A 263,683-nucleotide genomic window follows, 5' to 3' on the forward strand; every position below is an offset into this window, starting at 1 on the left:
ATTACCGTGAATCGTTACGGACCCACCAACAGGTTGACTAGTCCCCCAGAATTATCTCCTACTCTACGGAGGAATTTATCCCCACAATGTAATCTTGATAATTCCTGACAGTCCCCTACATTTCACTTAAAATGGCTACGCATTGATCAATTTGCTACTTTTCAATATTTTAGCAAGTTCTCAAATCAATTTCACCAAGTAATGAATAAAGACTACTGACCTTATCCTTGCAGCCGAGATTCAATGTAGGTTTGGATTCCGTCACCGTCTCTGTCATTAATCAGGTGTCCTCTGGCCTGTTTTAACCCTTAATGTCAAAGGGCAGGACTTTCTATTTACGAATGTATCATTCGCCCGTCGACGGTTTTCAGAGTTACCTGGAATGACAGAAGCAGGGTATTGGAATCCGGCTCGAAGGACCAAGCTGTTATGTTAATTATTTAACAAACTATTTCAGTGTCTCTGTGCGTCTCCCAAAAGGTTGTAAGTCTTTTGGGATTTAAGTAACGGACAGAGTCTCGATCTGCATAGTCAGAGATTTATTCATTGAGAATTCTGCCATCACAATTTCAGAGTCCATCTTTTATACTCATACGTCATACAAAAAAAATCCCTCCCCTCTGTAGGCGGGCTGTAGTTTTCCACTCTAAAACTGCTCTCCTGACCATCAGTTCACACACACACACACACATATACACACATGCATACACACATACATACACACACACACACACACACACACACACACACATAGCCTACTCCCTGCATAACTCAGTTATTGCCGTTCTCACAATATTCTGCACCATGTTTTCATAACAGTTTCTCCCCTCCCTAAATTGGGAAGCCTCTTTATCTTAGTTTCTCAGTTGTCTGTAGACAGTTATCCTGGTCCTTTGTTTTCTGGCCTAACTCTTACTCACATTGCTAAATAGTGGCTCAATGCCATAGCCTTTACTGGTCCTACACTCACACAGTTCTAATACATTATACACAGTTTCAGGGTGTAATAATTAGTCATTAATAATTAATCTATCAAGTCCACAAAGCATATTGCATGTACAGTAACAGACAGTTACATGACCTCCAGCATGGTCAAGCAAGTTAATGTTTCCGACATTTTCGGACCACTAAAACAACTATTGATTCAGAACCACAGAGAGTTGTCGCAAAGAAAACAGGAGCTGCCTCCACTATTCCAGCACCATTTCAACTTCAACATTTCAACATCATCAAATTACCGGGGACAAACTACCCGCCCTCCAAGACACATACAGCACCCGATGTCACAGGAAGGCCAAAAAGATCATCAAAGACATCAACCACCCGAGCCACTGCCTGTTCACCCTGCTATCATCCAGAAGGCGAGGTCAGTACAGGTGCATCAAAGCTGGGACCGAGAGAATGAAAAACAGCTTCTATCTCAAGGCCATCAGACTGTTAAATAGCCATCACTAGCACATTAGAGGCTGCTGCTGCCTATTGAAAACACTAGTCACTTTAAGAATGTTTACATATCTTGCACTACTCATCTCATATGTATATACTGTATTCTATTCTATAATATTATTCTGTATCTTAGTCCATGCCGCTCTGTCATTGCTTGTCCATATATGTCTATATTCTTAAATCCCATTCCTTATTAGTTTTGTGTGTATTGGGTATATGTTGTGAAATTGTTAGATATTACTGCACTGTCGGAGCTAGAAGCACAAGCATTTCTCTACACCCGCAATAACATCTGCTAAACACGTGTATGTGACAAATACAATTTTATTTTATTTTATTTGAAATCACCTCTGCTTAGTCTAATACAGTGACCACTAAAAGATACCAAAAACAATTTAGTCCAATCAACATAAGCTAAATATTATGTGGCTGTCCATGGTTCTGATTTCTGATCGACACACACGCGTTCATGCAAGTAGAAAAACATGTTGACTCACCCTACTTGTAGAGAAACGCCAATGCCATCCTCCTCTCTTTCATGTTGACGAAATGGTCTATCACTCTGTCATACAGTACACGCTTTTAGTTTTTGTTGTCCTAGGATACCTGGCTAAAACGCTTGTTCGCTAGCCTAACTTCCATTCATGGGCAACGTTAGCTAGTTAACATTAGCCTTCTACATCTAGCTACTGTACATATTGAACTTCCATCCTCTCAGGCCAGGGGCACAACAATTTATGAATTAATGGTTGGATCAGAATCGCCGTTATAATCATTGGCCAGTACGGAGAATTAAGTAAAACCACAAGTCCAAATCCCTATCTCCATCCATGGCTAATCCATGGCTAATTTCACTCCATGAGGCAAATGGTGGTCACACCAGATACTGACTGGTTTTCTGATCCACGCCCCTACTTTTTTTTAAAGGTATCTGTGACCAACAGATGCATCTGTATCTATATTCCCAGTCATGTGAAAACCATAGATTAAGGCCTACTGAATTTATTTTAATTGACTGATTTCCTCATATGAACTGTAACTCAGTAAAATCTTTGAAATTGTTGCATGTTGTGTTTTTATTTTTGTTCAGTGTAAATATTCAATATTCATTAAAATGCTCCTGCTGCAGGATTATTTTCTTCCTGCAATGAAATTGGTCAAATTAAGATCTGACATCAGTAACTGAAAGTCGCTCTGGTTAAGGTAATTTGGATCAAATGGCAGTGATTATGGTAATTATTGTAATGAAAAATAACAGCTTTGCCTCTTATGATGGAAATCAACCTCATTTGAATATTATTCATAGGCTAACTGTATACCAATTTGATGTTGTTATCTTTATGATGACTCATTCACACATACACTCTAACTACCTCCATGATCAACAATGCAAGACTGCTGATCTGTGATTACCTTTGTCAGCCAACTGCCTGTGTGTTAACTACAGAGGAAGGGAGATACTGTAGTTACATTACATGTGAACCACAGGAGGATGGTGGCCCCTTAATTGGGGAGGACGGGCTCGTGGTAATGACTAGAGCGGATTCAGTGGAATGGAATCAAATACATCAAACACATGGTTTCCAGGTGTTTGATGCATGACATTTGTGCCTTTCTGGCCGTTATTATGAGCCGTTCTACCCTCTGCAGCCTCCTGTGATGTGATATATAATATAATGAACAGGCTGTATTAATCTCCGGTCTCTCCTCTCTCCCTCTCCTCCAGACTCCACTGTCCACTCCTCTCCAATCACGCCGTGTAATCTAGTTACCTCACTAATTATGCGGCAGAGACATTTTTAGCAACTAGGTCGTCGTTGCCATGCAGTCCCTATGACCCGTATAGACTGACTGATTGTAATGTCCAGCCTATAGCTATTAGTTCAGTTCATTTAAGTCCAACCTACTAGCTAGTGCAAAGTATCCAGACAGTGTCTGTGCATTCATGTAATGAGGGTTTCCCTGCAGTTTGATGGTGCACAGCACACTCTTACATTAATCTACAACTTACATTCATGTACAATAAATCAAACTCACATGGTTATCAACAAGGATTAAATTCACAAAGTTTCAATTTCTTATTCTTATTCATCTGTGTTGTATGCTTAGAGTTGGTTCAGAGATGGCTAATTTTCAGGGAGCTAGCATTGGGATGACTATTCATCTAGAGTGTTCATTCTAACCTGCTCCTCTTAGGGCTCTGCAATCACAGACACTCCAACCAAATGAATCATCCTCTGCTGGTTGAGTACCTTGTCCCTGACCAGGGTGCCGAGTCTACCCACAGCAGAGGTCATGGCACCATACCAACCTGAACCCAAGCTAAGCCTCCTCCTCTTCCCCCCTCTCCGTTACCACCCCCTTATCTGACATTTAAAATAGAGTGCTCCACAGGTAGAGAGAAATCAGCTCCTCTTACCTCTTTCACCGACGTGATTTCTAACTCTATTTATTTATAGATAGGATGGTGATTGAGTAAAGCAGAATAATCAAAGAGGTTCTGTCTGAAATGCTAAAAAGGCTTGCAATGAAAAGACAGATTAGCATTCCCAATGTGCGGGCTGCAATGGAAAGTGAGGTGTCTTTTGTTAGTTAGAATGCGTAATGAGTAGCTAAACTCTATCAAAAGCTTCCTCAACATCAGACCTTGCTGTGAACAACATGTGAGAGATGGGGGGAGGAGGACATTGTCTATCCATCATATGACATATGACATGAGTGGGAAAGAAAAGCATGATAGCATTTTCATAGCCTCGTCCCGGATTGTGCTGTTTTGCCAACTCCAGATCTGGGACCAGGATAGAATTATGATTCCTAAATCCCGACTTTGTCAAACGAGATATTTAGGTGTGCCTTGGTTCTTTGTTCTGTTCATCCACGTTTGTGGTTTGACCTTTGGCTTGACCAGCTGCTGCTGTGTGACACCCTAGCCCAGTGAAACCAAGGCTCAACAATGATCCTTTGATACAATGACAATGTGTGGTGGTAACACACAATGACAATGTGCCAATTCTATTAATCTTTGCCTAAACTACAGTTGAGTTTCAGTGAATCGGAAACAGGCATCACTTTTGTCAACTTACATGTCACTGAGGTCATACAGATAGTGGAGGACGACCAGTCAAGTCTCCATTTTGAGGATAGACTCTGCCAGTGTCCTTACTCTCCGAGGGGGACACCAGCTCCATTTACTTCTCTGACCATTTGAGGCTGGTCGCATGAGACAGGGCACTCACTGGCACCATGTGACCACTATGTGTCACATGTCACTTTCGCAACCCCGCAAGGTGGACAGGTTAGGGTACCTTTTGAGATTACAAATGTCTTATCAAACATTTGAAAGGTATAGCTAGTTTAAAATGACAAGACTATATGAATTCGCATATCCAAACCCATTCCACCTCTTACTGAAAAATAACTTGGTAAATTGTTTTTCATCAGCACACAAGTTTTCATGGAGCATAGTCTTACAACAATGTTTGGAAACAGTCACTGACATCATGATTTATCAACTCTTTAAGTCAGCCATATATTTTTCTATACAAGAAAAATAACAAAACAGCAGCCTTTATATAAAATCGTATTTTAAGACCCCATTCACATTCATAATCAGGTATCTACATCCCCTCTCATGTTGCAGTAAGCACTACTGAGTTTTTCTCTCTCTCAAATACAGAACTACAAAGAGGGTAAATTGTGTTTACTGTAATGGCTGCCGGTGGTCATGGTTCCCTTGCAGACCACATGTTTCGGCTCAGTGTCTACCTGGCTAGCTGAGCATTTTTCCATTTTTGCCTGATGAGCCTAGCGCTGGCTTAGCCAATCAGCACGGCCTACTCCTCACTTTCACCTGGAGTGCTAAGCTGATATGGCCCTCTGCCTACCCGTCTCCCTTCCTCGCTTTGTCACCGGCTGCCCCCTAGCCACCTCCCCACCTCTCTGCCCCCCCATGGGAGACATAACAGACCCAGCGAAGATGTAAACCAAGCTACCACAATACCAGCTCGCCTTAATTCATTATTCATTCCCCAACTTTAATGAGTTTTCCATCCACTACACACCACTATCATCTGCAATTAATGGAAAATACTGTATGTATTCTGCCCAATTGCTTTAATTTAGTTGTGGCCCCCACAATATGCTGTTATACAGTATGAAGTAGAGGAAAGAGGAGGCAGTGTGTAACTGACCAGGATGTACAACTTGAGGTGACATTTTTCAGCAGAGGGATGGCCATAGGAATGGGAAATGAAGAAACATGAACAGGCAAAGTAAAGGGCTCTAAATTCACGTTTTGTCTCCCCTTTCTTTATCACTTTGAGTCATGCATTGTCATAAAATGGAAGCAACTCAGCAATCATAAAGTCTTACCTTACTGATAAAGATGAGTGACTTGGTATGGGAAAATATATAATACTATTACTGTAACAGTTCACTGTAGTTCACTTCTCACCATGACATAGGTACACATTTAAAAATAATGGTTCTATATAGTGTCAAATAAGGGTTATTTGGCCTGTAAGAATAGCAGAACTCTTTTTGGTGCACTGTAAAAACAAATATGTTGATTCAACGTACAATTGTAAGGCAACCAGCAGCAATAAGATTGTGAGTTTGCTCAACATTTGGGTATACAGTGCATTCGGAAAGTATTCAGACCTATTGACTTTTTCCACATTTCGTTACGTTACAGCCTTATTCTAAAATGGACTAAATTGTTTTCCACCCTCATCAATCTACACACAATACCCCATAATGACAAAGCAAAAACAGGTTTTTAGAAATTTAGCAAAAATAAATAAAAATATCACATTTACATAAGTATTCAGACCCTTTACTCAGTACTATGTTGAAGCACCTTTGGCAGCAACTACAGCCTTGAGTCTTCTTGGGTATGACGCTACAAGCTTGGCACACCTGTATTTGGGGAGTTTCTCCCATTCTTCCCTGCAGATCCTCTCAAGCTCTGTCAGGTTGGATGGGGAGCGTCGCTGCACAGCTATTTTCAGATCTCTCCAGAGATGTTCTATCAGGTTCAAGCCCGGGCTCTGGCTGGGCCACTCAAGGACATTCAGAGACTTGTCCCAAAGCTACTTCTGCATTGTCTTGGCTGTGTGCTTAGGGTCGTTGTCCTCTTGGAAGGTGAACCTTCGCCCCAGTCTGAGGTCCTGAGTGCTCTGGAGCAGGTTTTCATCAAGGACCTCTCTGTACTTTAAACCGTTTATCTTCTCCTCGATCCTGACTTGTCTCCCAGTCCCTGCTGCTGAAAAACATCCCCACAGCATGATGCTGCCACCACCATGCTTCACCATAGGGATGGTGTCAGGTTTCCTCCAAACGTGATGCTTGGCATTCAGGCCAAAGAGTTCAATCTAGGTTTCATCAGACCAGAGACAGACCAGAGAAACTCCAAGCCACTGGCCACTCTACCATAAAGGCCTGATTGGTGGAGTGCTGCAGAGATGGTTGTCATTCTGGAAGGTTCTCCCATATCCACAGAGGAACTCTGGAGCTCTGTCAGAGTGACCATTGAGTTCTTGGTCATCTCCCAGACCAAGACCCTTCTCCCCCGATTGCTCAGTTTGGCCGGGCGGCCAGCTCTAGGAAGAGTCTTGGTGGTTCCAAACTTCTTCCATGTTCCATGATACAGGCCACTGTGTTCTTGGGGACCTTCAATGCTGCAGAAGTTTTTTGGTACCCTTCCCCAGATCTGTGTCTCGACACAATCCTGTCTCTGAGATCGACGGACAATTCCTTCGACCTCATGGATTGTTTTTTGCTCTTACATGCACTGTCAACTGTGGGACCTTATATAGACAGATGTATGCCTTTCCAAATCATGTCCAATCAGTTGAATTTACCACAGGTGGACTCCAATCAAGTTGTAGAAACATCTCAAGGATGATCAATGGAAACAGGAAGCACCTGAGCTCAATATCGAGTCGCATAGCAAAGGGTCTGAATACTTATGCAAATAAGGTAATTCTGTTTTTTATTTAAAATAAATGTGCAAAAAAAAAAAAAAAAACTGTTTTCGCTTTGTGTAGATTGATGAGGAAAATAATGAATTTAATCCGTTTTAGAAGAAGGCTGTAACTAACAAAATGTGGAAAAAGTGAAGGAGTCTGAATACTTTCCGAATGCACTGTATACTGTAGCTGAACCAACCAATATAAATTCTCAAATTGGATTGTATTTTCACTCAACATTGAATTTTAGGTTGAGTGAACATACAATTCAACTTGAGAATGTATTTGATCTTATTTGCATATTTCCCAGTGTAAAATGTAACTCTATGACAATACATTACATTTATCATGAGGCCTTTCTTAGAGGGCCTAGTTACACCCTAACACAGTGTTCTGAAACACCTGCTTTACAGGCCACATCAGGCCTGCAAGTCACATTATGCTGGCTTGCAAAGTGATGTAGGTAATTCCACGGTTACAGAATTACGCTGAGACTCTGATTTCTTACTTTAAAATGTATGCCAAACAAAATCCATTGATTTCAAAGTTTAACAAACCATATAACTCTATGCACAAGGACTACTTTTACCAATTTGCACTAAAACATTTACAAAAACACATTTACTTTAAGAACAGTGCAGAGTCAAAGAGTTTTATGGTTTGTTAATCTGAAAATTCAGAGTTTCTGCGTAATTCCGTTACCTGCTGAATGGCCCATGTGTAATTCCTATTGGAATCCAGACAAATAGCCAACAAGTTTTAATCATCCACAACTTGCATTGAGAATGACTGCCGGGATAGGGAAGACTGATTAGAGACTACCAAAATCATATAAACTGGAACAGCCATCTCAGTAATGTGTGTAAAAAAAACTACTAAGAGATTGGATTAGTTTAGAAAATGTTTAGTTATTTATGTTTATGTAGCATAAGATTAATCAACCAATCAATGTACATGCAAAAACACACATTAAAAAGAACAATTCTCAAAATCAACCTGAAATAGAGCATGCTGGGAAATATGATAATGATGGGCGTGGTTTTGAGCAAACAAATTCAGCTCACTTCGAGCAGAGTTTGTTACGTAAACAAACTTTAACACATAATCTCAAATTCTTGTCCTTTTGAAATGCACTCAACTCACAGAATAATGCTGATCAAGCAATTGGTTAAGTTGGCTTTTTTACAGTGTGCTATATAGAACCCTTTCCTAAGGTTCTGTAAAGAACCATAAAAAAAGTTTCTCTATAATCTACAGTGGCTTGCGAAAGTATTCACCCCCCTTGGCATTTTTCCTATTTTGTTGCCTTAAAACCTGGAATTAAAATTGTTTTGTTGATTTACACAACATGCCTACCACTTTGAAGATGCAACATTCTTTCTGGTGAAACAAACAAGAAATAAGACAAAAAAAACAGAACTTGAGCGTGCATAACTATTCTGCTGACTTCATTAAAACCTGCATGACCTTTGATCACGTTTTTTGTAAAGTTCATGCAGTCGCCATGTAAGCGCAAGTCAGATAACTTTTATCCCCATAATGCAACACACTTTCAAAGGCGGTGACCAATGATGGTCACTGACTAGACAAAATTGATCCGCTCAAACGAGCCCATTGTTTTTGTGTTGAATAAAAATTCCATAGTTATTACTCACTGGGCAAAAACTGGTTGAATTCAAAGTGATGACGTTGAATCAACATGGAAAACTGATTGGATAAAAAAAAAGTCATTAACATAAGGGAACTTTGTATTTTTTAACCTAAATCCAATGACTTGGTGACATTTTTGGGGGGGATTTTTCGTTGAATTCACGTTAGTTGACAACTCAACCAAATGTAAATAAAAACTAGACGTTGAACTGACGTTTGTGCCCAGTGGGTATTGTGTTAGTTGACAAGTTTAATCAAGTGTGCAATCTCTGGAATAGATCAAATACATGGAAAATCTGGGGGTCCACGAGAGGTTTGAGAACCACTGATTTAGACAACAGTTCTTAATTGACACAAGGCCTTACGTGAGTCTTTAACAAGACACCATTACTGTCCGTAATCATGTGCAACAGATTAGATCAACTGGAATGACACTCACTCATGGTTGCACAAAAAGAGCTGTGAGCAAAACACGCAGCAAAATATTCTAATGAGCCGCCGCCCTTACATTTTTATTATCACAAAAAAAGGATCAAGAGACCTTGAATGGCTCCAAGGGTTCTTTGAGTCATTATGGTTCTACATAGAACCATCACTCTTGCCAAATAATAACCCTATTTTCTAAGTGTGTAGAGCAAGAGCACCATATTGTCTTTAACCTTGAATTTACCCAAAAGTAGATTTTGTCCATAATATCTTATAACACCTTGACGATCGACCCAACGGTCTTATCACATCTGAAAAGACTTCAGTGGATAATGAATTACCCTCTGTAGCCCTCTTTTACTTTTACACTAAGGGGGTGTATGAGCTTTCACTGCCGTGCCAGGGCCAATAGATCGTGCATCAATCACGCAGAGAATATGCTTGTTTACATACTACGATCATGAAAAGGAGGCCACCTAAATATTTAATGGCTTCTTCAAGTTACCTATCGAACAGTCACCTTGTGACCCAGGCCTGGGATTGGGCTTCAAGAGAGCCGTGGAGTCATTGTTTAACACCTCAGACTGTTTGTAGGTCTCGGACTCACATCATCAACATATACAGTTGAAGTTAGAAGTTTACATACACTTAGGTTGGAGTCATTAAAAAAAAATTTCAACCACTCCACACCACTCTTGTTAACAAACTATAGTTTTGGCAAGTCGGTTAGGACATCTACTTTGTGCATGACACAAGTAATTTTTCCAACAATTGTTTACAGACAGATTATTTCACTTAGAATTCACTGTATCACAATTCCAGTGGGTCAGAAGTTTACATACACAAAGTTGACTGTGCCTTTAAACAGCTTGGAAAATTCCAGAAAATGATGTCATGGCTTTAGAGTCAATTGGAGGTGTACCTGTGGATGTATTTCAAGGCCTACCTTCAAACTCAGTGCCTCTTTGCTTGACATCATGGGAAAATCAAAAGAAATCAGCCAAGACCTCAGAAAAAGAATTGTAGACCTCCACAAGTCTGGTTCATCCTTGGGAGCAATTTCCAAATGCCTGAAGGTACCACGTTCATCTGTACAAACAATAATACGCAAGTATAAACACCATGGGACCATGCAGCCGTCATACCGCTCAGGAAGGAGACTCGTTCTGTCTCCTAGAGATGAACGTATTTGGGTGCGAAAAATGCAAATCAATCCCAGAACAACAGCAAAGGGCCTTGTGAAGATGCTGGAGGAAACAGGTACAAAAGTATCTATATCCACAGTAAAACGAGTCCTTGCAACTGCACATGGGGACAAAGATCGTACTTTCTGGAGAAATGTCCTCTGGTCTGATGAAACCAAAATAGAACTGTTTGGCCATAATGACCATTGTTATGTTTGGAGGAAAAAGGGGGTTGCTTGCAAGCCGAAGAACACCATCCCAACCGTGAAGCATGGGGGTGGCAGCATCATGCTGTGGGGGTGCTTTGCTGCAGGAGGGACTGGTGCACTTCACAAAATAGATGGCATCATGAGGAAGGAAAATTATGTGGATATATTGAAGCAACATCTCAAGACATCAGTCAGGAAGTTAAAGCTTGGTCGCAAATGGGTCTTCCAAATGGACAATGACCCCAAGCATACTTCCAAAGTTGTGGCAAAATGGCTTAAGGACAACAAAGTCAAGGTATTGGAGTCGCCATCACAAAGCCCTGACCTCAATCCTATAGAAAATGTGTGGGCAGAACTGAAAAAGTGTGTGCGAGCAAGGAGGCCTACAAACCTGACTCAGTTACACCAGCTCTGTCAGGAGGAATGGGCCAAAATTCACCCAACTTATTGTGGGAAGCTTGTGGAAGGCTACCCGAAACGTTTAACCCAAGTTAAACAATTTAAAGGCAATGCTCCCAAATACTAATTGAGTGTATGTAAACTTCTGACCCAATGGGAATTTGATGAAATAAATAAAAGCTGAAATAAATAATTCTCTCTACTATTATTCTGACATTTCACATTCTTAAAATAAAGTGGTGATCCTAACTGACCTAAGACAGGGAATTTTTACTAGGATTAAATGTCAGGAATTGTGAAAAACTGAGTTTAAATGTATTTGGCTAAGGTGTATGTAAACTTACGACTTCAACTGTACGTATGTCTGTGATCTACACAGACTCCCATCATCTCAAAACACATCACTGTATGTAGCATATAATATCCACATTCCTTGGTAGCACACCCTTGGCTCAAAATAACAGCTTCTACCCGCAAGCCATAAGACTGCTGAACAATTAATCAAATGGCCACCCAGACTATTTACAGCTTCTACCCCCCCATTTGTTTTTACACTGCTGCTACCCACTGTCTATTATCTATGCATAGTCACTTTACCCCTACCTACATGTACAAATTACCTTGACTAACCTGTACCCCTGCACATTGACTCGGTATCAGTACCCCCTGTATATAGCCTCGTTATTAATATTTTATTGTGTTACTTTTTATTATTTTTTACTTTAGTTTATTTGGTAAATATTTTCTTAACTCTATTTCTTGAACTGCATTGTTGGTTAAGGGCTTGTAAGTAAGCATTTCACAGTAATTTCTACAACTGTTGTATTCGGCGCATGTTACAAATAAAGTTTGATTTTGATTTGATTTTGATGTGAGACTGTAAATGTTATACAGTATCATAGCATATTACACAAAAAGCTTGAGGCATGCAATGTAGTTGTTCAGAGATAACCATTTTGGATAACTATAGAAGTTGTACTGCTCTGTCATGGACTTGTGCAAAGTCACTGTATGGACGTACACAGTCGTGTAATATCAGCAACTGTTTACTTAGAATGCAGCTCACAGTACGGTCATCTATCTTCTCCGAGTAAGGACTTGAGCCACACTTGAGGGTGATGATGTCACAGGTTGCCGTCTCTGACCTGCAGTGTCCCCTGCTAGCACGGCCAAGTTATCGTTTCCTAGAGAGTTCAACTACTACAGACACTGTTGCACCCGCAGGGGGCTACAATAGTCTCTGTCTGGGTCGTGTTCATTACGTACCAAATGGAAGAAAACTGAAGAAAACAAGAAGGGACTATTCAGATGATGACAGTTTAAAATATAAGTAAAACAAAGGAGAGAGTAGGAGGGAGAGGAGAGGTTCATATAAATACTGGTTCAGAGGGAGGGTAATTAAATGCTTAGTCATAGAACAGTAGCTCTGGGTTTTTGTGTTTCATTTCCTATTGTGTCACTTGAAAAAGAAGAAGAGGAGAAGAGAAGAGGAGAGCAGCGTAAAAACAGGTCACACTTTATTTGGATAATCTGGATTTTCAACCTGTAGATGCTCTACAGATGGTCATACTATCAACAAACTATGTTGATAAGCAACTGCTTGCTACGGTTACAGTTAGGTTTAGAATAAGGGTTAGGGTAAGGGAATGGACTATCCAAATTAAGTGTTACCTAAAAACATCCCTACATATAATGGCCCATTCTATTTTGACAGGACTATTCTTGTTGGCTCGAATGATTAAGTGTCACTATCACCACAACACAACACACACACAAACAAACTGTCCATGACACAAACTGTTCACACCCCTCTTGTTGGCGGAGAGAACATTTTGCAGTTTTAAAGCTTATTTCCTGTATTTCTGCACATTTTGCCATGGGGCTGAGCTGAGAGAAAATGTTCCAGTTTTAAAACAAATTTCCTGCAATTCTATACATTTTAGAATACATGTCTTATGTGTGTTCATATGATCAGTGGCGACCCGTCAAATAAAAATGGCCTGTTTTGCATGTTATTTTGGCATTAATATATGTCACATATCAGTTTGCAAACAATGTAAAAAATAAATAAAAATAATTGAGTTAATAAAGCCGCATACAAACTTGATCTCTTTTTTGCTTTCTTGAGTAAGGCAGCTCCAAAATGCAGGTGTTTCAGCCTAGCTCAGTGCTTTCTGTGGTGGTGAGGCAGCCATCGGAAAATACGGAGCGTAAGGGTTGGTAATGTTCTCTAGTTGTGCCGAGATTGGCTCATTGTTCTGTCACTCATGGGGACACTACGTCACCGCAAAATCTACGGGTAAAGCTAGAAAATTCAAGCCCCTTGGGTGCTGCCATAGAGTTACATTAGAAGTGCCCATCCAAGAAGGCTCAAGGTCATTGGCCACAGATGAAATTACATCAAATCACGTTATATCTACCGTAGCTTTGATTGGACTGATCATGTCAACATCATACTATCAAAATCTTAGCTAGCAAGCTAGCAGTCATCATCATGAATAAAGTCGACAATCTACTGGCAAATCCTTTTCCATCCTTGTCATATTAAGATAAATTATAGCTAAAACGTATCGGTGCTCCTCGGCCATTGGACATAAACATTACACAACAAGTTGGAAATCGCAAATTCAACAATGAGTGGTTCGGAAGGAATCAGTGGCTAACTGCAAGCATTGCAAAGCAATCACTAGCCTGCTATTCAGTGGAGTGGGTGTGTGGTCCAAGTCTGGATTTAAGGGTGTCTTTTCCAAGCTTAAAAGGATAAACATTCAACATTGGCCATGCTGTCAATCCAGCATGATTTCTGCCGCGCTCAAAACAACTGGAAACTCAGAACTGGGAAATGTCAGACTTCAGTGAGTTCTACAACTGGGACATCTCAATTGTCAGTAGAAACCACATTTGTTTAAGCAAGTCAGCCATATCAGCTATAAGGCAGTAAATGAGGCTGAATTAACTGTTTTGCTGCCAGACAAGGCTCCGCTGATAGCCAGGTGTAGCAGTGGTAAGGTGTTGGGACTGCTGTTGGGACAGCTTTATGTAGGCCCTAACAGTTTGTGGGCACCGTTTGTCACCGTTCTAGTGCAATGAATGTATTGTTTAGTGTTGTGTTGTGTCGTGTAGTGGCTTTGCTGGCATGCATAAAAAAAAAAAAATTGGCTTGCCCCACCAAGATTGACATGCTAAAATCGCCACTGCATATGATATCTGAGTTGCTAAAGCATTACAACAAAGTAAGTAGTAAGTTGAAAGCTTGACTGAGTTCCTTAACTTGGGTGGGCGGGGGGTGTTTATTTGTTATTAATTTTTTGAAGACGGGACCCGCGATCTGTACTGACCCCGTTCCTATTGAGTATGGCTGTCCTAGATCATGCAGTCATTCATAGACCATAGTGAGAGAGAAAAACCACAGCACATTACCAATGGGGTATTGATGGGGTTCTTCTAAGAAAACTGATTTCTGGACTCTCTCTCTCTCTCTCTCTCTCTCTCTCTCTCTCTCTCTCTCTCTCTCTCTCTCTCTCTCTCTCTCTCTCTCTCTCTCTCTCTCTCTCTCTCTCTCTCTCTCTCTCTCTCGCGCTCTTCAAAACCACATTCCCATCTCCCTCTCCCTCCCTCCTTTTATTTAGTATTCTTCCCCTCATTCATTCCCCCAGGGTTTCTCTGAAATCCCTTAAATAATAGACACAGAGTGAAGGGCTTTGGGGGCATGTGATGGATCGCCCTCCTTCTCTTTCCAGGCCAGTTATACTCTTGTTGTGCTACCTACTACTTATTCATCATCCCTGTAATGCCACATTGCTCTCAGGCGAGAGTGTCTAAGCACCTATATTTACATCAGGCAAGCCTGAAAAAGACGCCTGTTTCCTTATGATTCGCTTTATGGCACATCACAACGAAAATGGATCATAGGCCTGCTCAGGGACTTTTATTTTGAAAATCTCAAATGCCCTGGGGTCTGTCTCATCTATCATGTATGTGTATAAAAGCCATTCCCCGACAGACAGACCTGGACGTGCCCATGTATGGCCAAAAACTATAGTTGAACTTGAATAATAATAATAATATGCCATTTAGCAGACGCTTTTATCCAAAGCGACTTACAGTCATGCGTGCATTCATTTTTGTGTATGGGTGGTCCCGGGGATCGAACCCACTACCTTGGCGTTACAAGCGCCGTGCTCTACCAGCTGAGCTACAGAGGACCACATGAATGAACTCCCAAACAATTACCTGTAACCTATATGGCCTTAAACAGAACTTTACATGTAAAAGTCACATTCTCAAGGTAAGGCTGAGGTATGCTGCAACCAGCACTTATTGGCCTCATTGGTCACTCATAATAATGGAAAAATAAGGGAGAAATAGTAGTCACTAGTGCTTATTTACACCAGACGAGCCTGAAAGAACACAACAAATCATGTAATGTCTGTTTTTTACCAGTCCAGTCCTCTTCTGTTCTTGTCTTGTATAGAGTGGCACTGGCAGTTATATTAGCTTTGTGTCAGGCAAAGCTAATATAACTGCTAATCTATACAATATAAAGAAAATAATGTCATGTTCACAAAACCTGTTTTTGTAACTTTTTTTGTCTATCTCTGAGTGAATCTAATTGTGAACACAGTTGGAATGACCCTGGCTCGACAAGTTCGGTAGAGTTTGACATAATCTGCTTGCACCATGTTGGGTGTTGAAGGTGATTTTTTGAGTTTTATAAGAGATTTAGACACAGGTATCCCATAATGCACAGCACGGGCTGTACCAGAGAGGAGTCAGAACAGCACAGAAAATAAATGACTCATATTGCACTCACTATAGTTTCATCACTATGGTAATTCGTCAAAAGCAGGCATAAAAAAAAAAGCAAAAGTAGGCATCGTATGCCTACCTGAAATGTAGGATGAGAAGTAATTTTTTTGTCTCTCGTGAATTGATATGCAGGTCTTCAATATCACTCTGCAACCTTGAAGCAACAATATTAATCTTCAAATATCCCAAAGTTTGCTTTCTTTTAAATCTCAGAGAATAGTTGAATAAGCTTGTCCTCTGTTTGTCACATTAGCGCAACCAACCTTCACTGACCTCACAGTGGACCAGGAACTACCTTGTTGTGACCCCTGGTGGCCATGAGAAAATGTTTGTAAATCGATGTTCCTCATAAATTAGCAATACTGATTTTACGCATGTGAATCCCATGCAATTGTCCATGTCAATAGGGAGCTGGACAACATCTCCCTATCAACAATCATCTCATGTTGAAGCATAATATGATTGCGTTTATGGATGACTGCATGCACAAATAAATGTTCAAATCCAATATGTATGGCTCAGTAAAATGTATTCTGTCAATTCTCTGTCAGAACAAAATCTCATGACAGGCTAAGAGCTGTCTATCTAGTCCAGCTCAAGCACAAGATTTGGTACTATTTGCTGGTCGTTCTAGTAAAAACATTTGATTGAAACATATGCCTAAATGTTTTCGTGCCTCATGTTGCTAGGTAACGACAGATGTTACCATGGGAGAGAAGTCCCCGGATAGAGACATTGTAGTTGATTGTAGTTCTTTAGCTACAGAATAGTGTCATCAACATTGACTTTCCCATTATTACATTAGCCGGGTAGCTTGGTGAACTACAGTAGCTACTTCGCCTACAATTCATCATTACAATAGCTGTATGAATTTGAGCCAGATGTGGTCTTTCAAGCGGTGTGGAAGTGGCACTTTGTGAAAACTGTGTGAGACATGCAACAAGTAACTTAGTAACTGTTCATGACGCAGAAAAACACTTGAGAAATGTCACAAACGAAGCTTTGTGAAACATTTTAGGAATGGCATTTGCTAACAAACGACATGGTGTCAGAATGGAAATACTGTCGCGAAAGCACCAGCGACAGGTAGGCTAATTATGACATAATGTAATGGAACGTTTCGGGTGTATTGGAATGTTTCAAATCATTATGTGTGGATACAATTTTATGGCACATTGGTGTGCGCAGGTTTTGCAGTGGGTTCGTGCGTTTTAGACAAATATTTTAAAGGGTTTAGGCTTAAAACTAGTTATAACCGCTGTATAACCACTGCCTCTAGCTTGACGTTACTTATTTAATTGACAATTTCCTAAATTAAAATGGAACGCTTAAAAGAGGTAGGCTATGCTTTGTTTTGATAACTAAATTATGCATACCACATAAGTGTGTTTGTGAATGTAGTGGCCAGAGAGCATTGCACACCTGAGTGAGAGTTTCTATTTGAACTGCAGATGAAGGATGATTCTATATATAACATGAGTCATGCAAGAGGACTACCTGGTGTCCCACCTCAGCCCCAGGCCTCTAGTGAGGAACCTTCAGAGCTTTACCAAGTAAGACCTTTATGTAAAGAAGCCAGTCCCTAAAGTGCTATTGATAGGTGGAAAAGTATTAGTGTGTTCCTTTGTGTGCATACCTACTAGGACGATTCCATGTTATTCCTGCAAGTTAACTCCTTACTTTTAAATTGTTCCAGATTGTTCTCAGGCACAGCCATCACCCACCCATCCTCCAGAACACCTCTTGGACTCTGGCTGTCCCTTATAAGGAACAACGGCACCATCGCACCCCCAGTGAGTCTATTGGGAACAACTACAGCCCCCAGGCTCGTCACCTGAAGATCAGAAACCTACAGAGGAGACCTGGAACCGTCCAAGACTCGCTTGGGGATGCACCTGCACCTTGTATCCTTTTGAAATTTTCAAATGTGAATAAGTCTTATTCTGATTCATCCCATTGTTGCTACTTTGCTGACAACCTGACCGGTGCTGAATTGAGTGGCATCAAGGCAATAATAACCAAAACAAGATAGAACATTTGATCTTAATTCTCATTTTAGCATCTAGCCCAGCTGAGAAGAGGCATAAACTCACCCCCAGGGGAAGGTAAGATACCTATAAAATACATCAACATTAAGTGTTGACCACTGAAATCTGGACAAAGTGGTGACATGGAAGTGGTCTTTGTAATGCTTTGTCATCTCAATCCCAGGGATTCAGCTCCTGGCACCTCAAGCTCACCTGGACTTAAGCTCAGCGCCAGGGAGCCTCTGCCCCCCATCAGCCGACCCCTGACCCCCAAACAGCAGCTGGACATCATGCGGAGCCAAGAGGAACAGATGTGGCCTTTTGAGACAGAACCTACAGAAAGAGACCTGGAGGTAAGCGTCCAAATAGAATAGATAAGGAAATAGAATATCATATAGAATGAAATAGAATGTAATAGAATAGAGGATAATAAAATAGAGGGAATAGAATAGAGCAGGCAATATAATTGAATTAGAATAGTATCGCCTCCAGTCCATTCAACCAATTTAGTCACTCAATTGTTCCATTGCTTTCATTCTTTTGGCAGCTTGTTATTTTAGGGTGTTTACTTGATGTGAAGTGTTCTGCTGATTTCTACAGAGGTACGTGTACTACATTAGTAACGGGGTCCACAGCACAATGCTGGCCCACCAGCCCCCCAAGCAGATGAAGAACATCATGAAGCTCCTTCCCCCTGGCATTCAGGACAGCAGCAGGGACATGGAGATACTGAAGGGGAATCTGCTAGACGAGGTCAACAAAGACTACGGCTTCAGTCTCCGGAAGAGCATAGGTGAGAAATACTACCAGTAGCAGGAGGATTTGTTACATGACTGCAATGTTTCTTACATGTACTACAATACTACTTTCATTTATTAATACACTACTTGTAATGAGTGTACTAATAATGTAGATAGTAATTTTAATTTTACTATCCAGCAACAACTTAAGATAATATAGCCTACACATATTTGCAAACATTCCTATCAAAGCAATGTGGTTGTCTATCAAATCGCCCTAAACCCACTGAAAGTTCCCTTGCCTCCATGTTTTCTGTGTCTCCCCTCTTGGACCCCACCAGTTGACTACATCCTGAGGGACCCATCGGAGAGACAGCGTCTGTTCATCTCCAGCATCCCCAGGCCCTTCCCCAGGAGGGTGATCCGAGGGCCCGTCCCCTGGGCCTGCAACTACAGCCAGGCCCACTCCTGGCAGAGCCAGCACCTCTTCACTCTCAACCCCATGATGTTCCACCTGCAGGACCTCTGGGTCAACAGGTAGCCTAGTAGCCTGAGCCAAGACTGGCTCTAAATGAGCGTGAACTGTAACCGTGTTCCATTTTGTGTCAGTGTTTGTAGTTCCAGTAAACTAGGCAATAAAATGGTATGCGTAGGTTTACATTCCCCTAAGTCACCGATCACATTTGGTAGTAGGTCTATGTGTGGCAGAATACACTGTTGCTCTGGCAACCAATCTCAAAATGGCATATGAACTGTTTACCAAAAAAACATAAGGAAGCAAAACCATGCTCAGTACCATAAAACAAGCTAAAACAATCGTTTAAATGCTCTAAGAGCTAATCTCCTCTCTGTGGGTCAGATGATAGAGTTTCAGATACAGTTACGTAATGGACTTTCCTGAGCCTATGCATGGTGCACTGTTGAACTCCTGTATTAACCTGCATTAGTTGATCAAACCAAGTGGATCACCATGAACCCTACTGTTACTAACCATATCTTAAATGTCTCAAATAAGAGTTGATCGGTGTACAAAATTAAAGTGGACACTAACAGTTCAGATGGTACAAGTTAACCCTTATGTCGCTCTTTCTTTCTTTCTCTCGCCTCCTTTCAGTTTCTCCTCCTTGAGGTTTGTGAGGATGGGGGACCTTTTCTCTGCCAACTTCCCCCTGCTGCCCACCGAATTTGAGGACCTGGTTCAGAGACAGTGCCAAATCACCAGGGACGACCTGGCTAATAGGTTAGTAGCCTAATGTCTTCAGTCAGTCAGACAGTCAATCAAACAATCAGTGAAACAGTCAGTCAGTCTGTCTGTCCAGTCAGACAGCCAGCCAGACAGACAGACAGGTAGACAGTCAGTCAAGTCAACCAGATAGACAGACAGTCAGAGCGTGTAAGACAGTCATTCAGCCAGGTAGACAGACAGGCAGGTTGACATACAGGTAGGCAGGTAGGCCAAGGTCTGCATGGCTAATCCCAGTGTTGTAGTGAAAGTCTCATGTTTCCTCCTTGTTCACTGTGTTAAACCCGTGTCATACCCCTGTCGTGTCTTTGTGGAGATTAGCTGACCGTCTTCTCACTTAAGGATTTCATTGCAACCTGCTGTGTTTAGAGCAAGGGACCTGTAAACGTGATTTGTGGCTGAAATATGAGCCATTGAAACTTCACAAAAATGTGTTGATTTTTTTCCTGAGTTTGTGCCTGCTTAGATACCATTGTTCTCTGATAGTTCAGTCTCCCTTACCAACCACAGTAGAGCCAAAGGACATAATGTTCTGGTGTGGTTCTGTTGAAATGCCAAAACATTGCACCAGTTGCTAGGTTTTGTCCCTTTTCTGGAGGCGGAAACTACATGTCATACAATAACATACATACAGGGGTATATGTGTCACAACAATAGTACACACATTCAGGGGACTAGCAAGCAAGCACCTACTGTATCAGACCACTGTCGGCGGCAGAACACTGGTGGCAACTCTCCTATCAACCACTGGTGTCAAAATGGCATCACACCGCTGCCAGCAAGCCTCTATTCAACCTCTGGGGGCATATACACTGAATAAAAATATCAACGCAACATGTAAAGTGTTGGTCCTGTGTTTCATGAGCTGAAATAAACGATCCCTGACATTTTCTATACGTACAAAAAGCACATTTCTCTAAAGTTTTGTGCACAACTTTGTTTACATCCCTGCTAGTGAGCATTTATCCTTTGCCAAGATAATCCATCCACCTGACAGGTGTGGCATATCAAGAAGCTGATTAAACAGCATGATCATTACATAGGTGCACCTTGTGCTGGGGACAGTAAAAGGCCACTCTAAAATGTGCAGTTTTGTCACACAACACAATGCCACAGATGTCTCAAGTTTTGAGGGAGAGTGCAATTGGCATGCTGACTGCAGGAATGTCCACCAGAGCTGTTGCCAGAGAATTTAATGTTCATTTCACTACCATAAACTGCCTCCAACGTCGTTTTAGAGAATTTGGCAGTACGTCCAACCGGCCTCACAACCGCAGACCACGTGTAACCACACCAGCCCAGGACCTCCACATCCGTCTTTTTCACCTGCGGGATCGTCTGAGATCAGCCACCCGGACAGCTGATGAAACTGTGGGCTTGCACAACCGAAGAATTACACTAACTGTCAGAAACCGTCTCAGGGAGTCTCATCTGCGTACTCATCGTCCTCACCAGAGTTTTGACCTGACTGCAGTTCGGCGTCGTAACCGACTTCAGTGGGCAGATGCTCACCTTCGAACGCCACTGGTACGCTGGAGAAGTTTGTTCGGATGAATCCGGTTTCAACTGTACCGGGCAGATGGCAGACAGCGTGTATGGCGTCGAGTGGGCGATTGGTTTGCTCATGTCAACGTTGTGAACAGAGTGCCCCATGGTGGCGGTGGGGTTATGGTATGGGCAGGCATAAACTACGGACAACGAACACAATTTAATTTTATTGAATGCACAGAGATACCGTGATAAGATCCTGAGGCCCATTGACGTGCCATTCATCCGCCACCATCACCACCTCATGTTTCAGCATGATAATGCATTGCCCCATGTCGCAAGGATCTGTACACAATTCCTGGAAGCTGAAAATGTCCCAGTTCTTCCATGGCCTGCATACTCACCAGACATGTAACCCATTGAGCATGTTTGGGATGCTCTGGATCGACGTGTTCCTGCCACTATCCAGCAACTTCGCACATCCATTGAAGAGGAATGGGACAACATTCCACAGGCCACAATCAACAGCCTGATCAACTCTATGCAAAGGACATATGTCGTGCGGCATGAGGCAATTGGTGGTCACACCAGATTCTGACTGGTTTTCTGATACACGCCCCTACCTTTTTGTTAAGGTATCTGTGACCAACAGATGCATCTGTATCCAGTCATGTGAAATCCATAGATTAGGGCCTAATTAATTTATTTCCAATTGACTGAATTCCTTATATGAACTGTAACTCAGTAAAATCTTTGAAATTGTTACATATTGTGTTAATATTTTTGTTCGGTGTACATACAACAATCCCTTATTTGGACTGTATGATACCCCAGTGTCTGTGTTTTGCAGGTGGCTGCCGCGCTGTGTGTCCCTGTTTGTCACCTATAAGGACCTGTGGCTGCCCCTGGTGCCCCAGAGTGACCACGTGGCCCCAGTCAGTGCCCAGGAGTTCTTCTCCTGCGTGGCCACCCTCATGTCCCTGCAGCTCCGCAGCCTGATCATCGCCTCGCTGCAGGACCTGCTCCAGTTCTTCACCCTGCACCAGGTCTGTCTAACCACTCAAATCTGTCAGGGTTCAACCACGGTTCAACCATCTATACCAGGGGTGTCAAACAGATGGCCCGCGAGGCCAGTTATCCCCAGAATTATAACGATCTCAATCGACATTCAAATGACTAAAACTGTGTCTAAATAATTACATTTAAAAAAACATTTTTAGTCATTTAGCAGACGCTCTTATCCAGAACGACTTACAGTTAGTGAGTGCATACATTATATATTTTTTATTTTTTATTTTTTCATACTGGCCCCCCCCCGTGGGAATCGAACCCACAACCCTGGCGTTGCAAACGCCATGCTCTACCAACATCCCCTGCAATCAGTGGCGGCTGGTGAAAAATATTCTCGGTGGGGCTGTGCCATACTTTTTTTTTCCTGTAACCATCGCGATATATTTTAACACAAACTGCAGGACAGCAGTGCTCAGTGAAACATTCAGTAATTATTTAATGCCAATATTAAAAAGTTGAGGCATTCTTACACAAAAACATATTACACAAACCCAAGCCTTTCATTTGCATTTAAAGTGAACTTTTCACCATTGGTAGTAAACAGGCAACGCAACAGGCATGCTGTCAGAACAGAGTGGAAAGTGGACAATAACATGAAATTATTATAAAGTTTATAGGAAATCTTACACTGTATAAAAGGATGTATAATATAGAAATGGATATCAAGTGGATGAACTCAAACCTTTGACTGGAAGAATAGCATACAGTATTTTATGATCATACTAAATGTGACTAATTGTTAATGTGCTCCAGAACTGCAACAATTAATTGATACAAACAACATATATACAGTAATATTAGCAAAGACACTATTAAGACTTTCTAGAGTACCATATATAACTGGATTTTTTATGCTAAGGTCAACTATATACAAAGAAACATGCGGCCAGAGCTGCTCTGTGTGTGTGTGTCTGTCATCTTATTTGTACAGGAATTTTGCCCATCTGTCCTTCTGAGTGGCAAACCTCTCAATGACCCTTTGATTAAAGTCAGGAATGTCCCTGACAAGTTTCTTCTCCATGGAGAGCATGGCCAGAGCGTTCAGGCGATCCTGTGTCATGCTGTTTCTCAGGAAGGTCTTGATCCTTTTCAGTGTAGAGAAGCACCTTTCTGACTCAGCAGTTGTCATGGGTGTGGTGATGAGGATCTTGAGGAGGCTGGCAGTCTCTGTGAAAGTGCTCTGAAGGTTGTTCTCCATGAAGAACTGGTACAGGGGCACTGCACCACTACAAGCCTTGAACTCACTGTTCTCATAGATGAGGGACAGTTCGGTTTTGAGCTTGGCCTTGTTCAACATGGGGTACGCCTCCACGGTTGTTTCAAGCGCTGTATCGGGGAACTTCACACTGTGTTGTGGGAACAACTCTCCGTGCAATAGTGTTGCGCTGATGAGGTGCTGGGTGAAGGAGAACCTCTCTTTGGCATGACTCAGGATGGTATCACATACCTGTAAAAGATACATCATCAGCTTTAATTTGCAATTAAGCTATTTTGATGCAAGTGATCCTGACTGACACATGCCTATGTCCAACTCAAGTATATGATTACCAAGGTGCTGATTGTTCAGGGTTTTGGCTACATACTACCAGGCCTGAAAATAGTTCTAGGGGGAAACACTGACAATTACATCACAACTTACCTCTATAGCCAACCTCTGTTGTTCTCCTGGTCCCAGCATCCTCCGTCGCTTGATGGGCTGTTGCTGCTCGTCAGATGCGCTGTCCCCACACAAAGAGGGAATTGAGGCCCTGGGTCCAAAAAATAAAGTTTAATTTGATAACTTGCAATCAGACTTCTTAACTCACTGTAATTCCCCCTCAACACACAACCAGTGACTTTTATATATATATATATATATATATATATATATATATATATATATATATATATATATAGACAGACAGACAGACAGACAGACAGATAGTGTGTATATACACACAAACTATGTCTAGTAACTGCTTTTAACCTGTGATGTACATAATTAACTGATGTTATTACGTTTTAAAGCCTTTTTCTATTACATTTGTGAGAGGGATGCAACATCATTTTGTTCTGCTGTGCACTTAGCAATAAAGTTAATCTTCAATAACAACTAGGCCTCTTCTAGAAATTGACCTGGTGGACACCTGAATAATTATTACAAACTGTGTAGTACTTTCCTGCATTATTATCAACGTCTGATTGTGTCTTCTCTTTCCTTTTAAAATACTAAAACAAATATAATTGTGACGGCTCTATGATAATCACTCACTTTGATGACCAGACACATTTAGGCTTTTAAACTGTTGTAAGTGAACTATTCATCTTTCTAACAACATCTTTATCAGCCAATAGTAAATATAGTTATTTACCTGATTGTTAGCATGCTGTCTGTGAACCTCTGGACAAGTGCTTTAATGAAGACAGGGTCGATGTTCCTCTTCTGCAGCTGGCTGAAAAGCATGTCCACATTTGGCATGATCTTGTGGAACAGTGCCAGGAAAAAACAGAAAGCCTCGTCTTCGAGCATCCTCACAAAGCCCCCCGCCTCTCTGACAGTCGGGGCATCAAAGTTCCCAGAGTCTCTGATGGTCTGGAAACACGTTAGGAGGTCATCCCTGTACTCGTACACAGTGTTTACAGCGCGACTGTGGAAGTTCCACCGTGTTGTAGAGGCTCTGGGGAGTCTATGCGCAACCACTTCGTCAAGCACGGTGGTTCGCTTGGGAGACCTGGAGAAGAAAGCAGAAAATCCTGCAAGGTCGGAAAAGAAAGTGCCGATCCTGGGGATGCGTGAAGTAGCCTGCTGCATGATGAGGTTCAGCTGATGTGCATAGCAGTGGACGTAGTGCGCATTTTCGTACACATCCACTATTTTACGCTGCACTCCGCCGGTGGCTCCCCTCATCACACTTGCTCCGTCGTAAGCCTGGGCAATAAGTTTGGCCTTTTGTCCATGTGAGAGTATGGTGCTGAGCCTCTCCAGCAGCGCTGTAGCGATGGTGTCGGCGGTTGCGTTCTCGATCAAAATGAACTCGAAAAAACGCTCTTGGACGTTACTTTTAGCATCGATGTAGCGTATCACAAGCACCAACTGGCAGTGGGTGGAAACGTCAGTCGTCTCGTCAGCTTGAATGGCGATAAAATCAGCACTCTTTACTTCCTCCACGATGTAATCCTTAAGCACTGACAGCATACAGTCCAACAGCTCGTTCTGTATCGTCTTTGACGTGCCCTTAAAAACGGTAGCTGTCTTCAGGTGCTCCTCCAGCACACTGTCGAGGGAGGCAACAAAATCCACTAAGCCCCGGAAAATGCCGGGGTTGTCCGAGGAGTCAGTCTCCTCGTGCCCACGCAAGGCCAACTCAAAAGCCCCACAGAACTTCACACAATCGATAATTTTGGATAGAATGTGCCTGTTTTTATCCACCTCCTCATTGTGTTTCCTCACCGCAATCCTGTGGCCGTCATCCAGCTGCGTAGCAATGTTCACCCTTCCTAATACAGCTAGCTTTACAGAGTTGTCCATGTGTGCCCTGGTGTTCTCATGTTTCTTTACCTTCTCTGACAGGTGCTTCATATCCCTCACTCCGGTACCTGTCCATGCTGAATCTGACCCCGTCGTTTTAAAAAGCAAGCACGGAAAGCAAAATAAAGCATTAGCATCAGTGCACCCAGCTAGCCAAGCCTTCCTGGTGTACCAGCTACGGGAGAAGCCGCGCATATACTGCTTCCCTTTCTCGCTAGCCTGCTGTCTGATTGAGAGGTCAGGTTGATCTGGGCCCAGCTCTTTCACCCGAACTTTCTCTGACAAAGTTCTCCTCTCAAACGGATCTTGGAGGAGAGATTTCACCGAGTTAGGGTTGGGTCTTGGAGGAGTAACGTTTGCGTTCGCCATTGTCGTCTAGTAAAAATGGCGCCACTGGAGCCCGGTCCTTATTTTATCAGGGGCGAGCTTGGGGCGATAAAATAATCGCCCTCCTTGGATTCGAATTAAAATCGCTGATTAGCTACATTTTATGTCATACATTCATATCTTAAATTAGCAATTGGCTTAACTGCTACGTAGACCCGCCTCCTCGGGGCACTTTCTGTATCGCCCAGAGCTGACGAGGCGTTTGACAGGCAGAGGAAAGGTTGCGAATATGATTTTCTATCATATCTTACACATATTACTGTGTGCATTCCATATTTCAAACACACAAATATTGACATACTGATGTTTTTATTATTATTATTATTATTTTTATTTATTTTTTATTTTATTTTTTAAAATAATTTTATTTAAGGGGGCGGCGCCCTAGCGCCCTCTATCGGCCAGCCGCCACTGCCTGCAATAATAATGGACCTGTTCACTCTGTCCAGCTTGTGAAGAGTCATCAAAAGCTAGACAGTCAAAATGAGTTGGTCTATAGCTACACACATGGTTTACCCTAACTCGATTAGACCCGTTTGATCAGACAAGATCAGCCCTACACTTGATATAGAAACACATACTGTGCCTATATATTTCAATGAGTTAATTATAAAGAAAAGCAATGTTATCTTTTCTGTTCTCTGTGATTTGTTGGACAGGACGGGAATGACTTTGGCGAAGTGTTTGACGAGATGCGCTTCGTGCAGCCCCAGGTGCTGCTGGTCAAGCTGAGGGTGGAGGAGCCGCGCATTGTCTTCCTGCCCAGCCTTCAGGAATGCTGGGAGCTCATCCATCGGGGCTTCATGGAGATCATCAAGAGCGCCCAGAACCTCCCACGGGTATAAAAAAAAAAAACTCTCAGCCTCCCCTGTTCTTCCAGTTCTTAATTATTAATGTTCAGTTGTTTATTTAATCTGTTCCAACTATTTCTGAAATTAAAACATTTCCATTATTAACAGTCAAAAACTTGATTTTCCTGTTTTTTAAATGATATTTCCAACCTATGAGGTTGAAATAACACTGAAATTGTTAAAATTATGATAATGCCCTTTTAGTGTAAGAGATTTTGAAAAAAATCATGGAATTTCAGTTTGGATGGGATGGAGTTTTTGGCCCACATCATAACATCACAATCTGATCAGATTATTCTGACAAATGACAAGTCATCTTTTATTTGCATATGTATCCTCATACTTTGAAGGGGTAAGAGGGGGAGGCTCTAGAGTCTAGATGATCCTATCCGCCAGTCAGGGCTGTGTATGTAAATATATTTACATTTGTGTCAACACACCCACACAATCAGACTGATCATTTCAATGGCAAAAGGAGGCTCAGGGAAATAAATGATTAAACAAATATTTGGAGTTATTTTCATGGAAAAAACACAGAGTGATTTATTAAACATACAGTGATGATTTAAAAAATGTAATAAAAAAGACTGCATGGGGGCTTTAAAACTGTTTTCTCACATTTGTACATATTGAATGTGACCTCTGTCTACAGAAATGTTCTGGTGCTCAGCATGGAAAGGATTATATCTGTGATTGACAGTTTGTCTGGTCTTCTCTGTACAGGTGGAGTGTAACCTTTTCCCAGAAATCCAAGGACAGGGCCTTTATCTGCACTCCGTCAGACCTGATGAGCTGCTGGTCACAGACCTGATCAACAGAGCCAAGAACATCTTCCAGAAGAACACTGTGGGACCAAAGAAGTATGGGGACATACCTAAACGTATACTACCTAAAATAGAGTCAACAATCTGACATTCTTCTTTCTGCCAATACTTTTATGTTAACCTGTTTGGTGGATGAAGGCTCTTTTAAGAAAATTACTCATTGCAATATTACAATTTGATCTCCAGGTATCTGAACGTGTATAAGAAGTACAGCAACCTACTAGACAACACTGCAAAGCAGGATATAGTAGCGTTCCTCAAAGAAAAACACTCCCTGCAAGGTTTTACTAAGGTAGATTTGCCTCTCTGCTTTCCTTCCTTCAAACACTACTAGTAGACCTATACTGTAAAAAAGATTCAACCATTTAACATGGCACATTTGGAGATCGAATGATAACGGCTACTTCTACCTACCCCTTCTCAGAAAATCGAGGGTGTTCAGCAGTTGTGGAAGGAGATTGCCTCCCTGCACATCACGGTGCCCCTGTCCATGTTTTGCCTGGATGTTTTGAGCCTGAACAAGGACCTGTGTGACCGCGCTGAGAAGCTGAAGGACAGGCTCATCGTCTTCGAGGTGGACGAGAACCGAGAGCTCAACAAGAGGTGAGAGAGGGAAGAACTCCTTCTGTTTTAGATAGAACTACACTACCCATAAGGCCAAACTTCACGCAAAAATGACTGGATGGTAATTCCACTCATTCACAGTTGACTCAATTATGTAATACTCCTACTATTGTGTACTAATGTTACTACTAACTTTGAAGTGTTTGACTTACAGCAAAGAGCGAAATCTCCGTTACTGTTGGAAGAAAATAATTGGAAATCCGATTTCCTTTTCCTAGCATCTGTCACCGCTATGACGAGATCGCTGCGACCATCACAGGGGCCCCAGGCAACACAGAGGAGCTGGTGGCCCTTAACAAGTACCTAAAGCACACCAGCGAGGTGACCGTCCACAAGCTGAAAGAGGAGATCAACGAGGCCGCCAACCGCCTCAGCTTCCTCCTGGACTACGCCACCCTGTCTCGTGCGTACTGGAGGATCTCCGCCAATAGTTGTTTACAGTTGGGGATTTGGGCATATAATTGAGATGCATAGAGTAGATATGTCGTTTGGTCATGTAGAGTAGTCGTTCTAGGAATCACATTTCTGAAATGGTATTTAAATGGGAAAATCTTATGGATCTCAAAGGTGTTATCCAGAAGATTTCAATTGAATTGAATTGAAATCTTATGGATAATGCCTTTTAAGTGTTATTGCTTATTGTGGTGGAGGTTTTGCATGTTTAATGCTATACCTACCATGATATCTCTGTGCTCTCTCTCTCTCTCCAGACGATGATGTGAAGTTGAACAGCAGTGTGTTCCACTGGCCAGAGCAGATCCAGGCTGTGTTTGAGATCAGTAAGAGCCGTCTGGCCACCAGGAGAGAACATGCAGAGGACCACCTCCTCAAGAGGTAGCTACACACCAGTACACAATGACAGTCCTAACCCTAATAAGGCTAATCCTCATCCCGAACCATCATGTCAACTTTACAACCGGGACCTCCAAAACTTGCATGGAGACATCTTCTTTTCTCTTCTCTTTTCTTTCACTTCTTTCTCTCTCCCATCTCTCTCCTCTTCTCTATCGCTCTCTCTCTCTCTCTCGCTTTCCCTGCCCTCTTTCTCTTCACACTCTTCAAACTTCACCGTAATGGCCTAATCCTCTTCGTAAAATACACACTAAGCCAAAACAGAAATACTAGACCAAAACCATAAACGTCTTATAGTCTCATACTGAGTCTCCTGTCTCTCCTCGTCAGGATAGCAGAGTTTGACCAGATGTTGCAGTGTGTGAGGAAGGAGGTGGAGGCCTTCAAGAAGAAAGAGCTGATGAGTCTGGAGGAGATGAAAAACAACGTGGAGAAGCTCAACGAGCTCACCTCCCGTCTGGATGCCGCCGTCACCGAACTGGACGTGAGTGAAAGGAGAATCAGACAGTGGTTCAAACTGAATTGTTTTTTTTTCTGTTTATGAATTGTTTCACTTCACTGATTCAGTTGGGACCTGCCTTCACTGAAACTGCTTGTGTTGAGGAGCATTATGCGAAACGAATATGTCAGCGATCGGATCACCTTCTGAGTTTTGTTGCTTTGTTGCTGCTTTTGCTACTGAATGACCTGAATGACTTTCATATGGTATTGGTTTGTCACCTTCTCCTGTCACCTCCAGGACATCAACAAAGAGGAGTCTCTGCTGGAGAAGGAGCAGAGCCAGTTCCCCATGCTGCAGACGCTGATGGGCAACAAGCAGCCCTATGACCAGCTGTGGACCAACGCCCTCAACTTCCAGAACAAATCAGAGATCTGGATGAACGGTACAGAACTACACACAGGCCATGTTGTAAAAAATACAAAACAAAATCTGTCCCTCTAAAGATGTATCATAGTTTTATGATAAATGTCAACTGATATTACAACATTACAGTTCCACGCATAAGATTTTTGATAGAAAGAGCTGCCGTAATAACTACACTACCAGTCAAAAGTTTGGACACACCTACTTATTCCAGGGTCTTTCTTTATTTTTACTATTTTCTACATTGTAGAATAATAGTGAAGACATCAAAACTGGTTGAGAGAATGCCAAGAGTGTGCAAAGCTGTCATCAAGGCAAAGGGTGGCTATTTGAAGAATCTCAAATATAAAATATATTTTGATTTGTTTAACACGTTTTTGGTTACTACATGATTCCATATGTGTTATTTCATAGTTTTGATGTCTTCACTATTATTCTACAATGTAGAAAATAGTAGAAAATAAAGAAAAACCCTTGAATGATTAGGTGTGTCCAAACTTTTGACTGGTACTGTATATATTTTGTTTCTACACATTGCGGTCCGAAACGATTGTTTGCTTACTTGTTTGTGTACTTTCTCACCTTGCGCCTCACTCCCCAGGTCCTTTTCTCCACCTGAATGCTGAGAAGATCTCAGAAGAGCTGGTCACTATGTGGAGGACAGTGTACAAGCTGACCAAGTCCTTCTCCGACCTGCCAGGGCCGCGCCGCGTGGCCGACAGCTTCAAGATCAAGATCGACAAGTTCAAGCAGCACCTTCCCATCCTCACCACCATCTGTAATCCAGGCATCAAGGACCGTCACTGGGAAACGGTCAGTACCATAACCCTGCCTCTCTGGAGCTCTAAAGCAGAGCACCAACACTCAACCAGGAGACAGAATATCATGTGTTTTTAACGATTGATGTACGATAACACATTACAAAACGGTGTCAGCTTGATCTAAAATTGGAGTAAGTCTGAAAACGGATCATAAAATACGTTAAAATATGTTATTATCATAAACATAGTCAGTAGCCACAGTACAACCCTTATCAGTACCAGACAGAGTCCTGCATACCTGTGATCTATGAAGGTGAATAATTGATGCTTCTCTGTGTCCAGATCAGCACCATCGTGGGCTTCGATGTCAAGCCAGATGTGGACACCTCACTGTTTAACATGGTAGAGCTGGGCCTGTCCAAGTTCTCCGACAAGTAAGAACCCCTCATTCCTACACTACACTCTGCCTTAGCATTGCGATAGATAGGAGGGGCTTCTAAGGCACTGAAATCCGAACAATTGTTGGTGAGAAACAGGGACTGTATTGGTGGTTTATTACCAGAATGAGATTCAATGTGTTATACTGTTATATTTCTTTTGATATTTGATCTTTGATCTTTGAATAGAGAGTGTGATATTGAGTGATGATTAGGGCCGGGGTGATACCAGTATCGCTATACTCGTTAATACCGTGGCAAGGAAACAAAACACGAAGCAGATTTTACTTCTTTAGGAAACCAGCCCTATTGTTGGAAACAAACATCATTATGTTGTCATCCAGAGTCACATTCATTTATTTTCCAAGCTATAGCACACAATATTTGACATACATCAGGTTTATAACGGACCAAAGAGTTTGGTCTGCTTCATGTTTTCATTTTTGCCATGGAAAGAATATTGCGATACTGGTATTGTCCCAGCCCTAGTGATATTACAGTTTTCAGTGGATTTCTGCTCTTTTCCATAAATGTGTTATGTTGTGATTTACTGTACAATGTGAAGATGTATCTAGCATGACTTTTCCTCCCTCAACTCTCAGGCTTGAGGAGATAGGGGCGTCGGCCAGTAAGGAGTACTCTCTGGAGAAGGCCATGGAGAAAATGAAGACCGAATGGGCTGAGCTCCACTTTGCCTTCACTGCCTACAGAGACACGGTAAGCAGCAGCAGACACACAAATGCACACACACACACACACACACAGTATTAACTAATTACAGAATTTGTCGTCTGGACTTTTAAATTATTAAGAAGTAACCAAGTATGCCAATAATAGATACTATTACATCCTAGACAGGATCAACTTACTAAAAGGCCCAATACAGCCATTTTTCTCTCAATATCAAATCATTTCTGGGTAACAATTATGTACCTTATTGTGATTGTTTTCAAATAGCTTCTTAGCAAGAGCAATTTCTCAAGCAAGAACTTTGCTAGGACTGTCTGGGAGTGGTGTGAGTGGGAGGGGTAAACTGAAAATGAGCTGTTATTGGCAGAGAGTTTTGGAACTCTCTTATTGGTCTATTAACTAATTTACCACCTGGTGATCAATCAATTCAATCAATTTTATTTTATATAGCCCTTCTTACATCAGCTAATATCTCGAAGTGCTGTACAGAAACCCAGCCTAAAACCCCAAACAGCTAGTAATGCAGGTGTAGAAGCATCAGGTAGGCCAAACCATGCGAGGGTCACCCTTCATCAAGCCCATAGAGGCTGACTGTAAGGTAGGATCATCACACTGCACATATAATCTCTGGTCCACTGGATTGGGTGACATCCCAATCCAGTGTCATCAGGTAGGCCAAAACTCCCACCAAAACAAACAGCTCTTACACTAAATGGCCATTATCATCATGTTCACAATTGTACAGTATTATTCCAACCTCATAGTGTGGAAATATATATAAAACTTTTTTTACTGCACTGGGCCTTTAATAGGCCACACTGGCTCAGTTTGATGTGTGCTGAATTATGTTGTGTGTGGATAGAAGCCATCTCTTATTCTGCATGTGTGTGTGTGTGTGTGTGTGTGTGTGTGTGCGTGTGTAGGGTACGAGCATTGTATCTGCAGTGGACGACATCCAAGTGCTCCTAGACGACCACGTCATCAAGACCCAGACCATGCGAGGGTCACCCTTCATCAAGCCCATAGAGGCTGACTGTAAGGTAGGATCATCACACTGCACATATAATCTCTGGTCCACTGGATTGGGTGACATCCCAGTTGAGATCATTCATGGCCATGTAAATTGATATGAGCCAATGTTCTCCTGTGCTCCTGTAATGTACGTTCGTATTGTACATTCATTCTAAGGGTTTTTAAATCTTTCTGTGTTTCTCACTCCCTCTTTCTTCTCCGTTTCTCTTATACCTCTCTCACTTTCTTTATCCTTTTCACTTAAATCTCAAATCTCTATTTTCCCTTCTCCCCGTATTCTCAGCAATGGGAGGAAAAGTTGCTGATGATGCAGGACATCTTGGACTCCATGTTGAAGTGTCAGGCTACCTGGCTCTATCTGGAGCCCATCTTCAGCTCTGAGGACATCATCGCCCAGATGCCTGAGGAGGGACGCAAGTTTGCCATCGTGGACCGATACTGGAAAGATATCATCGCTGAGGCGGTGAGACACACATACCCACAAAATGACTGTGTGTGTGTGTGTGTGTGTGTGTGTGTGTGTGTGTGTGTGTGTGTGTGTGTGTGTGTGCGTGTACAGTTATCACGTTCGTTGACGGACGGGACGGACTAAGGCGCAGCGTGATATGCGTACATGTTTATTTTAACTTAATAAACAACACGACAAAACAACAAACTAAACGAAACGAAACGTGAAGTCCAAGGTAGAACACAAAACATACCTTACACGGAACAAGATCCCACAACCCACTAGTGCCAATAGGCTACCTAAGTATGGTCCACAATCAGAGACAACGAGCGACAGCTGCCTCTGATTGGGAACCACACCGGCCAACATAGATCTAGACGATCTAGATCTAAACCTAGAAAATACAACATAGAACATACTACACAGAAAATACACACCCTGACTCAACAAATACGAGTCCCCAGAGTCAGGGCGTGACAACAGTACCAGTGAAAGGTTTGGACACACCTACTCATTCCATGGTTTTTCTTTATTTTTAGTATTTTCTACATTGTAGAATAATAGGGAAGACATCAAAACTATGAAATAACACATATGGAATCATATAGTAAGCAAAAAAGTGCTAAACAAATCAGAATATATTTTATATTTGAGATTCTTCAAAGTAGCCACCCTTTGCCTTGATGACAGCTTTGCACACTCTTGGCATTCTCTCAACCAGATTCATGAGGTAGTCACCTGGAATGCATTTCAATTAACAGGTGTGCCTTGTTAAAAGTTCATTTGTGGAATTTCTTTCCTTCTTAATGCGTTTGAGCCAATCAGTTATGTTGTGACAAGGTAGGGGTGGTATACAGAAGATAGCCCTATTTGGTAAAATATCAAGTCCATATTATGGCAAGAACAGCTCAAATAAGCAAAGAGAAACGACAGTCCATCATTACTTTAAGACATGAAGATCAGTGAATCCGGAAAATGTCAAGAACTTTTAAAGTTTCTTCAAGTGCAGTCGCAAAAACCATCAAGCGCTATGATGAAACTGGCTCTCATGAGGACCGCCACAGGAATGGAAGACCCAGAGTTACCTCTGCTGCAGAGGATAAGTTCATTAGAGTTACCAGCCTCAGAAATTGCAGCCCAAATAAATGTTCCACAGAGTTCAAGTAACAGACACATCTCAACATCAACTGTTCAGAGGAGACTGCGTGAATCAGGCCTTCATGGTCGAATTGCTGCAAAGAAACCACTACTAAAGGACACCAATAAGAAGAAGAGACTTGCTTGGGCCAAGAAACACGAGCAATGGACATTAGACCGGTGGAAATCAGTCCTTTGGTGTGATGAGTCCAGATTTGAGATTTTTGGTTCCAATAGCCGTGTCTTTGTGAGATGCAGAGTAGGTGAACGGATTATCTCCGCATGTGTGGTTCCCACCGTGAAGCATGGAGGAGGAGGTGTGATGTGTGGGGGTGCTTTGCTGGTGACACTGTCTGTGATTTATTTAGAATTCAAGGCACACTTAACCAGCATGGCTACCACAGCATTCTGCAGCGATACACCATCCCATCTGGTTTGCACTTAGTGGGACTATCATTTGTTTTTCAACAGGACAATGACCCAACACACCTCCAGGCTGTGTAAGGGCTATTTGACCAAGAAGGAGAGTGATGGAGTGCTGCATCAGATGACCTGGCCTCCACAATCACCCGACCTCAACCAAATTGAGATGGTTTGGGATAAGTTGGACCGCAGAGTGAAGGAAAAGCAGCCAACAAGTGCTCAGCATATGTGGGAACTCCTTCATGACTGTTGGAAAAGCATTCCAGGTGAAGCTGGTTGAGAGAATGCCAAGAGTGTGCAAAGCTGTCATCAAGGCAAAGGGTTTTGATTTGTTTAACACTTTTTACTACATGATTCCATATGTGTTATTTCATAGTTTTGATGTCTTCACTATTATTCTACAATGTAGAAAATAGTAAAAATAAAGAAAAACCCTTGAATGAGTAGGTGTGTCCAAACTTTTGACTGGTACTGTATGTGTGCATATATGTGTGTGGGGGGATTTCCTTATCTTGACCAATACCCTGTATGTGTGTTTTCAGATGAAGGACACGCGTGTGCTGGTGGCCACAGACCAGGCCAATATGCTGGGCCGTCTTGAGGAGGCCAATGTATTTCTGGAGGACATCCAGAGAGGCCTCAACACCTACCTGGAGAAAAAGAGACTCTACTTCCCCAGGTAACTCTAACAACCATTAACATTCTCTCAGAAATTGCCTGTCACTTTGACATAGTCTTAATTATAAGTACCACTGTAGTTAAAATTAAGAGATTAAGATATAAGTACCACTGTATGTTAATGCTCACATTAAATGTGTGCATTTGAGCATTTGCGTCAATCATGTATTCATGTCAATGGGAGACTTGTGAGTTAAGATTGTGTAGCCCATTTATCCCTTGAAGATTCAGGCCCTTGGAGAACTGTCAGTGCAACGGATTTAGTGTTTAACTGATCAATCTCAATTCAATTCCATCACAATGAATGGCTTATGCTCAATCCAAAATGCAATGAGTCTGAGGATGTGTCCGGAAAAGCACCCTATTCCCTTTATAGTGCACTACATAGGGAATAGGCTGCCATCTCGGACTCACCTCTGACTGAATGTGATCCACAGGTTCTTCTTCCTGTCCAACGATGAGTTGCTGGAGATCCTGTCAGAGACAAAGGACCCGAGGCGCGTCCAGCCCCACCTGAAGAAGTGCTTCGAGGGCATCGCCAAGCTGGAGTTCACCGAGGACATGGAGATCACTGGCATGATCAGCTCTGAGAAGGAGTTAGTGCCGTTTAGCACCAACCTCTACCCTGCCAAAGCTAAGGTACTATTGTAGGACACACACACACACACGCAGGCACACACACACACCCACACACTCTGATGTGATTGTGTGGTGTGGTCCCATGCAGGGTATGGTGGAGAAGTGGCTACAGCAGGTGGAGAGCATGATGATGACCAGCGTTAGAGATGTCATCCACAAAGGAGTGGACCAGTATGTCGAGGTACATTAAAGACATAAATAAATAAAAAATGAAATATGACATTTTTGGACAATTACACTTCAAATGTACTTATTTTTTGTATTTTTGTTTTTTACTCATGATTATTTTGCAGGTCCCCAGGAAAAAGTGGGTGTTGCAGTGGCCTGGTCAGGTTGTCATCTGTGCCTCGTCCATTTTCTGGACCAGTGAGGTCTCTGAGGCCATCAAGACCAATACCCTGCACGTGAGTCACATAATACATAGTATTACCGAAGACAGTACAGTATCAATATAGGCAGAAACTGCTTCTCCAATAGAAATCCCGATCACTCTTGTAGGCGATGTCATGGCGATGTTGGATAGCTAAGCTCATGCGCAGAAACACGTCATTGGGTGTAACCGTCGTCTCGTTTTGAACTCTGCATGTGCAGGCCGTCAAATCAAAGGCACGCCTTCGATATAAAGTTGTTTTTGACTCAAATAAAAACGTGTCAGTTTGTCACTTCACCAGGTTGGAGTAATAACATGTTCAACTGCTAAAGACATTGGCTGTAATCTAGGTTGTGCCTTTAGATATCGAGAAAATGAACAACTAAGTAAGAATGTTTCACTTCTCTCATTGACTTCTCTAACCACAAACCCCGGCCTGGTCTGCTTGGTCTGCTTCGCAATCGTTCCTCGAAGTCTCGCGATGTTGCGCCTCTGGGTTTAGAAACTCTGTGGTATTACTCTACATCCTTATTCACCTAATGTAGCCCCGCCCACTTGACCCAGTTCCTGATGAAACACTGTTGTCTTTCAACTTCCCTCTAATTAATTAATACATTATATTGTCACCATCTGTTGTAATTGAATGTATATGTTGATCTATTCTAAGGCCTATGTGGATAAGAGCAATGCCCAAATAGCTGACATTGTGGAGCTGGTGCGTGGGAAGCTGAATGGAGGGGCCAGAATGACCTTAGGATCTCTCACTGTCATTGATGTCCACGGTATGTCCCACTTTTTCCTTTATATTAGTTCTTCTTCTTCTTCTTCTTCTTCTTCTTCTTCTTCTTCTTCTTCTTCTTCTTCTTCTTCTTCTTCTTCTTCTTCTGAGTACAGCCCAGAGGAAGTCAGTGCCAAATCTCTCACACACACTCATTTTCTCACTCACACACGCTCCTCTCTCTCCCAGCTCGGGACGTGGTAGCTAAACTGGCTGAGGACCGTATCTCCTCCCTGAATGACTTCTCCTGGATCAGTCAGCTGAGGTACTTTTGGGAGGACGGAGACGTGCGCCTGCGTATGATCACCACCACTGTCAAGTACGGCTACGAGTACCTGGGAAACTCCGGCCGTCTGGTCATCACCCCACTCACTGACCGCTGCTATAGGTCAGTCATCAACTGTAACCACGACTTGGTTGACTTACCACTAACTTAGTCATGAACCGACCATGACCATGGTTATAATGCAATGATACTGTACATACATGGGCACATATGCTATTCCATAAGGATATTGAAATGCACTGTATGTCAATGAAAAGAAAACAGTCATGTCATATTGGAGGTGGCATGTTATGTGTTCCCATAGGACACTGATGGGTGCTCTGAAGCTTAACCTGGGAGGAGCCCCAGAGGGACCTGCAGGCACAGGCAAGACTGAGACCACCAAGGATCTGGCCAAAGCCCTGGCTAAGCAGGTACATGATAATGCATTACTGTGTCTTGACTTTCACCCAAAGCTAACAGATAGTGTTTACCTGTGTTTGGTCAGTCTTCAGGTATCATATTTAATTGCATTCATTCACTACAATTTGATTTGTTATAATAATATAATAATAATAATAATAATAATAATAATAATAATAATAATAATAATAATATAATATGCCATTTAGCAGACGCTTTTATCCAAAGCGACTTACAGTCATGCGTGCATACATTTTTGTGTATGGGTGGTCCCGGGGATCGAACCCACTACCTTAGCGTTACAAGCGCCGTGCTCTACCAGCGCCGTGCTCTTTGCTTCTCTCAGTGTGTGGTGTTCAACTGCTCTGATGGCCTGGACTACAAGGCCATGAGTAAGTTCTTCAAAGGACTGGCACAATCCGGGGCTTGGGCCTGCTTCGACGAGTTCAACCGAATCGAAGTGGAGGTGCTGTCTGTGGTGGCCCAGCAGGTGCTGAGTATCCAGCAGGCCATCGCCAGGGACCTGAAGACCTTCATGTTCGAGGGGACCGAGTTGTCCCTCAATCCCACTTGCTCAGTCTTCATCACTATGAACCCTGGCTACGCAGGCAGGGCCGAGCTCCCAGACAACCTCAAGGTACTGTACACATACTACTGACTATAGGATCAACAGTAGTTATTTGAAACGTAAAGGGATAGGTCACAATTTACATTGTATAGTTAAACTAGTTTAGCATTAGGATTGTTGCAAGAAAAACAATAAGAATCTTCTCTTGCAGGTTCTTTTCCGTACGGTGGCTATGATGGTGCCTGACTACGGTCTCATTGGTGAGATCTCACTTTACTCCGTGGGTTTTATCGAGTCTCGCAGGTATGAATCATACTGATATATAACTAATCTACTGTGGTTGTCTAGTCATACATAGTTCTCTAACTCCTCACATTGACTAAATAAACTCCCTTTCCTGGTGTTCCTATCAGTCTTGCCGGGAAGATTGTGGCCACCTACCGCCTGTGTTCAGAGCAGCTGTCCTCGCAGCATCACTACGACTATGGTATGCGTGCCGTGAAATCAGTCCTGACTGCCGCGGGGAACCTAAAACTGAAGTACCCAAAGGAGAACGAGAGTGTTCTGCTGCTCAGAGCACTGATGGACGTCAACATGGCCAAGTTTCTGGCCCAGGATGTGCCTCTGTTTCAAGTAATGTCGCTTATGTTTCAGCATTCTTCAGCTTTGTCACACTTCTTGTTGATAACGCAACTGATTTGGTATACCCTGATTTTGTATATCTTATCGGGCTGTTTTTTACAGGATTTCTCTATCTAGGTAACCAATGTCATCATTGTCACACAGCAAATTCTCCAGTGTTAATTCAACGCTGAGAGTTAAATTTAACACAGTTCCAGTGTCTATACGGGTCCACACTTTTCAGTATTAAATTACCACTTTGCTTAGTGTAAAGCCTTATTTGCATTTCCCAGTGTGCCTTGCCTTTCGACTGAATTGTAGAGTGACCACCCATGACTGTATTTGTTAGTGACAGAGAAATGGTGGTTGCATTCATTCATGTTCAGTCCTGTGGCCTTTACCAGGTGAGATCCTAAGCAAATATGTTATAATTAAAATGTGATTATTACAATACGTATTTCATAAGGCCTTATTTTGAGGGCCTAGTTTTACCCTAATACAGTGGCCTCAAACTCATGGTTTACAGGCCACATCAAGTCACATTATGCTGGCTTGCAAAGTGATGTGTAATTCCTATTAGAATCCAGCCAGAGTGGGGATATCAAATATTTGGAATTTGTATTCACCCACGACCTGCATTCAGAATGACTGCCAGGGTTGGGAAGAATAAGATATGAGACTACCTAAAGCATCTAAACTGGAACAACCATTTCAGTAACGGGTGCAATATGTCCAAGTAACAGATTGGATTAGTTTAGAAAAATGTACACTACCGTTCAAAAGTTTGGGGTCACTTAGAAATGTCCTTGTTTTCGAAAGAAAAGCAATTATTTTGTACATTAAAATAACATCAAATTGATCAGAAATACAGTGTAGACATTGTTAATGTTGTAAATGGCTATTGTAGCTGGAAACGGCTGATTTCTAATGGAATATCTACATCAGACTGTGTTCCAATGGCACGTTGTGTTTGCTAAATGGCTAATGGATCATTAGAAAACCCTTTTGCAATTATGTTAGCACAGCTAAAAACTGTGCTGATTAAGGAAGCAATAAAACTGGCCTTCTTGAGACTAGTTGAGTATCTGGAGCACCAGCAATTGTGGGTTCGATTACAGGCTCAAAATGGCCAGAAACAAATAACTTTCTTCTGAAACTCGTCAGTCTATTCTTGTTCTGAGAAATGAAGGCTATTCCATGTGAGAAATTGCTAAGAAACTGAAGATCTCGTACAACGCTGTGTACTACTCCCTTCACAGAACAGTGCAAACTGGCTCTAACCAGAATAGAAAGAGGAGTGGGAGGCCCCGGTGCACAACTGAGCAAGAGGACAAATACATTAGAGTGTCTAGTTTGAGAAACCGACGCCTCACAGGTCCTCAACTGGCAGCTTCATTAAATAGTACCCACAAAACACCAGTCTCAACGTCAACAGTGAAAAGACGACTCCGGGATGCTGACCTTCTAGGCAGAATTGCAAAGAAAAAGCCATATCTCAGACTGGCCAATAAAAATAAAAGATTAAGATGGGCGAAAGAACACAGACACTGGACAGAGGAAGATTGGAAAAAAGTGTTATGGACAGACAAATCAAAGTTTGAGGTGTTCGGATCACAAAGAAGAACATTTGTGAGACGCAGACCAAATGAAAAGATGCTCGAGGAGTGCTTGATGCCATCTGTCAAGCATGGTGGAGGCAATGTGATGGTCTGTGAAGCTTTGGTGGTGGTAAAGTGGGAGATTTGTACAGGGTAAAAGGGATCTTGAAGAAGGAAGGCTATCACTCCATTTTGCAACGCCATGCCATACCCTGTGGACAGCGCTTGATTGGAGCCAATTTCCAAAGCACAGCTCCAAACTATGCAATAACTATTTAGGGAAGAAGCAGTCAGCTGGTATTCTATCTATAATGGAGTGGCCAGCACAGTCACCGGATCTCAACCCTATTGAGCTGTTGTGGGAGCAGCTTGACCGTATGGTACGTAAGAAGTGCCCATCAAGCCAATTCAACTTGTAGGAGGTGCTCCAGGAAGCATGGGGTGAAATCTCTTCAGATTACCTCAACAAATGGACAACTAGAATGCCAAAGGTCTGCAAGTCTGTAATTGCTGCAAATGGAGGATTCTTTGACGAAAGCAAAGTTTGAAGGAAACAATTATTATTTCAATTAAAAATCATTATTTCTAACCTTGTCAATGACTACATTTCCTATTCATTTTGCTATATTTCCTATTCAAACTCATTTCATGGATGTTTTCATGGAAAACAAGGACATTTCTAAGTGACCCCAAACTTTTGAACGGTAGTATATATTTTTAATATTTGAGTAGCATAAGATTAATTAATCAATCAATGTACATGCAAAAACATAGATATTGAAATAAACTATTCTAAAAATGAACCTGCAATAGAGCATCCTGGGAAATATGATAATGATGGGTGTGGTTTTAGTTAAACTCTGGTTATTAAAACCAACACTGAGGTTAATTTACACCAATAAGTGCTAATTTAACATTTACAGAGATAATTGCACTCCGGAATCAACACTAGAAATGTTACACTGAAAAATCTACACTAGGTAACACTGGCCAATTTGCTATGCACCAATGTCATAATTATAAACTGAGTAATTTTATGCTTCTCCACAGAAGCTAATTCTGTCAGAGCTTTCTTAGCTTTTCACCTGTTAGTTCACATTTTAACTTGTCTGTCATATCTCTCACACTTTCACACATGACTGTATGCTTGAATTGTATCCATAGGGTATCATATCGGATCTTTTCCCTGGAGTGGTCCTTCCCAAACCAGACTACGAGCTTCTCATGCAGGCCCTGAATGACAACATCACCAAGCTCCAGCTCCAGCCTGTGCCCTGGTTCATCGGCAAAATCATCCAGGTAATCCAAAACAAAATGCCATCATTTCTATGTCCTTCTCAGTGTCACTGATACCTCAACCTCACCTATTTTCTACGAAATTGTGGTTAAATAAGGAACAATGCTGTAAGAACTTCTCCCTTTGGTTCTTTTGTGTTGATAGGTGTATGATATGATGCTGGTGCGTCATGGTTTCATGATCGTGGGAGACCCTCTGGGTGGGAAGACCTCTGCCTATAAAGTCCTGGCTGGGGCCTTGGGTGATCTGTTTGAAGGTTAGTCCTACCAGGCAGCAACTTTATGACATCGAAAGTCCACATTATCAAGCCAAAAGTAGTGCCAGTTTTGGTAACAACAAATAAATTGCACCAAAATATGATGATAACCACTCTATATATTCTATTTTTACGGTCATCATGTTTCCATCCTCTGGCATCCTCTTTACCACCAGCTGGTCTGATGGAGGAGTTTGCGGTCGACTACCGGATCATCAACCCCAAGGCCATCACCATGGGCCAGCTGTACGGTTGCTTCGACACTGTCAGCCACGAGTGGTCGGACGGGGTGCTGGCCGTCTCCTTCAGGGAGCAGGCCGTATCCACCTCGGACGACCGCCAGTGGATCCTCTTCGACGGGCCCATCGACGCTGTGTGGATCGAGAACATGAACACAGTGCTGGACGACAACAAGAAGGTAGGGAGTTAGCTTCATAAGCTAGGTTTACATTCAATTGGCAACAGATTTTCATGCAAATATTCTAAAATCTACATAAAAACATTTTCCCGCCAGAGATGTGTTATTGAGGATAAAAGGCCAAGCATTGATCATCATGTCACCAGAATAAGACCCTCGATATTTATTGGAAAGGAGCATCAAGCTCATCTCTGTGCACTTTCACCACCCTGTGAAGTTCATCATAACTTATTTCATCTGTAGCCTAATAAACTGCATGCTTTCCCGAGTCGTAGTGGAAGGACCACACAACATATAGTCGTGTGACTCCAAGTTTACTTCGATATGATGGTTATTATATCAATATTTGCGCATAAAAGCACAATTTCTCGCATTATTAATTTTACCGACACAAAAAGATCCCACCTTGTATTATTTCCATATCTTTTTTCAAATCTCACATTTACATTACTCTCCTAAAAAGGTTGGATGGAAATCTGGTTATAGAGAGACATAACATATAAGCTTTATAATAAGAGGTTATAGAGGCTCATACACGCTTATAACAAGTAATTAAGCATTATTTGTTACGAGAGTTTTCTTTTCACTTCTTCCACTACAAGTCACCTTTTACCATTATTACCCTCTTTGGACAGTAGTGCAGTGTCCATTGATTATATAATGAGTGCCCTGTTTGTCTAGTGCCAAGCACTAAGGTAGGTTTTGTACTGTTCTCTGTAGCTGTGTCTGATGAGTGGTGAGATCATCCAGATGAGCGCTAAGATGAGTCTGATCTTTGAGACGGCCGACCTGGAGCAGGCCTCCCCAGCTACGGTCAGCAGGTGAGTGGGGGGGGGGACACTGTTTTTGAGAAGTACTCAAATTCAATATGTTGTGGCTTACTGTATTTTGTGACTGGAAGAAAGGAGCAAACCATTCTTCTGGTTGGGTGTTGAGTCAACCAGGTGTAGGATAGCAAGTTGGTAGCTGGTTGTTGATACTTTGATGAATAAATGATTGTTCTGCTTTTAGGGGTGAATCTTAACTTCCACTTAACTAGAATGTTCACTTAGACATCTATTAATGTCAATTGAAGACTAGGTGGATTTAGGTGGAAGTTAAGATTTAATGAATCGTACATGGCTGGCTGTCCTTGTATCTTCAGATGTGGTATGATCTATATGGAGCCTCACCAGTTAGGCTGGGCCCCTCTTAGAGACTCCTACATGGACACCTTGCCTGAAAGCCTGAGCACTGAACACAGGGACCTGGTGAGAACAGACACATACAAAAACTCACACTGTTTTCTTTTTTGTTTTACTTAAGGAGGTTCGGTTTTAATATTCTTAGATACAGTTGAAGTTGGAAGTTTACATACACTTAGGTTGGAGTCATTAAAACTTGTTTTTCAACCACTCCAAACATTTCTTGTTAACAAACTATAGTTTTGGCAAGTCGGTTAGGACATCTACTTTGTGCATGACACAAGTCATTTTTCCAACAATTGTTTACAGACAGATTATTTCACTTATAATTCACTGTATCTCAATTCCAGTGGGTCAAAAGTATACTACATACACTAAGTTGATTGTGCCTTTAAACAGCTTGGAAAATTCCAGAAAAGGATGTCATGGCTTTAGAAGCTTCTGATAGGCTAATTGACATAATTTGAGTCAATTGGAGGTGTACCTGTGGATGTATTTCAAGGCCTACCTTCAAACTCAGTGCCTCTTTGCTTGACATCATCGGAAAATCAAAAGAAATCAGCCAAGACCTCAGAAAAATAATTGTAGACCTCCACAAGTCTGGTTCATCCTTGGGAGCAATTTCCAAACGCCTGAAGGTTTCCACGTTCATCTGTACAAACAATAGTACGCAAGTATAAACACCATGGGACCACGCAGCCGTCATACCGCTCAGGAAGGAGACGCTTTCTGTCTCCTAGATATGAACATACTTTGGTGCGAAAAGTGCAAATAAATCCCAGAACAACAGCAAAGGACCTTGTGAAGATGCTGGAGGAAACAGGTACAAAAGTATCTATATCCACAGTAAAACGAGTCCTATATCAACATAACCTGAAAGGCCGCTCAGCAAGGAAGAAGCCACTGCTCCAAAACCGCCATAAAAAGGCCAGACTACGGTTTGCAACTGCACATGGGGACAAAGATTGTACTTTTTAGAAAAATGTACTCTGGTCTGATGAAACTAAAATAGAACTGTTTGGCCATAATGACCATCATTATGTGTGGAGGAAAAAGTGGGTAGCTTGCAAGTCGAAGAACACCATCCCAACCGTGAAACACGGTGGTGGCAGCATCATGCTGTGGGGGTGCTTCGCTGCAGGAGGGACTGGTGCACTTCACAAAATAGATGGCATCATGAGGAAGGAAAATTATGTGGATATATTGAAGCAACATCTCAAGACATTAGTCAGGAAGTTAAAGCTTGGTCGCAAATGGGTCTTCCAAATGGACAATCACCCCAAGCATACTTCCAAAGTTGTGGCAAAATGGCTTAAGGACAACAAAGTCAAGGTATTGGAGTGGCCATCACAAAGCCCTGACATCAATCCTATAGAAAATGTGTGGGCAGAACTGAAAAAGTGTGTGCGAGCAAGGAGGCCTACAAACCTGACTCAGTTACACCAGCTCTGTCAGGAGGAATGGGCCAAAATTCACCCAACTTATTGTGGGAAGCTTGTGGAAGGCTACCCGAAACGTTTGACCCAAGTTAAACAATTTAAAGGCAATGCTACCAAATACTAATTGAGTGTATGTAAACTTCTGACCCACTGGGAATGTGATGAAAGAAATAAAAGCTGAAATAAATCATTCTCTCTACTATTATTCTGACATTTCACATTCTTAAAATAATGTGGTGATCCTAACTGACCTAAACAGGGAATTTTTACTAGGATTAAATGTCAGGAATTGTGAAAAAACTGAGTTTAAAAGTATTTGGCTAAGGTGTATGTTAACTTCCGACTTCAACTGTAATTATCACCATACAGCATAATCAATGATTTGTACCATACTTTGTCCATTGTGTTCTGGGTTATAAGACCCATTTCGGTTGAATGCATTCAGTTGTGCAACTGACTAGGTATCCCCTTCCCATTATATTATGTGTGACACACCATCTCATGTCTTTCTGCAGATTGTGGACATGTTCAACTGGCTGGTCCAGCCCTGTCTGGACTTCACCTCCAGAGAGTGTCGTTTCCTGGTGTCGACGTCTCCCATCCACCTGACCTACAGCCTGATGAGGCTCTACACCTGTCTCCTAGGTCAGCCAACACACAGCTGTTTCATGATACAATGTCAAACTATGAAGTCCAGACATAAACTGGTGTTCTATCTGTCTGGAGAAGGTTTAGAAGACCTTTCTCATTGATTGATGACCTTGTATGTATGTATGTATGTATGTGTGCGACTGTTCCTTTGTATGTGTGTTGCTGCGCCTGGACTCCTTCACCAGACGACATTGCAGCATCGGGGACCAATGGTGCAGAGCCCATGTCCAGTCAGCAGGTGACCATGTGGCTGCAGGGCCTGTTCCTATTCGCTGTGGTGTGGAGTGTGGGCGGGACCATCAACGGGGACAGCCGCAATAAGTTTGACGCCTTCTACAGGAACCTGATCATGGGCATGGATGACAACCACCCCCGGCCCAAAAGTGTCAAACTGACCAAGAACAACGTCTTCCCTGAGAGAGGTGACATGACCCTATCAATGAGTTGTGCTGTGACTGACAACCATACCTGACAACAGTCCCAAAGCGTTGCTGCTTAAGACATGTCTTTTTAGCTGTGCTTTTACCAATATTAGCCATATTATCTACTTTATTTATTTGATCCCTTTTTATGTATCTGATTATATCCCTTTTTATGTATCTGATTATTATCCCTTTTTATGTATCTGATTATATCCCTTTTTATGTATCTGATTATATCCCTTTTTATGTATCTGATTATATCCTTTTTATGTATCTGATTATATCCCTTTTTATGTATCTGATTTTATCCCTTTTTATGTATCTAATTTTATCCCCTTTTATTTATTGCTGCATTAGTCTCTCGTATCCACTGTTATCTTACTATTGTTTTATGATTTCAATTGATCTCTTAATTTTATTGATGTCTATCTTGATTTTATATTTGCATAGAAACTTTTTGGTTTTATCTTCTTCACGTTTTATTATTTTATTTGTTAAGCACCTTGAAATGCATTTGTCGTAAGAAATGTGCTATATAATAAAGTTTGATTGATTCTTTCACTTGCTCAATACAATAATTAAAGGTACAATTAGTCATTTTAGTTTTCCTCCTCTGTAGGCACCGTCTATGACTACTACTTCCACAAGCAAGGCACAGGGCAGTGGAATACATGGACTGATTCCATCACCAAGGAGGAGTCCACTATTGCCGCTGGAGCCAATGTCAGTTGTTTACCTAAGAGTGTGACTAATAGAGGGGGTCAAATGGGGCTATAACTGGGTTGTCATGTTCTGTAAAATCTCTTCTCCTTGTCAGTTTACTAGTGATTGGAGGAATTGAAATGGGAGTAACCAGGTTGTCATGCTCTCTATTCCCCCTATTAGGTGTCAGACCTGATCATCCCCACCATGGAGACAGCCCGTCAGCTGTTCTTCCTGCAGACCTACCTGGCCCACGAGGTGCCCATGCTGTTCGTGGGGCCCACCGGCACGGGCAAGTCAGTCATCAACAACAGCTTTCTGCTCAAGCTGCCTAAGGAGCGCTACACACCCAACTGCATCAACTTCTCGGCACGCACCTCAGCCAACCAGACCCAGGACATTATCATGGGCAAGCTGGACCGCCGGAGGAAGGGCGTGTTCGGACCACCCATGGGAAAGAAGTGTGTCATCTACGTGGGTAAGGAATGAGTAGGACACTCAGTGGAGCACGTTACTGTGTCCATGCTACTCAATGCTTAACACAGGTCTGACATGGCACCCTATTCTGTATATAGTGCACTACTTTTTCCCCTCAAAAGAAGTGCACTATATAGGAAATAGGGTACCATTTTGGACACAACCAGTGTCTCCCCTACCATTTCACCTTTAAAGAGTGTATGAAACCTCAGTTCCTTGATTCCTCACGTCCTCTCTCCTCCCCTCCTCAAAACCAATGACTGTATATGAATGGACAAAGCCATTGATCACGTGACACCATTCATTCCTATATGAAGACTCAATAGCGCATTTGAAGCCAAAAAAGATGGTTAAGATGGCATCTCATGGATACATAACATGCGCAGTTTGAGCTACTCCAGGAAGTGACATTGCAGGCTAGCTTAGTACTGCGCCCTCTCATTGAGTATCTCAAGTCGAATGCCGACCAGGGTACTGCAGGCTGCCATTAGCAACAAAATTATCCTTAAGATTTACATTTACGTCATTTAGCAGACGCTCTTATCCAGAGCGACTTACAGTTAGTGAGTGCATACATAAAAAAATTAAAAAACATTTCATACTGGCCCCCTGTGGGAATCGAACCCACAACCCTGGCGTTGCAAACGCCATGCTCTACCAACTGAGCTACATCCCTGTAGATCTTCTTCTATGTGTGGTTCAAGGACATACATCTGGTGTAATAGAAGCAATTATTGGTACCATGGTTGTCTTAGAATTGTTCATTTATTTACATGAAGATTGACCACGAAGATTGCCATTTTCCCATTCACTATAATGGGGGATCCTGTTTTCTGTCAACAATGCCTGCAGTACCATGGTCAGCTTTGAACTTCGTGGCTTTAATGAGAGGGGACAGTTGTTCTCCCTGCTCAAAACGCATTGGAGAGAAGGTCAGATTGGAGGAACCTTGAATATTCTTTGCCAATGCATTTTAAAAAGGGGGCAAGGAGAGAGGATGTGAGTAATCAAGGAAATACAATTGAGATTCACACTAGTGATCAGTCTGACCTTTGATCTATCAGATGACCTCAACATGCCTGCCAAGGAGATCTATGGCGCCCAACCACCTATTGAGCTGCTGAGGCAGTGGATCGACCACTACCACTGGTACGACAAGAAGGACACCTCCAGGATTGACATTGTGGACATTCTGTTCGTATCTGCTATGGGGCCCCCTGGTGGGGGGAGGAATGACATTTCAGGTACTCTTTCTTTGCCGTCAAGTACTGGGTGGTGTTCAGTAAGGCACAACAATTAGTGTTTCTTATTGAACAAGTTGAGGTAGTACCTCTCCATTTTAAAACAGTTTCTCCTGTTTTGATCGTACTGAACAAGACCCTTTGCTTCAGTGATTTGGTATGCATAAATTGTTTTCCTTCTCAAGTAGGTAGGTTTTCTCAATGTGTATATAATTTTGTTGTAAAAGTTTACCAGTTAGTTTCTCTTTTAAATCATAGGCCGCTTCACTCGTCATTTGAATATTGTTTCTATCGACTCCTTTGACCATGAGACGCTGAGCAAGATATTCACCTCCATTACCGACTGGCATTTTGGCAAGGGATTTGATGTTGCTTTCTATAGGTGAGATGTCTAAAACTTATCCTTACCTAGAATTGAGAGGCTATGCAGTTCTAAGGCCCATTTGTGTTGTAGAGTGATGAACTTGGTGATGAACAGAGACATTCATTAATATCTGTTCAATTAAAATGGCCCCTAAATGGCTTGTAACCAACAATTGATGTAACCAACAATCCCTGTTGTTGAGGAAAGGACAGAGAGATAACATGAAACATTCAAGCAATCTGAGCCTATATGTAGGACCAATGGATCATCTCACTCAATGGAATACATTCTGACCTCTGACTTACAGTGTATTCGGAAAGTATTCAGCCCACTTTACTTTTTCTACATGTTGTTACGTTACAGTCTTATTCTAAAATGGATTAAATAAAACAAATTCCTCATCAATCTACACACAATACCCCATAATGACAAAGCGAAAACATGTTTGGAGATGTATTAAAAATTAAAAACAGAAATACCTTAAGTATTCAGACCCTTTGCTATGAGACTCGAAATTGAGCTCAGGTGCATCCTGTTTCCATTGATCATACTTGAGATGTTTCTAGAACTTGATTGGAGTCCACCGGTGGTAAATTCAATTGATTGGACATGATTTGGAAAGGCATACACCTGTCTATATAAGGTCCCACAGTTGACAGTGCATGTCAGAGCAAAAACCAAGCCATGAGGTCGATGGAATTGTCCACGGAGCTCCGAGACAGGATTGTGTCGAGGCTCAGATCTGGGGAAGGGATGAAAATATTTCTGCAGCATTGAAGGTCCCCAAGAACGCAGTGGCTTCCATCATTCTTAAATGGAAGAAGTTTGGAACCACCAAGACTCTTCCTAGAACTGGCCGCCCGGCCAAACTGAGCAATCAGGGGAGAAAGGCCTTGGTCAGGGAGGTGACCAAGAACCCGATGGTCACTCTGACAGAGCTCCAGAGTTCCTCTGTGGAGATGGGAGAACCTTCCAGCACTCCACCAATCAGGCCTTTATGGTAGAGTGGCCAGACGGAAGCCACTCCTCAGTAAAAGGAACATGACAACCCGCTTGGAGTTTGCCAAAAGGCACCTAAAGACCATGAGAAACAAGATTCTCTGGTCTGATGAAACCAAGATTGAACTATTTGGCCTGAATGCCATGCGTCATGTCTGGAGGAAACCTGGTACCATCCCTACGGTGAAGCATGGTGGTGGCAGCAGCATCGTGCTGTGGGGATGTTTTTCAGCGGCAGGGACTGGGAGACTAGTCAGGATCGAGGGAAAGATGAACGGAGCAAAGTACAGAGAGATCCTTGATGAAAACCTGCTCCAGAGTGCTCTGGACCTCAGACTGGGGCAAAGGTTCACCTTCCAACAGGACAACGACCCTAAGCACACAGCCAAGACAACGCAGGAGTGGCTTCGGGACAAGTATCTGAATGTCCTTGAGTGGCCCAGCCAGAGCCCGGACTTGAACCCAATCTAACATTTCTGGAGAGACCTGAAAATAGCTGTGCAGCAACACTGACCATCCAACCTGACAGAGCTTGAGAGGATCTGCAGAGAAGAATGGGAGAAACTCCCCAAATATAGGTGTGCCAAGCTTGTAATCAATGCCAAAGGTGCTTCAACAAAGTACTGAGTAAAGGGTCTGAATACTGTAAATGTGATATTACAGTTTTGTATTTTTAATAAATTAGCAGAAATTTCTAAAAACATGTTTTTGCTTTGTCATTATTGGGTATTGTGTGTAGATTGATGAGGAAAAAAGCAATTTAATCCATTTTAGAATAAGGCTGTAACGTTACAAAATGTGGAAAAAGTCAAGGGATCTGAATACTTTCCAAATGCACTGTATGTTGTCTGTGTGTCCAGACTGGGGAAGATCATGGTGCAGGCCACCATGGCTGTCTATCAGGATGCCATGGAAAGCTTCCTACCCACCCCCTCCAAGTCCCACTACATCTTCAACCTCAGGGACTTTGCCAGGGTGATCCGCGGGGTGCTGCTCAGCCCACCCACGCACCTCCAGGCAAGACCAGATGACAACAGCTCATAGCTAACAACTTCTATATAACTTTTATACTAAATACTGCACCTTGTGAAAATACAAATATGCGGAGATTCTAAATGTTTTATGTATTCATTTATGTATGATCTGTTTCTGTGTGAGCAGGAGGGAGACAAGCTGATCCGCCTGTGGATCCATGAGGTCTACCGTGTGTTCTACGACCGCCTCATCGACAACGAGGACAGAGAGACATTCTTCAACATTGTAAAGGAGAGGACTTCCGGCTACTTCAAGCAGAGCATGGATAAGGTAAGTTCCACATTACACTTATTATACATTCACAGTTCTTCATTGTTGGATGATCATTGTCTTTCAAATTGACCATGTATCTTCTGTCAGGCTTCTGCATTAGTGTAAGTGTGATTTATTTAGTGTAGTCTAATGGTTACTAGTTCAAGAGCAATGCAGATGTTATTTATTCTAAATCCATTCTACTGCCCCCTGTTGTATGTAGCTGCTGACCCACCTGACGCCTAGCGGTAAGGTTGTGGACGAGACGATCCGCAGCCTGTTCTTCGGAGACTACGCCAAGCCCGACTCGGACGCCAAGGCCTACGACGAGATCACCGACCTGCACGTTCTGACCAACGTGATGGACTACTACCTGGACGAGTTCAACAATGTCAGCAAGGCGCCCATGTCCCTTGTCATGTTCAAGTTTGCCATCGAGCACATCTCGCGTATCTGCCGTGTGCTCAAGCAAAACAACGGGCATCTTCTCCTGGTGGGCATCGGGGGTTCAGGACGGCAGAGCGCCACCAAGCTGGGCACCTTCATCAATGACTACGACCTCTTCCAGATCGAGCTAACTAAGGTAACCGGATCAAGAGAACTCTGAAGGTCAATGAATGTAGCTTAGTGAAAAAGAGCGCCACCATGTGCTGGTCTCCGATAGAGGTGCCGGTTTAAATATATAGGTAAGAGGACTGATAAGAGGACTGATAATGACCAGCAGGAGACAGGGATACAAATCACACTTTATTGCCACACACCAAATAGACACACACACACGACTTTACAGAGGAGGTGGTAGTGGTGGTAGTGATAGTGGTGTAGTGGTTAATGGTCAAAGACGCTCTAAACACCAGTCATTGAGTCCAGAAGAAGGATTTTCCATGTGGAAAGGGTCCAGATGTGAGTTGAGGTGGAGGAGAGGAGTTTATAGAGGTTGTCTCAACCTGCCCTCCTGGAAACAACTAAAGAGTTCAGGGGCAGACCGGGGTCTCCAACCCCAGGTTAGGCCACTGAATGGCTGACCGGGTTAGCTGACTCTTTACCCTGGCAACTTGGTCCCTAACACATAGCTGTGAAGTGGGCTTCTGCAGCAGGACAATAGTCACAGGCTGAGGTCGGGGGTTGGTAGCCTACCTCAGCTGTAAGAAGTCACAAAGTTTGTCTCTATGTCCCAGGGCCAGAGGGAGGGTTTGAGAGAAGGTTCTGAGAAGTACTCATGGGCAACTGTAAGGTCATGCTAATTAGGCTACTTATCTTGTGTAGTCTTGATGATGGTATGCATTTGTATATTGTATGTATTATATCTATTCCCATTTGAATTGTATGTAAAGCGCTTTTAGTGACCAATGTACAGTCAGTCCTGCCCATTCTTTTGCCCTTGTGATAAAGTCCATGAAAGTCTGGAAATAAGTCCATGAGTTCAATTCATTCATTTATTCATTCACCAAGAACTACGGCGTGTCAGAGTGGCGCGACGACCTAAAGCGGTTGATGCTCAAGGCGGGCCTGCAGGGCAAGAACATGGTGTTCCTGTTCAATGACAGCCAGATCAAGGACGAGGCCTTCGTGGAGGACATTAACATGCTGCTCAACACAGGCGATGTGCCCAACATCTTCCCAGCCGACGAGCGTGCCGACATCATCGACAAGGTGCAGGGCATTGCCCGCATGGAGGGCAAGAAGATCGACGCTACACCGCTCTCCATGTACAACTTCTTCATCGAGCGCGTCAAGGCAAACCTCCACATTGTGCTCGGTGGGTACCTTCATACATTTAGTATTATTACTAGGTTACCCATACACAACCTCTTTACTGGTAATTGTGATGGTTTCAATCCCACATCCATTGTGGCTTTTAGAGTTACCTTGCTTTAAGAATCTTTACAGTATTCATGTCTAAACAGTGATGGTGTTTGTCTTTGGACAGCAATGAGCCCGATAGGGGATGCCTTCCGAAACCGGTTGAGGATGTTCCCCTCCCTCATCAACTGCTGCACCATCGACTGGTTCCAGGCCTGGCCTAAAGACGCTCTGGAGATGGTGGCCAACAAGTTCCTGGAGGATGTGGAGCTGGAGGACAACGTCAGGCTACAGTAAGAAACGTATCCACTCATAACACCCGGCTAGTGTCTCTCTCTGTTGATTTAGCTACAAGCTACGAAATGGCTATGAGCTACTAGGCTGCTAGTAGTCTATGGTAGGCTACTGGACTAGTTAATAGTCAATTTCTCTTCAGGTTTCTGCAAATTGATGACCACACACTTGATGAAAATGTACATGAGCTTGACCCTTCTTGTCAATTTATTGTGACAGAAAGTCACATTGTTTACTGTCACAACTCCTCTCCCATTTCATGGAGTTTTTTACCAAGTCATTGTTTTGTGTGTCTCTCAGAGTGGTGGAGATGTGTAAAACCTTCCAGGAGAGCGTGGGAGGCTTGTCCGAGAGGTACTTCTCTCAACTCAGGAGACACAACTATGTGACGCCCACATCCTACCTGGAGCTCATTCTTACATACAAGGTCCTGCTCAACTCCAAGAGGAGTGAGGTGGACACTCAGAGAAACCGCTACATTGTGGGTCTGGAGAAGCTGTACTTTGCTGCATCTCAGGTGGGATAGTTTAGTCAACTAAGTCTACTTATATAAGGCCCATTTATATTTGCTGAGTTACAATGCTTTGGTACAGAGTTAACAGATAACCAAGGTACTATGGCCTATTTTGACATGTGATTGGCAGAACAATCCTCATTGTGGGAATGATGAGGCCTCAGTGTACCATCATCACGTCTTAAAGATGCACTATGCAGAAATCGCTCCGCCATTTCCTGGTTGCAAAAATTTGAGGAGTTTGCATAATTTCTGTTTAAATAATAATAATAATATAATTATGTGACAAAACAAGCAAGTATAGTGTAGAGAATCTAAACACTGTGACATTTCTTTTCCATAACCAAAAATGTTGTATTTTCAGCTGTTTGAAGCTGGTGTCCAAACCTGAAAGTAAAAGTCATTTAAACTAAACTTAAGAATGGGAAGCATAGAAATAACGCACATAGAATAGATATACCACTTCTTAGACTTGCTTTTAAGGAGAATGACAGCTCTATAACTCACATTTCTATGTGAAGTTGGTCGGGTTGCCCAAAAAGTTACATATTGCACCTTTAACCCATTATCGTACAATAATGCCTAGTTGATTAATAAAAAGAGCAAAAACTCACATCGTAAAGTCCCTAAATTGACTAACATGATGTTACAAGCCTTAAGCACTCTGCCCCTTCCATCTGAATGACTCCATGTTGGTTCCACAGGTGTCGATAATGCAGGAGGAGCTGACCGCCCTGCAGCCAGAGCTGATCCAGACATCAGCTGAGACAGATAAGATGATGGTCAACATCGAGAAGGAGACAGTAGTTGTGGATGCTAAGAAAGAGCTGGTGTTGGCAGATGAGAAGGTGGCCAACGACGCGGCTGCAGCAGCCAAAGCTATAAAGGTACGTCTACACTGTCACTTTACAACATCTTGTATCATTCAGATCAACTCACACTACAATTATAAAGACGATATACTGTAAATGACATATATTTGGGGTTGCATGTTCCAATTAAAATTTCCTCTGTATCTGTAATGTTAGAACTGCTAGCAAGGAACAACATTTTGACAGATGACATTCGTTTCTGTATTACAAGTGAGTAACTGCCTGCTGTCTGTGTTCAGGATGAGTGTGAGGGTGATCTGGCGGAGGCCATGCCTGCCCTTGAGGCTGCCTTGTCAGCCCTGGACACCCTGAAACCATCAGACATCACAGTGGTCAAGTCCATGTCGAACCCTCCAGGTCTGGTCAAACTGGTCATGGAGTCCATCTGCATCATGAAAGGCATCAAGCCAGAGAGGAAGCCCGATCCTGGTGGCTCAGGTAAGCACAGATAAATCATTTATGTAATATTAAATTATACAGATGAAACAGGAAATTATGTACGTAAGCAGATACATTTCTGTAAATATGTTTGAAAAAACATGGGCTTAATTGTGAAGTAATGTGTTATGTTTGATTATTTGTGTTACAGGTAAGATGATTGAGGACTTCTGGGGCCCCTCCAAGAAGCTCCTGGGAGACATGAAGTTCCTGGAGAACCTCAAAGCCTACGACAAAGACAACATCGCCGCCGCCAACATCAAGAAGATCCGTGACAAATTCATCGACAACCCTGAGTTCCAGCCCTCTATCATCAAGAACGTCTCCTCTGCCTGTGAGGGCCTTTGTAAGTGGGTGCGGGCCATGGAGGTGTACGAGCGTGTGTCCAAAGTGGTGGCCCCCAAGATAGAGAAGCTGAAGGAGGCTGAGGACGAGCTTGGGGTGCAGATGCAGATGCTGTCAGTGAAGAGAGCTGAGCTGAAGGAGGTGGTGGACAAGCTCCAGGACCTGAACGACACGTTCGAGGCCATGTGCAACAAGAAGAAAGACTTGGAAGAAAATATTGAGCTGTGCTCGCAGAAGCTGATCAGGGCAGAGCAGCTGATTGGAGGGCTGGGTGGGGAGAAGGATAGGTGGACGGAGGCAGCCCGGCTGCTGGGGATCAGGTACACCAACCTGACAGGCGATGTGCTCCTCTCCTCCGGCACCGTGTCCTACCTGGGGGCCTTCACCGTGGACTACCGTGTGGAATGCCAGCGGGAGTGGCATCTGCTCTGCCAGGCCAAGAAGGTGCCATGCTCTGAGGACTTCACCCTCAGCAACACCCTGGGCAACCAGGTGTCCATCCGGGCATGGCAGATCGCCGGCCTGCCTGTCGACTCCTTCTCCACTGACAACGGCATCATCGTGTCCAACTCACGCCGCTGGCCCCTCATGATCGACCCGCAGGGCCAGGCCAACAAGTGGATCAAGAACATGGAGAAGGCCAACAAGCTGGCCGTCATCAAGCTGTCAGACGGTAACTATGTGAGAACACTGGAGAACTCCATCGCGTTCGGCACCCCTGTTCTGCTGGAGAACATTGGAGAAGAACTTGATGCAGTACTGGAACCGGTGCTGCTGAAGCAGACCTTCAGACAGCAAGGCGTGGAGTACATGAAGCTAGGAGAGAACATTGTGGAGTACTCCAAAGACTTCCTCTTCTACATGACCACCAGCCTGAGAAGCCCGCACTACCTCCCCGAGGTGGCAGTTAAAGTCTGCCTGCTCAACTTCATGATCACCCCACTGGGTTTGGAGGACCAGCTTCTGGGCATCGTGGCCGCCAAGGAGAAACCAGAACTAGAAGAGAAGAAGAACCAGCTGATCCTGGAGAGTGCCGCAAACAACAAGCAGCTGAAGGAGATTGAGGATAAAATCCTAAAAATCCTGTCTTCCTCAGAGGGTAACATCCTAGAAGACGAAACGGCCATCAAGGTCCTGTCTTCCTCCAAGGTGCTGTCCGAGGAGATCTCGGAGAAGCAGAAGATCGCCAGTGTCACGGAGAAGGAGATTGACAACACGCGCATGGGCTACCGGCCTGTAGCCGAGCACTCGTCCATCCTGTTCTTCTGCATCTCGGAGCTGGCCAACATAGAGCCCATGTACCAGTACTCACTCACCTGGTTCATCAACCTCTACCTGCAGTCCATCGCCCAGAGCTTGAAGAGTGACGACCTGGCCACCCGCATCGAGAACATCGTGGAGCACTTCACCATCAGCATCTACAACAACGTGTGCCGATCGCTCTTCGAGAAGGACAAGCTACTCTTCTCCTTGCTCCTCACCGTGGGCATCATGCAAGGCAAGGGCCAGGTGGACGACACCATCTGGCGCTTCCTCCTCACTGGTGGCATTACTCTGGACAACCCCGACCCCAACCCCGCTCCTGAGTGGCTCTCCGACAAGTCCTGGTCAGAAATCGTAAGAGCGTCCAAGCTGCCAAACTTAGAAGGTCTCTTCGAGCACGTCCGAGACAACATTCCCAAGTGGAAGAAGATCTACGATTCGGGGAAGCCTCACAAGGAGCAGCTGCCTGACAGCTGGAGGATGCTGGTGGGGATGCACCGCATGGTGGTGCTGCGCTGCTTCAGGCCGGACAAGCTGGTGCCGGCGGTGCAGGAGTTCATTGTGGACAACATGGGACGCAGCTACATTGAGCCACCCACCTTCGATCTGGCCGGGAGTTACAACGACTCCAACTGCTGCTCTCCTCTCATCTTTGTGCTCTCTCCGGGATCTGATCCCACTGCAGGTAATTCATTAGAGATACCTGTGACTTTTGAGCTGTATTCTGTGCTTTAACTTAGGTTTTGGATATTGATTTGGGGTTTTTGTGTCCTGCCCAGTTAACTTATTGAATTATGATGCATCAAGAAATTATTAAAACTAAACTAGTCTTTAACCAACTTTATATACATATGTTATACATCTGCATTAAAGAGGTCACATCTGATTGGATTTTTGAGTGCTCAAGACTTCATGCCAGTACTTAAATGTTCCTTTGGTCTCCAGGTCTGCTAAAGTTTGCTGACGACCTTGAGATGGGGGGCAGTAAGACCCAGACCATCTCCCTGGGCCAGGGCCAGGGACCCATCGCAGCCCTGATGATCGATGCTGCCATCAAGGATGGCACCTGGGTGGTGCTACAGAACTGTCATCTGTGCACCAGCTGGATGCCCGCCCTGGAGAGGATCTGTGAGGAGGGCATCACCCCCGAAAACACCAACCCCACCTTCAGGTCAGCCGTTGCAGTGCAGTGCAGGGGGAGTTTTTATAGCTATTATAGCCATTGGCCAGGCAGTCTATTGTGGGTTTGTAATACTCTGGTTGCTTATGATCCTATACATTTCTATTTTCTACAAATAAAACCAAAGTACAGAGCAACAAACTAAACCAACACTATCATTGCTAACTCCACAGGTTGTGGTTGACCAGTTACCCGTCTGACAAGTTCCCGGTCAGCATCCTGCAGAACGGGGTGAAGATGACCAACGAGCCCCCCAAGGGGATGAGGGCCAACCTGTTCCGCTCCTACGTCAGCGACCCCATCTCCGACCCCGCCTTCTTCAACAGCTCCAAGAAACAGGAGGCATGGCAGAAGTTGCTGTTTGGTCTCTGCTTTTTTCATGCTCTAGTGCAGGAGAGGAGGACCTTCGGACCGCTGGGTGAGACTAACACTCTTGTATGGTTCTCTTTTCTTTATTTTTACTCCTTTTTCTTTCATTTTTTTCATCCCCTTCCAGTCACTGAAATGGTATTTTGGTGTTTTCGCTCATCCTTTTGGTTCCTTCTCTCTTTCTGGGGAAACACATTTTCCTCCAGTATACGTCATGATGAATGAATAATGTCACTGCATTGAATATCCTCTCTTATAACTTGAGTTAAAGGGTCAAAACTTGTGTAATTGTTTTTATTTCCGCATTTGACCCCAAGGTTGGAATATCCCGTATGAGTTCAATGAGTCTGACCTGAGGATCAGTATGACACAGATCCAGATGTTCCTGGATGAGTATGAGGAGATTCCTCTGGAGGCCCTCTCCTACCTTACTGGTGAGGCTCTCACAGCTGTGTAAATAGGTTTAGAGGGAGAGAGAGACTGTAGCACATAGAAGTAAAAGAGGATCCTTCTCTGTTTGTATCAGAGCATAGGAGGGTTTACTAATCTGAACTAGTGGAAGACAGACACATAAATTCCACTTCTTTCTCTCTCTTTCTCTCTCTCCCTTTCTCTCTCAGGTGAGTGTAACTATGGTGGCAGGGTGACGGACGACAAGGACAGGCGTCTGCTGGTGTCTCTACTGTCCATCTTCTACTGCAGGGAGCTGATAGAGCAGGAACGCTACCACGTGTGTGAGGGAGACCTGTACTATATCCCCCCTCACGGACCCTACCAGGTACTACTGTCACCTCCATCATCTCTTCATCCATTTATCATACAAGATAGTGGACTGTCGTATCCATAGTCTATGATATCTTTATCCTGTTGCCCTTTAAGGTTCAAATATTTTTTGTCGCCTTAATGATTCAGGGGTCAGGAAGTGCAGTGTTTAGGTTAGGTTTGGGGGTAGAGTGAGCTGATCCTACATCTGTGGTTAGGGGCAGTATACTGGTATCTGCTTAGTAATAATGACATCTCTATCCAGCCTATATATAATTTTGCGGCTTCATCACTATCCAAAAACACCAACACAGTCATGAAGAGGGCACGACAACGCCTCTTCCACCTCAGGAGGGTGAAAAGATTTGGCATGGGCCCTTAGATCCTCAGAAAGTTCTACAGCTGCACCATTGAAGGCATCTTGACTGGCTGCATCACCACTTGGCAAGGCTGCTGGGCTACTCACTCTCACAACGAACAATCACTCACAAAGGACAAGGGGCAGAGGGAACACTTATACACAGACTAATGAGGGAATGAGTACCAGGTGTGTGTGATTGACAAGACAAGTCAAGACAAGTGGAGTGATGATAAATGGAGCGGTAGTGGCTAGTAAGCCGGTTACGACGAACACCGAAACCTGCCCGAGCAAGGAGGAGGGGCAGCCTCGGCTGAATTCGTGACAGTACCCCCCTTCTTGACGCGCAGCTCCAGCAGCGCACCGACACCGGCCTCGGGGACGGCCAGGAGGACACGGAGCAGGGCGAGTCAGATGGCGACGATGGAAGTCCCTCAGCAGAGAGGAATCGAGGACATCCCTCACCGGAACCCAGCACCGTTCCTCCGGACCGTACCCTTCCCACTCCATGAGGTACTGAAGGCCCCCCACCCGGCGCCTCGAATCCAGGATGGACCGGACAGAGTACGCCGGCGCCCCCTCGATGTCCAAAGGAGGTGGAGGGACCTCCCGCACCTCAGACTCCTGGAGCGGACCAGCCACCACCGGCCTGAGGAGAGACACATGAAACAAGGGGTTAATACGGTAATCAGGGGGAAGTAATAACCTATATGTGACCTCGTTGATTCTCCTCAGGACTTTGAACGGCCCTACAAACTGCAGGCTCATCTTCCGGCAGGGTAGGCGGAGGGGCAGATTCTGGGTTGAGAGCCAGACCCAATCCCCCGGTACAAAGACGGGAGCCTTCTGATGACACACAGCGCATTGGAGGTGAACATGGGCAGCGTTCCACGTCTCCTCCGCGCGCCGAAACCAGTCATCCACCGCAGGAGCTTCGGTCTGGCTCTGGTGCCACGGTGCCAGAACCGGTTGGTAACCTAAAACACATTGGAATGGCGTTAGGTTTGTAGAGGAGTGGCGGAGAGAGTTCTGGGCATATTCTGCCCATGGCAGGAACACCGACCACTCCCCCGGCCGGTCCTGGCAATAGGACCTCAGGAACCTACTCACATCCTGATTAACCCGTTCCACCTGCCCATTACTCTCAGGGTGGAACCCAGAGGTCAGGCTGACCAAGACTCCCAGACGTTCCATGAACGCCTTCCAGACATTTGACGTGAACTGGGGACCTCGGTCAGACACTATATCCTCTGGTACCCCGTTGTGCCGGAAGACGTGTGTAAACAGGGCCTCCGCAGTTTGCAGAGCCATGGGGAGACCGGGCAGAGGATGGAGGCGGCAGGCCTTCGAAAGGCGATCCACAATGACCAGGATGGTGGTGTTCCCTTGAGAGAGAGGCAGATCAGTTAAAAAATCAACACTCAAATGAGACCATGGTTGTTGTGGAACTGGTAAAGGTTTTAACTTACCCGCTGGGAGGTGCCTAGGTGCCTTACTCTGGGCGCACACCGAGCAGGAGGAAACATACACCCTCACGTCCTTAGCCATGGTAGGCCACCAGTACTTTTCGGTCAGGCAGCGCACTGTACGACCGATACCTGGGTGACCAGAGGAGGGTGACGTGTGTGCCCAGTAGATCAGACGATCACGGATAAGCGCAGGCACGTACTGCAGCCCAGCTGGACACTGCGGTGGAGATGGATCTGTGCGTAATGCCTGCACTATATCCGCGTCCATCGCCCATACTACCGGCGCCACAATGCAGGAGTCTGGCAGTATGGGGGTATTGTCTCTGGGCCTCTCCTCTGTATCATACAGCCGGGACAGTGCGTCTTCCTTCACGTTCTTCGTACCCGGAATGTATGACAGTGTGAAATCAAACCGGGTGAAGAATAGGGCCCACCTGGCCTGGCGAGGGTTCAGCCTCCTCGCTGCCCGGATGTACTCCAGGTTACGGTGGTCTGTCCAGACGAGGAATGGGTGTTTCGCCCCCTCGAGGCAATGTCTCCACACTGTCAGAGCTCGGACAACAGCCAACAGCTCCCGATCACCAACGCCGTAGTTCTACTCCGCCGGGCTGAGCTTCTTTGAGAAGAACGCACAGGGGCGGAGCTTGGGTGGCGTGCCCGAGCGTTGAGGCAGGACTGCTCCCATCCCAACCTCGGACACATCCACCTCCACTACGAACGGTAGTGATGGATCGGGGTGGGCCAGTACCAGGGCCGAGGTGAACAGTTTCCTCAGGTTACTGAAGGCAGACCAGCAGAGCAGGGACAGCCCACCCTTCAACAGAGATGTAATGGGAGCTGCGACCTTGCCAAAGCCCCGGATAAACCTCTGGTAATAGTTGGCGAAGCCAAGGAAGCGCTGCACCTCCTTTACCGTGGTTGGAGTTGGCCAATTATGCACGGCTGCATTGCGGTCGTCCTCCATCTCCACACCTGTGGTAGAAATGCGGTATCCGAGGAAGGAGACGGACTGCTGGAAAAACGTACACTTTTCTGCCTTAGCATAAAGGTCATTTTCCAACAGTCGGGCCAGTACTTTGCGAACCAGGGACACATGCTTGGCGCGCGTAGCGGAATACAACAACATGTCGTCGATGTAGACCACTACACCGTGAGCATGTCCCGAAACACATAATTCACAAAGGACTGGAAGACTGAGGGAGCATTCATCAAACCATAGGGCATCACCAGGTATTCATACTGCCCCATGGTTGTGCTGAATGCTGTCTTCCACTCATCTCCCTCTCGGATACGCACCAGGTTGTACGCACTCCTGAGATCTAATTTAGTGAAGAAGCGCGCTCCATGCTATGACTGGAACCACTGACGGAATGAGGGGGAGAGGATAACTAAATCTAATCGTCTCCTTGTTCAGTGGTCGATAGTCAATGCACGGGTCGCAGACCGCCATCTTTCTTTTTCACAAAAAAGAAACTTGAGGAGGCGGGTGAAGTGGATGGACGTATGTACCCCTGGTGCAGGGACTCGGTGACGTATGTTTCCATAGCCTCCGTCTCCGCCTGCGACAGGGGATACACATGACTCCTGGGAGGTACAGCGTCTACCCGAAGGTTTATTGCGCAATCCCCCGCCCGATGAGGTGGTAATTTAGTCGCTTTATTTTCAGAGAAGACTTGTGCCAGATCATGGTATTCGGGGGGAATGCGCACGGTGGAGGCACCGTCTGGACTTTCCACCGTGGTTGCACCAACGGAAACACCCATATACCTACCCTGACACTCTCGCGACCACCCCGTGAGAACCCTCTGCGGCCATGAGGAAGTGGGGTTGTGGAGTGCTAGCCATGGAATACCTAACACCACAGGGAAAGCAGGAGACTCAATGATGGAAAAAGTGACCTGCTCACATTGCGTCTCCTGTGTGATCATGGTGACTGGTACCGTGACTTCCTTTATCAACCCGGACCCTAATGGTCGACTATCAAGTGCTCTGATGGGGCGTGGAATGGATAGGGGAACTAATGAAATGCCCTGGTGGCGTGCAAAAGTTTTGTCCATAAAGTTCCCAGCTGCGCCTGAATCGACTAGCTCCTTACACTGGGGAACTCTCATGTGATCAGGGAAATATATGGGTATAGTACAGTGCTCAGCAGAGGGCTCTGAACAAGAGTGGGTGCTCAATACCTGGGGTGATGCGAGAGTGCCCTGCCGGCCGCCTCCTGACCCAAAAGAGCGCTGACGACAACGTGTGGTGGAATGTCCCTTCGTGCCATCTGAGTGGCACTGGCACTGTCGTCCTCCGCTCTCTCGGTGTGCGGTAACACCCAGCTCCATGAGCTCTGGATCCGCGTCGGTCGGGGCGGGAACGGGCAGACCTCCTCCAGGACGTCCTCTGGTTGCAAGCAGGTTATCTAGACGAATGGCCATGTCCACCAGTTCGGTAAAAGACACACTGGTGTCACAGCAGGCTAGCTCCTGTCAGACGTCCTCCCGTAGGTGGCACCGGAACTGGTTGATCAGGGCCCGCTCATTCCACCCGGACCCTGCTGCCAGGATCCGGAACTCCAGCGCGAACTCCTGTACTGTCCTCGTCCCCTGCCTCTTTTATTATTATGTGTTTTACTTTTCTATTATTTCTCTATTTTCTTTCTCTGCATTGTTGGGAAGGGCCCGTAAGTTAGCATTCACTGTTAGTCCACACCTTTTGTTACGAAGCATGTGACTAATACAATTTTATTGGATTTGAACTCATTTGTACTGTTTCTCTTTTCAAGACCTATGTTGATTACATCCGCAACCTACCCATCGCAGCGGAACCTGGCGTGTTTGGACTCCACAGCAATGCTGACATCACCAAGGATAACCAGGAGACCAATCAGCTGCTGGATGGAGTGCTTCTGACTCTGCCCAGGCAGACTGGAGGCGGGGCTAAATCCCCTCAGGTTAGTTGGACAGTGGACACTAGGGTTGAATGGCGGGAACCCGGTTACCGAGATTTACCGGGATTTACCGCCCAAAACCACTCACTTTTTCCGGGAGAAATAACTGTGAGAAACCAGTAAATTATAATAAATGATTTATAAGAACAGCATGGCGTGAAATGGAACTGTTAAATTATAAGCGATGTCTAAATCTGGCTTCTCTACGGCCTCTGCATGATGAATCACCAACGCTCAGGGTGGGGACAGACAACCCATCTCAGTATGGAGCGCAGTTCACAATACATGTAGACCTATCATCTCATCATGGTAACTTTTTTTTGTGACAGGTAGGCCTGCATTTGCTGCAGCAAAGCCTATACTACAGTAATATAAAGACTGAATGCGCGTCTAATTTACCCATCTGTGATGGGTGATTTGAAGGAGTCAGGCACAGGAGGGTAAATCACAGAATACAGAGTTTATTCCGGAATAAAGCGTTACGCAGAATAGCGTCAAACAGTCCAGTGCGCAAAACAGGCGCACTGGAACAAAACAGGCACAAGGGGAAAATATACCCCGGCAATACAAAATACACAGAGCTCAACCGAGCTACACTCTCCTCACATTAAACAATCACCCATAAGGACAAGGGAACACTTATACATGTACTAATGAGGGGATATGAACCAGGTGTGTGTAATAGACAAGACAAAACAAATGGAATGATGAGATGTGATGCGGCAGTGGCTAGAAGGCCGGTGACGACGAACGCCGAAGCCTGTCCGAACAAGGAGAAGAGGCAGCTTCAGAGGAAGTCGTGACACCATCTCCATCTGGCTTACGTGGGTCACCTTATTTTTTTATTGTAAATAAATAAATAAAATATTGCAGCTGCAGAGTTTTAAAACAGCCTATCACTCGAATATCATTGCTTTAAATCAGTGCACACGCGAGCACTCTCTCGCAGTCTTTCTCTCTCTCCATCAACTCCATTCAAATTGCATCCAAAATACATAATATTGTTCTAGATTGATATATAGCCCTATATATAGATGTCCTAGCCTCTATTTCAGGTAAAAAATGCAATGCAGTATTAGCCATATATTCGGCTAATTAATGATGGGTTATGCATAATAAGCTTCTAACTTATAGCCTCTGTCTCTTGCGCAATACACACGCACCTGTGCTCCGCTGGCCTCTCTCCTTGTTGCGGTGACCGTATTACCGCCACACCGGCGGTCACGAGTCATGAAGGCAGTCAAATTCCATGTGACCGTTTAGTCACAGTAATTAGGCTTCTCCAAGCTCTGATGCTGCTCATGGTCATTAGTAGCCTACCAAACTTGCTAACTGCCTGGTACTCAGCACTCTATTGTCCCTCTAATCACTCTGACATCAATGCAAATGTAATCGGAAATCTAATCAAACACTTAATGAGAGCCCATGAGCTCATGTTGCGCAACATTTCTATAGGCTATGCAATTGCGTGAGAAAACAGTGTGATGGTCTCTACTAAATAGAGGAGGATCCCATCAGCTTTCAATAGGATAGGCCTACTATATTTATTTCTCAACTTTCCTACTATTAAGCACATTGCTTATCTTTACAACATGAGTATAGCCTACCTGGCTGGCATGAAAATGAATCACAGGAAAAGCGTCTTCCATCCGCTATTTAAGTGCATAGATGACATGTATTTCTTCCCCCTGCCCCTATTTCAAGACTTGTGCATGAAAATGGTCCATTCTAAATCAAAACAAATCTCACACATATATTATTTAGTATATGTAAAGACAAGATTAAATCAAGAATAGTCTGATGGGTGACAATATTAGCCTATCAATTGTGAATGATATATAATCTGTCACTGGTGTAGAGAGGAGTAGGCAGGAGGCAGTCGGAGGTTTAGAACTACTGAATTTATTTAAGCACCATAGATCAAAGCGGGACGAAACCCAAACGCTGTTGTGCTCAAAATATATCTTAATAAACAAAAAGGCAAAGGGTGAACCCAAAGTGCAAAATATAAAGTACTCAGGAAATAGTAGAAGAGATTCCTCTCAGGAAAACAAGTAACATTTACAATGACCGACAAAGACAAATGGCAGAGGGAGTATATATACAGTGAGAGAGTGGGGATTGGAACCAGGTGTGTGTAATGATGACGAGACAAGTCCGGGGTTGAGGAGTGAAGGGCGTTTGCCAGCAGTAGGTTCGGCAGCAGCTAGAAGGCTGGCGACGCCGAATGTCTGAGCTGGACAGAAGGGGGAGCCAAAGCGAAGGCTGGTGTGACATTATCACTTGTGAATGATGCCCAGCATAAGAAACAGCCTTTTTTCTGCGACTTTCTCAAATCATATTCGCACACCAGCCTTCATGTAGCCTAGCCCATAGGCCTATATGTTTTGATAAGGTTTGTATCACAACTAAAGTGGCCAAAAAACCTCTTAAAATTAAGCACATTCATCTGCTTTACAAGGGGTTTAGAGCCTAACTGGCATACATAAGCAGCGCGAGAGTTTCAAGTTTGGGGAAGATCATTTTCACCGTAAAAATGCACCTTTATAATAAAAGCATTACATGCATAATCGCATTTGCGCTCACTTTTGGTAATGGTGTTTTCCCGTTAATAGAACATTCCCGCTTATAACCTACTGCTATGTGTGCATTGCTGCGCATATAATGTGAAGAAATAGCCTAATAGTTTATCAAAATTTTAAGCTAAACGTTCTGATCTGTTGTGTCAGCCACCTTGCGTAAAAAATTGTTTGGGGATGCTAGTGGTTGTATTAATTTGGGATCTATTGCATCCCACAACTGTCCCAGACTATGTTTGGAATATTTATTTATTGCACAGAATAGAATAGGTCGACTTTTGTACAATGGGGGATAGTAGATTGACATAGGCTAGTGCTTTTGCTGTTCGTTAGGCCTACTCATCTTGTTGGCTGATGAAAAGTAAATGTGGACAGTTCTTCCAATATCTTCAATATGCACCACGGAATTGGATAAGGACGCGCACAGTTGCATCCCCGATGTGTCTGTCTTCACTTGTAGCCTGTGAGAAAGACCCGATCACGTGATGGAGCACGCAGCACTCAGGGAGAAGGGTACAACAAAGACATGGATTTTTTTTGGGTGCATTACAGCCACAAAGGGGATGCCGCTGTGAAATTAGAGGCATTATCAAGTGCTTGTCTAATGAAGTGAGTATAGCCAGCGCAAAAAACAAAGCAGAGCTCGTGCCTTTATTAGAGTCGCATCATGCAGCCTTAAAATGTATTAAAAATCTAAACATATAGCCAAACGTTTGTAGAACAGCTACAGTTACATGAATAACTCTAAATTAAGCATATAGGAGTACCTATTTCTTTGTTAACCACTCAACACAGAATAGTCGCATGTGCGCACTCCCTCAAATCGTTTGGAGAAAATATTTATATTTTATTCAGCTTTGTTCAATTGTATTCTTCATACTATAAAGTAATATAAAATAATGCCATGGAATTCTAAGCTAATCTTGTCTGCTAAATGAACTAGTGTAGCCCACAGCAATTTGGCATAGCCACATCAGGACCTAACATAAGGACAACTCAGAGTATGCTATTCTGTTCTTCTGAAAAGGGATGTAGCTCAGTTGGTAGAGCATGGCGTTTGCAACGCCAGGGTTGTGGGTTTGATTCCCACGGGGGGCCAGTATGTAAAAATAATGTATGCACTCACTAACTGTAAGTTATGAAAGATACTGTATATATGCGTCAGCCTACTAATTATACAAATAGGCCCTATTATATTTCAAAATTAAAATCAAATCTGCTAGCCTATACTCGCATGTTCTCTCCCTGCTTTATCATGGTTTGAACGATGTGCGTAATTCCAGTCATATAATCCAGTATAATACAATACAGTAATACAGTCCACACTCAAATAGATTAGCCTACTGGAGCTAGTTTCATTTATTTACCCAAGAGAGCATATAGCTAGCTACATCTATGGGCTTTTATGTTTTTCTGTCGTGTGTAATGTGCAGTAGCCTATATCATATATGTTTTGGATAACGGCACAATCAGTTGGGCTTTTTTGAGCTTGGGATCATTACATTTCTTTAATGTAGGGCTCCTAAAATGTATTTAATGTATGGCTCATCAGTCTCAGGTAGCATCAGGGTTGAATTTTTGATCAAAGCTCTAATCAAATCCAGACATAGGCCTATTTATATGCTTTATAACGCTTTTGAATGACACTTCCGGTTTTGGCGGGAAATACTACCCGGGAGAAAAGTGATTTATTCTCGGGATGGAACATTTGTAAAATACCGGGATAATATTCAACCCTGGTGGACACATTCTCTGTGTGATCAAAACCTGTACATTCTCACAGACCGGCACTTTATGTGGATAAGAGGTTGTGATGCCTCAGAACAAGCCATGATATGTCAGCTCTGTACATTAGCTTAAATTGTTTTGTATTTATTATACTGGTAGTTATATCTCTTTGATTACTACAGGAAGTGGTTGATGAGCTTGCGGAAGACATCCTGTCCAAGCTGCCAGCGGACTTTGACATCCAGATGGTGATTAACAAATACCCAGTGATGTATGAGGAGTCCATGAACACTGTGCTGAGACAGGAACTGATCCGCTTCAACAGGTAGATATCATGATCTGGATTAAAGAAACTGGGGTCAGGAAGTGTAGCCTTTCAAATTGATACAATGAATGCACTCTTATAAGACTTACTCTACATCTGGCCATGGAAATTGGAGTCTTATGGTCAATTGATTAAAAGCAAAGTCAAATGTTTTGTGTCCCACATAGGGTTGCAAAGGGACGGTATATTACTGGTAACGTTCAAGGATTTTATGGACTTTTCATCACATGACATTTAGTGGCCTTTTTGGATACTTCAGATTATCACAGGTGTCTATAATTATCTCTGACCCTCTGTGTGGCCTTATCTGTCCCACTATTGTTTGTGGAGATATGCTCTGATGAAGGTCGACTGACCGAAAGCTCAGCCTCTATTCAAATAAATGGGCATCTGACTGGAAGTGTGCAGAGACTTTTTCCTGTTTCTCCAGTTTAGCATTTTGCCTCCAGCACCTTCGCTAATCGGTATATTCTGCCTATTATCTACATGGAATTTCCATCACATGTAAAATATATAAAATAAAAAAAATAGAATGACAAAGCTGTAAAACATTATCCTAAAAATAACCCTTCAACTTAGTGAATACCATTGGTGTTTATTATTAGGGTTTCAGCATGAAATATCCTTCACATTTTGATACACTTTTACTTATTTTACTATGTCAATTTGTCTTTATTGTAAATATTTTGGCGCCAAACTGGTGGCAGTTGTGAAAGTAGTCTATAGGTGGTAGCGTTTCAGAGTTAACTGAAAATAATGCCATTGTTGATTAGATGCTTCTTTCATTAATTTGGCTATTTTCTCTTAAACCATATGGTCTATCCACAAGAAGTTATTCAAATATAAATGACCAACGTTACCATAGATTACCATAGATTTGGTAAATTGCCGGTAGTTTTACAACACTAGTCCCACATTTAATGACCACTATAAGCAGTTGATTTGTACTCTGTGTACAGGGAGTCATTACTACACGGTCATTACATGCCTTTTTGGCTATGAGGAATTTGGGTTGGCAATTATGAAGTGTTTATAACATGCTGATAATGATGCTTTGACCCCCCTCAGGTTAACTCAGGTGGTACGCATCAGTCTGATAAACATCGGAAAGGCTCTCAAGGGTCAGGTGGTGATGTCTTCTGAGCTGGAGAACGTCTTCAACAGTATGGTGGTGGGCAAGGTGCCAACCATGTGGTCGGCCAAGTCCTACCCGTCTCTGAAGCCTCTGGGCAGCTATGTGTCCGACCTCCTCGCCAGACTAAAGTTTCTACAGGTCAGTTATGATCATCAAGAGAGTGAGGGTCCTGAGCTGCTCAACCCCAACAATACACATTCAAATGTGTTTGTATGTTATGTTAAATTAAAGTTGTTTTGAGGACAGGGATTTTGTTTCCTGTGAAACTGATACTTCTGAAAGACACAAATACTGATGGATGGGAGTTGGGCTATGTGTTTGACAGGACTGGATCAACAATGGGCCACCACCAGTCTTTTGGGTCTCTGGGTTCTACTTTACTCAGTCCTTCCTCACGGGAGTATCTCAGAACTTTGCCCGGAAGTACACCGTCCCCATCGACTTCATCGGCTTTGAATTTGAGGTAAGGGAGTACAATGAACTACAATGTAAACCTCATCTATGTGTCCAGTGGATGCATGATATGACATAACTTCCCTATCTCTATCAGGTGACCAAGCAAGAGACCCACATGGAGAAGAAGCCAGATGATGGGGCCTACGTGAAGGGGTTCTTCCTGGAGGGGGCACGCTGGGACCGGGAGAAGATGGTCATAGGAGAGTCCCTCCCCAAGATCCTCTTCGACCCCCTGCCCATCATCTGGCTCAGGCCAGGGGAGATGTCAAAGTTCCTGCATGAGAACATCTACGTGTGTCCCGTGTACAAGACCAGCGCCCGGCGCGGAACTCTGTCCACCACGGGCCACTCCACCAACTACGTAATGCCTATCGAGCTGCCCTCCGACCGGCCTCAGAAACATTGGATCAACCGCGGGGTGGCCTGTCTGTGCCAGCTGGATGACTAGGCATTACTAGGCACAGCTCCTCAGACGCCTTGCAGGATGTTAGATATTATGAGAGACAAACAACCAACTCACTCCTTTTAAATAGCTATTAAAGACAGAAATGTATGCTGGATATTTTCAGCTCGATTTCTTGATATTTTTGAAGATTGCACAGGCTGTCATATAGCCTGGGTACCAGTCTCTTTAGCTAACATTCCACACCTTTACACTACTTGTCATTGCCAAAGAGACTGGTCTTACGGTAATCTCAACGTTCAATATGCAGACGGATTTATGGCACAGTTGCTGGTTGGTTGTTGGAAACAACATTAATATTTTCCATGACAACGTTATGGAACATGGGGCAGATTTGGCACAATATAGAATTCAAATTTTAAGAACAGCAACAAACAAAACGGCTACGGCCTGCTGCGGTAATTCCCTGGTGAGAAGGCAGTGTCAATGCAAGATCATGTTGTTCAAAGTGGCTAGAGAGGACTCCGTAATGAGAGTGAAATTATGATACGGAAAATATTAGCTTACAAGAGTCAATCGAGCTACGTTTGCTTCAGTTGCATCCCATTAATGATAGGAAAGAAACGCAAATCTGGCACCTGTTGTCATTCCTCGCACATATGCTGATCATCATGAAATTGCTTACATTTTAACAATTTGTTATGCTCGTTGCAACCTGGTCTCAGAGCATTTAGTATTATTCTGTATGTAAATCTGAGACACTCCATTTAGAATATGTTACGTTTCATATGGTATTTATTAATTTGTGGATGCCCATTACTTATTTTGTATTAAATGTTATGAATTTGCAAAAAAGGTACAATATGTTACGAATTTGCTAAATGTACAATATGTTAAGAATTTGAAAAACGTATGATATGGTACGAATTCTAGCTAGGGCACTAACGTTAGCTAGGCTAGGGGTTAATGTTAAGTTTAGGAGTAATGTTAAAGGATTAGGGTTAGTGGAAGGGTTAGCTAAAAGTGTTAGGGTTAGGTGAAGGGATAGCTAAAAGGGTTAGGGGAAGGGTTACCTAACATGCTAAGTAGTTACAAAGTAGCTAAAAAGTAGTAAGTAGTTGAAAAGTTGCTAATTAGCTAAAATGCTAAAGTTGTCCATGATGAGATTCGAACTCGCAACCTTTGGGTTGCTAGACGTTCGCGTTATATGCCCACCCATCCACACTGACCAACCACCCTTCTTTCATTTTTGCTTTAAATAACCATCTGTCTTATGAAACCATACCAAACGTAACATACTTACTAAATGGAGTGTCTTGGCTTTACAAGCAGAATAATACGAAATGCTCTTGAGACAAGGTTGCCATTTCAGTTCTATTATGTGTCCCTCCTCTCATATTAAGAGATGGAGTCAAGATAGGCTACTTTAGGAAACTTTCTGAATGGACATAGAGAGAATTAGCGAACTCACACACACACACACACACACACACCCTAAAAGGAGGGTGTGTGTGTGTGTGTGTGTGTGTGAGTTCGCTAATTCTCTCTGGGTTCACCTGGTCATGGATGTCATAATGTTTTGTACACTCAGTGTAGTTTGGTCACTTATTTTGAGCAATAAAAAAAAAAAATATATATATATATATATTTATATATATATATATACACTACCGTTCAAAAGTTTGGGGTCACTTAGAAATGTCCTTGTTTTTCGAAAGAAAAGCAATTTTTTTGTCCATTAAAATAACATCAAATTGATCAGAAATACAGTGTAGACATTGTTAATGTTGTAAATGGCTATTGTAGCTGGAAACGGCTGATTTTTAATGGAATATCTACATAGGCATACAGAGGCCCATTATCAGCAACCATCAGTCCTGTGTTCCAATGGCATGTTGTGTTTGCTAATCCAAGTTTATCATTTTAAAAGGCTAAGTGATCATTAGAAAACCCTTTTGCAATTATGTTAGCACAGCTGAAAACTGTTGTGCTGATTAAAGAAGCAATAAAACTGGCCTTGTTGAGACTAGTTGAGTATCTGGAGCATCAGCAATTGTGGGTTCGATTACAGGCTCAAAATGGCCAGAAACAAATAACTTTCTTCTGAAACGCGTCAGTCTTGTTCTGAAAAATTAAGGCTATTCCATGCGAGAAATTGCCAAGAAACTCAAGATCTCGTACACCGCTGTGTACTACTCCCTTCACAAAACAGCACAAACTGGCTCTAACCAGAATAGAAAGAGGAGTGGGAGGCCCCGGTGCACAACTGAGCAAAGGACAAATACATTAGTGTCTAGTTTGAGAAACAGACGCCTCACAGGTCCTCAACTGGCAGCTTCATTAAATAGTACCTGCAAAACACCAGTCTCAACGTCAACAGTGAAGAGGCGACTCTGGGATGCTGACCTTCTAGGCAGAATTGCAAAGAAAAAGCCATATCTCAGACTGGCCAATTTTTTGGAAAGAAAAGTGTTATGGACAGACGAATCGAAGTTTGAGGTGTTCGGATCACAAAGAAGAACATTTGTGAGACGCAGACCAAATGAAAAGATGCTGGAGGAGTGCTTGATGCCATCTGTCAAGCATGGTGGAGGCAATGTGATGGTCTGGGGGTGCTTTGGTGGTGTTAAAGTGGGAGATTTGTACAGGGTAAAAGGGATCTTGAAGAAGGAAGGCTATCACTCCATTTTGCAACGCCATGCCATACCCTGTGGACAGCGCTTGATTGGAGCCAATTTCCTCCTACAACAGGACAATGACCCAAAGCACAGCTCCAAACTATGCAATAACTATTTAGGGAAGAAGCAGTCAGCTGGTGTTCTGTCTATAATGGAGTGGCCAGCACAGTCACCGTATCTCAACCCTATTGAGCTGTTGTGGGAGCAGCTTGACCGTATGGTTCGTAAGAAGTGCCCATCAAGCCAATCCAACTTGTGGGAGGTGCTTCAGGAAGCATGGGGTGACATCTCTTCAGATTACCTCAACAAATTGACAACTAGAATGCCAAAGGTCTGCAAGGCTGTAATTGCTGCAAATGGAGGATTCTTTGACGAAAGCAAAGTTTGAAGGATACAATTATTATTTCAATTAAAAATCATTATTTCTAACCTTGTCAGTGACTACATTTCCTATTCATTTTGCTATATTTCCTATTCAAACTCATTTCATGTATGTTTTAATGGAAAACAAGGACATTTCTAAGTGACCCCAAACTTTTGAACGGTAGTTTATATATATATATTACACGAAAGAAGCACCTTGCTCGCTGGATATTTACATTTAAATATTTAGTCATTTAGCAGACGCTCTTATCCAGAGCGACTTACAGTTAGTGAATACATATCTTTTTTTTTTCTTTATACTGGCCCCCCGTGGGAATCGAACCCACAACCCTGGCGTTGCAAACGCCATGCTCTATCAACTGAGCTACATCCCTGCCGGCCATTCCCTCCCCTACCCTGGGCCAATTGTGCGCCGCCCATGAGTCTCCCGGTCGCGGCCGGCTGCGACAGAGCCTGGATTCGAACCAGGTTCTCTAGTGGCACAGTTAGCACTGCGATGCAGTGCCTTAGACCACTGCGCCACTCAGGAGTACAATATAAAATAGGCTACAGCGTTCACAATGAACTGGCGGGGAAGTTTGAATGGCGAGAGCTTCTCTGGTATAATGTGATCACATTATGGCTGGCGGTAAAAATGCAATAAACGGGAATCCTCTGTTCTCCCCGAAGCCCAATGTTTATGTTTACAATTAAATGTATTACATCAGAATGCCTAATGTTAGAATGTTTTCAATCAAATGTATGAATTATGTTAGGATGTTTTCCTATCAGTCGAATTTGCATAAACATTGTGATTGGATGAAAGCTGTGAAGGTTATCGAATCCTCTGATCTCCTCAAGCTCATTAATGATAGAATGTTCATATTTGAAGATAGCCGAAAGGCCAGTCTCTTTGGCAATGACAAGGAGTGGCAAGGAGTGGAATGTCAGCTAAAGACACTGGTACCAGGCTAGCGGTCATAGAGATGGATCCCTTTCAGTAGCGGTGCGTGGGTAAAGTCACTGGGGAAGCCAAGCCAGAAAAAAAATCCATATTACAACCTATGTGTTGTGATAATTGCGTTGTTTGCTCTATAACTTGTTGGTTCATATGCCTTGTCACCCTGATATATAGGCCTAAGGCCGAGACAATAAGAAGACACAGTGGCAGAATAAATTGAACCACACCTTTGTTTCATCACAAAATCGGAGAGCAACCTTTGTCCGGTGAAGTCCACAAAGCATATTGCATGTAGCAAACAGTTACATGACCTAAAACATGGTCAAGCAACTTAATGTTTCCAACATTTTCGGACTACTCAAACTATTGATTTAGAACCACAGCGTTAACGCAAGTCGCAAAGAAGAGCTGCCTTCACTATTCCAGCACCAATTCAACTTCAACATTTCAACATCAAATCACCTATGCTTAGTCTAATACAGTGACAACTGAAAGATAACAAAAACAATTTAGTCCAATCAACGTAAGCTAAATATGATGTGGCTGTCCATGGTTCTGATTTCTCTCTGTGTGTGTGTGTGTGTGTGTGTGTGTGTGTGTGTTTGTATGTGTGTGTGTGCAAGTAGAAAAAACAACAGTTGACTCACCCTAACGCCAATGCCATCCTCCTCTCTTTCATGTTGACGAAACAGTCTATGACTCTGTCATACAGGACACGCTTTTAGTTTTTGTTGTCCTAGGATACCTGGCTAAAATTCTTGCTCGCTAGCCTAACTTCCTTTCATGGGTAACGATGAGCCAGCTAGTTAACATTAACCCACTACATCTAGCTACATATTGAACTTCCATCCTCTCAGGCCAGAGGCACAATGTATGAGTTTATGGTTAGATTAGAATCGCCGTTATAATCATTGGCCAGTACGGAGAATTAAGTAAAACCACAAGTCCAAATCTCCATCCATGGCTAATTTAGGAATGGGCCAATTCTAGCTAGCTAGATAGCCACCGGAGGACAACAACACAATGAGATGCAACAATTCAAGTTTTCTGTCAATGACGTTTGGTATTTTAATGTGATGTGATTGGTGTGAAGCCAAATCAAAACTTGCGTGCCTTGACACTTTTTTTTTGGTGCGCCAGGACCATTCACAGTTGAGCTCACTCAGTTTAGCTCAACGCTGATTGGCTATTATTGTATCGTTTTTTTTATCAAGGGAGTCCAAATGCTCGCTGGCTTCCCCAGACAGCATCAGATAGATGGGCTACACATACAGAGACAGAGGGGGCGCTGTTTCGCTCGCTCGGATGCTTTCTCTGGTTAGATACATTCAGCCTCTTGCGAATTGAAGGACAATTATGAAACAGAGAGATGAAAGATACAATAATTTATGTTTTTTTTTCTTGGTCAATTTTTTGGGAAGCATGGCTTCCCTTGGCATCCATGAATACACACCACTGATCCCCTTAACCTGTTTACTCAGTTGCAAAAACTATAGAGGGTTGTTGGTGTGTTTACATACACTACATGATCAAAAGAATGTGGACACCTGCTCGTCGAACATCTCATTCCAAAATCATGGGCATTAATAAGGAGTTGGTCCCCCCTTTGCCGCTATAACAGCCTCCACTCTTCTGGGAAGGCTTTCCACTAGATGTTGGAACATTGCTGCGGGGACTTGCTTCCATTCAGCCACAAGAGCATTAGTGAGGTCGGGCACTGATGTTGGGCAATTAGGCCTGGCTCGCAGTCGGCATTCCAATTCATCCCAAAGGTGTTCGATGGGGTTGAGGTCAGGGCTCTGTGCAGGCCAGTCAAGTTCTTCCACACGGATCTCAACAAACCATTTCTGTATGGACCTCGCTTTGTGCACTGAGGCATTGTCATGCTGAAACAGGAAAGGACCTTCCCCAAACTGTTACCACAAAGTTGGACGCACAGAATCGTCTAGAATGTCATTGTATGCTGTAGCGTTAGAATTTCCCTTCACTGGAACTAAGGGGCTTATCCCCAACCATGAAAAACAGCCCCAGACCATTATTCCTCCTCCACCAAACTTTACAGTTGGCATCATGCATTGGGGCAGGTAGCGTTCTCCTGGCATCCACCAAACCCAGATTCGTCAGTCGGACTGCCAGACGGTGAAGCGTGATTCATCACTCCAAAGAATGTGTTTCCACTGCTTCAGAGTCCAATGGCGGCGAGCTTTACACCACTCCAGCTGACGCTTGGCATTGCGCATGGTGATCTTAGGCTTGTGTGTGGCTGCTCGGCCATGGAAACCAATTTCATGAAGCTCCCGACTAACAGTTCTTGTGATGACCTTGCTTCCAGAGGCAGTTTGGAACTCGGTAGTAAGTGTTGCAACCAAGGACAGATGATATTTACGTGCTTCAGCGTTCCCGTTCTGTGAGCTTGTGTGGCCTACCACTTTACGGCTGAGCCGTTGTTGCGCCTAGATGTTTCCACTTCACAATAACAGCACTTACAGTTGACCGGGGCAGCTCTAGCAGGGCAGAAATTTGACGAACTTACTTGTTGGAAAGGTGGCATCCTATGATGGTACCACGTTGAAAGTCATGGAGCTCATCAGTAAGGCCATTATACTGCCAATGTTTGTCTATGGAGATTGCATGGCTGTGTGCTCGATTTTAAACACCTGTCAGCAAAGGGTGTGGCTGAAATAGTCAAATCCACTAATTTGAAGGGGTGTCCACATACTTTTGTATATATAGTATATGTGTGTCTGTCTGTTCCCTGGTGTACTTTACAACATGACCATATATCATTTTTGTGGTTGCACATGAAATCGAATCAAAGTTTTACCTTTAAAACGTGAAAGCCGCTAAATGTGCGGCTTTTCTTTTAAGAGAGTAGCCTACTAATCTTTAACTGGTGATAGTAAGACATTGTTCCTATCAGTTAAATCTAACAGTTGATCAACTGAAGGTGGTGGTAAATGAATAAAACCTTTGTTGTGTGTATGCAGTCTAATGCACTTTACTCAATAAATCCTTAAGTCTATTTTTCAACCTGACTGAGATTTCATCTGACTTTTTAGTAATTCCTTGAAAGAATGAATGCAGAGGAGTGGTGCTTTTCAAAACTCTATTTATTGAAATAATAAATACATTCAAAATAGTATCATAAATCTTTATGTCTACTTATCTTACAGGACAGACAATACTGACATCCACATAAAAGCTTTTGTCAGCAATCACATGCATAAATATACTTGGTACAGTATACTGTTGCATATACATCATGGATTGGATGCTACAGTGCAGTTTACAATGAAATGTGATTGATGAACATTGATGTGCGTGATGAACATTGGAAATAAATATAAAAGATGGATTTTTGTCATCTCCAGCAGTGGTCATATCAACTCAACTCCTGAGATCAGCCAATGACTCTCCTCCTGTCCTTGGTAACATGAACCCTTCACAAGAATATAGAGTTCATCTAGTATCAGCTGTATTCGTCATGTGACTGTAAGTAAACTGGCTTGGCCTGCTTCCTCACGCGTTGCTGTGCTTTCAGCTTCCTGCCTTTCTGGGTTGCCAGTCCCATTATAGGCAGGTAGATCTGCAATGAAGGGTATACAACCTAAATAAAACCATTACATTAGACAATAGTGAAATTACACAATAGTGCCTGAGATATATAAACATTTGTTCTGGTTTAGATGTCTGTCACTTACAGGTCTTGGATAGGGATTCATGTAATGAAGACCTGTGAATCAGAGTGGGGAAAAACATCACTCAGATTCTCACACCAAAGCCTTTAAGTGTGAACACTGAACAGTGTCTGATTTATCCAGAGATTATATTACTAAAATAATTTGAAAATGTCAACCAGGCTTTTCTTGACACACACCAATTTCTATCCTTGCCTCACATTCTTCTATGCACTTCTTTATTGATTCCTGATCTGTCAACTGAAAGGGATACACAGAACAACATATTAACCAAACAGATGAAGATGATACCGAGCTACAGCAGACAAACTTTTGGTCTATCGTTTTACCTGTTGGTTCTGTCTGAAGAGGGTCTGGGCCTCCTGGACAATGTACCTTCTCTCGCTCTCAGTGTCTTGTGGGAGTGTGGACTGCCAGCCCCGGGCGATCCGAAATACCCTCATATACAGTGACAGGACCTGATTACGTGTGGCTGTTGTCATTTGGTCTGAAAACAATACAAAGCAGGGAATATAAAAAATATATGCAAGGAGTAAGTTGCCCTATATAACTAACACCAGACTCAACCAAAGGATCCAGAGTACCACAAAAGACTGGGGGCCCCGTTTGAATTGATATAATCTCTGATCAAACATAATTGGATAGGTGAAAACATATACATTTAGAATATATATGGCGGTTGGTGAAAGTAAAGATTCCATTACATTGCTTTAAAACAGAGGTAGGTTTAGTGCTGGAAATGTGGGAAAATAATACATGTACGTGCATGTTTCAATAAACCATTAGGTGGCGATATAACATCTGAAATGAAGTAATATTAGCAGAGACTAGATAGTTCTTATTATACCTCAGTGGACTAGATAGCTGCCAGCTTCTTATTTTCCCGAGTTCCCAATTACCTTGAATGCACTGAAGTCAGAGATTTCCGAGTTCCTAGTAGTTATCTAGGTATCTAATGCCACGTTCAGAACAACAGGGAGCTCGGAACATTTCCGACTTCAGTGCGTTCATAACATCTGGAAATTACGACCTCCGACTGGGAAAAATCGATTTGAACGGTCATCCATCTTTCTAGAGTTCAGACTTTCCGACCTGAAGATCACTGACGTTATGATTTACCTCGTATTTTTCCGAGTTCCCAGTTGTTTTGAACGCGGCATAATGGGGTCAGTGCGTCACACTTCTGAACATGGGCAAACGTGAGCTAGCAGGGTAACAAGCCAAAGTACCTGGCTAATGACACGCTTATCGTTCATTTAATAGGAACGTCTAAGGTAGGAATATCTAACGGTGTATGTTTTCATTGCAATAACACCATGTCATAATGCTGATTTACCGAATAGTAGTATTATCTGGCATTTATTACTTGACCAACCTGCTGTGCTGTTAGCTTTTTAATAACATGTCGCATAGAAATGACGATTAAATTGACGTAATTTGAGAGGTGTGTTCGCAGCAATCAGTGTTGCAAAGTCGCTGCGAAACAATTAAATAGTCAATTTTTCATTCACTTTTCAAAGCCCTTCAAGTTCAACCCCAAAGACTATTTCACCAAATATTGCATTAATGTTGATTCATGTTTGTTGGGTTTTAGCTGTATTAGTCAGGTTGCCAGCCACTACAATTTTGAACTAAATCTAAACAGGGGAGCCAATCCGTGCATAGCAGTGGATAGCATAGTTGCTAGCTGTCTCTGGTGCTCTGTGGGGAGGAAGTGATGCAGGGAAAACCACTCAATGACTAAAGGGGAAACACAAAGAAACTGTAAGCCTTTCGTACTGGTTCATCCGACTTTTTTGATTTAGTAGTCAATTTAAAGTAAAAGTCAGTCGTTTGGGGCGGTTGTTTGCAAACCAGGTGCATTCTTATCAGGCAAAAGTCAACTGAAACGCTCGTTTTTGTTTATGATGCTGACTAGCTACCAGCATTAGCTTAGTTGGCTAGCTTTTTTAGCTAAGTGGGGCTGTTTGTGTCGTTGTGTCCTAAGTTCGCTATTTGTTTCACTGATATTATTGGAGTGATGTACGTGATTTTCTCGACAATCAACTATTTTTAAAAGGTAACGTTACTTCTCTTGTTCGTGCTCTAAAATTGTTTCTAGTTTCATGGCATAAGTTACTAGATTGCTAACTTTACAGATAACTAGCTAGCTACATGATGACGTGCCAGCTAGCCAGTCGGCAGCTAGGTATGATGATGAAGGGGAAGTGTAACCAGCCACAAACGAGGCTATATTATTACCAGGGAACTTAGCTGATTTATTTGTTAGACAGTCATGTTGATTATGTTGCCATGTTGTTAGCTGGTCAAACTAAAATAAACGGGTTAAGTTAGCCAACGTTCAGATGCTAACTAGAACTGCCCAGCTGAGCTAGCTACCAAGTTTAAAGATTATTGTTGGCAGTGTTACTTTGATAAATGGGTTGGTAACTAAATAGTTAGTTAGATAGTTAACTTAGCTAGATATTGCCCTCAATATATACATGCCAGATGTGTTCCTAGTCAGCTAACTACAACAATAAAGTCCATCATATTAGAATTGGGTGAACGTGGTTGAAAGCACTGCAGGCTTTCCAGGAGGTGTTTTGCCTGTACATGTCCACGGAAGTTTCATTCCTCATGAATAGTTTCAATAAATGTGATTAGGGACTGTTCTCTTGTTGCTAAGTGTTTCATCATCAAATCAAGAAAGACAGGCAAAAAATAAAACACAAACTAGTTGAACAAGAATGGTAGTACAGTAGTTGGCTTATGAATCTTGCAACAGCCGGAACCATAATGAATTCCTCATTGAGTCACAGAATATTTCAAATGTAATGTACCAGTCAAAAGTTTGGAGACACCAACTCATTCAAGAGTTTTTCTTTATTTTACTATTTTCTACATTGTAGAATAACAGTGAAGACATCAACACTATGAAATAACACAAATGGAATCATGTAGTAACCAGAAAAGTGTTAAACAAATCAAAATATATTTTATATTTGAGATTCTTAAAAGTAGCCACCCTTTGCCTTGATGACAGCTTTGCACACTCTTGGCATTCTCTCAACCAGCTTCATGAGGTAGTCACCTGTAATGTTTCAATTAACAGGTGTGCCTTGTTAAAAGTTAATTTGTGGAATTTCTTTCCTTCTTGATGTGTTTGAGCCAATCAGTTGTGTTGTGACAAGGTAGGGGTGGTATACAGAAGATAGCCCAATTTGGTAAAAGACAAAGTCCATATTATGGCAAGAACAGCTCAAATAAGGAAAGAGAAACAACAGTCCATCATTACTTTAAAACATGAAGGTCAGTCAATGCGGAAAATGTCAAGAACGTTTCTTCAAGTGCAGTCGCAAAAACCATCAAGCGCTATGATGAAACTGGCTCTCATGAGGACCACCACAGGAAAGGAAGACCCAGAGTTACTTCTGCTGCAGAGGATAAGTTCATTAGATTTACCAGCCTCAGAAATTGCAGCCCAAATAAATGCTTCACAGAGTTCAAGTAACAGACACATCTCAACATCAACTGTTCAGAGGAGACTGCGTGAATCAGGCCTCATGGCTGTATTGCTGCAAAGAAACCAATACTAAAGGACACAATAAGAAAAAGAGACTTGCTTGGGCCAAGAAATGCGAGCAATGGACATTAGACTGGTGGAAATCTGTCCTTTGGTCTGATGAGTCCAAATTTGAGATTTTTGGTTCCAATAGCCGTGTCTTTGTGAGATGCAGAGTAGGTGAACGGATGATCTCCGCATGTGTGGTTCCCACCGTGAAGCATGGAGGAGGAGGTGTGATGGTGTGGGAGTGCTTTGCTGGTGACACTGTCAGTGATTTATTTAGAATTTAAGGCACACTTAACCAGCATGGCTACCACAGCATTCTGCAGTGATACGCCATCCCACCTGGTTTGCACTTAGTGGAACTATCATTTGTTTTTCAACAGGACAATGGCCCAACACACCTCCAGGCTGTGTAAGGGCTATTTGACCAAGAAGGAGAGTGATGGAAGTGCTGCATCAGATGACCTGGCCTCCACAATCACCAGACCTCAACCCAATTGAGATGGTTTGGGATGAGTTGGACCGCAGAGTGAAGGAAAAGCAGCCAACAAGTGCTTGGCATATGTGGGAACTCCTTCAAGACTGTTGGAAAAGCATTCCAGGTGAAGCTGGTTGAGAGAATGCCAAGAGTGTGCAAAGCTGTCATCAAGGCAAAACGTGGCTACTTTGAAGAATATACTTTTTTGGTTACTACATGATTCCATATGTGTTATTTCATAGTTTTGATGTCTTCACTATTTTTCTAACATGTAGAAAATAGTAAAGAATAAAGAAAAACCCTTGAATGAGTAGGTGTGTCCAAACCTTTGACTGGTACTGTAGGCCTATGTAATTAAAAGGTATCTCAGAAAGGAGAGGGCTAAGGCATATTTATCTCTATAGTTTGCTGCTTTCAATTAAAAGTAGTAAATCCTTGACACAAGGCTACCCTGCTGTGGAAATACTCTGCAATATGTAGTAAATTACTGCTTTCTCGATCTGAAATTACAAATTCACAACAAGTTCATAGACTGAATCTACATGTGGGCAAATGATACCCCTGTATCACATTATGCTTATGGTGACCAGATGCTGTGTGTCTTTCAGCATTGCGGATGTCAAGGTCACCACGATGGAGCAGAAAAAGATGACACCTTCATCTAGAGTGATAAAGGCATTCTGAGGAAGTGTCTGTAAGTACTTATTATCAGAACCAACCCATTTCTTAGCTATCGCCGAGCTATTCAGGTAGCGTATTGTGCAGGCTGGTAGTATGTATGATCCGGACCACTTACATTAAAATCTTGTGGTTTCTAAGGTAACCAACATCTTGTTGTAGCTGTATTTTAGTCAGGGTCTCTATGGTAACCCATGCTGTATTAGGCTCTTCTCTATAAGTACTTATTCAGCCCTCTAGTTTAATTTGAACCCTCCTCCTCTCCATGGTACAGTACCAGCTTCAAAGCTTCTATGGTCCCTGGGCCAGGCTTTAAAAAACTGCCAGACACTCCACCCTTCTTCGTTGGTGATGTAGCCTACTTGTATGGTCTTCATATGATTTTCTTACTTTAGCATTTAGCAGTTGTCTTCTCTAGTAATTATTACCTCCGTGTTGTGGCTTTTGACCCTTTGTGACTAACGGCTTTGTTGATTCAGTGACTCATTGTCACTGTTGTTGTTGACCCTGTGTGACTGTGTTGGACTCCTCCTCTGTTCCAGGGCCCAAGGGCATGTTGAGACGTCTCACCAGGCCAGAGCAGAGGCGTCTTGGTGGGGCAGACGGGGCCTGAAGGAGGGGAGGACAGACTGGGAGGACCAGAGAGAGAGACATGGGCCAGTGCGTCACCAAGTGTAAGAACCCATCGTCCTCGCTCGGCAGCAAGAGTGGCGACAAGGAGCCAGGGTCCAAATCCCACCACAAGAAAGGTGGGGGCACGGGAGGAGGAGGGCACAAGGAGGAGTCCGGCACCGTGTGCAGCAAGGCCTCCAGCGAGCTCATGTTCAACGGCACCAAGACCGCCGTGGAGGTTACCGTGGAGACCACGGTGATCCCTGCGTCGGCCATGATGGGGGACCTGAGGAAGGAGGACCGCTCGGTGGCGGATGGGGAGGGGCCGTCCTTGCTGCGCATCGAGGAGCTCTTCTGCTGCTACAAGGACCCGCAGGAGGATGCCATCTTGGAGGAGGGCATGGAGAGGTTCTGCAACGACCTGTGCGTGGACCCCGCCGAGTTCCGCGTGCTGGTCCTCGCCTGGAAGTTCCAGGCGGCCACGATGTGCAAGTTTACAAGGTGAGAGATGGGTTGGGGATGGGATCGGAAGGGATGGGGATGAGCCAGACAATGCTTCATCAATGTGTTGATGCCTGATATTCAGAAAACAACATGTTCTGAGAAGATTCCTCAAGTCATGTATTGGTCCAAAAGAGGCCATATTAGCCTATAATATTGATTAGCATGGCCGATCCAATGCCTGATGTTAAACCTCTAACCAAATTCTAAAATGGCTACTGCTGCCCTGCACTGTCTGTTCTAGGCTAGCTTCCCTTCTCACTGTGCAGTGTTTCATTTAACATTTGTCTGGCTGGCCACCCCACCCCCACTTCTCTCAGCTTTCAGCAGCTCTGCAGGGCACTTGCTAGCTGACAGGTTGGGGGCACACAGGAAATAGAGTAAGGCTCAGATGGTCTTTCTCTGATTGTCTATTGCTCAGATGATTTTGTCTTCTCAATTCTCATGTAATTTTGGACCTAGTCTGAAGATTGGACCTATTACCATCATTTGACCTATTAACAAATGTTCTCTTCTGAGCTACCTAGAGCCAGAAACGTTTAAATGTTTACTGTTGCTTTGCTGTTCACGCCAAGTCTGATTTAATATCTGCTGTATAAAACGGGTTAGAAAAGCAAGGCATATCAGAGGACATATCTGGCTGAAGTGACAGCAGAACAATGTGACAGGATGTGGTTAAGTTACTCAAATCAAATGTTATTCGTCACATGCTTGGTAAACAACAGGTTTAGACTAACAGTGAAATGCTAACTTACAGGCCGTTCCCAACAACGCAGAGAGAAGAAAATAGAGAAATAATAGAAAAGTAAAACGCTTAATAATAAAAGTAATAATAGTTACACAATGAGTAACGATAACTTGGCTATATACAAGGGGTACCAGTACCGAGTCGATGTGCAGGGGTACAACGTTATTGAGGTAGATATGTACATATAACTAGGAATAAAGTGTCAGATAGTAAACAGTAGCAGCGTATGTGATGAGGCAAGAGTTAGTGCAAAAAGGGTCAATGCGGATAGCTTGGGTAGCTATTTGGTTAACTATTAAACTATTTAGCAGTCTTATGGCTTGGGGGTAAAATATGTTCAGGGTCCTGTTGGTTCCAGACTTGGTGCATCGGTACCGCTAGCTATGCGGTAGCAGAGAGAGCAGTCTACGACTTGGGTGGCTGGAGTCTTTGACACATGTTAGGGCCTTCCTCTGACACCGCCTGGTATAGAGGTCCTGGATGGCAGGGAGCTCGGCCCCAGTGATGTACTGGGCCGTACGCACTACTCTCTGTAGCGCCATGCGTTCGGATGCCAAGCAGTTGCCATGAAAAGCGGTGATGCAGCCAGTCAAGATGCTCTCAATGGTGTAGCTGTAGAAGGGCCCATGCCAAATCTTTTCAGCCTCCTGAGGGGGAAGAGGCATTGTCCTGCCCTCTCCAAAAATTTTTTTTTTGACTTTTCAGAGTCAGTTAAATCTATTTTTTGGCCCATTTTGCCTGAAGAAAAGAAGCTGCCTAATAATGATGCACACCTTCATATAGGGTGTTGATCTCCTTAGGCCACACCCTCCCTCATTACACAAATTACACATCACCTGATATGCTTAAATCCAATAAGCATTCCAGTTTATACAGCTTGGAGTTGGGAAATATGCATAATAATGATGATGATATGGTCAAAATACTGACTTGCCTAATAATTTTGCACACATTGTAGAGACTGTGTCATCTGTGAACCTATTGGGGTGGTATGCAAATTGGAGTGGGTCCAGGGCAGGGCTCTCCAACCCTGTTCCTGGAAAGCTACCCTCCTGCAGGTTTTCGCCCCAACCTCAGTTGTAATTAACCTGATTCAGATTATCAACCAGTTAATTATTAGAATCAGGTGTGCTAGATTATTGTTGGAGCAAAAACCTACAGGACGGTAGCTCTCTAGGAACCGGGTTGGAAAGCCCTGGTCAAGGGTGTTTGGGATGGTGATGTTGATGTGAGCCATGACCAGCCTTTCAAAGCATTTCATGGCTACAGATGTGAGTGCTACAGGGCGATATTCATTTAGACAGGTTACCTTGGCGTTCTTGGGCACAGGGACTATGGTGGTCTGCTTGAAACTGAAGTATTACAGACTGGGTCAGGGAGAGGTTGAGAAACGTCAGTGAAGACACTTGCCAACTGGTCAGCGCATGCTCTGACTACATGCCCTGGTAATCCATCTGGCCCTGCGGCCTTGTCAATGCTAGCCTGTTTAAAGGCTAACATCGGCTACGGGGAGCATGGTCACACAGTCGTCCGGAACAGCTGGTGCTCTTACGCGTGGTTCAGTGTTGCTTTCCTCGAAGCGAGCATAGAAGGCATTTAGCTCGCCTGACGAGCATCAGAGCCGGTGTAGTAGGATTCAATCTTAGTCCTGTATTGACGCTTTGCCTGTTTGATGGTTCGTTATAGGGTGTAGCAGGATTTCTTATAAGCATCCGGGTTAGTGTCCTGCTCCTTGAAAGCGGCAGCTCTACCCTTTAGCTCAGTGTGGATGTTGCCTGTAATCCATGGCTTCTGGTTGGGGTATGTACGTACGGTCACTGTGGGGACGAAGTCGTCGATGCACTTATTAGTTAAGCCGGTGACTGATGTGGTAAACTCCTCAATGCCATCGGATGAGTCCCGGAACATATTCCAGACTGTGCTAGCGAAACAGTCCTGTAGCTTAGCATCTGCTTCATTGGACCACTTCCGTATTGAGCGCGTCACTGGTACTTCTTGTTTTTGCTTGTAAGCAGGAGTCAGGAGGATAGAGTTATGGTCTGATTTGCCTAAAGGATGGCAAGAGAAAGCTTTGTATGCATCTCTGTGTGTGGAGTAAAGGTGAGTTTTTTCGCCTCTAGTTGCACAGGTGACATGCTGGTAGAAATGAGGTAAGACTGATTTCAGTTTTCCTGCATTAAAGTCACTGGCCACTAGGAGCGCCACCTCTGGATGAGCATTTTCTTGTTTGCTTAAAGCCCTGTACAGCTCGTTGAGTGCGGTCTTAGTGCCAGCATCAGTTTGTGGTGGTAAATAGACAGCTACGAAAAATATAGATGAAAACTCTCTTGGTAAATAGTATGGTCTACAGTTTATGAGGTATTCTAACTCCGGTGAACAGAACCTCGAGACTTCCTTAATATTAGAGATCGAGCACCAGCTGTAGTTAACAGAGAGAGATCCCACCCCCCTGAGCTTACACAACGCTGCAGTTCTGTCCTGCCGATGCATAGAAAAACCAACTAGAATATTGTCCTTGTTCAGCCAAGTTTCCTTGAAACATAGGATATTACAGTTCTTCAGGTCCTGTTGATAGGATAGTCTCGAACGGAGCTCGTCCAGTTTGTTCTCCGGTGATTCTACATTCGCCAGTAGAACAGAGGGTAGAGGCGGATGATTTACTCGCTGCCTCTATATCGCAGTCTCTTTCTCTTCCGCGTGTTGGGATTCAGGCCTGGTCAGGGGTGAGCAGTGTGTCCGGGGTGAGTAGGAGCCCGTAAAATGGCCGCTATACATCAAGGGGGCATCTTACCCTTTCTCTACCTGTGCTGCAAAGCGTGCTTATCTTTATCATACTGATGAGGTCGAGAGACTTTAGAAGGCACAGCTATTTCTTTGTTTACTTTACCTGACTTCTTTATGTTGAGCCCTATGTAATGTTTATCAGAGTCGCAAGGTAAGAGTTTCCCAACTAAGCTATTGACTTGAAATTGTCCAAGTTGTCATTGTAGCTGAAAATGTAAGAAACTGACATGTTTCACTCCATATGGCTCATTGCCCTGAGTCAAAGGTTGACATTATGTTGCGGTCTGTAACTCAGCCCTGTTTCTCCCCGCCTGTCTGTAGGAAGGAGTTTGTGGACGGATGCAGGGCGATCCAGGCGGACAGTCTGGAGGGCATCTGCTCCCGGTTCACCTGCATGCTGCTGGAGGCACAGGGCGAGGAGAGCTTCAAGGACCTGTACCGCTTCACCTTCCAGTTCGGCCTGGACGCCGAGGAGGGCCAGCGCTCGCTGCAGCGCGACATCGCCATCGCTCTGTGGCGCCTGGTCTTCACGCAGGACATGCCAGCCATTCTTGAGCACTGGCTGGACTTCCTGGGCGAGAACCCGTCGGGCGTGCGGGGCATCTCGCGGGACACCTGGAACATGTTCCTCAACTTCACACAGGCCATCGGGCCGGACCTGAGCAACTACAGCGAGGACGAGGCCTGGCCCAGCCTCTTCGACACCTTTGTGGAGTGGGAGATGGAGCGCAGGAAAAAGGAGGAGCAGGAGGATCAGAGGGCAGAAGAGGAGAGGGGATGCACTGAGACCGAGGGCTCTCCCTCTAGCACAGACAGACTTGAAACAGAGGGCGAATGGGGCTCACAGACCTGGGTGGGCCACTGACTATGGAAATCTGGGAAGGAAGGAAGGTCGGGGTGGGTGGGTGGGTTCTGACCTATAAGTGAACTGTACATCTGTGAATCATTGGATGACAAATTAGTATTAACATTACCGTTATTCCGCTCACTCCTTTTCTGTTGCGGTGGGACAGGGTTCCCTTGCACCCTGCTTTATTTCTGGTTATTGAAAGGGCTCTCAGAACTGTATTGTTTTTAAGCACTTCTATTTAAGTTATTTGATTTGTTTTATTTGTCTTTTAATGTGTGTATTTGATAATTTTAATCTTTCCCCACCCTCCCTAAACTCACAAAGAAAGCTCAGTATATAGGGTTGCTTTAAAAACCAGGCTCCAGAAAGCCATACCAGTTCCCAAGTCTCATTTTCCAGCTCACATTGACCTGGAAACACTGGTGATTGGACCTCTCACCCAAAGACGTAGGCTTATTAAATCCTCATATTGCATTAAGAAGAAGGGAAATTGGGACAATCTATTTGTCCTCAAATAACTCCTTATTACCAGAGACTGAGCTTTACCTTTTGGGGTCAGTGAAATCAACTTGATTTGAAATTGTTTTATTTTGGAACAACATTTGAGTGTGGATGAATTGGCTTTTATTTTGAAATGTGGACTATTTACAGGGTTATATTCTTGGCTTATCTATTGCCTGTAGTTGTGATGGCCAACCATGATTTGTTCAAGATGTGGTCGTACTCGCGTGTGCATAATGTCCTAAGACTGAGTCATGTCCTAAAGTAAAAATGGAAGTGAAAGTGACAGTGAAAATTCCTTGTCATAATTTGTATTCTATTTATCTAAATACACATTTTTGTTGAAGCTATATACCAATAAGTCCTTTAAATTTCAAGTTGATTTCTTTGAAAATAATCCCACTCTTTTTTTTCTCTTCTGCAGTGTAATTTATGAAAAAGTTGTTGAGTGCTCTAGACCACGGTACTGTCTTGGCTTATTCTAACTAACTACCAGGGCTTGGTTCCATTTTGGTCCCTAGCCCCTGTCCTTTTAGTGTTCACAGATCCCAAAGGACTGGACACATGTAAGCAATATGGTATTGGCCACCACCCCACCAAGCCATTCAGTGGACTGTGGACTTCTGCCTGAAGTTATAGCTTGCACATATCAAGTTATTTCAGATCTGTGAACTCCCTAAGGTAAGTAGGGGTTAAGGCTGTGGTCTTGTACGGACAGAAGGTACCTGGGCTACATTCAGGACTGTTGCGTTAGGTCGTTACAAAACTTTTGTCCATTTTAGGGCAAACTCATTGCATGGAGGGCCGAGTATAGACAGGTTTTCGCTTCTCCCTTGTACTTGATTGATGAATTAAGGTCACTAATTAGTAAAGAACACCCCTCACCTGGTTGTCTAGGTCTTAATTTAACAGAAAAACCAAAACCCCACAGACACTAGGCCCTCCATGGAATGAGTTTGACACCCCTGCTTTAGGGACTCTGTTAGAATAAGCTAAGACCTTACCAAGTTAGCAACAATCTTACACCATTGGACAGCTATTCACTCTAGTTTTGTGGGCATGTCAAGAATGTGTGTCGGCTGCTAGTGACAGTTGTGTTAGGTGCACAAAACACAATGGCCATCCTAGTCACCATGCTTGTAATGCTCTCGTTCATTAATGTCTGCAGCACTCGCTCCTAAACCATTCACAACTGTTGAATGATCTTGAACAGAGCCCAGGCCTTTTGGTGACAGTGGATGATTGTTAACCAGGTGTATTGGCTCATTGAGTGTCCGCAACCGGGTCCAGTGTGGTCGGGGTGCCCTTGTGAGGTTTACATTTCCCTTTGCCCTTTTTATATAAAATGCATTGATTTATAATGAATAAAACAGAGTTTCATTTTGTTTTGGTGGTGTCATTGTCATGCTCTGATTGAGGTTTTGCAGTATGGCTTTTGAGGACATTTGGACACAACTCTGTCATCTGATCTGACAAATGTGCTGTTTTCTAATATGTCCCAGGCTGCTCCCTGCCCTGATTTTTACTTTTCAAGCAAAATGTTAGATATTTCTAAAGAAATATTACATTTTATTGATACCCTGGTGAAGTTGGAGAAAATAGCAAAAACATTTGCTCTGATATGGCCATAATAGAATATAATCTATTATTATGGTTAGTAGGGGGTAGCTGGGCAAAGTACATTATCTCGCTGTTGTGTATTTGCTTGGAGGCAGGCAGTGTACACAAAACATGGTGCTCCTCCTCAGGGGTGTGTCCAACATAGGGGCTTTCGCTATTGGTGGATGTTTCTCCTGGTAACCAGCATCCACTGTTATCAACAACACAGGACACATGAGAATCGGAAACTTCATCTGGATATCGAAAAACAGCGTTATAATACCTGTGAAAGTATATATATATATATGTATTGTGAGTATTTTAAACATTTAACGAAAATGTATATTGTCTAAAAAGAGCAAGTTGATAAAATGATGAGTGGCAAGCTACCTTAGCCTAGTCATTCGTTAGCGTAGCTGGCTAGTTTAGCCCCAGTTGTTCTCGTGCAGCCAGCAACATCAGCTAGCTAGCGCCGACTTGCTAGCTGCTTACTAGCCTGCACAAATAAAGCTGATTATCTAGCTAGCTATGTTTCTTCATTCACAGAGTGAGCTAATTTCAACATTTGAAGTGCATTGTTGAAATGTATGTGAAATACAAAAAACTGACATTGTAACAATGATCAAGAATGTAGCTAGGGCCAGAATTTTAGCAACGGCGTACAGTTTTTGCTTATGCGGGAAAAATATAATTCGGGTGCGGCAACATTGCTACCGGACCGTCCTCATAAAATGGTCATAATCTCGGTTCATTTCTATTTTCCTTGCTGCAGAGTTGAAATAAAAAAATCGTGGAATGACGTCCTCTCAAAATGTGGAATTAGGTCTATGTGAAAACCAGTGTCTGTGACCCCACAATGGATAAAGCGGTGAGTTCCATTTTATTATTTTATATTCAAATAATTGGAGAACACAGTAGCTGAGGTCATGTGGATAGACGTCCACTACAAAAAGGGATGGTCTTGCGTCTCACTGCCATGAAGCCTGATTTATGTGCCTACTCCCCACCTCCCAGGTGTGGGATGCTATTAAATCTTGGCCAGGGGCAGAGTGAGCCTTGTACAGGATATGCATGTCCTGACAAATATTAAAAGGGTCAATAAAACGTTTTGGGGTTTGTCAATGTCATTGTTTATGATTGGATTACCTACATTGTGAAAAGAAACTCGAGCACAGTATTTAGGGTATTTCATTATGATCTCCATTAGCTGTTGCTGAAGCAGCGCCTGCTCTTCATGGGGTGAGGGACATGCATTCTTGTAGCCTATGCTCGCTCCACAATGTGGTTTATGGATTTCAATTGATTCGATGTTTGGCGCATAGAAGGATGCCAGTGTGCTGAAGTTTATTTTATTCCAATGTTTTATTCTATTTGGAATTACATAAGGTGTGCAAATAACCCTATTTTCAATAGATTGCCTACATGGCCACTTCCCAAAATCAGTATTGCACCTGTTATAACAAAGTCATATATGAACCAGAATCTGGCTTTAGGGCGAATCTCCTTTAAGACCAGAAAGCAGTTATTCAACTTGCCATTCACCAGTTTTTCAAGCTTAGTAATGATAAAATACGTGAATTACTCACCAAATATGGAGTTTCGATTAGCAACTATAGTCATGTATTGCCGTCACAGCAGGTATGTCTTTAAAAAAAAAAGGTACACGCAACAGACAAAATACCTTTTCGGCACCTCCAATCACTCACGTCCCAATTGATCTCGGATTGCACTAAATGTACTGCCATGCACAGGTCGGCAGCCATTGGAGGTGTCGAAGAGGCATTTTTTCAGTTGCACGTAACTTTTTATTTAGACCTTTTATGAAAGTACATACCAGCCGTGACGGCAGTAAATGAGGATAGTTGCTAATCGAAACTCCATATTTTGTGAGTAACGAATTTATTTTTCGCCATACCAACATCTCCTGCAAGGCCAGATTCTGGTTCAAGTGATATAGTGCATCTATGCTGCTGTTCTCTTTTCTTCCTTCATCTTTCCCCCTGCTCCTCCAGTGCTCCTGCAGATGTTGAAGCCTAGTTGGCTGCTAGACTTATGTAAGAGAGCTAGTGATTTCATCCTCTTTTCGGATGATTCCATTCCAGCATATGCCGAAAATATTTTTGGTATCAGATTGTTCTGGCAATTATTACATCGAAACTTCATTGGGTGGAAGAATGTTTGACATGCTTTTTACATTTGTGTCACAAACCGTTTCTGAGAAAATTGTGGTCCTCTGTAGCTCAGTTGGTAGAGCACGGCGCTTGTAACGCCAAGGTAGTGGGTTCGATCCCCGGGACCACCCATACACAAAAATGTATGCACGCACGACTGTAAGTCGCTTTGGATAAAAGCGTCTGCTAAATGGCATATTATTATTATATTATAAAATGTATGATGAAAGTGGCCATTTTAGGCTCTTTTAGACCTATAAAGTTACATGCCTGCTGTAAGACCCTATGATCTATGAACCATACATGATACAGACAACATATTGGTTTCATTATACTCCTTATAGTGTGCTCTCAAATATGGAGTGTGTATAGATTCTGAAATAAAAAGAAATCACATTAATTTATTAAACATAAAATATATTAATGATGTATCTCAAAAGTACCCTTTTTGATTTGTATACTTTTAGACATATTGTTTGGAACAATATAGGCTACTCTTCAAACACGTCAAATTTCCAGAGTGGGCTCTCTGGTTCTTTTAATGATATGACCCGTTTTATACATATATATTGAAATTATAGGTAATTAACCAATCACAGCCCTCCTTTAGGATTCAGCAAATCACCAGCAGAGGGAGTTCTTTTTTTAATCCATTTTCCCATTCACGGTGTTGGTGGTGCTCGTAAAATGTATCATAACTTTAGAATTAGCAGAGAGCCCACTCTGGAAATGTGATGTACTTGTAGAGTATATTGTTCCAAACAATGTCTTAAAATTAACAAAATCAAAAAGGGTACTTTTGATGGTAATATTATTATGAATATAATGTTGAATAAATTAAAAATGTGTATTTAAGAATCTAGACATACTCCATATTTGAGAGCACACTATAAGGAGTATGATAACACCAAGATGTTGTCTGTATCATGTACGGTTCAAGGATCATAAGGTCCTCTGTAGCTCAGCTGTAACGCCAAGGTAGTGGGTTCGATCCCCGGGACCACCCATATACCCAAAAAAAAAAAATTATGCACGCATGACTGTAAGTCGCTTTGGATAAAAGCGTCTGCTAAATGGCATATTATTATTATTATACAGGAGGCATGTATAGGTCTAAAAAAAGGGCCTAAAATGGCCACTTTAATCATGATTTTCTAAAAATATGGTTTGTGAGACAAATGTAAAAAGCATGTCAAACATCCTTCCTGGCAATGAAGTTTCTATGTGAGAATTGCCAGAACAATCTGAAATACCCAAAATATTTTTGGCCTACGCTGGCGTGGAATCGCCCCTTTCACAACCTGCATGAGCCTGTGAATTTGCTAGCTAGGTTATATTGAATGTCTTGCTATTGTCAATACTTAAACCAGAATACAATCCTCATAGCCTATCCATTATCTTCATTTCAAAGACGCAGTCTGATGCTAAACATACTCCCATTCAAAATGGTTGAAGTTATCTTATCATTTGACATTATCTGTTTTTGTTTTTCTCATCACATTTCAACTTCAGTAGACTGAGCGCATGACTATAGAGTTCACTCTATATTTGCTACCAGAACATCCTTTCTGTCTTTCAATGTTATGTCTATGGTAAGTAAACGTATTGCAGCATTTTAGCGTTTCTTGTGTCTTACAATAAACCTATTTAATTTAGGGCCTATCTCTTATTATTGAACTCCATGCTGATGGCGAGGAGTATAAAGTAATTTGTATGGACTTTTAACTTAAAGAAGAATTTGTGGATTTCCATATCGATAACCGAAGATTATGGCCACACTATTTGTCAAAATGTCGACGTGTCATCTCAACCTTGGGTTGTATTTACTCCATTTGAAGGCTAGTCACCTAGGCTATGACGATAAACAGGGTTAATGATTTAGCTTGATTCAAGACTCTGCACCTCTTCTCAAAAGAATCATTGCAGCATGACCCAGTGTATTGTGATACTGTACATGTTCGCATTGCTTTTCTGTCTGACACTGCTTCCTGTTGTTGTCTACCTATCTGTGAAGGAGAACCAGAGGAGTCAGGGAGGCTTGGCTGCCGAAGAGATACTGGATGAATATTTAATCGCCCTTCAGCACAAAAACAGGTGAACTGTGAGGCAGGCATGGGCCTTTGGGAGAGGCAGCTCCGGTTACACTGAGAGGACACAGTAGCTGACCGTCAATAGGCTTATAGTCACACATATAGGGTAGACTTTGGTTGGTTGCTCGTGCTGAGAGATTGAATGACACCAATGATGTATGAGTGACACTGACACGCAAACTGTGTGAGGACAATTTGGTTTCTAGGGATTAGGCTTCGCTCGTTTGACCTGCTTGCATATATAACATGATGCTCTCACGCACGCATGCAAAAAACATGAAAACAGACTTAAAACATGTTTTTTCATCTCATTTTCAAATGTAGATTCATAAACCACTTGTGTGTATTTCCTAGTGATGATTTGACCTTTGACCCATAGGATCTTAAAGAGACTGAAAACGAAAGAGCCCAAGGAGATCGAGCTAGAGCGTCTGGAGCAGGGCTTCTCCATCTATCTGAATGGCGCTAACGCTAGCAAGCTGACCAAGAGACCCAACCAGAAGTCTGCCACCTCGCCACCGCCGGCTCTGAGAGCTACACACACGGCTGGTACACAGCATGCAGGACTAAAATAGATCTGCCAACACTTAGCACTAAAATACATGATTTCAGTGTCGATCAACAGCTGAGTATAACCTACAAACCATCTCTGCTACAATACTAAATCCTGGTTAGGCTATTGTAGATTCTGTCCCTGTTTATTACTACTTTATGACTAAGCTAATGTTCGTAGCATCCCTGAAAACCATCCCACCCCTCAGTTAGCATTTAGTATAGTATAATCCTATGCCCACGGCCGTTGAATAAATGATAATAAGTGACATTCGTAACCAGCGGCCATTTTTCCTCCTCTGTGTGCTATGGAACCATCTGTGTCTTGTTCTCCTCTGCTCTTCCTCTGAGGGCAGACTTGACTGCTCATGTGCAGTGTCTCTGTTCTCCCTGCCTCTGACTCATCACCAGATGCCTCCAGAAGGGGTTTGCAGCTAGCAGAGGAGGAGATCCACAATCTGGAGGTGAACAGTAGCAAGAGGAGTCACACCGCCCCGGGAAAAGTGCAGAGGAGAGAATGGGTTCAGGTATCGCCATTCTAGTTAGTCTACACCGTTGAAATAGAATCTAGTCATTCTATTTCTGTAGTATCTAGTCATTCTATTTCTAATGGTCTTTACACAGCCTAACCCTGATGTATATAGATTTAGTGAACAAATCAACGATCATAGACATAGATGGTCACAAATGGAATAGAATGTAGTGTTTTTGTTTAGAATAATGTTGTATTTTAATCTTTGCAGAAGTCGGTCAATATTCAAACAGAACAAGGACCCTGTTTGCGGATATCTCCAGAGAGACGGTACTCTGAAGACTTTGAACCCTACGACAGCATAGAGATGGAGGTACAGTAGGAAGAAAACAATGGTCCTTTGTAGCTCAGTTGGCAGAGCATAGCGCTTGTAACGTTCAATTCCCGGGACCACCCATAAGTAAAATGTATGAACGCTTGACTGTAAGTTGCTTTGGATAAAAGCGTCTGCTAAATGGTATATATTATATGATATATAATTCCCACCAGGCTCATGCGTGCGTGGGTGTCCAGTGTTCTTTGCCACATTTCGATAGTGTGTGCCAGCATCTCTGTGTGAAATACAGCAGTCAGTCTGAGTTTGCGTGATTGCATCTCACTCTGCTCTTTCTTCACCCTGTGCCTCTCCAGCGGTCGAGTCCACGTTCTCCTCGTAGCCCCCTGCGAAACTCCTGTAAGGTGTCATGTTCGTTTGGCTCCAGGGCTGATGGCCGAGGAGGTAGCCAGGCGGAGCCTGAACATAAAAACGAACGGGTCCTACTGAACATCGACGAGGTCAAGGTGAGACGTCAGCTGTTTCTCTCTCCCTCCTCTCTCTCTCTCTCTCTCCTCTTCTCTCCTCTTCTCTCTATCCAAGACACTGATCCAGGCTACCAAAGTGCAAGAAATACAGCCATCTTCACCATTTCCATCTCACCAGATTACATGTCGCCGTAAATCATTGAATTCTATCCAGAGAGTGCTGACTTAATTTACGACGTTCTTCATTTCCTCTTACGCCAAGCAGACATTCCCTTCAGCGCATTATAAATCAAGGCACATAAAATGTATAACTGCCCTGTTTCTTCAACCTGCGCTATAGCTCAGTGTAAACCCTGTTTGTGGTTTGTGTTACATATGGTGCAGTGGCGTGAAAGTGAGAGCTGAGTCGCCTTCATTTGGTCACAAAACGGGATGAAAACTTTTTTAAGCTGAGGAGGAAAAGCCTGTGCTTGTCTGATAAGAAGACCAGTTTCATTTCCGTTTCAACTCAATTGAACATACCCCTGGTGTTTTTTTGGTGCTCAGGTGCTTCGACGGAGCCTGGAGGTGAGCGTGCGGAGGAGCAGCGGCAGCCGGGGGTCGGCGGGGGAGGAGTCGGACGAGGAGTGGGTGGAGGAGCAGATAGAGAGGGAGGAGAGCACGGAGAGCCTGGAGGAGCTAGGCCTGCCTCCTTCCTCCTCCAACAAAACATCTACTAACATGAACCATCCGCGAGCCACTGGGCCCAAAGGCTGCCTTCACGACCCTGCAGAGCTCATGGTGCTGGACTTTGGGCCCTCTCCTAAAGGTAATCCCAACAATACAGATTACAATATATTCATGTTATTCAGCCAAGGATGCATCTTAACATTCAACTAAAGTGGCTTCCTTTCCTTGTCCCCCCTTCATTTGCACTGATCTTAAATGATAGGATAGGTGAAAGCAATATGTTGGATGCCTACTGAGGATTTACCCATCCAGATGTTTTATATCATTGCCGTTGAAGGGAAGGAGACTTGTAGAAGATGCCTGTTTAGAGATTTTATTGAGATGCAGCCTGGAATTTGCTTCAGACTCTATTATCTTACCTCTTAGACCTTTCTTCCATTGTGTTGCAGGCCAGAAGATCGAGCGTTCGTTGTCAGCCAAGCGGAAAGACAACATGGAAGCCTACGTCCCCACCAAGCCTCTGCTGGTGAAGAGCAAAACTCTGGACAGGCCCTCTTCAAAGGAGTGCAGGGATGGCAGAGATCCTCAACGTATGTTCTGTTCTGCCCTGTATGCATGTCATTCATAAACCCAAGAAGCCTTATTAGAAAATAGCTGTCAAATAGTAAACAACAGTCAAGTGTACAATGGTCCCTGAACTGTGTTTCAAGAGTATGACTCTTTCTCTCTCTCCCTCTCCCCCCTCTCTCTCCCTCTCCCCCCTCTCTCTGTCTCTTCCCCCACCCTCTCTCTCTCAGGGCCGAGGAGTCGTGTAGAGCGCCCCCTGTCTGCAGCGAGGAAGGTCTCCCAAGAGGAGCGCGACTCAGAGGAGACGGCGTGCAGGGTGCTCCAAGCCCTGCAGATAGAGAACAGCCCACTGCAGAGCCCCGAGCCCAGGGCCTTCAGCCGCACCCCGGTAGGCTAGATAACAACCATAGAAATATAATTAATTAATGTAATTCTATATCTATGGGCACAATCAAGGGTTTGCTGTTCTGGGTCCACTAGTGAGTTGTGTTATATTCTTCGAATCGGTCTGCTGTAATGATTCATGTTTTACGTCCTAGCCTATCCCAATCTCTCTTATTTTCTCATCTTTTCTACTTTTAATTCAACCTGGTTAGGCTACTATCCTCTCTAAGTCTAACTCCATTGTGCTCCTCCATTTTAAGTCTAACTCCATTGTGCTCCTCCATTTTAAGTCTAACTCCATTGTGCTCCTCCATTTTAAGTCTAACTCCATTGTGCTCCTCCATTTTAAGTCTTACTCCATTGTGCTCCTCCATTTTAAATCCACAGGTGAGAGGACACCAGATGATGAACGGCTCGCTGCGTGACGACGATGACGACAAGGAAAGTGGGGTGACCAGAGCCATGCAGAGAATCACCCTGATGGGACCCAGGTACCGTACTGCAACGTTACACACTAGTGTCCTTGCATACTATGCGTTAGGGCTTGATCCTTAACCACTACATGGAGAGGAAAAAGGACCGAAATCGTAGTTACTGTCTAAGTCTATACAGGGCGGCAGGTAGCTTAGTGGTTAAGAGCGTAGTGCCAGTAACCGAAAGGTCGCTGGTTCAAATCCCTGAGCCGACTAGGTGAAAAATCTGTCGATGTGCCCTTGAGCAAGGCACTTAACCCTAATTGCTCCTGTAAGTCGCTCTGGATAAGAGCGTCTGCTAAATGACTAAAATCTATACCAGGGGTGTCAAACTCATTTTGCTTCGCGGGCCGCGTTCGGTCTTCACCGAGGTCCGGAGAGCCGCACTGAAAATGTGTTATATTTTCTCAATGTGCAAGAAATCGTTTTTGGAATTTTCGATGTTCCCTGACTATTCCGCTTTCGTTTTGGTGATTCTTAGCAACCTGGAAAGAGTGTAGAGACTTTATAAATGTAAGTCCAATATAATGTCTGAACAGTTTCGATTTGGTTTGAGTCATTTTAATGTAGAATGAGGTTGTTTTTACAAATATTTTTTTTTTGTCCAAAACCTTTGTTTATTTTTTACTCAAAGCACCCGCGGGCCGCATTGAATGGGCTTGCGGACCAGATCCGGGTCTATACAAATCCCTTGACTATCCTTGACTGTCACAAAGAAAAAAAACTATGAATGGCTATGTTCCAATAGTATCCACACTAGCATACTACAGAGAAAGAAACCATCTATAAGGTATGGATATCGGGATGTGGCCAAACGTAGTCTTGTCTGGTGACACTTGTTAGAATGACACTGGCGTCGCTTACTTCGTCATGCCTGTGTGCTTTCCCTTGCTGGGATCAGAACGCCATGGACAGACTGTGCAGTACAGTACAAAACTCGTAGTAATGCAGTACGTCTTGGAGGACGGCACAAGAGCACCAGTAATTGTATACCTCCTACCGAGGCTCTCTAACAATCAGAAACGTGTCAGTGGTAACCTAACCTCTCTGACCTTGAAGCAGATTTAGTCACCAAAGCTGTAGCTGTAGTCTTCAATAACTGTCAGTGACCATGCATACATTTCCATAGATAATCCCCAAGAGCAAGGTCAAAGACTATTGATGTGATGAAAGACACAATACAATAGATGACTAATCATTTTCTTCCAGGCAACAGCAGAGACTACTAAAGGCGTTGGAGAAACTGGAGGCAGGCACAAACTTTGACATCCCTCAGACAGTGAAAACGGACAAAAGCAAACCACCGGTGAGTCACTCCATCAAATACCAGGGCTAGGAATGACTAAGCGTAAAACAACTAGGTGAGACAAACAGTGAGGCTAAACATAGAGGGAGGGAGACACACAGAGAGATCTAATAGTGTTCTAATTCTATTTCTCTGATGCTAAGAATACACTGTAAGAAGTGACAGCTTGGCTTGACTCATGAAGTTCTGTTGTTGTCATGGTGGCAGAAGAGGCGGGTCTCGGCCGAGGCACCGCCCACCGTATACGTCACCATGGAGATCCTAAGTAACTGGGGGAACAGGGGCCAGGTGGGGCTGACGGAGATGCAGTTCTTCGGCCCAGGGAACAGGAAGCTGTACGTGTCGCCACACGACCTGGACATCCGGAACGCCGACTACCCTGGGAACCTCGGAGCGCTGGTCAACGGGAAAGCTAAAGTGAGTTGAGTTCTGCCCCCAAGCCTTTAAGATAACAATAATTGAACTATTTAGAAAGGTGATGGTGCATATTTAATATTTATACATCATTTTAGAGGGATCCATTATAAAGGCATTAGAACACTTTGCTTCATAAGGAATCATTATACAGCTTATGAGCTGTTATTAGCCTATGTTGTGCATGATAAAGCATTTTGCATAGCACATAAGGTGATATAAATATGCTTAATATGCATATAAGCGCTTATCATAGTTCAGAATGTGTATGTCCGCACAGCAATGTTCTAGAATATTGGACCGTTGGCTTTCATGCTTTTCAAATTCTCAGCGCAGCTCAAGCTATTTCTCCAACCGTCACCCCATTCAAATGAATAGAAGACGCGTACACGGAGCCAACTTTGGTTGGGAATTTTGGGGAGGTGCGCGGTCGGGATGTGCGTCCTCTGCGGACGGTGTCTCAGTAGCTATGTCACAATGGGCCACCGGACTATCGTGGCTTTGGACTCTGAATTATGCTTTGTTAGGATGGTATTCAAAGTGTTACCAGATTATATTGGGTCTCTGGTCATTTTAAGTGAATGTATTCATCTATTTTCTGATTTAAACTGACTGCTTTTCTCTATATGTTGTTGTGTGTTGTTTTGACCACCAGACCACGAAGGAGCGTCATATGTGGACCTGTCCTTTCCATCCTCCGGTCCAGCTCTACTTCATCATTAGGAACACGGAGCGCTCTCCGGACTTTGAGATATCCCGGATCAAGATCTGGAACTACAACAAGAGCATCAATGTAAGAGACCAGACTGACACCCTATTTCTCCTTATGTAGTGCACTACTTTTGACCTGAGCCTTTGCAATAGAGGTTGCCAGTAGGTTGCCAGTTATAGTAAAAAGGGTTGCATTAGGTGATGATTCGAATGGAATCTGATAGAAATGGTACTTAAGTATATTAAGTTCTTAGCACTTACTATATGTGCAACCCTTACATATGCAGCCTGATTGGTTCATCACACCAGTCCTAGTTCAGGGTTTACAAAAATACACACCATTAACAGTTGCTCATAAATCCAGCTTGCTTCAGCCAGCCCCAGTCATTGTAGAGGGTGAACCCCATATTGGCAGCAGGCTTTGGGAGGGATGGTAGTTGTGTTTAACCAGTGGCTATGTGAGCTGCCAGTCTGTCCAAATGTGGAACAGTGAGGGATTAACCCTGGAGGATTAGTGAAGGGACGCCCGGGTGACTGCTCCTGCCTCCCGCCCTGCTGCTGTCACAAAGGGGACGGACGGGGGCACAAAGCCCAGGCAACCAGGGATCTGTCTGGAACTATGGATGTTATGGGTTGATATTAACCGTGTCTCTGTTCATTGAGTCCTTTGTTAGGTATTGGTGGTGTGTTTTAAGCTGCGAGGTAAGGAGCAGTGTGATACGGTTGGATCCAGGGGGTGGGGATACACTGATTTAATGAGCAGGGATTGAGGAGATTTGAGTCTGGTTTTAGCCATCCACTATGTCTGTCTGCGTGTGTTGGTAAGGAGGCTACTTACGGTTAGCTTTACAGTTGACTATGTCTGCACGGTTAGCTTAATTTCCCACAGGTATATATGTCTACATACCTGTGGGTAAATTGAAGAAAGAACATTGGGACCTACAACTAGGAAGCTCCTTGGTTAACAGTGTGGTGTGATTTTCAGTTTCAATGTTGATCGAGCTTTTTCACCTCTACATTTTTTATTTAAATGTATTTGACTTGGAGTTTGTTTTAATGTTAATTTTCTTATACGGTCTACCAATATCAATGCATTAACTAAATATTGCGCTGCTTAGAGCCTGAAATAGCCGTACTGTTCTTTTTCAGGACCTGGACATTGGCGCCCGGCATGTGAATCTTTACCTCAACAGCACGCTGGTGTTCGAAGGCGAGCTGGACAAGGGCTGTGGCAACCAGGTCTTCGACTACAGCACCAGCATTGCCCTCCAGGCACTCCAAGTCCCAGAATCCTTCTCTCCCAGCCCCGTGGTGTCCGGACACATTCTCTGTGGCGCCAGCCCACAGCGCCATTATGACAGGAACGTGGAGGGGAACAGCGGAGGGCACCATTGTGACCCCAACCCCAACCACGGACTCACTCTCTCTGAGGGGCTGGCCCAGGTCAGAATAGACTTGCAGGATAAAACCTACAACCCCCTCTCCCCCATCGCCCCCACATCTACACACCGTCTCCTACAGAGGAACTCCATTGACATGGACCCTCCGGAACTGGACCTTCCCCACCCCCCTCTGAAACAGCAGCTGGAGCAGTCGGGTCAACCCACAGAGTGCACAGTCACCACGCAGCCTTCCTCCTCCAGGACTCCCCAGTGGCTACAACCCATGTCCCGGAGCGCCCCAGAGGGCTGCGAGGCTGCGAGGGAGAAGCCCCTCTGGCTAGTGCCCCAGCAATCTGTGGAGTCCAAACCTTCCCTCCCACAATCCTCCTCCACCTCCACCTCAGTGCTCCCAGAGCTGGGCTGTAACCCAGGGAGGGTGTGTCGTGGGGTGGAGAGGACGGTGAACGGGGGCCAGGGGAGTGCAGACTCTCTGGACCTGGGAGGTGACCTGCTGGAGGAGCTGAATGACCAGCAGCGCCAGGACCAACCTGTTAGTGGACGTAGGAGCTCAGCCAGGCATAATAACACTAGTACTAGCAGCAGCAAACCAGCAGTGGAGCACCAGCATGGAGCCATTGGACTGTCCATAGGTAGCTAACCCTGTGTGTATGCTATGTGCTTGTGTGGTCCTAGGACCTATTGTGAGCCATTCCATACTTTTGCAGCTCCTTTATCTACTCTGCTGTGCAGGAAAGAGACGAGACGTTCATTTGAGTTCATGTAACCGTCTTAAGGTCAGAGACAGAGTAATCTCTAGTGGGAGCCTGTTTGTCTACTTGCCTTAGTTTTGCAACTCAATAATGATTCCTCCACCCCCCCACCCCCTTTGTCTTGTCAACGGCAGACCAGACATATCTTTGTTTTTAAATAAGATTATAGAGCAGACAGATTACTGCATCACATAAAATCTACATCCTATAATAATCTCTCTTTATCTCCCTGACAACAGACTCCCAGCCAGACCCTCTAGTTATGGGTCATTTTCCTCCAATCTGGAAACACACTAACACACATGGCACGTGCCAGCTGGCTCTGACAATATCTATTGTGGACATATCTCCCTGAAGTGGGTCAAAGAGTCTTTGACCAGCATCTCACCAGCTGTCGGAGCTGGGCTATTTTGTGTGAAAATTACATAAACATTACCATTACTTTTATCTTCTATATATCTGGAATATGTATATAAAAAATTTTTTAAAATAGAAGGATTATTGCGAGCCATAACTTTAGTAGTAGAAATCCTACTCTCAAAATTATATGGAGTAGTACCACAATTTATGAAACGGGCCAAAAATACGCTTGCTTTCTTCCCATTGCTCTTAACTACACATTTATTATGTACTCTGTCGTGTCTTGGAGGTAACATGAGAGTGTGTGTGTTGATTCCACAGAGGAGCCAGGTTCAGTATCAGACAGCAGCAACCGGAGGCAGCAGCGTCCCCCCCGGGCCCAGCTCCGCAGCCAGCAGGACCATGACGACACCCTCATGGAGTCCTGGGACTCCCTCACCAAGTTCAACCAGTGCCAGCGTGGTCGCATCTCCAACATGAGCTTTGAGGGTGACATCTTTGACGAGTTCCTCCAGCGTTCCTCCAGAGCCGCCACTATTGCCATAATCCCCTCCTCCGGCCCAGGAGCCTCCCCCTGCAGCCCCATCCCCCACTCCTCCCACCTCTCCTCCCCCGCCCCTCAAGGGGGCCTCTGCGATGACCCAGAGGATGACCTTTCCGCCGAGGCGGAGCGCGAGGAGGAGTTTGAGATTCCGGTCCTCCCACGTGGTCAACGTCTGGTCATTAAAATCCTGTCCACGTGGGGCGATCGCCACTATGTGGGCCTCAACGGTCTCGAAGTCTTCAGCTCCAGCGGTCAGCCCCTCCTTCCCACCCGAATCCGCGCCGACCCGCCTGATATCAACGTGCTGCCTGCCTACGGAAAGGACCCGCGTGTGGTCACCAACCTGATCGATGGCGTCAACCTCACACAGGACGACATGCACCTGTGGCTGGCACCTTTCACCCAGGGGAGGAGTCACGTGATCTACCTGGAGTTCGCCGGGCTGTGTCAGGTGGCCATGATAAGAGTGTGGAACTACAACAAGTCCAGGATCCACTCCTTCCGGGGGGTGAAGGAAGCTGAAATGCTGCTGGATGGGAGGTGCATCTTCAGGGGAGAGATCGCCAAGGCGTCAGGGACTCTGTCTGGAGGTAGGGGAGCATTAGTGAGGGACAGGCTCTCTCCCATGACACCCAAATGGGTCGTTCTATGTCATTTCAGCAAGCCATGACACCCACCATCTCAGATTGTTCTGAAATGGTTTCTGTAGTTAGAAACAGATAAGATAAGCACTCCTGCAACATTATTTTGTTGAAAACTATTTGAACTCAACTAATTGATCACACCCAAATTGGCCATTTCAATTTATAGGATTCATATAATATTCTATAAGTATAGTACTGAACATCCGATTTGGACCAAACCTCTTCTTAACAATGATTAACCCCACAAACCCCACGCCAAGCCCACCCCAACATCCAGTATACAGAATCAGTTCTCTGTGTTTGACAAGTAGTATGAAGCTGCGGCTTGGAGTATTGTTTATCCATACTATGTAATGTACCAGGTTTTACCCACTAGATGTCGCTGTTCCTGCTACTGCCACATCCTTTTATCCATTTTGCTGGTCTCTTGTGTTTATTAAATGGATCACAACATTGTCTTTGCAACTTTGGGTAGAAAACCAATAGCTTTTGCTTATGATAAAAATAAATAAATCTGCACAATTCAAGCCAGTCCTCCATGAAAGCGATTAAGTTTGTCCTTCTCTTAGTCTTAATCTGTGTCCAAGAAACGCCCCCTCTGCGCATAGTTTATTCAAAAAAGGTCTGGATTAGACCATTCCTGGTGAACTGAATTGCTTTCATGGAGAACTGACTTGACTTGTGAGGATGCACAATTTATTTTAATCACCAAAATGCAATCTGGGAATGACATAAGAACATTATAATTATGACAATATAACTATTACATTAGATTATAGAACTACAGCATTTGTTTGGTGACAAAATAGGTTTAGTGTCATTTGTTGTCCAAGCATGAAAACCTGTTTGCCTCTAACAAACGGAATTCTACCTCCACTAGGGATTACTCATACTCATTCCTAACTTCCACCCCTCTCGTCTTAGGTCTGGACCAGTTCGGGGACACCATCTTGTTCACCACGGACGATGAGATCCTGGAGGCCATGTCGCGCTATGACGAGACGTTCTGCGGGGAGGCAAAGGGCTCTGAGGGGCTGGTGGGGTATGAGGAGGAGCTGCAGAGGCCCCGCACGGCCGACGGAGAGGGGGAGGAGAGACCTTTCACCCAGGCTGGCTTCAGACCCGAGGACGACCTCACTGTGAGTATGACCGGACTGAATGGGACTATACAGTGTAAATGTGGAACGCCTGGATTGATACATTTACATTTACATTTTAGTCATTTAGCAGACGCTCTTATCCAGAGCGACTTACAGGAGCAATTAGGGTTAAGTGCCTTGCTCAAGGGCACATTTACGTCATTTAGCAGACGCTCTTATCCAGAGCGACTACAAATTGGTGCATTCACCCTATAGCCAGTGGGATAACCACTTTACAATTATACTTTTTTTTTTTTGGGGGGGGGGGGTAGAAGGATTACTTTATCCTATCCCAGGTGTTCCTTAAAGAGGTGGGGTTTCAAATGTCTCCGGAAGGTGGTGAGTGACTCCGCTGTCCTGGCGTCGTGAGGGAGCTTGTTCCACCATTGGGGTGCCAGAGCAGCGAACAGCTTTGACTGGGCTGAGCGGGAACTATGCTTCCGCAGAGGAAGGGGAGCCAGCAGGCCAGAGGTGGATGAACGCAATGCCCTCGCCTGGGTGTAGGGACTGATCAGAGCCTGAAGGTACGGAGGTGCCGTTCCCCTCACTGCTCCATAGGCAAGCACCATGGTCTTGTAACGGATGCGAGCTTCAACTGGAAGCCAGTGGAGTGTGCGGAGGAGGGGGGTGACGTGAGAGAACTTGGGAAGGTTGAACACCAGACGGGCTGCGGCATTCTGGATGAGTTGTAGGGGTTTAATGGCACAGGCAGGGAGCCCAGCCAACAGCGAGTTGCAGTAATCCAGACGGGAGATGACAAGTGCCTGGATTAGGACCTGTGCCGCTTCCTGTGTAAGGCAGGGTCGTACTCTCCGAATGTTGTAGAGCATGAACCTGCAGGATCGGGTCACCGGACGTGCAGGTTTTGTTCCAGCCCAACACTAACATTTCTGATTTCTATTCGCTGCCATTTTCAGTTAAACCTCCATCTGAACCCTACTGTTGGTCAGTCTGAGGAGACCCTGGAGCAGATCCCAGGAATGTACAATGGAAAATGTGAGGACTCCCTTCTAAATTAGTGTTATTCATGATCAATTCACACATTTTACACACAGGACTGGCATTTTATGTCTGTAAAATGTAGCTAGCTCAGCTTGTTCCACACTGACTCTCCAAGCTCTCTCTCTCCTTCTCTCTCTCCCCCCATCCCTCTTTCCAGGCCTTAGGATAGAGTTGAGTATGACGTGGGGGGACTCCCACTACCTGGGCATGACGGGGTTAGAGGTGGTGGGGAAGGAGGGGGACAGCCTGCCTCTGGACCTGACCATGGTGAACGCCTCGCCACGGGACCTCAACGACCTGCCTGAGTACGGCCAGGACACACGCACCCTCGACAAGTCAGTAGTGTGTGTGTGTGTGTGTGTGTCTGACCTTACAACGCTGACAATGTAGATGGATCTAACTGCATACCCTCTGACCACAGGATGTATTTTAAGTCATGAAACGCCAAAGTTATCTAATTAACTTATCAACAACATCATCAACAAAGCCAACAAGAGCGTTGCAAGGGATTCTATTCAACTGACTCCAACTCTTATGTGTCTGTCGTTTCAATGTTTATTACAGCTTTGTTTCGATATATAGCAGTGCTCATCTACCCGCCCGTGGTAGGCCGTGCACATCTTAGACAGTCAGAATAGTAGGCTGGTAGAATGCGGTCTCAGTGTGATGTGAGCACTAGCCCAGTGGTAGGCACTAGCCCAGTGGTAGGCACTAGCCCGTGGTAGGCACTAGCCCAGTGGTAGGCACTAGCCCGTGGTAGGCCGTGCACATCTTAGACAGTCAGTTAAACAGTCATGGGTTGCTGGTAGGCCCTCATATTAACCCTCAAAATCGATTAATCATATTTTCTCCTCTTCCCTTTCGTACTCCCTCAACCAATCCTCCTCCCTCCATTTTGAAATACCAGACTGGAGAAGGCCCCTGGCCTCTCCCCGGGGCCCCTCTCCCCGGGGCCCCTCACCAGTCCAGACCGATGAGCAAGCGGCTCCTCTCCTCCTTCTGGATCTTGTTTTTTAGGTCGGAAGAAATAGTGTGTGTCCGTGTTCATCTGGAGCATGTTGGCACTCATTAGGTTGATGATGGACAGGCAGCGGTCCCAGAAGATGTTCCTGGAGCTCTCCACCAGGAAGGGTCTCAGTGGGTAGGAGGTCTCGTTGCCCATGTAGGAGCAAGTCCGGTAGAGGCAGGTGATCACCACGTCCTGCAGCTGGTGCTCCGTACCCGCCTAATAGGAGACCACCTTACAGTATAGATAAATGTTGGCCGGGGTGAGGGTGCTCTGGTTCCCCCAGCCGTGGTCGAGCAGGAAGCGGTCCACGCTCTGATGCTACAGCCCTGGGTCGTTGGGGGACAGGTTCTGGAGCCGGTAGCAGTCCTGGCACAGGAACTCACCCAGGCAGCGCAGCATCTCGTCAGGGAAGACCTTGACCATCACCCTCTTGGACATGTCGGGGGCCGTGTTGGAGTTGGTCAGGGCGGCGTTGTCGGAGCTTTCAATGAGGTCTGGGGGATACTGGTCCTGGGTAAGGGTGGACAGGTTGGTGCATGACTGAGGCTTCTCCAGGTTCTCGTTGTTGAGGTGGGTCACGTTGTTCTCTTTGGGCTGCACCTTCTTGGAGCCCTTCTTTTGCTTCTTGTTGATGAGCGAGTGTCGCTTCTAGTTCTTGTCTTTGGCGTTCTTGCAGTTCTGAGCGGCCGTGTCGTGGCCCACCGTGACCGGCCCATCTCCGGCCGCCTTCTGATAGCTGGGCGAGAAAGACTGCACATTTCCCATGGTGACTGGGTAGCAATCAGGAGTTGGATCAGGAGACAGTCTGAGCAGATTATGTCTTGGCACTGAGTTCTTATTAGAAGGGTCAGTAGTGCCTGTGGAAAATGAAATGGAAAAATTATAGCCAATTGAAATGCATAAAAAAGCCAGGCTACATTTTCCCACTCAGTCAACAGCATTGTGCATCGATCGACATTAGGTTTATGTGTGTCTATAAACTTGAGCAATATCACATTTATTTGATTTTGAGATGTCTTTGTTGTGATCGTGATTTGTACTTGCTGATTTCAAGTCGTTATGTCGAAAATCCAAATAATTTTCAATAGTTTCTTTGTTGATTGAAATATAAAGATGCTTTGTTTTGCTGTAGGCTTTGGTTTCAAGGCGGTTATGGTTATGGTTGTGTACATCGGCTGCTGTCCAAGGTTCTGAAATCGAGTGTCCGCGTCGCAAAAAAGGGGCATGTCATAGAAGCGATGCTGTGAGAGATGAAGCGTGATGTTTGCCATTATGGCTAACGTTGTAAACAAAATAACTTGTCGGCGGCTGCTAGTGCTAGCAAACCTATAGTGTTGCAATTCAATACGTCAATGGATGGATCAAATGTTTTCTGGCGAGTTTTTGCATTGATCTGTGTCAGTGGAACCTCCGTTAGCATCGCGCCTGCAACGGAAATGCGCTACAAAAGTAAATAGCCTTTTCATGTAAAACGCAACATGAGAGAGGGAAAATTAAAACGTAAATGCAATCACTTGCCTAAATATTCTGATATCATTTTTTATTTTGTAGAAAGATAAGCTTGAAATGGAAATGGTCTAATTAGTTTAACAAATGAAAAGACATACTGTATCGAAGTTTCGCTTTTTCAATTAACCATAAAATCTATCGTTTTTTTCTGGTTGCTTATCAAAGTTGATTCTGCTTTGTAGAATAGGCCTTTGTAGGCACAACAACAGTGCACAGCAAAACCACCACTGAAAAACGTAAACAATGTCACGTGGCGTTTGAAACAGCAGCAGCTCAATGCACCGTCATAAAAACTACATTTAAACGTTTTTTATGTATTTTTCAAATAATTTCAAATATCATGTTATACCCTTACATGTAACAATTATGTATTTTTACACGTTTTTTTTCCATCTAAAATATACACTGTAAAAAAAATATATATATATATAATGCCTCTTTAAACTGAAGTGAACACGTCCCCCTACTGCAAGGATAGGAAGCAGTCTAAAGTGTCCCAAGTATAGCAAGGTGTCTAATAAATTCTAGCTTTCCATGTCCACTACGCTGCAGAATGACATGTACATAACCAGTGAGGTGTCTCTCTCCTCTGTCCAGACTCATTGACGGCCACAACATCACCACTGAGGACCAGCACATGTGGCTGATCCCATTTTTCTGTGGCCAGCACCACACCCTGACAGTGAACTTTGACAAGGCACAGACGGTGGCTGGCCTCCGCATCTGGAACTACAACAAGACCCCAGAGGACTCCTACAGAGGGGTGAGAGAGAGTCACTTGTTTAGTCACTGAGATAGAGAACTTCCTGGGTTTAGTAGTCTGGAAGTGTCAATTGAAATAGAAATATCTGGGCCCTGTAGGTCGCCTTTGTATTTCTGAGTTTTGTCATTAAATGTGCAGTGCATTGTAGTTGTACAAATCTATACGATGCCCCATAAGGGTGCATGTACAATATATCAAATTACTGCCATAGATCTTTAAATATCTCTGAATATTTACTGAGAATGTTGTGTAAGGGGTGAATCCCTATTCCCCACAAAAACACAATTCTAACCATGATACACATTTGTTAAGATACCCATCTCTTATTATCCCTATTCCTGTGTTCTCCAGGTAAAGGTGATCCATGTGTCTCTGGACGATACACTCATCTCTCCAGCAGAGGGCTTCCTCATCAGGAAGGGACCAGGGAACTGTCACTTTGACTTTGCTCAGGAGATCCTCTTCATCGACTTCCTTCAGAACCCCACCACTGGCCTGGTCAACAGCAAGACTACATCAGAGGACCTGGTCTACACACTCAAGTGAGTACTTGGAGGCTAGTCTAATCCCAGATCTGTTTGTTCCGTCTTGCCAATGACCAAAAGAGTTGGCAAAACAGCACAAACAGATCTAGGACCAGGCTAGTTGTAGGCCACCTCCCAGTAGGAAGGTGTTTAAAGTAATGGCTCTGTTGTGATTTCATCAGACTGTTTTAAGGCGTCCGCATGCTTCCCAGCCGAAACAGTTCGGTAGAGTTTATGCATATATTATGACGACATTTTGTGACGTTTTTGTTTGTTTTGGACTTCGGTGAGGGTTTTTTCGGCTGTTCAGGCACACAACATTTTTCTGGAGGCAAGCCCAAGTTCGGAGCCGAAGTCTACGCCCCTTCGTCTGTGATTGGTTAACAGTAGGGATTCTTCAATAAAGTATTTGTTGTCATTCAACGAGAGACGACTCGTTTTTTTCATTGAAAAATACTGCACCAAACATCTTAGATATAAAATTGCGCGGCTAAGATCTGACAGATTTCTTGAGTTATCTTTAGATTAATTCTGACTATTTTGAGGAAGTGTATACTGGCTACATTTTTGAAGTGAAGGTCTTTCAAGGGAGTATTCGAGCACACTCGTTCTGTTCGGCCCAGCTTTTAGCGTCTCGTAAAATAGCATTCTGTCCATTATCCGCACTGTGCCAAACACTTGCAGTACCAGTCAAAAGTTTGGACACACCTACTCATTCAAGGGTTTTTCTTTATTTTTACTATTTTCTACATTGTAGAATAATAGTGAAGACATCAAAACTATTAAATAACACATATGGAATCATGAAGTAACTAAAAAAGTGTTAAACAAATCAAAATATATTTTAGATTCTTAAAAGTAGCCACCCTTTGCCTTGATGACGGCTTTGCACACTCTTGGCATTCTCTCAACCAGCTTCATGAGGAATTATTTTCCAACCGTCTTGAAGGAGTTCCCACATATGCTGAGCACTCTTTGGCTGCTTTTCCTTCACTCTGCGGTCCAACTCATCCCAAACCATCTCAATTGGGTTGAGGTCGGGTGATTGTGGAGGCCAGGTAATCTGATGCAGCACTCCATCACTCTCCTTCTTGGTCAAATAGCCCTTACACAGCCTGGAGGTGTGTTTTGGGTCATTGTCCTGTTGAAAAACAAATGATAGTCCCACTAAGCGCAAACCAGATGGGATGGCGTATCGCTGCAGAATGCTGTGGTAGCCATGCTGGTTAAGTGTGCCTTGAATTCTAAATAAATTACAGACAGTGTCACCAGCAAAGCACCCCCACACCATCACAGCTCCTCCTCCATGCTTCATGGTGGGAACCACACATGCGGAGATCATCCGTTCACCTACTCTGCATCTCACAAAGACACAGCGGTTGGAACAAAAAATCACACATTTGGACTCATCAGACCAAAGGACAGATTTCCACTGGTCTAATGTCCATTGCTCGTGTTTCTTGGCCCAAGCAAGTATCATCTTCTTATTAGTGTCCTTTAGTATTGGTTTCTTTGCAGCAATTCAACCATGAAGGCCTGATTCACACAGTCTCCTCTGAACAGTTAATGTTGAGATGTGTCTGTTACTTGAACTCTGAAGCATTTATTTGGGCTGCAATCTAAGGAGCAATTAACAATAATGGACTTATCCTCTGCAGCAGAGGTAACTCTGGGTCTTCCTTTTCTGTGGTGGTCCTCATGAGAGCCAGTTTCATTGTAGCGCTTGAGGGTTTTTGCGACTGCACTTGAAGAAACTTTCAAAGTTCTTGAAATTTTCAGGATTATTAATTTTTCATCATAATTTTAAACATTGGCTAAGCTGCACAGGAGGCAGACAGGTGTTCCTCTTTCAGGAACTACGATATGGCAGCAACTATAAAAATTAGCCTATATCATCATAATAATAATAAATAATAATAATATGCCATTTAGCAGACGCTTTTATCCAAAGCGACTTACAGTCATGCGTGCATACATTTTATTTTTTTTTGCGTATGGGTGGTCCCGGGGATCGAACCCACTACCTTGGCGTTACAAGCGCCGTGCTCTACCAGCTGAGCTACAGAGGACCACATCATACAAAATGTGTCCAAAGTGTAGGGACTGTGTCCTGCTTGTGCAACTGAAATATCTGTTACAAAACAGGTTGTAACCTTCATAATATATATATGTTTTGGAATGTTCGTTCAAATCGCCTCAGGGTTTTTATTTCAGCTGTTCAGAAATATGAGGCAGAGACATAGGCTACATCAAAAAAAATTTGTGCATAAAATAACACATGCGCAGAACGTGATCCGGATCCTTAGCTTTAAAAAATTGCCACGGCCTAATTCATATGCTCAAGGTCAGTATTGTAATACAATATGAGATATAATCTTAAGGTTTGTGTCTTGTGTGGTTTTCAGAGCTGGTTCCAAAAGACAGGAGCAGCCCAGCATGGACTATGAGGCCCCCATCATGCCTTGTGGATGTATCCTTCCTCCTGCTGCTTGTAAGAAATAGTCCCACAAAATACAGTATGCCTTTACTAACATAACATTTCACCTTACATAGTCACCTTACATGGACATGCAGAAATAATGCGAAGAGTGGATAGAATTGACCCACAAAATACATAAATCACCTTTTAGTGGATAAAATTGGCAAATATATATTATTATATATTATTATTTTTATTTGTTTTGCCTTTCATAAAATCATACTTTACATATTCAATGTCATTACAACCACTTTTGCCTGCCAGGATACTGTGATCTGGACAGTCACTAATATACTAGATGACTGCCAAAGTCCTGAGTGTGTGCAAGGCTCCAGGTCTCTCTTCCTTAACCCTTGACCCACCAGTCATCTTCCAGCTGCAGCTGCTGACCACCTGGGGTGATCCCTACTACATCGGCATGAACGGCCTGGAGTTCTATGACCAGAACGACGAGAAGATCCCCCTCAGTGACAACAGTATCCTACCTACAATGTAAACACCACAAACACACACTGAGAACTATCACTGCTGCAATCTACACTTGGTGGTCGCTAGTCTCACTTGACCTGACTGGCTGAGCTACTGTAGCTAGCGTGAGACTTCGAGTCTGGGTTGAGACTGGTCACCAACCCTGGTCCTGGAAATCCACAGGGTGTACAGGCTGTCGTTATAGCCCATCATGAAAACACATGATTCAGTCGATCAAGGGTGTGATGATTAGTTGAAACAGGTTTGTTTAGTGCTGGGGTGGAACGAAAGCCTGCTCTCCCTTTACTGTCGTCACTATCTGGCCAACTTGCAAAGTCGAAAACCCTGCCTAGTTCTACAATTTATCTTCTTAAAATCTGATTTTAACCGTAATCCTAACCTTAACCACACTGATAACCTCATGCCTAACCCTAATCTTAACCACACTGATAACCTCATGCCTAACCTTAACCACACTGATAACCTCATGCCTAACCCTAACCTTAACCACACTGATAACCTCATGCCTAACCCTAACCTTAACAACACTGATAACCTCATGCCTAACCCTAACCTTAACCACACTGATAACCTCATGCCTAACCTTACCCACACTGATAACATCATGCCTAACCCTAACCTTAACCACACTGATAACCTCATGCCTAACCCTAACCTTAACCACACTGATAACCTCAACCACACTGATAACCTCATGCCTAACCCTAACCTTAACCACACTGATAACCTCATGCCTAACCCTAACCTTAACCACACTGATAACCTCATGCCTAACCCTAGCCACACTGATAACCTCATGTCTAACCCTAACCTTACCCACACTGATAACCTCATGCCTAACCCTAACCTTGACCACACTGATAACCTCAACCACACTGATAACCTCATGCCTAACCCTAACCTTAACCTCATGCCTAACCCTAACCTTAACCACACTGATAACCTCATGCCTAACCTTAACCACACTGATAACCTCATGCCTAACCCTAACCTTAACCACACTGATAACCTCATGCCTAACCCTAACCACACTGATAACCTCATGCCTAACCCTAACCTTAACCACACTGATAACCTCATGCCTAACCCTAACCACACTGATAACCTCATGCCTAACCCTAACCTTTACCCACACTGATAACCTCATGCCTAACCCTAACCACACTGATAACCTCATGCCTAACCTTAACCACACTGATAACCTCATGCCTAACCCTAACCTTAACCACACGGATAACCTCATGGTTAACCCTAACCACACTGATAACCTCATGCCTAACCCTAACCACACTGATAACCTCATGCCTAACCCTAACCACACTAATAACATCATGCCTAGCCCTAACCTTACCCACACGGATAACCTCATGCCTAACCCTAACCTTAACCACACTGATAACCTCATGCCTAACCCTAACCTTAACCACACTGATAACCTCATGCCTAACCCCAACCTTAACCGCACTGATAACCTCATGCCTAACCCTAACCACACTGATAACCTCATGCCTAACCCTAACCTTACCCACACTGATAACCTCATGCCTAACCCTAACCACACTGATAACCTCATGCCTAACCTTAACCACACTGATAACCTCATGCCTAACCCTAACCACACTGATAACCTCATGCCTAACCCTAACCTTGCCCACACTGATAACCTCATGTCTAACCCTAACCTTAACCACACTGATAACCTCATGCCTAACCCTAACCACACTGATAACCTCATGCCTAACCCTAACCTTGCCCACACTTATAACCTCATGCCTAACCCTAACCTTAACCATACTGATAACCTCATGCCTAACCCTAACCACACTGATAACCTCATGCCTAACCCTAACCACACTGATAACCTCATGCCTAACCCTAACCTTGACCACACTGATAACCTCAGGCATAACCCTAACCACACTGATAACCTCATGCCTAACCCTAACCACACTGATAACCTCATGCCTAACCCTAACCACACTGATAACCTCATGCCTAACCCTAACCTTACCCACACTGATAACCTCATGCCTAACCCTAACCTTAACCACACTGATAACCTCATGCCTAACCCTAACCACACTGATAACCTCATGCCTAACCCTAACCACACTGATAACATTATGCCTATCCCTAACCTTAGCCACACTGATAACCTCATGCCTAACCCTAACCTTGACCACACTGATAACCTCAACCACACTGATAACCTCATGCCTAACCCTAACCTTAACCTCATGCCTAACCCTAACCTTAACCACACTGATAACCTCATGCCTAACCTTAACCACACTGATAACCTCATGCCTAACCCTAACCTTAACCACACTGATAACCTCATGCCTAACCCTAACCACACTGATAACCTCATGCCTAACCCTAACCTTAACCACACTGATAACCTCATGCCTAACCCTAACCACACTGATAACCTCATGCCTAACCCTAACCTTTACCCACACTGATAACCTCATGCCTAACCCTAACCACACTGATAACCTCATGCCTAACCTTAACCACACTGATAACCTCATGCCTAACCCTAACCTTAACCACACGGATAACCTCATGGTTAACCCTAACCACACTGATAACCTCATGCCTAACCCTAACCACACTGATAACCTCATGCCTAACCCTAACCACACTAATAACATCATGCCTAGCCCTAACCTTACCCACACGGATAACCTCATGCCTAACCCTAACCTTAACCACACTGATAACCTCATGCCTAACCCTAACCTTAACCACACTGATAACCTCATGCCTAACCCCAACCTTAACCGCACTGATAACCTCATGCCTAACCCTAACCACACTGATAACCTCATGCCTAACCCTAACCTTACCCACACTGATAACCTCATGCTAACCCTAACCTTAACCATACTGATAACCTCATGCCTAACCCTAACCACACTGATAACCTCATGCCTAACCTTAACCACACTGATAACCTCATGCCTAACCCTAACCACACTGATAACCTCATGCCTAACCCTAACCTTGCCCACACTGATAACCTCATGTCTAACCCTAACCTTAACCACACTGATAACCTCATGCCTAACCCTAACCACACTGATAACCTCATGCCTAACCCTAACCTTACCCACACTTATAACCTCATGCCTAACCCTAACCTTAACCATACTGATAACCTCATGCCTAACCCTAACCACACTGATAACCTCATGCCTAACCCTAACCACACTGATAACCTCATGCCTAACCCTAACCTTGACCACACTGATAACCTCAGGCATAACCCTAACCACACTGATAACCTCATGCCTAACCCTAACCACACTGATAACCTCATGCCTAACCCTAACCACACTGATAACCTCATGCCTAACCCTAACCTTACCCACACTGATAACCTCATGCCTAACCCTAACCTTAACCACACTGATAACCTCATGCCTAACCCTAACCACACTGATAACCTCATGCCTAACCCTAACCACACTGATAACATTATGCCTATCCCTAACCTTAGCCACACTGATAACCTCATGCCTAACCCTAACCTTAACCACACTGATAACCTCATGCCTAACCTTAACCACACTGATAACCTCATGCCTAACCTTAACCACACTGATAACCTCATGCCTAACCCTAACCTTAACCACACTGATAACCTCATGCCTAACCCTAACCTTAACCACACTGATAACCTCATGCTTAACCCTAACCTTAACCACACTGATAACCTCATGCCTAACCCTAACCTTAACCACACTGATAACCTCATGCCTAACCCTAACCACACTGATAACCTCATGCCTAACCCTAACCTTAACCACACTGATAACCTCATGCCTAACCCTAACCTTAACCACACTGATAACCTCATGCCTAACCCTAACCTTAACCACACGGATAACCTCATGGTTAACCCTAACCACACTGATAACCTCATGCCTAACCCTAACCACACTGATAACCTCATGCCTAACCCTAACCACACTAATAACATCATGCCTAGCCCTATCCTTACCCACACGGATAACCTCATGCCTAACCATAACCTTAACCACACTGATAACCTCATGCCTAACCCTAACCTTTACCACACTGATAACCTCATGCCTAACCCCAACCTTAACCGCACTGATAACCTCATGCCTAACCCTAACCACACTGATAACCTCATGCCTAACCCTAACCTTACCCACACTGATAACCTCATGCCTAACCCTAACCTTAACCATACTGATAACCTCATGCCTAACCCTAACCACACTGATAACCTCATGCCTAACCCTAACCTTAACCACACTGATAACCTCATGCCTAACCCTAACCCTGACCACACTGATAACCTCATGCCTAACCCTAACCTTACCCACACTGATAACCTCATGCCTAACCCTAACCTTAACCACACTGATAACCTCATGCCTAACCCTAACCACACTGATAACCTCATGCCTAACCCTAACCTTACCCACACTTATAACCTCATGCCTAACCCTAACCTTAACCATACTGATAACCTCATGCCTAACCCTAACCACACTGATAACCTCATGCCTAACCCTAACCACACTGATAACCTCATGCCTAACCCTAACCTTAACCACACTGATAACCTCATGCCTAACCCTAACCACACTGATAACCTCATGCCTAACCCTAACCACACTGATAACATTATGCCTATCCCTAACCTTAGCCACACTGATAACCTCATGCCTAACCCTAACCTTGACCACACTGATAACCTCAACCACACTGATAACCTCATGCCTAACCCTAACCTTAACCTCATGCCTAACCCTAACCTTAACCACACTGATAACCTCATGCCTAACCTTAACCACACTGATAACCTCATGCCTAACCCTAACCTTAACCACACTGATAACCTCATGCCTAACCCTAACCACACTGATAACCTCATGCCTAACCCTAACCTTAACCACACTGATAACCTCATGCCTAACCCTAACCACACTGATAACCTCATGCCTAACCCTAACCTTTACCCACACTGATAACCTCATGCCTAACCCTAACCACACTGATAACCTCATGCCTAACCTTAACCACACTGATAACCTCATGCCTAACCCTAACCTTAACCACACGGATAACCTCATGGTTAACCCTAACCACACTGATAACCTCATGCCTAACCCTAACCACACTGATAACCTCATGCCTAACCCTAACCACACTAATAACATCATGCCTAGCCCTAACCTTACCCACACGGATAACCTCATGCCTAACCCTAACCTTAACCACACTGATAACCTCATGCCTAACCCTAACCTTAACCACACTGATAACCTCATGCCTAACCCCAACCTTAACCGCACTGATAACCTCATGCCTAACCCTAACCACACTGATAACCTCATGCCTAACCCTAACCTTACCCACACTGATAACCTCATGCTAACCCTAACCTTAACCATACTGATAACCTCATGCCTAACCCTAACCACACTGATAACCTCATGCCTAACCTTAACCACACTGATAACCTCATGCCTAACCCTAACCACACTGATAACCTCATGCCTAACCCTAACCTTGCCCACACTGATAACCTCATGTCTAACCCTAACCTTAACCACACTGATAACCTCATGCCTAACCCTAACCACACTGATAACCTCATGCCTAACCCTAACCTTACCCACACTTATAACCTCATGCCTAACCCTAACCTTAACCATACTGATAACCTCATGCCTAACCCTAACCACACTGATAACCTCATGCCTAACCCTAACCACACTGATAACCTCATGCCTAACCCTAACCTTGACCACACTGATAACCTCAGGCATAACCCTAACCACACTGATAACCTCATGCCTAACCCTAACCACACTGATAACCTCATGCCTAACCCTAACCACACTGATAACCTCATGCCTAACCCTAACCTTACCCACACTGATAACCTCATGCCTAACCCTAACCTTGACCACACTGATAACCTCATGCCTAACCCTAACCACACTGATAACCTCATGCCTAACCCTAACCACACTGATAACATTATGCCTATCCCTAACCTTAGCCACACTGATAACCTCATGCCTAACCCTAACCTTAACCACACTGATAACCTCATGCCTAACCTTAACCACACTGATAACCTCATGCCTAACCTTAACCACACTGATAACCTCATGCCTAACCCTAACCTTAACCACACTGATAACCTCATGCCTAACCCTAACCTTAACCACACTGATAACCTCATGCTTAACCCTAACCTTAACCACACTGATAACCTCATGCCTAACCCTAACCTTAACCACACTGATAACCTCATGCCTAACCCTAACCACACTGATAACCTCATGCCTAACCCTAACCTTAACCACACTGATAACCTCATGCCTAACCCTAACCTTAACCACACTGATAACCTCATGCCTAACCCTAACCTTAACCACACGGATAACCTCATGGTTAACCCTAACCACACTGATAACCTCATGCCTAACCCTAACCACACTAATAACATCATGCCTAGCCCTATCCTTACCCACACGGATAACCTCATGCCTAACCCTAACCTTAACCACACTGATAACCTCATGCCTAACCCTAACCTTTACCACACTGATAACCTCATGCCTAACCCCAACCTTAACCGCACTGATAACCTCATGCCTAACCCTAACCACACTGATAACCTCATGCCTAACCCTAACCTTACCCACACTGATAACCTCATGCCTAACCCTAACCTTAACCATACTGATAACCTCATGCCTAACCCTAACCACACTGATAACCTCATGCCTAACCCTAACCTTAACCACACTGATAACCTCATGCCTAACCCTAACCCTGACCACACTGATAACCTCATGCCTAACCCTAACCTTACCCACACTGATAACCTCATGCCTAACCCTAACCTTAACCACACTGATAACCTCATGCCTAACCCTAACCACACTGATAACCTCATGCCTAACCCTAACCTTACCCACACTTATAACCTCATGCCTAACCCTAACCTTAACCATACTGATAACCTCATGCCTAACCCTAACCACACTGATAACCTCATGCCTAACCCTAACCACACTGATAACCTCATGCCTAACCCTAACCTTAACCACACTGATAACCTCATGCCTAACCCTAACCGCACTGATAACCTCATGCCTAACCCTAACCACACGGATAACCTCATGCCTAACCCTAACCACACTGATAACCTCATGCCTAACCCTAACCACGCTGATAACCTCATGCCTAACCCTAACCACACTGATAACCTCATGCCTAACCCTAACCTTACCCACACTGATAACCTCATGCCTAACCCTAACCTTAACCACACTGATAACCTCATGCCTAACCCTAACCACACTGATAACCTCATGCCTAACCCTAACCACACTGATAACATTATGCCTATCCCTAACCTTAGCCACACTGATAACCTCATGCCTAACCCTAACCTTAACCACACTGATAACCTCATGCCTAACCTTAACCGCACTGATAACCTCATGCCTAACCTTAACCACACTGATAACCTCATGCCTAACCCTAACCTTAACCACACTGATAACCTCATGCCTAACCCTAACCTTAACCACACTGATAACCTCATGCTTAACCCTAACCTTAACCACACTGATAACCTCATGCCTAACCCTAACCTTAACCACACTGATAACCTCATGCCTAACCCTAACCACACTGATAACCTCATGCCTAACCCTAACCTTAAACACACTGATAACCTCATGCCTAACCCTAACCTTAAACACACTGATAACCTCATGCCTAACCCTAACCTTAACCACACTGATAACCTCATGCCTAACCCTAACCACACTGATAACCTCATGCCTAACCCTAACCTTAACCACACTGGTAACCTCATGCCTAACCCTAAACTTAACCACACTGATAACCTCATGCCTAACCTTAACCACACTGATAACCTCATGCCTAACCCTAACCTTAACCACACTGATAACCTCATGCCTAACCCTAACCTTAACCACACTGATAACCTCATGCCTAACCTTAACCACACTGATAACCTCATGCCTAACCCTAACCACACTGATAACCTCATGCCTAACCCTAACCTTGACCACACTGATAACCTCATGCCTAACCCTAACCTTGACCACACTGATAACCTCATGCCTAACCCTAACCTTAACCACACTGATAACCTCATGCCTAACCCTAACCTTAACCACACTGATAACCTCATGTATAACCCTAACCTTAACCACACTGATAACCTCATGTATAACCCTAACCACACTGATAACCTCATGCCTAACCCTAACCTTACCCACACTGATAACCTCATGCCTAACCCTAACCTTGACCATACTGATAACCTCATGCCTAACCCTAACCACACTGATAACCTCATGCCTAACCCTAACCACACTGATAACCTCATGCCTAACCCTAACCTTACCCACACTGATAACCTCATGCCTAACCCTTACCACACTGATAACCTCATGCCTAACCCTAACTTTAACCACGCTGATAACCTCATGCCTAACCCTAACCACACTGATAACCTCATGCCTAACCCTAACCGCACTTATAACCTCATGCCTAACCCTAACCTTACCCACACTGATAACCTCATGCCTAACCTTAACCACACTGATAACCTCATGCCTAACCCTAACCACACTGATAACCTCATGCCTAACCCTAACCTTAACCACACTGATAACCTCATGCCTAACCCTAACCTTAACCACACTGATAACCTCAACCACACTGAAAACCTCATGCCTAACCCTAACCACACTGATAACCTCATGCCTAACCCTAACCTTAACCACACTGATAACCTCATGCCTAACCTTAACCACACTGATAACCTCATGCCTAACCCTAACCTTAACCACACTGATAACCTCATGCCTAACCCTAACCTTAACCACACTGATAACCTCATGCCTAACCCTAACCTTAACCACACTGATAACCTTATGCCTAACCCTAACCACACTGATATCCTCCTGCCTAACCCTAACCTTACCCACACTGATAACCTCATGCCTAACCCTAACCTTAACCACACTGATAACCTCATGCATAACCCTAACCACACTGATAACCTCATGCCTAACCCTAACCTTACCCACACTGATAACCTCATGCCTAACCCTAACCGTACTGATAACCTCATATCTAACCCTAACCACACTGATAACCTCATGCCTAACCCTAACCTTACCCACACTGATAACCTCATGCCTAACCCTAACCTTAACCACACTGATAACATCATGCCTAACCCTAACCACACTGATAACCTCATGCCTAACCCTAACCACACTGATAACATCATGCCTAACCCTAACCACACTGATAACCTCATGCCTAACCCTAACCACACTGATAACCTCATGCCTAACCCTAACCACACTGATAACCTCATGCCTAACCCTAACCTTAACCACACTGATAACCTCAGGCATAACCCTAACCACACTGATAACCTCATGCCTAATCCTAACCTTACCCACACTGATAACCTCATGCCTAACCCTAACCACACGGATAACCTCATGCCTAACCCTAACCACACTGATAACCTCATGCCTAACCCTAACCACACTGATAACCTCATGTCTAACCCTAACCACACTGATAACCTCATGCCTAACCCTAACCTTACCCACACTGATAACCTCATGCCTAACCCTAACCTTAACCACACTGATAACCTCATGCCTAACCCTAACCACACTGATAACCTCATGCCTAACCCTAACCACACTGATAACATCATGCCTATCCCTAACCTTAGCCACACTGATAACCTCATGCCTAACCCTAACCTTAACCACACTGATAACCTCATGCCTAACCTTAACCACACTGATAACCTCATGCCTAACCTTAACCACACTGATAACCTCATGCCTAACCTTAACCACACTGATAACCTCATGCCTAACCCTAACCTTAACCACACTGATAACCTCATGCCTAACCCTAACCTTAACCACACTGATAACCTCATGCTTAACCCTAACCACACTGATAACCTCATGCCTAACCCTAACCTTAACCACACTGATAACCTCATGCCTAACCCTAACCACACTGATAACCTCATGCCTAACCCTAACCTTAACCACACTGATAACCTCATGCCTAACCCTAACCTTAAACACACTGATAACCTCATGCCTAACCCTAACCTTAACCACACTGATAACCTCATGCCTAACCCTAACCACACTGATAACCTCATGCCTAACCCTAACCTTAACCACACTGGTAACCTCATGCCTAACCCTAAACTTAACCACACTGATAACCTCATGCCTAACCTTAACCACACTGATAACCTCATGCCTAACCCTAACCTTAACCACACTGATAACCTCATGCTTAACCCTAACCACACTGATAACCTCATGCCTAACCTTAACCACACTGATAACCTCATGCCTAACCCTAACCACACTGATAACCTCATGCCTAACCCTAACCTTGACCACACTGATAACCTCATGCCTAACCCTAACCACACTGATAACCTCATGCCTAACCCTAACCACACTGATAACCTCATGCCTAACCCTAACCTTGACCACACTGATAACCTCAGGCATAACCCTAACCACACTGATAACCTCATGCCTAACCCTAACCACACTGATAACCTCATGCCTAACCCTAACCACACTGATAACCTCATGCCTAACCCTAACCTTACCCACACTGATAACCTCATGCCTAACCCTAACCTTAACCACACTGATAACCTCATGCCTAACCCTAACCACACTGATAACCTCATGCCTAACCCTAACCACACTGATAACATTATGCCTATCCCTAACCTTAGCCACACTGATAACCTCATGCCTAACCCTAACCTTAACCACACTGATAACCTCATGCCTAACCTTAACCACACTGATAACCTCATGCCTAACCTTAACCACACTGATAACCTCATGCCTAACCCTAACCTTAACCACACTGATAACCTCATGCCTAACCCTAACCTTAACCACACTGATAACCTCATGCTTAACCCTAACCTTAACCACACTGATAACCTCATGCCTAACCCTAACCTTAACCACACTGATAACCTCATGCCTAACCCTAACCACACTGATAACCTCATGCCTAACCCTAACCTTAACCACACTGATAACCTCATGCCTAACCCTAACCTTAACCACACTGATAACCTCATGCCTAACCCTAACCTTAACCACACGGATAACCTCATGGTTAACCCTAACCACACTGATAACCTCATGCCTAACCCTAACCACACTAATAACATCATGCCTAGCCCTATCCTTACCCACACGGATAACCTCATGCCTAACCCTAACCTTAACCACACTGATAACCTCATGCCTAACCCTAACCTTTACCACACTGATAACCTCATGCCTAACCCCAACCTTAACCGCACTGATAACCTCATGCCTAACCCTAACCACACTGATAACCTCATGCCTAACCCTAACCTTACCCACACTGATAACCTCATGCCTAACCCTAACCTTAACCATACTGATAACCTCATGCCTAACCCTAACCACACTGATAACCTCATGCCTAACCCTAACCTTAACCACACTGATAACCTCATGCCTAACCCTAACCCTGACCACACTGATAACCTCATGCCTAACCCTAACCTTACCCACACTGATAACCTCATGCCTAACCCTAACCTTAACCACACTGATAACCTCATGCCTAACCCTAACCACACTGATAACCTCATGCCTAACCCTAACCTTACCCACACTTATAACCTCATGCCTAACCCTAACCTTAACCATACTGATAACCTCATGCCTAACCCTAACCACACTGATAACCTCATGCCTAACCCTAACCACACTGATAACCTCATGCCTAACCCTAACCTTAACCACACTGATAACCTCATGCCTAACCCTAACCGCACTGATAACCTCATGCCTAACCCTAACCACACGGATAACCTCATGCCTAACCCTAACCACACTGATAACCTCATGCCTAACCCTAACCACGCTGATAACCTCATGCCTAACCCTAACCACACTGATAACCTCATGCCTAACCCTAACCTTACCCACACTGATAACCTCATGCCTAACCCTAACCTTAACCACACTGATAACCTCATGCCTAACCCTAACCTTACCCACACTGATAACCTCATGCCTAACCCTAACCTTAACCATACTGATAACCTCATGCCTAACCCTAACCACACTGATAACCTCATGCCTAACCCTAACCTTGACCACACTGATAACCTCAGGCATAACCCTAACCACACTGATAACCTCATGCCTAACCCTAACCACACTGATAACCTCATGCCTAACCCTAACCACACTGATAACCTCATGCCTAACCCTAACCTTACCCACACTGATAACCTCATGCCTAACCCTAACCTTAACCACACTGATAACCTCATGCCTAACCCTAACCACACTGATAACCTCATGCCTAACCCTAACCACACTGATAACATTATGCCTATCCCTAACCTTAGCCACACTGATAACCTCATGCCTAACCCTAACCTTAACCACACTGATAACCTCATGCCTAACCTTAACCACACTGATAACCTCATGCCTAACCTTAACCACACTGATAACCTCATGCCTAACCCTAACCTTAACCACACTGATAACCTCATGCCTAACCCTAACCTTAACCACACTGATAACCTCATGCTTAACCCTAACCTTAACCACACTGATAACCTCATGCCTAACCCTAACCTTAACCACACTGATAACCTCATGCCTAACCCTAACCACACTGATAACCTCATGCCTAACCCTAACCTTAACCACACTGATAACCTCATGCCTAACCCTAACCTTAACCACACTGATAACCTCATGCCTAACCCTAACCTTAACCACACGGATAACCTCATGGTTAACCCTAACCACACTGATAACCTCATGCCTAACCCTAACCACACTAATAACATCATGCCTAGCCCTATCCTTACCCACACGGATAACCTCATGCCTAACCCTAACCTTAACCACACTGATAACCTCATGCCTAACCCTAACCTTTACCACACTGATAACCTCATGCCTAACCCCAACCTTAACCGCACTGATAACCTCATGCCTAACCCTAACCACACTGATAACCTCATGCCTAACCCTAACCTTACCCACACTGATAACCTCATGCCTAACCCTAACCTTAACCATACTGATAACATCATGCCTAACCCTAACCACACTGATAACCTCATGCCTAACCCTAACCTTAACCACACTGATAACCTCATGCCTAACCCTAACCCTGACCACACTGATAACCTCATGCCTAACCCTAACCTTACCCACACTGATAACCTCATGCCTAACCCTAACCTTAACCACACTGATAACCTCATGCCTAACCCTAACCACACTGATAACCTCATGCCTAACCCTAACCTTACCCACACTTATAACCTCATGCCTAACCCTAACCTTAACCATACTGATAACCTCATGCCTAACCCTAACCACACTGATAACCTCATGCCTAACCCTAACCTTAACCACACTGATAACCTCATGCCTAACCCTAACCGCACTGATAACCTCATGCCTAACCCTAACCACACGGATAACCTCATGCCTAACCCTAACCACACTGATAACCTCATGCCTAACCCTAACCACGCTGATAACCTCATGCCTAACCCTAACCACACTGATAACCTCATGCCTAACCCTAACCTTACCCACACTGATAACCTCATGCCTAACCCTAACCTTAACCACACTGATAACCTCATGCCTAACCCTAACCACACTGATAACCTCATGCCTAACCCTAACCACACTGATAACATTATGCCTATCCCTAACCTTAGCCACACTGATAACCTCATGCCTAACCCTAACCTTAACCACACTGATAACCTCATGCCTAACCTTAACCGCACTGATAACCTCATGCCTAACCTTAACCACACTGATAACCTCATGCCTAACCCTAACCTTAACCACACTGATAACCTCATGCCTAACCCTAACCTTAACCACACTGATAACCTCATGCTTAACCCTAACCTTAACCACACTGATAACCTCATGCCTAACCCTAACCTTAACCACACTGATAACCTCATGCCTAACCCTAACCACACTGATAACCTCATGCCTAACCCTAACCTTAAACACACTGATAACCTCATGCCTAACCCTAACCTTAAACACACTGATAACCTCATGCCTAACCCTAACCTTAACCACACTGATAACCTCATGCCTAACCCTAACCACACTGATAACCTCATGCCTAACCCTAACCTTAACCACACTGGTAACCTCATGCCTAACCCTAAACTTAACCACACTGATAACCTCATGCCTAACCTTAACCACACTGATAACCTCATGCCTAACCCTAACCTTAACCACACTGATAACCTCATGCCTAACCCTAACCTTAACCACACTGATAACCTCATGCCTAACCTTAACCACACTGATAACCTCATGCCTAACCCTAACCACACTGATAACCTCATGCCTAACCCTAACCTTGACCACACTGATAACCTCATGCCTAACCCTAACCTTGACCACACTGATAACCTCATGCCTAACCCTAACCTTAACCACACTGATAACCTCATGCCTAACCCTAACCTTAACCACACTGATAACCTCATGTATAACCCTAACCTTAACCACACTGATAACCTCATGTATAACCCTAACCACACTGATAACCTCATGCCTAACCCTAACCTTACCCACACTGATAACCTCATGCCTAACCCTAACCTTGACCATACTGATAACCTCATGCCTAACCCTAACCACACTGATAACCTCATGCCTAACCCTAACCACACTGATAGCCTCATGCCTAACCCTAACCTTACCCACACTGATAACCTCATGCCTAACCCTAACCACACTGATAACCTCATGCCTAACCCTAACTTTAACCACGCTGATAACCTCATGCCTAACCCTAACCACACTGATAACCTCATGCCTAACCCTAACCGCACTTATAACCTCATGCCTAACCCTAACCTTACCCACACTGATAACCTCATGCCTAACCTTAACCACACTGATAACCTCATGCCTAACCCTAACCACACTGATAACCTCATGCCTAACCCTAACCTTAACCACACTGATAACCTCATGCCTAACCCTAACCTTAACCACACTGATAACCTCAACCACACTGAAAACCTCATGCCTAACCCTAACCACACTGATAACCTCATGCCTAACCCTAACCTTAACCACACTGATAACCTCATGCCTAACCTTAACCACACTGATAACCTCATGCCTAACCCTAACCTTAACCACACTGATAACCTCATGCCTAACCCTAACCTTAACCACACTGATAACCTCATGCCTAACCCTAACCTTAACCACACTGATAACCTTATGCCTAACCCTAACCACACTGATATCCTCCTGCCTAACCCTAACCTTACCCACACTGATAACCTCATGCCTAACCCTAACCTTAACCACACTGATAACCTCATGCATAACCCTAACCACACTGATAACCTCATGCCTAACCCTAACCTTACCCACACTGATAACCTCATGCCTAACCCTAACCGTACTGATAACCTCATATCTAACCCTAACCACACTGATAACCTCATGCCTAACCCTAACCTTACCCACACTGATAACCTCATGCCTAACCCTAACCTTAACCACACTGATAACATCATGCCTAACCCTAACCACACTGATAACCTCATGCCTAACCCTAACCACACTGATAACATCATGCCTAACCCTAACCACACTGATAACCTCATGCCTAACCCTAACCACACTGATAACCTCATGCCTAACCCTAACCACACTGATAACCTCATGCCTAACCCTAACCTTAACCACACTGATAACCTCAGGCATAACCCTAACCACACTGATAACCTCATGCCTAATCCTAACCTTACCCACACTGATAACCTCATGCCTAACCCTAACCACACTGATAACCTCATGCCTAACCCTAACCACACGGATAACCTCATGCCTAACCCTAACCACACTGATAACCTCATGCCTAACCCTAACCACACTGATAACCTCATGTCTAACCCTAACCACACTGATAACCTCATGCCTAACCCTAACCTTACCCACACTGATAACCTCATGCCTAACCCTAACCTTAACCACACTGATAACCTCATGCCTAACCCTAACCACACTGATAACCTCATGCCTAACCCTAACCACACTGATAACATCATGCCTATCCCTAACCTTAGCCACACTGATAACCTCATGCCTAACCCTAACCTTAACCACACTGATAACCTCATGCCTAACCTTAACCACACTGATAACCTCATGCCTAACCTTAACCACACTGATAACCTCATGCCTAACCTTAACCACACTGATAACCTCATGCCTAACCCTAACCTTAACCACACTGATAACCTCATGCCTAACCCTAACCTTAACCACACTGATAACCTCATGCTTAACCCTAACCACACTGATAACCTCATGCCTAACCCTAACCTTAACCACACTGATAACCTCATGCCTAACCCTAACCACACTGATAACCTCATGCCTAACCCTAACCTTAACCACACTGATAACCTCATGCCTAACCCTAACCTTAAACACACTGATAACCTCATGCCTAACCCTAACCTTAACCACACTGATAACCTCATGCCTAACCCTAACCACACTGATAACCTCATGCCTAACCCTAACCTTAACCACACTGGTAACCTCATGCCTAACCCTAAACTTAACCACACTGATAACCTCATGCCTAACCTTAACCACACTGATAACCTCATGCCTAACCCTAACCTTAACCACACTGATAACCTCATGCTTAACCCTAACCACACTGATAACCTCATGCCTAACCTTAACCACACTGATAACCTCATGCCTAACCCTAACCACACTGATAACCTCATGCCTAACCCTAACCTTGACCACACTGATAACCTCATGCCTAACCCTAACCTTGACCACACTGATAACCTCATGCCTAACCCTAACCTTAACCACACTGATAACCTCATGCCTAACCTTAACCACACTGATAACCTCATGCCTAACCCTAACCACACTGATAACCTCATGCCTAACCCTAACCTTGACCACACTGATAACCTCATGCCTAACCCTAACCTTGACCACACTGATAACCTCATGCCTAACCCTAACCTTAACCACACTGATAACCTCATGCCTAACCCTAACCTTAACCACACTGATAACCTCATGTATAACCCTAACCTTAACCACACTGATAACCTCATGTATAACCCTAACCACACTGATAACCTCATGCCTAACCCTAACCTTACCCACACTGATAACCTCATGCCTAACCCTAACCTTGACCATACTGATAACCTCATGCCTAACCCTAACCACACTGATAACCTCATGCCTAACCCTAACCACACTGATAACCTCATGCCTAACCCTAACCTTACCCACACTGATAACCTCATGCCTAACCCTAACCACACTGATAACCTCATGCCTAACCCTAACTTTAACCACGCTGATAACCTCATGCCTAACCCTAACCACACTGATAACCTCATGCCTAACCCTAACCGCACTTATAACCTCATGCCTAACCCTAACCTTACCCACACTGATAACCTCATGCCTAACCTTAACCACACTGATAACCTCATGCCTAACCCTAACCACACTGATAACCTCATGCCTAACCCTAACCTTAACCACACTGATAACCTCATGCCTAACCCTAACCTTAACCACACTGATAACCTCAACCACACTGAAAACCTCATGCCTAACCCTAACCACACTGATAACCTCATGCCTAACCCTAACCTTAACCACACTGATAACCTCATGCCTAACCTTAACCACACTGATAACCTCATGCCTAACCCTAACCTTAACCACACTGATAACCTCATGCCTAACCCTAACCTTAACCACACTGATAACCTCATGCCTAACCCTAACCTTAACCACACTGATAACCTTATGCCTAACCCTAACCACACTGATATCCTCCTGCCTAACCCTAACCTTACCCACACTGATAACCTCATGCCTAACCCTAACCTTAACCACACTGATAACCTCATGCATAACCCTAACCACACTGATAACCTCATGCCTAACCCTAACCTTACCCACACTGATAACCTCATGCCTAACCCTAACCGTACTGATAACCTCATATCTAACCCTAACCACACTGATAACCTCATGCCTAACCCTAACCTTACCCACACTGATAACCTCATGCCTAACCCTAACCTTAACCACACTGATAACATCATGCCTAACCCTAACCACACTGATAACCTCATGCCTAACCCTAACCACACTGATAACATCATGCCTAACCCTAACCACACTGATAACCTCATGCCTAACCCTAACCACACTGATAACCTCATGCCTAACCCTAACCACACTGATAACCTCATGCCTAACCCTAACCTTAACCACACTGATAACCTCAGGCATAACCCTAACCACACTGATAACCTCATGCCTAATCCTAACCTTACCCACACTGATAACCTCATGCCTAACCCTAACCACACTGATAACCTCATGCCTAACCCTAACCACACGGATAACCTCATGCCTAACCCTAACCACACTGATAACCTCATGCCTAACCCTAACCACACTGATAACCTCATGTCTAACCCTAACCACACTGATAACCTCATGCCTAACCCTAACCTTACCCACACTGATAACCTCATGCCTAACCCTAACCTTAACCACACTGATAACCTCATGCCTAACCCTAACCACACTGATAACCTCATGCCTAACCCTAACCACACTGATAACATCATGCCTATCCCTAACCTTAGCCACACTGATAACCTCATGCCTAACCCTAACCTTAACCACACTGATAACCTCATGCCTAACCTTAACCACACTGATAACCTCATGCCTAACCTTAACCACACTGATAACCTCATGCCTAACCTTAACCACACTGATAACCTCATGCCTAACCCTAACCTTAACCACACTGATAACCTCATGCCTAACCCTAACCTTAACCACACTGATAACCTCATGCTTAACCCTAACCACACTGATAACCTGATGCCTAACCCTAACCTTAACCACACTGATAACCTCATGCCTAACCCTAACCACACTGATAACCTCATGCCTAACCCTAACCTTAACCACACTGATAACCTCATGCCTAACCCTAACCTTAAACACACTGATAACCTCATGCCTAACCCTAACCTTAACCACACTGATAACCTCATGCCTAACCCTAACCACACTGATAACCTCATGCCTAACCCTAACCTTAACCACACTGGTAACCTCATGCCTAACCCTAAACTTAACCACACTGATAACCTCATGCCTAACCTTAACCACACTGATAACCTCATGCCTAACCCTAACCTTAACCACACTGATAACCTCATGCTTAACCCTAACCACACTGATAACCTCATGCCTAACCTTAACCACACTGATAACCTCATGCCTAACCCTAACCACACTGATAACCTCATGCCTAACCCTAACCTTGACCACACTGATAACCTCATGCCTAACCCTAACCTTGACCACACTGATAACCTCATGCCTAACCCTAACCTTAACCACACTGATAACCTCATGCCTAACCCTAACCTTAACCACACTGATAACCTCATGTATAACCCTAACCTTAACCACACTGATAACCTCATGTATAACCCTAACCACACTGATAACCTCATGCCTAACCCTAACCTTACCCACACTGATAACCTCATGCCTAACCCTAACCTTGACCATACTGATAACCTCATGCCTAACCCTAACCACACTGATAACCTCATGCCTAACCCTAACCTTAACCACACTGATAACCTCATGCCTAACCCTAACCGCACTGATAACCTCATGCCTAACCCTAACCTTACCCACACTGATAACCTCATGCCTAACCCTAACCACACTGATAACCTCATGCCTAACCCTAACTTTAACCACGCTGATAACCTCATGCCTAACCCTAACCACACTGATAACCTCATGCCTAACCCTAACCACACTTATAACCTCATGCCTAACCCTAACCTTACCCACACTGATAACCTCATGCCTAACCTTAACCACACTGATAACCTCATGCCTAACCCTAACCACACTGATAACCTCATGCCTAACCCTAACCTTAACCACACTGATAACCTCATGCCTAACCCTAACCTTAACCACACTGATAACCTTAACCACACTGATAACCTCATGCCTAACCCTAACCACACTGATAACCTCATGCCTAACCCTAACCTTAACCACACTGAAAACCTCATGCCTAACCCTAACCTTAACCACACTGATAACCTCATGCCTAACCTTAACCACACTGATAACCTCATGCCTAACCCTAACCTTAACCACACTGATAGCCTCATGCTTAACCCTAACCTTAACCACACTGATAACCTCATGCCTAACCCTAACCTTAACCACACTGATAACCTCATGCCTAACCCTAACCACACTGATATCCTCATGCCTAACCCTAACCTTACCCACACTGATAACCTCATGCCTAACCCTAACCTTAACCACACTGATAACCTCATGCATAACCCTAACCACACTGATAACCTCATGCCTAACCCTAACCTTACCCACACTGATAACCTCATGCCTAACCCTAACCGTACTGATAACCTCATATCTAACCCTAACCACACTGATAACCTCATGCCTAACCCTAACCTTACCCACACTGATAACCTCATGCCTAACCCTAACCTTAACCACACTGATAACATCATGCCTAACCCTAACCACACTGATAACCTCATGCCTAACCCTAACCACACTGATATCCTCATGCCTAACCCTAACCTTACCCACACTGATAACCTCATGCCTAACCCTAACCACACTGATAACCTCATGCCTAACCCTAACCACACTGATAACCTCATGCCTAACCCTAACCACACTGATAACCTCATGCCTAACCCTAACCTTAACCACATTGATAACCTCATGCCTAACCCTAACCTTAACCACACTGATAACCTCAACCACACTGATAACCTCATGCCTAACCTTAGCCACACTGATAACCTCATGCCTAACCCTAACCTTTCCCACACTGATAACCTCATGCCTAACCCTAACCACACTGATAACCTCATGCCTAACCCTAACCTTTCCCACACTGATAACCTCATGCCTAACCCTAACCACACTGATAACCTCATGCCTAACCCTAACTTTAACCACACTGATAACCTCATGCCTAACCCTAACCACACTGATAACCTCATGCCTAACCCTAACCACACTGATAACCTCATGCCTAACCCTAACCTTACCCACACTGATAACCTCATGCCTAACCCTAACCTTAACCACACTGATAACCTCATGCCTAACCTTACCCGCACTGATAACATCATGCCTAACCCTAACCTTAACCACACTGATAACCTCATGCCTAACCCTAACCACACTGATAACCTCATGCCTAACCCTAACTTTAACCACACTGATAACCTCATGCCTAACCCTAACCACACTGATAACCTCATGCCTAACCCTAACCACACTGATAACCTCATGCCTAACCCTAACCTTACCCACACTGATAACCTCATGCCTAACCCTAACTTTAACCACACTGATAACCTCATGCCTAACCCTAACCACACTGATAACCTCATGCCTAACCCTAACCACACTGATAACCTCATGCCTAACCCTAACCTTACCCACACTGATAACCTCATGCCTAACCCTAACCTTAACCACACTGATAACCTCATGCCTAACCCTAACCACACTGATAACCTCAACCACACTGATAACCTCATGCCTAACCCTAACCTTAACCACACTGATAACCTCATGCCTAACCCTAACCTTAACCACACTGATAACCTCATGCCTAACCCTAGCCACACTGATAACCTCATGCCTAACCCTAACCTTGACCACACTGATAACCTCAACCACACTGATAACCTCATGCCTAACCCTAACCTTAACCTCATGCCTAACCCTAACCACACTGATAACCTCATGCCTAACCTTAACCACACTGATAACCTCATGCCTAACCCTAACCTTAACCACACTGATAACCTCATGCCTAACCCTAACCACACTGATAACCTCATGCCTAACCCTAACCTTAACCACACTGATAACCTCATGCCTAACCCTATCCACACTGATAACCTCATGCCTAACCCTAACCTTTACCCACACTGATAACCTCATGCCTAACCCTAACTTTAACCACACTGATAACCTCATGCCTAACCCTAACCACACTGATAACCTCATGCCTAACCCTGACCACACTGATAACCTCATGCCTAACCCTAACCTTACCCACACTGATAACCTCATGCCTAACCCTAACCTTAACCACACTGATAACCTCATGCCTAACCCTTAACCACACTGATAACCTCATGCCTAACCCCAACCTTAACCACACTGATAACCTCATGCCTAACCCTAACCACACTGATAACCTCATGCCTAACCCTAACCTTACCCACACTGATAACCTCATGCCTAACCCTAACCTTAACCATACTGATAACCTCATGCCTAACCCTAACCACACTGATAACCTCATGCCTAACCCTAACCTTAACCACACTGATAACCTCATGCCTAACCCACACTGATAACCTCATGCCTAACCCTAACCTTAACCACACTGATAACCTCATGCCTAACCCTAACCTTTACCCACACTGATAACCTCATGCCTAACCCTAACTTTAACCACACTGATAACCTCATGCCTAACCCTAACCACACTGATAACCTCATGCCTAACCCTAACCACACTGATAACCTCATGCCTAACCATAAACTTACCCACACTGATAACCTCATGCCTAACCCTAACCTTAACCACACTGATAACCTCATGCCTAACCCTAACTTTAACCACACTGATAACCTCATGCCTAACCCTATCCACACTGATAACCTCATGCCTAACCCTAACCTTTACCCACACTGATAACCTCATGCCTAACCCTAACTTTAACCACACTGATAACCTCATGCCTAACCCTAACCACACTGATAACCTCATGCCTAACCCTAACCACACTGATAACCTCATGCCTAACCATAACCTTACCCACACTGATAACCTCATGCCTAACCCTAACCTTAACCACACTGATAACCTCATGCCTAACCCTAACCTTAACCACACTGATAACCTCATGCCTAACCCCAACCTTAACCACACTGATAACCTCATGCCTAACCCTAACCACACTGATAACCTCATGCCTAACCCTAACCTTACCCACACCGATAACCTCATGCCTAACCCTAACCTTAACCATACTGATAACCTCATGCCTAACCCTAACCACACTGATAACCTCATGCCTAACCTTAACCACACTGATAACCTCATGCCTAACCCTAACCCTAACCACACTGATAACCTCATGCCTAACCCTAACCTTAACCACACTGATAACCTCATGCCTAACCCTAACCACACTGATAACCTCATGCCTAACCCTAACCTTACCCACACTGATAACCTCATGCCTAACCCTAACCACACTGATAACCTCATGCCTAACCCTAACCTTAACCACACTGATAACCTCATGCCTAACCCTAACCTTAACCACACTGATAACCTCAGGCATAACCCTAACCACACTGATAACCTCATGCCTAATCCTAACCTTTCCCACACTGATAACCTCATGCCTAACCCTAACCACACTGATAACCTCATGCCTAACCCTAACCACACTGATAACCTCATGCCTAACCCTAACCTTACCCACACTGATAACCTCATGCCTAACCCTAACCTTAAATGAAAACCAAAAAGCAAGTTTTTGTTTTCATAAATGTTTATGATATAGCCTATTTTTATTTTGCAGCTTGGCCATACAGTATATTAGGAACACAAGCCGCCTGGACCAAATTTGTTGTAATTTACCCTGAAATAGTAAAAGGGGGTACTCTAGTGGAGGAAATGGAAATGGAAGTGGTAATGCCATAGTAGTGAACACAGTTTGCCTGAGTCCGTTCTTTAACAGTGCTTCTCCTAGATATCGCTGCGTTCCCAGACAGTGTGAATGTCCTGGACAGTGTAAACGGTGATATAAGGACTCCAGATAAGCTGGTAGATGGAGTGAACAACACTCATGATGGCAGACACATGTGGCTAGCACCGGTGCTCCCCGGACTGGTGAATCGCGTGTATCTTATATTTGACCAGCCAGTGACCGTGTCCATGATCAAACTGTGGAACTACTCCAAGACACCACAGAGGGGGGTAAAGGAGTTTGGGGTAAGTCAGTCTCCTGTTCTCTCTCCTCTTTAGTACAGTAACACTGACCATATTCATCAGAGAGACCCAGATCTTAGGACTTGGGAACAGAGCAGAATACTAATAATTTCTGACAACAGTGGACTAATAAAGTACTATTATTATTACTATATTACTATATCCCTAGATATTTTATGTATACAATAATCTGTTCTCTGATTAACTTTCTAGGTGAAAATAAGAGCTAATAAATTAATGACTTACTGTTAGAACTAATAGGAATGTATGTCCTTGAAAAGACATGAGAGTTCCTCCACTATGCTTCCCACAGTCTCCTGTGGGTAGCATAATGGAAGCCTGTAAGCCTTCCTTGTGTCTTCCTTGTGTAGCTGTTAGTCGATGATCTTCTGGTGTATAATGGCATCTTGGACAGCGTGAGCCAGGCGGCGCGGGGCATCCTGCCCACCTGTGACCCGGTGGTGCCCTACCACACCATCCTCTTCACCGACAACGCCTGCATCGCCCACCGTGAAAGGAACACTGTAATCAGGTAACCCAGCATGGGATTGGCTGCTGCAGCCTGATATAAGCGAATGATTTGCTCTGCTGCCTGTCCATCAAAATTCACACATGTGCAGATAGGTTTGGCTGCTTGGACAACAATTTGCACACACGCCTATTGTTTCATTCTGTCTAGCTGCTGTCAACGTGTTCATAGTGGCAGAGTATGTGAAGTCATTTACCATATTCATATGTTGTTTACGAAACATGTGACAAATACAATTTGATTAAAATTAGTTGTTTCAAATGGCAGTAGACTGGGTAGCATAGTGGAGGAACTCTCATGTCTTTTCAAGGACGGACATTCCTATTAGTTCTAACAGGGAGTGATTGGCACTGAAGTCTTTCTCTTTGTTAAACGGAGATGTGCTCTCTCTACTCCAGCCCCCGAGGTAGTAGCAGACACCACTATCTGAAACAGTGAGTAACAGAGTCCCTGATTAGCCTTGTGTCAGTCAGCCCTCCTTTGTGGTTGATGTTGTGTTTATAACAGGTTGCGTTCATGTCACCCCAGTCATCCCAACCTCCAGCCCACAGCTTAGCTTGTGATGCCAAGTCCTTCTAGTTCCAACAGACCTCCTAGTCCCTTGTCACTCTTTGTCTCTCCACCTCTGTTGCTTCTTTGTAGGACATAAGACTTGGATTTTCAAGCTTGGTTGTCTGTCCGTCCTCCATTTTGTGTCCTCCGCAGCTCCTGTGCTCCTGCCTTTCATATACCTGGCCAGATTATGCAGAGGCAGAAATGAAACTGGTTTGTTTTTCCCTCCTTTTTTTGTTTTGCAGTAACTATGTGGAGGACCAAGATGTGAAGATGACCAATGAGAATCAGATAGTCCATCACAACAAGAAGAAACAAACAGCTGATCCAGGTAGCCAATGCAATTGTCAGAATTTCTTTGTTCAGTATATATACATTTCAAATTATATATTTATATTTATTTATCACGTATAATACAATAATCAGTGAGAAGCAAATCACGTATAATACAATAATCAGTGAGAAGCAAAAAAAAAAAAAGCTTTAACTACCTTGTTACATTATCAATATTGTTAGAGGTGATATTTCTACACTATTATTAACCCAGATGTTTTGGTGTCTTTTAAACATACCAAATACAACAAAACGTCTGTATGAATGTCCCCCCTGCCTGCTGAAAAGCATGGGGAGAAAATACATTTAAGAACGCATTTTCTTTTGATGTTTTGTCTGTTTTTGTGTGTGAACAACCCTTAATTTCTTTGACACTATAATTACCCACAACCATATTTGCTTTCCCATCTTGCAGCGCTTCGGCCTAAAACCTGCATGACGGACACTGGAAAGCTGGGGAAAAGGAGGTACTGACAGACGGACTGACAGACAGACAGATGGTGGTTGGTGTCCCACTGGTTAATTGTAGGGAACAGTAATGACGGGATGAGGGTTTACTGACTATCTGCACTATCCCACTCAGGGGACTTTTAACACAAAGCTTTGACCAGCCGAAAAGAAAACAATTCCCATTGTCTTCCATCAGTCATTGCACTATAGTGAAGTGTTGCCTAGCGACAGCTCATGTGTCGGGTGGGTCTACTTTTGAAGAGGCTTGTACAGAACACATTGGGTTTGTATCCATCCGCCCACAGGATTGGCCTTCCACTTTCTGGTTGGATTGGTTCTCTTGTCACTCCAATCTCTCTAGACTCCTACAGATGTATAGTACCTGTGTAATACTATATCAGATTAATAGTACCTTTGTAGTACTACATCAGATGTATAGTACCTGTGTAGTGCTAATATTACATCCAATTAATAATACCTGTGTAGTACTACATCATATGTATAGTACCTGTGTAGTACTACGTCAGCACTGCATCACATATGTAGAACCGTTGTAGTAGCTCCAATTGTGATTGTCCTTTCCACAGTCAGAGTGAACCTATATTAGGCTGCTATGTCGGCCATCTTTGTGCCTAGATATGTTACTAATGTCTGTCGCTGCTCCTCTTGATGTTGTGCTGCGTTCTGCTGCTGCTCGTGGTGCATACCTACTCAAAGATGAACTCCGTGGCAACAAGTACGCTCTTAGTAGATGGGATCTAGATCCTACATTTACGAATGAGTTGTATTCATGAAAAGCCTAGTTTAATATCCCCTAGCCTAGTGGCATAACACATGACAATTGAGTAATGCACCTGCAATGTGCACCAACACATCTGAATGCTATGGAGTAAACCAGTTAATATTTTCTCTAGTCTAATATCTCACTGTCTAATGGTGTGTCTAGGTGCCTGTGGTGTCAGATGGAGGTTTGACCTTTGAAAGATTTATAACGCAGGGTGGATAATATGACTGTCTGTTCCATAAAGTAGAATCAGGCATCGGTATTGGTACAGAGTATTGGTCACATTGAAGCAATAGGTCTGAAACAGTTTTAAGCCAGCCTAGGCCGCTGCATTTGCTTAACACAAAAACAGTATACTTGCTTAGATATACATTTTGCAGCCCTGAATATATTAATATATAATATTTTTGATTAAGTAATATATTGGTGAACCTATAGACACTAAGCACTATGTATTAGAAAGACATGTTTGCAAACTAAGTGACCTTTATTGAAGTTGTTTGATATGAAAACGATTTTTTGAGTCTCCCATTTGTAGCGATAGTTACCTAAAATATTGTTATTTCAAAAAGTTTAAATATATTATCAAGATATACTTTGTCGTGTAAACAACATTTTGGCCTTTGGTTGAAAAACACCTAAGAATATGTAACCAGAAACAACATTTAATATTTAATATGCAAACACTGAAAACATACCTCAAATAGGTAAGATGTGATCTTTACAAAGGGATGGATCTTTGCTGAAATCTTGTTTTATCTTGAATGTTTGAGTATAATCTATAGTTGGCGTTGTATACCTATACCCAGTAGTATTTTGTTGCATGGACAAGTTACCACAGTTGTGGCTCCGGTTACAAATTAAAAAAGGTAGACCCTTGTGTTTTTAAAAGAATTTACTGCTTAATTGAGCCACAATATAGCCTATTTCTTACTATATACCCTTGTATATGATACATGTTGTTGTTTTTTATGCAGTTTTATGTATTTGATTTTAAAATGTCAGTCTGTGGGTATAGGCTTCACACTGCACCTCAGTCATGCTTTGAGTGATGGTGTTATTACTGTAAGTGTGACATTCCGTGTTCAAATATTTTTATTATTTTTTAAATCTTGTTCAAATAAGTGTATATTTTATTTGAATAAATAAAATGAAATCCTTTTAAACCAAGTGACAGAGTTGGTCTTGGTGTCATGATGTCATCTAATGTTACTTCTCTTCAATGCCCCAAAAACGATATGGACTCTTCAGTTTGATAAATATCGCCTGAGGCACTTTTAATGCAGAATCTGCAATACAATGATTATCTTTGATAAGGAATGACTACGGTATTCAGTTATACTCTGCTCACATTCCATAGGAGCAGTGGAGGACCAACCTGGATTCCTACCACTCATACATACATATTGCCATGAAGTATACTTCTTTGGAGATGCCACTCAAATTTTCCCTGGGAAGGTGCCCTCCTCCCTCTGGTCGTCCCATTTCTGGATCTGGGGGACAAACGGGTAAAATAAACATTTACTTGACAGACCAGACCGGTTAAAACACCTCCATGTTGACGTAGTTGTAACAGACCAATTATCCTGCATTATTTTAATTAGATTTGGATTGTGTATACTAATACAGAATCTCATTCAGTGAAAGGTCAATAAACTCTGAGAGGAAGCAGATGTTTGAATATTAACTCTACTGACTAAAGAGTTTGCCTTTTTATGGTCACTATTTGCTTGACTGGATAAGGCCGGAGTCATGTATAGCTCAGAATAGGGCTAATTGAACATGGCCAGAGCTTTTTTCTCCAATAATGCTTACTGTCTATTGTACCAGCAATAGTTGACATTTGGTTGAAGACAGACCCCCCCTAAAATGATGTCTATAACCCTTTGAACCCAGTCACCCCTTTAATTAAAAAAAGCCATACTTGAAATTCAGTTAAAAAGCAAAACAACAGGCTATGATGGTACATAATATGATTTGCTACACTTAAGTGCAGAAAAATGTGTAACAGGATGAACAGTGAACACATGACCTCAAATTACCATATAATGTACTTCTAGACCAGTCAGTCAACCCACCGTTTGTGTTATCAATACTGTAGGCCTACTTCAGAAATCCTTTCCAATTCACTTAAGGACTTTTAGCTAATGAAAAAGTATATTATCTTAAAAGCATTACCCAGGAAATGGGGCACAGTGATTTGTAGACCCTCTTATACCAGTCACATGGGGCAGTGTCGACTCCTTTGGCATCCAGCGATTTTTGGCAGCGATGATAATCTATAAATATAGCAACACAATAGGGATGTTAGAAGATAAGGTGCACAACAATGAGTTTGAGTCGTGGTCATGTCAGTGGTCTTGTGGAAATATACACAATTGGATTACAGTCCTCTAAAAAGGTTAAGGTCAGGGTCTTTAATTTTTTAATTAATTCATTTTAAACCCTTATTTTACCAGGTTAGTTTAATCACCTTTTTGACACACATTCTAAAATAGCAGTTTTCCACAAGGACATGGCTCTGTCCCACAAAATGAATTGGCACACACTAAACAGATGCATAATTAAGAAAAGTACTGGATAAATAAAGGATTTATCTGTACTTGCCTACGTGACTGGTATGACTAATGGACCAGAGTCCTAGACTTTGACCTTGGAGTCTAGACTTACCCAGATAGTTGTAGAAGCAGTTCCTTGTCTGATTTTGGTTGGGGAATCTGGCATCGAAGGGAGCAGTGCGGTAGTTCTGGAGCTTAGTCGCAATATCCTCTGCCATTTTTAGTTCTGTCGGGAAAACAATGCTTGAATGATGAGGATGCAAGAAATTGGAATAACCTCGGTAAATAGCCTACAATGACGCTATCTATTGAAGGCAGGGCCGACCCCAGGCATAAGCGACATAAGGAGTTGCTTAGGGCTCCCGACCGCTAGGGGGCCCCCGAACAAAAATTATATATGTGTGTATGTTTTTATTATAATTTTTTGGGAACTCAGTTGTGTTCTCACCTTACTGAGAGTAAGAATAATAGAATACAGCAGGTGCAATTTCGAAATTTGGTTGTGCATCAGCAGTTTGTATCTTGTTATGTCAGTCACTGACAGTCACTCAATTAGCCATGTCAGCTAACAATTTTTTTATTGGTAGTTAGTTTAGCCAGCTATCTAAACTTGTAGTAATCATGGCCGCATAACGACCGGGTACGCAGGGCACGTGCCCATGGGCCCTAACCTCCAGGGGGCCCCTTTTGATTTTGTTAGTCATTCTAACTCAGATAGCATTTTAACGTTGCATAAATCATGACAAAATGTTTGGAATTGCAGGAAATTAGCTTTAAAACTGCTAAACGTTCTCTCCACCCCATGGCAAAATAGGTAGCATTGCAGGAAATTAGCTGTAAAACTAAAGAAGAAAATGTCTCTGCCCCATGTCAAAATGAGTAGAATTGCAAATAATATGCCATTTAGCAGACGCTTTTATCCATTTTTACGTATGGGTGGTCCCGGGGATCGAACCCACTACCCTGGCGTTACAAGCGCCATGCTCTACCAGTTGAGTTACAGAGGACCACATGAGTAGAATTGCATAAAATGTGTTATACAATTGCTAAATCTTCTCTCCGCCCCATGGCAAAATGTGTAGAATTGCAGGAAATTAACTTTAAAACTGAAATGCTTCTCTTTACCGTCAAGAGGGGGGGCCACTAAAATATTTTGCCACGAGGTGGGGGGGGGCCCAACCAAATCTCGCTTAGGGCCCCCAAAAGGCTATGGCCGGCCCTGAGTGAAGGTGACTAAAAAGCTCCTTAGCAGGTATGTTGAGGCTATGTTTAGGCTACACCACAGACATAATAGTCTACATTCAATTGCCTACGACCTAAGTATCGATTTTTAAGGAAAATGATCAATAAACATGTATGTGGTTGCAGACCAGACGTGCGCACTGATGGAGAGTGGAGGACGGATAGAAGTGGGGCGCTACAAGACTAATAAAAAAAGGCACTTTTTCTACATTACAGAACTTAATTAGACGAATTGATATTTAGGTACAATAATACCGCAATACAATAGGTTAATAGGAACGCCAATACTATGTTCTTAGGCATAATCACCCATATCTAAGAAGTAGCCTTCTTAATCAATATGAATTAGTCCTAATTACATTTTTTGTCGGTTAATTGAGAGTTGTAGACGATAAAGAAGTCACTCGCAAGCAAACGAGGAAACAAAATAACTAGGCTAATGATCGACTTGTTTGCTCATGGTTTCATTTTCAGAAGCTTCCCAAGTTAATTAAAACACTATATTCTTGTTGCATAAGATATTGTGTAGGCATAATATAGGCAGATTTTATTTAGGCCTATACAAAAATGTAACCAATATTTACCTTTGAAGCAAGTGCTGCGTTGTTCAAAGTGACTATTGTACTAACGATGACGATACCCGAACACCACGCGTAGGTTCACTTGGCTGATGACTGGAGTGCTCCCTTGCGCGCGCTCTGGTCTTGTGGCTGTTGTAGCCGTGCAGTCCTATTAAAACGGTATGGCGGACGCAGGTCACATTGGAATGACTGAGATACTTCAACCATGTGCATGATCGATTACATACAACTAAGGATAAATCACTGGAAACCTTTAATTTTACCCAAGATAGGGTAATTGCCATCATTTGTGGGCTATTATAGGTGTATGACAAAACATGATAGCCTACATTTTGCAGTTGAGGAAGTAGCGGTTTAGCAGGAATTCTAAGTAAATAATTGATATAGGCCTAATGCCAAAATAGGTTAGATGAGACAGAAAAAAGTTTGTATTTGTAAAAAAATCTAACCAGCTCTCTAGGAACTGCCATATCAGATGTGGTCGCAAATCAATCAATGCAGACTAAGCGCATGTGAATGAAGTTTATGCTAGGTTTTGTTTTTTCTTGGTGGGTTTCGTATTTTTCTTGGGTCATTTATATAAAATGCAATATGCGCCTTTCCATGACAGCATATTGACTTATTAATTGATAGACGTTAATTCAAAAATGCATTTGGGTACCATTTTGGGACATGGAATGGTAAATTAAAGTCCCAATTGATGCGATCCAGATGTGCCTATTGATCAATCGATGGATATAGATGGACAAACATCGATCGACACATGCGCGCTATCATTCGTATGTCTGAGCTGGTTTAATTGCTCTGTCTGTTTGTAAAACAATAACCCTTCCCTACACTATAAAGATATTTTCCAAATGAACCCAGACAAACTCTGCGACAACCGCGTCACTGCGCAACAGTCTCCGCCTCTTCACACATTTAACTTTCCCTTTTCTAGACAAGTCTGCTCTAGAATGCAACATAATCTCGAACCATTTCGCTCTTTGCCAACCCTATATAGGATTCTGTCTATAACTCCGCGAGGAAAGATGTGGGCTCCAGTTACATTCTCCTCCTCAAAAAGGATCGGATATCTGTGTCCAAATGTATTTATATTCCTAAGAGCAAGTAGCCTATACCCAATACAAGTCATGGGGAAACATATCATGCCAACACACGCAACCGGGGTGAGACGTGACTGAGCGCTCGTTCTCCCTCCCAGCACCATGGGTAAATACTATTCTGCGCATGCCAGTACACTGCTCAGTGCGGAAACTATAGCCTACATTTATAGGTATAGTATTGGGCGCGTTTGAGTGATAAGCCGAAAGTAGCCGAATGTAGACGGAAGTCAACGAGTAAAGTCGGTGGCGGTACATATGCAACGACAGCAGGTCGGACAACTTGTGCTGTTCAACGAAACGTGACAATTGCAGACATGGCATTCGCCTTTGTTATTGCCGATGAAGTGGATGCTATCAAAATTACACTTCTCCTACACGAAGCTGAACAGGATCGACAGGAAATTAAATACCAGCCCAAGCTCTTTCTAACATTCACAAGACTTGTTTTGTATTTTTGTGATGGTTTTCTCAAAATATAACCAGGTAGTGAATGCATAGGGTACTAGAATGAGAACATATGTATTTTTGCAGCATATGGGAAATGCTCTGTTGATTGCCATTATGTCATGCCCTTGTACCTTCCTCTTTAGTATTTGTGATTGTGCAACAACGAATTGTAACATATCTGATTAGATGGAGTCCACACAGATTCTTACTGTGTGGTAATTGATTGCATGTCAGCATCACTACAGCCTGGAGTGTAGTTCTTTAATTCTCAACCTTTATGTTGATTTTATCAGTAAGCATGTGAAGAACATAATTTTATTCAATCACATGAAGGACAAAACACTCAGAAACAGATTAGACTATACATGTACATCAGTTCTCATACTGGGTAAACAATATGAAAAGAATTAGACTATATGTACACCACCGGTCAAAAGTTTTAGAACACCTACTCATTCAAGGGTTTTTCTTTATTTTAACTAATTTCTACATTGTAGAATAATAGTGAAGACATCAAAACTATGAAATAACACATATGGAATCATGTTGTAACCAAAAAAGTGTTAAACAATCAAAATATATTTGAGATTTGAGATTCTTCAAATAGCCACCCTTTGCCTTGATGACAGCTTTGCACACTCTTGGCATCTCTCAACCAGCTTCATGAGGTAGTCACCTGGAATGCATTTCAATTAACAGGTGTGCCTTCTTAAAAGTTAATTTGCTTAATGCGTTTGAGCCAATCAGTTGTGTTGTGACAAGGTAGGGGGAAAAATACAGAAGAAAGCCCTATTTGGGAAAAGACCAAGTCCATATTATGGCAAGAACAGCTCAAATAAGCAAAGAGAAACGACAGTCCATCATGACTTTTAAGTCATGAAGGTCAGTCAATGCGAAATATTTCAAGAACTTTGAAAGTTTCTTCAAGTGCAGTCACAAAAACCATCAAGCGCTATGATGAAACTGGCTCTCATGAGGACCGCCACAGGAATGGAAGACCCAGAGTTACCTCTGCTGCAGAGGATACATTCATTAGAGTTACCAGCCTCAGAAATTGCAGCCCAAATAACTGCTTCACAGAGTTCAAGTAAAAGACACATCTCAACATCAACTGTTCAGAGGAGACTGTGAATCATGCTTTCATGGTCGAATTGCTGCAAAGAAACCACTACTGAAGGACACCAACAAGAAGAAGAGACTTGCTTGGGCCAAGAAACACGAGCAATGGACATTAGACCGGTGGAAATGTGTCCTTTGGTCTGGAGCCCAAATTAGAGATTTTTAGTTCCAACCGCCGTGTCTTTGTGAGACACGGTGTGGGTGAACGGATGATCTCCGCATGTGTATTTCCCACCGTAAAGCATGGAGGAGGAGGTGTAATGGTGTGGGTGTGCTTTGCTGGTACACTGTCTGTGATTTATTTAGAATTCAAGGCACACTTAACCAGCATGGCTACCACAGCATTCTGCAGCGATACGCCATCCCAACTGGTTTGGGCTTAGTGGGACTATCATTTGTTTTTCAACATGACAATGACCCAATACACCTCCAGGCTGTGTAAGGGCTATTTGACCAAGAAGGAGAGTGATGGAGTGCTGCATCAGATGACCTGGCCTCCACAATCCCCCGACCTCAACCAAATTGAGATGGTTTGGGATGAATCGGACCGCACAGTGAAGGAAAAGCAGCCAACAAGTGCTAAGCATATGTGGGAACTCCTTCAAGACTGTTGGAAAAGCATTCCAGGTGAAGCTGGTTGAGAGAATGCCAAGAGTGTGCAAAGCTGTCATCAAGGCAAAGGGTGGCTATTTGAAGAATCTCAAATATAAAATATATTTTGATTTGTTTAACACTTTTTTGGTTACTACATGATTCCATATGTGTTATTTCATAGTTTTGATGTCTTCACTATTATTCTACAATGTAGGAAATAGTCAAAATAAAGAAAAACCCTTGAATGAGTAGGTGTTCTAAAACTTTTGACCGGTAGTATATATCAGTTCACATAAGCAATATGCCAAGCAGACAAATGCACTTGGATTGACCCACGACTGCTGTCTGGGGTACTTAAGGGGCTCATTAAGGACCCGTTTCCCAGACAAAGATTAAGCCTCTAAAATTGCAAGTGTAAAAATCCCCTAGAATAACCCATGTGTAGCCTAATATATGTATACTGAACAAAAATATAAACGCAACATGCAACAATTTCAACGATTTTACTGAGTTACAGTTCATATAAGGAAATCAGTCAATTGAAATAAATAAATTAGGCCCTAATCTATGGATTTCACATGACTAGGCAGGGGTGCAGCGATAGGTGGGCCTTGGAGGGAATAGGCCCACCCACTGAGGAGCCAGGCCCAGCCAATCAGAATTAGTTGTTTCCCACAAAAGGGCTTTATTACAGACAGAAATACTCCTCAGCACCCCACCCCCCCTCAGATGATCCCGCAGGTGAAGAAGCCAGACGTGGAGGTCCTGGGCTGGCGTGGTTACACGTGGTCTGCGGTTGAGAGGCTGGCCTTTTATTGTCCCCAGCACAAGGTGCACCTGTGTAATGATCATGCTGTTTAATCAGCTTCTTGATATGCCACACCTGTCAGGTGGATGGATTATCTTGGCAAAGGAGAAATGCTCACTAACAGTGATGTAAACAAATTTGTGCACCAAATTTGAGAGAAATACACTTTTTGTGCGTATGGAAAATGTCTGAGATTTTTTATTTCAGCTCATGAAACATGGGACCAACACTTTACATGTTGTGTTTATATTTTTGTTCAGTGTATTCCATTTTATTCACACACTTAATAGACGATCAAGACATTTGAATTTGTTTGGTGAAAGCAATATTACAGACAAGACTAATTGTAGGCTATACCATTGGACACATTACAGTAACATCTAGATAAATACATTAGCTATATTGTCACAAGTAGGATATTCAATTTATTTATGCTAGAAATTTGGATCACATGCCTATGTAATTTGATTGTAAGAATGTAAGGATAAAAATGTATTTACATGCTAAATAGTCATCCACCCAGAACAGTAAACATGCGTTGATAATAACCAATGATAGGTGGCAACATCAACCATTTATGAGCATGTAGTGCCTTTTGCTTCCAAGAAAACAGAAAAAGGTTGTCTCCCACAATGCTTTGGTTCTGACTTCAAGTTGCAGAGCAACTGCAGACATTTCCAGTCGACTGCGTTCGAAAGTGCATGACCTTTGATCACATGGTTGTTGTAAAGGTCATGCAGTCGACATGTAGTCGCAAGTCGGAAAAATGATTATACCCATAATGCAACACACTTTGAAAGGCGTTGGCCAATGTTGGTCAACGTCTTGACAAAAGTGGTCCACTCGAACGCGCCCATTAATTAAGTAATAAAGCTGACCCTAGTGAGATGTGACCGACCCGTAGTCAACCCATGTAGATTAGTGGGTTTGCTGTAACATTTCCGTACTTCCCTTTCTTTAACAACGCATTTTTATATTGGGAGAAAAGTATTACGCTATAGCCCAAACAATACACTGTCATTGTGTATAGTAACTACTAATATGTAGCCTATTTTCAAACTGGTCAAGCTTCCCACCATAACACAGCTTCATTCATGAAGTCTCTTTTCAAATTCAATTTATTTTATAATATTTGAAATTACAACATAATTTAGGCCTAGATTCAAATCAGATTAAGCATTAACCAGCAATAGCAGACACCCCCATAGATTTATGTTTTGACAGTGTATGAGGTTCAACTGAGTTGGAGCTTTCAAATCGGTGTGCAGCTTCTCTTGTGATTCGTCATGAAGCCACACCCATCCCACTCGTGTTAAAAAGGTACAATATGCAGAAATCACTCTGCCATTTCCTTGTTGCTAAAATTCTTAGTTCGCCTAAAGCCTAATTTTAGTTTATGTGACAAAACAAGCAAGTATAGTGTAGAGAATCATTGTACCATCTAAACTGCTGTGAAATATATTTTCCATAACCAAAAATATTATATTTTCAGCTGGTGTACAACACCAAAAGTAAAATACGCAAAAACGAAACTTAAGAACGGGAAGCATAAAAATATTGCATATAGAACAGCTCTACTGCTTCTTAGACTTGCTTTCAATGAGAATGACAGATGACCAAATTCACAGAAATGCGAGTTGTGTCGCCCAAAAAGTTACATATTGCAGCTTTAAAAGTTCAGAACGATAAAGTCTATATATAGAAATAATGATGCTCAAATTGAAAATCATTAAATGAAATAATGATGATTTCTATCAGCCTAATCAAGGTGTAAATTACAAATCACATTACAGTGTTTGAACTTGTAAACAATTCTGCATGGGATTTGTCTTCATGTGACTCCCTTTCCATGCAGCCAATAGAGTACCACAGTGGTCAAGCAAGGAAATGGTTCCAATCATTTTTCATTTTGGGAAAAATGATTGGAACCATTTCCCTGTTTGACCGCTAGGTTTTATGGGTATTATGACATCTCCACTGTGGGGCTCTATGGCAATGTCCACTTTAAGCATTTATTATAGTCCAAAACGTGTATGCATACGCACATTAGTGTTCTAGAATATTGGACCGTTGCCTTTCATACTTTTCGAATTCTCAGCGCAGCTCAAGCGATTTCTCCAACTGTCAACACATTCTAATGAATAGAGGATGCATACCGGGAGACGCGTTGGTTGGGCATTGTGGGGGATGTGCGCGTTTGGGCTGTGCGTCCCCCGCAGATGGTGGTCTCAGAGCCATGTAGCTATGTTACAATGGGACGTAGGACTATCGCGTCCTAGCATCTGTGGACTATGATTCATGCATTGTCCGCTATAGATATACAGTGAGCTCCATAATTCATTGGACAGTGACCATTTTTTTGTTATTTTGGTTCTGTACTCTAGCACTTTGAGTTTGTAAGGATACAATGAGGGTGAAGTGCAGACTGTCAGCTTTAATTTGAGGGTATTTTCATACATATCGGATGAACCGTTTAGAAATGACAGCACCTTTTGTACATGGTCCCCCCATTTTAAGGTACTACAAGTATTTGTTAAATTGGCTTCACAGACGTGTATCGTTAGGCAGGTGTATTCATTTGTGTCGTTAGTGAATGCAGGAGAGCTGTTGATGAATAGTATTGATTCTAGACTTTGCTATTGCCTTTGGAGGTTGTTGTTGGGGTGTGAAAACATGAGGAAGACAGCAGTGTTGATGCAAATGAAGCTGGCTGTCATAAGGCTCAGAAATGAAAATCAATCAGGAACATTGCAAAAACCCTGGCCATGCCCAAGTCAACAGTTTGGTTCATCATTAACAAGAAAAAAAACAACCGGTGAACTCAATTATGTCAAAAGACCCGGTAGACCGAGGAAGACCACTGTAGTGGATGACCGGAGAATACTCTATGGTGAAGAAAAAAAACCCTGACAACAGCCCAACAGATCAAAAACACTCTCCTGGATGCAGGTGTAGATGTGTCAAAGTCTACCATACGTAGAAGACTACAACAGCAGGACTACAGAGGGTACACTACAAGATGCAAACCACTGATAAGCCTGAAGAACAGAAAGGCGAGATTACAGTTTGCTAAAAAGCACCTAAAAGAGCCCCAAGAGTTCTGGAAAAAAGTATTGTGGACAGATGAGACAAAGATGAACATGTACCAGAGTGATGGAAAGAGGAAAGTGTGGAGGAAAAAATAGAAATGCCCATGATCCAAAGCATACCACCTCATCCGTGAAACATGGTGGAGGGGGTGTTATGGCTTGGGTCTGTATGGCTGCCAGTGGAACAGGCTCACTTGTCTTCATCGATGATGTGACTGCAGACAGATGTAGAACAATGAATTCTGAAGTCTACAGAAATAGTTTATCTGCTCAGATAAAACCAAATGCCTCCAAACTCATTGGACGGCACTTCATCATGCAACAAGACAATGACCCTAAACATACTGCTAGAGCAACGAAGGGGTTTTTGATGGCCAAAAAGTGGAAAATACTTGACTGGCCGAGTCACTCACCGGATCTGAATCCAATTGAACATGCATTTTACATTCTGAAGAGGAGACTGAAGGCAATAAGTCCCCGAAACAAGCAGGAACTGAAGATGGCTGCAGTACAGGCCTGGCAGAGCATCACCAGGGAAGATACCCAGCGTCTGGTGATGTCGATGCATCTCAGACTTCAAGCAGTCATTGCATGCAAACGATATGCGACCAAATATTAGTAATGATTACTTTATTCTACATTATGTTAAACTGTCCAATGTTTTTTGATGCCCGAAAATGGGGGGGACCATGTACAAAAGCTTCTATAATTTCTAACGGTTAATCCGATATGTATGAAAATACCCTCAAATTAAAGCTGACAGTCTGCACTTCACCCTCATTGTCATTGTATCCTTTCAACCTCAAAGTGCTAGAGTACAGAACCAAAATAATGGTCACTGTCCAATGAATTATGGAGCTCACTGTATGTTGCGTTCAAAACAACTTGGAACACGGAAATCTCCGACTTCCGAGCGTTCAAGACAACTAGGAACTCAGAATAGTTTTTTGCTCTGACTGGGAAAAATAGTTTTGAACGGTTATCCAACTCGGAATTTCAAGTCGGAACACTTAGGCCCCTTTCTAGAGCTCTGACTTTCCGACCTGAAGATCACTGACATCCAGTGGTGTAAAGTAACTAAATAAAAAAATACTTTGAAGTTCTACTTAAGTCGTTTTTTGGGGTATCTGTACTTTACTATTTATTTTGTTTCCATCTTTTACTTTTACTCCATTCCTAAAGAAAATATGTACTTTTGTTTTTACTCCCATCCATTTTCCCATACACCCAAAAGTAGCCTACTCGTTACATTGAGAATGCTCATGCTGGACAGCAACATGCACTAATTCAAGCACCGATCAATATAACACATTGTCATCCCTACTGCCTCTGATCTGGCGAACTCACTAAATACAAATACTGCGTTTGTAAATTATGAGTCTTGGCTGTCCATAAATAAATAAAAAACAAGAAAATTGTGCCATCGGGTTTGCTTAATATAAAGAATTTGATGTATAGCTTTTACTTTTTACTTCTACTCAAGTATGACTATTGAGTACCTTTTCAACCACTGTACATAAGTACATTTAAAACCAGATACTTTTAGTATTTTACTGGGTGATTTTCACTTTTACTTGGGTCAATACCTATTAAAAAGGTATCTTAACTTTTACTCAAGTATGGCAATTGAGCACTTTTTCCACCACTGCTGACATCATGATTTGACCTCATATATTTCAGAGTTCCCATGCTGCATTCCAAAAAACTGGGAACTTCATGACTTCAGTGATCATTAGGTCGGAAAGTCAGAGCTCTAGAAATAGGCCCTAGTTCCCGAGTTGGAATTCCGAGCTGGTGACCGTTGATTTTTCCCCAGTCGGAGCTTGTTCCGAGTTTTTTGAATGCACTGAAGTCGGAAGTTAGAGATTTCCGACTTCCCAGTTCCGAATTCCCAGTTGTTTTGAACGCGGCACAAGTTGTATTGAAAATCACCAATAATGCTGGGAGTAGCTTGCGGATTTGACAGCTCATGCAGTTCAACCTAGTCTGGCTGACACGCAACTACACAGCAAGCTGTGACTCAAGTCAGGAACTTCGAGAGCTGGGGGGGGTATTCTACAAAGTAGGATCAATGAGTTAGCCAGCTAACTTGCCTAAATATTCTGATGTAACTTTTTTTTTTTTTTTTTAAGATAAGCTTGAAATGGGCATGGTCTAATTGATTCAACAAACAAAAACATATCTAAGATTAGCTCTTTTAATGAACCAGAAAAATCAATAGTTATTTCTGGTTGCAGATTCTGCGATAGAAATGTAAGGGTCATTTCCGATTGAGCCGACGTGTAGCATTTACCGTGAATGCAGTCTCCGCTAAAGCAGGAACATTACCTTTACATTTCAATCACACTGTAAAGCTGAACTTCTGTGATACGGATTGAATAGAGACCCAAGTTCCACCTCCAACACCACAAAAACAACAGCTATGCGGGTTAATAGATAGTCAAATGAGAAGGAAAAACCAGCTCAAAAGGAAGCCTGTTCTACAGGTTCAATATATTAATGTATAAGGCAAACGATAAAACCCCCATTCCCATAAAATATCACTTTAAGGCATAATTTTTTTAGAGATGGGGGGGGGGGAGAAACAAAGCATTATTGAATCATGTGCTATGTAGGTAGCCCATAAGAATTTTCTCAAGCTTTCCTTTCCCCGTCATCTTTTGCCGGATTTGAACGTCAACACACAGATCACCAGAAACATTCAACTTTCAAGGCTTGAGTCCCTCATACAGGGCCTACAGTTCTGTCAAGGTGCATTTAAAAGACCCTAATTTACAGCAACTTGGAATAGTACAGTACCTGCTACTAGTTTCATCTGATTGTCAACTACCACAGTACCTCTGGCTACAATATAAGGCTATGACTTTTCATTTAATATGGAAGCAGTAACCTTAAATAATTTTACCAACCACAGGGTTGCCCATGCAGCTCTTTGGGGCTATTAGTGTCTCTTTATGTTGCATAACATAAACAGTCACTGTAGCCATCTTTACAGAGACTAAAAACTATCCCACACGGTGGCCCTCTAGTTGTGCATAAATGAATTAAGATACAGTACCTCATCATACCATATTGCCTGGTTGGTATGCCCTGGCAGTCTTTGGTGATTATTGCGGTTATTAGTTGCATAGATGCAAAGCTAAGTCTGCATCTACCTCGTCTATGTCTGCACTAAGAAAACTGAGCTGAACTAATCTGATTGTCATGAGACAGTTGGAATACAAGGTCAACAGAAGAAGGTTTAGTAGTCAGCAGTAAGGTAACCATAGCTACACAGTTTGGTTGGGTTGTCAGCAGTAACGGTAGTCATAGCTATTGTAACACAGTTTAGATATCAGCAGTAACGTTGTCATGGTAACAGCGGCCTGTCACTCATCGCTGAAGCGCAGTCTCTGGAAGGCCTCTTTGATGTCCTCGTTAGTGTCTTTGCTGCTTATGGAGCCCATGCGGAGGACCTGGCTGTCGGTGACGTCCTGTTTCAGTTTGCGCTTGCTGAGGACCACCGTCCCCTCCGCCCCCTCCCCCTGGGGCCCCGTCAGCAGGATGTAGCAGGCGTGGCGCCCCCGCTCCAACAGGGTGGCTAGGACAGGCAGGAAACACATGGACAACAAGTCGTTTAGGGTTTAGGGTTTCGAGAACGGTCATTATCCTCAAGTGCAGTAGACTAGGGCTGGGGCTGAAAACGTTACTAGCTGTCAAATCCCTGCATCCTCCCGTCCTTTTTTTCCTCACCTCCCTCTCAAAGCGGATTGGAGGAGAGGATCCAAGGTCCCTCCCAAATGTCAGCCATTTGCCAAGCTGATCTGAGGCCTTTGATCCTCACCCAGGAGAGTCATGACATAACATTTTCAGACAGCCTAGATATTGAGACGGTTCATTGGTCACCCATTATGATATTGTTTTGCTCAATCATGTAGCTCACCTTTAAATGCGATAATGTGGTCCATGACGTTGCTCTTCTCCAGGAGAACTGTGGAGTAGTGGGGATACAGCATGTAGGAGCGCCGCTCCTCACTCAAATCGCTCTGGAGGAAAGCATTCATTTAGAAACAGGTCAGCATGTCTAGAGAACACCAATATGACAGATGTGAATGTGATCGACCTGGGTTCGAACCCGGGTATGCTGCATGCCACAAGCATGTGCTAGCCCACTGAGCTAAATCCTAGGCATTAACTCGGGAAGCTAACACAAGCCTTCAGATTCTCAGGCAAGGTTACACGAACACAGTGTGAGATGTAACGAGATGAAGATCAGTGAATGATCTGTTCTCATAAAGTCACTGCACTCACTGTGGAGTTGGCCTCTGACGGCATCAGCCCCCAGAACATGAACACAGAGAAGGAGTTGATGGTGTTGACTGAGGCTGGCTTGGGTGAGTTGGGGCTTGCCAGTAGGTTGACCTCCCACAGTGTGCCTCCAGTGTTTCCGTCCAGGATCACCACCTGCAATACACACAGACCAGGGATGGATGTCGCATTCAATGCAAATGCAGCAGGAGTGGAAAAACAAAAGGCATGAAATACCCAGCAGGTAAGTTGGGTCTCTTCTATTGCTTCCAAGCTGGTCCCAACGTACCCTTTTAATGTGGTTGCCAATGTCCTCCTCGATCACTATGTCGAGTGTGCCATCTTTGTTGAAGTGGCCAAAGGAAGGCTCGCTGAGGGGAGAGGAGAAACTTATTTAAAACCCTCCCATTAAGTACACGACATTGGTCCAAATACCTTGGTTATCATAGTTGTCGTCACACACACACTACACAGGAATTCAGAGCGTGGCAATTTACTACAAATGTTAAGGAATACGAGGAGGTTGTTAGTTAATACTGTGTATTGAGTAAGCTCCATGACAATGTTAACTAACTAATCAGTGTGTAGGGTGATGTCGTTTTTCACCTGAGGACTGTGCTGGTGTTGACTCTCCACAGTGAGCTCAGACTGTCGCCATCTATCAGCTCCACACTGCCCCCAGTGACCAGTAGCAGGTTGGAGGGACCCTCTGCCTTCCCTGTCCTCAACACGTGTCTCAATGACCCAGACCTGCAGGGGAGGAACGGCCGTCAAAGGAAAGCCTCCATGTTAGCATTAGCAATTCATTTCAGTCTATGGTCCGGGTTATTAGAAATAAGACAAGAGAAATGATCATTTAACCAGTAGACGTTTGGTATATTGGTGTTATGTTTTGCTCCCAAGCTGTGACATTGAGGCATTGTGTGAATTGTGTATTAGCATCTAGCTGCTGCGCCATCTTACTCATAGATTGATACAAGGCCAGAGGAGTCATTGGCTTTGCTCTCCCAGTGCTTGTCCTTCTTCAGGCCTTTCTCCATGCCTGCCTTAGCCTGGGCTGCAATCCTCCACAGGGCCAGGCCATACAACCCTGAGTCTGGGGAGAGGGGACAAAGGAAAGTGACAACAGTCATATATTATTACACTAACATCAATATGTTGTGGGCTGTAGCCAACAGGCCATATAGGACCCTTAAATCAATATACTGGTATAGCTCACTGATCATTGGACAAGGTCGCATTCAGTAGGACCGGAATCAATGTGGTCTACCACATAGAATGGTATGAGATCAATCGTTTGGTCAGTGAGTTATTGGCTTTTTAACGATACACTAACAGCAGATCAGTAAATGAGCTCACTCGCAGGCTTTGGCAAATGGCTTGCTCACCTTTCTGGAGCAGTACATAGTTGGAGCCTTTCCCTGTGGAGTGGAGGAGATGCATGGCACACTCAGCTGTGTCCAGAACCACCTCTGAGCCAATCTGGACACCCGTCTTTCCTGAGAGGATCACCAGCTGTGTCTAGAGAGCAGAGAATAACAACAGAACAAACTGACTTGAGGTCTTCTGTTGAAGACATTTGGCCTGTCACCTAAAACCCTCACAAACTTTTACAGATGCACAATTGAGAGCATCCTGTCGGGCTGTATCGCCGCCTGGTACGGCAACTGCACCGCCCACAACCGCAGGGCTCTCCAGAGGGTGGTGCGGTCTGCACAACACATCATCGGGGGCAAACTACCTGCCCTCCAGGACAACTACAGCACCCGATGTCACAGGAAGGCCAAAAAGATAATCAAGGACAACTACCACCCGAGCCACTGCCTGTTCACCCCGCTATCATCCAGAGGGTGAGGTCAGTACAGGTGCATCAAAGCTGGGACCGAGAGACTGAAAAACTGCTTCTATCTCAAGGCCATCAGACTGTTAAACAGCCATCACTAGCACAGAGAGGCTGCTGCCTACATACAGACTTGAAAATCACTGGCCACTTTAATATATGGAACACTAGTCACTTTAATAATGTTTACATATCTTGCATTACCCATCTCATATGTATATACTGTATTCTATACTATGTATTGCATCTTAGCCTATGCCGTTCTGACAATGACATTGCTCATCCATATATTTATATATTCTTATTCCATTCCTTTACTTCGATTTGTGTGTATTAGATAATTGTTGTGGAACTGTTAGATATTACTTGCTAGATATTACTGCACTGTCGGAACTAGAAGCACAAGCATTTCGCTACACTCGCAATAACATCTGCTAACCATGTGTATGTGACCAATACATTTGATTTGAAGGTACTGGCACAGAGGTTGCCATTTCATGTGTAAAGCGCACATTTTCTCATACATTATTGTCCTGTGTTTTAAAGCAGAAATATAAAACGTAAACAGTGAAAATCCTATAACATTGCATAATCTAGTCTGAGCGGGTGTCATAAGGCACACAGCTGGTGAGTGTGACTAAACTGAGACGTCGAGGACGCCCTTGAGGTTTACCTGCGTTGGGCTGGGGGCCACCAGAGCCACATCGCTGACCCCGTCCCCATCCAGGTCTGAGACACTGAGGACCGGTAAGGTGCTGCTCAGGTTGGGAGGCTGGGGCCGCGCCCACGTCACCACTCCTGTACAGACATACCAGGTATTCAGAATGCACTCACAGCTACAAACCCCCTCCAACAGAAATCATGACAAAGTTTTCATCGAAGTGAGTCTGGTTACAAAATAGTGATGAGACACAGACCAAACTATCATGCATTAGTGGGATATGAAGGCACATATTTGCGCTTTACGAAACACATGAGGAGAGACAATATGAATGCTTGAAGCGTGATGTTCAACCACCATTGTGGTGGAAAAGGTGTGAAAACATGACTACACGTTCTGGCTCAGGTGGTTTGTGAGATAGTAGAGAGAGATGTGAGTAAATGAGTGAGTCACTCACCAGTGTATTTGTCGATGGCAGTGAGCTGGTTGGAGTGGGACAGCAGGCAGCCCCTGTCGGTTTCTCCCAGGCCATCTAGACCACACTGGGCCCAGTGGAACTCAGGGGCCAAGGGCCGCTCCCACAGAGTCTCCCCGTTGGTCCCTGCTACCGCCGACACAAACACACAAGGTGTGTCCAGACCTGGAAGTCATACAGCACACCTGAATCTCACAGACACTGCCAAGCTACATATTTTACAATGACACAGCAGATAATATATTGGGTAGAACAATTACAATAGGTTCATTACAATAGGAATTAGGAAACAGTATCTCTGTATTGAGGGGACTTTAGCTTGTCTTCTGGGAATCTTTGGCTGGCAGCCTCTACTTTTACTGGAATCTCAGTGAAACCATTCTACAAAAGCAGCTACATACTCTTCATTATTGTGCTTAAAAAGGCCCAATGCAGCAGTTTTTATATCAATATCAAATTATTTCTAAGTACCAATTAAGTACCTACAGTGCATTCGGAAAGTATTCAGACCCCTTCCCTTTTTCCACATTGTTACGTTACAGCCTTATTCTAAAAATGGAATGAATACATTTTTTTTCCTCATCAATCTCCACACAATATCCCATAATGACAAAGCGAAAACAGGTTTTTAGAATGTTTGCCAATGTATAAAAAATAAAAAAACAGAAATACCTTATTTACATAAATATTCAGACCCTTTGCTATGAGACTCGAAATTGAGCTCAGGTGCATCCTGTTTCCATTGACCATCCTTGAGATGTTTCTACAATTTGATTAGAGTTCACCTGTGGTAAATTAAATTGATTGGACATGATTTGGAAAGGCACACACCTGTTTATATAAGGTCCCACAGTTGACAGTGCGTGTCAGAGAAAAAACCAAGCCATGAGGTCGAAGGAATTGTTCGTAGAGCTCCGAGACAGGATTGTGTCGAGCCACAGACCTGGGGAAGGGTACCAAAAAATGTCTGCAGCATTGAAGGTCCCCAAGAACACAGTGGCCTCCATCATTCTTAAATGGAAGAAGTTTGGAACCACCAAGACTCTTCCTAGAGCCGCCCAGCCAAACTGAGCAATCGGGGAAGAAGGGCCATGGTCAGGGAGGTGACCAAGAACCCGATGGTCATTCTGACAGAGCTCCAGAGTTCCTCTGTGGAGATGGGAAAACTTTCCAGAACGACAACCATCTCTGCAGCACTCCACCAAATCAGGCCTTTATGGTAGAGTGGCCAGACGGAAGCCACTCCTCAGTAAAAAAGGCACCTAAAGGACTTTCAGACCATGAGAAACAAGATTCTCTGGTCTGATGAAACCAAGATTGAACTCTTTGGCCTGAATGCCAAGCGTCACGTCTGGAGGAAACCTGGCACCATCCCTACGGTGAAGCATGGTGATGGCAGCATCATGCTGTGGTCCTCTGTAGCTCAATTGGTAGAGCATGGCGCTTGTAACGCCAGGGTAGTGGGTTTGATCCCTGGGACCACCCATACGTAAAAATGTATGCACTCATGACCTAAGTCGCTTTGGATAAAAGCGTCTGCTAAATGGCATATTATTATTATTATTATGTTTTTCAGAGGCAGGGACTGGGAGACTAGTCAGGATCGAGGGAAAGATGAACGGAGCAAAGTACAGAGAGATCCTTGATGAAAACCTGCTCCAGAGCGCTCAGGACCTCAGACTGGGGCGAAGGTTCACCTTCCAACAGGACAATGACCCTAAGCACACAGCCAAGACAACGCAGGAGTGGCTTCGGGACAAGTCTCTGAACGTCCTTGAGTGGCCCAGTCAGAGTCCGGACTTGAACCCGATCGAACATCTCTAGTGAGACCTGAAAATAGCTGTGCAGCAACGCTCCCCATCCAACCTGACAGCACTTCAGAGGATCTGCAGCGAAGAATGGGAGAAACTCCCCAAATACAGGTGTGCCAAGCTTGTAGCATCATACCCAAGAAGACTCAAGGCTGTAATCGCTGCCAAAGGTGCTTCAACAAAGTACTGAGTAAAGGGTCTGAATACTTACAGTACCAGTCAAAAGGTTTGGACACATCTACTCATTCCAGGGTTTTTCTTTATTTTTACTATTTTCTACATTGTAGAATAGTGAAGACACTATGAAATAACACATATGGAATCATGTAGTAACCAAAAAAGTATCAAACAAATCAAATCAGATTCTTCAAAGTAGCCACCCTTTGCCTTGATGAAAGCTTTGCACACTCTTGGCATTCTCTCAACCAGCTTCATGAGGTAGTCACCTGGAATGCATTTCAATTAACAGGTGTGCCTTGTTAAAAGTTCATTTGTGGAATTTCTTTCCTTCTTAATGCGTTTGAGCAAATCAGTTGCGTTGTGAGAAGGTAGGGTTGGTATACAGAAGATAGCCCTATTTGGTAAAAGACCAAGTCCATATTATGGCAAGAACATCTCAAATAAGCAAAGAGAAACGACAGTCCATCATTACTTTAAGACATGAAGGTCAGTCAATACGGAACATTTCAAGAACTTTTAAAGTTTCTTCAAGTGCAGTCGCAAAAACCATCAAGCGCTATGATGAAACTGGCTCTCATGAGGACTGCAACAGGAAAGGAAGACCCAGAGTTACCTCTGCTGCAGAGGATAAGTTCATTAGTTACCAGCCTAAGAAATTGCAGCCCAAATAACAGACACATCTCAACATCAACTGTTCAGAGGAGACTGCGTGAATCAGGCCTTCATGGTCGAATTGCTGCAAAGAAATTACTACTAAAGGACACCAATAAGAAGAAGAGACGTGCTTGTGCCAAGAAACACGAGCAATGGACATTAGACCTGTCCTTTGGTCTGATGAGTCCAAATTGAAGATTTTTGGTTCCAACCGCTGTGTCTTTGTGAGACGCAGAATAGGTGAACGAATGATCGCATGTGTGGTTCTCACTGTGAAGCATGGAGGAGATGGTGTAAGGGTGCTTTGCTGGTGACACTGTCTGTGATTTATTTAGAATTCAAGGCACATTTAACCAGCATGGCTACCACAGTATTCTGCTACGATACACCATCCCATCTGGTTTGTGCTTAGTGGGACTCATTTGTTTTTCAACAGGACAATGACCCAACACACCTCCAGGCTGTGTAAGGGCTGTTTGACCAAGAAGGAGAGTGATGGAGTGCTGCATCAGATGACCTGACCTCCACAATCACCCGACCTCAACCCAAATGAGATGGTTTGGGATGAGTTGGACCGCAGAGTGAAGGAAAAGCAGTCAACAAGTGCTAAGCATATGTGGGAACTCCTTCAAGACTGTTGGAAAAGTATTCCAGGTGAAGCTGGTTAAGATAATGCCAAAAGTGTGCAAAGCTGTCATCAAGGCAAAGGGTGGCTACTATGAAGAATCTCAAATATATTTTGATTTGTTTAACACTTTTTTGGTTACTACATGATTCCACATGTGTTAAATCATAGTTTTGATTTCTTCACTATTATTCAAAAAAATAAATTAAGAGAAACCCTTCAATGAGTAGGTGTGTCCAAACTTTTGACTGGTACTGTATGTAAATGTAAAATTTCTGTTTTTATTTGTAATAAATGTGCAAAAAATTTCTAAACCTGTTTTTGCTTTGTCATTACATTTACATTTTAGTCATTTAGCAGGCATTTCAGTCATTATGGGGTATTGTGTGTAGATCGATGAGGGAAAAAAACATTTTAATCAATTTTAGAATACGGCTGTAATGTAACAAAATGTGGAAAAAGTAAAGGGGTCTGAATACTTTCCGAATGCACTTTAACAGATTTCCATTAAAATGTGCAAAAATAGCTTTTTAACAAAAAACCTTCTCAAGCTAGAATTTTGATAGGACTGTCTGGGAGTGGTCAGAATGGGGAGGGGAAAACTGAAAACTAGCTGTTATTGGCAGAGAGGTTTGGAACGCTCTTTGTTATTGGTCTATTAAGCAACGTACTGCATGGTGATGTCACCATGGAAAGCTGAAACTCCCGCCCATGCAAACCTGCTGATTAGAAGGTCCTGTGTCGATTGTATTTCCAACCAGCAGTTATCAGGAAACAACACATTTTTTTCACACTTTTACAGTGTTAGTTTCAACAGCTGTCTACAATATGACAGTTAAACACAGGAAAAACATAATTTTGACTGCACTGGGCCTTTAGCAAGACAAAGTATGAAGCATTTGCTGTAAGACCTGTATTCCTAGTACCTTCAGCAAAACAGCTAACGTTCTGACTGCCCTCTGAGTCCTTCAGGACAAACAGCACGTCCATCACTTTGTCTTTGCTTGCATCCTCTATGGCCAGGAAATCATAGGTGGCTGTGAGAGAAAGGAAAGGAAGTAAGTTTAACCTTTTGGGTAAAGAAACAAACAGTACATCTACGGCTGGTTTCCCAGGCAGTTAAAGCCTGATCCTGTACTAAATGCTATTTCCATGGAGATTGAGACTTTTTCATCCAGCCCATAGTGCAAAACAACAGAGGGGTTAAATAACTTATTAATTGGCCTTCTCTGGTCTATTGTGTTACTGTATCTCTTCCACACCTGCTTGGGGGAAGGTGCGGTTCCAGAAGGTGAGGTATTGCGGCCGGACGGGACAGGGGATGATGAAAGAGAAGGCGAAGACGATGATGAGGCAGAGGAAGAGGGAGAGGAAGAAGGCAGCCGTCCTCCAGTGGGACAACTTGGCCAGACCCAAACTCTTCTTCTTCTTGGTCTGCGCTGGTGGTGCCACTTCCCCAACCTCAACCCCATCCTCCCTCTTCAGAGGGTCAGCTTCTGTGGCATGGTCTGTTGGCTCCATTATCTCCTCAACAATGTGTCATAGCCCGAACAGACCTAAACACATAGAAAATGTGGTGGAAAGGACACAAACATGTACCGCCCCCAGCATTGACACAGTACCAAAGCTATTTCTGTCTGCCTGTGGGACTCCAGCCATTTCCACACCCGCCATCTCACTACAAACATTTTCAAGTTTGCCTCCAGAAATTGCTGAACAAAACAATAACATGCTTATCCCATGACCTTAGCTAGCTACCATGTAACAGCTTGCAGATTATATCCTGAGGTACAATTTCAGTGTTTCATTCTAGCTATTCACCCTGACTCCGAGTCCGTATGGGTTGTGGATTCACCACTTCCATAAACTAAGAACTAACTAATCTCTCATGAACATATTCTCGTGGACAGATGAAACAGTAAATGACAAACTTTCGCGAGAGAATTTTACTTCCGAGTAACCTAGATCAAGAATTAGCTAACTTTAACGTTATTTGGCTACGGTAATAATGCATAACATGTCAATTTAGCGAGTTAATTTCATTGAAAGCCTATGGGTCAAGATACCAAAACTCCTAGCTAGCCAACTTAGCTTACTAGCTAGCTAACAGTTAACGTTAGCATAGCTAGCCTAGTAGCTAGAAAACGCGTTACAGGCTCAAAACTTATTCGTTGCCATTCTCTCAGACAATACTAGTTAGCTAGCTATCTAGATAGTGTCACCATTCACTTTCCAGACCTTAAATAAATGTATTATTTTTTTCAAGTAGTTGAATTATTTTATCTTACTTTAGAAGCTACTTCTGTCCGTGTCTTTGTTTAATCGAGAACTGTCAATCCAACTTCAACTGCGTAAACAATTCACACCTTTGACAGGACCTACTAGCTATCGTGAAATGGTCACCGCAATATGGAATCATTGGGACGTCCCAACCTTAACCATAAACCTTACCTTAACGTTAAAATTAACGTCCCAAGGATACCAGATAGCACAGACCATCGTGAAATGAGCTAATTTGAGTTCAAGTGGCTGTGATTGGTTAGTTACCAAGCCACTCCAATTGGCCAATTCTAGCATAGAGGAAGTGTCGTAATTTCCTTAACTGAGAAAGCAGGGGCTGGCGAGATCGTTGAAGAAGCCTGTCCAAAGAATAAACATATTGCATTAATAATATAGGATACTCGTCTGTTTTGTGTTAAGCTTTGAAGAATTAACCCACAACAATGTCGGCCCAAGCTCAAATGAGAGCTTTGCTCGATCAACTAATGGGGACAGCGAGGGATGGTGAGTAGCAAAACGGCGGCGGCGGCGGCTAGCTTGTTAGCTAAAAGATGGAGCTAGTCAGAGATACTTTTCTAAGGCTGCGTTTACACAGGCAGGCCAATTCTGATATTTTTTCCACTAATTCGTCTTTTTACAATCACATCAGATCTTTTCACATCAGATCGTTTTCAGAGCTGATCTGATTGGTAAAAAGACCAATTAGTGGGAAAAAACAGAATTTGTCTGCCTGTCTAAACGGAGCCTAAAATGTCTGAGCCAGTGGCTTGCACTTAGCCTACTAGCTAGCTAGTTGGCTATCTAGCTAACTAGTTTTATGGCGTGTTTCAGTTGGACATACCTTGAATGAATGGCGTACAAGAGGACACCTGTGTAACATAAAGCAGCTCAATAATGATTTGGCCCCGGCCTAGTTGTTGTTTCGCGATTTAATGTTTGTATCCATAGCTAATGACGTCCACTCCGGCATTCATTGTTGATAGACCAGCTGGCTAGATCAGTAATGATCAACTAGACGCCCCCCTGGGGGACCCTGAGTTTTCAAGTGGTCCCTGAAAAAGCGGGGATAAAACTCATGGTAAAGCTAATCAATTTCAATCGGATGTATTTTTACTACACACATTCACGTTCTTATGTTGTTCAGTGAGGTACATGGCTAGCCAGTGTTGGGGTCAATTCCATTTAAATTCAGGAAGTACACTGCAATTCCATTCCAATTCTCTTAAATGCTTTTCAATTAGAAACATTTTGAATTATAATTTGGTTTACTTTCTGAATTGACTGGAATTGAAACTGAATTGACCCCAACCCTGAAGTTAATTATATTTAGCAAGGCCTACATACAGTATTTAGGATAACAAAGCTAGCCTACCTTGTAAATACTAAATAGTCAGTAAGGATATCTGGAGAGTCTGCAAGTCATTGACAGGAGGTTAAAACAGTTAGTCATACAGTGCACAGTATCTAGTATTGTGTAGCATTTGTACAAGCACCATTTCCATAGTAAATGACGTATCTAGCTACAAGGATACTAGCCCTACGAAGCTTGCCTTCACATATACAGTAAGTACAGTTATTTTAACAGTAGCCCTCTGTCTTAGGGCATTCTATAGCAACAGCTTGCGAGATATGCACCCGACCTGTTGCTGTACCTGTATTTAGCAGCTCGTGTCCCGTGTTGGACAGTATCCGTAATTGGTATACGGTTCTGATGGAAACATCGTCGTTTGCATCACCGAGCAGTGCCCAAGAAAGTATTAAATCCAATTGTTTGATGCTACCCCCTCCAATCTAATTCAAAGATGGATTCACTCTCTTGCTTCTAGACAGGTAAACAGACTGTCTGCAATCATACCACTTCCTGTCACGAGCACTAGCCCAACAAAATGGTCACGGTGCTGCCAACCTCTGCAGCGGCTGTGATACCCATTAATGTTGCTGGCCGTGTTCGAGAGCGTCAACCTTGATGTATCATGGGTAAATTGTGACCGACGGACTGATCTACAAATAATAATGAGTCGTTATTTATGATGCAAGGTGATTTGTAGGTCAGTCGGCAGTCGCTTGCACTGTCGGCTGCAATGTCGAACAAGACCGTTTTGTTGATCTATGTGGGTGGCTGCACCGTGCCCATTTTGTTGTGCTAGTGCTCGTGACAGGAAGTGTTATTATTACAGACAGTCTGTATTTACCTGTCTAGAGGTGAGGGTGTGCCATGCAAGTGCACCGCTCAGGAATCCATCTTTGAATTAGTTTGGCGGGGGTGGGGGTAGCATCAATCAATTGTATTTAATACTTTCTTGGTCACCCTCCTGCGACACAAACAACGTCTACCGATGACGGATACTGTCCAAAACAGGTACAGCAATGGGTTGGGCAAGCTGTCTCTATAGAATGCTATTAGACCCGGCTAATTAATAAATGACAACATTAATAAAGGTGTCAAATTGGGCTACAAGGATACAAACATTGAAAACATAACAGCTGCCATTTAGTAAGGATGTCATGTCTACAATGGTGACATGTAAAGTCCGATAAACTGACTTCAGTCCATGGTTCTTTTTTGGCCTTAATCAGCCTACCAAAGTGAGTTTGTGTCGAGTGAGTTTGTGTGTGTGTTGAGATGAATACAAATTCTTCCCGTACGTATGTTGCATACAAAGTGAACAATTGTGGCCCCTTTATTTTATTCATAAAGGTTCAGTGTATCTATGCCAGCCTACATCAATCTGCAAAGGAGTTGCAGAAAAGCCTCATGTTCATCGAGCCGTGAGTCACACATGATTTTTAAAGCTGTTATGAATAATAATAATCCAAACAATTGTTTGCTTTCCGGAAGTTGTACTTTTTTTAGCATCACAACAATGGATATTAAAATCTTCAATGACACTTTGAATTACAATTTGGAAGCAGTAAATGCAGCTTGAATTAAGACGTTGCCTGGCTGCGTTGAAAGCCACGTTTATTGTCAAGCAGAGACAATATTAGCCATCGAAAAGCTTTGCACAGATCTTTTACAATCTGACTTGTGTATCATTCCACACTTCCCTACTACAGGTTTGGGCAAGAAAACAGTTCCCATTTATACTTTTCTACAGCGGGTTTAAAATTCTGCAGCTGAGGTCTTGGAGAATGCAGATGGGTACAGTATGTTGCAGCTCGCAGTGTGTATAAAACTAACGTATTTTTCTTGGTTTTCTTTTCAATGTTCCATTTGTGTCAGGGACTTGGTCGGCGCCAACTATATGCAAGGCCTAAATCTATTTTAAATGGTCTCATTTTGTTGAAATTAGGAGATCTAGCTGACACGGTAACAGCTGTTGCAGTGACACAGCCCAGTTAAGCTGAGTGGCAATGTCATGAGACCAAGGGAGCCTCATGAGCCTGTCCCTGTCAATCATTAAAAACACCCATACAGTAGGCTTACTACCATTTGGCTGTTGATTTTCTATAGGCCTATATTCTTTAATTGAACAGGTGCTTTCAGAATGCAATGACGAGAGTGGCAAGTCTGTCTTAGCACAACCATATTATTAAAATAGTATCGAGGCTCTGGTAAGGTAAGCCTCTAGGTCACAGCAGAAAATACAACAAGCCATAAGGGACACACCACAGGCCCCATTGTTTACCAGATAAAACACTGACTGGTGAACCTGGGTTAGGTTTAAGATGACCTAAGTTTCAGCTTTAAACAGGTAAAAGCGTTTTTACAAAGCCACGTTTTTGGATATCTTAAGACAAAGTGGATGTCGTTGAATACTGTCCAAAGGCACACATTCTGTCAGTTGATGCTTTCTAGCTCAATATATCTATGTTAATTTCACCCAAATAAAGAGAATCCCAAGATGCAGTTGTAGAAATTGTCAAATCTATGCCCCTTTACCCTAATATGGGTATAAAGTATTGCATACCTCGCTCTAGTGGATTAGTAGCTATGTGAGGTCTTTCTGACTGTTGATTTTGCATGTTTCAGGGGATGAGACGCGGCAGAGGGTCAAGTTCACTGACGAGCGGGTCTGCAAAAGCCATCTCCTGAACTGCTGTCCCCACGACATCCTCTCTGGAACTGTAAGCAGACTAAGCACTCTCTCCTTCCATTGTCACGTTTTGCCAGAAACCATTTGTTACCCTAATATGATTTATTGAATCAGCAGTTAAAGTCTAGTCAGTAATATTGGTTGATCTATTCTGAATATTTAGTGCAGTGACTGTTAACTACTTTCTAAAGTAGTTCACTGCAGACTATGTAGGAACTATGGCTGTGTCTTGACTAATTGATTTCGACTTCATCGACAGCGTATGGATCTGGGAGAATGTACGAAGACCCATGACCTGGCGCTCCGGGCCGACTATGAAATCGCCTCCAAGGAGAGAGAACTCTTCTTTGAGCTTGACGTAAGTGATGTCCACAGTTCAATTAAATGCATCTTAATTGATCCCTTCCGTGCAGAGTAAGTTTTACTTATTCTATACTGAACAAAGATCTAAACGCAACATGCAACAATTCCAAAGATTTTACTGAGTTACAGTTCATATAAGGAAATCAGTCAATTGAAATAAATTCATTAGGCCCTAATATATGGATGTCATATGACTGGGAATACAGATATGCATCTGTTGGTCACAGATACCTTAAAGGTAGGGGCGTAGATCAGAAAACCAGTTAGTATTTGGTTGCATTTACCTCATGCAGCGCGACACATATCCTTTGCATGGAGTTGATCAGGCTGTTGATTGTGGCCTGTGGAATATTGTCCCACTCCTCTTCAATGGCTGTGCAAAGTTGCTGGATATTGTTGGGAACTGGAATACGCTGTCATACAAGTCGATCCAGAGCATCCCAAACATGCTCTGGTGAGTATGTAGGCCATCAAATAACTGGGACATTTTCAGCTTCCAGGAATTGTGTACAGATATTGGGCAGTGCATTATCATGCTGAAACATGAGATGATGGTGACGGATGAATGGCACAACAATGGGCCTCAGAATCTCTTCACGGTATCTCTGTGCATTCAAATTGCCATCGATTAAAATGCAATTGTGTTGTCCGTAGCTTATGCTTGCCCATACCATAACCCCATCACCACCATGGGGCACTCTGTTCACAACATTGACATCAGCAAACTGCACGCCCTCACAACGCCATACACGTGGTCTGCGGTTGTGAGGCCGGTTGGACGTACTGCCAAATTATCTTAAACGACGTTGGAGGCGGCTTATGGTAGAGAATTGAACATTAAATTCTATGGCAACAGCTCTGGTGGACATTCCTGCAGTCAGCATGCCAATTGCATGCCCCCTCAAAACTTGAGACATCTGTGGCATTGTGTTGTGGGACAAAACTGCACATTTCACTTGCCTTTAATTGTCCCCAGCAAAAGGTGCACCTGGGTAATGCTGTTTAATCAGCTTCTTGATATGCCACACCTGTCAGGTGGATGGATTATCTTGGCAAAGGAGAAATGCTCACTAACAGGGATGCAAATGAATTCGTGCACCAAATTTGAGAGAAATACGCTTTTTGTGCGTGTGGAATATTTCTGCGATCTTCTATTTCAGCTCATGAAACATGGGGCCAATACATGTTGCGTTTTATATTTTTGTTCAGTGTTGTTCATTTTACCTGTGCAGCAGTTCGTGTTCCATTGACTTGTATGGAGTTGACTTTTCTGTGGTTGACTATAGGCTGTGGATCACCTGGAGTCTTTCATTGCTGATTGTGACCGTAGAACAGAGTTGGCCAAGAAACGACTGGTCGAGACCCAAGATGAGATCAGTGCGGAGGTGGCTGCGAAGGTGAGAGAGCAAGATTAACCTTGTTGTGGAGTGTAAGGACGACATGTTGTCGGAAACGTTCTGATCCAGACTGATGTATGATGTTGTGTGTGATTCTCCAGGCAGAGACTGTCCACGAGCTGAACGAGGAGATCGGGAAGCTCCTGGCCAAGGCAGAGCAGCTGGGAGCAGAGGGGAACGTGGACGAGGCCCAGTTGGTCCTACAGGAAGTGGAGAAGGTCCGCAGCAGGAAGAGGGATGCTGAGGTGAGGAGGAGGGGTTGTTTTCCTCGCAACACGTCTATTCCATCAAACTAGCCCTAACTATAAACCTGGGTCGTGTTCAGCAGGGCACACCTTAGCAAAAAAATGTTGCAATGTAAAATTATGTTCTTATTGGACAAGTTTAAGTGGAACCATCCGGTTTCACTTCATTTTCACCATACTGAACTCGACCCCATTCTTTCCTATCCTGACTCATTCTCTTTTTCCATATCTTCTGTTTTCTGCTTCTCAGGAGGAGTACAGAAACTCCATGCCTGCCTCCAGTTTCCAGCAGCAGAAACTCCGTGTCTGCGAGGTGTGCTCTGCCTACCTGGGTCTCCACGACAATGACCGTCGCCTAGCCGACCACTTTGGCGGGAAGCTGCACCTGGGCTTCATCCAGATCAGGGAGAAACTGGAAGCCCTGAAGGTATGCTCTGAACCACCTCAGACCACATAGGTTGCTTATTACACCTGGCAAGATGAGAGATCTTGGACTGATTTCCCGTTTTGAGGATTATGCAGGGACATTGTTTGCGATTAAAGCACTGCAAACGTCTATCTTTTGGGATTCCTTTGAATTTTGCCGCAAGGACTTTTTGACATTAGAATTTATTAACACAATCATTTTTTTATGTTAAGACTTAGGCTAATGCCATTGCTCACCATTTTTTCAAATCAGAAAACCGTCCTTGACAAGCAGGAGAAGAGGAACCAGGATCGTCTGAAGAGGAGAGAAGAGAGGGAGAAGGAGGGGGGGGTGAAGAAGAGGTGGGTACAGGACTTAACTTTTCAGAAATAATTTAATTGATGTAGGCACATGATTTATAAACATGTTGGTGGTGATGGCAGCACTTCTTGGGAAAAATAATCGATTTATGTACTGTATGTGGAGGCAAATGGAGATATTTTCATAGAGGTATCTTCATTGTTTTGTCTGTCATTTTATAGGACCAAATCACGGAGCAGGGAACGGAGCAGGGAACATAGAAGGTTAGTATGGGCCCCCGGCCATCTGCTGCCATATGAATTATATTAGATACACGATATCATCGTTTATTACTGTATATAGGACTTCTCTGGGTCTGTGCTGCAGGTCCCGCTCTCGCGACCGTAGGAGACGGCGTTCCCGTTCCTCGTCTCGGGAGAGGCGGCGTTCCTCCCGCTCGCGCTCCAGGGACCGGGAGAGGAGGAGACGCCGCCGCTCCCGATCCTGCAGCAAGGGCCGCCGCCACAGCCACGAGCCCAGCACCAGACACAAGTAGGAGAACAAACACACATTACTCAAACACAATCATAAAACCACTTCTCATAATAAATACACATTGGATGTATGTGTAACAAGACCGTGTGGAATGGTTCCAGGTCATCCAGGGATCGAGAGCGCTCATCCAGAGACCGTTCACGGGAGCGAAGCAGGAAGAGGGGATCCTCCGAGCGGCGGCAGGACAGCAGGGATCAGAATGGGAGGACAGACTCCCGCCGGGCGGAGGACAGACACACCGGGGACCTCTGAGGACTCTCTCTCGCTGTCCAGCCATCCTCAAAACACAACCTCCTTTTGTCTCTCTTTCATACCTGTCCATAGATCTATAAGGACTCTCTCCTTGAATGAATCCTCCCTCCATTTCCTTAACAGCAATGTCCAGAGATGTTTTGCTTTGACAGATATTCCAGCCAACCCACTGTGTCCCAAATAAATAGAGCTTATATGACCATAAAGGTGTGTGTGTACATATTGTATATTGCGCATATATATATATATATATATATATATATATATATATATACATATCATTATATATATCATTATATATATATATCATTATATATATATATCATTATATATATATATATATCATTATATACATATCATTTTATATATATATACATATCATTATGTATATACACATATCATTATATATATATAATGATGATATGTATTGCAATCAACAGCCATCACTAAAAACATACACTGCCAGGACTTTGTGCACCCCCACAACTATCATCCCCCACACCCTTATCCCAGGATATATCAAATCAAATTTTATTGGCCACATGCGCCGAATACAACAGGTGCAGACATTACAGTGAAATGCTTACTTACAGCCCTTAACCAACAGTGCATTTATTTTTAATAAAAAAGTAAAATAAAACAACAACAAAAAAGTGTTGAGAAAAAAGAGCAGAGGTAAAATAAAATAACATTAGGGAGGCTATATATACAGGGGGGTACCGGTGCAGAGTCAATGTGCGGGGGCACCGGCTAGTTGAGGTAGTTGAAGTAATATGTACATGTGGGTATATTTGAATATCTATAATTTTTCTAGCATTCAAATATATCCTGGGATAAGGGTGTGGGGGATGATAGTTGTGGGGGTGCACAAAGTCCTGGCAGTGTATGTTTTTAGTGATGGCTGTTGATTGCAATACACATGATTATATATATATATTCTATAAAATGATCCTAAATATACATTTTAAGTGGGAGTCAGTAGCTATAGAAATAATAAATGAATGACCATTGAATGAACCATAAACTTAAAGAATAGAGCGTTTCTGTGTTTTGATACTGTTATTTTTTAACTGTCAGGATTGCTGTGCGATTAAGACACTGCTTAATCCTACCTCCTGCGTACTGTCCTGGGTTGTGTTCATTAGGCACCAAACGGAAGAAACCGGACAAACAGGGAGGGGTCATCTGGATTTGTCCAATAAGAAAAGCACATTTTTGCTTTACTGTAAAAACGTAGCGAAAGGTTTTCAATTAGTGCCCTAATGAACACGACTCGGCATATTGCCTTGGATTGGCTTCTCTCTGCAAGGCCGCCTTCCCTTCCTAGAGGCTGTTTCACATTGCTGGTCGCAGCCATTTGCCACTTAAAGTTGCAAAAAATATTTACCATACCAGTAAGCATAGAATCTGTTCTGCACATATCTGACCAAATATTGATCAACTAAGACATATTGTTGTTGTGTTTGACTGGATCAGGACATTTGAAAATACAATAAGAAATTTGGTCAGTTGTGAACATTAGTGAGCTCATTTCTGTCAGCTTGTGAAATACCCTCCGCTTCTATAGCTCTGGCCTAGACTGAGGACATTTATCTCTGGAGAGATTGTAGCAGTTTCATTGAATATGTCATAATACCTAATACAGACAGGGTTTCTTATGCTTTATATTTTATTGTCCTTTGTGTTCACAAATGGTGGCGAGTCTTTTTTTTCATAGAATTTTAAAAGTGTGTTCCAAGTATTCATGTCATGTGAAGTCTGCATTTGTGTGTAGTAGACATGGACTTTGCATGTCTCTCCAATGGATCGAGTAGGAAATGCTGTTTTGGATTGAGAATGACCGTTCCAGGCTTACTGTATATGACCCTAGAAGTCAGCTACGTTACCCAGGTAGTCAGCTACGTTACCCTGGTTTTGGCCAATGACACTTGGTGCTGGGAACAATATCCTAAGTACCTGCTTATGTCCATTTTACTTTCCAATCTGCCGTTTGTACATTTTCAAAAAAATGTTGGTTCATGCATGTCAGTCACTTGAAATTGGATGCAAACACATATAAAGGAATGCGTTGCTTTTCCTAATGTGTGCCAGCTGTAGTATTGGTCAGGTCTGTTAGTATTATTTTGCTAGAAGATGATTTTGTCTGAAGCCTGAATAAAAATCCCAGAATTGTATTAATCTATTTACCTGAGATCTTTCCTCAGGGCCTAAGTGTAAAGCTTATGTTCTATTCAAATAACATTATTTATCTTCTAGTATCTTGTGTGGGTGTATACATTACAGACATCAATAAGACAAGTAGATACAGTATACATTAAGTTAGTCTGCAAATAGCAGGTGTAGTTGGTACAATGCACAAATGATTCAAAGTCAACATAGAAAGGAGAGAATATTCTAGAATACAGCGAAGATTATGGTTGGCTTAAAAGAGGACAATTTATCCTAGAAAGTTTAACTGAAGCAAGCATTTGCAGCTAAAGGCAAAGCCTTGATTCAAGACTGTACAGTCTGTCTTGAAGTGCAACCAATGACATAAAATGAATATTTGCATAATGTTTCATCCGACAGCGTTCGACTGTTTGTTAGATAGAATCAAGCCAGTGTGCGCGCATTTTTCTCATTTAGCTGGAGTCTTTTCCTTTTGGGCGAGTGACACGATGCCTGAAACGTGGGTCTTATAGTGTGCTACTCTCCAGTTTCAGATCCATCTTCATCTTCTGTTTTTCCATCACTGCCTCCAGCTCTGTGGTCTTCCGGGCGTCCTGAGAGAACATAATTCCAAATGAGTTCAAAACATGGAAAGACGACACAACAGGGAAATTATGAATTTAAAACTGCGTGCAACTGGAGTAAACTGTTGGGAAATATATTATTTTGTATTAGTCTTATGTGTAAAATAATCCTGAGGAACACTGCAATCATCATAGGTTGCCTACTAAAATAATTCCCACGTGTATTAACACACAATAGGCAGATCAGTACCTCCAACAGTGTTTTCTGCACAGTGAGCTGGCTGTACACTCTGGCGCCCTCGTCTGGTAGGACTTGTCGTAGGTCCTCCTTGTTCAGAGAGAAGAGCAGGGCTCCTGTCAGCTTTCCCAGTAATGTCACCGTCCTAAGATGGGAGACACACACAGGTAGTCAGTCACCTGCCTCTGACTTTACCCTTCATTTACCTATCCCATTCAATCATCCATGAACAACTGAGTCATCTCTGTGTATTAACTAGACAGATCTACTTAGTCACAGGGTTACTCAGTCCCGGTCTTGAGGACTATTTCAGGTTCAACCAATTACAATTGATTCGTTAGAAATTAAATACATATCTGTATATAATCCCCGAGCCGACTAGGTGAAAAATCCGTCGATGTTCCCTTGAGCAAGGCAGTTAACCCTAATTGCTCCTGTAAGTCGCTCTGGATAAGAGCGTCTGCTAAATGACTAAAAATGTAAATGTAAAATGTATATTGCGTCAAATGCCTTTGAACAGATTAGTAAGAAATACATAAGCAGTACCTAAATCTTGGAGTTACTATAAGTCCGCTATACATGAGGAGTACCCATGACCAGAATAGGTCCCTGATTGGAATGTGATGCAGAATAGGTCCCTGATTGGAATGTGATGCAGAATAGGTCCCTGATTGGAATGTGATGCAGAATAGGTTCCTGATTGGAATGTGATCAGTATGGAGTTTGTGGTTGGTGGGGGTCACGTCAAACTCACGTCTCACTGAAGCCCTTCCCCCTGAGCCACTGCTCCACCTCTTCGGGGGGTGAGTGGTAGTCCAGGGGGACCAAGGTGTCAGACGAGCGATGGATGACCAGGGGCTTGTTCAGGTTGGCCTTCCCATTGGTCAGTCTCTGGAGCAGCTCGTCATTCACCATCATGACTGAGGAGAGAGAGAGTTTTTACAACGTGTTAAAGTGTTATCTAAAAAAAAAACATTGTAAAGTGGTTGTACTACTGGCTATAAGGTGAATGCACCTATTTGTAAGTCGCTCTGGATAAAAGCGTCTGCTAAATGACGTAAATGTAAATGTAAATGTTATCTATGTCTATCTTTGTCTGGCTTATCTTGCTAAAACAGAGCAGTCAGAAGACTTTCCTGTCATAAGGCAGGTAGCCTAGCGGTTAAGAGCGTAACCGAAAGGTTGCAGGTTCGAATCCCTGAGCCGACTAGGTGAAAAATCTGTTGATGTGCCCTTGAGCAAGGCATTTAACCCTAGTTGCTCTAGATAAGAGTGTCTGCTAAATGACTCAAATGTAAAAAAAAAAAAACTAGAGCTGAAAGCACTTCTCTCCTGTTTTTATGTCATTCACACAGTGCAAACAGACAACCACTTCCCCCTTCTCTGGAGCCTCCTTCACACACAATTGCGCATGGACACAGACACAAACATACATTCACACAGCAGAGCAAAGACCGAGAGCATCTCTGTGTAGTGCCTGAGTCTCTCCTCTGACACACACAGACAAAGACACATGCACACAGTGCAGAAATATGCTGTAAATCCTCTCAGTATAGTGTGATACCTTTGTCTGTGTCGTCTCCGGCTGGAATGTGTTGGCTGTATTGGTTGTATGATTGTGGGCGAGGGCGGTGTTGCGCTGAGGGGCTAGGAGTCAAGGAGCTAGAGTTAAAGGCTGGAGGGCTGGGAGGAATGTGAGTCTTGGTCAGGCCAGGTGAGACTGGAGGCTGGACAGCAGAGGGGAAAGGAAAGAGAGAGGGAACAACATTGAAAACACTGATATGGAATATCAGTACCAGTATCTGGGTGTGGGTAAAAGAATGGGTGTTGTGTGTGTGTGTGTGTTACCTTAGGTTGTCTCATGTTGACAGGGCTGTCTCTGTGAGCCACTGGCTCCAGGATGTTGAATGGGACAAAGCCCACCTCGTCGAAGCGATTACGACACTTCCACCAGCGTTTGGACGACTCCACCACCTGACACGGTAAAGGAGAGGAGCCTATGTTTATACAGAGAATAATTAAGGAAGAATAAAACAAGTGATAGATTTAATTGTGTAGTATTACACAACTCACCATTTCCTATCTCTAGAAGTGATAGCTGTTGCCAAGGTAACAACCAGTATGTATGTACAGTATGCCTAGAATCTGGCAAGGACAAAGTGTACCTGTGCTATGTGTCAATATTTATTTCCTAGATTTTTAAACTCAGGCGTTACTAATGCTTGATTGAGGATAAATGTTTTAGAACTGGATTTTGTACAGTATCACCAATATTACCGGACTGTGTACCGGATTTTCTCATTTACAGATTTAGGATCTTAATTTGATCACCCTGTTGCAGGAGATCAAACACTTCTAGTGTATTTGAGGTTTAAAAAGGCTTCTGATTTTTTTCTCCCATTAATTATAATCAACATAATAATTCACATTTCCTGTTGCTGCAGGATTATTTTCCTGCTCAAGCAAACTGGCTCAAATTAAGATCCTACATCGGTACCAACCATGTGTCTTACCATTAAAAGAGAGGCAAGTCCTAGAACCGTTGCACAGAGACTAGCTACCAGGCGTGTGTTGTTCAAGAATGTTCCTGAATATTTATGTTGTGTAATAATACTTAATGTCACTTAATGACTTTTCAAATGTTTACCTCCAGTGTATCTCCCTGTTGTACTGACAGCTCACTGTTGTTGCGGGCCACAAAGTCATAGCTGCAGGTGTACATCCTCTCTCCCTCTGGGGGTAGGACACTGCTATCCCTGAGAAGAAAGGAGTGTATGATTGATTCTACTGCAAAATAAAAGTAAACAATACATTTTTTTTTTTTTATCCAAACGTGATTTGAAAACGTACATTTCATTGCTCATAGGGGTGACTGGAGGTCCAACTGGCTGAGTAGGCTGCAACTGAATTAGAGAGAGAGAGAGAGAGAGAGAGAGAGAGAGAGAGAGAGAGAGAGAGAGAGAGAGAGAGAGAGAGAGAGAGAGAGAGAGAGAGAGAGAACGAGAGAGAGAGGGGGGGGGGAGGAAGAGGTCAGGACAGTACAGAGCACATTCATATGACGTCACACACTTTGTCAACTCTTCAATGTACATGATGTACACTACCAGTCAAAAGTTCGGACACGCTGAAGATAGCCCTATTTGGTAAAAGACCAAGTCCATATTATGGCAAGAACAGCTCAAATAAGCAAAGATAAATGACAGTCCATCATTACTTTAAGACATAAAGGTCAGACAATACGGAACATTTCAAGAACTTTGAACGTTTCTTCAAGTGCAGTCGCAAAAACCATCAAGCGTTATGATGAAACTGGCTCTCATGAGGACTGCCACAGGAATGGAAGACCCAGAGTTACCTCTGCTGCAGAGGATAAGTTCATTAGAGTTACCAGCCTCAGTAATTGCAGCCCAAATAAATGCTTCACAGAGTTCAAGTAACAGACACATCTCAACATCAACTGTTCAGAGGGGACTGTGTGAATCAGGCTTTCATGGTCGAATTGCTGCAAAGAAACCACTACTGAAGGACACCAATAACAAGAATCCCATCTAGTTTGGGCTTAGCGGGTCTATCATTTCTTTTTCAGCACAATGACCCAACACACCTCCAGGCTGTGTAAGGTCTATTTTACCAAGAAGGAGCGTGATGGAGTGCTGCATCAGATGACCTGTCCTCCACAATCCCCCGACCTCAACCCAATTGAGATGGTTTGGGATGAGTTGGACCGCAGAGTGAAGGAAAAGCAGCCAACAAGTGCTCAGCATATGTGGGAACTCCTTCAAGACTGTTGGAAAAGCATTCCAGGTGAAGCTGGTTGAGAAAATGCCAAGAGTCTGCAAAGCTGTCATCAAGGCAAAGGGTGGCTACTTTGAAGAATCTCAAATATAAAATATATCTTGATTTGTTTAACACTTTTTTGGTTACTACATGATTCCAAATGTGTTATTTCATAGTGTTGATGTCTTCACTATTATTCTACAATGTAAAAAATAGTGAAAATAAAGAAAAACCCTTGAATGAGTAGGTGTGTCCAAACTTTTGACTGGAACTGTACATAGGTGTACATCTCTCATATTCCATACTTCTAGTTTTTCCCTCAGGGCTTCATGTTTGTGTTGTGACTCGACTGGATCCTCCCAAACCTGCCTGTCTGCCCTGGAGGCCTCTGGCTTCCACCCGTCCAGGAACACAGGTGTGTACGGGGCCACTGGGCCTTTGAGCTGGGAACTGAGAGGAGAGAGGAAGAGAGAGAGAGAGTAGAGAGAGACATTTCTGACCTTTGACCTTTAACAAACAAATATTATTTCGAATAGTATAGCCAGTGTAGACATTGCCTAGAAAGGAATTAGGTAATCTCTCTCCACAATACAAATACTGTACTATTTCAGCGGCTGGCTGAATAAATATTGACATTGTCATGTCATGCTGTGTCATCATGTCACGTTGCTCCAATGTCACAGACCAAAAGCCTCAGAGTCAAAGGAGAGCCTTATGAGTCTGGCACACTGGCACATGACATGAGACTACTAACTGCCAAACTCAATACCCCAATCATATGGGTCTATGGGGGCATCAAATGTTCTGTAGTTGTCAATACTGACCGTGGGAGTGTCCAGTGGGGCCCCAACGCCATCCATAGCTGCCTCTCCTCCTCAGACAGGTTGTCTTGAAGCAGGGTTACAGCTGAGTTGGTCAGGGCAGGACTGGTCACTGAAGCCCCTAGAGCAGGACCCCCGGTAGTCCTCACCAGCTGGGGACACAGAGTAAAGAGACCACAGTTTAGATCAGGATCATTGGAAATAATGGATTGACTGGAAAATTGACAACAGTAGATTCATTATGAAGGGCAATCTAGGCCTAATGGAGGGTGAAACCGCACATGAGCAATGTTTTCACTATGGTGATATATAAAGACATGTAATAACATTTACATATTGGGTAATACCAGTCAGTGATTGGCAATATATTATAAGGCCTGTTTCCCAGACACAGATTAAGCCTAGTCCTGGACTAAAAAGCATTTTCAATGGAGCGCTTTTTAATCCAGGACTAGGCTTAATCTGTGTCTGGGAAACAGGCCTTATAATATATTGCCAATCACTGACTGGTATTACCCAATATGTAAATGTTATTACATGTCATTATATATCACCATAGTGAAAACATTGCTCATGTGCAGTTTCACCCTCCCATCCCTCTCAGCAGGTATGCTACAGATAAGCAAGCCGTCACACCTCTCTTGGTTTCTCCCTGTTTCCATGAAGGTGTGCCAGGATACACATACCTAAGCTGGCCGTTTTTCCAATTCCACCCTCTATTCTGTCATGGAGTGATGCATCGTTTTATAGGCAGGCAGTTCTTACACTGTGCCAACCCTCTCTGAGTAAACTGGCACACCTGAACATATCTCCTGTGCGTATCTTCCATTACACTTTAAATACTTTAACTTCACAGTCATATGACACTTTTGGGTTAAATTGTGTCTTTATGAGTCGGTTTATAATGGTTTAGCTAAAGAATACTGCCTTTTTCATGTGGCCAAAGTTTAAATCTGTGATAACACACTGGACACTACCTTGAGCAAATATTGAACAGCACTCAAAATATCTAAAGGTTTCATCCAGTAACCTCTGTGTTGGAAACCATTGGCCATAGTTCTCTCCCTCCAGAGCATAAGCAATGGGTATAAAGGTTATCATTGCTGACTCACCATATCTAGAGGTTTGAACACATGGTGGAGCAGCTCTTCTGAGGATGGGTTGGAGATGGAAGACTTGAGATGAGCCTGGGAAGAAAGATGATGAGTGGGTACACAATATCTCAACTGTTTTGTTGACATAACGAAACCTTGAAAGAAATGTGGAGTAGTCATGGCAATGTCCCCTTTACTCACCAGTAGGCTGAAGCAGTATTTCAATTTTTGGAAGATGTCCATGAATTCTTCTTCAGGTGGAGGGTGAGCTTTTGCAGTAAGCAAGTCCTCTATATTTGAGATAAAAGACATCCCAAAAATATCAGTGATTTCAGCTTTGAACGGCATCTTGAGTTGAACCAGTTTAGGAGGTCACATGGCCAGCAAACCTATTCTTGCTCATGTGAACCTTCTTAATGTTGAGCCCTATAGTTGCTTAAGACAAAACAGAAACAAATTCCTTATCCCTCTTACCCTCTGCTGTTTGCTTGCGACTTTTCTTATTTTTCTTCTTCCTCTGGCTTAAAACTGTGGCAGCTTCTGCAGTCTGTTGTAGTTTTGCCATGAAGACCTCAATATCATCGAAACAGTGATTAAGGATCCCCTGAAATGTAGACACGCATGAGAAAACAGTTAACCCTACAGTAAAATCGTGATTAAAACATATTATATTGGAATTTTAAAGCATATAATAGTATTATTACGTACCACTTCTCTCTCAGCTCGTAGAAAAGAGATATCAGGTTGTTGCCCGTTGTTAACACCATTCGCTGTTGAGGACATAAAAGGAGATTCAGATCGTCCATTTCCATTCATGACCTTAGTTGGAATTTCCTGCATTCAGAATTCCTGCCCACTCTAACTACCAACACACCTTCCCCCAACACACACAATGCAACCTCTGTCCTCATGAGAACCTTTTACCTTAAAGGGACAATCTGCAGTTGCTACATTCATTTTTGGAATTATAAATGTATGATAGGTACTCATTGATTCTTGAAGAATTTAACTTATAAATGCCTCATGAGCTTAGTTCAACTGTCATTCCCCATCAGAACCCAAAATATAAGCTTGTTTTACTCCAATGTTTGTAAACAAAGTAAATGTAAACAGACACTATATAGCCTCAAAACATTGTTACAACTATAAGTTTGATATCATGGAGGGTCAGTCCTTGCATCCATAGCTCTGTCTATAAATCTGAGAATGGTTACATTTCTCCAGCCCCATCCCTTTTTACTGAAACAGGGGCGGGGAGTTCACTTTGTTATTGTTTCAACTGTTGATTACCGGTTGAAATACCTCTACCGGTGCTTCATTCTCCCCTCCCTCCCTCACTCTCTCTCATCCTCTCTCTTCCCCACTCTTCCCCTCCTAGACAATTCGGTTCAAAGCATTTAATTGACATGGCAAATATGTAAATTGCCAGAGCATACACAAACATTGGCACTCAAACAAACAAGATGGCTCCTCTCTTCTTACCTCTGATTCCTGGGTAAGGGGGAGGGTTGACAGGCGGGGCGTTGGGAGCATGTGGAATGGGGGGACTCGGAATTCCGTAGGGGTCCATCATCGCTGCTTTGGTATTTTGGGGAAGAACAGGGTCTATCGGAGGAAGTCTGGAGGAAAAGGAGATACATTTTTTGGAAATCAGGACATATAATATATCATGCACCTTTCTACCTTCCAGGATAGATTTGTAAAGCAACTTTCTCATTTGACTTCATGGTTGGAATTCAGCTGAAAAAACACAAATTAAGCTCTAGTCAGTAAGGTCAATATCCTAACCTGCAACAAAGGCCTGTCATTATCATGAATATGATTCATGCAAAAATGTCAACGCTGTTCCTATGTTTTAGGTCATCATGACTGTTGCTGATAACAACCATTCATTCAACACCATGGGAAACGCCCTTCACTAAAGGCGTATGAAACTTATTGAATCTCCTTGGTAAATAATGATCGACATTTAGAGTCAAATGTACACAATCCGGTTACAATAGGTCATTTTCTGATCATCTGATAAACTGAAATGAAAGCACAAACAATCTTGATCTGTGCCAATCTTGCGAAAATAAACGTTTTAAAATATAAAATGTCAGATTTAACCAGCAGAGGTCCTTAGATTTGTTCTTATATCAATGTCAACGTAGGCCCACTGTGACTAACACGTCAAAATGGAAAAGGAAAGTGGAAGGGGGAAAAAGTAACGATCTTGTCTGTCGGCCTTGCATTAAAGAATATAATTGGTTAAAGAAAATTGTGATAAATAAAAAAGTATACCAGTTTAATTTAAGGAACAAAGGATTGACAGCCATCCCATATAGATTGCAAAATAGTTGGGAAGAGATTTTTGACGTACCGATTCCATGGCATAGTGTTTATGAATTGATACGCAAAACGACGCCGGATTCAAAACGTAGAATTTTTCAATTTAAATGATTACCGGTATATAAAATTCTTGCTACCAATAGAATGTTATTTATATGGGGGATACAATCTTCCCAGCTCTGCAGATTTTGCTGCGAAGAGACAGAATCATTAGATAATTTGTTTTGGTACTGTCCAGTTGTAGCTTGTTTTTGGACACAGGTCCAGGAATGGCTAAAGGATTGCAATATTTACCTGGAGCTAACCCTGCAGATAGCACTACTGGGTGATCTGAAAAGTCATAGTCAATCGATCAATAATATAATAATACTTTTAGCAAAAATGTTTATTTTCAATTTACGATCTGTAGAAACAATGAGAATAGAAAGGTTCAGATCTTTTGTAAAACATCACAGTACAGTTGAAAAATATATGGCAAATAGAAATCCAATATGGATGGTGTTAAGAGATAGATGGGAGGGGATGAGTGGAGCTGAAGTATGGGACTAATAACAACAACTAATAACAACAAGATAACTAATGTAAAGCATACTGTGTCCATAATAAGTATATAGGTTATAGGTTGAGAGCTTTTGTGAAAGAGCACAGTTAGAAAAATATGGCATATAGAAGCAAACCAGATGGACATCATAAAATGTATATAGTATGTATGGGCTGGAAGTAGAGGCCTAAGCGTTGTTGTTCACTAGTTTACTCCAATTGGGGAAGGGGTGGTGGGGTTGGAAAGTAATGAAGGGAAATATAATTTTAAAAAAGGATATGTGTGTGTGTATGGATGTATGTATATGTGTATGTATATATATGTGTGTGTGTATGTGTGTGTATATATGTGTATATGTTTATGTGTATGTGTGTATATATATATATATATATATATATATATATATATATATATATATATATATATATATATATATATATATATATATATATATATATATGGGGGATTGGAAGTGATGCAGACAATTACATTGATGAAAGTTACAATCTATCTGAAATATTAAAGCTGATCTACCCCCTAAAAAAAATAAAAAATAAAAATAAACACGTCAACGCACATATACAACTTTCTATAGCTAAAATGACAAAGCAAATGTATTCCTCAACAACTTTAGTCAGAATTGGCACAAAAGATTTAGACAGACAGAGTTCTGTCACATTTGTCACATTTGTAGGTCGAGACGTTGTTTGACATTGGTCTGTTTGCTAACCCTCGAAGACATACATACTGTACACAAAGTAATACCTATTGAACAGTATGAATTTCAATGCAGTGCGTCAATTCATAAATATACACCAGGTAGCATCTTAATTATATCTTACCTTTTCTGTGTGTCCTTTAAATTACCTTTCACTGTGTGTTTCAAAGTATTTCTGAGTTTAGGCCTGCATCAGTGAACCAGCCCCATTCTCTCTCTCCTTTCCTCCCTACCACAATGGCCTTGTTCTCTCTGTCACACCTTCTTAAGTTATGTAGGAACCAGTCAAACAAGTCTGTCCTCCCTCGTTCTCAGCTGGTCACTCTCTCCACTCCACCTCTCTCTCTCTCTCTCTCTCTCTCTCTCGTTCTCCTATGGGGATAGCCGAAGAACCCTTTAAAGTTCTAGATAGCGCCTTTTTTTCTAAGGGCATAAACACCATAAGTCAGTCATGGCCGTGGGACACTTCTACTTCATTTAAAGGATCTATTATCTTTTAAATATCTCTCTGTCCCCCTCTCTCGCTCTCTGTCTCTCACTCTCTGTCTCTCGCTCTCTCTCCACCATGAAGGACAATAATGATCACAGTACCTGAGGGCCTCTGGGCACTTCTTGGACCTCGATAAGTAACCTGACACTGCCCTTGTGATGTCATCACGAATTTGCTGTGCCTGCGAACACAACCAACAATAAAAGACATCACTGTTGTCCGGTTGAACCTGAACTACAGTGGCAGTTCATTTCCATTCAGAATGCATACCATATCAGTTTATCACATATAGTTTAAGAACGCATGTTATACAGACGATCTTATAAAAAATAATAAAATATCTGACTTGATTTTCCCTTTTAACAATCCCTACAAAAATGTCCATGAATTATAATCCACATAATAATTCACATTTCCTGTTGCTGCAAGATTATTTTCCTGCTGTAGCAAACTGGCTCAAATTAAGATCCTACATCTGTAACTAGGGTCAGGAGTTTTTCCTGGTCTGATCTCCCAGGAGTTTTCTGAAGCATCATACATTTTTTTATGGGTGTTTAGACAAATCCTTAAAACACCTATACAGATGCACTCACCCTTACAGTCTCACAGTTGAAGAAGAGAACGTCAGGCTTTTTCTGAGATGCGCTTTGGCAAACGAGTAAAAGAAGGGATGGGAATCGTTTCTCAGTGAGGATGGCGTCACAGCGATGGATAGCTGAAACTGGATATTTCTCCAACTCATCCTGCGTGAATACAATACATTCAACATTTCAAATGACTGGAACTGCAACGCCTCTCATATAACCATAGCTAATGTCAATTAGAAAATAAGGTCTGAAGACTAAAGTGCTTTTAAATCAGTAGCATCATGAAGGTCATATGTACAACATTAACCAAAATGTAACTTGTCTTTGTTAATAAATAAGGCATTGTCCTACTGTTCACGCGCCTCATATAAAGCAACTTTTTTATTGTGACCCCCCATGTTGGAGTCCTCTGTTCCTTTGTCCACAGTCCCTACATAAATATTATGCCACCTGTATTGGTAGGGAGATGTGCAAAGTATTATGGGTACTGTAGTACATCATCCTGCACAGCCCACCTGGCTCTGTGTGTCTCTGAGTCGGAGGGCCTCAGGGCTGACCTCCAGAACCATCTGCTGGCTCCACAGCTTCTCCGACCGGGCCAGGAGGGACAGCCGAGACTGGGCCTCATCCACAGTCTTCACCTCCCCATCCTGCAGGGAGAACGTCACCAGGTGCTGCACAGGGAAGTGGAATAAAGAAAGAAGACTGGGATGAGATGGAGAGATAGACTTTGGGTGCGTTCCCAAGGGAACACGTAGAAAGCATGGTACGTCATCTTCATAGGTCTGTATGTTAATTATATGGTTATAACACTTAAAGTTCTGATATGATACAATTGAAATAATATTAAAAACACTTACATTGATAAGATATTGTGAGACGTCTGTCATCATGTGACTGTTACTTGATAGCTGTCTGGGTTTTCCTGGAGGCAGAGTAGGCCGATTTGAGGAAAACTCTTACTTGGTAAAGGTGAAGATCATTGTAAGAATGATGACACTACAGAGCCTCTCATTCATAAATGATTTAGAACTGTGTTACAGAGGGTGTAGTCAAAATAACTGTGTTATATGATGGGTGTAGCTCCTTTGGTATTGTCAGTCATCAATGAGTCTTAGAATCCAACTGCTTTGATTTGAGCAATTTATTGCCCTGAGCGTACTGTCCTCTCACCATAGATGATGTCACCTGGATGACCCAAGAGGAAACTGAACATCCTCACCTAGAGATCCTCCCTGTGTCAGTCTCGAACTGTCCCTCACTCACTAACCTGTGGCTTACCCACCCAACCAGTTTGACCACAGTACTGTAGTGCCACATGTTATATCTCAGTCATTGATCTGCCTGATAACCCCAATCACATTCCGGAAAAGTCTAGGTTTCACTTCAGACCAACTTCCCTTCCAAGTAACTCACATGCATAGAATCCATTCATACTTGATGACTGGGTTTAGGATCCGTAAAAATCTTACAGTAGGTGCCATGATGTACAGATCCCACATATTGTCAAGAACATTTCTGAACTCAATCATACCACTAGAGTGAAATTTCATACAATCTTTACCGTAGCTACCAGAGCAACTTATTTCCATCTCATCAATGTTGGGGTTCATCTTATTGTGAGAGTGCATGACAATGCTTCCGAAGAGAGAATACATTAATTTGTTTTACAGCATAATGATCGTTGTATTGAATCTGTGAATGCATGCTATGTGCGTTCTAATCACTTACCTCCAATCCTTGACCTGAAATCCACTGGTTCCCAAACAAAAGGTAATCAAACAAAATCAGGAAAAAGATAGCGTTCTCTGATTTAGCCTTCTATTAGATTTGTCTTATTTTAGTCAATCAAAAAGTCCAAAATATTTATACCAAAGTTGAGAAATGTGTCTCATTCAGTGTGGCAGCAGCTTTCGTAATCCTGTTCCTCCTCTCTCTGTCACTCTCAGTATTTGACAGTAAGGCAAGGATTTCCAGTGGTGCATCACCTACCCAGCCCAGCCCAGCCCAGCCCACCTTAGAGATAAAAACATTTACATAAACACACATACGTCAAAGGAATGCTATTTATGGCTAGGCACGTTTAAGGTGGGCCTTTTTGGATACTCAACAAAGGGAGGGAGCTCCTTTTTTATGTGAGAGGTAAACCTCTTTACTGGAGTTTCAGGTAACAGAATATTGAGGACCCTTACAGAAAAACCACATGAATTTCACATGTGCACACATGTGAAGATGTGATCTCATGTGATCTTGTGTGATTTTATGTTCCCCCCCAAAATAAAAATAAATCATGTCTTCACATGTGATTTTTCCATAAGGGTACTGCAGTGGGCACTGTACCTTTTTTGTTGTAGTGTTTTTCTTTTGCGTAGTAACACAACATATTGTTATTTTATGGGCATTTTTTGGAACACGTTTGTTAAATTTCACGTGAAATCATGTGCAAGTGAAATTTCACATGTGAAATCATGTGCAAACGTGTCTTTGGAATGCTTCACCTGAGATATTGTGGGAATTCGATTATCTGGCCCGGGTTGCCCCAGTGGGAGGAGTTTGAACTGGGTGAATAGTGATTGCATTTGTTTTGGGACCAGGCTGTCTACTGGGCGTGAGCCCGGTGCCCCGTTCAAAGCCCAAGGCAAGAGTCGGCTCCAAACAAAACACCATGCTGCCTTGTTGACATGACCTAAGGGGCAGATTACTGTTCATTTGACAAAGGGCGCTCCTCCCTCACCGCTTTTGCCCAATCACGTCACAGGCCATAGGCAGGTTATTAGAACTCCCTCTGTTTTCACGTGCTCACATGTTGTCACGTTTAGTTTCATGTTATCACATGTTGCTTTATATGTTGTCACATGTTATCACATTCACTTCACATGAGATCACATGCCATGTGAAACACGTGATCACGTTAAATTCCTGTGTTTTTTTCTGTAAGGGTGAGGACCATGTTAGGATTTTTGTAAGATTATCAAGACATTTGTTTTACCAGTCATCAGGACATCACGTGATGGTCCCAGATTGTCCCAAACACAGGAGGTTGGGGAGGAAGGGCTTGTGGTAATGGCTGGAGCGGAATCAGTGGAATGGTATCAAATACATCAAACACATGGTTTCCATGTGTTTATGCCATTCCATTTGTTCCGTTCCGGCCATTATTATGAGCCGTTCTCCCCTCAGCAGCCTCTACTGGTCCCAAACCATGCCAAACCTTTGTAGGTGAGTGTGGTCCTCCGTAGCTCAATTGGTAGAGCATGGCGCTTGTAACGCCAGGGTAGTGGGTTCGATCCCCGGGACCACCCATACGTAAAAATGTATGCATGCATGACTGTAAGTCGCTTTGGATAAAAGTGTCTGTTAAATGGCATATTATTGTTATAGGTAAAGTAATGGCAGTTACGTGGTTCAGCTGAAATATGACCCCACATCCTCACCTGGGATTTGAACTCACAACATCTGTGTTTGAAGTGTGCTGATCTTTCTGTTGTACCACATTCATTACCTATAATACATCTCTGCACTTAGTGTGTCATCTGCACTGCTATTAGTTAATTTGACTTTTCTCACATCATTGATTTCATTTACTTATTTCAGCAATTTGGTGGTTTTCTGTATAGTTTTGTAATGTTGGTGGGGCATATTATTTTGTTCCAATGTTACTCCTGAATCACTATGATATATATAATAGTTTTTCATGAATGTATTTTTAACAAAGCTGAGATTTACTTTGAAGTCCAAAGTGTAGAAATACATGTGAAATCAGCCATTGACATAGAGGTTATGGCATAGCAGAAAGAATGCTGTGAACCAAGAGGTTGTCAGTTCAAATCCCAGGTGGGAAAGGGCAGTGCGGAGTGCAATAGAGATCGTATCATCTGTGGCTCTGTTGGGGTGGTATGCAAATTGGAGTGGGTCTAGGGTTTAAGGGATAATGGTGTTGTTGTGAGCCATGACCAGCCTTTCAAAGCAATTCATGGCTACAGATGTGAGTGCTACGGGTCGGTAGTCATTTAGGCAGGTTATCTTAGTGTTCTCGGGCACAGGGACTATGGTGGTCTGCTTGAAACATGTTGGTATTACAGACTCAGTCAGGGACATGTTGAAAATGTCAGTGAAGACACTTGCCAGTTGGTCAGCGCATGCTCGGAGTGTCCTGGTAATCTGTCTGGCCCTGGATGTTTTTCAGAGGCAGGGACTGTGAGACTAGTCAGGTTCGAGGGAAAGATGAACGGAGCAAAGTACAGCGAAATCCTTGATGAAAACCTGCTCCAGAGTGCTGAGGACCTCAGACTCGGGCGAAGGTTCACCTTCCAATAGGACAACGACCCTAAGCACACAGCTAACGCAGGAGTGGCTTCGGGACAAGTCTCTGAATGTCCTTGAGTGGCCCAGCCAGAGCCCCCACTTGAACCCGATTGAACATCTCCAGAGAGACCTGCAAATAGCTGTGCAGCGACGCTCCCCATCCAACCTGACAGAGCTTGAGAGGATCTGCAGAGAATAATGGGAGATCTCCCCAAATACAGGTGTGACAAAGTGAAAATGTAGAGTTTCCATCAACCTCGCTCGCACTGCGTGCAATGTAGATATCAAAGAACACCGCAGTTCATGGGCAGAGTAGTGGGTGAAACCATTCACTTCAGAAAAAGGTGTGATATAAATAAAGTTTCCTTTCATTATGTGTTGTCGAATTCATAAAATATTTGCTGCCATTGTAGGAAGGTTGGCAATACGAGAGGTCTTCAGACTTTGTACCATTTTTGTATTATTTTCCTTGAAAGAACAACTAGTGGGTTTTGAGTGCTTCTCCCCTATTTGGAAAGTTGGTCTGCCTGCTGTTGAGTCTGAGAGAGATATTCTGAGAGTAGGTTCGTGTCTCCTTCCTCTGTACATGAAAAACTGTTTAAAACTGTATAAGACAATAGTGTCTTTGGAAAACTGGTTCATAAATCCCAAAGTCAATAGCGAATTTGACTATGTATATATTTATGCTGCCTTTAATGTATTTAAAGCCTATTTCGGCAAGTTAACCCAAGTTTTTGCTGGTTTATCTAGCCATGTTAATGAAGAGCTATCTAGCACCGTCAGTCAGTGCACTATAATGTCATGCTAGCTATTGCTAGCAGGTGATTGATTGAAATATTAAGTTAATGTTTATTTTCTTACTACTTTTAAAAGGTTTATATAAAAAGGGTTGTACTTGTGCTCTGTATTTATGGATTGATGTCACTTCACATTGAGGGCATGTATTATTACTGTTGCTCCTATCTAAAAGATATCTCGTGTCCTACCTAACCAGTGAACGTCCTGTCAATGCCTGTCATCACTGTTTGATATTTTTTACGGCAGGTATGCTTTACTGTGTTTTTGTTATTTTCTAAACACATTTTAGTCGTTTAGCAGACGCTCTTATCCAGAGTGACTTACACTTAGTGCATACATTTTCATACTGGCCCACATGGGAAACGAACCCACAACCCTGGCGTTGCAAGCGCCATGCTCTACCAACTGAGCTACAGGGGACTATAAACATGGTTTCTCCTATCATTGCTACGCAGATGACACACAATTAATTTTCTCCTTTCCCCTTCTGATAACCAGGTGGCGAATCGCATCTCTGCATGTCTGGCAGACATATCAGTGTGGATGTCGGATCACCACCTCAAGCTGAACCTCGGCAAGACGGAGCTGCTCTTCCTCCCATGGAAGGACTGCCCGCTCCATGATCTCGCCTTCACGGTTGACAACTCCATTGTGTCCTCCTCCCAGAGTGCAAAGAACCTTGGCGTGACCCTGGACAACACCCTGTCGTTCTCCGCTAACATCAAAGCGGTGACCCGATCCTGCAGGTTCATGCTCTACAACATTCGCAGAGTACAACCCTACCTTACACAGAAAGCGGCACAGGTCCTAATCCAGGCACTTGTCATCTCCCGTCTGGATTACTGCAACTCGCTGTTGGCTGGGCTCCTGCCTGTGCCATTAAACCCCTACAACTTACCCAGAACGCTGCAGCCCGTCTGGTGTTCAACCTTCCCAAGTTCTCTCATGTCACCCCGCTCCTCCGCACACTCCACTGGCTTCCAGTTGAGGCTTGCATCTACTACAAGACCATGGTGCTTGCCTACGGAGCTGTGAGGGGAACGGCACCTCCTTACCTTCAGGCTCTGATCCTACACCCAAACGAGGGCACTACATTCATCCACCTCTGGCCTGCTAGCCCCACTACCTCTACAGAAGCACAGTTCCCTCTCAGCCCAGTCAAAGCTATTCGCTGCTCTGGCACCCCAATGGTGGAACAAGCTCCCCCATGACGCCAGGACAGCGGAGTCACTGACCACCTTCCGGAGACACTTGAAACCCTACCTCTTTAAGGAATACCTGGAATAGTATAAAGTAATCCTTCTTCCCCCACCCCACATTTAAAAGATTTAAAAAAGGAAAAAAAATAAAAAGTGGTTGTCCCACTGGCTATCATAAGTTGAATGCACCAATTTGTAAGTCGCTCTGGATAAGAGCTTCTGCTAAATGATGTAAATGTAAAATAAACACAACGCATTTATACTATATGATCACTTTGTGCATTTAGTCTGAGAGAGATATTCTGAGAGCAGTGAACCTGTGGCTGTGACCGTCCTGTCAATACCTGTCATCACTGTTTGATATCTTTTACTGGGATAAAAACCAAGTCAACCTGAAGTGTGGGTGTCTGTGTGCCTTTCTTCTGGGTGGCAATATGAAGTTGGTTCCACTTGTAGTGTCATACCCAACAGACTCGAGGCTGTAATCGCTGCCAAAATGTGCTTCAACAAAGTACTGAGTAAAGGGTCTGAATACTTATGTAAATCTGATATTTCCGTATTTTTTATTTTTTTTGCAAACATATTTTAAAAACCTGTTTTTGCTTTGTCATTATGGGGTATTGTGTGTAGATTGATAAGGGGAAAAAACGATTTAATCAATTTTAGAATAAGGCTGTAATGTAACAAAATGTGGAAAAAGTAAAGGGGTCTGAATACTTTCCGAATGTACTGTACAGTACGTGAAGAATTGGATCAAGTGGTTGGTGCACAACGACTGACCCGCATGGTAGATGGAGCGCGGAAGTCCACTCTATCCATTTTATTGTTTTTTGATGAAGTCTCTCCCTTCTCGCGTGTATTTGGGCTATATGAGATTCCCTGTGAGAGCCTTAGTGCCCAAACCCATGCAAAGTGATAAATGTTAATTATTTGGTCAAATGTATATAGACGGGAGGAGTATTAAATGCCAGCTGTTTCTTTGTGGCTCAGTTGGTAGAGCATGGCGCTTGCAATGCCAGTGTTGTGAGCTCGATTCCCATGTGGGACTAATATGAAAAAGTATGAAAATTACCTACTTTTCACATTGACAGAGTAATATACAGCTCTAACGTTACAGGCTTCACTGTCATGGTGCACAGTAGAGGTATGCGTGGGACAGAGTTCTTCATCCCGCTCCCGCCCACAACCACTGGCTTTCTGTCTGACTCCCACCCACTACCGCAAAAACGGGTCCCAAACCCAACCGCAATGTTACTTTGCGCGTACGTGACGCAGTTCACCTGCCAGCCACGCTCCCAGCAATTTTGCGCCCTATAGGCAATATCAAATGCGCAAAAATAACTTCAGAAATAGGTTAAATTACTGGGCTATATCAGCCAATACGCTAGACGTAGTTTGAAGAGAGCAGAGTTGGAGAGACTTGCACTTTCTCTTCAGCAATTTCTATAGCCTACCTTTTAGGAGTGGGAAGATTTTCAGACGGATAAATATGGGTGATCAATATTTAGGCCTACTTCTAGGCAATTTAGGAAACTATAGCCTAATCATAGGCCTATTTAGGTACAGTGGCTTGCGAAAGTATTCACCCCCCTTGGCATTTTTCCCATTTTGTTGCCTTACAACCTGGAATTAAAATGGAATTTTGGGGGATTTGTATCATTTGATTTACACAACATGCCAATGATTCTCAATTGGATTGAGGTCTGGGCTTTCCAAGACATTTAAATGTTTCCCCTTAAACCACTCGAGTGTTGCTTTAGCAGTATGCTTAGGGTCATTGTCCTGCTGAAAGGTGAACCTCCGTCCCAGTCTCAAATCTCTGGAAGACTGAACCAGGTTTCCCTCAAGAATTTCCCTGTATTTAGCATCTGTATCTTTTTTTTTTGTCCCTGCCCTACCTTCTTCCATATGTTTGGGGAGTCTCCCACATGCCTTTTGGGAAACACCAAACGTGTTTGCTAATTTTTTTCTTTAAGCAATGGCTTTTGTCTGGCCACTCTTCTGTAAAGCCCAGCTCTGTGGAGTGTACGCCTTAAAGTGGTCCTATGGACAGATACTCCCATCTCCGCTGTGGAGCTTTGCAGCTCCTTCAGGGTTATCTTTGGTCTCTTTGTTGCCTCTCTGATTAATGCCCTCCTTGCCTGGTCCGTGAGTTTTGGTGGGCGGCCCTCTCTTGACAGGTTTGTTGTGGTGCCATATTCTTTCAATTTTTTAATAATGGATTTAATGGTGCTCTGTGGGATGTTCAAAGTTTCTAATATTTTTTTATAACCCAACCCTGATCTGTACTTCTCCACAACTTTGTCCCTGACCTGTTTGGAGAGCTCCTTGGTCTTCATGGTGCCACTTGCTTGGTGGTGCCCCTTGCTAAGTGGTGTTGCAGACTCTGGGGCCTTTCAGAACAGGTGTATATATACTGAGATCATGTGACACTTAGATTGCACACAGGTGGACTTTATTTAACTAATTATGTGACTTCTGAAGGTAATTGGTTGCACCAGATCTTATTTAGGGGCTTCATAGCAAAGGGGGTCAATACATATGCACGCACCACTTTTCCGTTATTTATTTTTTAGAATTCTTTTAAAAATATACACTTTTTTCATTTCACTTCATCAATTTGGACTATTTTGTGTATGTCCATGACATGAAATCCAAATAAAAATCAATTTAAATTACAGGTTGTAATGCAACAAAATAGGAAAAATGCTAAGGGGGATGAATACTTTTGCAAGGCACTGTACATTTCCTTGGAAAGATAACTTTCCCATGCCTCTCCCCCCATGTATACATAGGCAATAGCCTACTCTGTTTAATTGAGACCACACGTGCACCTGATCTCGCAGGTATGGCTACTGAACTGGAGGCAGCAAGAATGATGACAGCGACACTTGCTACGTTTTGCATAGTCCTATAGGATATAGTCTACGTTTTAGGAGGACGATTTGCAGGCAGAGACAAATAAATGGGTAATCCACACTTATTGAAAATGAAAAGGTGCAACCCTCACTCACCATAGTAGCCTAACCTATGTGCGCGTTGTGCCTTTTCCTTTTCAATCATGATTACATTTTTGGATTGTACTTCGACTCACGTTGGTTGAGTGCCCTCCACTTATTTTCATTAGCAATATTTATTTACAGACACTGTAGTAAACTATAGTCTAATCATATTTAAGTTCATTTCATATTCAAGTTAACTGCCACGTGATTCTCCGCCCATGTACGCAGCCTACTCTATTTCAATGAGACCACACATACTAGGCGCACTTGAACTCTCACACCCAACTAGGAGAGGTAGGCTACTGAAGTTGAAGCAGCAAATTCTGAGTGTCAATAATGCGAAAAATATGTGCTTTTAATACAATAGCTAGGCTAACGCATATAAATCAGAAAGAGGACCGTTTCAAAATAATCTGTGGGACAACCAAAACATATTTTCATCCCAAAGTCATCTGACTAACCGCCCGCTCCCGCCTGCAGCATGAAAAATGCCAACCGCGCCGCAATGATCTCTGTTGGGACCCACAGGCATCCCGTGGGAATGCAGCCCTCTAGTGCAGTCAATACACAACACTCATCATGTCTTAGCAGGATCAGATGGTGACAGGTGTCCCAGCAGGGTCAGACAACCAGGGAAGACCAGTCTACAGAGCTCAGGTGAATTTTGCAGTATATTCAGTGTATGTTACCAAGTTCCATCTTGAATTGATGGGTAGACCTACAGTAGCTACAGAACAGCGGCTTAAGCTTAAAGCTACAGTCTGGGATCTGGGAATAATGGTCATTTCAATTATTGAACCATTGATTCTATTCTTGGTTAATATAATGTATAAATGTACACCAAGGTAATTATTTGTCATGCCTAATTTTAGGACAGGGATCTCAGCAGAGTCAGGCAGCCAGGGAAGACCAGACTGTGACAGAGGTGAGGTGAATTTTTGCAGATAAAACACTTTATTCTCTCTGTCCAGCAAACACTGGACAAGCCAGATGCTATTTTAAGGTAGTCTGACAAACCTCCAAAGTTGATTTCCAAACTGTAACAAGGGTTGAAAGTGGCTTTTCCAGATGAAAGAAATGTGAGGAAGACCTGGGAGACGCTTTTGATGATGATGATTGGATACAGATATGTTAAAATCACCAGTCATGTTCATATAATCTCAGACATAAATTACTGCAGTTTAAGACCATCCATAGAACGTACTATAAGCCAGTGAAACTGAATATCATGTACTCGGAAAATATATGATTCTGCTCGAGGTGTAAAGCACAAAAGGGGACATATTTGCATATGTTGTGGTCTTGTGAAGGCTTGCTGAATTCTGGCAAAAAGTATGTTATTTTATCTCAGCATTTGTACAGAATCTCCCTTCTCCCTGTTTTTGTTTGCTTGGAAATGTTGATACTGGAGACTGTTATCAGAAGAAACTGTGTAACCTAGCATTTATAGTGGCTAATAAATGCATTGCCATTAATTGGAAGGTTGGTTATCCTCCCACAATGTATGGAAGAAATGTCAAGTTATGTACAGTATAACTAGATTTTAAAAAAATATTATGGGTATTATGTGCAACTTTCATAAGGTCTGGATGCCTTATATGGAATACTGTATGACAAAAGGAGTCTGTATTGAAAACAAGCCCACGTCAGGAGAGATTTAGGCAATCCCTAACTGCTGGGCTGTTCAGTCCTGGCCCTGGGGGTCTGCTATACTGTTGTCACTCTGGCCTTGGCCTAACACACCTGAAACCAATAATGAATGTTTCCCTAAGATCCTAAAGCTGAGTGGGGTGTGTTGGATTGGGGCGCTACAGGGCCGTGGACCCCTAGGGGCAGGACGGGGTGACCCAGCTATATTGTGTGCAAGTAAAAAGAGGTCTACAGTACTATTGGGCCTATGATATGAATTATATGGAGGGTGTACTGAATCTGTGTGTTAATGTGTAGGTGTATGTGTGTTTTCATTCAACTTTTGTTTTCCAAAACTAAAAAAAAAGATGGAAAGGAAGTTGTGTTGGGGAGAGAGTTGAGTTGTTGACTAGACTGGTGGGGGTCGGGCGTGTAGGCGGCTCGGGTTGGCTGGACGGTCTGGCTGAAATTTGATATAGAGGATGTCTTAAAGACAATCAAAAGTTGTATTTGTACTTTATTTGTAAGCGTTATTCATTTGTTAGGCTATTGGTTAAAGGTGCAACACAATTTTGATTATTAAATTATCATGGATCTAGTCTTATCAATCACTTAAACAAATTTAATAATATTTTACCTAGCTTGATGACTGTGGGCATTTTTGCTTACTTTTTGTTATTCTAATTGGGATGGCTAGAAGGGCCATGACTGACCTTTTGTGAAACATCACAGCACAGTTAAAAAATATATATGGCAAATAGAAATCAAAACTGGATGGTGTTCAGAGATAGATGGTAGGGGTTGAGTGGAGCTGAAGGATGGGACTAAAAACAAACAAAAGATAACTATTGTAAATATACTGTGTCCGTAAAATGTATATAAGTATGTGTAAGCTGGAAGTAGAAGCCTAAGTGTTGTTGTTCATTAGTTTACTACAATTAGGGGAGGAATGGTAGGGTTAGGGGAAAATAATCAAATAAAATATATGTAAAAATATATACACTACCGGTCAAAAGTTTTAGAACACCTACTCATTCAAGGGTTTTTCTTTATTTTTAAAATGTTCTACGTTGTAGAATAATAGTGAAGACATCAAAACTATGAAATAACACATATGGAATCATGTGGTAACCAAAAATTAGTTAAACAAATCAAAATATATTTGAGATTTGAGATTCTTCAAATAGCCACTCTTTGCCTTGATGACAGCTTTGCACACTCTTGGCATTCTCTCAACAAACTTCACCTGGAATGCTTTTCAAACAGTCTTGAAGGAGTTCCCACATATGCTGAGCACTTGTTGGCTGCTTTTCCTTCACTCTGCGGTCCGACTCATCCCAAACCATCTCAATTTGGTTGAGGTCGGGGGATTGTGGAGGCTAGGTCATCTGATGCAGCACTCCATCACTCTCCTTCTTGGTAAAATAGCCCTTACACCGCCTGGAGGTGTGTTGGGTCATTGTCCTGTTGAAAAATAAATGATAGTCCCACTAAGCCCAAACCAGATGGGATGGTGTATCGCTGCAGAATGCTGTGGTAGCCATGCTGGTTAAGTGTGCCTTGAATTCAAAAAAAATCACAGACAGTGTCACCAGCAAAGCACCCCCAGACCATAACACCCCCCCCCTCCATGCTTTACGGTGGGAACTACACATGCGGAGATCATCCGTTCACCCACACCGCGTCTCACAAAGACACGGCAGTTGGAACCAAAAATCTCCAATTTCGACTTCATACCAAAGGACACATTTCCACCGGCTCGTGTTTCTTGGCCCAATCAAGTCTCTTCTTCTTATTGGTGTCCTTTAGTAGTGGTTTCTTTGCAGCAATTCGACCATGACGGCCTGATTCACGCAGTCTCCTCTGAATAGTTGATGTCACGATGTGTTTGTGACTTGAACTCTGTGAAGCATTTATATGGGCTGCAATTTCTGAGGCTGGTAACTCTAATGAACTTATCCTCTGCAGCAAAGGTAACTCTGGGTCTTCCATTCCTGTAGCGGTCCTCATGAGAGCCAGTTTCATCATAGCGCTTGATGGTTTTTGCGACTGCACTTGAAGAAACTTTAAAAGTTCTTCACATTTTCTGTATTGACTGACCTTCTTTGTCACGATCGAGGTAAGGAGTAGACCAAGGCGCAGCGTGTGAAACAAACATGACTTTATTTAATTAAAGTTTCTAAATACAAACAAAACACGACTCGTGAAGTCCAACGGTTAACATACCGACACGGAACAAAAACCCACAACACCCAAAGGAAAACATACAGATTAAATATGGCTCCCAATCAGAGACAACCAGCCGACAGCTGACACTCGTTGCCTCTGATTGGGAGTCATACAGGCAAACATAGAAACAGAACAACTAGAATACCCAACATAGAAAACGAACACATAGAATGCACACACCCTGGCTCAACATATAGAGTCCCCGAGCCAGGGTGTGACAGTACCCCCCCCTAAAGGCGCGGACTGCGACCGCGTCTAAACACCCCAAACAGGGGAGGGCTGGGTGGGCATTCCTCCTCGGAGGCGGCTCCGGCTCCGGCTTTGACCACCACCCCTCCATACTACCCCCGTAGCGCCCCTGGTCCGGTCTGACCCCGCTGGCTGGATCTGGACTGGACATTGACGGAGCGGATTGCTTACGCTCCGTTGTGGAGCAGCTGACCGGTCTTACCAGGCTGACGACTCGCACCCCGGGCTTGGTGCGAGTAGCAGGAACGGGCTGAATCAGGCTGACGACTCGCACCCCTGGCTTGGTGCGAGTGGCAGGAACAGGCTGGACCAGGCTGGCGACTCGCACCCCTGGCTTGGTGCGAGTGGCAGGAACAGACCGGGCCGGGCTGGCGACTCGCACCCCTGGCTTGGTGCGAGTGACAGGAACAGGCCGGGCCGGGCTGGCGACGCGCACCGTAGGTTTGGTGCGAGTGGCAGGAACAGGCCGGGCCGGGCAGGCGACGCACACCGTAGGTTTGGTGCGTGGAGCAGGGACAGGCCGGGCTGGGCTGGCGACGCACCCCGTAGGCTTGGTGCGTGGAGCAGGGACAGGCCGGGCTGGGCTGGCGACGCACACCGTAGGTTTGGTGCGTGGAGCAGGGACAGGCCGGGCTGGGCTGGCGATGCACACCGTAGGTTTGGTGCGTGGAGCAGGAACAGGCCGGGCAGGGCTGGCGACGCACACCGTAGGTTGGGTGCGTGGAGCAGGAACAGGCCGGGCTGGGCTGGCGACGCACACCGTAGGTTTGGTGCGTGGAGCAGGAACAGGCCGGGCAGGGCTGGCGACGCACACCGTAGGTTGGGTGCGTGGAGCAGGAACAGGCCGGGCTGGGCTGGCGACGCACACCGTAGGTTTGGTGCGTGGAGCAGGAACAGGCCGGGCAGGGCTGGCGACGCACACCGTAGGTTTGGTGCGTGGAGCAGGGACAGGCCGGGCTGGGCTGACGACGCACCCCGTAGGCTTGGTGCGTGGAGCAGGAACAGGCCGGACTGGGCTATGGAGACGGATAGGAGACCTGGAGTGAAGAGCTGCCACAACCCGTCCTGGCTGAATGCCTACCTTCACACACTCTGTGTGAGGCATCAGCACAGGACGTACAGGGCTGTGTACCCGTACTGGCATAACAGCACGTGACACTGGCGCAGGATATCCGGGACCGAGGAGAGGCACTGGAGGCCGCGAGCGCTGAGCCGGCACACTCCGTCCTGGCTGCATGCCCACCTTCGCACAACACGTGCGGGGTGCTCGCACAGGACGTACAGGACTATGCCGGACCACTCGCGGCACAGTGCGCATCTCCGCATACCGCGGAACCTGCCCAGTCTCATGCTGCCTTGCCTGAGTACGGGGAGTTGGCTCTGCTCTCCATCCAGGCTCCGCCAACCTGCCTTCTGGCCCCCAAAAGCCGGTGGCCTCCTCTCTTAATCTCCCGATTCGCCCTGTGGCAGCCTCCTGCTGCCCAGTCGCCCATGCCGTGTGCCCCCCCCCTAAAAAATTCTTGGGGGTGCCTCTCGCCTCTCCGACCACGGCCCGGTTGACGCCGCTTCTCCACTCCTGCCTGGGTCTCCCCCTTCATCGCCTTCCGGTACCGGACGGCCTCCTCCTCGGTAATCTGCCCCCAACCGAGGAGGACATCCACCAGCGTCACCTCCTGCGTGTGTTCCTGGACACGCTGTTTGGTCTTTGTATGGTGGGTTTTTCTGTCACGATCGAGGTAAGGAGTAGACCAAGGCGCAGCGTGTGAAACAAACATGACTTTATTTAATTAAAGTTTCTAAATACAAACAAAACACGACTCGTGAAGTCCAACGGTTAACATACCGACACGGAACAAAAACCCACAACACCCAAAGGAAAACATACAGATTAAATATGGCTCCCAATCAGAGACAACCAGCCGACAGCTGACACTCGTTGCCTCTGATTGGGAGTCATACAGGCAAACATAGAAACAGAACAACTAGAATACCCAACATAGAAAACGAACACATAGAATGCACACACCCTGGCTCAACATATAGAGTCCCCGAGCAAGGGTGTGACATTCTTGACTTAAAGTAATGATGGACTGTCGTTTATTTTTGCTTATTTGAGCTGTTCTTGACATAATATGGACTTGGTATTTTACCAAATAGGGCTATCTTCTGTATATCCCCCCCTACCTTGTCACAACACAACTGATTGGCTCAAACGCATTAAGAAGGAAAGAAATTCCACAAATTAACTTTTAAGTAGGCACACCAGTTAATTGAAATGCATTCCAGGTGACTATCTCATGAAGCTGGTTGAGAGAATTCCAAGAGTGTGCAAAGCTGTCATCAAGGCAAAGGGTGGCTATTTGAAGAAGCTGAAATATAACATATATTTAGATTTGTTTAACACTTTTTTGGTTACTACATGACGGATTACCAGGACGTGTACGGATTATCAGGGCCAGACGGATTACCAGGACGTGTACTCCGAGCATGCGCTGACCAACTGGCAAGTGTCTTCACTGACATTTTCAACATGTCCCTGACTGAGTCTGTAATACCAAAATGTTTCAAGCAGACCACCATAGTCCTTGTGCCCAAGAACACTAAGATAACCTGCCTAAATGACTACCGACCCGTAGCACTCACGTCTGTAGCCATGAAGTGCTTTGAAAGGCTGATCATGGCTCACATCAACACCATTATCCCAGAAACCCTAGACCCACTCCAATTTGCATACCGCCCCAACAGATCCGCAGATGATGCAATCTCTATTGCACTCCACACTGCCCTTTCCCACCTGGACAAGAGGAACACCTACGTTAGAATGCTATTCATTGACTACAGCTCAGCGTTCAACACCATAATGCCCTCAAAGCTCATCACTAAGCTCTGGACCCTGGGACTAAACACCTCCCTCTGCAACTGGATCCTGGACTTCCTGACGGGCCGCCCCCAGGTGGTAAGGGTAGGTAACAACACGTCTGCCACGCTGATCCTCAACACGGGGCCCCTCAGGGGTGCGTGCTCAGTCCCCTCCTGTACTCCCTGTTCACCCATGACTGCATTGCTAGGCACGACTCCAACACCATCATTAAGTTTGCCGACGACACAACAGTGGTAGGCCTGATCACCGACAACGATGAGACCTGGCCGTATGGTGCCAGAATAACAACCTCATCCTCTACGTGATTTGTATTTGTATTTGTATTTATTAGGGATCCACATTAGCAGCTGACAAGGCAGCAACTACTCTTCCTGGGGTCCAAACATATTAAAGCACTTACATTACATATAAAACAAAATATAAAACATTTTACATTATTACACCACTACCTATCTACAATACAACATGTTTAATACAAACATACAACAATATCACAATGTGTGCGTATGCATGTGTCTATACCCTTGTGTGTGTCTCTTCACAGTCCCCGTTGTTCCATAAGGTGTATTTTTACCTGCTTTTTAAAATCTGATTCAACTGCTTGCATCCGTTACCTGATGTGGAATAGAGTTCCATGAAGTCATGGCTCTATGTAGTACTGTGCGCCTCCCATAGTCTGTTCTGGACTTGGGGACTGTGAAGAGACCTCTGGTGGCATGTCTTGTGGGGTATGCATGGGTGTCCGAGCTGTGTGCCAGTATTTCAAACAGACAGCTCGGTACATTCAGCTTGTCAACACCTCTTACAAAAACAAGCAGTGATGAAGTCAATCTCTCTTCCACTCTGAGCCAGGAGAGACTTACATGCACATCATTAATGTTAGCTCTCTGTGTACTTTTAAGGGCCAGCCGTGCTGCCCTGTTCTGAGCCAATTGCAATTTTCTCAAGGCCCTCTTTGTGGCACCTGACCACACTATTGAACAGTAGTCTAGGTGCGACAAAACTAGGGCCTGTAGGACCTGCCTTGTTGATAGTGTTGTTAAGAAGGCAGAGCAGCGCTTAATTATGGACATACTTCTCCCCATCTTAGCTACTGTTGTATCAATATGCTTTGACCATGACCAGGGTTACTCCAAGCAGTTTAGTCACTTCAATTTGCTCAATTTCCACATTATTCATAACGAGAAGTAGTTGAGGTTTAGGGTTTAGTGAATGATTTGACCCAAATACAATGCTTTTAGTTTTGGAAATCAAGACATAGGAGATGATTGTGGACTACAGGAAGAAAAAAAACGCCCCCATTCTCATTGACGGGGCTGTAATGGAACAGGTTGAGAGCTTCATGTTCCTTGGTGTCCACATCACCAACAAACTATCATGGTCCAAACACACCAAGACAGTCGTGAAGAGGGCACGCAAAGCCTATTCCCCCTCAGGAGACTGAAAAGATTTGGCATGGGTCCTCAGATCCTCAAAAAGTTATTTTTATTTTATTTCACCTTTATTTAACCAGGTAAGCCAGTTGAGAACAAGTTCTCATTTACAACTGCGACCTGGCCAAGATAAAGCAAAGCAGTGCGATAAAAACAACAACACAGAGTTACATATGGGGTAAAATAAAACCTAAAGTCAAAAATACAACAGAAAATATATATACAGTATGTGCAAATGTAGCAAGTCATGGAGGTAAGGCAATAAATAGGCTAAAGTGCAAAATAATTACAATTAGTATTAACACTGGAATGAGAGATGTGCAAGAGATGATGTGCAAATAGAGATACTGGGGTGCAAATAAGCAAAATAAATAACAATATGGGGATGAGGTAGTTGGGTGGGCTAATTTCAGATGGGCTGTGTACAGGTGCAGTGATCGGTAAGGTGCTCTGACAACTGATGCTTAAAGTTAGTGAGGGAGATAAGAGTCTCCAGCTTCAGAGATTTTTGCAATTCGTTCTAGTCATTGGCAGCAGAGAACTGGAAGGAATGGCGGCCAAAGGAGGTGTTGGCTTTGGGGATGACCAGTGAGATATACCTGCTGGAGCGCAGACTACGGGTGGGTGTTGCTATGGTGACCAATGAGCTAAGATAAGGCGGGGATTTGCCTAGCAGTGATTTATAGATGGCCTGGAGCCAGTGGGTTTGGCGACGAATATGTAGTGAGGACCACCCAACAAGAGCGTACAGGTCACAGTGGTGGGTAGTATATGGGGCTTTGGTGACAAAACGGATGGCACTGTGATAGACTACATCCAATTTGCTGAGTAGAGTGTTGGAGGCTATTTTGTAAATGACATCGCCGAAGTCAAGGATCGGTAGGATAGTCAGTTTTACGAGGGCATGTTTGGCAGCATGAGTGAAGGAGGCTTTGTTGCGAAATAGGAAGCTGATTCTAGATTTAACTTTGGATTTGAGATTCTTAATGTGAGTCTGGAAGGAGAGTTTACAGTCTAACCAGACACCTAGGTATTTGTAGTTGTCCACATACTCTAGGTCAGACCCATCGAGAGTAGTGATTCTAGTCGGGTGGGCGGGTGCCAGCAGCGTTCGATTGAAGAGCATGCATTTAGTTTTACTAGTGTTTAAGAGCAGTTGGAGGCTACTGAAGGAGTGTTGTATGGCATTGAAGCTCGTTTGGAGGTTTGTTAACACAGTGTCCAATAAAGGGCCAGATGTATACAAAATGGTGTCGTCTGCGTAGAGGTGGATCTGAGAGTCACAAGCAGCAAGAGCGACATCATTGATATACACAGAGAAAAGAGTCGGCCCAAGAATTGAACCCTGTGGCACCCCCATAGAGACTGCCATAGGTCCAGACAACAGGCCCTCCGATTTGACACATTGAACTCTATCTGAGAAGTAGTTGGTGAACCAGGCGAGGCAGTCATTTGAGAAACCAAGGCTATTTAGTCTGCCAATAAGAATGCGGTGGTTGACAGTGTCGAAAGCCTTGGCCAGGTCGATGAAGACGGCTGCACAGTACTGTCTTTTATCGATCACGGTTATAATATCGTTTAGGACCTTGAGCGTGGCTGAGGTGCACCCATGACCAGCTCGGAAACCGGATTGCATAGCGGAGAAGGTACGGTGGGATTCGAAATGGCCAGTGATCTGTTTGTTAACTTGGCTTTCAAAAACTTTTGAAAGGCAGGGCAGGATGGATATAGGTCTGTAACAGTTTGGATCTAGAGTGTCACCCCCTTTGAAGAGGGGGATGACCGCGGCAGCTTTCCAATCTCTGGGGATCTCAGACGTTACGAAAGAGAGGTTGAACAGGCTAGTAATAGGGGTTGCGACAATTTCGGCGGCTAGTTTTAGAAAGAAAGGGTCCAGATTGTCTAGCCCAGATGATTTGTAGGGGTCCAGATTTTGCAGCTCTTTCAGAACATCAGCTGTCTGAATTTGTGTGGAGGGGGGGGGGGGAGCATGGCCAGCCGTAGCAAAATGCTTGTTGAAATTCTCGATTATTGTAGATTTATCGGTGGTGATAGTGTTTCCTAGCCTCAGTGCAGTGGGCAGCTGGGAAGAAGTGCTCTTATTCTCTATGGACTTTACAGTGTCCCAAAACTTTTTGGAGTTAGTGCTACAGGATGCAAATTTCTGTTTGAAAAAGTTAGCCTTTGCTTTCCTAACTGCTTGTGTATATTGGTTCCTAACTTCCCTGAAAAGTTGCATATCGCGGGGGCTATTTGATGCTAATGCAGTGCGCCACAGGATGTTTTTGTGCTGGTCAAGGGCAGTCAAGTCTGAGGAGAACCAGGGGCTATATCTGTTCTTAGTTCTGTATTTTTTGAATGGGGCATGTTTATTTAAGATTGAGAGGAAATTACTTTTAAAGAACAACCAGACATCCTCTACTGACGGAATGAGATCTATATCCATCCAGGATACCTGGGCCAGGTCAATTAGAAAGGCCTGCTCGCTAAAGTGTTTTAGGGAGCGTTTGACAGTGATGAGGGGTGGTCGTTTGACTGCGCACCCGTTACGGACGCAGGCAATAAGGCAGTGATCGCTGAGATCCTGGTTGAAGACAGCGGAGGTGTATTTAGAAGGTAAGTTAGTCAGGATGATATCTATGAGGGTACCCATGTTTACGGATTTAGGGTTGTACCTGGTAGGTTCGTTGATCATTTGTGTGAGATTGAGGGCATCTAGTTTGGATTGTAGGATGGCTGGGGTGTTAAGCATATCCCAATTCAGGTCACCAAGCAGTACGAACTCTGAGGATAAATGGGGGGCAATCAATTCACATATGGTGTCCAGGGCACAGCTGGGGGCTGAGGGGGGTCTGTAGCAAGCGGCAACAGTGAGAGACTTATTTCTGGAAAGGTGGATTTTTAGAAGTAGAAGCTCAAACTGTTTGGGCACAGACCTGGATAGTATGATAGAGCTCTGCAGGCTATCTCTACAGTAGATTGCAACTCCACCCCCTTTGGCAGTTCTATCTAGACGGAAAATGTTGTAGTTGGGGATGGAAATTTCAGAATTTTTGGTGGCCTTCCTAAACCAGGATTCAGACACTGCTAGAACATCAGGGTTGGCGGAGTGTGCTAACGCAGTGAATAACTCAAACTTAGGAAGGAGGCTTCTGATATTAACGTGCAGAAAACCAAAGCTTTTACGGTTACAGAAGTCAACAAATGATAGCTCCTGGGGAGTAGGAGTGATACTGGGGGCTGCAGGGCCTGGGTTAGCCTCTACATCACCAGAGGAACAGAGGAGGACTAGATTAAGGATACGGCTAAAGGATTTAAGAACTGGTCTTCTAGTGCGTTGGGTACAGAGAATAAAGGGGGCAGATTTCCGGGCGTTGTAGAAAAGATTCAGGGCATTATGTACAGACAAGGATATGGAAGGATATGAGTACAGTGGAGGTAAACCTAAGCGTTGGGTAACGATGAAAGAGATAGCATCACTGGAGGCACCAATTGAGCCGGTCTCGGCGTGTATGGGGGGTGGAACAAAGGAACTATTTGAGGCAGTTTGAGAGGGACTTGGGGTTCTACAGTGAAATTGTATAATAAGAACTAACTGGAACAGCAATAGGCAAGGCATATTGACATGGGAGAGAGGCATAAAGCAATCACAGGTGTTATTAGAGAGAGCTACGACAACAACTGGTAATGGCGATAAAGTTTGGGCTGAGGCTAAACAGAATAAACAGGACAGGGTACCGTGTAAAGGAACAGTCCAGCAGGCATCAGCTGTGCAGCTGAGTGATCATAAGGTCCGGTGAACAGCAATATGTGAGTCCGAGAGCAGTTCAAATTGGTGCTTCAGCACAGCGAGCAGGAAGCACGGTTGTAGTTTGCGTGTGCTAGCGGGCCGGGTCTAGCAGATGGATCTTCGTGGTCGTCGCAACGGGAAGCCTGTTGAAACCACAGACGATTACGTCGGCAGACCAGTCGTGATGGATCGGCAGGGCTCCGTGTCGACTCTAGGAGGTCCCGTCCGGTTGACAGAGAGGTAGATAGCCGGGAGATGTGCCTGACTCAAGGCTAGCTCAAGGCTGGTTAGCCAACAACAACGTTCATTTGGTTGCAGCTAGCTAGTTGCGATTATCCAGTGTTAATGGTCCAGTGATTCAGTGATTCCGGCAGAAAATCCGATAACTCGCTGTGCAGACAGTGCAGACTGGCCGATAATAGTCCAGGCTAGAGCTGGCTGGTAGGTAGTGCATCATCGAGAGCATCCTGACTGGTTGCATCACCGCCTGGTATGGCAACTGCTCGGCCTCCGACCGCAAGGCACTACAGAGGGTAGTGCGTACGGCCCAGTACATCACTGGGGCCAAGCTTCCTGCCATCCAGGACCTCTATACCAGGCGGTGTCAGAGGAAGGCCCTAAAAATGGTCAACGACTCCAGCCACCCTAGTCATAGACTGTTCTCTCTGCTACTGCATGGCAATTGGTACCGGAGCACCAAGTCTAGGTCCAAAAGTCTTCTTAACAGCTTCTACCCCCAAGCCATAAGACTCCTGAACAGCTAATCATGGCTACCCAGACTATTTGCTACCCGAACATTTGATTTGATTTGATTCCATATGTGTTATTTCATAGTTTTGATGTCTTCACTATTATTCTACAATGTAAAAAATAGTAAAACTATAGAAACACCCTTGAATGAGTAGGTGTGTCCAAACTTTTGACTGGTAGTGTATATTTACAAAAAAATATATGGGGGATTGGAAATTATTTAGACAATTACATTGATGGAAGCCACAATCCATCTGCAATATTAAAGCTGATCCACCCCCTAAAAAATATATATTATGTCCCCCCCGCTTCTAAAACCAAAGTTGCGCCCCTGAAAATATGCATACTGCGTCTTCAGGAGCTTTTCTGCGGAGTCATTACAAGGAATCCTGTCGATGAATGCTCCGTCCTCACAGGCACCTGAGCCTGTTAAGGGATGTGATTTGAATGTGACTGAAGGAGTGGGATGGTTGTTTTGACTTTTGTATTATCTTGTTTCAATACCCCGTACAGTAGGTGGCGTCAATACACCAATAGGTGTAGTCTGCCATAAAACTTTAAAGAAGAAGAAGTGCCCTTGTCCCAACGTGGCATTTGTGTCAAACTTGATGAAACTGAGGACTTTGTTTTTTTTTTAATTAAGAGAAAGAACTATTCTGTTACGCCAAGGTATTTATAGTCATTCATTTAAAGCATGATATCATATTGTGTTACATTATTGCTTTTATTTGAGAATAAAAACAATGAATATATAAAGTGAAACAGACAGACTGTTTAGATGGCGTAAAATATAATATATCGTTTTCGAACTGCTTGTTTTTACCTTCTTTTGAAATAACGAGAAATGGGAAGCATGTTCACTACTCTTCCAACTTAAGTATTTTTTATAAACTATATCGTACTTGTGCCTTTAGCGTGATTATCTTTTTGGGTTGCATGGTTGGGCTTGGACGCCGCTGCTTTGTAAACTTCAACAGTTGTTGCATCAGATTCTTCAGTTTAGCCTGCTTCCCAAATGAGACTAGTTTGAGTAGTGTTATTATATCCACCTGGTATGATAAAGTCGTCATTCACTTTTTTTCAAGTAACTTTCAAGTAGGCCTAGTATGACCTCTAAACTATGTAATAGAATTCTAAAGAAAAAACAAGACAGAAAGGACAATAGTGGAAGTGAGACTGCACACGCAGAAAGTTGCAACGTGGAATAGGTAGGTATTTGCCATTCCATGGGAAAAGGAAATGTGGGTGGACAGCAGCAGTCACAACATATTACTTGGGGTATAAACCATTATATACGGTCTATGCCTCTATGGTTTAAATAGCAGTGGCATCATTATGGGGGTTTCATACCATATGCTATTTACATTGTTTTGTCTATATATAATTTTTTTAAACGAATGACATTGGCTTTTGATTTATAAATATGTGAACGTGTTCCATCATTTGTCACATTTGCATTTATCACATAAAATAAAATAAATAAAAATACCACCTTAGGCAGATGAGAGTATTTATTTTAACCCAACAATAGTATACCAGGCCATCGTCCATGTGACAGCAAATAAGGTTAATATTATTTTTACTTTTCTTTTTGTGTGTTAATATTTCTAAAGAAATTATGACAGAGAAAAAAATGTTGGAGGTATTTGTTGATGCTGATTGAGTGGTTTTAAAAATAAACCTCCGAAATTCTCACATTCAGGACAGAATAATTTTGTTGTGCATAAGAATAATTATGGAGCTCAGTGGATGGGCGTGCCGTGGAAATACACACGCCCACACAAAAACGCGCGTGTTTTCTTCTTTGAGGTCGCTCTGGAATTGGATTAATATTGTTTAATAATCTATACTAGGTCTATTGTTGGAACCAGGATGTATGTTCATGTGAATTTGTAAGCAATCGCACACGTTTCTTGATCCCACTTATAGCTACCTCACTACGGAGGGAATCTGGTTGTAGCGGCAGGTAGCTTAGTGTTGATGTTGGATTGGGTGGATGCCACATGTTTCGGTACTACTGTTAGCTAGCTAGCTAAGTTAGCTAGCTTGGAGTTTGTTCTTTTTACGTCGCTGACGGTCCTTACCCACGGCTTCTACACAGGACATTTTTTATTTAACATACAAGAGGTCAGGTGAGTCTTTTTCAGCATGAAGACATGCCATTTTAGACATGTGAATTGAACTGAGTGGCGTGATGCGTTTAGCTGATACAACCGGGTATCTTCACCCATCATTGTCAATGTCTTGTATGTGCTATAGCAGGCCACCTCTAATGTGTCGTGATAGTAATAGTTTGGTGCTTCTACATGTAAAGGACTGGCGATTATCTGGTGATTACATAAAAAAAACATCGTAAGTGGTAATATCACTTTTTGGATGAGACAATGGCTTGTTGTGTTGTCACATGGTGAGTGCCCCTCTTTCCTAATTCTCTGGATGTTGTACAGTGCTGTGTTACAGTGGGAACTGGCTACATAATAGAGCCCCTAAAATAAAATAAGTGCTGTTTAGCTGTAGGGTCGTTCCATTTGATTTCAATCACTTTTTGACAGCACCCCCCTTTGATTGGTCATATGACACGTGGTCCTCTGTAGCTCAGCTGGTAGAGCACGGCGCTTGTAACGCCAGGGTAGTGGGTTCGATGCCCGAGACCACCCATACTCAAAAATGTATGCACGCATGACTGTAAGTCGCTTTGGCATATTATTATTATTATTATATTAAATAGAGGTCTTCGGTCACTGAGGTATAAAACAACGATCAGTGCTATCTGGGATTCTTGGGACGTACATACCTTAACCCTTACTGTAACCATTTTAAATTTCAACTTCAATGGAGTAGGGCCGTCCCAAGGATCCCGGATAACATGGACCAAAAAGAACGGCTCTACCTACGCAAGGAATCCCTGGGACGTCCCAACTCTGACGTCACCCCATTGAAGTTGACATTTAAAATGGTTAAGGTTAGGGTTTAGGGCAGGGGTGTCAAACTCATTTTAGCTCAGGGGCCACATGGAGGAAAATCTATTCCCAAGTGGGCCGGACCGGAAAAATCATGGTGTATATATAACTTAAAAACAACAACTTCAGATTGTTTTCTTTGTTTTAATACGATCAACATACAACATAAAGCTGGAGCCTGAGGACAGTGTGTCCAAAATAGTACAAGCACAACATCACTATTAATCATAAAACACGTCAAGTTTATTTGAAAATTCTAAAGAAAAAGAACACACAAACACACAATGCCTCAGTGATTCACAGAAGTATATCACAGATCACAGAACTATATCAGGGTGTCATTTCTCAGGCAGAAATGTAGATAAAAATAATGAAATCCTGTTCCCCAAACAAGTGCAAGAACCACAGAGTCAAGAATAGGTTAAATATACAAATACAATAAAAACAATTAAAAACAATAGCACATCAACATAAAAACATATAAATCTGAAAGCGTTGCTCAAACTCCCGTAACAGTCCCGTTATTTTATCTTTGAACCGCTTCATGTCTGCCACATGTTGGGTCGCGCACACATTTTTCAGACTGGGGAAGTGAGCTGCATCACCACCGGCAAGTTGCGTCTCCCACAATGACAGCTTCAACTTGAAAGAACGTATGCTGTCATAATACTGCGTGACAACTTTGTTGCGCCCTTGCAGCTGTTTGTTCAAGTTATTCAGGTGCTCTGTAACATCCACCATAAATGCAAGGTTCGGCATCCATTCTGCGGAATGAAATTCTAACACTGGTTTGTCCTTTTCTTCCATGAACTGTTCAATTTCTTCTCATAAATCAAAGAAACGCCTCAGCACAGCACCTCTGCTTAACCATCTTACCTCAGTGTGGTATGGCAGGCCATAGATGTGGTCTTTCTCTCTGAGAAGGCTGTCAAACTGACGGTGATTCAGGCTTTTGGATCGGATGAAATTAACAGTTTGGATGACCACCTTCATGACGTTATCCATCTTTAATGACTTGCAACACAAAGCCTCCTGGTGCAAAATACAGTGAAAAGTCAAAAAATCACGTCCTCCATTTGCAGATTGCACTTTCTCTCTGAACTTTGTCACAACGCCTGCTTTTTTCCCGATCATTGAGGGCGCACCATCTGTAGCCAGGCTGACAGCGCGGGACCAGTCCACTCCGACCCTGTCCAGTGCGCCGACGAGTGCGGTAAAAATATCAGCTGCTGTCGTTGTATCTGTCATCGGCACCAACTCCACGAACTCCTCGGTGACGGTCAATGTGTCATCAACTCCGCGGATGAAAAAATGGCCAGTTGTGCAACATCTGTAATGTCCGTGCTTTCATCAATTGCAACCGAAAACGCAATAAATGACTTTACTTTTTGCTTCAACTGGCTGTCCAAATCCACTGAAAGATCGGAAATCCTGTCTGCAACTGTGTTTCTTGTCAGGCTGATATTTGCAAAAGCCTGCCGCTTTTCAGGGCACACAATCTCCGCTGCCTTCATCATGCATGTTTTTACAAATTCACCCTCACTAAATGGTTTTGAAGCCACTGCGATTTCATTAGCAATGAGGTAGCTAGCTTTCACTGCAGCGTCACTGATGTCTCGGCTGTGAGTAAACACAGACTGCTGTTTCTTCAGACCCGCCAACAGTTCATTCACCTTCTCTCATCTCTGCTGTCCTTGAAAGTTGTCATATTTGTCGGCATGAAGACTCACATAGTGGCGACAAAGGTTATATTCTTTCAGCACTGCAACATGCTCTGAACACACCAAACATACAGCTTTCTCATTCAATTCCGTGATTAAATAGGATGACCATTTTTCTTGGAACACTCTGCACTCTGCGTCCACTTTTCTCTTTTTTGACAGAGACATATTGGGGCAATGAGGGTGCCAAAGCACATAATGTTAAAAGTAGAAGCCTTAATAAATATCGCGGGCAAAACAAAGTAGCTCATTGGCTGCACGTGCTTGACCTACTTGCTCTGCCCCGGTATAAACAGTTTGCTTGCTTAACACAATTGCTATTGCGCCATCCAGTGGACGCAATTGGAACAGCAGTTTATTTTATAGAAAAATTGCAGCGCATTTTTATACTTTACAATTTTTTTATTATTATTATTATTTAATTTTTTTTTAAATCATCTTGCGGGCCGGATTAAACCCGTTTGCGGGCCTGATACGGCCCGTGGGCCGTACGTTTGACACCCCTGGTTTAGGGTAAGGATGTCCCAAGGATCCCGGATTGCACTAACCCGCACACCAGTGGTGGGTTTGGCCTTCGAGAAAACAATGAATATGCAGAAAAAAACGAATCCCTACTGTAAAATATGGTGGTGGATCTTTGTTGTTGTGCTATTTTGCTTCCACTGGTCCTGAGGCCCGTGTTAAGGTCAACAGCATCATGAACAAGTACCAGGGGCTGCATTTATAAACGGTGCAAAATATGCCCCAAAACATGCATGCACCAGTTTTCACGCAACAGTTAGCATTTATAAAAACGTACTTGATGTGTGAAAGTGCTTTTCCTACTGCAAACTTTGGACCATGTGTAGGCACAGTTTCTAGTGGTTGAAGTATTGCATTGCAAGAAGGCAAAAGTAGCCTATTGCACATTTTTATTATATTTTATTACACCTTTATTTAACCAGGTAAGCCAGTTGAGAACAAGTTCTCATTTACAACTGCGACCTGGCCAAGATAAAGCAAAGCAGTGCGATAAAAACAACAACACAGAGTTACATATGGGGTAAATAAAACAAAGTAAAAAATACAACAGAAAATATATATATATACAGTGTGTGTGAATGTAGTAAATGATGGAGGTAAGGCAATAAATAGGCTATAATGCAAAATAGTTACAATTTCGTATTAACACTGGAATGAGAGATGTGCAAAAGATGATGTGCAAATAGAGATACTGGGGTGCAAATTAGCAAAATAAATAACAATATGGGGATGAGGTAGTTGGATGGGCTAATTACAGATGGGCTGTGTACAGGTGCAGTGATCGGTAAGCTGCTCTGACAACTGACGCCTAAAGTTAGTGAGGGAGATAAGAGTCTCCAGCTTCAGAGATTTTTGCAGTTCGTTCCAGTCATTGGCAGCAGAGAACTGGAAGGAATGGCGGCCAAAGGAGGTGTTGGCATTGGGGATGACCAGTGAGATATACCTGCTGGAGCGCAGACTACGGGTGGGTGTTGCTATGGTGACCAGTGAGCTAAGATAAGACTGGGATTTGCCTAGCAGTGATTTATAGATGACCTGGAGCCAGTGGGTTTGGCGACGAATATGTAGTGAGGGCCAGCCAACAAGAGCGTACAGGTCACAATGGTGGGTAGTATATGGGGCTTTGGTGACAAAACGGATGGCACTGTGATAGACCAATTTGCTGAGTAGAGTGTTGGAGGCTATTTTGTAAATGACATCGCTGAAGTCAAGGATCGGTAGGATAGTCAATTTTACGAGGGCATGTTTGGCAGCATGAATGAAGGAGGCTTTGTTGCGAAATAGGAAGCTGATTCTAGATTTTACTTTGGATTGGAGATGCTTAATGTGAGTCTGGAAGGAGACTTTACAGTCTAACCAGTCACCTAGGTAAGACCCGCCGAGAGTAGTGATTCTAGTCGGGTGGGCGGCTGCAAGCAGCGTTCGGTTGAAGAGCATGCATTTAGTTTTACTAGTGTTTAAGAGCAGTTGGAGGCTACTGAAGGAGTGTTGTATGGCATTGAAGCTCGTTTGGAGGTTTGTTAACACCGTGTCCAATGAAGGGCCAGATGTATACAAAATGGTGTCGTCTGCGTAGAGGTGGATCTGAGAGTCACCAGCAGCAAGAGCGACATCATTGATATACACGGAGAAAAGAGTCGGCCCAAGAACTGAACCCTGTGGCACCCCCATAGAGACTGCCATAGGTCCAGACAACAGGCCCTCCGATTTGACACGTTTAACTCTATCTGAGAAGTAGTTGGTGAACCAGGCGAGGCAGTCATTTGAGAAACCAAGGCTATTTAGTCTGCCAATAACAATGCGGTGGTTGACAGAGTCGAAAGCCTTGGCCAGGTCGATGAAGACGGCTGCACAGTACTGTTAATTATCGATCGCGGTTATAATATCGTTTAGGACCTTGAGCGTGGCTGAAGTGCACCCATGACCAGCTCGGAAACCGGAATGAGGTCAATATCCATCCAGGATACCCGGGCCAGGTCAATTAGAAAGGCCTGCTCGCTAAAGTGTTTTAGGTAGCGTTCGACTGTGATGAGGGGTGGTCGTTTGACCGCGGACCCATTTACGGATGCAGGCAATAAGGCAGTGATCGCTGAGTTCCTGGTTGAAGACAGCGGAGGGGTATTTAGAGGGTAAATTTGTCAGGATGATATCTATGAGGGTGCCCATGTTTACAGATGTTGGGTTGTACCTGGTAGGTTCGTTGATAATTTGTGTGAGATTAGGGGGGGTCTAGTTTAGATTGTAGGTTTGCCGGGGTGTTAAGCATATCCCAGTTTAGGTCACCAAGCAGTACGAACTCTGAGGATGGATGGGGGGGGCAATCAGTTCACATATGGTGTCCAGGGCACAGCTCGGGGCTGAGGTGGGCTGTAGCAAGCGGCAACAGTGAGAGACTTATTTCTGGAAAGGTGGATTTTTAGAAGTAGAAGCTCAAACTGTTTGGGCACAGACCTGGATAGTATGATAGAGCTCTGCAGGCTATCTCTACAGTAGATTGCAACCCCACCCCCTTTGGCAGTTCTATCGAGACGGAAAATGTTGTAGTTGGGGATGGAAATTTCAGAATTTTTGGTGGCCTTCCTAAGCCAGGATTCAGACACTGCTAGAACATCAGGGTTGGCGGAGTGTGCTAACGCAGTGAATAACTCAAATTTAGGGAGGAGGCTTCGGATGTTAACGTGCAAGAAACCAAGGCTTTTACGGTTACAGAAGTCAACAAATGATAACGCCTGGGGAGTAGGAGTGATACTGGGGGCTATAGGGCCTGTGTTAACCTCTACATCACCAGAGGAACAGAGGAGGAGTAGAATAAGGATACGGCTAAAGGCTTTAAGAACTGGTCTTCTAGTGCGTTGGGTACAGAGAACAAAAGGGGCCGATTTCCGGGCGTTGTAGAATAGATTCAGGGCATTATGTACAGACAAGGATATGGAAGGATATGAGTACAGTGGAGGTAAACCTAAGCGTTGGGTAACGATGAAAGAGATAGCATCACTGGATGCACCATTTAGTCTGTCTCCGCGGGTGGGTCAAAGGAGCTGTCTAAGGCAGGTTGAGCTGGGCTGGGGGCTCTACAGTGAAATAGTACAATAAGAAATAACCGAAACAGCAATAAGTAAGGCAAATTGACATGGGAGAGAGGCATAAAGCAATTACAGGTGTTATTCAAGAGAGCTAAGACAACAGCTGGTAATGGCGACAAAGTTTGGGCTGAGGCTAAACATTAACAGGATGCGGTACCGTATAAAGGAACAGTCCAGCAGGCATCAGCTGTATAGCTAAGTTATCATAAGGTCCGGTGAACAGCAATAGGAGAGTTCGGAGGTAGCTCGGGGGCTACTACAGCACTGGCGAGCAAGAGGCCCGGCTTGCGTGTGCTAGCGGGCCGGGGCTAGCAGATGGATCTTCGTGGTTGACGTCGTAACGGGAAGCGTGTTGAAACCACATCAGACGATTTCGTTGGCAAACCAGTCGTGTTGGATCGGCGGGGCTCCGTGTCAACACTAGGAGGTCCCGTCCGGTTGACAGAGAGGTAGATAGCCGGGAGATGGGCCTGACTCGAGGCTAGCTCAAGGCTAACTGGTGCTTGCTAAGGGGCAATGTTAATTAGCCAACGACAACAGCCATTTGGTTGCAGCTAGCTGGTTGCGATGATCCGGCGCTAGGGTCCAGTGATTCCGGCAGAAAATCCGATATGCTCTGGGTCACTGAGTTAAAGCAGTTCTGCATGGAAGAGTGGGCCAAAATTCCTCCACAGCGACGTGAGAGACTGATCAACAACTACAGGAAGCATTTGGTTGGAGTCATTGCAGCTAAAGGTGGCACAACCAGTTATTGAGTGTAACGGGGCAATTACTTTTTCACACAGGGGAATTGGGTGTTGCATAACTTTATTTATGAAATAAATTAAATAAATATGTAATTGTTGTGTTATTTGTTCACTTATGTTCCCTTTATCTAATATTAGGTTTTGGTTGAAGATCTGGTAACATTCAGTATCACAAATATGCAAAAGTAGAGAAAATTAGAAAGGGGGCAAATACTTTTTCATAGCACTGTATTTGTTGTTTTAAATTATACTGTCAATCATTGTTCCCTCAAAAAAAAAATGTGGCACTGAGCAAATTTCAGGCCTGCTGAGCGCAAACTTGAACGTTCTGAAAATTCTGTGCAACTTCCAGCGCGCGGACACTGAGGCTGTACCCGCTTTAAGTTAGTTTTAACAGTGGCCAAGTTGGCTACTGTGGCTATTTGATCATAATGTAGGCCTATCAAAGTGGCCTACCATCAAAAACAATGAAGAAAATGCATCCCATAATATTTTAACATTGAAATAGCTGTTCTATCATTCAGCGTACAGTAGCAGCCAATGTGTGGTGTTCAATGTAGATTCCATGAGACTTTTGGAAAAAAACTTGCAGTGCTTGACATTAACCTGTTTATCCACTAGTCCTTCAGACAAGGAGGTGACTGAAAATGTTGTGTTTGATGCAAGAAACCATTTTACAAAATAAAATGCATTATTATTCCCATACTATTATTACAGAGAATCAGACAAATTATACTACCCTCTGCCTATTGGCTACTTAGCTTATTCAAGCCTGTCTCAAAATACAACACTGCCTCTTTAAGACAAAAAAAAAGCTCTTTACCTGACTCGCTTTTCAAAGATGTCTAGAAATGTGTACGTTTGGTGCTCTTGTAGGAAGCAATCACTCCCCAATTGCTGACTACAAATGATCTATAACTGGGCTAATAACTCACTAACTAGCAAAGGATATGAACAAAATGTGCACACATGGCTACATGCAGCTCTTGCTTTGATCACAAAACAAGCGCATCTACTCACGACCACTCATGCTGTAAACACAGTCCAGTTCAAAGTAAATGGCACAGATCCATATATGGCAATGGTCTATTTGCGTATAGGCCTACTGCAGCTCTGATTGGCTATGCCGCACTGGTCTGCGTAGAGTACTGGCTGAGTCGTGCGCAATAGAATCGTACTCCATGCGTTCTGCCTACAACAACATCTCTTGCATAGTTTGTTTTGTTTCGGTATGTTGCATTACAAGTGGCTAATATTGCGTTGATTCGATCACAATTGCCACAGTAAAGGGTGGGGTATCCGAAATGGGTCAACTTTGAGCACCTTTTATCTATTGAATGTTTTGGCATTCGGGTCTTAAAAGTCACTTTCTGACCCCTTCTTTAATGGGCAAACATGTATGGAAAGTTTTCAATCAAAAGGGATGCTGTCAAAAAGTGATTGAATTCAAATGGATTTACCCAATAGACTAGGCTTTTTGCTTGGTGTGCCCACTTTTGATTCACCCCATGCATTTAGTATCCTAGATGCATATGGCATATTACTAGCCACACTATACCTTATGGCTGGGACGATACCAGTATCGCAATATTTTTTCCATGGCAAAAATGAAAACATGAAGCAGACCAAATTCTGTTCCTTTAAACACCTGCTGTATGTAACATATTGTCTGCTATAGCTTGGAAAATAAATTTAAATGTGTATCTGGATGACAAACTTTGTTTCCAACATTAGGGCTGTTTTCCTAAAGAAGTTAAATCTGCTTCGTGTTTTGTTTCCCTGCCACGATACTAATGAGTGTCTCGATACTGGTATTGTCCCGGCCCTACTAAATTGTATTGTTTCCGTCTTCTGTTAGATGGAGAAGCCTCCCCTGCCCAATGACGATGACACGGCGGTGACACCAGAGTCTCAGCTGGGCTGCTTGGCTGGCGAGGATAGTCAGGAGGGTGTAGTGGAGCCCCCCGCCCGGGATGGCTGGGACAGTAAAGTGGAGTATTTCCTGGCTCAGGTGGGATTCAGCGTTGGCCTGGGCAACGTGTGGAGGTTCCCCTACCTCTGCCATCAAAATGGAGGAGGTGAGGATGGTGTCAATATCAGTGGGTAAAATGTTTTAGTCATTTAGCAGACACTTATCCAGTGACTTACAGTAGTGAAGTACATACATTTTCATATTTCTTTCTCACCTGGGCCCATACTCACAACACGTCTCTGATTATTATTCCTGGTCTAGGATCAGTTTAGCCTTTTTAGATCATTATGAAAAAGATGACATGGACAAGGGGGACCTGATCCAAGATCAGCACTCCTGCTCTGAGACGTGTTATGAATACTGGCAAAGGTCTGAGGAGGCAAACTACTTGAACATTTTCCTCTAATCTTTGCTGTGGATGAATTTGTCTTGGAAAACAATATCTCAGTATTGCTTTTTAGTGCATCTTAAAATGTCCTAATGGATTTGCCAATATGATTAAATTACTATCCTCGCTGTCATGTTAACAAACACTTGGCACAAGGCCAGTTTAGTTTTTTAGCCCTCATGAACACTTTTATATTTTACTCCCTCCCACAGGGGCCTTTCTCCTCTTATACGTGCTGCTCATGATCCTGGTGGGCATTCCCCTGTTCTTCCTGGAGCTGGCGGCTGGTCAGTCCATCCGGCAGGGCAGCATCGGGGTGTGGAAGCACATCTCTCCCAAGCTGGCGGGGATCGGCTACTCCAGCTGTGTGGTGAGAGATTAAACAAAGTAGCTTCCCGCTAGTCATACAAAAGCGGTCACCTGGGGCAGATTCATTACGCCAATTTTGTTGCAAAACTTTTCTTAAACGGAACAGGGAGGACTTACCTGAATTTGTCCAATAGAAACTCTTGTTTGCTTTGTTTGCTACCCTTTTGTTTTTTTAAACAGTTTCCATAATGAATACACCCCTAACCTGACTACACATGGCCCAAGGCCAAAGATTAGCAATGCTTCAGTTTGAGCACGAGATTTGAAATCCTATGGGCGCATTGCAATTGACATTACATAACAACACTTGACTGGAGAGCGTTCTAATAGAGTTGAAAGTTGTATCCCAAACATGTTATAAATATCAGGGTGTCGTATGAACATGAAATACCTGGTAGGAGATCCTATCACCAGCTTGAAGGAGACAAGAATGTGTTACTAACCCATGTAAACTTTTTCTCATTTTCAGGTGTGTTTTTTTGTTGCTCTCTACTACAACGTGATCATCAGCTGGAGCCTTTTCTACTTAGGAAACTCATTTCAGTATCCGCTACCTTGGAAAGAGTGTCCTGAACACGGTAACACAACTGGTAAGGTAACACTCCCATGGCCACGACCCATCTGGGCCCGCAGTGGCTCGTGGGTCGGCGTACCCACATCCATACACACGCATGCAGTCAGAGCCCGACCCTCTTGACAGTGACAGTTTTTTGGGGGGCAATTTTATAACACATTTCAATCAATTCTACTCATTTTGCCATGGGGCGGAGAGAAAATTGTGCAGTTTTACAGCTAATTTTCTGCAAGTATGCACATTTAACCATAGGGCGGAGACAAATGTGTTCAGTTTTTAATATGATATTTGATGGTCAGTGCCCCCCCCCCCCCCAATCGTTCATTTGACCATGCTTACTGCAAGTTTAGATAGTCTAGTGGCCAGCTAATTTACCAATACATTTATTTTTTGCTGACATGAGCTAATTTAGTGACTCAGTGACTGACATAACAATAAAAAAACTGCTGATGCACAACCAAAATTCGAAATTGCACCTTTTTTTGTGTGGAAATTGATCCGCTGGAGCCGCCAGTTGCCTATCCCTGCCGTATATAGTGGACTACTTTTGAGAAAGGGGGCCCCATAAAGTGTACTAAATTAGGAATAGGTTGGTATTACAGACACAACAAGCAATCATATTCGTTGTCTAACAATTTCACCTGACCATTGCTTTGTGTCTTAATCTCAGTGGAGGAATGTGTTGCCAGCAGTCCTACCACCTACTTCTGGTTCCGGAAGGCTCTTAACATCACCGACTCCATCGACAATACGGGCGAGTTTAACCACGTCATCACCTGCTGCCTGCTGGCCGCCTGGACCATCGTCTGCTTGGGGATGTTCAAGGGCATCAAGTCCTCTGCCAAGGTACTGAATGTTCTGCTTCAAGGAGAAGTTTACCCAAAATCCAGAAACTCCCAAGTGATTCCAAACAACTAGTTCAGTGGAGTTTGCCCTCTCCCCTAAATTTCACTGTTTTCAGATAAAAGATAGAGGTGCAGAAGACGGTTAGGAGCAATTAGAAATATGTAAAACTCCTGCAGCCAGCCTTGCATCGCTGCCTGTGTGTAGCAAGCACTTAAGTGACGATGCATATGAACGAGATATGCAATCTGAAATGATGGGGACAGAAAACCGAAGGATACTGAAAGTCACAGCTGTCGCTACTGTATTTCCATGGGACTGGATTTAGCGCAGTGCCAAAATACAAAGGCGTGTTTGAGAAGTGAAAGCGACAAAGCGAGTGTGTGGAGCTATGTAGCCTAGCCTGATTCTTGACGTTCGAGGTGTTCTTATTGTGTTATTACCATTGCACCATGTCATGTAGACAAACAGTGCCTTCGGAAAGTATTCAGACACCTTGACCTTTTCTACATTTTGTTACGTTACATCCTTATTCTAAAAATTAGTAAAAAAAACACAATAAAACCTCAATCTACACACAATGCCCCATAATGATAATGCAAAAACAGGTTTTTAGACATTTTTGCTCATTTATAAAAAACTGAAATATCCATTTACATAAGTATTCAGACCCTTTACTCAGTACTTTGTTGAAGCACCTTTGGCAGCGATTACAGCATTGATTCTTCTTCTTCTTGGGTATGACGCTACAAGCTTGGCACACCTGTATTTGGGGCGTTTCTCCCATTCTTCTCTGCAGATCCTCTCGAGCTTCGAGCTTGTCAGGTTGGATGGGGAGCGTTGCTGCACAGCTATTTTCAGGTTTCTCTAGAGATGTTAGATCGGGTGACCATCGTGTTTTTGGTCACCTCCCTGACCAAGGCCCTTCTCCCCCGATTGCTCAGTTTGGCCGGGCGGCCAGCTCTAGGAAGAGTCTTGGTGGTTCCAAACTTCTTCCATTTAAGAATGATGGAGGCCACTGTGTTCTTGGGGACCTTCAATGCTGCAGACATTTTTGGTACCCTTCCCCAGATCTGTGCCTCGACACAATGCTGTCTCGAAGCTCTATGGACAATTCCTTCGACCTCATGGCTTGGTTTTTGCTCTGACATGCACTGTCAACTGTGGGACCTTTATATAGACAGGTGTGTGCCTTTCCAAATCATGTCCAATCAGTTTTAATTTACCACAGGTGGACTACAATCAAGTTGTAGAAACAACTCAAGGATGATCAATGGAAACAGGATGCACCTGAGCTCAATTTAGAATCTCATAGCATAGGGTCTGAATACTTACGTACATAAGGTATTTCAGTTTTTTATTTTTAAATGTGCAAACATTTCGCTTTGTCATTATGGGGTATTGTGTGAGATTGCTGAGGAGATATATATATATATTTTAAATCAATTTCAAAATAAGGCTGTTATACGTAACAAAATGTGGAAAAAGTCAAGGGGTCTGAATACTTTCCGAAGGCACTGTATAGGCCTAGGTGCTCTACAGGTTATGTACAGTATTTGACAGGGAGTTGAGACAATTAGACATTGTGTCACCTTACATTGCAGATTAGAATATCCCAAAAACGTTGTGATAAATATACAGGCTGATTTGGCTAATGTGAAAACATAAACCCACTAACGGTCCCTGTCATAGAGGTTTATGATAAGCGATCTTTCAATCAAGTTTAGCAACTTACTAGTTAGATAATTGTCCATTTGGCCCTGCTGGAACAGGAAATCTGAGTCAACCCACCCAAGCAAGGACTTCTACACCCCCAGCTTCAGTCTGATGAAATTACTGAATCTGTAACTTTGTGTGTGGGCTGAGTCAGACTCTGGGAAGGGCATATTTGCTGTGTAAAAATATGGCCATAGGCCTGTCTGTGTAAATGTTTGGAATGTTCCCATTCTGAAGTATCCCACTGACGTCAAACTTCATGGAAGCCTTTCAATTCCTTCGGTACTAAAGAATTTCTCTAAACGGAGAACTACAATCAAAATTACATAGCATATGTCATCTCTCTTGGTTGACTAAGTTGATGGAGATTCAAGAGATCCTTATAAATAAACGTTTCCCCTGCTGTAAGCCTTATCTACCCCTCCTTCTCCTCTCTTCCAAGGTGATGTATTTCTCCTCGGTGTTCCCCTATGTGGTGCTGCTGTGTTTCCTCATCAGAGGGCTGATGCTAGACGGGGCTGCAGAGGGCATCAAGTACATGTTCTACCCTAAGGTATCATAATCATCCACCCAGCACACTGCTTGTATGAACGATAGTTATAAGGGAGAATTGAGGGGCTTTAACTGTTTTATAACTGTAATTCTGGTTTGCTCCAAAGGGGTATGTGGTTCAGAATTTCTCAGCTTTTGCAACCATGGCAATTCACAAACTCCTCGCAATCATGCACTAGGCCTAGATACACTACATGACTAAAAGTATGTGGACACCTGCTCGTCGAACATCTCATTCCAAAATCATGGGCATTAATATGGAGTTGGTCCCCCTTTGCTGCTATAACAGCATCAACTCTTCTGGGAAGGCTTTCCACTAGATGTTGGAACATTGCTGTGGGGACTTACTTCCAGAGGCAGGTTGGAACTCTGTAGCGAGTGTTGCAACCGAGGACAGACGTATTTTACACTCTTCAGCACTCGGCGGTCCCGTTCTGTGAGCTTGTGGCCTACTACTTCGCGGCTGAGCCGTTGTTGCTCCTAGACGTTTCCACTTCACAATAACAGCACTTACAGTTGACCAGGGCAGAAATCTAGCAGGGCAGAAATTTGACGAACTGACTTGTTGAAAAGGTGGCAACCTATGACAGTGCCACAGTGAAAGTCACTGAGCTCTTCAGTAAGGCCATTCTACTGCCAATGTTTGTCTATGGAGATTGCATGGCTGTCAGCAACTGGTGTGGCTGAAATAGCCGAATCCACTAATTTGAAGGGGTGTCCACATACTTTTGTGTATATAGTGTATCTATCATGGTAAGATTCAAAGTGCACCATGCCATTGTTTCTCCATTGACTCTCTTTCCCTCGCTCTCTTCTCCCCCTCCCTCTTTCCCCCCCTATCCCCCTCCCTCTTTTCCCCCTCTCCCCCTCCCTCTTTTCCCCCCTATCCCCCTCCCTCTTTCCCCCTATCCCCCTCTCTCTTTTCCCCCCTATCCCCCTCCCTCTTTTCCCCCCAATCCCCCTCTCTTTTCCCCCCTATCCCCCTCACTCTTTTCCCCCCTATCCCCCTCTCTTTTCCCCCCTATCCCCCTCACTCTTTCCCCCCCATCCCCCTCCCTCTTTCCCCCCCATCCCCCTCCCTCTTTTCCCCCTATCCCCCTCCCTCTTTCCCCCCATCCCCCTCCCTCTTTCCCCCCCATCCCCCTCCCTCTTTCCCCCCCTATCCCCCTCCCTCTTTCCCCCCCTATCCCCCTCCCTCTTTCCCCCCTATCCCCCTCTCTTTTCCCCCCTATCCCCCTCACTCTTTCCCCCCCATCCCCCTCCCTCTTTCCCCCCCATCCCCCTCCCTCTTTTCCCCCTATCCCCCTCCCTCTTTCCCCCCCATCCCCCTCCCTCTTTCCCCCCCATCCCCTCCCTCTTTCCCCCCCTATCCCCCTCCCTCTTTCCCCCCTATCCCCCTCCCTCTTTCCCCCCCTATCCCCCTCACTCTCCCCCCCCATCCCCCTCCCTCTTTTCCCCCCTATCCCCCACCCTCTTTTCCCCCCTATCCCCCTCCCTCTTTTCCCCCCTATCCCCCTCTCTTTTCCCCCCTTTCCCCCCTATCCCCCTCTCTTTTCCCCCCTATCCCCCTCTCTTTTCCCCCCTATCCCCCTCTCTTTTCTCCCCTATCCCCCTCTCTTTTCCCCCCTATCCCCCTCTCTTTTCCCCCCTATCCCCCTCTCTTTTCCCCCCTATCCCCCTCTCTTTCCCCCCTATCCCCCTCCCTCTTTTCCCCCCCTATCCCCCTCTCTTTTCCCCCCTATCCCCCTCTCTTTCCCCCCCTATCCCCCTCCCTCTTTTCCCCCTCCCTCTCTCTTTTCTTCCTTCCATCCAGCTGGAGATCTGGGGTGAGGTGCAGGTGTGGCGCCAGGCGGCCACGCAGGTTTTCTTCGCCCTGGGCCTGGGCTTTGGCTCGGTCATCGCCTATTCCTCCTACAACCCACGCAGCAACAACTGCCACCGCGACGCCCTCACTGTCTCCACCATCAACTTTCTCACCTCCGTCCTCGCCACGCTGGTGGTGTTTGCCGTGCTGGGTTTCCGCGCCAGGGAAGTTGCCATGCGCTGCGTGAAGGAGTGAGTGAGTGAGTGTGTGTGTGTGTGTGTGTGTGTGTTTTATTTTTTGCTCAGAACTTGAGGGCCAAATAAAATCACCTGCGGGCCAGTTGGAGAAACCTCTTATATGTCATACCTACTCGGTCAGAAAAACCTCTGGGCCATTGCTAAAATGTATAATAAACTGACTGCTTGTTCTCCACCCTCCCCTCTCTCAGTAACTTGGAGAAGCTGTCGGAGCAGTTCTCAGTGGGCCCTCTTGACCGGGACCTGCTGCCCAGGTTCAACATCTCTGACCCCAGCTCGGTGCCCCTGGAGGCCTACAGGGACTGGTTCAAGGCTCACGGAGCCAAGGTCCCTGGGAACCTCACTGACTGCAGCCTGGAGGAGGAGATGAACAAGGTAAACGGTTGATCTTGCACTCAAGCTTGCCTCTTCTTTTACTGCATTCTTTGAGTTACAGCTTTTCCCTCTTTATTTGCAAACCAACCTAACCTGCCTGTTTGTTGCTCCTCCCACTCATTATGAATTAACTAATTGCATTTTAGCAGGTTTATTGCTAGAATGTATATAACATGTAAAGATAAAGTTAGGCTCTGTTGAGATGCTATGTCATGATAAATGTAAATCTCTTTCTCTCTCTATGCCTCTGTCCCTTTCTCCTTATCCTTCCTCTCTCGCAGGGTGTGGAGGGCACAGGGCTGGCGTTCATAGCCTTCACAGAGGCCATGACTCTGTTCCCGGGCAGTCCCTTCTGGTCAGCTCTGTTCTTCCTCATGCTGCTCAACCTGGGCCTTAGCACCATGTTCGGCACAATGGAGGGCATCCTCACACCCCTCACTGACAACTTCAAAGTGCTTAAGCGCCACAAGACCATGCTCACAGGTAAAGAGTGTGTCGTGACCCCATCAGGCAGCCCAACATGAGTTTGAGAATAGGGTTTAATATTTTTTTTCACAAATGTACCAATTTTCCTTCCCGAGAAAATTGGTAGCATCCCGGTATTCCTGTTCAAACCGGAAATGCAATTTAAAAGCATATAATTTCAGGGGGAAAAAATCTGACATGACTATACCACTGTAAATCGAGAAATATACACATGGATTGAACTGTTTGATGTACAGTGCATTCGGAAAGTATTAAGACCCCTTGACTTTTTCCACATTTTGTTACGTTACAGCCTTATTCTAAAATTGATTAAATCGTTTTTTCCCCCTCATCAATTTACACACAATACCCCATAATGACGACAGCAAAAACGTTTTGCTAATAAAAAACCTGGAAATATCACATTTACATAAGTATTCAGACCCTTTACTCAGTACTTTGTTGAAGCACCTTTGGTGCTCCACAAGCAGTGTGCAGACGTTTTTTGGTACCCTTCCCCAGATCTGTGCCTTGACAAAATCCTGTCTTGGAGCTCTACGGACAATTCCGTTTACCTCATGGCTTGGTTTTTGCTTTGACATGCACTGTCAACTGTGGGACCTTATATAGACAGGTGTGTGCCTTTCCAAATCATGTCCAATCCGTTGAATTTACCCCAGGTGGACTCCAATCAAGTTGCAGAAACATCTTAAGGATGATCAATGGAAACAGGATGCACCAGAGCTCAATTTCGAGTCTCATAGCAAAGGGTCTGAATACTTATGTAAATAAGGTATTTCTGTTTTCTGTTTTTAATACATTTGCAAACATTTCTAAAAATGTTTTCTCTTTATCGTTATGGGGTATTGTGTGTAGATTGATGAGGAAAATTGTTAATTTAATCAATTTTAGAATAAGGCTGTAATGTACCAAAATGTGGAGAAGGTGTCTGAATACTTTCCGAATCCACTGTATTTGTTGCAATTTAATTAACTCAAAAAAGTTTGTCCAAAGTCTCCACCATATTTCATTGATGTAGCCTAGTTTTTATGTAAGCCTATGAAGCACTGTTGGCCTACTGGTGAAATGTTATAAGGTTACTACAGCCTAGTGAATATTGGCTGTTTTTACTTTATGATAACCTGCTTATAGTGGTGACTTTGTCACAGGGAACATATCAGATTCTCCTCTAAACAAAGCAAGTAGCGGAGATTCAGCAGCATGGATAGCGCCGCGGTTGATCAATTGCCCGCGAATGCTCTTGCTTTTGTAGTGTAACATCATGTTGAGTAAATATGGCAGGCTGTTAGCGTTGTGATGACTGGTCTAATGTATGAATGAAGCCAGAGAGTTGATATGTCCAATACATGCAGCTATTTGCACGTGCCTATTTTGCATTAGTGTGGCATAGAAATTGTATATTATTGGTCCTGTCATTATTTTTCTCAGGAAACAGGAAGGAGTTTGGTCGGGAAATCTCGGGATACCGTTTACTAGTATTAAACCCTATTTGGGAACCACTGGAAGAAAACTATACCGATCAAGTCAAGAACAATAAAGCCTTGTTCACGTTGGCAGTTTGAAGTGACTTAAATCCAATATTTTTGCACATCCGATTCGAATCTGTTATTTTTCCTGCGGTCTGAACAGCCAAAAAGCACATGTAATCTGATATTTCACAGCACATTTCAAACCACCTTCGTAGGTTGCAAATGTATTGGATTTGAGTCACTTCAAACTGCCAACATGAACAAGGCTTTATTGTTCTTGACTTGATCTGTATAGTTTTCATCCAGTGGATATTTCTCGCCACATTTCAAACCACCTGCGTAGGTGGTTTGAAATCAGATATAAATCTGATTCCTGGCCATGATTTATTTGGTCTCAATTGGTTTTTAGACATATCTGGTTACTTGCTAGCTACTCTGACAGTTTTGACAATAATATTTGGTAGCTAACTAGCTTGTTAATTGTTTACAGACAAATTAGTGAATGTGCTAGAAAGCTAAATGGCTACCTAGCTAGCTATACTGAGCAAAAATAAAAACGCAACATGTAAAGTGTTGGTCCCATGTTTCATGAGCTGACATAAAAGATCCCAGAAATGTTCCATATGCACAAAAATATAATTTCTGTTAAATTTTGTCCGCAAATTTGTTTACATCCCTGTTAGTGAGCAATTTTCCTTTGCCAAGATAATCCATCCACCTGACAGGTGAACAATATCAAGATGCTGATTAAACAGCACGGTCATTACACAGGTGCACCTTGTGCTGGGGACAATAAAAGGCCACTGTAAAATGTGCAGTTTTGTCACACAACACAATGCCACAGACGTCTCAAGTTTTGAAAGAGGGTGCAATTGGCATGCTGATTGCAGGAATGTCCACCAGAGCTGTTGCCAGAAAATATAATGTTAATTTCTCTACCATAAGTCACCTCAAACGTCGTTTTTGAGAATTTGGCAGTACGTCCAACCGGCCTCACAACCGCAGACTACGTTTAACCACGCCAGCCCACGGCCACCACATCCGGCTTCTTAACCTGCGGGACCAGCTACCTGGGCAGCTGATGAAACTGACAAGTATTTCTGTCTGTAATAAAGCCCATTTGTGGGGAAAAACTAATTCTGATTGGCTGGGCCTGGCTCCCCAGTGGGTGGGCCTATGCCCTCCCAGGCCCACTCATGGCTGCACCCCTGCCCAGTCATGTGCAATCCATAGATTAGGGCCTAATTAATTCATTTCAGTTGACTGATTTCGTTATATGAACTGTAACTCAGAAAAATCGTTGAAATTGTTGCATGTTGCGTTTATATTTTTTGTTCAGTATAGATGACTGCTCTGGCTAGCCAAAAAGGACTTGTTTTGAAATTTGGATCATCTTATCCTTTGAGGCTTTAAAAGTGTTCTTACACTATGATTTTGAACATTCAAAGGAACTGGGAAACGTCCATGGCAGGCATTGTTGTCACATTAGCTTGCTACATAACTTCTGAGTGATGGGAAGCACGAGCACCAACACCAATCAGCGTACACCACTGCGCACACACCCGTCGTTACTATTACAACTAGCGTAGCCATGTCAGCAAATGACTGCGGTCTGAACAAACACACATCCAATTTGGTAACTTGTATCTTGCTGTTTAGACTGTCCAGTATTTCAAAGATTTGAAAAACTAAACAGATTTGAGCATTAAGGCCTGCAGTGTGACAAGGCTAAAATGTCTTATTGACATGGGAGTATTAAGACTATCACATTCTTCCCAGTTTGCGCATATATTACGACAACATTTTGTAACGTTTTGGTGTTCGGCAGGGGTTTTTTTCAGCTGTTCGAGCACACCATTTTTTTTTCTTGAGGCAAGTCGATGTTCGTTAGCCGACGTCGACGCCCCTTCGTCGGTGATTGGTCAACAGTACTACTCCTAATAGGAGTGGGACCTATGGACGGGATTCTTCAATGAAGTGTTTGTCATTTAACAAGGAAGGACTAGTTTTCATGCACATTTTTTCACTTCAGAAATACTGCACCAAACATCTTAGTTAAATGTATAATTGCGCGATTAAGACCTGCTTGGTAAAAACAAACGTAATTACAGATATCGTGATTTATCTATTTTGAGGAAGTGTATCCTGGCTAAGTTGTTGCTACGGCGTCTTAAGAGGGACTAACATTAATTATATTTCTTGTTTTTCAAGCAAAGGTATTTTCAGGGAGCGTGCGAGGCACAGACGTTTTCTTCGCCGAGTTCTGCTAGGAGGAAACCAAACTTAGTATGCGGTCGCCTTTATAAGATGGCATCATAATGGAGTCTGAGTGTTAGTCCTGACTCCTCTTTAGTAAACATGCCAAGTCTATCTGTGTGGGGTCTGTAACGTTCTCCCTCTATCCCCCAGTGTGTAGCTGCGTCGTCGGCTTCCTGATTGGCATGCTCTTCACGCAGCGCTGTGGGAACTACTTTGTGATGATGTTTGACGACTACTCTGCCACCCTGCCCCTCATCATCGTGGTGGTGTTTGAGTGTTTCAGCGTGTCCTGGGTGTACGGCGCTGACCGGTATGAACCTATTAACTACACTGACTGCAGAAACCACATGACAAACCTCCGAAATTAGATGAGACCATTTCTTTCCAGAAAGAGGAATATTCATTAAAGACATGCTCTGGTACATTGATGACTAGTAAGTCTTTTTTTTAAACCTCCCGCTTTGTAGTGATGTGTCAATGTGTAGATCATACATGCATAATCTATGAGCAGATTACCTAAATTAGCCACGAAGTCTCTAGTTTGAAAGCAACTGTTTTTTGGAAGGTGTGCAGTGGCATTTTCCCAACATTTACCCCCACATGGGCCAGCCCCCTAGCAAATCGAGTTTCAGCCAATGAGCTTCAGCCCCACGCCATTTGAGTGACAGCTAGCAAGACACACACACAGTAGAGCGAGAGAGAACACGTGGTGCACATATCTGCAATTTTCAGGGACCACTTTTGGCTCGTGGCCACTACTTTCAGAACTACTGGCTAAAAAGTGTACAAAAGTACCGGAGAATATATTTAATGAAGAAATGTAGTCACACTTGAATTATTCAGGGTAGAAGAAAGTGGCTCCAGATGTGGATTTAGAACATCGATCCTTCAGGTTGACTCGCTGTGTCTGTCTGTTCCCCCTTGTCTCTCACTGACTATTGCCTTGTATATCTGAATGTTCAGGTTCCTTGATGACATAGAGAAGATGCTGCACTGGCGCCCTCCTGTGGTCTATAAATACCTGTGGAAGTATGTGTGTCTGCTGGCCATGCTAGGGCTGCTTGGAGCCAGCCTGCTGAAGATGTGCTTCAAACGGCCCACCTACACTGCCTGGAACAGAGAAACGGTTAGGTGACACTAGGCTGCTCATCCTTTCCCCCCCCCAACTCCAAGGCTACTTTACCATGGTCAATATATGATCAATTCACGAGTTTAAGGACCAGACATTGAAATGGGTTTAGAATACTTGAGGAAATTGCATGGGATGTGAGAAGGATTTAGGAGGGGAATGAGAACGGGCCGGATGAAGCCAAAGGCTGCAGATGAAGGATCCGGGGCAGACTCTAGAGTTTGGCTTCTCAGGTAGACATAGTCAGGCCATGATAGTTAGGCTCTTGTGATGATGGCAATCTCTAAAATCCCCTCCTCCCCCAGGAGATCCTTGGAAGAACCCAAGCGGTACTAGATAGAAGGGATGCAAAACGTGATAAGGCGCAACATCACATGCACTGCAGAACAAAGAGGAACGTTCGTCTGGTTTAAGTAGGGTGGCAGTGGTGATTTGAGAGTGAGGATAGGTGTGGAGGCTGATTAGCAATGAGTTGCAGCTGATGCTGTTGAGGTGCTGCGTTCACAGCAACTAGTTAAAGTGTTGGAACAGGCCTGGAAGCTGAATTGGCAGTTCGTAGCAGCCGGTGCTTGTTGAGTTAGTAGGGAGCTGCGTTCAAGGCAACTAGTTAGTGTTGCATTCATGTCTAGTCCTCTCCTACATTTTTGTTCATTCTTAACACCATTATACGAACTGCAGTTCTTGTGACAATAGGGATATCATTAAGATTCTGCCTTTCTCTCTGTTTTACTTACCATTCTGTCCTCCCTGTGTATGCCTGTTCACGTCTTGGTCTCTACCTGCCCTGCCCACCTGTTTACATTGTCTGTGCCTATTGCTCTCTCACTTTGATCGTATTATATTTAAGCAATAAGGCCAAAGGGGGTGTGGTATATGGCCAATATACCATGGCTAAGGGCTGTTCTTATGCATGATGCAACGCGGAGTGCCTGGACACAGCCCTTAGCCATGGTATATTGGCCATATTGCTATTATAAACTGGTTACAAACGTAATTAGAGTAGTTAAAATAAATGTTTTGTCTTACATGTGGTATACGGTCTGATATACCACGGCTGTCAACCAATCAGCATTCAGGGCTCGAACCACCCAGTTTATAATTGTATTTAATCATCTCGGTCTCTTCCTTAGGCCTCAGAGGTGACTCTGGACTACCCTGACTGGGCCCTGGGCGTCTTGGCTGTTTTGATCATATTCGCCACGTTGCCTGTTCCCCTGGGGTACATCCACTCCATCCTGAGGAACAGAACTAGACGCAACTCCATAGGAAGTGGCCTGGGAACCGACATGGGGGGCGTATACACTAAGTGCAGCACCGTGGAGTGTGACACCCCCGTAGCCGCCCTATTGGACGAACACCTGGAAAGGAATGGAATACCTAAGGATTCTCCCTCGCCATTGGCCGAGGAGAACCTCCGGCTCCTCCCACAGAGGGAAGGGGCGGAAGATATAGATGATTCAACCAGCGTGTAAGGGGGAGGAGAAAACAGAAGGACTAAAAGAGGGAAATTTGAGCTGCTAGCTGTCTTGATGTCAGATATTACATCATGGTACCATGGAAGAATGTATACTGATGTATACATTGAAAAATGTATCTTTTTAAAGATGAAATTACTAGTTTTAAAAGGTCCTCTGCTTTCAGATGTTCTCTCTATTTTAAATAATATGAATGCAGCCATGTCGGGTTACATTTCATTTTTTATACAGTAGTCCAGAGAGGTGAAAAACTGTGCTTTGTCAGTAAAATCCCTAAGGCTCAAACTATTGTTTATAAGTGAGGAGATGTGTGTTGCCAAGACGTTGCCCCAAATGTTCAAACCTGCAACCCACCTAAGGTGTTTTTCCACACCACTTTTTTTTAACATCCCATACTTAGTTACTTACAGATAATGCTCATGTTATGGGGCGGTAGAGAACTCTTAAGGACTGGAATATTCCCTTCCGCCACAGGTTGGGTGGAAAAGTATAGTTCCACTGTATGATTGTGTTTCTAAGTGAAAGCAGGAAAAGTTACACAGACCGCCCTTGTAACATGTCCTGCAAATATGTTTTGAGGTAACTTGGTGAATGCAGGTGCAAAAAGGGTGACAAAATATTTTTTCTTGATGTTTGCCTTCAGTACTAATTACCATACAGAACAGAAGTCATCCACGCACTTGTCAATTAAGACATTGATGGAAATGTGTATAAACTGGACAAATTGCATGTTTTTCAGTTTTAGCCTAAATGTTAACGATCCTTGGCAAAAAAAATGTATTGTGCCACTTTGTTGGTAATACGTAACTTTTCCTGCTTTTCACTTTGAAACACAATCAATGGAACTATACTTTTCCACCCAACCTGTGGCGGAAGGGAATATTCCAGTCCTTAAGAGTTCTCTACCGCCCCATATCATGAGCATTATCTGTAAGTAACCAACTATGGGATGTTAAAAAAAACATAAGTGGTGTGGAAATACATCTTGCAGTATTGAACATGTGAGGCAACGTCTTGGCAACACATATCTCCTCACTTATAAACAGTTTGAGCCTTACGGATTTGACTGAAAAAGCACAGTTGGTATTAAGGTTCCATGTATAAAATCAATGTATCTATTTGATCAGTATAGGAGCACGAGCACCTGTTGTGAAGTTGAAAATGAATCTCCGTACACTCAGGGTCGATGCACAATTTTCCATTTCTTTAGGCTGAGCTTTCGGTCGTCAGACCTTCATCAGAGCATGAATGATTTATTTACGCAAATGGTTACAATTTAGCTTCCTTTTACTTGAGCCTATTGGTCTTGATTCAGTTTGTTTGGAAGTGGCTCCGTATTCTCAATGCTGTATTTTGTCTGTTGATGTGGATATGAGCCATGAACTTTACTTAGTGAGGTCCAATAGTATTTGGACAGTGACAATTTTGTTGTTTTGGCTCTGTACTCCAGCATTTTGAAAATGTTAAAGTGCAGACTGTCAGCTTTAATTTGAAGGTGTTTTCATCCATATCGGGTGAACCGTTTAGGAAATTACAGCACTTTTTGTACATAGTCCCCCCCCCCCCATTTTAGGGAACCAAAAGTTTCTGGACAAAAAAACACTTATTATTAAAGTAGTCCAGTTAGTATTTGGTCCCATATTCCTAGCACGCAATGACTACATCAAGTTTGTGACTACAAACTTGCTGGATGCATTTACAGTTTGTTTTGGTTGTGTTTCAGATTATTTTGTGGCCAATAGAAATGAATGGTAAATAATGTATTGAGTCACTTTTATGTAAATAAGAAACATTTTCTGAACACTTCTACATGAATCAGTCCCTCCAGGATTTTGTGGTTCTGTGAAATGTCACTGTCCAAATACTTCTGAACCTCAATGTACATTCCACTTTACTTTTAGATGGATTTTAATGTTAAGGAAGTATTTTTTACTAAAACATATTATTCACATTGTGTGTTAAGATACACATTTGTATAAATAGTACTTTGAGAAAATGTAATAATGCAAGTTCTATTTTTAAAGTTATCCTTAGTGTAAGTGTTTATTTTTTACATTACAAAAAGAAATGCATCAGGCTAGAATTATGGTAGATTTTTCTGATTTGTGCTTGTATTTTAAATGTTTGTTGCCTTAAAAGCTCATGCGTCAAACTCATTCCACGGAAGGCCGAGTGTTTGCGGGTTCTCTCCTCCCTTGTACTTGATTGATGAATTAAGGTCACAAATTAGTAAGGAACTCCCCACACCTGGTTGTGTAGGGCTTAATTGAAAGGAACCACCAAAAACCTGCAGACATTAGGCCTTCCATGGATTGAGTTTGACACACCTGTGACAATCATAGTGTCAATCTGCAGGTGCCACACATTTTGGGATTTAATAAATTAATGACTTGGGTTCTAACTTGAAATATAGTTATTCCTGTTACCATATTAGAACGTATTCATTACGTTACATGTATAATACATTTATACGTAGGGGTCAATGAAGGGTGAATAGGAACTTTGTGCATGGAAAGTTACTTAGTGAGACAAGGGGAAGTACAGATAGTTTGTCTGTTCAAACATGTTATTGCTGAATATTAATATTTCTAAGGAAGGAGGTAAAGAGTAACAGTTTAGTCTCAGTTCCTGAAAAGGCAGGCCTGTTGATGTCAAACTAGGACCAGGAGGGATGTGGAACTCAACTCGAGGTAATGTCAACAGTTGAAAATAGAAGAAACACACTTCCACACCTATGAAGGTTCTAGACTTCGGTAGGGCCATGACAATACCAGTAAGAGGAACGGACTGGGTTCCTTCCCAGCAACAGATTGTTTATCTTAGACCAGGGGTTCCCAAACTTTTTGCCCACAACTCCATTTTGATATCTGAAAATTCAAGTGACTCCAACCATGTGAAAAATTTTTAAATTAACAGCCAATGTTTACTTTTTTATTTGGGGCTATGGCAGTCCAATTGTAAAACATTCTAACAGTAGGCAATTTCTGATTGTCTTACCTCACCATCACATACTGTTAATATGGGGCTATGACAGTCAATTGCACATTAGTCTGACATGTCTCTTATCTCACCACCACTAATGACATGGGTGTGCTTGATGCATGTCGCGTCTCAAAGTCAGGGGGCGTGGTCAACAGTGCGCACCTCATCTCTGCTGTCACATACAACCTGGATCGATATTTGGTTTTAATGCAGACGAGAGCACTGAATCCAGCTTCACAGAGATATGAGCTGGGGAAGGGTACCATGAGTTGTATGGTGCTTTCACGGCAACTGGGAACTGTTAAATAGCCATCACTAGCACATTCGAGGCTGCTGCTGCCTATTGAAATCGCTGGCCACTTTAATAAATGGAACACTGGTCACTTTAATAATGTTTACATATCTTGCACTACTCATCTCATATGTATATACTGTATTATTTTCTATAATATTATACTGTATCTTAGTCCATGCCGCTCTGTCATTGCTTGTCCATATATGTATATATTCTTAAATTCCATTCCTTACTAGATTTGTGTGTATTGGGTATATGTTGTGAAATTGTTAGATATTACTGCACTGTCGGAGCTAGAAGCACAAGCATTTCGCTACACCCGCAATAACATCTGCTAAACACGTGTATGTGACAAATCAAATGTGATTTGAACTCTGAAAAATACGAGGTCAAATCATGACGTCAGTGATCTTCAGATTGGAAAGTCGGCGCTCTAGAAAGCGCCCAAATTGTAATTCCTAGTTGGTTGTCTTTAACACACTGAAGTCGGAGATTTCCGAGTTCCCAGTTGTTTTGAACGCGGCATTAATGCTCAGAGGGAGACTGCAGGGTATTCTTTTTGAGTCAGGAACCAAAACTCCTCCATAGTGAATGCGTTGTCTGCATTATTCGGTCACATGACAGCTCGATCAGCTGTTCGATTTCACTTACCAGCATGTCAACTGAGCCAGGATCACAGTCAAATGGATTGGGAAGTAGTTCCCAAAGTGCCCTTCCAAGTGTTGGAGGTGAGCTGTCATCACTCGTGGGACATGTACTGATGCTGTTTTCTGTTAGAAACATGCACAGCCGAAGGAAGCGGGCATGGTTTCGCTTTTGAAAGACTCTCCAAAAATAATTATTTCCTCTGAATCCACTGATTCGGTCACTCATCTGTAGAATGTTTTTGTATTTTCCCTGCATGCTTGCGTTCAGTTTCCCAGTCTGTTACATAGGCAAGAATACACATTTTCTTTTCATTACACAGAAAGTCAACCAAGTCAGTTTATTTTTATTTTTTACATCCATTGTGAATGACAACATTCCGCTTCGATAACCACCAATCCTCGGTGTGAAATAGCTCTGATCCCATAGCTTCACATAGTTTTGCGAACAGTCATGCGCGCAGTGGATGTGATTTGATGTACAGTATATAGTTTACAATCGAAGTTACCTGCTGCAGTATATCTCAGAGTTCTGTGCTCAGCTCTTTTGCCGCCAGTTGTTCTCGTGTATCATACAAATGCATCCATATGGCAGAGAGAAACACATTCATAACAAGAGTGCAGAGGCCTGCCTGCCTGCCTACCCGCCATAGATGGAGCCCCATCTGTGCAAAAGCCCACCATTCGATCCCATGGAATTTTCGTCTATATAGCCACACTGCACACTGAATATCCGCTGTGCCGTTTCATGCTCAGGAATCGCGAGACGGAACAATATGTCCTAGTGAATAGCATACCCCGAAATGTACAGTGCCGTGAAAAAGTATTTGCCCCTTTCAGATTTTCTCAATTTTTGCATATTTTTGATACTGAATGTTATCAGATCTTCAACTGTTAGCACCCTAGGGGTGTAGGCGTGGGAAAGCCCGGATTTTGGCCCCACCTGGTGGCTAAACCACTCATTACAAGGTGTGGCATCTCTCGCAGAGACTTATTTGACTGCAGCTGCACATCTTGTACAGCTGGCTGCAATTAGGGAGGCAGAACATGGGGAGACAGTGGCATTAAGAGAGGGAGAGACGTGAGGAGGACATGGCAAACCTCTGTCGCAAACAATGCACCAGTAAGCACCCAATGCCGAAGGTTTGAAGCTTTCTCTGCCCTGGGGTAAAATATTATCTTCCCCAGTCATTTCAGTTTATGTTCAGTTACTGCCATAAAGGGCCAGTTGTTGATTTTGAGTATTTGCCTTATTTTGTGAGAACATTCTTTTGGGACATGAAGATTCCCCAAGCTACCTGTGAACCATTTTTTAGTTCATAAATCCCCTTTGAGTGCTGAACTGCCTTGTCTGCCTCTTGGTTTTGCACTACTACACGTGACACACTCCTCCACCTATGGAGTTGTTACACTGGTGGAGAATGCGGGCACGTGAGCGTCCCCGTGCGGTAGTGCAACCTGAGACAGCCAGTTAGACATGTTATGGTGCCCTGTAGGCTGGGAGGGCGAGTTTTTTAAAGTCGTTTTTTGCAAGAGAAAATGCTGCTGGTAGAAGAGTGGATGTCAAGTCTTGAAGTGGTTGGCGACGGAGGGGACTAAGCACCTCAAAAGGGAGCACCGAAGAGCTCTGAAGAACTCCTTCCTTCAGGGGCTCCTTGTGGATCCGGAAATCACTGCCGCTATGAGTGAATGCAACATTTTGCTAGAAGACTGAACGGTGTGCAGCCAGATGTAAATACCGCCACCTGTGGCCGGCACAAAGAAGTGCCAGCCGATACTTCGAGGGGGAAGGCAAAGGAAGAAGTGAGCTGGTGCCTGTTAGCAGTCACCCAGGGGTAGCAGGGGCACGAGGCCCCACTACTAGATGCTGACCAGACCAAGGAAGCCTTCAAGAGGCAGTTTGAAGAAGAGAGGGCCAGCAAAGAGGCCCTGAAGGTGCGGTTGGGGTGCCTGTGTGCCGCCCTACAAGAGGAGCGCCATGGTCTCAGTAAAAAGCTCAATGAGAAGTCAAGGTAGCTGGACACCTTGCAAGAGGAGACTCTAAGCGACAACAAGAAGGTAAACTGGCAGGCAAGTCAACTGAAAGAGAAGTCAAATATGGTCCTCAGCCTTCAGGAGAAGTGCAAGAACCAAGAGGACAAGTAATGTAATCTGGAGCTTCAGAAGGTAAAGACCAAGTTCCAGGATGTTGTAGTGACTTGGGAAGAAGATGTCACTGTTCTGAAGCGAGAGAACATGTATCTTAAAGAGGCAGTTCACGCCACCAACGAGCAAGCCGAAAAGCTCATGGAAAGTAATGCTCGGCTCACAGAGGAAAAGCTCAGGCGATAAGAATTAGAGGCTGGAATGCTGCAGCTGAAGAGAGACCTGGAGGTCTCTGAGGTAGCCATTGAGTGTGCAGAATAAGGAGCGCAGGGAGCAGGTAACCAGCACCCAGAATTTAGAGGTCTGAGGGCAGAGCTGCAAGGGGAAGCCCAGGCTGGGATGTTGGCCCTGTTGGAAGACATGCTGCATCTCCAGTTGAAAGGGAACAGGGGTTTCCACAATGGTGCTGGACAAGCAGCAAGAGCTACACGGCGCGGCCAAGCAGACAGAGCAGGAACTGCAGAAGTCAAGAAAACGTGCCCAGGTAATTGAGAAGCAATGGAGAGGAACAGTCACCCACCTAAAAAATGTGCAGGTCTGTCTGGAAGAGAAGCAGGCAGCAAGAAGGCTTGAGCAGGAGGCAGTGAAGAGCCTCATAAGTGAATTGAAAAGTAATGAAGAGATGGCAAAGAAGTCATCGATGGAAGATAAGCAGCGAGTGGTGGCAATGATGGAGGAGAAGATGTCCCTGGCAGGTAAAGCCTCTGAATTGCAAGTGGAAAACAGGAAAAGTGAGACTGAAAAACCTGGAAACAGAAAAGCGGTGTCTGAAGACTGAAGTGAGTCATCTTGAGGGTCAGCTTTCTGAAGCAACCAGCAACCACTGCAGCACTGCAAGCAGTCTGGCAAAGCTTCAGCAGGACTTCCAGCAGGTAAAAGCACAGTTGGAAGAAAAATGCAGGATGTCGTTCACAGGCTGGCGACATCTGATGTGGCCTGGAGGGTGAAATGGGAGCAGGTCTCCTTGTTGCTCAAAGAGGAGCAGGAGAAGATAAGTAGCCTTGAGGTGCAACTGCGTGAAGAGCAGCAACACAGTCCTAGGAGTCAGGGGTGAGACGGAGCTCTGGTGGGATCAAACCCCACTCCCTGTTTCAGGGGACATGATGTTTGCTCCTTCCTGTGAGTTGTCTACCCGCACCACTGAACAGCCTAGGCCCTTGACCGAAGAGCAAACAGCCTGTGTTTCCAGAGCCCAAGGCCAGAAAAGGTTAAAGGAACCTTTCTTCAGCTGTCCCCATAGGAGAACCCATTTTGGTTCCAGGTAGAACCCTTTTTGGTTCCAGTCAGAACTATTTTGGGTTCCATGTAGAACACTGGGGAAAGGGTTCAACAGGGAACCAGAAATAGTTATTCAAAGGGTTCTCCTATGGGGACAGCTGAAGAACCCTTTTAGGTTCTAGATAGCACTTATTTTCTAAGAGTGTAATAGTAATATCATATTCTTGACCTTCAACAGATGAACAGTCTTTGGCAGGAAACAAAATCAGTTGGGAGAGTAAAAGACTCCCATTTAATAGTGTTCAGTTTCAAGTTGTGGGCACAAAGATGTATGAATGAGTACCATTTTATGTGTAATGTGTATATCAAACTGTATTCCTATCATGTAATACTGTGTATAAAAGTACCATGTATGTAAAGTGTATGAGTAATGTATATTTAACAAAATATCTATTAAAAACTAAAATTTAAAACAAAGTTACTTTTGTCCCCCGAAGAGGGGGGTGGATGGGCCAATAAAATTAAATAAAAAATAAGTGGGGTTAGGGTGATGAGGTTCCACTTACACTATAAAGAGCTTTGGGTGTCTAGAAAAGTGCCATGTGAGTCCAATCAATTATTATTATTAAATGTTTTGCCATCTTCCATAGCTAGAAGACCATGCCTTTGTACAGAGATGGAATCTGGTACGAAATACCAAAAAGATGGACTGCAAGGCTATGTTAAGTGAAATAAATAAATGACTATAGTAGGTGCCTAGGTGCCAAATAAACTTAGAGGGTTTACATTTTCATCTTAAGTCAGCCAATTTAAAAATGGCAATTTCTGTGAACATTTCTGTGAAACTGTGAACATTTTACTTGTTGATTACTTGTGGATTTTGAAAATAAATAAATATAAAACCAAGATGTGTCAATTTGTTTGTCTACATGCCATTTTAAAAACAATGCAGATATTTGAGTAAACCTTTTTGGGTTAAGACCAATGTTCCCATTAAACTGCGTGCGTGCGCCCGTGCTCAGTAGCCCCGAGACTGCCGCGCAGAAATATCAGACCACAGAGAGAAGCACGAGATTGAATTTCACTCAACCTTCTAGAGCAGTGGTCACCAAGGCCTAGATTTTTTTTTATTAATCTCCGGCTGTTAGCGGTAGGTGCACCCGATTCAACTGCCCTGCATGCCGAGTAGGCGAACTGTTGCCATTTTGAACCATTTCATGTGTCATAAAATGCACGTTCTTCCTATTTCGAAAGCTACAACAAGCACTTCAGCAGTAATGAATGAGTAGGAAAGTGTATCTATAGCAGTGGCAGTCAGTGCCGTTTAAGATGAGGGAGGACAATTTTATTTTCATGAGCATGGCCTTATTTCTATTACAGCATATTGGATGACTCTCATTCATATTCCATTCACCCAGTTCAACGTAACAGTGATAGGTTTAGGCTACTACATGATACTCAAATTTTCCCTATACCCATCATGAGGTTGCTACAACCAACGTAGCTGCACACAGGACGAGAGACAAATTTGAGGTCACAGACAGTGACACATGGACAGACAGTGACATTCAATACCGCCTTGCACACTCTTGCCTGCATCTACAGTGGGGGAAAAAAGTATTTAGTCAGCCACCAATTGTGCAAGTTCTCCCACTTAAAAAGATGAGAGAGGCCTGTAATTTTCATCATAGGTACACGTCAACTATGACAGACAAATTGATGAAAAAAAATCCAGAAAATCACATTGTAGGATTTTTAATGAATTTATTTGCAAATTATGGTGGAAAATAAGTATTTGGTCACCTACAAACAAGCAAGATTTCTGGCTCTCACAGACCTGTAACTTCTTCTTTAAGAGGCTCCTCTGTCCTCCACTCGTTACCTGTATTAATGGCACCTGTTTGAACTTGTTATCAGTATAAAAGGCACCTGTCCACAACCTCAAACAGTCACACTCCAAACTACACTATGGCCAAGACCAAAGAGCTGTCAAAGGACACCAGAAACAAAATTGTAGACCTGCACCAGGCTGAGAAGACTGAATCTGCAATAGGTAAGCAGCTTGGTTTGAAGAAATCAACTGTGGGAGCAATTATTAGGAAATGGAAGACATACAAGACCACTCATAATCTCCCTCGATCTGGGGCTCCACGCAAGATCTCACCCCGTGGGGTCAAAATGATCACAAGAACGGTGAGCAAAAATCCCAGAACCACACGGGGGGACCTAGTGAATGACCTGCAGAGAGCTGGGACCAAAGTAACAAAGCCTACCATCAGTAACACACTATGCCGCCAGGGACTCAAATCCTGCAGTGCCAGACGTGTCCCCCTGCTTAAGCCAGTACATGTCCAGGCCCGTCTGAAGTTTGCTAGAGTGCATTTGGATGATCCAGAAGAGGATTGGGAGAATGTCATATGGTCAGATGAAACCAAAATAGAGCTTTTTGGTAAAAACTCAACTCGTCGTGTTTGGAGGACAAAGAATGCTGAGTTGCATCCAAAGAACACCATACCTACTGTGAAGCATGGGGGTGGAAACATCATGCTTTGGGGCTGTTTTTCTGCAAAGGGACCAAGGACGACTGATCCGTGTAAAGGAAAGAATGAATGGGGCCATGTATCGTGAGATTTTGAGTGAAAACCTCCTTCCATCAGCAAGGGCATTGAAGATGAAACGTGGCTGGGTCTTTCAGCATGACAATGATCCCAAACACACCGCCCGGGCAACGAAGGAGTGGCTTCGTAAGAAGCATTTCAAGGTCCTGGAGTGGCGTAGCCAGTCTCCAGATCTCAACCCCATAGAAAATCTTTGGAGGGAGTTGAAAGTCCGTGTTGCCCAGCGACAGCCCCAAAACATCATTGCTCTAGAGGAGATCTGCATGGAGGAATGGGCCAAAATACCAGCAACAGTGTGTGAAAACCTTGTGAAGACTTACAGAAAACGTTTGACCTGTGTCATTGCCAACAAAGGGTATATAACAAAGTATTGAGAAACTTTTATTATTGACCAAATACTTATTTTCCACCATAATTTGCAAATAAATTCATTAAAAATCCTACAATGTGATTTTCTGATTGTCTGTCATAGTTGACGTGTACCTATGATGAAAATTACAGGCCTCTCTCATCTTTTTAAGTGGGAGAACTTGCACAATTGGTGGCTGACTAAATACTTTTTTTCCCCACTGTAGCTGATATAGGGTGTAATCATTAGTCCAACAGTTGCAAACAAGAGTTTTTGTTTGACAAATTCAGGTATGTTTATCCCCGTTTTGTTCCGTTTGCTTCCGTTTTAGAAACGTTTTTCAACAGAATCGGCTGAATGAATATACCTCTGATCACGCGTAAACACAGTTCACTTTCATAGCAGCCACATTGTATTCCTTGCTGCATCTATGTGCTCTCCTCCTCTCACCTCTTCCCTTCACTTGTGGACTTCAATGCACAACACATCAGCTGTATGTGATGGGGCGAAAAAAAACTTTCCAAGCTAAACCGCTACACACAGCCTACATCGTTGTCACCATATTAGCTAAAGTAACGTCATAGTCAGCATAGCTAATAGAACTGACACGTTAGTAAACCCACTACAATCATGCAGTAACGTTACAGTGTACAGCCAGTAAGCAGTTACAACGGCTGGCCCCGGTGGCAATAAATTAGTAATACCAAAAGCTTACCTTGACTTGGAAGAGTTCCAGTGTTGTGTTTAAAATCATAGCCAGCTAGCTAACATAGCATCCCTCTGTTTGTGCAGGGTGTTTCAGTAGGCTAAACTAGCTAGCTGCATTTGCTAGCTAAGTAAGTGAAACTGAAAGGGGAAAAAAAAGGACTAAATCTCTCTCTCTCTCTCTCTATTTCTCTCTTGCTTCTCTTTTACTTGGGAATAAATTAATTTGTTCAAAACTGTTCAACCATTGTCTTTCTCTCTCTTTGAGTCAACTACTCTCCACATTTTATACACTGCAGTGCTAGCTAGCTGTAGCTTATGCTTTCAGTACTAGATTAATTATCTGATCCTTTGATTGGGTGGACAACATGTCAGTTCATGCTGAAAGAGCTCTTAGGCTGGAGGACGTCCTCCGGAAGTTGGGATAGACTTACTGTGTAAGTCTATGGAAGGGGGTGAGAACCATGAGCCTCCAAGGTTTTGTATTGAAGTCAATGTACCAAGAGGAGGACGGAAGCTAGCTGTCCTACGGCTACACCATTGTGCTACCTTACAGAGTGCTGTTGAGGCTACTGTCGACCTTTTTGCAAAATAGTGTGTTTTAATCAATTATTTGGTGACGTGATTATATTTGGTATAGTTTTATCTAAAAATGATAACTTTTTTTATGTTTTACTATTTACATTGTAATGGAATTCACTGAGGAGGATGGTCCTCCCCTTCCTGGGCATTTCAAGCAAAGCCAATATGCGGTGATAATGTATTGGGCCTATAGCTTACTGCACAAGCTTCATTGCTACAGTACTGTTTTTAATTGGTTAATGTTGCATAGGCTTATGTTTTTAAAATCTGAGCGGTAGATCTCGGCTTGCATTTGGACTCAGAAAGTGATTTTGACTCAGAAAAGGTTGTTGACCACTTCTAGAGTTTTTCCCAGTTAACACTATCAAAGTTTCCCTTTTCTTTGGCAATTGTGATCGAATCAATGCAATATTAGCCACTTTCAATGCAACATACCAAAACAAAACGAACTATGTAAGAGTTTTTGTTGTAGGCAGAACGCATCGGAGTAGGATTCTATTGCATTGACACGTACTACTCATCCCATACTCTACACAGACCGGTGTGGCATAAACAATCAGAGCTGCAGTAGGCCTATATGCAAATAGACCATTGCCATATATGGATCTGTGCCATTTACGTTGAACTGTTTACAGCATGAGTGGTTGTGAGTAGATGCACTTGTTTTGAGATCAAAGCGAGAGCTGCATGTAGCCATGTGTGCACATTTTGTTCATATCCTTTGCTAGTTAGTGAGTTATTAGCCCAGTTATAGATCATTTGTAGTCAGCAATAGGGGAGTGATTGCTTCCTACAAGAGCACAAAACGTGTACATTTCTAGACATCTTTGAAAAGCGAGTCAGGTAAAAAGCTTTTTTTTTGTCTTAAAGAGGCAGTGTTGTATTTTGAGACAGGCTTGAATAAACTAAGTAGCCAATAGGCAGAGGGTAGCATAATTTGTCTGATTCTCTGTAATAATGGTATTGGAATAATAATGCATTTTATTTTGTAAAGTGGTTTCTTGCATCAAACAACACAACATTATCAGTCACCTCCTTGTCTGAAGGACTAGTGGATAAACAGGTTAATGTCAAGCACTGCATGTTTTTTTCAAAAGTCTCATGGAATCTACATTGAACACCCCACATTGGCTGCTACTGTAGGCTGAATGATAGAACAGCTATTTCCATGTTAAAATGTTATGGGATGCATTTTCTCCATTGTTGTTTATGTTAGGCCACTCTGGTAGGCCTACATTATGATCAAATTGCCACAGTAGCCTACATGGCCATTGTTAAAACTGTAACTTAAAGTGAGATTAGCCTCAGTGTTCACAGTAAATGCGCGCTGAAAGTTGCACAGAATTTTCAAGTTCAAGTTGGCGCTCAGCAGACCTGAAATTTGCTCAGTGACCAAAAATGTTTGAGGGAACATTCGTTAGGACAAGTAACTATGAGTAAGGGCAAACATCATGATAAGCTTGCAAGCTTCGTTTGAATAAGACTTCCGATTACCACTTTGCATTTAGAACGGTTGGATTTATTATAGCTAAAAAATAACCTAATCATTGATGGATCACTAGATAAAAGAAATGCATGTCTCTTGTCTGCCTCTGCAAGCCGTCATCCCACTCCCTCATTTGATTGGTCGAGTAGGCAGGCTTTCTGACTTTGTGTCTGTGGTAACTAGTGACGACAAAGGATACTCATGTGTATCCTTCCACTGAAGAGTTTTGAAATCTGCAATGCCCCCTTTGAATCAGCTTTTGTTTTGTCAGAGGTTAAAAATATTCACAAGCTTAAAAACAATATGCTACTTATTGTTCTATCTATAAATGTCTTGCACAACTAACTTAATTTGTTTTGGTCACTTTACATATTTATTTTGGGCAGGGGCGCAACTTTGGTTTTAGAAGTGGGGGGGACAATGTTTTTTTTTAGGGGGTAGATCAGCTTTAATTTTGCAGATAGATTGTGGCTTCCATCATTTTCAATCCCCCATATATTTTTTTGTAAATATATACAGTGGGGAAAAAAAGTATTTAGTCAGCCACCAATTGTGCAAGTTCTCCCACTTAAAAAGATGAGAGAGGCCTGTAATTTTCATCATAGGTACACGTCAACTATGACAGACAAAATGAGAAAAAAAAATCCTGAAAATCACATTGTAGGATTTTTAATGAATTTATTTGCAAATTATGGTGGAAAATAAGTATTTGGTCAATAACAAAAGTTTCTCAATACTTTGTTATATACCCTTTGTTGGCAATGACACAGGTCAAACGTTTTCTGTAAGTCTTCACAAGGTTTTCACACACTGTTGCTGGTATTTTGGCCCATTCGTCCATGCAGATCTCCTCTAGAGCAGTGATGTTTTGGGGCTGTCGCTGGGCAACACGGACTTTCAACTCCCTCCAAAGATGTTCTATGGGGTTGAGATCTGGAGACTGGCTAGGCCACTCCAGGACCTTGAAATGCTTCTTACGAAGCCACTCATTCGTTGCCCAGGCGGTGTGTTTGGGATCATTGTCATGCTGAACATTTCATCTTCAATGCTCTTGCTGATGGAAGGAGGTTTTCACTCAATCTCACGATACATGGCCCCATTCATTCGTTCCTTTACACGGATCAGTCGTCCTGGTCCCTTTGAAGAAAAACAGCCCCAAAGCATGATGTTTCCACCCCCATGCTTCACAGTAGGGATGGTGTTCTTTGAATGCAACTCAGCATTCTTTGTCCTCCAAACACGACGAGTTGAGTTTTTACCAAAAAGTTATATTTTGGTTTAATCTGACCATATGACATTCTCCCAATCCTCTTCTGGATCATCCAAATGCACTCTAGCAAACTTCAGACGGGCCTGGACATGTACTGGCTTAAGCAGGGGGACACGTCTGGCACTGCAGGATTTGTGTCCCTGGCGGCGTAGTGTGTTACTGATGGTAGGCTTTGTTACTTTGGTCCCAGCTCTCTGCAGGTCATTCACTAGGTCCCCCTGTGTGGTTCTGGGATTTTTGCTCACCGTTCTTGTGATCATTTTGACCCCACGGGGTGAGATCTTGCGTGGAGCCCCAGATCGAGGGAGATTATCAGTGGTCTTGTATGTCTTCCATTTCCTAATAATTGCTCCCACAGTTGATTTCTTCAAACCAATCTGCTTACCTATTGCAGATTCAGTCTTCCCAGCCAGGTGCAGGTCTAGAATTTTGTTTCTGGTGTCCTTTGACAGCTCTTTGGTCTTGGCCATAGTAGAGTTTGGAGTGTGACTGTTTGAGGTTGTGGACAGGTGTCTTTTATACTGATAACAAGTTCAAACAGGTGCCATTAATACAGGTAACGAGTGGAGGACAGAGGAGCCTCTTAAAGAAGAAGTTACAGGTCTGTGAGAGCCAGAAATCTTGCTTGTTTGTAGGTGACCAAATACTTATTTTCCACCATAATTTGCAAATAAATTCATTAAAAATCCTACAATGTGATTTTCTGGAGAAAAAAAATCTCAATTTGTCTGTCATAGTTGACGTGTACCTATGATGAAAATTACAGGCCTCTCTCATCTTTTGAAGTGGGAGAACTTGCACAATTGGTGGCTGACTAAATACTTTTTTTCCCCACTGTATATGTTTCACAATATATTTTCCTTTATTATTAATCCCCTAACCCTACCATCACTCCCCTAATTGGAGTAAACTAATGGACAACAACACTTCCGTCTTATACATACTATAAACATTTTACAGACACAGTATATTTTACAATAGTTATCTTTTGTTTGTTTTTAGTCCCATCCTTCAGCTCCACTCAACCCCTTCCATCTATTTCTGAACACCATCCAGTTTTGATTTCTATTTGCCATATATTTTTTCAACTGTGCTGTGATGTTTAACAAAAGTTCTGAACCTTTCTATTCTCATGTATTCTACATATTGTAAATTAAAAATAAACATTTTTGCTAAGATAATTATTATATTATTGATCGATTGACTACGACATTTTAAATCACCCAGCAGTGCTATTTGCAGAGGGGGACATAACTTGGCAGGTGGTCTGGGGGTCCTGCCTCTATATACAATTTCAGCCAGACCGCCCAGCCAAACCAAACCGCCTACAAGCCGACCCCCACCAGTCTAGTCAATAACTCAACTCTCTCCTCAACACAACTTCCTTCCCATCTTTTTAAAAATGTCTCAAGGGAAAATGTTTGGAAAACAAAAGTTGAATAAAAACATACATACACCTACACATTAACACACAGAAACTGTACACCCTCCATATAATTAATCTCATAGGCCTAATAGTACTGTAGAGCTCTTTTTACTTTTACACAATATAGCTGGGTCACCCCGTCCTGCCCCTAGGGATCCACGGCCCTGCAGCGCCACAATCCAACACACCCCACTCAGCTTTGGGATCTTAGTGAAACATTCATTATCAGCCCAGCAGCTAGGGATTGCCTAAATCTCCCTTGACGTGGGCTTGTTTTCAATACAGACTCCTTTTGTCGTACAGTATTCCATATAAGGCATCCAGACCTTATGAAAGTTGCACAGTATACCCTTAATCTTAAAACAAATCTAGTGATACAGTACATAACTTGACATTTATTCCATACATTGTGGGAGGATAACCAACATTCCAATTAATGGCAATGCATTTATTAGCCACTATAAATGCTAGGTTACACAGTTTCTTCTGATAACAGTCTCCGGTATCAACATTTCCAAGCAAACAAAAACAGGGAGAAGGGAGAATCTGTAGACATACTGAGATAAAAGAACATACTCTTTGCCAGAATTCAGCCAGCCTTCACAAGACCACAACATATGCAAATATGTCCCCTTTTGTGCTTTACACCTCCAGCAGAATAATATAATTTCTGAGTGCATGATATCCAGTTTCACTGGCATATAGTACGTTCTATGAATGCTCTTAACCTGCAGTAATTTATATCTGAGATTATTTGAACATGACTGGGCATTCTAACATATCTGTATTCATTCATCACCATCAAAAGCGTCTCCCAGGTCTTCCTCACATTTTTGTATTACATGTTTTCATAGGGAAAAGCCTCTATCAACCCTTGATACAGTTTGGAAATAACTTTGGAGGTTTGTCAGACTGCCTTAAAATAGCATCTGGCTTGTCCAGTGTTTGCTGGACAGAGAAAATAAAGTGTTGTATCTGCAAAAATTCACCTCACCTCTGTCACAGAATGGTCTTCCCTGGCTGCCTGACCCTGCTGAGACCCCTGTTACCATCTGATCCTCCTAAAATGAGGCATGACAAATAACTACCTTGGTATACATTTTTACATTATATTATCCAAGAATAGAATCAATGGTTCAATAATTGAAATGACCATTATTCCCAGATCCCAGACTGTAGCTTTAAGCTTAAGCCGCTGTTCTGTAGCTACTGTAGGTCTACCCATCAATTCAAGATGGAACTTTGTAACATACACTGAATATACTGCAAAATTCACCTGAGCTCTGTAGACTGGTCTTCCATGGTTGTCTGACCCTGCTGGGACACCTGTCACCATCTGATCCTGCTAAGACATGATGAGTGTTGTGTATTGACTGCACTAGAGGGCTGCATTCCCACGGGATGCCTGTGGGTCCCAACAGAGATCATTGCAGCGCGGTTGGCATTTTTCATGCTGCAGGCGGGAGTGGGTGGTCAGACAGACAACCTTGGGATGAATTTATTTTTGTTGTCCCACAGATTATTTTGAAACGGTCCTCTTTCTGCTTTATATGCGTTAGCCTAGCTATTGTATTAAAAGCACATATTTTTCGCATTATTGACACTCAGAATTTGCTGCTTCAACTTCAGTAGCCTACCTCTCCTAGTTGGGTGTGAGAGTTCAAGTGCGCCTAGTATTTGTGGTCTCATTGAAATAGAATAGGCTGCGTACATGGGCGGAGAATCACGTGGCAGTTAACTTGAATATGAAATTAACTTAAATATGATTAGACTATAGTTTACTACAGTGTCTGTAAATAAATATTGCTAATGTAAAGAAGTGGAGGGCACTCAACCAACGTGAGTCGAAGTACAATCCAAAAATGTAATCATGATTGAAAAGGAAAAGGCACAACGCGCACATAGGTTAGGCTACTATGGTGAGTGAGGGTTGCACCTTTTCACACTGAACTATGCTCAAATCTCCCGTGCTGATCCAGCCAGCCTTCCAGAAGCTTTGCCTTCACACAGCCTGTCAGCCCGCTCTGTGGTGTCCGCGTGGTCCTAAATCCAGTCGGATTAACACTCCAAACAGCCTACCCGACCACTCGGAGGCGTTCGCATGGTCCTAAAGCACACCGTTGCCTTGTTTTGTATCACATTCCAATGAAACTTGGGGGGACAAAAATGCAATTTCCGAATGTGTGGGGGTACATATCCCCCCCGTCCCCAGTGAAAGTTGCGCCCCTGATTTTGGGATCCACCCTTGTAAAATTCATTTGCCTAATGACGCAGTAGTGGAGAAGGACTGTTGATGCTTTCAAGACAACTGGGACTCGGAAAATACGAGGTCAAATCATGACGTCAGTGATCTTCAGGTTGGAAAGTCGGAGCTCTAGAAAGAGGCCCGAGTTCCCGAGTTGGAATTCCGAGTTCGATGACCGTTCAAAAGATTTTTCCCAGTCAGGGCTCGTTTTTTTCCCGAGTTCCCAGTTGTCTTGAACGTAATGAAGTCCGAAGTCGGAGATTTCCGAGGTCTTGAGTTCCCAGTCTAATTTCAAGCAAGCACATTTCCATCCACGTTCGTTCTTCTCGCTGACTCTCCTACATTAACTTTGACCTTTTCAAAAGCAGGCGAGAGAGAACGGAGGAGAGAGGACGCAGGGAGTGAGCTAATCTGATTGATAAAAGGCCACAATGACGGTCATTCGAGTGGGCGGGATTTAGCGCAAAGACACACCTTTCCCAAGGCCAGCCATGCGGCTATGGTTGTGCCAAAATTAAACCCCCATGTTTTCGTTCAAACTCTTATTTTTTCTCTCTCACAACACAAGCAGTGGGGCGGCTTCTGTTATGAAAAAACAGTGGCCCGGATCTGCAGTTGTTTTTCACAACAGAAGCCGCCCACTGTTTTTGTTGTGAGAGTACAAACGAATACATGGGGCTTTACATGTGCAGGGATACTGCAGGGATACTGGAGTGATGGAGGTAGATATGTATAGGGGTAAGTGAACTAGGCAAAGTGTGCATTCGAACACTTTCTCGCATGGATTTAAACTCCCTCTAGCCAATGCTTACACCATTCCTATACTTGTAAATCCATGAGGGAGTGTGCAAGTGCAAAAGCTGAAGAACAAAGGCACATCCAGGTACTTTCCTCAGGTGCTGGAGTTGTAGGAGAACATAAAGGAAAACTGCTACTCACGCTACCAGGTGATTTTATTTATCACAATGTTTCGACCCTTAGGTCTTCATCAGGAATCCATGTGTGCAAGTGCACATTTCTGAAAAGGGGTGTAGAATCAGGATGCAGCCTATGTCCTTAAGCCTGAAGTGCGCTCTTGATCACTCGCCTTAATAAATGATGGTGGAAAACCCCCCTATCCCTTGTTTACAGCAATCAAATGAGATGACAATTGGGATGAAAGGAACAGATAGACAAAGCCATGATCTAATGTGGCTTATGTAGATAGAATAGGCCAGTGGTTCTCAACCAGGAACCAATATCCAAAGTTGGTACTTAGAAAGACTCATTTCATATGCCTACATGTAAAATGCATATGCAGGGGCACTCTGGGCAGAGCAAGATGTGATTGGGGATACAATGACCAAAAAAGGTTGAGAACCACTGGACTAGGCAAGTATTAGATAGTATTATAAAAATTCCAACAATAATCATCCATTAGCCAAGATGCCCAATATTACCTGTCCCATGCTTGTTGAAGCCCAAAGATGTGTCATCACCTGTCTCTGAACCCATTTGAGACTACTTTTGTATTTATTTATTTATTTCACCTTTATTTAACCAGGTAAGCCAGTTGAGAACAAGTTCTCATTTACAACTGCGACCTGGCCAAGATAAAGCAAAGCAGTGCGATAAAAACAACAACACAGAGTTACATATGGGGTAAAACAAAACATAAAGTCAAAAATACAACAGAAAATATATATACAGTGTGTGCAAATGTAGCAAGTTATGGAGGTAAGGCAATAAATAGGCCATAGTGCAAAATAATTACAATTAGTATTAACACTGGAATGATAGATGTGCAAGAGATGATGTGCAAATAGAGATACTGGGGTGCAAATGAGCAAAATAAATAACAATATGGGGATGAGGTAGTTGGGTGGGCTAATTTCAGATGGGCTGTGTACAGGTGCAGTGAACGGTAAGGTGCTCTGACAACTGATGCTTAAAGTTAGTGAGGGAGATAAGAGTCTCCAGCTTCAGAGATTTTTGCAGTTCGTTCCAGTCATTGGCAGCAGAGAACTGGAAGGAATGGCGGCCAAAGGAGGTGTTGGCTTTGGGGATGACCAGTGAGATATACCTGCTGGAGCGCATACTACGGGTGGGTGTTGCTATGTTGACCAAATAGCTAAGATAAGACAGGGATTTGCCTAGCAGTGATTTATAGATGGCCTGGAGCCAGTGGGTTTGGCGACGAATATGTAGTGAGGACCAGCCAACAAGAGCGTACAGGTCACAGTGGTGGGTAGTATATGGGGCTTTGGTGACAAAACGGATGGCACTGTGATAGACTACATCCAATTTGCTGAGTAGAGTGTTGGAGGCTATTTTGAAAATGACATCGCCGAAGTCAAGGATCGGTAGGATAGTCAGTTTTACGAGGGCATGTTTGGCAGCATGAGTGAAGGAGGCTTTGTTGCGAAATAGGAAGCTGATTCTAAATTTAACTTTGGATTGGAGATGCTTAATGTGAGTCTGGAAGGAGAGTTTACAGTCTAATCAGACACCTAGGTATTTGTAGTTGTCCACATACCCGTCGAGAGTAGTGATTCTAGTCGGGTGTGCGGGTGCCAGCAGCGTTCGATTGAAGAGCATGCATTTAGTTTTACTAGTGTTTAAGAGCAGTTGGAGGCTACGGAAGGAGTGTTGTATGGCATTGAAGCTCGTTTGGAGGTTTGTTAACACAGTGTCCAATGAAGGGCCAGATGTATACAAAATGGTGTCGTCTGCGTAGAGGTGGATCTGAGAGTCACAAGCAGCAAGAGTGACATCATTGATATACACAGAGAAAAGAGTCGGCCCAAGAATTGAACCCTGTGGCACCCCCATAGAGACTGCCATAGGTCCAGACAACAGGCCCTCCGATTTGACACATTGAACTCTATCTGGTGAACCAGGCGAGGCAGTCATTTGAGAAACCAAGGCTATTTAGTCTGCCAATAAGAATGCGGTGGTTGACAGAGTCGAAAGCCTTGGCCAGGTCGATGAAGACGGCTGCACAGTACTGTCTTTTATCGATCGCAGTTATAATATCGTTTAGGACCTTGAGCGTGGCTGAGGTGCACCCATGACCAGCTCCGAAACTGGATTGCATAGCGGAGAATGTACGATGTGATTCTAAATGGTTGGTGATCTGTTTGTTAACTTGGCTTTCAAAAACGTTCGAAAGGCAGGGCAGGATGGATATAGTTCTGTAACAGTTTGGATCTAGAGTGTCACACCCTTTGAAGAGGGGGATGACCGCGGTAGCTTTCCAATCTCTGGGGATCTCAGACGTAACGAAAGAGAGGTTGAACAGGCTAGTAATAGGGGTTGCGACAATTTTAGAAAGAAAGGGTCAAGATTGTCTAGCACCGATGATTTGTAGGGGTCCAGATTTTGCAGCTCTTTCAGAACATCAGCTGTCTGAATTTGTGTGAAGGAGAAGCGGGGGGGGGGCATGGGCAAGTTGCAGCCGAGTTTACATACACTATACTGTAGGTACCTACTGCACTGTACTTAATATATTGTTGTTATTTACTGCACTGTACTTAATATACTGTAGTTACCTACTGCACTGTACTTAATATACTGTAGTTATCTACTGCACTGTATTTAATATGCTGTAGTTATCTACTGCAATGTACCTAATATACTGTAGTTACAGTTGAAGTCGGAAGTTTACATACACTAAACTCGTTTTTCAACCACTCCACAAATGTATTGTTAACTAATTATAGTTTTGGCAAGTCGGTTAGGACTTAGTCGGTTATCTACTTTGTGCATGACACAAGTAATTTTTCCAACAATTGTTTACAGACAGATTATTTCACATATAATTCACTGTATCACAATTCCAGTGGGTCAGAAGTTTACATACACTAAGTTGACTGTGCCTTTAAACAGCTTGGAAAATTCCGGAAAATGATGTCATGGCTTTAGAAGCTTTTGATAGGCTAATTGACATAACTTGAGTCAATTGGAGGTGTACCTATGGATGTATTTCAAGGCCTACCTTCAAACTCAGTGCCTCTTTGCTTGCCATCATGGGAAAATAAAAAGAAATCAGTCAAGACGTCAGAAAAAAAATTGTAGACCTCCACAAGTCTGGTTCATCCTTGGGAGCAATTTCCAAATGCCTGAAGGTACCACGTTCATCTGTACAAACAATAGTATGCAAGTAAAGGAAGGAGACTCGTTCTGTCTCCTAGAGATGAACGTACTTTGGTGCAAAAAGTGCAAATCAATCCCAGAACAACAGCAAAGGACCTTGTAAAGATGCTGGAGGAAACAGGTCCAAAAGTATCTATATCCACAGTAAAAACAAATCCTATATCGACATAACCTGAAAGGCCACTCAGCAAGGAAGAAGCCACTGCTCCAAAACCGCCATAAAAAAGCCAGACTACGGTTTGCAACTGCACATGGGGACAAAGATAGTACTTTTTGGAGAAATGTCCTCTGGTCTGATGAAACAAAAATAGAACTGTTTGCCCATAATGACCATCGTTATGTTTGGAGGAAAAAGGGGGTTACTTGCAAGCCGAAGAACACCATCCCAACCGTGAAGCACAGGGTGGCAGCATCATGCTGTGCGGGTGCTTTGCTGCAGGAGGGACTGGTGCACTTCACAAAATAGATGGGATCATGAGGAAGGGAAATTATGTGGATATATTGTAGCAACATCTCAAGACATCAGTCAGGAAGTTAAAGCTTGGTCGCAAATGGGTCTTCCAAATGGACAATGACCCCAAGCATACTTCCAAAGTTGTGCAAAAATGGCTTAAGGACAACAAAGTCAAGGTATTGGAGTGGCCATCACAAAGCCCTGACCTCAATTCTATAGTACATTTGTGGGCAGAACTGAAAAAGCGTGTGCGAGCAAGGAGGCCTAAAAACCTGACTCAGTTCTGTCAGGAGGAATGGGCCAAAATTCACCCAACTTATTGTGGGAAGCTTGTGGAAGGCTACCCGAAACGTTTGACCCAAGTTAAACAATTTAAAGGCAATGCTACCAAATAATAATTGAGTGTATGTAAACTTCTGACCCACTGGGAATGTGATGAAATAAATAAAAGCTGAAATAAATCATTCTCTCTACTATTATTCTGACATTTCACATTCTTAAAATAAAGTGGTGATCCTAACTGACCTAAGACAGGGAAGTTTTACTAGGATTAAATGTCAGGAATTGTGAAACTGAGTTTAAATGTATTTGGCTAAGGTGTATGTAAACTTTCAACTTCAACTGTATCTACTGCACTGTATTTCATATACTGTAGTTATCTACTGCACTGTACTTAATATACTGAAGTTATCTACTGCAATGTACTTAATATACTGTAGTTATCTACTGCACTCTATTTAATATACTGTAGTTATCTACTGTACTGTACTTAATATACTGTAGTTATTTACTTATTTCATTGTGTGATGCACAGTACCCTGTATTCCTGCACAAATGACAACTTAGATTTTGATTTAATTTGATCTAGTTTACCATAACCCTGTTCAGTGTTATGATGAAAATATGGAGTCATTTTGAAAGTTCTTGGAGACATGCATCTCACCAACACCGGTATAATGTTTAGCAATGCAATCTAAGAAACGGAATGTCCTCATTTCAGGAAGAGCTCATGACGTCTGGCTGCAGTTCTGCAGTTCTGCAGTTCTGCAGCTGTGAGCTGGAACCTTTCACCCCAACCACTGGCCTAGTCTGTCTACATAAGCCACATTAGATCATGGCTTTTTCTATCTGTTCCTTTCATCCCAATTGTCAACTGATTTGATTGGTTTAAACAAGGGGTAGGGTGAGCTTGCACCATAATGTTTATACCAGTCATTTAATTTATTAAGGCTAGTGATCAAGAGTGCACTTCAGGATTAAGGACATAGGCTGCATCCTGATTCTCTACCCTTTTTCAGAAGTGTGCACTTGCACCATTCCTGTCATGGATTTATTAGCATAGGAATGGTGTAAGCATTGGCTAGAGGGAGTTTAAATCCATGCAAGAAAGTGTACTAGTGGACACTTTGGGAGAAGCGTGGATAATTAAGACGCAGACAGAAAAATGAGATACAGCCAGTGGCGACCCATCATTCAGGACCGGTGGGGCAGAGCTTGACATTTTTCACATTTTGTTACGTTACAGCCTTATTCTAAAATTGATTAAATAAGCAATCTACACACAATACCCCATAATGACAAAGCAAAAACAGGTTTTTAGACAAAACAGAAATACCTTATGCTATGATACTCGAAATTGAGCTCAGGTGCATCCTGTTTCCATTGATCATCCTTGAGATGTTTCTACGACATGATTTGGAAAGGCACACACCTGTCTATATAAGGTCCCACAGTTGACAGTGCATGTCAGAGCAAAAACCAAGCCATTAGGTCGAAGGAATTGTCCGTAGAGCTCCGAGACAGGATTGTGTCGAGGCACAGATCTGGGGAAGGTTACCAAATAATTTCTGCAGCATTGAAGGTTCCAGAGAACACAGTGGCCTCCATCATTCTTAAATGGAAGAAGTTTGGAACCACTAAGACTCTTCTTAGAGCTGGCCGCCCGGCCAAACTGAGCAATCGGGGAGAAGGGCCTTGGTCAGGGAGGTGACCAAAAACCCATGGGTCACTCTGATATAACTCCAGAGTTCCTCTGTGGAGATGGGAGAACCTTCCAGAAGGACAACCATCTCTGCAGCACTCCACAAATCAGGCCTTTATGGCATAGTGGCCAGACGGAAGCCACTCCTCAGTAAAAGGCACATGACAGCCTGCTTGGAGTTAGCCAAAATACACATAAAGGACTCTCAGACCATGAGAAACAAGATTCTCTGGTCTGACGAAACCAAGATTAAACTCTTTGGCCTGAATGCCAAGCATCACATCTGTAGGAAACCTGGCACCAACCCTATGGTGAAGCATGGTGGTGGCAGAATCATGCTGTGGGGATGTTTTTTCAGCGGCAGGGACTGGGAGACTAGTCAGGATCGAGGAAAAGATGAACGTAGCAAAGTACAGACAGATCCTTGAAGAAAACCTGCTCTAGAGCGCTCAGGACCTCAGACTGGGGCTAAGGTTCACCTTCCAACATGACAACGACCCTAAGCACACAGCCAAGACAATGCAAGAGTGGCTTCAGGACAAGTCTCTGAATGTCCTTGAGTGGCCCAGCCAGAGCCCGGACTTGAACCCGATCGAACATTTCTGGAGAGACCTGAAAATAGCTGTGCAGCGATACTCCCCATCCAACCTGACAGAGCTTGAGAGGATCTCCAGAGAAGAATGGGAGAAACTCCCCAAATACAGGTGTTCCAAGCTTGTAGCATCATACCCAAGAAGACTCAAGGCTGTAATCGCTGCCAAAGGTGCTTCAACAAAGTACTGAGTAAAGGGTCTGAATACTTACGTAAATGTGATATTTCCGTTTTTTATTTTTTATACATTTGCTAACATTTCTAAAAACCTGTTTTTGCATTATCATTATGGGGTATTGGGTGTAGATTGATGAAGGAAAACAACTATTTAATCAATTTTAGAATAAGGCTGTAACGTAACAAAATGTGGAAAAAGTCAAGCGGTCTGAATACTTCCCGAAGGCACTGTATATACAGTAGCAATCAAAAGTTTGGACACACCTACTCATTCAAGGGTTTTTCTTTCTTTCTTTTTTAATATTTTCTACATTGTAGAATAATAGTGAAGACATCAAAACTATGAAATAACACATATGGAATCATTTAGTAACTAAAAAAGTGTTAAACAAATCAAAATATATTTTACATTTGAGATTCTTTAAATAGCCACCCTTTATGACAGCTTTGCACACTCTTGGCATTCTCTCAACCAGCTTCATGAGGTAGTCACCTGGAATGCATTTCAATTAACAGGTGTGCCTTCTTAAAAGTTAATTTGTGGAATTTTTTTGGTTACTACATGATTCCGAATGTGTTATTTCATAGTTTTGATGTCTTCACTATTATTCTACAATGTAAAAAAATAGTAAAAATAAAGAAAAACGCTTGAATGAGTAGTGTATATATAAATATTTGTTTTGCATGTTATTTTGGCATTAATACGTGTCACATATCAGTTTGCAAACAATGTAAAAAAAATAAAACATGGTCTCTTTTTTGCTTTCTTGAGTAAGGCAACTCCAAAATGCAGGTGTTTCAGCCTAGTTCTGTGCTTTCTGTGGTGGTGGGGCAGCCAGCGGAAAATACGGAGTGTAGGAGTTGGTAATGTTCTCTAGTTGCGCCGTGATTGGCTCAGTGTTCTGTCACTCATGGGGACACTACGTCACCGCAAAACCTACTGGGAGAGCTCGAAAATTCAAGCCCCTTGGGTGCTGCCATAGATTTACATTAGAAGTGCCCATCCAAGAAGGCTCAAGGTCATTGGCCACAGATAAAATGACGTCAAATCATGTTATATCTACCGTAGCTTTGATTGGACTAATCATGTGTCACGCCCTGACCTGGAGAGACTGTTATTCTCTTGGTAGTTTGGTCAGGGTGTCAAACTCTATGTTTTGTATTTCTGTGTTTGGCCGGGTGTGGTTCCCAATCAGAGGCAGCTGTCGCTCGTTGTCTCTGATTGGGGATCATACTTAGGCAGCCAGTTTTCCTGCCTGGGTTGTGGGATCTTGTTTGTGTTTCGGTGAGTTTGGCTTGTTTGTGTATAGCCTTCCGACGTCACGTTTTGTTGTTTTGTCAGTGTTTATTGTTTTAATAAACATTTATGCATTCCACGCTGCGCCTTGGTCTAATCCGTCTCTCAACGATCGTGACATCATGTCAACATCATACTTTCAAAATCTTAGCTAGCAAGCTAGACAAGCAGTCATCATCATGAATCAAGTCGACAATCTACTGGCAAATCCTTTTCAATCTTTGCCATGTCAAGAGAAATTATAGATAAAACGTATCAGTGCTCATCGGCCATTAGACATAAACATTACACAACAAGTTGGAAATCGCAAATTCAACAATGAGTGGTTTGGAACGAATCAGTGGCTAATTGCAAGCTTTGCAAAGCAATCACTAGCCTGCTATTCAGTGGAGAGGGTGTGTGGTCCAAGTCTGGGTTTAAGGGTCTCCTTTCCAAGTTTAAAAGGATAAACATTCACTCGCAACACACCATGTGCCAGACAAGGTTGAATATATTGGCCATGCTGTCAATCCAGCATGAATTCTGCCGCATTCAAAACAACTGGAAACTCGGAACTGGGAAATCTCAGACTTCAGTGAGTTCAAGACAACTGGGAACTTGGAAAAACGAGCTCCGACTGGGAAAATACGTTTTTGAACGGTCATCCAACTCGGAATTCCAAGTCAGGAACCCTGGCCTCTTTCTAGAGCTCCGACCTGAAGATCACTGATGTCATGATTCGACCTTGTTTTTTTTTCCAGAGTTCCCAGTTGTCTTGAACGCACCATAAATCCAAACTTTGATGACAAAATTTGCCCACAAGAAGGACCGCCGCACCACCTTCCTGTTCATGTGAGCACAGCACAACAAGGTGAGTCCAAAAATGTATTGTATGCTACTGCATAAATTATGTAATATGCAAGGCAGATATGTATTCTGTAGCTAAGAAAGTAATACTAAGTGTATGTTGTGTAGTAAGCTGTTAGTAGCCCATGTGTCTCACCCTAATAATTTGGTCCCTTTCCCCCTCATAACTTAGCCTACTGTTCTGACTTGTTGGTGCACATGGAGCCTATAGCCTGTTTTAGAGAAATGTCATCCTCGAATATTGTAAGAGCTTTCATTGTCTGCTTATATGCCCCCTTTATTTATCCTACGGTTCTGACTTGTGTACAGGGAGAATACTGTAAAAACGGCCCATGTTCTGAATTCTGTCGCTGTACATTTCAAAAGTGCTGAACAAATAGTTATATTGACTACGTCCGTCCTAGCTCGCTCATTAATGTCTTAATTGAAATTACGGATTGACTCTTATCCTCTCGTCGTTCCCTTATGCCATAGTTTGTACATCTCAGTTGTCAGTAGAAATCACATTTGTTTAAGCAAGTCAGCCATATCAGCTATGTTTTTTAAAAAGGCAGTAAATGAGGCTGAATGAACTGTTTCGCTGCCAGACAAGGCTCCGCTGATTGCCAGGTGTAGCAGTGGTAAGGATTCTCTCCATGGTGCTGAAAGGAAAGCTCTGCTGTTGGGACAGCTTTATGTAGGCCCTAACAGTTTGTGGGCACCGTTTGTGCAATTCATGTATTGTTTAATGTTGTGTTGTGTAGTGGCTTTGCTGGCATGCATCGAAAAAAATGTTTTTAGTTTGCCCCACCAAGATTTACATGCTAAAATCGCCACTGGATACAGCCTAGCACCCAAAACAGGAAATGACATCATGCCATGGTTCCTGGGAAATATAAGCCAAAAAGACTGCTAATGCAAAATTGGAAATCATGTGAAATTGATAATACATTCAGATCGAATTGCACTCAAGAAAGGTTCTCCCCCACTAACTTGTACAGGGTGTAACAACAGCCGTGGTTGATGCTTTTTGCCTACTGTAAACATTGCACTTGGAAATTACGATATGAATAGTTCATTTGAACCTTCTGACCAACTAGTGGGTCAGGCGGCGCCCCTCTGTCTGATTCATATCTCGTGATTTCTGATAGTTCTCGATAATAAAATGACTGATTGGTTCTGTATGGGGTGTGGCCAAAAAACCCATGTTTTCTATCTCTATTTTTACTCTCTCCCAACACAAGCAGTGGGTGGCTTCTGTTGTGAAAAACAACTGCAGATCTGGAAAGCCCGGATCCGTAGCTGCTTTTCACAACAGAAGCTGCTCCACTGCCTGTGTTCTAAGAGAGAAAAAATGTAGTTTGAAAGGAAACATGGGGGTTTGGCCCATCAATAGCCAAGGGGGATAAGGTGTCTTATTTTTTAGGGGATAGATCAGCTATGAAGTTAGAAGATAGACTCCAATTCTATCAGAAAACATTACATGCATAATTTGTAATTCCCCTTTTTTTTATATATATATTTTTTTTGGGGTGGAAAACATTACAATTCTATATACAGTACCAGTCAAAAGTTTGGCCACACCTACTCATTCAAGGATTTTTTTTTATTTGTACTATTTTTACATTGTAGAATAATAGTGAAGACATCAAAACTATGAAATAACATATATGGAATCATGTAGTAACCAATAAAGTGTTAAACAAATCAAAATATATTCTATATTTGAGATTCTTCAAAGTAGCCACCCTTTGCCTTGATGACAGCTTTGCACACTCTTGGCATTCTCTAAACCAGCTTCATGTGGTAGTCACATGGAATGCATTTCAATTAACAGGTGTTCCTTAAGTTAATTTGTGGAATTTCTTTCTTTCTTAATGCGTTTGAGCCAATCAGTTGTGTTGTGACAAGGTAGGGGGGTATACAGAAGATAGCCCTATTTGGTAAAAGACCAAGTCCATATTATGGTAAGAACAGCTCAAATAAGCAAAGAGAAACGACAGTCCATCATTACTTTAAGACATGAAGGTCAGTCAATACGGAAAATGTCAAGAACTTTGAAAGTTTCTTCAAGTGCAGTCGCAAAAACCATCAAGCGCTATGATGAAACTGGCTCTCATCAGGACCACCATAGGAATGGAAGACCCAGAGTTCCCTCTGCTGCAGAGGATAAGTTCAGTACAGTTACCAGCCTCAGAAATTGCAGCCCAAATAAATGCTTCACAGAGTTCAAGTCACAAACACATCTTGACATCAGCTGTTCAGAGGAGACTGTGTGAATCAGGCCTTCATGGTCGAATTGCTGCAAAGAAACCACTACTAAAGGACACCAATAAGAAGAAGAGACGTGCTTGGGCCAAGAAACACGAGCAATGGACATTAGACCGGTGGAAATTTGTCCTTTGGTCTGGAGTCCAAATTTGAGATTTTTG

At 43.4% G+C, this 263,683-nt stretch overlaps 10 protein-coding genes, 1 long non-coding RNA gene and 1 pseudogene across 29 annotated transcripts; 5 read left to right on the forward strand and 7 right to left on the reverse strand.

Moving 5' to 3' along the window:
* Positions 1-17,567: 17,567 nt before the first annotated feature.
* On the forward strand, positions 17,568-71,453 carry dnah3 (dynein axonemal heavy chain 3; the record flags this gene model as incomplete). Its single annotated transcript, XM_084167177.1, has 60 exons — positions 17,568-17,645; positions 17,789-17,996; positions 18,152-18,197; positions 18,304-18,472; positions 18,720-18,912; positions 19,201-19,396; positions 19,974-20,099; positions 22,441-22,636; positions 27,216-27,395; positions 28,131-28,267; positions 28,418-28,523; positions 28,656-28,834; positions 29,074-29,258; positions 29,566-29,689; positions 30,038-30,191; positions 30,447-30,591; positions 31,174-31,385; positions 31,676-31,767; positions 32,373-32,487; positions 33,384-33,500; positions 33,776-33,955; positions 36,043-36,179; positions 36,616-36,817; positions 36,906-36,998; positions 37,111-37,221; positions 37,855-37,969; positions 38,155-38,353; positions 38,556-38,664; positions 39,000-39,290; positions 39,433-39,524; positions 39,635-39,854; positions 42,605-42,739; positions 42,882-42,993; positions 43,170-43,411; positions 44,132-44,232; positions 44,556-44,661; positions 46,550-46,679; positions 46,871-47,107; positions 47,727-47,830; positions 47,993-48,287; positions 49,351-49,530; positions 49,786-49,909; positions 51,751-51,907; positions 52,052-52,195; positions 52,401-52,760; positions 53,630-53,936; positions 54,108-54,273; positions 54,575-54,791; positions 55,493-55,675; positions 55,900-56,098; positions 56,250-58,391; positions 58,652-58,877; positions 59,060-59,304; positions 59,573-59,689; positions 59,876-60,033; positions 64,618-64,785; positions 69,272-69,414; positions 70,483-70,687; positions 70,875-71,012; positions 71,100-71,453. The coding sequence occupies 60 exons, from the start codon at positions 17,568-17,570 to the stop codon at positions 71,451-71,453; spliced, it is 12,102 nt and encodes a 4,033-aa protein (XP_084023303.1).
* Positions 71,454-78,594: 7,141 nt separating this feature from the next.
* Positions 78,595-80,310, reverse strand: lyrm1 (LYR motif containing 1). Its single transcript, XM_084169394.1, has 5 exons — positions 80,228-80,310; positions 79,438-79,595; positions 79,288-79,348; positions 79,112-79,143; positions 78,595-78,996 (listed from the first exon to the last, which is right to left on the reverse strand). The coding sequence occupies exons 2-5, from the start codon at positions 79,588-79,590 to the stop codon at positions 78,880-78,882; spliced, it is 363 nt and encodes a 120-aa protein (XP_084025520.1). The 5' UTR covers positions 79,591-79,595; positions 80,228-80,310; the 3' UTR covers positions 78,595-78,879.
* A 1-nt stretch (position 80,311) lies between these two features.
* dcun1d3 (defective in cullin neddylation 1 domain containing 3) lies at positions 80,312-91,195 on the forward strand. 4 transcript variants are annotated; one of them, XM_084169358.1, is made up of 5 exons: positions 80,819-81,167; positions 83,042-83,260; positions 83,745-83,830; positions 84,357-84,927; positions 88,781-91,195. In XM_084169358.1, exons 4-5 carry the CDS (start codon positions 84,467-84,469, stop codon positions 89,322-89,324), a joined length of 1,005 nt encoding a protein of 334 aa, XP_084025484.1. In that variant the 5' UTR covers positions 80,819-81,167; positions 83,042-83,260; positions 83,745-83,830; positions 84,357-84,466; the 3' UTR covers positions 89,325-91,195. The 4 variants fall into 4 exon arrangements, with proteins under 4 accessions (XP_084025485.1, XP_084025484.1, XP_084025483.1 ...); XM_084169359.1 differs by lacking the exons at positions 80,819-81,167; positions 83,042-83,260 and adding an exon at positions 80,312-80,382; XM_084169357.1 differs by lacking the exon at positions 83,042-83,260.
* A 421-nt stretch (positions 91,196-91,616) lies between these two features.
* Positions 91,617-142,790, forward strand: katnip (katanin interacting protein). 4 transcript variants are annotated; one of them, XM_084159960.1, is made up of 28 exons: positions 91,617-91,721; positions 92,182-92,277; positions 95,093-95,172; positions 95,595-95,674; positions 96,050-96,219; positions 96,634-96,749; positions 96,966-97,067; positions 97,385-97,534; positions 98,042-98,303; positions 98,614-98,754; positions 98,962-99,119; positions 99,503-99,606; positions 100,798-100,894; positions 101,102-101,311; positions 101,964-102,101; positions 103,169-104,051; positions 104,853-105,665; positions 106,644-106,858; positions 107,776-107,854; positions 108,018-108,195; positions 110,976-111,141; positions 111,493-111,683; positions 114,071-114,135; positions 114,510-114,620; positions 138,734-138,975; positions 139,344-139,504; positions 140,299-140,384; positions 140,802-142,790. In XM_084159960.1, the coding sequence occupies exons 3-28, from the start codon at positions 95,164-95,166 to the stop codon at positions 140,858-140,860; spliced, it is 4,986 nt and encodes a 1,661-aa protein (XP_084016086.1). In that variant the 5' UTR covers positions 91,617-91,721; positions 92,182-92,277; positions 95,093-95,163; the 3' UTR covers positions 140,861-142,790. The 4 variants fall into 4 exon arrangements, with proteins under 4 accessions (XP_084016086.1, XP_084016087.1, XP_084016085.1 ...); XM_084159961.1 differs by having other exon boundaries at positions 95,096-95,172; XM_084159959.1 differs by lacking the exon at positions 95,093-95,172.
* LOC311128065 (cyclin-dependent kinase 5 activator 1-like) lies at positions 108,210-109,663 on the reverse strand (annotated as a pseudogene). Its single transcript has one exon. The product of its transcript is annotated as a cyclin-dependent kinase 5 activator 1-like (transcript).
* LOC311128044 (uncharacterized protein) lies at positions 114,636-117,096 on the reverse strand. 6 transcript variants are annotated; one of them, XR_014613171.1, is made up of 3 exons: positions 116,970-117,096; positions 116,202-116,435; positions 114,636-115,576 (listed from the first exon to the last, which is right to left on the reverse strand). XR_014613171.1 is itself a non-coding variant. In XM_084159991.1 (3 exons), exons 2-3 carry the CDS (start codon positions 116,424-116,426, stop codon positions 114,983-114,985), a joined length of 1,005 nt encoding a protein of 334 aa, XP_084016117.1. In that variant the 5' UTR covers positions 116,427-116,435; positions 116,970-117,096; the 3' UTR covers positions 114,636-114,982. The 6 variants fall into 6 exon arrangements, 1 of the variants encoding a protein (XP_084016117.1); XR_014613172.1 differs by having other exon boundaries at positions 114,636-115,516; positions 115,998-116,435; XR_014613173.1 differs by having other exon boundaries at positions 114,636-115,204; positions 115,806-116,435.
* LOC311128083 lies at positions 118,688-119,640 on the reverse strand. Its single transcript, XR_014613178.1, has 3 exons — positions 119,370-119,640; positions 119,172-119,267; positions 118,688-119,141 (listed from the first exon to the last, which is right to left on the reverse strand). It is a non-coding gene; the product is annotated as an uncharacterized lncRNA (long non-coding RNA).
* Positions 142,791-142,871: 81 nt separating the features above from the next.
* Positions 142,872-147,167, reverse strand: cox6b1 (cytochrome c oxidase subunit 6B1). The gene is made up of 4 exons (XM_084160032.1): positions 146,005-147,167; positions 144,291-144,404; positions 143,799-143,899; positions 142,872-143,113 (listed from the first exon to the last, which is right to left on the reverse strand). The coding sequence occupies exons 2-4, from the start codon at positions 144,394-144,396 to the stop codon at positions 143,060-143,062; spliced, it is 261 nt and encodes an 86-aa protein (XP_084016158.1). The 5' UTR covers positions 144,397-144,404; positions 146,005-147,167; the 3' UTR covers positions 142,872-143,059.
* Positions 147,168-155,347: 8,180 nt separating this feature from the next.
* fam234a (family with sequence similarity 234 member A) lies at positions 155,348-166,106 on the reverse strand. The gene is made up of 12 exons (XM_084165603.1): positions 165,986-166,106; positions 164,960-165,253; positions 164,624-164,734; positions 160,410-160,592; positions 159,965-160,089; positions 158,840-158,972; positions 158,415-158,547; positions 158,058-158,201; positions 157,741-157,822; positions 157,455-157,607; positions 157,087-157,189; positions 155,348-156,744 (listed from the first exon to the last, which is right to left on the reverse strand). The coding sequence occupies exons 2-12, from the start codon at positions 165,216-165,218 to the stop codon at positions 156,533-156,535; spliced, it is 1,638 nt and encodes a 545-aa protein (XP_084021729.1). The 5' UTR covers positions 165,219-165,253; positions 165,986-166,106; the 3' UTR covers positions 155,348-156,532.
* A 190-nt stretch (positions 166,107-166,296) lies between these two features.
* Positions 166,297-173,759, forward strand: luc7l (LUC7-like). 4 transcript variants are annotated; one of them, XM_084172458.1, is made up of 12 exons: positions 166,297-166,481; positions 168,676-168,746; positions 169,035-169,119; positions 169,951-170,045; positions 170,274-170,372; positions 171,664-171,774; positions 171,876-172,019; positions 172,270-172,446; positions 172,699-172,787; positions 172,968-173,009; positions 173,113-173,277; positions 173,382-173,759. In XM_084172458.1, exons 1-12 carry the CDS (start codon positions 166,421-166,423, stop codon positions 173,530-173,532), a joined length of 1,290 nt encoding a protein of 429 aa, XP_084028584.1. In that variant the 5' UTR covers positions 166,297-166,420; the 3' UTR covers positions 173,533-173,759. The 4 variants fall into 4 exon arrangements, with proteins under 4 accessions (XP_084028584.1, XP_084028586.1, XP_084028585.1 ...); XM_084172460.1 differs by lacking the exon at positions 169,035-169,119; XM_084172461.1 differs by lacking the exons at positions 166,297-166,481; positions 169,035-169,119 and adding an exon at positions 166,506-167,055.
* A 2,087-nt stretch (positions 173,760-175,846) lies between these two features.
* LOC311137397 (epidermal growth factor receptor kinase substrate 8-like protein 1) lies at positions 175,847-188,932 on the reverse strand. Of its 3 annotated transcripts, none has more exons than XM_084171863.1 (19): positions 188,593-188,932; positions 187,722-187,786; positions 187,377-187,535; positions 186,868-187,017; positions 186,376-186,455; positions 183,677-183,813; positions 182,903-182,964; positions 182,669-182,798; positions 182,396-182,484; positions 182,213-182,287; positions 181,104-181,252; positions 180,585-180,729; positions 179,353-179,405; positions 179,150-179,258; positions 178,351-178,476; positions 178,067-178,229; positions 177,257-177,422; positions 176,515-176,647; positions 175,847-176,294 (listed from the first exon to the last, which is right to left on the reverse strand). In XM_084171863.1, the coding sequence occupies exons 2-19, from the start codon at positions 187,752-187,754 to the stop codon at positions 176,208-176,210; spliced, it is 2,046 nt and encodes a 681-aa protein (XP_084027989.1). In that variant the 5' UTR covers positions 187,755-187,786; positions 188,593-188,932; the 3' UTR covers positions 175,847-176,207. The 3 variants fall into 3 exon arrangements, with proteins under 3 accessions (XP_084027989.1, XP_084027990.1, XP_084027988.1); XM_084171864.1 differs by having other exon boundaries at positions 187,722-187,819; positions 188,593-188,826; XM_084171862.1 differs by lacking the exon at positions 188,593-188,932 and having other exon boundaries at positions 187,722-187,894.
* A 20,759-nt stretch (positions 188,933-209,691) lies between these two features.
* LOC311137266 (sodium-dependent neutral amino acid transporter B(0)AT2-like) lies at positions 209,692-234,263 on the forward strand. Of its 2 annotated transcripts, none has more exons than XM_084171664.1 (12): positions 209,692-209,795; positions 220,017-220,236; positions 220,731-220,888; positions 221,357-221,477; positions 222,132-222,307; positions 224,463-224,573; positions 226,386-226,627; positions 226,825-227,008; positions 227,290-227,491; positions 231,373-231,532; positions 232,186-232,348; positions 233,482-234,262. In XM_084171664.1, exons 2-12 carry the CDS (start codon positions 220,017-220,019, stop codon positions 233,821-233,823), a joined length of 2,079 nt encoding a protein of 692 aa, XP_084027790.1. In that variant the 5' UTR covers positions 209,692-209,795; the 3' UTR covers positions 233,824-234,262. The 2 variants fall into 2 exon arrangements, with proteins under 2 accessions (XP_084027790.1, XP_084027791.1); XM_084171665.1 differs by lacking the exon at positions 209,692-209,795 and adding an exon at positions 209,803-210,334 and having other exon boundaries at positions 233,482-234,263.
* Positions 234,264-263,683: the final 29,420 nt, after the last annotated feature.

Source organism: Coregonus lavaretus (genome assembly GCF_964263955.1).
Source record: "Coregonus lavaretus genome assembly, chromosome: 1".
In the NCBI taxonomy this organism is placed as follows: Eukaryota; Metazoa; Chordata; class Actinopteri; order Salmoniformes; family Salmonidae; genus Coregonus; species Coregonus lavaretus.

Coding starts and splice junctions, on each gene's coding strand:
- lyrm1 (XM_084169394.1), bottom strand. CDS start 79,590: ATGACAACAGCCACACGTAATCAGGTCCTGTCACTGTATATGAGGGTA. Junction 79,144..79,287: donor TGAGGCAAGGATAGAAATTG/GTGTGTGTCAAG, acceptor TCTGATTCACAG/GTCTTCATTACATGAATCCC. Junction 78,997..79,111: donor TGAATCCCTATCCAAGACCT/GTAAGTGACAGA, acceptor CCTTCATTGCAG/ATCTACCTGCCTATAATGGG.
- dcun1d3 (XM_084169359.1), top strand. CDS start 84,467: ATGGGCCAGTGCGTCACCAAGTGTAAGAACCCATCGTCCTCGCTCGGC. Junction 84,928..88,780: donor ACGATGTGCAAGTTTACAAG/GTGAGAGATGGG, acceptor GCCTGTCTGTAG/GAAGGAGTTTGTGGACGGAT.
- katnip (XM_084159959.1), top strand. Junction 98,755..98,961: donor GGATGGCAGAGATCCTCAAC/GTATGTTCTGTT, acceptor TCTCTCTCTCAG/GGCCGAGGAGTCGTGTAGAG. Junction 111,142..111,492: donor CAGAGGACTCCTACAGAGGG/GTGAGAGAGAGT, acceptor TGTGTTCTCCAG/GTAAAGGTGATCCATGTGTC.
- LOC311128044 (XM_084159991.1), bottom strand. CDS start 116,426: ATGGTTAAGGTTAGGGTTAGGCATGAGGTTATAAGTGTGGGCAAGGTT. Junction 115,379..115,817: donor AGGTTATCAGTGTGGTTAAG/GTTAGGCATGAG, acceptor AGTGTGGTTAAG/GTTAGGGTTAGGCATGAGGT.
- cox6b1 (XM_084160032.1), bottom strand. CDS start 144,396: ATGGCAGAGGATATTGCGACTAAGCTCCAGAACTACCGCACTGCTCCC. Junction 143,900..144,290: donor CTGCTTCTACAACTATCTGG/GTAAGTCTAGAC, acceptor CTATATTTATAG/ATTATCATCGCTGCCAAAAA. Junction 143,114..143,798: donor CACTGTGCCCCATTTCCTGG/GTAATGCTTTTA, acceptor TTTGTCCCCCAG/ATCCAGAAATGGGACGACCA.
- fam234a (XM_084165603.1), bottom strand. CDS start 165,218: ATGGAGCCAACAGACCATGCCACAGAAGCTGACCCTCTGAAGAGGGAG. Junction 164,735..164,959: donor CCGCACCTTCCCCCAAGCAG/GTGTGGAAGAGA, acceptor TTTCTCTCACAG/CCACCTATGATTTCCTGGCC. Junction 160,090..160,409: donor TGCCATCGACAAATACACTG/GTGAGTGACTCA, acceptor ATGTCTGTACAG/GAGTGGTGACGTGGGCGCGG.
- luc7l (XM_084172458.1), top strand. CDS start 166,421: ATGTCGGCCCAAGCTCAAATGAGAGCTTTGCTCGATCAACTAATGGGG. Junction 168,747..169,034: donor AGCCTCATGTTCATCGAGCC/GTGAGTCACACA, acceptor TCCCTACTACAG/GTTTGGGCAAGAAAACAGTT. Junction 173,010..173,112: donor CGGAGCAGGGAACATAGAAG/GTTAGTATGGGC, acceptor TCTGTGCTGCAG/GTCCCGCTCTCGCGACCGTA.
- LOC311137397 (XM_084171863.1), bottom strand. CDS start 187,754: ATGATGACAGACGTCTCACAATATCTTATCAAT. Junction 182,799..182,902: donor TACGAGCTGAGAGAGAAGTG/GTACGTAATAAT, acceptor TCTACATTTCAG/GGGATCCTTAATCACTGTTT. Junction 182,485..182,668: donor TCGCAAGCAAACAGCAGAGG/GTAAGAGGGATA, acceptor TCTCAAATATAG/AGGACTTGCTTACTGCAAAA.
- LOC311137266 (XM_084171664.1), top strand. CDS start 220,017: ATGGAGAAGCCTCCCCTGCCCAATGACGATGACACGGCGGTGACACCA. Junction 221,478..222,131: donor TGAACACGGTAACACAACTG/GTAAGGTAACAC, acceptor TCTTAATCTCAG/TGGAGGAATGTGTTGCCAGC. Junction 231,533..232,185: donor TGGGTGTACGGCGCTGACCG/GTATGAACCTAT, acceptor CTGAATGTTCAG/GTTCCTTGATGACATAGAGA.